Raw genomic sequence first — 288358 nt, 5'->3', positions numbered from 1 at the left:
TGAGGAAAAATGCTTTAGGTCCCCAAGATTATCAGGAGAAAATAAGTCAAATTCTAACCAGAGTGATTCTATTTAAAAGATAATTGTCATTCATTGGTGGGAGTAGGTAAATTTTCATGTTATATTCTTATAATAAACTATAAAGAGAGCTGAGAAGTGAGATACTCATGAATCTTGGAAATGCTTCATTTTCCTAATAGGGAAATTTAAAGTTAGTGTGAGAAATAATTTTCTAGAAATTATTGCTATTGAAATTTTCTAGAAATAAAGCAAATTTTAGATATTTGCATTAAAAATCATATTTGACATTACATATCTTTATAAAGCTTAGCAGAAACTAGCTAAGATATTTAAACTGTTATATTTGTGTGTGTGTGTGTATGTTTGCATGTGTATAGAAAGTCATATATAAAATTCCATTCTTTCTTAGACGTTCACAACTGGAATACCACCTATTTTTTTATTTTATGAAAACGTGCAAATGTTTGCATCTTCATTGGTCATGAAAGACTGTGGGCAGAAGTAAAAAGAGTTTGGGATTTAGTGTACCAGATGGCTTATGTTTGAATCTTGGATTTATACAGTGGTGGGCAAAAATCTTAGTCTCATGGCTCCTCAATACCCTTATCAGGAAAGAAGGTAGCATAATAAGTAATTTTTTATTTGTGATAAGAATTTTAAATACGTTTGCAAAAGTAGCTGGCAAATAATAGACAGTCAGTTAAATTATGAAGACTAGCTGAAATGCATAGTTTTCCTCCATAGAGCTCACCAATAAAATTTTGGAACTCTTAGCATCACAGCTGAAAAAACTGAATAACTCATTCATTCATTTTGAATGCACATTCAAAGCCAAGCCTATTTTAAACTCAGGGCTTAAATATTTGCTTTGTTTGAAATGTTCTTTCCCAAGGTGGCACTTAACTAATGGTATCTTCCTTAATCATTCTAAAAAAAATAGCTCCTTTGTCAGGCTCCCTCTTATTCTGCCAGTCATTACTTGATACTTTATAATGCATTTATTTGCTTATCTCTGTATTACATATATTCATCATGAGAATAGAAGCTTCATGAGGGAAGGAACTTACTTTTTTAAGGCTGTATAACCAGTGTCTTGAAATATATCTGGCATACTGTATGTGAGCATAAATATGTTTGAATAAATGAATTAATAAATCATGCCATATAACTACATGGTTTTCATTTGCACATATCATAAAATATCTTTTAATAACATTCTTTAATATTTATATATTGTATGTTTATGGCTATGTAATGTTTTTCTTTTATTTAGGTTTTGAATACTTTGCATTTCAAATAATGATTAACATTTTATGACTTCTTAAATATTTTGACACAAGCAGCAGCAAGCCCAGTAATCTGCTGTTAATAAAAATTCAAGACACATTTGTTTAATTGCATGTGCAGGAATAGGTAAGAATGTGGAAGAAGCTCAGAGAAAGAGGTAGATTAGGACACTTTGAAGTAAGCACAAGTAGACAAAGGGCAGAAATCATTAACTCAGTCAACTATCAGTTATTCAATGAAGGGAGCAACAGTAACAATTGTGGATGGGTGTGGTTAAAGCAGCAGGTAGAGAACAAAATTTTAAAGTAAGGTTAGAGATAGCCCTTGGCTATTCATATAGAAGCCAATTGGACAAATTACAATGTCCAATCAGCAAAAAAATCTAATTTTTTTAGATCACACCACAATCAAGATTAATATTAATCTAAAGAGATTTGTAGTGAATATGTTATTTAGTCTATTGTATACAAATTAAAGTACTATCTAATGGCATCTTATTCAGTGTTAAGGACTTATAAACTGAAATCATGTTATTATGAACGTGATTTCATTAAATGGAGGGATAGTTAATTCCCACACTTTCTAATATTGATAAGTATAAATTAAGCATTTTTGAATATTGCTTTCCAAAGCACTAGAGTGCCCTCAAATTCACTTAAGTGTCTAGTAGATTAAATCAACACATCTGCAGTATCTAATAAGCACATAAGGACAAAACACATTGCTAGATGTTATCTAAGCTAAAATAAATTAAGACATCGTTACTGTCCTTAGGAGATTTTAATCTCTTTGGGAAGGAGAGGTATAAGCCCAGGAAGTAACAAAGGAGGGTTAAATAAATGTGCAAGGGAAGAGTAAGCAGTGCAATAAAGAGATATTAACATTTCTTAACAACAGAGACAGAAATGTGACCTCAATTTAAAGATGAGGGGGATTGCTTAATTTGAAATCTCAGGGAAGGCTTTGGGGAAAAGGTGGGATAAGTTAGATCTGGTTACAGTACGATAAAGGACATGGTATTATGTCAGGAGAAGCACCATATCTTGAAAAATATAATAATAAATGAGAGGAAAGTAAGTGGGATGAAACAAAGTAATATTCACCTCACGGGGAACAAAACAGTTTGGTTAAAGTGGATTGTTAACATAGAAAACCAAAGGTAGATGATGTTGAGAGACAAGATAGAGATACTTAGAATGTCAAGCTAAGATATTTAATAGAAGACTAAAAAAAGTGTAACTTCTAAAATGGTTTTGCCTAATCATTATGCATATGACATTTTAACATTGATTCATATGCTTTCATAGAGAATTGTAAAGACACAGGTTAATCCATGAATGAAATTAATTGACACTAGTTGTTTTTTTCTACCTTAAACCAGAAGGTTCATAAAATGTTTTATGTATTTAGTTCATTGCTGCACTGGAAGAATAGTTAGGAGGAAACTATTTAAGTACTAGGACGAACCCAACATAATTTAATGAGCTAACAACATTTCATAAACTTAGGGGTTGCAATTCCTAATCTTGCTCTTATAGTTAACACAGCATGTGGCACTTCTACATTAATTTCTCTGGTTATAAAATAGCTGTTTCCCACAACTCTCAAGGGGATCTTACAAAATCAATTGAATAATGACAGATAAGTACTTTGAGGTTCTTAGAGAGAAAACGAAATCTTATAATTGCCTTCTTCAACAACATCATTTTATTTTACAGAGTGAACATTTTATTTTATAAGAGGTGGATTAATTTTATCTTCATTTTTTTTCCTTAGTAAATTGCACACAAAAAAGGAATTGTCACAGAAATGCAGCATATACAGTTTTTGCCCATGAATGATAACTAGCAATGAGCAAACTTCCATGGCACATTTAAGAAATTTAATTATAATTCACACACACAACATAGTTGTGGTAAGTTTTCATGCTATAATCCACTTTTGAAATGATCAGTACATGTTATTTAGCTTTTCCAGAAGAGATAATGGACTTTCATGGAATTATCTATTTTCTGATCCAGATTTAAATTTTATGCATTGCACAGAGCCTTAAGATGTCTGCCTACGTTTAAATATGCTGTCCTTGGGCATAGAATAGTTGCTTTTTAGCCCTAACAAGTTTATTGTATTTGTTAAGGTTATTTTGGGTATATGCAAGAAAAAGCAATGAACTTTGTCCTACTTAAGTACAAAGAAGGTTTATTTTAAGGTTGCAGTTTACTCAAAGTTAAGAAAGAATTAAGTAGCAATTCTTCTGCAAGGACAAGTCCCAGAGCAGCTCCAGGGACAACGGGAATTCCTAGGTGTTATAATCAAGGCATTGTCATCAAGTTGCTCTGGTCTCCCAGACATTTCTACTTGTATCTTTCTATTTGTGGCCCAAATTCCAAGGGGGTAGACTCTGATTGGCCCAACTTGAAGCTACCCCATACATAGTGCCAGGTCAGGCATCTTTGGCCAAGTGCTTTATAAAAAGAGCAGAAAAACATTTTGGGGAGCCCAGGATCCATATTTGGCCACCAATATATGTCACCATATTTGAGGACAACTGGAATTTACCTGATCAGAGATATTTTTGTCTCCTTGTAAATAAACTCTTCTCCAGGATGTGCTAAAGGGGACTTGCATAAAAGCAACTTTAATAATAGTAATTGTTGTTGAAAGCATGAAATAGGGCATCACACAAGAAAAATTAAACATTTCAGGAATTAAATCAAATCTATACAAAAAACTGTAAAAATCTGAAGTGTTGGCTCTGAAAAAAGGAGATGAAAAGTGAAATAGTGTGGGAAATAAAAGGCGAAAAATAGAACAATAAAGAGAATAATGATAGAGGATCTCAATTCTAGTCTGTCACATACGTAGCAGAGATTTTGTCGGGAGACATGATAAGGACCTTGGATGTGAATATGAAAATATTAAGAACAGATAATATATAATATAAATGAAAGGAGCATTTTAACAAGTCTGAAAATATCATTTAATCTGTAACATTGGAATAATTTTTAAGGATGAGATTCGGGTCTGGATTCTTTAAATTGTGTTCTTAAAAAACAGATGGAGCAGAAGTGGTGGAGGAGTGTTCCTGCATGCCACGGAGGTGTGCGACTGCATGGAAATCCATGGATCTGAGGGTGGATCACAGCAGAGAACATTTGGGTGAGGCTAAAAGGAATGAGAACCATAATTGATGTTGCTGTGGAAGTAAGTACATGACAGCTCACTCAGCCCAGCAGATGCTTCCTTAAAACAGATCATGAAACTGTCACAAAAGCAAGATATAGCGATACTGTGGGACTTCAAACGTCTGGACATCTGCTGGAAGTCGCATTTCGCTAAAAGCAACATGTCTGATAAATTCCATAGTAGTAGATATGTGTTCTCTTCGCTTTCGCCATTCCCATATGTCTCTTGCTTGGAGGCCCCGATGGCAAGGAGCCGAGGGGGCTCTTTTATTTAGCCCAGAGCTGGCAACAGTCTGGGGTCTGCAGTCCTACATCTGCAAGGAAATGAATTCTGCCAACGGCTTGAGTAAGGTTGAAAGAGGTTTCTTCCCCAGTACCGTCTCCAGATGAGAACATAGCCTGACCGATACCTTGAGTGCAGTCTTGTGAAACCTTAGGCAGAGGACACAGTTAGCCGTGCTCATACTCCTGATCTATGGAAACTCTGAAATCATTAATGTGTATTGTTTGAAGCCATCAAGATTGTGATAATTTGCTACTCATGAGTCATTTTTGATTCTATTTTCCCCTGACACTCCACAACCAATTCATCAACATTCCTATTTGGGTTGCTTTCAAATATAATCACTGTTCATGATCATCACCATAGCCACCTTTGTGCAAGCAAGGGAAATGAAATAGTCGTCCAATTCACCTCTGCTTCACTTTTTCCACCATATCTTGCCACCCTTATGGCATAATATCCACACAAGAGACAGAATAATCTTTTAAAAGTTTAATTATATTGGGCTAAAACACCCTGCCCTGCTCGTTACAAAATCGTGCAAAACCTTCCTATCCCTCTTAGAGTAAAATAAAAGTTCTTTTTTTTTTACCATGTTCTGCAAGACCCTTCAAGATCTTGCGCTTGGCTACCCTCTTAATCTTATCCATTTCCACATTCCCTGAACTTGTATCTACTGTAGTCAATCTGACTTTCTTACCAAGATTGGTGCCATAGTAGAGCCTTTGATTATTCCCTTTTCACGGCACATCCTATTATTCATTTATACAAAAGGTAATCATTAAATGTCCTCTCTGATCCATGCACTAGCCAAGAGATAAAGATTCAGCAGTAATCAAAATGGTTGTTTTAATGAAAGAGATACTTAATATTGCCTAAATGGACTATTCAAATTATCAGGTTGGTTGCAGCATTTGGAAAATCTCCTGTTATGACAGCACACTTGCATAATCTAAACAGTAATTCATTTTGCATTCCTTAAGCCACGAATCCAAGTCTAATCTATGCTCATGGATATCTATTATGGAGTATGTCAAAAGTCAATTACTGGGAAAAACAAAAGGAGGACATGATATGAATTGTTTTTAAAATTGCCCTTTATTATAGTTATACTACAGTGGTCTACTTCTTGTGGAATTTTTGAGAAAACCTCACACTGACTATTTCTTCCCTTCACTCCTCTTATAATTGACCAATTCCTGTCAGTTTTCACTCAAAATAACTTTCATGTTTTCTATTCTGTAGCTGCAATTTCTTGCCATAGTGCCGGCCTCCACCTCAAGATAATTTTTCCTCCCTTTTTTTTTCACAATTATCATTAAAAGGGCAAATGAAATGGTATCTTTTATTTGAATGCCACAAAGCAGACTTTTTGACTTAGTTGTTTATGTGTCTGTGTCCCTTTGGAACTTTATTGTTGTCTTTATAATGGCACCTAAGTAGTTGTACATTCTTGTCTTTCTTGTTGGATTGAGTGCTTTACAAGGCCAAATCTGCATCATGTTAATAATTTTTTTCTCCAGGATCTAGAAAATTGACTTGAATATAAAGCTGCACAAATAATTTATTTTAGGTTTTAATGAATTGATGAAATAAAACCAGGAGAAATGTTGAGCACCTTCCTTTTACTGATTTTCGTCATTAGCACTATCTACATATTGAAAATACATAATTATTGGTATTATTGGAAATATGATAACTGCATTTCTGTTTCTTACAATATACTGAGAAACAGTTAAAATGACTAATCTTTAATGGTGATAATTTTTTGTGGGGGCTACAGGTGGAAAAGCATGGGGGAAATTGGGATTGGACAGTTTGAGAAATTTGACATGTGAAAGAGTTAGAAGACAAAAAGGTTGAAAGAAACCGAGCACACATATCTACTGCAACTGTCTTTCTGTCTGTTCCCACCTCTGATTTCATTGCTTGCCTGTTCATGAAGGACACTGTAATGGTTAGGGTCTGGTGTCAACTTGGTCAAATGTTTATGCCCAGTTGTCTGGTCAGGCAAGCACTGGCCTGTCCATGGCTGCAAGGTTATTTTGTGTCTGGTTAATTAAATCGTCAGTCATTTGGTTGCATCTGAGCTGGTTGCATTTGCGATCAACTGAGGCATGCCTCTCACAATAAGATAATCTAATCAATTGAAGGCTTTTAAGGAAGATGAGAAACTCTTTCACTGTTTCTTCAGCCAGTGAGCCTCTCCCACTGAGTTCTTCCAGACCCTTCATCAGAGCTCCCTAGGTCACAGCCTGCCCTTTGGATTTTGGACTCTTCTGTTCCCACGGTTGTGTGAGACACCTTTATAAATCTCATATTTACAGATTTCTCTTCTTGGTTCTGTTTCTTTAGAGAACCCTGACTAAACAGCTTGGTACCAGGAGTGGGTCTTGATAAACAGTATCTTAAAATGGGTTTTTACAATTGGTTTTCTACTCTGACTAGACTCAGAGGCAGTAATGACTCTGTTTCTAATAATCAAGATGGCACTGATAGTCCATAGAGTGAGCTGGCAAAGAAGATACTCAAAATAGCACCATTAGATTTTGCTAATTGTTTGCTTATATAAGGTTAGGCTCTGGGTGATAATGTTTTTGACATCTTTGCAGAGTTTTGTGGGATTAAGAGTTATAATGATGTTGGCAGCATGTTGTTCGATACATGGGACGCATCAATGAGGGAAAGGTATGAGCTGAAGCCTTCAAATTTGAAACTTCCGTGCCATATGAACAATGTAAAAGTTTTCATGTTATTTCCTCTGGTGGCAGACTTGAGATCTCTGAAAACCAGACACAAAGCCTTATTGTGCGAGTAGCAGATTTACAATGTAAACTAAAAAAAATCAATTTTGCAGGGTGTCTGCTGTTAAATTAAAGGCTTTTTTTGGAAATAGATGGGATCCTGAAACATGAGATGGTGATATATGGCTTGATAATGATGGCAGTGGGGAGACAGGATCCCTGGAATTTGCTGAGCCTTTGCTAGATCGATCTATAATGGACTGCCCCAAGGAAAGAGCTTCTCATCCTCCAGTTTGCCTTGAGAAAACAGTTTCCCAGCCTCTAGTCTCCACTGAGGAATCTGCTATCCAACTTCCACCTAAGGAGATTAACCCCTCACTGCCTGCTAACTTTGTAACCACCTCCCCTGGGGAAACAGTCCTCACTCCTCTGTCTGACGTGACTAATCCTATTTCACCAGATGAATCTGCAATGGAATGCCATGAGGTAATCTGCTTGAAAGAAACTTCTGTTTCTTTTCATGATTTACCCCCACTACCCCTCTTTTCTTCAAGACCTATGACTAGACTAAAGTCCTAAAATGCCCTGAAGTGAGGTATAAAGCATGACCCATGAGAAGATATGCTACACTCCAAAAGGGCTGCATGAGTTTTCCAATCTATATAGATATAAAACAGGGGAATATTTGTGGGAATGGATATTAAGAGTGTGGGATAATGGTGGAATGAATATAAAAGTTGGATCAAGATGAATTTATTAGATATAGGCCCACTAAGCAGAAATTCTGCATTCAGCATTATAGCTCAAGGGGTTAGAAAGGGTTTTAAGAGTTTGTTTGGATGGTTGGCTGAAACATGCATCAAAAGGTGGCTGAAATTACCTGAGTTCAAAATGCCAGAACTGCCCTGGTATAATGTAGATGAGGGGATCCAGAGGCTTAGAGAGATAGGAATGTTAGAGTGGGTTTATCATGGAAGACCTGATCACATACCCCAGGAATGTCCTGAGGACGCATCTTTCACCAGAACCTTGAGAATACATGAGACTAGCTCCATCATCCCTGAAGAACTCTGTAGTCACCCTTCTCTGTAGGTTAGATATTACTGTGGAAACTACTGTCACTCAGCTAGAATCTTTAAACACAATGAGAATGATCAGATCCTGAGCTGGCAGAAGCCATATGGTGACAGTTAATCACCATAGACAAGGTGGGTGCGGCCACCATAATGGATAGCAGCCTCAAAGCAGTACTCAAAATAATCTTACTCACAGAGACTTGTGGCATTGGCTAGTAGATCATGGGATACCTAGAAGTAAAATAGATGGGTAGTCTACTTAATTCTTGTTTGAGTTGTATAAGCAGAAGAATTCTAGGTCAAATGAACAGAAGTATAACTTGAATTACAAAAACAGAGAATATTGTCCCCTTAATCAATTACCAGGTTTGAGAAAGTTTACAGACCCAGAGCCCCTCAAATGAGGGGAGGTTCAAGTATGCTTGTGGAAGAACCCTTTTACACTGGCCAAAATTTACACTGTTAATCTTCCTCCCAGCCTTCCCCAAGGAGACCTACGGCCTTTTACAGGGTGGCTGCACTGTGGAAAAGGAAATGATCACATATTTCAGGGATTGTTAGACACTGGCTCAGAAGTGATAGTAATTCAAGGAGACCCACAATGTCACTCTAGTCCACCAGTCAGAGTGGGGGCTTAGGGAGGTCAGGTTATCAATGGAGTTTCAGCTCAAGTCCATCTCACACTGTGTCCACTAGGGTCCCAGACCAATTCTGTGTTCATTTCTCCGTTCTAGAGTGTGTAATGGGAATCAAAATACTCAGCAACTGGCAGAATCCCCACACTGGTTCTCTGACTTGTGGAATGAGGGTAGTTATGGTAGAAAGGCCAAGTGGAAGCCACTAGAACCGCCCCTACCTAGCAAAATAGTGAAGCAGAAGGAATACCTTATTCCTGGAGGGATTGCAGAGATTACTGTCACTCTTATGGACTTGAAGGATGCAGGGGTGGTGATTCCTATCACATCCCCATTCAACTCTCCTATTTGGCCTGTGCAGAAAACAGATGGGACTTGGAGGATGACAGGGGATTATCACAAAATTAATCAGGTGGTGACTCTAATTGCAGTTGCTACTCCAAATGTGGTATCATTGCTTGAGCAAATCAACACATTACGTTGTACCTGGTATTCAGCTTTTGATCTGGCAAATGCTTTTTTCTCAATAGCTGACAGTAAGGATCACCAGAAACAGTTTGCACATTCAGCTGGCAAGTCCAGCAGTATACCTTCACTGTCCTGCCTCAGGGGTAAGTCAACTCTCCAGTCGTGTGTCACAAATGTCAGCAGGGATCTTGATCATTTTTCCTTCCCACAAAACATCCCACTGGTTCATTATGTTGATGAGATCATGCTGATTGGACGTAGTGAGCAACAAGTAGCAACTACCCTAGACTTATTGGTGAGGCATTTGCATGCCAGGAGATGGGATATAAGTCCAACAGAAATAGAGGGGCCTTCCACCTCAGTGAAATTTCTAGGTGTTCAGTGGTGTGGGGCATGTCAAGATATCCCTTCTAAGGTGAAGGATAAGCTGTTGCATCTGGCTCCAGCTACAACCAAAAGAGAAGTTCATCTCTTTGGATTTTGGAGATAACATATTCCTCATTTGGGTGTGCTACTCTGGCCCATTTACTGAGTAACAAGAAAAGCTGCTAGTTTTGAGTGGTGACTGGAACAAGAGGAGGCTCTGTGACAGGTCCAGACTGCTGTGTAAGCTGCTCTGCCAATAAGGCCATATGATCCAGCAGATCCAATGGTGCTGGAAGTGTCAGTGGCAAATAGGGATTCTGTCTGTAGCCTTTGGCAGGCCTCTATAGGAGAATCATAATGCAAACCCTTAGGATTTTGGAGCAAAGCCTTACCATCCACTGAAGATAACTACTCTCCTTCTGAGAAACAGTTTTTTAGCATACTTTTGGGTTGTAGTAGAGAATGAATGCTTAACCATGGGCCACCAAGTTAACAGGAGACCTGATTTGCTTATCATGAACTGAGCGTTGTCTGACCACCAAGCCATAAAGTTGGGTGTATGTAACAGCACTCCATCATAAAATGGAAATGGTATACAGAGATAGGGCCAGAAGAGGTCCTGAAGGCACAGGTAAGTTACATGAGAAAGTGGCCCAAATGCCTATGAACCCCACTCCTGCCATATTACCATCTCTTTCCCAAGTCAGAGTTATGGCCTCTGGGGAGTTCCTTGAATTTGTTGACTGTGGAAGAAAAAACTCAGGCCTGTTTTGCACAATATGCAGGGACCACCCAGAAGTGGACAGCTGCAGCACTACAACCCCATTCTGGAATGTCCTTAAAGGACAGTGTTGAGGGGAAATCCTCCCAATGGGCCTACCTTTGAGCAGTGCATCATTATTCATTTTGCTTGGAAGGAGAACTGGCCAGAGGTACATTTGTATACTTACTCATGGGCTGTTGCTAATAGTTTAGCTGTATAGTCAGGGACATGGAAAGATCATGATTGGAAAATTGGTGACCAAGGGGTCTGAGGAAGATGTGTGTGGATGGACCTTTCTGAGTGGGCCAAGAACTTAGATGTTTGCATCCCATGTGATTTGTCACCAGAGGGTGACTTCAGCAGAGGAAGGTTTTAATAATCAAGTGGATAAGATGACCTGTTCTGTGAATACAAGTCATCCTCTTTCCTTAGCCACTCCTGCTGTTGTTCAATGAGCTCATGAACAAAGTGGGCATGGTAGTAGGGATGGAGGTTATGTATGGCTCAGCAACATGGACTTCCACTCACCAAGCCCGACCTGGCTATAGCCACTGCTGATTGTCCAATCTCCCAGCAGCAGAGACCTATACTCAGTCCCCGATATGACACCATTCCCTGAGGTGATCAACCTGCTACCTGGTGACAGGTTGATTACAATGGACCACTTCCATCATGGAAGGGACAGCAATTTGTTCTAATTGAAATAGACACATACTCTGGATATGGGTTTGCTTTCCCTGCACACAGCACTTCTGCAAAAACTACTGTATGTAGACTTATAGAATGCTTTATTCTCATGAATAAAGATCACAAAGCGTTGCTTCTGATCAAGGAAACCACTCCACAGCAAATGAAGTGTGTGAATGGGCACATGCTCATGGAATTCTCTAGGCTTACCATGTTTGCCATCATCCAGAAGTAGCTGGGTTGATAGAAAAATGGGATGGCCTTTTGAAGAACCAATGACAGTGCCAACTAGGTGGCAATACCCTGCAAGGCTGGGGCAGTGCTCTCTATGACACTGTGTATGCTCTGAACCAGCGTCCACTCTATGGTGCTGTTTTTCCCACAGCCAGGATTTTTATGGGTCCAGGAATCAAAGGGTGGAAATGGGAGTGGCACCACTCACTATCACCCCTAGTGATCCACTAGGAAATTTTTGTTTCCTGTCCCTGAAACCTTAAGCTCTGCTGGTCTGCCAGTCTTGGTTCAAAAAGTAGTGTTCCTTCCAGGAGACACAACAATAATTCTATTGAACTGGAAATTAAAACTGCCACCTGGCCATTTTGGGCTTCTCATGACTTTGAATCAAAAGGCACAGAAGGAGATTACTGTTCTGTCTGAGGTGGTTGACTCTGACTATTAAGGGGAAATAGGACTGGAATTACACAATGGAGGTAAAGAAGAGTTTTCCTGGAATACAGGTGATCCCCTAGGGAATCTGTTAATGCCACACTGCCCTGTGATTAAAGTCAGTGGAAAACTGCAACAACAATCCAGGCAGGACTTCCAATGGCCCAGAAACTTCAGGAATGTAGGTTTGAGTCACTGCATCTGGCAAAGAACCACAGCCAGCTGAAGTGTTTGCGGAAGGTAAAGGGAACATGGAATGGGCAGCAGAAAGTAATGGTAAATATGAACTATGAACACATGACTAGTTATAGAAATGAGGACTGTAACTGTATGAATATTTCTTCCCTGTTTTAAGAGTATTTTTGCATTTGTACATAAGCAAATATCTTATTTTCCTCTTACCACATGATATATTGTTCACGCTATAGTATTTAATTCATAGGATATGAAATTTTAACGGTGAATGTTGCCTAAGGACTAGCACCCTTTTCTGGAGAGATATAGTGCGTTTCTGTTTATACACAGGAAAGTTGAATATTGTCAAGCAAAACACATGTCTGTTATTGTCTCCTATTTGGAAATCAAGCATGTTTCAAGGTGATGTGTATAGCTGCCGAGTTGACAAGAGGTGGACTGTGACGGTTAGGTTCTAGTGTCCACCTGGCCAAATGATTATGCCCAATTGTCTGACCAGGCAAGCATTGGCCTGACCATTGCTACAAGGATATTTCCTGACTGGTTGATTAATTCACCGGTCACTTGATTGCATCTGTGTCTAATTATATCTGTGATCAACTAAGGCATGCCTCCTATAATGAGATAATCTAATCAATTGAAGGCTTTAAAGGAAGAAGAGAGACTCTTTCACTGCTTCTTCAGCCAACAAGCCTCTCCTGTGGAGTTCTTCCAGACCCTTCATCAGAGCCACCGGCTTCACAGCCTGCCCTATGGATTTTGGATTCTTCCATTCCCACACCTGTGTGAGACACCATTATAAATCTCATATTTACAGATCTCTCCTGTTGGTTCTGTTTCTCTAGAGAACCATGACACTATATGGATTTTTGAATGAGGTGTACAATGTGTCATGTATGCGGAGCTCAGAAATCATAGTGGGAGGAGAAGTAGGACTGTCCTTCCCAGAAATGCCACTGCAGCCAGATCAGGGATCTGTTTGATCAAGTGTTTGACCAGAGTAAGGGAAGGCATTTACAAAAGGGTGCATAGACTAGTTTAAAAAGCAATATTGTGTCCCAAAACCAAAGGGGGGTATATTATCTGAACCGATTTCCCAGTTTTCTTCCCATGGAATAATTGAAATATGCATACTATAGTTTTTCCATAAGTAAGCTTATAGGATTACTGGAAAATTGATGTGCATGTCTCTGCGATATTTATAGTGGAGGAGTTTGAGTTCTCCCTTTGGAACACTCCCTACTAACCTATCATAAGGACACAGGCCAGATTTAATATGAAAAATAAGAAATCTGATTGTGTTTATATACCAACTGGCTGAACCTGCTATGATGAAGGATCTAACCTCTCCTTTCTCTCTTATCATGGATAGGTTACATGAATTTTAGAGCATATCCTCTCTACCTTCTCTTAGCCAGTGCCAATAAAAAATCATCAAATACAAATAGAATGACAGGGTGAGGACTGAAATCTATAACAATCATGCCTTTTGGGGCAATACATCATAATTCAAAGCCAAAATATTCAATTCATCCATAATAACACAGAGAACATTATTTTCTGTTACTATGTCTTAGAGCATCTCAGTTTTTTTAATATCTATTTCATCTTCCTAACTTAGATTTATTTTGCAGAGAAGTAAAGCCAAATTATGCTATAAAAATATAACACATACATGACATATTTTGCTGATGCTATACAAATCCCAGATTTTTCATGTATGTTGAGGCATTAATGTCCAGCAAATAAAAATGATTATGTCCTCTGTACATATTAAAGAAATATGATATTTAAATATGATCAGAAAGGTAAAATACTATTTAATGTGTTTTTTCCATCTCCCTTCTTGCTTGCACTTAGTCCCTATTTTCCCCACTGCCATGTTGTGGCATTGTTCTCACATCTCAGCTCAAAAGCATGTCTTCAGTAAAAATGACCTGGACACCTCAGTCTAGATCGGCCTTTCTCACCTGTGCTCTCATAACATATCCTCTTTGCCTTCAGAAACTTTAAAATAGTTTATATGAGGACCAATCTAATTTTTATTGGGAAAAGGGAAATCTCTATTAACATCTGCCAGCGTGAGACACAAAGAACCACATTTGATTCTGCATTGGGGGTGGAACAGCTTCCCACAAGGGTAGTGATAATACACCAAACAGGCAGGGTGAGTGGAAGTGAACTTAATGATGTGTTGCGGCAGGAAGAGTAGAGAAGGCCTGGTGATTTACGAAGATGGGGAATGAGGACAAATCCATGTGGAACATCCTTCCAGACTTAAAATAAGAAACTTGATCCACTCTTGGGCTTCTTATTCATTCTTGTAAAAGGCTAACTTACCTTTTGGTTAAAAATTGCTGAAGGTTCTGGTAGTGTTCTCCCTGTTTTCTTTCTCTGGTGTAGGCAGGTGTAATCATACTTGGGGTAGAAATTTGACTTTCTTAGACCCAGGGTGGATGTAACTGTTCTACACCTGGGGGCTTTCTTATGAAAAAAAAATCAGATTTTATTCTATATAAAATGCAGATATAGGTAAAGAGACATTTTGTGGGCATCAAATATCTCATGTTGTGTTCTATAATATATATTTATAGCAAGTGACCTCTGTAAGTTTTAAAATGTGTCCAAATTTTCTGGAGCCACATGGAAATTAAATTTATCTTTGAATGTTCAAGTAGAGGAATAGTTAGGTGATTTGAAGTGTTTAACTCTGTAAGACTGGCTGTCTGCTCACACATCTGGTTCATCTTGTGATCTGTTTTTGTGGTATTATACTATGGTACCTCCAAAGATAATTATTAGAGGTGCTGAGAAGTTTGAAAGAGTTGAAAGAAATAGTCCAAAAGACACCATCCTTTTTTCTTCCAGTTGTAAGTATAAATGTCCCAAATTTCTGGTTTTACTTAATACCACTTCCCTTTCTTAGTTACTCCCTTCTTTATCATCCTTTCCTTTTCCTATAATGCCATTAAAGGTATATCCAAGTATAACTGAAGTCAGGAAAAAAATGTCTATATTAATTTATTATAGAGTCTGTTTATATAGATATATATGGGTTAATTCTAGTAATTGCCTTGAATTCATTACCTCTATTGTGGAATACTGTGATTTTAAGGAAAATTTAAAGAATCGATAGATGATTCATTTCATTATGAACATTTTTACACTCTAAATTTAAGGCAGTTTGACATTTGTAGAGCCATTTACTTATTTCTATCAATATTTTTCTAAGCCCAATTTGGAAAGTAGAATCTAGGAATGTTGCAACCCAAACACAAAATGTTTTTTCCCCAAGACGAGTATTTCATTTTGAAAATAATACCCTATTAGTTCTCTTGGGTTTTATTCAAGCTATATACCCCCCCAGAAATAGCATATCTGTCATTCATATCCTTAAAAGTTTCTGAACAAATATTTATGAAAAGTCAATGTGTTAACGCTTTCAGCCGTGATCGGTCCACTGGAAAGGATTACTGTAAAATTCTATCATTCTGCCTGTTTAATCTTTGTTCTCACTTTGTGTTGCCCTTGTTGAGCTCCTTCATGGGCTCTGCATTGAAGGCCACATTTTCATGCCTGCATCCATGCTGGAGAAGGAATGATAGCCAAGTAGACCTGGCCTTCTTAAAGTTTACACCAACCAGCTATAACTTGGCCCTGACCACTGCCCAGCATGCCTGATATTTCTCCCTCATTGATTCCTTGGCTCATGGCTCTCAAAAATTGTTCCAAATCTCTTCAACCCATAAGCTTTCAATTTTTCTTTTCAATCTCAGTTAAAGCTGTTTTTTTTTAACCTTGCTGGATACACGAGGATAATCTAGAAGTAGTCCTTTCTTTATCTCAGTATTCATTTTGCTTTTATTTTCTACATCGTTTCATATACTCAGGAATAGAATCCACTCTTCTCTTGTTGAAAACCCAGACCCGTACTTTGATGCCATTTTCTGGCATCCTAAAGGCACCTGTTTAGGGGTTTAAAATATCATCTTCCTAATTTTTTTTTAACTCTTCCATTCGTTCAATTAGGGAATATTTACTGAGGACCTACTACATTCCTTAGGCCCTGCATCTATAAAGGAGAAAAAAATACATGATTTCTGATATTAAGAATCTTTAGGTGATCACAGTACAATGTGATGAGTATTGAAATAAGAATAACAATCAATATAATATTGAGCTCTGACTATATACCAGAGTTCAATATTATATTTAACTGTATTAAATCCATTATTTAATTTAATTTTAAAACAAAAGATAGTAAAGTAAAAATCTGTGCATAATGGCAGGAAGTTCTGCAGTTATATTATTTTGTCTAGCAACAAAATTTTGAGAGGTTAAGTTGCTTGCCCAAGGGTATTTAAACAGAGAGTGGAAAAATTGATTTTCAAACCTATGACCTATGATTCCAAGGCCTATGTACTTAAAGCATCACGTTATGTGTACAGTGATAGAGTGCTGCAGAACATACTCTGGGAAAACAGGAAGTTCTAATTCAGACTGGAATATTGTAAAAATCTCTATGGAGCAGGTAATATCCACATTGTTTTATTGAATGATAGTGGTTTTATGTTAAAAGGGGCTGGGTCTTCCTCTTGTGGGTATTACATAAAGAAGAGGGCTTATAAAGTCAGATGGCTATCAGAAACATGAATACTGCAAAAGTAGTCTAACATTATAAAGAATAAAGCAGAAAGACTGGAGTGGTGCAAGATTATGTTGGAGAAGTAAGCTGAGGCTTTGTCGTTGGGAACTTTGTATGGCATGAATGTGGGTTGTGCATGAGGCAATTGGGAACCAGTGCGGTTTAAAGAACACAACGTGGGAGGTCAGATTTGCATTACTTATTCATCGCACTACTACAATGGGAAAAGCAGAGACAGAAGCTAGACAATGGTTCCAATAATCCAGGTGAGAAGTGATTAATGAAGACTCTTCAGAGCAGTGACATTGGTATCAAGCAGACCTGAGCTAGTTTTCTGGCTCTGCCACCTACCAGCTGTGTGGCTTGGGGCTAGTTTAAAGCTTTCTAATTTCTTCATTCCTAAAATGGTAAATAAGTATAAAAACTCCTTCATAGATTTATTAAAAAGAGTAAATGTAATAATCCATGTAAACTGCCTAACATATGGCTTGACACATTTTAATATTCAACAAATTAGTGACATTATTATTACTAATGTTATATTATTGCCATTACTACTGTACTTAACAAAATCAATGCCAGTAGCCCTCTTGCAGAGCAGGATATGGAGCGTTAGCTCATGTTTAGAAGTCAGGGGTAAGTGTTGCAGTTGAAGGAGCAGCCTGCACTGGCCTGCAGACATTTCCAGACACCAACTGTGTATAGCAGATAGGAATACTAGCACACAAACCTAAGATCCATTTCATATTAAAATTGCACCAAAGAAAAAAATTGTATCAAAGTCTCTCCTGAAGCAAAAATTTCAATTTCCTCTCCCATAAAGTCACATGAGTTACAAACATCTAGGGGGAGGACTAGGCCCTTATGCATGGTGGCGCCATTATTTCTTTGGATTCTTCTGCTACTCAGTGCTATGGCTAAGAGTTGTCTTCAGATGTTGTTCAGGGTACTGCTCATAGTGGATTCAAAATTGTTTTATTTGTCAGATTGGACTAGTTATGCTATTGAAAAAATAACTTTTTTGTTGTTCATGCTATATAGATATTTAAAGTTGGATGGAGGGCTCTGCTCAATATCAGGGAAATTCTGGGGTCCAGACTGATGCAGTATTTCCAGGTACCGTGGTGGAAAGAAAGAGAACATTATGAGACCTTCACTGGTTCTTCAGTCCTCCACTGTAATGGAACATGCTACTTTCTTTCTCATTTAACCTTAGCCAAAGAAATTCACATGGCCACACCTGAACTTGAAAGGGCAGCAAAGTAAAATCCTACCATGTTCCCAGAAAGAAAACTAGAGATATTTGGTGAACTGCACTAATACTATTAGTGTGCAAATGCCAGTAACCCTCTCCACTACCCACAAACTTGTCCACCATGACCTTTCAATAAGTTCCTTAGTCTGAAAAGTGTAGTGTACAATCTCAGGGCACTGTTTGCTAATGGCTAGCTTTGTATCCACCTTGCTCGGAAAGTATCCCAAAGACCGTAACCCTCAGGGATCTCAACCTTCCTAGATTAGCCCACTTCATCTTCTACCAGCTCTGGCTTTCTTTGCTTCACCAAAGTCAGGATTAATACATTGCAGTTGGAAAATGCTTTCAAAGGATTTGAACTAGCAAACTCCTTGGATTAGCTAGGGTTCTCTAGAGGAACAGAGTCAGCAGGAGATATCTGTAAATATAAAATTTGTAAGTGTCTCATGAAACCATGGGGATGTAAGAGTACAAAATCTGTAGGGCAGACCATGAGCTGGTAGCTCCAATGAAGGTCCTCAATAAATTCTCAGGAGAGGCTGGCTGGCTGAAGCAGGAAGAGTGATTGTCTCTTCTGAATCTCCCTTAAAAGCCTTCTATTGATTAGATGGCACCAACGTGGTCATGATTTAAGTCCATAAAATGTCCTCACAGCAACAGACAGGCTAGCACTTGCCCAATCAGACAACTGGGCACCACCACCTAGGCAAGTTGATGCACAAATCTGACCATCACACCCCGATTGCCAACCAATCCACCTCACTCTGAAACTTTATGAAAAATGTAACAAATTCCATTAAATGGAAAGGCTCAAAGGAGAGAAAAATATATATAAGCTATATTATTATATAAAAGAAGTTTCAAAATATCATGTTTAGAGCAAAAACCCATGAAGAATCCATAACCCCAAGTGAAATATCTACTTTCTGGAAACAGTGGAGATTATCTGGCCAAATCTGGAGGCAGGACTTGGAAAGAATCTTTGAAATAAAGACAAAGGAAGAGGGAGAAGGAGGTGAAAATTCAGTGATAGCAGAGGAGCCTGAGTGGGAGAGTGTTAGGGCACAGAGTCTGTTCCAAGGTGAATATGATGGGTTTAAGGAATAAAAGAATGAAGGATGATTTCCAAGTTTTTTTCACTTGAGTATTTTATAGTATCCTTATTCAAGTATTTAACGCTGAAGGAGAAACAGTCTGCCTCTGAAACAGTCTGCCTCTTTTTTTAATTGAGGGAGGAGGGCTGGTTTGTATATGTAAAATTTAAATCATGGGCGGAGTAACCAAAAAAAAAAAAGGCATCTAGTATATATCAATATAAATATGTTGGCACTCAGGAATGTTATTTGAATTAGAAATAAATACTTGGGTCTCAACTGTATATAGGTGATTGTTAAAAATAAGAAGGGATAGTATCTATAAGAGAGGGGACGTGGAGAACAGTTCAAAATGCCTCTGGCCTTGGAAGGAAAAAAGCGCAGCACACCAAACCAACCATTAATTTGCCAATTTGACTATTGCAAATGCTGCCCTTTTCACTAGCACCATTAGCCATACTTTCTCTGCCAAATGAATGCTTTTTTCCCCCTACTCAATTTGTGTTTACTTATATGTTAGAAGATAGCTTAATTTTGGGGGAGAAGGTAGATCCAGAATTTAAAGCCAAGTGATTTTAACTTGCATAGCATCTTATATGCTAAGTTATCTGTCATGGTCAGGTTCATGTGTCAACTTGGCCAAGTGGTGGTACCTGTTTGTCTGGTTGGGCAAGTGCTGGCCTGTCTGTTGTGATGAGGACGTTTCATAGAATTAAATCATGATCATGTCAGCTGTATCCACAGCTGATTCCATTTGTAATCAGCCAAAGGGTATGTCTTCTGCAATGAGTGATACTTAATCTAATCACTGGAAGCCTTTTAAGGAGGATTCAGAAGAGACAGTCTCCTCTTCCTGTTTTGGCTGGCAAGCCTCTCCTGTGGAGTTCGTCCGACCCTCCATCAGAATCATCAGCTTCACAGCGTGCCCTGTGGATTTTGGACTCTGCATACCCATGGTTATGTGAGACACTTTTATAAATTTTATATTTACAAGTGTTTCCTGTTGATTTTGCTTCTCTAGAGAACCCCAACTGCTACATTATCCATCAAATGGCAGTATTCTCTTACTGATGATTTGTCGTTATTAAATACTCATTGAATAGTAGTTATATTTAGTTCAGATGGCAATGGCAATTGTTGTCAAAGATTTCAAGTTTTTCAATCTTGCCATCAAAAGATCATATGAGCAAAGGAAATACTTTTAATTATGCACGTGAAATTAGGTGTGAATTTTTCCCAATGTTCCTAGAGCTAATTAATACTCCCAGATTTACATGTATGCATTAAACAACATATATTGGACATTTAGGCTAGTATGATAAATATTAATCTCATCACAAAGACTAATTATGCTGGACATTTATGAGAATTCACGAATACTCTATTACATCTGTAATCTGGCAGCATGCAAGAGCCCTGTTATTTCGGTGATCCAGAAAACAATTACTAAATATACTTAATTTATTATTTCTGTGCATGGCTGGCCTGAAAGTGAAAAGTGGAACTTAGTAAATAATATTTGTTGAGAATATATCATTGCAATAAATAGCCTGTTCTTGTTGGTTTCTAAGAGCTTAGCTCACTTGTGTATGTTTTCCATATTAAGATAAGTGTAATTCACTTAAAAGGGAATTACTAATTTTTTTATAGTGACAACATTTTTTTTTTAATTAAGAAAATAAATTTCTTTCATTTGCACACTGCTTGTCTCCACAAGCCCTTTGTTTCCTCTGAGGTAATCTGGGTGAATCATGTGGAGAGAAATTTTGGTAAAAAACTACTAAAATTATAAAACTGTTATGTCTTGCACCAAACCTTCTCCCATATTAGGATGCATTAAACTTTCAGTGTAGCATAAGCACAGCACAAGCACAGCAGAGCCTATTCTTCCTAGATGATTGATTCATGGAAACCTACTTTCAGTTTATTTAGTCCTGGCCTCATTCTTAATTATGAACACACTCTGCTGACTTACATAAGGCATAAGACTGAAATAGAATTATCCTGCATTGTGAGATCTGATAGGTTATTCAGTGGAAACTATTTTCTTGACCTAAGTAAAATTGTAAGTGGCCAGCAAATAGCCACTTTATTCTTTGGACCATTTAAGTACACCATAGCCAGACAGCCCAAACTTTGCCATCATTGTTTCTTCCCATGCAGTACAGATAGAAACCAATCCTCTCCTCCCCAACATTATTGCCTTTTAGGATTATTTAACTATTTTTATAAGTAATTATAAATCTGTGATATGCTGTTATTTACTGGGATTGCATAACCTCTCTGAAAACCAGACGATCAGATTGTCAAGTATCTAACATTTATTACTTATACATGCATCCTTAAATGGCTTAAAAGGGCATTTAAGAAAGTTTCACTTCATCTGTGTATGGCAACGCTGACGAATTACTTTAGAACAGATGTTAATGTTTAGCACATTTACTTCTTGGATGTTCATTTGAAAAGAAATCTCTTAGGCTGTAAATTATAAGACTGACAGACTGGAGAGAAGGAAAATATCTATATTTTTCCTATCAATTAAACACCTTTGAGTTTAGAGTCAATGTCTTTAGTGAAGTATCTCAGAGCTGTTAAACACCATTCGTGTCTATTCAATTACTCTCACTAAGCATTTAAAAACTCCAAGGGGAGAAATTGTGTTCTCAGTGTCATTGGTTACACAGTTCACAATGTTAACCATCTTAATCTTTGAAAACATCGCTTATGATAAATATCTGTTCTAAAAGGAGGGGTGAGGGTGGAGATTGTTCATGCCATGTGTGGATCTCAAACTTCAGCATGCATCAGAATCACCAGTGGGCAAGTTAAAACACAGATTTCTACAGTCCATCCCCAAAGATTATGATTCTATAGGTTCAGGGTAGGGTTCAAGAAGTTGCATTTCTGACAAGTTTCCAGGAGATGCTGATGCTAATGTGGCTGGTCTGTGAGCCCCAGTTTAAGATTCATTGATATTGAATATATATTTAACCGAATGTCTTCCTAGGTTAAAAAGTGTTCAGTAATTGAAAAAGTCATGGCATCCTTCAGATTATAGGACCCTATTTCTTGGAGTTTTTAGTACATCCTAAAGTAAAGTAAAAATGTCTATTTAACTTTTTTTCACTCTGCATTTTTCCAAATTATTTGATTCCAAATGCTTGTGTCAAGGATAATGAACATCTACCTAGATATTGCTTGAAAGATAGTTAAGGATATTCCACTTTTCAGACTTTACTAGGCAAACTTTACAACATGCTGTCTTAAGTAACTGCATTGGCCACACTCTCCTCTTCCCTCCCTTTTCCAAGCAGATATTTTGCTGTATCACATACTAAAAGGTCAAGGGAACATTAATCTTCCTCATAAAGAGATATAATTTGAACTTAGTTTTAAATAGAATACTGTTAAAAGAGCTGATAATGAAGGCAGGTAGGTCATTTCAAACTAAAGAAGGCTCAAAACATAAGACCTGAGAAATGAAGTTTGGTTGGCATGTGGGGTTTTGCAGGGTAGAAGTGACAAAATTTCAGACCAAATCAGCCTCTTCAACATCTTGGTCATCAGCTTTTATCAAATGCTGCCCTAAGTACTTTCAGGGAGCTTCAAAGGGTGTTCAAAAGGTTGTTATAAATTCTAGCTCTGGCCTACTTTATTTCAGTTTTCCACCTAGGGCCAAATTTCCCTCAAGGGGAAAGTCATTTTTCTTATTCTAGGAATATATTTGTAAAAGGCTTTTCATAGACATTGTAAAAGAGACATTATCAAGTTGGTTGAAAGGAAAAAAAAGTGCTTTCATGGATTTTCTGATTGAAGAGAGTGGATATAATAGGGATTTGAGTAAGTATGAACAGGTGGAGTGAAGTAAGGCTTCATTTCACCCATATCATTTTCATTAAAGAGGACAAATCCTATTATACAACCAATTTCAGAAATTACTAGTGCAAGATCTACCCATATTAGTTTGTTTCTTAGCAATTGTCCACCAATTGTCCAGAGTCAGAGATATGACCCTTTAGGAAAAGGATGCCAAACTTGACTTTTCTTCTAGTATAGGAAAGGAAGGGAAGTGATATCAAAATTGCTCAATGAATATGAAAATATTAATGGGGTGGGTGAACTATAACAGACATGCTCATTATAGCATGGAGAAGTTTTGACTTTTATTTATAATCAATCAAAATATTTATTAATCTTGTACTCTTTGCTTAATTTTGTGTTTTTTTCATCTAAAGATCCAGATAGGATCAGTCATTTATAAAAAAAAAAAAGTTGGGAACATTACCTGACAACAAACAGGAGGCTGGTGACTGCATTAGTTTTCTATTGCTACATAACAAATTATCACACATTTAGCAGATTAAAGCAACACATTTATTATTTCAAGGTATCAGTGGTCTTTTGTTCAGTATTAAAAGAAGCTGCAATCTGTCACATGGGCTGCATTCTTGTCTGGAGTATCGTGTGGAGAAAGATCTACTTCCATGATTCTATTGGCAGAATGTATTTACTTGTGGTTTTTGGACTAAGGTTCCTAAGTAACCAGAGGCTACCCTCAGCTCCTATGGGTCACCTGCAGTTTCTTGCCACATTATCTTCTCCATATGCCATCTCACAACAGGATGCTTTATATTTTTGAAGCAGCAAGGAGAAAGTCTTTCTCATCAGGGAGGGTCTAGTACTTCTTTTAAAGATTTTCAATTAATTCATGCACCAGGATAAGTCTCCCTTTATCAAAATCATCTGTATTACATCTTAAAAAATTCTTTCACATTTACCATAATTTGTTGCTAGGAGCAAGTCACAGGTCCTGCCCGATCTCAAGGCGAGGTGATTTTACAGGGCGTGAACCCCAGGGGATGGAGCTCATAGGGGCCATTTTAGAATTCTGCCTATCACAATAAGTCTGGGTCCCTTGTTCTCTTTATGGCAAATAAGTCTTTAAAAAGGAAACAAGTGGTTGTTAGAATATATTTTAGAATATGTCCATGATTGGGTATTACTATAGAGATCATGATTTGGCTGTTTTGAAATAATGTTTTGGACTAATGCATCAGTAGCTTTTAAAAGCCCCTAGGTGACTCTTTGCTCAATCAGGGTCAGGCTAACTGCTTTCAACATTCAGAAAACAGAATGAAAGAGCTAAAGGGTTTGGCTCAAAGTTACACTTGTTTGTAATGGCATCAAAAGACCCTGAAGTAAATGAATGAGATCGCACAATTGGGGAATTGTGGTGAAGAAGTATTGTAATTTGGGAATCACTTTTACTCCCCTCTTTTTTTAGTTCCATAGCAAATTCTTTAGTTTAGATAAAACAACCCATCATTCAAAAGGCCAGGACTGATGGCTACTTCCAAGGTACAGCTGGAACCAGGGGCAGAACCACCAATTTCTTTAGTTAAATAATATGTTTAAATTAAAACATTAGTTTTCCTGCTTGTTTCCTTCAGGTGTGGGGCGAGAGCAAGTCCTCCATTGTTGGAGTAGGGTTGCTACTCTGTGGAGGTGAAGAGAGTGAAGGGGATGGAGGGTTGTAGGGACTAACTATGGAGTGTCAGAAGGTGCCTGCACTGGGGTGGTGTCAGCAACAAGAAAATGATGATAAATCTTGCATTTTTGGGTTGGAACTTTGGAACATATGTTTTATATAAATATATATAAAGAGAGAGGCAGAAAGAGATGTAAGTGTGTCTATGTGTGTACATGTCCACTCAGTCCACTGAAAGGGTCTTGGAACAGTGACACTCCAATAGCAATAAACTCAGTAAGTGATTAGATCTTAGCTTCTAAATGCCATTGTCACTAAAAAGAACTGGTGTTTAAATAGTTGCTGAAAATTTATATTTTGGGCAATGGATTTCCTAATTTAACTTGTATGCCAAGTACATGACATCTTGAATACAGTGTGAGACTTTGTTGGTTTGTCCAGGTTAGTATGAATGCCCTGATGTATCCCAGAGTAATTTGGACAGTGAATAAAGAAGTATTTGCAAGGTCACTTTGGGGCACTGGGGGGAAAGGAAATATTCAACTTCCCCATTTTGAGAATTTCTGATATTCTCACAGGCAGTGGATATAAACAAATCAATAGGCCGAGCCCTTGATCTGGGGGTTTACCCCTGTGAAACTTATTCCTGCAAAGAATGGGCTAAGCCTACTTAAAATTATGCCTAAGAGTTAACCCCAGAGAACTTCTTTTGTTGCTTTGATGTAGCCTCTCTCTCTAAACTGACACGGTGAGGGAGCTCATTGCCTTCCCGCCACCCCCACCCCCAACATGGGACATGACTTCCAAGGGTGTAAATCTCCCTGGCATGAAGGGATTGAGAAAGCCTTCTTGACCAAAAGGGGCAAAAGAGAAATGAGAGATTCCAAATACAGTCAAGAAGTTATCCTGGAGGTTATTCTTATGCATTATATAGATCTCCCTTTTTAATTTATGGTGTATTGGAGTGGCAAGAGGGAAGTACCTGAAACTGTCAAGTTGTGTTTTAGTAGCCTTGATTCTTGAAGACAATTGTATAGTGATATAGCTTTTACAATGTGACTGTGTGATTGTGAAAATCTTGTGTCTGATGCTCTGTGGATAAAAAATAAATGATATGGGGATTAAGGAGTAAAATAAATGGGATAGATGGAAATACTAGTGATCATTGGGAGGGAGGGGCAAGAGTATGGGATGCATTAGTTTTTCATTTTTTCTTTTTATTTATTTTTCTGGAGTGATGCAAATGTTCTAAAAAATAATCGTGGTGATGAATACACAACTACATAACGACATTGTGAGGCATTGATTGTATACCATGTATGGACTGTATGTGTGCAAAGATGTATCAATAAAAATATTTTTAAAATTAGTTGCTAAAATTTTGATGAGAAAAAAGGATATTTACATTTATCTCCCCATTAGCAATAACAACAGTAACAAACTTATAATTGCCAAAGGTAAAAGACTACCTTTACAGGGGAAAATCATGGCCAACATGAGCTTAATCATGTTAAAACATCCCTGGTATTGGACCATGTCCATAACAGGAGTCAGTGAAATAAAGCAAAAGATGCATTACCTTAATCTAATCATAAGGAAATATAATACAAACACAGACAGGAGGCCTTTTAATAAAACAGCTTTTCTGAAGTGTATTCTTTAAAACTGTCAAGGTCATGAAAGTCAGTGAAAGTAGGGAACTATTCTAGATTGAAAAAGAATAAAGAAACACAGCAACTAAATGCAAATGCTTTGGATGTATTACCTATGTATTTTACAATTGGGTAGTTAAAAAAACTTGAATAGGGTCTGTGGATTAGATGCTATTAACATATTAGCATTAATTTCTTCATGTTGATGGTTAAATTGTGGTTATATCAGAGAATGTTGCTGTTTAGAGGTTAGTACACTAGGGAATTTGGAAGTAGCCAGTCATCATGTCCTCAATTTATTCTCAAATGGCTATGGAAAAAAAGTATTTCTACTATTAAAACAACACAAAACAAAAGGAGACTAGGACCAATAAGAAGGAAGCATATGGGAGAGGCATCAGTCTCATCCTGAGGAAATGGGGGAGATGGTGACAACATTTAGTAAGTGGCTGCTACATGTTTTCCTAGGTTTTAGTTCATGTTTCAAACCATAGGAAAGCAAGTACAGAGGGAAACACTTTCTTCCTCTTATGGGTGAAAGAAATCCAGGCAGAAAAACAAAATAGAACCCTAAGGAAAAAGGGGAGAGAAAGCTCTGGCACAGTATAGTAAGGAAAGATGAGAGATTGTTGATGCCTGAGGCAGAAAACTTTACATCAACTTCTGACATCTTAAGTGGGGAGCCTGGCAGAAGGACATGCAGTTGCAGTTGACTGAATAAATTGGAAGCATCAGAGTAGAGAATAGGTTAAAATAATTTCTAGAGACGATGGGCGCTCAGTTCAATCTTAATTAATAATAACAGTTGACAGCGTATAAAGAGAGAACACCTTGTTTTCCTCTACATCTGTCTTTTCTCCTTTGAATATCATGATCATATTTAACGGCATTCAACACAATTAGTTGTCCAATATTCTGGGCTGTGTGCTGGACGTTCTGGAAAACATAAAATAAGTTCTGAAATAAAGGAACTTACCATATGGTGGTGAAGATTTTAAAAAAGGAAATAAATAAAATTCAAGTATTACAAAGGCAAATTAAGGGAGGTAGGGTCCAAAAGGTGAGAGACTATGACAATTACTGTTGTGCTGTGCTTTTGTTTCTTAAGGTCTTTCTGTATGTGGCAAATCTCCTTCCTCCCCTCTGTTGGTCTTCCATTCACTTGACTAACAGCTCTAAGTGCCTCGCATCCAAACCTCTACTTTTTAGACAAATGAGGAGACTATAAATTTTTAAGCAAAGAATTAGCATAATCAGACTTCCAATTTTTGCTTATTCATTAATTCAAACAACAATTAACCAAGTCCATGACACACTAGACCTCATTTCTTCCAGGCAGTCTTTTGTGACACTCCAGAAGCATTATTGAATGCCTTCCTTATGGGTTTCCTACCATTCTGTAAGTACAAAGGAACTGCTAAAGTACCTGTGCCACAGTGAGATGTTTGCTTGTTGGGATTTACAACTAGTTTATAAAAGTCTCATGGGCAGGTGGCATGTTTACTCACTGTTGGATCTTCAGCTTCTAGCTCAGTGGCTCATACATAAAAGCATTCAATAATTATTTGATGACTCAAAGGATGAATACCTGCTGAAAATGCTTTTAAGCAAAAGGTTTGTAATCTCAGAGAAATTTCTTCCACTTGGAGAAACATTCATGGATGAGGGGGAAATTAGAACTGATTTTGAAGGGTAGATTTGATTTGAAAGAACAGAGAATAAGGGAAAGGAATTCTAGGCTGAGTTAACATTGTGCAAAGACTTCTTTAAGAGTGAGATGTATTCTCAGGATGATCTAGTTTTTTGTTTTTTTTTTTAACATGTTTTATCGTGAAATATAACAGTTTATACAACAAGGCAATACCTTTCAAAGTACATTTTAACAAATAGTTATAGAACAGATTTCAAAGTTTGATATGGTTTACAGTTCCACAATTTTACGTTTTTCCTTACAGTTGCTCCAAGTCACTGGAGGCTAAAAAGAAATATCAATATAATGATTCAGCAGTCATCCTCATTCTTTAAATCCTAACCTCTGTTTTAACTTCTCCTCCTCCTTTGATCCTTCTCCATCTTTAGAGATATTTGGGCTATGCCCACTCTAACATTCTTAATGTTGAAAAGGGCATGTCGACAATATGGGATAGGGGAATGGAATTGGTTGATGTTCTTGGAGTGATTGGTACCTCTGGATTTCAGGATTTACCTGGCCTAGGAAACATGTGAAAGTTTTAGATTTCTGAAAAGTAAACTTAGTATGTGCAACTTTTGTATGCTTTCAGATATAGCCCTGGGTATCCTTTAGGGTTAACAGGTAAGATGTTGGTGGGGTTTGGCAAAACTTGACCATTAGCAGTATCTAGCTGAAGCTTGCAAAAAGAGTAGCCTCCAGAATAGCCTCCCATAGACTATTCTGTTTAACTTCTATTTAAACTCTCTTAGCCACTGATATTTCCTTTCCCCCTCTTGGTCAAGAAGTCCTTGTCAATCCATGGTACCAGGGCCAGTTTCATCCCTAGGAGTCATGTCATGTCTCACATTGCCAGGGAGATTCATACCCTGGACGTCATGTCCTAAGTGGGGAGAGTAATGTAATGACTTTACTTGCAGAGTTGGGCTTAAAGAGAAAAAGAGGCCACATCTGAGCAACAAAGAAGAGGTTCTTTGGACATACTCTTAGGTATAATTATGGTAAGCTTAACTTCTCCTCTGCAGAAATAAGTTTAATAAGAGGAAGCCTCAGGATCAAGGGCTTCACCTATTGACTTGAGAGTCCCTAATGTTTGAGAGGATATCATGGGTTTCCCAGGAGGAAAAGTTCAATAATTCCATATTCTTTTTCTAATCCCTCAAGGGACTCTGCCAATAATTTTTACTTATCTGCTCAACATACACTTGGGACATATGCAGAAATTACATTAAGCTATAAAAATTACAAACCCTCATTCCCATTCTGGACTCCATGTGTTTAGGTTGTTTAAATGAACTGGATTGATTTAGTTTTAATGCATTGAGAGTCTAGTCTAACTGGAATGTATACTTCTTCAGGTATTGAATAAGATATTTCTAAGAATAAAAATTTGACACTAGTTTGCAGCAGATATAAGTATTATACTCAGAAGTATACTTAAACTAGCTGGTAGGTCATGAGGAGACAGAAGTTTTGAGGAGGAGTTGTCAGATCTCTGATTTGGGGTTCACTCATTACTTCAATGCCTATTTTCTGAGTATCTTCTCTGTTACTATGTTGGTTCTTATAGATAAAGCAGATGAAGAACTATCATGGATGGTTAATCTGACACATCTGTAAACACTGGAGAGACAGCAAAGAAAAGCTAAAAGCAATAATATTGAAATAATCTAAAGAGAAATAATGAGAGCCTGGCAATAGAAATCCTTGAAGTTATTTTAATAAGCATACTATGATTTACAGAAAAGATAATTGGATAGTAATGACATATGTCTCAATCTATCTTGCATCAGTGTTCCATACCTAGAGATTATCAAAGTCTTGGGTCTAGGTCATCCTAATATAGAATGACTTTTGGTCTATCTTGGTTTATAGCAGTAAGTTTCAAATTTTCCTGACCCTCTTCATGTTCAACTGAATTAAGCACATATAAACAAGAGGGAATTAAATGGTAGAAGCCATTTAATTGGTTTTTCAACAGAAGGGAAATGTTATATGTGGCATGAATGATACAGCTCCTCCCCCTTTATCCTTTTGTTCTTGCTTCTACAGATAGAGAAGTTTGCTGTCCTGACTTGCTTTGTTTCTGGAGGGCTGCACCCGCTGGAGGCAGAGGTTTTAATGTTTCCTCCTGGGCAATGACATCTACGTAGACACCTACATCTCCAAAGCCAGGGAGAGCAATTGGTTTAGTGTTGGGTCTCAGGTCAGCCAATTATAAGAATGGTACAGTGCCAACCCCTGTAGTTCTGGTTTGTGACCAGGGACCTCAGACATTTAAAAATATATCCCCTAACAATCAGAGTAGGTTTAACTTTCACTATTCTTTTCCCCAAAGGTGGTGGTATTAAAGCAAAGCTTAAACCTCATTGGGCTATTACCTTTTAAGCATCTGCCAAAGAAATGGAGGGTGGGGGCTGGTTGATTATTATTGATGCAACTACTTAACAGTATCCAATTACTTACTTAGAGAACCACATTTAATGTATTAGGTCAGAATGTTTCTCTGGCCTCTTGGTTTTGCTGACCATTATGAAGAAAGCTTTGATGCATAATACATTTTGTACTAAAACATATTCACAGTCTGATCCTAAATTTCACTTCCCTTTTCAACCATACCAAAATTCTGACCATCAAAATGCCCTAGGGCTTTACTTAAAAAAAAATCCTGATTCTTGAGAGTGGCTAATAAAATATAGGCTTCAAGAAATACATTTTCCATATCTATAAACTGGGAAAACTGGCTCTAAGTTGGCTGCTATTGGAATTATAGGCATAATGACCAGGAGAAGATAAAGAGCTTCTGGGGCAGTCACCTTGTTCTTCTTCACTATTGAAATGAGGACGAATGTACCAGTGTCAAGGGAAGAGTAAGCCTTCTTTTTCATTCTTTCACAGATCCCGGGGTTAGGACGTACCTTTGGTATACCTGCATCACCCACATTCAGCTGTTCTACCTTAGCATGCTGCTGTGGTCACTGACGCCTACCTAAAATCAACTTCTGAGTATTTCTTGAGCATTAACATGATAGTTGCAGTGGAATATTATTAAGAACAATCATTGAAAGCAGGCTTATTTTTATGATGCAATAAACAAATATTACACCATAAAAAATAAAAAATCAAAGTCTAAGCAGTTTTGCAATTTTAAAGTTAATATATTGGGAGTGAAATTTTAATTATATGTGTGAGTGTATGTATTTTGCAACCAAAATAAAGCAATAATCATAAGAATCATTGAAACTATGGGGACTACTAGTTAAAATAGTGGTAGATTGAATAGTAAAATATACAATATGTATTTAAATGCTGGACAACTCTTTATTCCAAGTATATTAGAGGTTTTGTAGACGACTTTGTTTCTGAAATAAACAAGTGGTTTTCAAAAGCAAACTTAAGTTTTCTATAAAATAACTTACTGTTAATATGTTTTCTGCAGCATAATGATAACTCACAGTGTACACTTGCTGAATGTGAGCCAAGTGCCATGTGTTAATCTCAATACATTCATTTAATTCTCACAATAATAATATGTGTTGGGTAGTATTATTATCCTGTTTGTAAGAGAAGAAAGGAAACTGAGGCATGGGGATGATAAATATTTTGCCCAAGGTCAGGTACCTACTAAGTGTCAGAGTAGGGATTTGAATCCCAGCAGTCTGGCACTGAAACATGTGTTCTTAACCACTGTATCACATGCACTTTACTGCCCTGTTCTAGAAACAGTGGGGGCCCAGATTGTCAGTGCGTGCTGCCAGTAGTCAAGTGGCGCCAAATGTAGGAGCATCAGCTGTTGAGGGGCTCAGGCGCTGCTACCATTTTATAGTGCAGTGGAGTAGAAATGGGAGACAGGAAGCTGAATGTAAATCAAAGAACATTTGTTTCACTCAAATTGCATTACAGAAAAAAAAATTGTATAGAAATTAGTGAAGCTGGCAGAGTAAATATGTTCATTTCTCCTGTAATCGAACTCGGTTTTCTAATACCGAGTGATGAAATGAACCCTTCCACTAAAGTATCTCTGCTGTTTCCTGTTGGAGGACATCCTTAAGTCACAGTTCTCATTAAAGATGTTAGATTGCCAGTGTGGTGACTTGTTTTGTGAGCTACCAAATAATTTTAAAGGACTGGTAAGGCAGAGTATTTCTCTTTTCCAGAACCTTAATAAGCTTAAATTTGTAATTATTCTCAGAGTCATCTGAAATGAATGTTTATTTTTTCTTCCTTTAATCTCCACTGCCCTTTCTTGATCCTTTGTAATTTCCCTACACCCAGGGCTGGTATTCAGCAGGAATGCATCTATATACCTGACAGACATTTTGAATGTTAGCATTGTAGCAAAGAAGTCAGGATTTAAGAGATGATTTTGATATAAATATTCCTTTCTGCTTTCTGGTATATTGGAGTAGACAGGGAAAATACCTGAAATCTCTGAACTGTAGTCCAGCTGCCTTGATCTCTGATAATGATTGTATAGCTTTTATCTTTTGCCCCTGTGATTGTAAAAACCTTGTGACTAATCTTCATCTGTACCTAGTTATCCAGTTTTTCAACTTTAGTGTCTTTTACTCACTAAAGATAGCCCCTGATGTTTGTTAATGAAGGGTCTTGGGTCTGCCTGGAACTAACCCACCCCAAGTCCAAAATTATCTTGATGACCGAAACTGGATCTAACCAAAGTGGGTCAACTTGGCATATGCGATAGTTTAGACTTTAATTTACAAGTCATTTATTCTTCAATCTGCCGTTTTCTTTCATACATTCTGTGACTAAGCATGTAATCAATCTGCACATGCTCAATAATCACATCACCTCTAATTACATCATCTGGGACTACTGTGCTCATTATCCTAAACCCTGCCTACCTTTTCTCTAATAAAATCATCTGAATTACTTTAGTTTGGAGAGACAGATTTTGGGCTGCCAAGCTCTCCTACTATGTGCCTAGTAATAACCGCTTTCTCCCTTTGAACCCTGGTGTCTCAGGAATTGGTCATTGAGTGTGTTGGGTGAAAGAATCCATGGTCTTTGTCTGGTAACAGTGTCTCTGCTATCCATATTGTTACTTATATTGACCATGATCCCTACTTAGGGCATAGCGTTTGTCTTGTCCTACCCACAGATAATTCTCTAACTTCTTTCCAAGAATTCTGACCGTTCAGATATGTGGAACATAAAGAGCAATGCCAGGGAATGAGGAGGCACATCATTTACGTATCTATCTGCTAATCAATGCAGAACTACAAATCTCACCCCTTCCTTGATTTTAGTCATTAATTTCACTGTGAATAGAAATACCATCTCAGTGCTATCATGCTCAAAGGCCAAGAACTGATTTTAGTGTTAAAAAGTTTGCCTTACTCCTGAACATTCAGGAAAGCATGAACCATTATTCCTGGGTGGGATCTGGGAAGTCACCTAAATCAGTTTCTTCCTCTTAGTGGTGAAAAAAACCAAGGTCAGAGCTCTTATGTAATCAAGGTCTCAGAGATTTTTTCAGGGGAGAAGCAGGAATGGGAATCTCAGATAAATGGGTGTGAAAACTTTACAACAAACCTGAAGAGCAAATGATCTTGCTGCTCTTTCTTCATAGTATGTTACCCCTCTTTGAGCTAATCTTTACAGAATACCTATTATGTGTCAAGCTTGAGGTACTTTACATATATTAACATTTACTTTTCACAGCCATCTTATGAGGTAAGTAATGTTATTTTCATTTTACAGATAAAGACATTGTTGCCCAGAGAGGTTAAGTAACTCGTGTATTTTCACAGGTACTGAGTGGCAGAAATGAGCTGAACTTTAGCGAGTTTAACTTCTGAGTATATACTAACAGCAACTGAAATCTCTGTACCCTAGATTTTTACTAGCGATTTCTTCCAACTATTCATCTCTGTTTAGTTTCCTCTTAGAGAAATGCCTTGGCTCTTGTCTCTAGGTAGCTGAAATATATCTGCGTCTTACAGCAAATGGAACATTTTCAGAGAATGTGGTGTGTGGAAAGGGAACACACTAAACACTTAGCTTGTCTATCAATATATGCTTGCAGTAGAGCTCAGAATAAATGAGTATGAGAAATAGTTACTATTTAGGAGATTATGATTTACTTGGAGACCATACTTAAACACAAGATGTAAATAATAGATAATATTTAGAAGCATCATCACAAGAATAACAACTGAAACCTGAGACATGGGTAGTATCACTTGTTCATTTACTCAGCAAAGTATTTCCTGAGCAGCTATTATGCACTATGATAATTCTTGGCATTAGGCTACTGCAGTGAACAAAGATTCTATCACAGTGCCAGAAGATTTTCCTGTTGATAGAGTTTATGTGCCAATGGGAGAAGACAAAAGAACAAAAACAACAGTAACAAAAAGATTCTTACTGTTGATAGAGCTTATGTGCCAATGGGAGAAGACAAAAGAGCAAGAACAGCAGTAACAAAAGGCATTAAATAGGTACGTTTATATTTTGTTACAAGGTGATAGTGCTATCCTTGAAAGGAAATAAAGAGGAGTATTGGGATTTATGAGGACTAGAGAAAGAGTTGACACTTGCCAATTACAGAGAGTAGTTGATCTCCTTACAAAAGCTGATCTTTAAGCAGATACTTAAAGCTTGAGATGCAGATATTTGGGGTAAAAGAGGGACAAGTAACTGCAAATATCCATAATGAAAGAAGCATCGAAGGAATCACAAGGAGTCCAGTGTGGGTGGAATACAGTGAGGCGGACAGTATATAGAGATAAAATAAGAGCAGTAACAAATGGCCAGATCAAGTAAACTCTGTTGGATTTCTATTTTAAGAGAAACATGGAGCTGTGAGAAAGTTTTGAGCAGAGGAATGATATACATTGATTTACATTTTTAAAAGGGCCATTCTGATTTCTGTACTCAGAAAAGTCTAATGGGCTAGAGAGAGATCTGAGACAGTCAGGAGATTATTATAAAATCTAAGTGAAAAGTCATGCTGATTTATACTCAGATAGGAAGAGTAGAAGTAGTAAGAAGTGGTCAACTATATTTTGACAGTAGAAACAGGAAAATTTTGACAGCAGAAACAGGAAAATTCCCTGACAAATTGCAGATGGGACCAAAGACAAAAGAAACAATTGATGATGGACCCCTTCTCCTTACCCCCTGCCAATTTTTTTTTTTTATTTGCTTGGGCAACTGGAAGAATTGATTTGCCATCAACTGAGATGGAAGAAATTAAGATTCTACATGGCTTTTGGGGAACTATTTTTGTTTTTTGGAGGCAATATTGGAGATGGACCTTTGTTATCTATGTAGACAGATGGATACACGAGTTTGAGTGAGAGAGAGATGTCTAGGTTGGAGATAAGTCTCTGGGAGGGTTTTTTGTTTTTGTTTTTTAAAACATAGATGGTATTTAAAGCCCTGAGACAGCAAAAGATTGTCAGGGGAATGAGTATTGATAGAGATGAAAAGAGAACCAAGACTCAGGTGTAGGTCACACCGATATGAACGGTTGAGGAGAAGAATAGAAATAAGCAGAGAAAAAGAGAAATGGGTGACATCCGAATACAGTTGATCTTCATTATTTGCAAATCATGTATTTGTGGATTTGCCTACTCACTAAACTTTGTAACCCCCAAATCAGTACTTGCAGCACTTCCATGATTATTTATAGACACACGCAGAGCTACAAAAATTGAGTTACCCCATGTGCATATGCCCAGCTGAGTCATCCAAGGTGATAATCCGCCTTCATGTATCAGCTCCCATACTGTAAACAAGTGTCCTTTTTTGCAGTATATTAGTGCTTTGTCTTTCACATTTTTGTGCTTTTGTTCATTATTTTGCTGTTTAAAATGGCCCCTAAGTATAGTGATGAAGCGTTCTCTAGCATTCCTAAATGCAAGGAGGTGAGATTGTGCCTTGTCTAGAATATGCGTGTATTAGATAAACTTTGTTCAAGCTTGGGTCAAAGTGTTTCTGGCCATAAGCTCAATTTAATGAATCATAAATTAAATATGGTATCTTTAAAGAGAAACACACATAAAACAAGATTGTGTGTTGATTGGTTGATGAAAATGCTGTGACCAGAGGCTTGTAGGAACTTATCCCTGCATTTGCCCTAGCAGTTGTTCACTATTCCCTAATTCAGTATTGGCACCAACTTTGTGGAGCATAGCTAGCACAAATAACAAGAATTGACTATGGGGAGTTCTTAAAAACAAGGAACTGAAAAGTATCAGTGAAGTAGCAGTGATAAACTGTTTGCGATTCTACTGAGATGTCAAGTAAGCTGAAGGCAGAGATTGACAACTGAATTTAGCAGCATGAAGGATGCTGATGATGACATTTACAGAGCAGTTTCAGCATAAGGGGAGGGTAAAAGCTGGGCTGGAGTGTGTAAAGCAGAGAATGGGAGAAGAAAAATGAGAACAAAAAAACACGTATAGTAACTCTGAAGGAGTTTTACTGCAAAGGGGAGCAGGGAAAGGAGGCAAACTCCAGGATGGATGGATGACGAGGGTCATTATCCAGTAAAAGGTAAGCTGAAGAGTGAGAAGAAGAGATTGAATCTTAAGGAAATGGCTCTATTTTACAAGTGACAGTGGGAGTGAAGCTAGATGATAAACAACTAGAGAAGAGACTTCACAGAAGTCAAGAATGGAATAAAATAAAACACTCCTCTCATTTCTAATATTGTATTGTTTGTGTGGATTTTGGATGAAATATGTTTTGAATATAACTATTTTCTGGAGGATATTGGACAAAACCCATACCTTTGTAGGTGTGGTGTGTTGGCGGAAACTGCATGCTAGTGACTCTCGGAAAAATCAGTTGAGGAAATCTAACTGGCCAATCAAACATATGCCAATAGGGTGGAGCTATTCTGGTGAATTTATTATAGTCTAACTCTCAGAATTAGACCAATGTTAATGAAATTTACAGAGACTACAAATATATTTATTTAAATTAGACACATTCTTCTCTGGTTAGTGCTAGAAACATTACCACATTTTTCTCGTAGTCTCTTTTTTGATTCTACCTCCTTTCCTTTCACACATTCTTCAAGCACTTTGAACATAGTTAAATGTGATTATTTTAATATGTGTTTCCTTAGTCACATGTCAAACCCAGTCATGCCTGCCTAAGAATGTTCTTAAGTCACCTTGATCAGATTACAGGTGCACAAAGAATGTCTCTTCAATCAAATGATTTAGACAAATGTGCTGATGATTAACTTCTACATTTTGAAGCTTCCTAATTAATTCATCAGAGGGCAACTTAAACTTCAGTACCGGAAGACGTGTGTATATACATACTGCTCAAGGGTAGTGGTTGTGGTCTTCTTAAAAGGAATGACCATTTTGAAGGTCAGTCATCTAGGGGGTAGGTAGAACCTTCAGAAAAGCCAGTGACTGATAAGTTCCATTTTTCTTGAATCACCTTTGACATGTCTGGAAGAGATATTTGTGCATGTGCTCCTAGAGAAGTACTAAATGACACCCATTGAATGAAAGTCATCCAAAATTTAGCACCCCCTATTGGTTTTGTATTGTATTTGGTTACTAGGAAGTCATGAGAAAAATGAGTTTATTGAAATAAAGAAAAATTTCCAAAGGTAGACAATGAAGGGTGAATGTGGTTACTCCATAATGTTATAATACCCCAGAAAGTCTGTTCTCCTGCCCCATCATTTTTCATATGTGACTTCAATTCTCAAGGCCATCTCATTGTCTTTGGTAGTCACTGCAGCTCCAGCCGTCAAGGCTCCACAAAAGGCTGAAAGACCATAGAGTCCTGCCAGTTGGATTCAGTTCCTAATACAGAGCTTTGCAGAAGCTTTACTTAAAAACTTGCACTCGGGCGGGCCGCGGTGGCTCAGCGGGCAAGAGTGCTTGCCTGCCATGCCGGAGGACCCCGGTTCGATTCCCGGCCCCAGCCCATGTAAAACAAACAAACAAACAAACAAAGTATAGTGAGGCAAGAAAATGTTTAAAGATGTTTCCCTTTCTTCCTCCCTTCCTTCCTTCCATCCTTCCTTCCTTCTCTCTGTCTTTCCTTCCCTTCCTCCCTAAAAAAAAAAAAAAAAAAAAAAAAAAAAACTTGCACTCATGTTTCATTGGTCAGAACTTGGTTTAACAGTCATTCATGTGTGCTAAAAAAGCTGGAAAATGCTGCCCCCAACCAAACAGGGGTTTTATTATGAAGGAAGAAGGAAAGAATGGATTTTGGGTGAGTCTGGGGCTGTGAGATCTCCAGGGGGCTGTTTTTCATAGTTCTGATGCTCTACCTATGTATTAATACCTTTGTTTTCTTTCAGTGTTTTTATGCCTAAGATTTTATTTTACTTGGATGCTCCAGATTGGTTCCTGCTATTGCTATATTTAACTAGATTTTTGCATGTTGCTCCAAGTTTTGATGGGTGACCCATTGTTACATCTTTATAGAGTCAGTTTCCTTCTTTATTGCTTTGGCAGTTATTTTTCTGGACTTATTCCAATATTAGTTGTCCTTCTAAATGTATACTGTGTTTTTGGCAAAAATAAATCATTTATTTCATATGTAATCTTCCATACAGTGATTTTCATCTCATGTTGCTAAAGACTATTTCATAATAAATTAGTGAAGTTTTTGTATAACCTATTTCCCCAAAGCTCAAATGATTTATGTTTTTAGCAACTTTTGTTATTAATTTGGCCCTCTTAGGTTTGTTTCCTTTACTGTCTTGTTGTCTAAACTCAAGATAAAATTATTTCTCCTCATAAGAGTCTCAAAATATTAATGATATTTCCTTTTCTAATTTTCCTGTTTCATAAAATCTTATGCTCATGGTGATAGCAATCTATGAGTATATGATTTCTTTGTCTTTCTATTATGTTGACTCCAAATAATAAGCATTTTTAAAATGTCCATCTCTATAGGAACATAAAATCCATTTTTAAGCTGATTTTTTTTTTCCTAATTAATGACATGTATTTATTGAATATCTGTTTCAGCACAGCTACACAGTTTATTCTCTCTCAGAATCAGCCTCAGTGGCCAGTGCCAACTCCTAGAGATGTAGAGATGCCTCAGATGATTCAAAAAGAACAGAAATAGGGAAAAACATTGAATCAGAGCAAGAGTTACTCAAGCTGATTCTTGAAAATGGAGTATTCCAAAGGCAATGGGGCAAATATAAAAGCAGGATTGATCATGACTAGAGACTGTAAGTGTTTCAGTGTGGCATGAATCGTAGGGAAGAACAGGGCTGATACGAGAAGCTTTTAGAAGTAGGCAGGATTTGAGTCATTCTTTCTTTTTTTTTTTGGCATGGGCAGGCACCAGGAATTGAACCCAGGTCTCCGGCATGGCAGGCAAGAACACTGCCACTGAGCCATCGTGGCCACCCTGAGTCATTCTTATATTACCACATATGAGAGTTTGAAATTACTCTCTAGGCCAGCATTTCTCAAATTGTGCTCATAGGCACTAACCCCACTTCCCTTTATCTTCCCAGATTTTATGAACAAATGGGTTTGGAAAATGCTGTGTGTTAGTACACAGTTTTAGATATTCAAAGTACCCATATCCTCAAAGTACTCTGAGAAGCCTATGGTAGTGAAAATATTATCAGCCCAATTTCTTTAGCTTGTTTGTCCAAAGAACTCTTGTTTCATGCTTCCATCCCCATTCTGAATTTTAACTGATATTCTGTAGAACACACTGTGGAAGACAGTATTATGGGATATGTAGAAAGCTTTGGAAAGGTCATCAAATCAATGTGATTTATGTATTCTAAAAATCCATTTTTATGGTTATATTAAGTCAGAAAGTTGGCAAAACCGAAGGCCTTTGAAACCAGTTATCAGGCTTTGTACCAGTTCAAAAGAGAGAATTTTGAATTCCTGGGAAAAATAATGTAAGTGGAGGGAAGGGAAGAGAATGAATTTGAGAGAGATTTAAATGGCAGATGAGTGGATTTATTGATAATGAAATAGGAAAAAATTATTTCATTAGCAGTTAATAAAGTCCAGATTGCTACAGAAGGGAATAGATGTTATTTACATGGGGATGTTGATATCCAAAAAAGATCATTAGAACCTTGTGAAAGATACTTTATTTTGAAATGAAAAAAGTCAAAGGCGATTTAGTAGTGCTTAAAGTCTCTTGATGTGAAATAGCAGAAATGTAAAGCAAATATTTTACCTGGGAAATAAGAACATTTGATTATACTAGAATTCAGTAAGAAAAGTATGCTTTTTTGGCATGAATGTATTTTCTAAATGTCTCAAAACATATGTAAAATTTTAGTGGTACAGTATGCTAGGATGAGATTGAGAAAATTGTATAAACTGTCTGCCTGAACGAAGGAGAGGTAGCTGAAATGTGATTTCAGTAATAACATGCTGATGATGGAATGGGAACCAGAGGATGATGGTCTGATGTATTGCAGAGAATTGAGAGACTAGCTTTTATTGGTTGTTTCCATTTTCAGCACCATGATGGACAATATGTAGTCCAAAATTGCAGTAGTTGAAGGAAAAATGATTCATAAATCTTAAAATTTTATTTCTGGTTACTCTCGTATTTCTTTTATTTATTTATTTTCCCAACATCAAATTCCTTCAGCCTGAGTGCTATTACCAAAAGTTTTCCATCAGTCTTGTCAACAGTAAGGTTTTTCTACCACATTAATGAACTTAGAATTTTGGAGATTAATGATTACTGGTAAAAATATAATGTTTCATAATTTTTATGACAAGTATAATAAAGTAAATCTAAGTCATTTTGTATATGGTGAGCATACTCTTTAATGATTCTTATATATATTCATATAGACTTCAGGAGTATTTATATGTCACAGCTGAAACAACCTACAATAATTAAATCACGATTTCCTTTCTCTCCAAATACTCTAAGACTGTCATAAACCTTACACTATAAGAAAAATTTAGATTAATGTCTACTCTAAAAATTTAAGATTAAAATATTCAACTTCAATCAAATATAAGAAAATTAAACATTCAAACAGAATGGTATGAACATATTGAATAGACATGAATGTTCTAATATGAATATATTTGGCTATCTAATGAATACATGGCAATATGCAACAATGTGTGTGAAATCTTGAGTGTTCTATTCCATTTCTCCTTTCTTGATCTTCTGTTGATCATAAGGAGAAACAGACAGTTCTTCTCTAAAGAAGTATAGGCCCATCTGCTTCTCATTTTGACTTTCTTTATGCTAGAAAGTTTTAACTAATTTTCAGACCATCTGAAAAGTTGATCTAAAAGTACTTAAATTTATAAAATTGGCAATGAAGAAGACAGCTAAACATCCTGATCTCAACAACTTATTTTTGTTAAAATGCCTGACATTGCATCATTAATTTGTTTGTCTTCCAACTTAAATAAATATTGGCTTTGGAGCTTTCCATCATCATAAATTAATATAAAATAGCAGATGAGAAGGAAAATAATATATTCTAGGGCAATATACTGTTAAATTGCATCTGTCGACCTGGATTCCTTTGTTATGGCTGGAACTTTGTTCTACTCACCCCCAATAAAAATCACTCTCTCCCTTAAACAGGTTTTGTGTGGTTAGGAGACTGTGAGAGAGGCTTTGGAGAATTATCTATAATGCATCGAGATTTTAATGATTCTCTACTCAGCTCTACAAAAATAAAAAAATAAAATAACCAGAATCTTAACTACCCTAACCAAATGAATTTAAGATCAAATGGACTATGTGTGTATATATATATATATATGGGTAAAAACTTTCCATGGTTCACAGTTTCAGGGACAGTGTTGACTGTAATTCTTTTTAAGGTAGGCACCTGTTAGGACTGGTCACTGTAATCAAGAGTTCTTAGGAAAAGTTTTCTGCCTGGCCCCATGATTTGGTTCATATTGCATATTACAGGAAGGAGTGAGAAATATGCAGTGCAGATGTTTGTGTATGGATTGTGAAGAGAAAAGAAATCTGAGTTTAGTAGAGTTGTGTGAGAGTGGGGAAAATCAAAGTCTAAGTCACAAGAGAATACTCCCAGAGATTTTCCATAAATGTGAGGTGGAATGGTTTTGCATTCTAAAATCAGTCACAAATTTTCAGTGTCTCTGTGCTCTAGAATTCTGATGTTATTAAAAGAAGATGGGTTTCCTGTTCATTAAACTTCTCAATATAACTAGGCAGTGAGTGTATTTGTTAGTATATTTGTCTTGGTTTTCTCAGAAATATTGGGAAGGGAAAAATGAGTCAGCTGGCACATTTATAAATAAACTAAATCACTTCACAAATAAATGTGTCGATTATAGTATTACAAAATACACTTAATATTCTCAGGTAGGGCTCTGCCAGAGCATATAATTCATTAGCTGGATGTTTGGTCCTACAGAGGATAAGGCAAATGGGGCTCCTCACTTAAGTTGCTACCTGTGCTGGAAACTTGATCCTAATATTAAGGCACAGCTCCTCCCATAAAGCTACACACCAACTGGACACTTTGTAAAGGATAAATGAGATTGTAAATGCTGGCAGTGCTATTTTTCTTGATATATTATCGTTGAATTATATAAACTTGGAGGGAGAAGCATATACTATCAACTCAGTAGAGTTACATTCCCCTATTTGATGCTTTTAGCATATTTTAAATTTTCATTTTTATTAGAATTGAAACATAGCTTTCTTTTCCCTTGGTTGCAAAGGGCTGCGGCTAGAAAATGCTGTAAGTTAGCTTTGGTGAAGAAAGTAGACCAAGTCTCTCTGATTTTCACACAGAACTCAAATGATGAGGCTGTTTTATGAAGGAGGCAGTTTGAATACACTAGAGTTTTCAAGAACTTGAAAAGCCCCACTGGGCAATCATTCCCTACATCTGTAGAAGACAGAAAACATTTCTTCTGGGCTTAGTGTCTTCTGGTATCTGTGTACATAGATGGAATGGAGATTTTGTCACCCTAAAAAAAATCCTCTCTCCCTGTACTCTAGACTCTGATACACATTTTATTTTCTTGAGTTCATCTTTAAATTCTCATGGCCTTAGAAAGACGAGCTAGGATTGAGTTTCTTAGGGTCTAGGAAACAAAAATCATAGCAGAGGCATTGCTAATTACATTTCATTTTAACTATTCATATACTTTTATTTATTGCTGAGCATTAGTTTTTGAACTTAAGGATCATACTTCAGCTAGAAGCATACAAATGCATTGTAAACATTAAGGTGTTAGCTAGTGCTTTGCTCCTTTACACACTGTATCTTACTTGAAATTTATTTTATTATGGCAAAGGTTGAAATTGAAATGTCCCGAAATTATTCCACAAATGACAAGATATAACACAATGATTATTATAGAATGAATATTGTTAAAATATATTTTTAAGAAGGCAAATGTCAGTCTTTATAAAGCAATTGAAATTTCTAGGAACAGTAGAGTATGCTGAAAGACAACCCTCTAACAGAAGAGTATGTAATACTATGACTTTCGGGTAAGGAGTATAGTATGAAATGTAAATTAATATATTTAATTTTTGGGCAGACCATGATGGCTTAGCAGGCAAAGTTCTCACCTGCCATGGTGGAGACCTGGGTTCGATTCCCAGTGCCTGCCCATGCAAAAAAAAAATATATATATATATATATTTATTTATTTAATTTTAAAAGGCTTGATTTAAGAATTACAACAAATTTCTCTTTTTATATGGGAAAGAAATAGAAACGCCTAGATTATATAGCAATGCAATAGTAAAATTCTATAACAACCAAACACTGTTGCTAATTTCTTTCCACAGCTGAGGAGTTGAAGGTAAAGCCTTCAACTTTAATTTCTCAAAGTCACATGGCTTGGGCATAAAATGAAAGCCCAGATACACTCATGTGCCAGTAGTAATTAAAGCTTCCCCAAGTAAAACATATATTCTTAAAAGGCTTCCAAACACCACTAGTGAATTCTCTTTTGGACAATCTTACTAAATTAGCGTACTACTTTTCTAACTTTTGTCCTGAACATTTTTACCACACCCAAGTTTTAGGATATACATTATATAAGCATCTGTGTGATTTCCCCAACTTTGAAAATATCTTCATGTATTATTGATAATCTTATTTTTAGCAAAATAGTTATTTTATTGATTCTGAATTTTAACCTATTTTAGTTTTAATGGAATTTTTGTCAGTATGTTATCTGTCATAACATACTGTCACGTATTTTGTCAGTATGTGACATTATGATACTATTCAAAGCACTTTACCAAAATCTGTTTATCTCTATACCACTCTTATACAAAAATAAAACATTCTTATTGACAGAAAAAAAATCCAATGAAAACAAATGTTCTTAGGGGTTTTGTTTTAAGTCATCTCTTTAATCAATGTAATATTGTATTAGGTTGAATTATATATCCAGGAGAAAACATATTCTTAATCTTAATCCATTCCTGAGGGCCTAAATCTATTGCAAATAGGACTTTCAAGGCTACTATTTTTAGTTAAGGTGTGGCCAACTGAATCAGGTTGCTTTTTAATCTGGATTCCTGTAGTCCTTTATAAGCAGAGTGGAATTCAGACATGAGAGAGAAAGTCACGTGAAGAAGTCAGAAGTCATGAAACCAAGAAGAATGAGGACACTTCTGTGTGCATTGCTGTGTGACAGAAAAGACAGACAAGGATTGCCAGCAGTCAGTCTCAGCATGCCACTGTCTCCAGAGAGAAAGCATCACCTGCTGAAACCTCGCCTTTGGACTTCTCTTAGACTCAAAGCTGTGAGCTGCTATATTCCTGTTGTTTTAAGTCAACCCAATTTAAGAGTTGATATTAAGACAATTATCAAGATAAATTGGGTTCACAAATGGAATAGCTCTGGAATTCCTGTGGCTTGGTCTTGTCTTCATTCTGTATTCTGAGCTCTATGCTGTCTCTTTACATTTCTAGAATGGCAATTTGTAGTATATTTTTGAGTTGGGACTGTGATGGGCTTAAGAATTGGTTTTCTGTACTGTAGCCATTCCATGGAGTGTTCCTGGGTGCTGTCTGAACCCATAGACAACAGGAAATCTCCATACATGAAGGAAGTTTAGGGTATCTAATGAGTGCTTCTGGGTTGTTGTTGTTGTTTTTTCTTTTAGTATACTGTATAATGGGGTCACATTTCACTCTTTTTCCATGTGAGTATCCCATTATTGCAGCACCATTTGCTAAGTTTGTGTTTAGTTTTTCATTTGTTTGTTTGGGAAGTGCATGGGCTGGGAATGGAACCCCAGTCTTCTGCATGGCAGGCAAGAATTCTACCACTGAACTAGCTTTGCACCTCCTGCTTCTGTTTTGATAGCAATTTCTGGACAAGACCAACATGAATATTAGAATCTCTGTGGTAACTTTGGAGCCCACCTCATCACTTGTCTAGACTTCTGTTTCAGACAGTCTTGAGTAGCTGCAAACATTGAAAAGCATGTGCATATTAATAAATTGCCAAGTTAGGTCTCAAAGATCTGAAGCTTATTTGGAAGCCAATGGTGTCCTAAATTCACATAATTTATGGAAAAATACAAGCTTACAAAATTCTTCATAGAATTCATTTAGGGAATGGTAATTCTTGAGATACATATAGGTAATCCAAAAAGATATTCTAGCTTATTTTAGGCAGAAGATATGCAAATACTTTTTCCTTTTCTCATTTTCATTTCCTGCCACCCCCACTCTGATTCAAAGTCCTATTTTAAGAAATAAACATTTATGGATAATGAAGTGACAGACTAGGAGACAGAATCAGCCAACACTTTTCCAGGTGCATCTTTTAAACCAAAAGGATTTAGACATTTTTCCATCCGTGATCTTAATCTCATGTTTATAATTTTTTTTTTTAGATACTTGCTAGATATCTCCTCAATAGTCAGATTTGTTCATTCATGTCTTGAATCTTACTAATACTTAAAGACTATGATGGATTAAAAATTGGCAGGAAATGAGAAAATAAAATATAACCTGAATTATTAAAAATACTCATTATTACTTTATTCCTATATTGAATTCTCATTCCTAAGTAATATTTACAAATAAGATGAACAGTGTCATAGATGTGACATTTTGTTTGACAATTTAAACATTCTTTTGTTTATAATTTAATTAGAAGAAAAAGTTTTGTTTACAATACTCTCAGATTGAGAAAAAATTCATTAATTTTCAGATTTTAGTTTGTGCTTTGTAGTGATAAAATATGCCTTAAAATAATGGTTTATGCTAATAACTGTTAAAACTCTGTAATCCCTAATATATGATAATGAATTAATAACACATATTTGCACTAATGTCAAAATTACATAATTAAATATAATTATAATAGCAATATATAATTATTCATACCTGGCATATGACTATTTATTTATTTAAAAATTTACACATTTCAAGTATCACTGTTTTGAGTGCTATTTTTGATGAATAATGATAAAGAATATTTTATATGACTGTAAAATACCTTAATTTTACTTTCTTTTATTTGGTCAATAACATAATATTCCACTAATACATGATAAAGAGCTGGTATCCAAGGCAATTACTGCGTGAAGAAACAATTTTAGATATTAGGACTTCCTGCAAAATTAAGACTTCATATGTCAAAAAAGTCAAAACCTAATATATTCCTAGTGATATGTATTTTATTTTTATTTTACCTGTTCCTAATAAGGCAGTATGTTTTTGTTTGGTAGCGGAAAAATTGCATAATGCATTTAAAAATCCATACTCTAGGATTAACGGAGACTAAATAGGATTTTGTGTTGAGGGTAGTTTCTTGTAAACTGATCAACTGAAGACTGGTTAAGTAAATTGCAGTGCATTGAAACACTAGAAGATATTTCATTCTTGGCATTAAAATCATATTTTCAAAGGTTGTTATTACCTGGGGAATTTTCATTACATAAGTAAGGAAAAAGAATCTTTGATCTACCATTAGTCAGCTTGACAATATATTATGGACAGCTGTTCTACCCATATACATAGCTTCACCTTTTATTTAATGGGTGGATCACTTCCCATTGTTTCCAGCTACACCTGTTTTGATTTAGTTTATTAATTGTCTACTATAAAAAGTGCTGATTTAGAATTGTTTCATAACTGGCTTTACACACTTGCACAATTTTTTCAGATATATTTCTTGAAGTGGAGGTGTAGGTAAAAAGAACAGGTGCATTTTAATTTCCTGTGCTTATTTGTAATTCAGATCTTCAACTGTAATTTCCCAGTGAACCTCACCCGTAATATAAGAAACATACTTTACTTTAACCCATAATATAAGAAACATGCTTGGAAATTTCAATAAAATTATGAAATTTAAAATTTTAGAATTGCTATTTAAAATTTGTTAACATTGTACAATATATTTAGACATATCCAAACACTTTTGAGATGAGGATTTTTTCCTCAGCTCTAAAGTAATGACTGTTCTAAGAAATTTTTTTAATACAGAAAATATAAAGAAATAAACAGTCAATCTATCTACCCGAAGAAGACACTGTTTACATTTTGGTGTATTTCCTCTCTGAATGTGTTTTTCTATGCATGATTTACATAATTGTGATGTTTGTCATTTGACTTACAGATATTTATTATTTTTTCTTGTCATCATAAATTCTTCAATAACATTTTTAATAGGTGAATTCTACTACTATGGGGTGTATCAGTTTACTTATCCATTCCTGTAATGATTGATATTGAAACTTTTTTTTTTATTCTTATATATAATAAATACTATGATGAGGATCCTTATAGATGTCACATTATTTTCTGAAAGTCATTTCTTAGAGACCATAAGGGGGACTATACAATGTTTACATTTTGAAAATTCTTCATAATATTTCCAAGCAATTTTCTAACCAGGTTTGTACCAGGAAATTGCTAGCTGTAGACTTTAAGGATGGAAGTTTCCCCAAATCCTGCCCATATATTTTTAAATATATATAAGCCTTCACATATTCTTGACATCTCTTTCCTGGTTCTAATAATTTATTTGTCCTCATAGTACTCTATATTCCTCAGCAGTAACTCTCGATTCTCTTTGTTGGTCCCTCTCCCTCTGATTGACCACGAAATATTAGAAGACTACAAGATTCAGTATTTAGTTCTCTTTCTTTAACTGTCCGTACTTTCTCTTTAGGTGAAGTCCCACCTCTGGTACTAATATCTCCCTGAACTCCAGATTCACTGAGATAATCTTTCCTCAGGATTCCCTAATTGAGCATATTTAGACCAAGTCTCTTGAGCATCTGTCTTTCTCATTTTTGCTAAAGTAGCACTATCTACCAAGTTGCTGTTTGCAAAACCTGGAGGTCATTCTTGATTTCCCCCATACCAATTCATCTTCCACATACATTGGTTCTACTTTCAATATATGTATCAGCCATTCAATTGCATCAAATCATTCCCACTTCTAACATTCTAGTCCCAGTTAACTTTAATAGCCTCCTATGAGGCTTACTCCCTCACCCTGGCCCATTCCACAAAACAGCCAGGGGGAAATTTAGAGAAAAAAATCTAAAGCAATAATAAACATAAAGCAACTATAAGGATCACATAGGTACACATACACAAATACATCCACAATCTCTGCCTACTTAAACCATACAGTAGTTTTCAATTGCACCCATAATGAAATCTTAAAGTCCTTTTCCATGGCTTAAAAAAATCATCCATCAAAAAAACAACAATAACAACAACAAAACAAACCAAAAACCCTCCATCATCTGGTTTACCTGTATCTCTAAATCAATCTCAAGTCACTCTCACCCAAGTTCATTATATTCCATCTATATTTGCCTACTTTGTGAAACTCAGCATACCAACTTAGTTTATGTCTCAAGAATTTGTATTTACTATGCCCTCAGTCTGAAATGCTCTCCCCCTACACCTTTACTAGGCTGGATAACTATATATCTTTTAAGGATATAAATATTATAGCCTTTAGTTCAAATATCGACTTGTGGGAGGCATTTTTCTGATGAAACCGTCTAAGTAGCCTCATATAGACAGACCAATTCTTATCTCGATAGTGCTATTGTCTCTGTAGCACTCACAATGTATAAAATTATCCTAATGATGAATGTTTTATTCAACCAGGATATTTTTGAAATATCTTAGATTATATACCCTTCATTGATAACACACTTTTGTTGTCTTCTGTCTCATCCTCCCTGGCCTCGTCTCTGAAATGAAGGGAGAAAGTAATGGCTAATCTGAGTTACTTTTTGAAGTTAGTATGACTTCATCTCTTATTTCTTATATTAATATCTTAGTCCTGTTGTACAAATTATCACAAACTTGTGTCTTAAAACAACAAAATATGCTATCTTACCGTTCTGGAGGCTAGGAATCTGAAATCAAGGTGTTGATAGGTTCCTTCTGGAGGCTCTGAGGAAGAAATCATTCAGTGCCTCTCCTCTAGCTTCTGGTGTCTAGAGGTAATCCTTGGCATTCCTTGGTTAATAGACACATTGCTTCAATCTCTGCCTCTGTTTTCACATGGCTTTGAATCCCATGACCCTGGCTCTCAAATTCCCCTTTACTTTATCTCATAAGGACTCCAGTCATTGGATTTGGGACCCACTCTAAATCTAGGATGATCTCATTTTGAGGTCCTTAATTTAATTCTCTCTCCCAAGACCCTATTTCCAGTTAAGGTTAAGTGTGCAGGTACTGGGAATTAGGAAATGAATGCATCTTTTTTGGGGCCATTGTTCAACCGCTATGTCCTCCATGACTGTTCAAGTTTGTCTTAGCTTCAGTGTTACCAGTGGCTTTCCTTTCTGGCCCAGTAATATGGAGTTCTGTCACTTTTTTAGGAAAAGGTAATAGTAGTAGTAATAATAGTAATAATAAATGTATATACACATGCACACATTTGTGATTTTTAATTTATTATTATATTTTATCATAAATATGATATTTTCAATACAATAAATACAATTGTAGTATTTATTACTTGTGGTCTTAGATGTAATTACTAGCCTTAAAGTAAATTTCACTCCTTACCCTTTCTTCTATCTGTCGACAACCTTGTATTTGCCTTGTAAATCCTACTACTCATGGAACCACCACCCTAACTCTGGATGATTTAGCTCCCTAATTGCTTTAGAACTGATAATTAGATACTTAGGACTGATGATCAGAAATATCAGCACATAGATTCTTAGTAATCCCACAAGTCTCACTTTGAAGAGGGATAAGCCTGAATGCAAAATAACTGAGGTGTGAAACATAGTAGATTTAAATTTTTTTCCGTTACAGATCTTTTTTGAACTTTTAATTTTTCTTTCCCTACCATCAGGAAGAATGTGTAATTAGAAGGAAATTGGTTTTTCCAGTATGTTTTTGTTTGTTTTTGATGTTTTCATTTTATTTAAATCTTACTTTGCTTGAATGTCCAGTAATTTAAAAGTTTATTTCCCTGTTATGGATACTTTGCTTGCCCACTACTTCCTGCTGCTGCTACCCTGTCATCCTGGTCTAATCCTGATTCCTAAAATCCTCTATGCCTGCCTGATGATGTATGTAGAAGAAGCCTCCTCTACATTATTATTAGTCATTTTCTGAAATACTCTGTACCAGTTTGAAAGGATGTATGTACCCTAGAAAAGCCATGTTTTAATCCTAATCTCATTTTGTAGAGGCAGCCATTTCTTCTAATCCCTATTCAGTATTGTACATTTGAAACTATAATTAGATCATCCCTCTGGAGATGTGACTCAGTCAAGTGGTTGTTAACTTGGATTAGGTGACGTAATGTCTCTACCCATTCGGGTGGGTCTTGATTAGTTTACTGGAATCCTATAAAAGAGGGAACATTTTGGAGAATGCGGGAGATTCAGAGAGTGTGGAGAATGACAGAGCCATGAGAAAGCCACAACAGAGTACGCCACAGGACCGCGAAGCAGGGAGTCCACCAGCCACCAACTTTTGGAGGTGAAGAAGGAAAATGCCTCCCGGAGCTGGAGAGGGAGATAGCAAATGACGCCATGTTCGCCATGTGCCCTTTCAGCCGAGAGAGAAGCCCTGACTGTGTTCACCATGTGCCTTCTCACTTGAGAGAGAAACCCTGAACTTCATCGGCCTTCTTGAATCAAGGTATCTTTCTCTGAATGCCTTAGATTGGATATTACTATAGACTTGCTTTAATTGGGACGTTTCTACAGCCTAAAAACTGTTAACTTGCAGCTTATTAAATTCCCCTTTTTAGAAGCGGTTCCATTTCTTGTTTATTGCATTCCAGCATCTAGCAAACTAGAACATACCTGATTCCATATCATATGGATTCATATCGTATTCTTATCTCAAATCATGACACAGCCTATTTCCAAACCAAGTACGTGGCCCAGGGAAAGTTCTTTGCAGAATGTCTTAACCTATACAAGGGCACTCCTGGTACTTAGAGACCCTCAACCTATCCAAGCTACCTGGTTAGGAAATGAGGTGGTGATTCCCCAGAAGAACTTCAGGATGATGTTACCATGAGTGAATGAGTGCTGGATAGTTAAGAAGTGTCCATTTCAGTGACTAAGTATATACGTCAAAGATGACCACTTTTTGCCTTGCTCTAAAGGGGCATCATGGATAGATCATATTTATCTGGGAAAGGGAAATATGCATCACTTTTTAAAATTTGTATAATTGCAGAAAGAATACCTCTGAGTTCTTACTCCTGGCTCTGCTCAGTTCCTGTTGGGTTAGGTCTGCGTAAGTGTTCTTCCAGGGCCCATCTATTCCAAATAAAACATTCTAGAATAGCTGTGACTTTGTCAATAATTCTAATTTCAAAAAGAAGCTACAGTGCATAAGAGAGAAGCCCTCAGGGAGAGACAGGAAAAGAAGGGGAGAATTATGCCATTTTCTTTTAGAGATTTGCCCATAATCTGATATATAGCAAATAAAACTGTCATTTTATACTTTTGGCATAACTTAATGATCTTTTTTAAAAGAAAAATAAAATTCCAAAATTTCAGAGAATGTAAGAAATTCTCTTACATTAAGAAGCTAATCTAATTAGCTTCTTAGATTTTTTTCTTTTTACATGGGAATCTAGCTTCCTAGATTTTAACTTACTTTTTGAACAAAGGATGAAAATGTTATTAAATATTGCTGGTAGCTGCTTCTTCAATCTCATCATTTCAATTCCATCTCTACAAATATTCCTAAGAAATTTTGAAAAATAAGAGGCCTTTTTCCCCAGTAAAGCTGCACTTGTCAGCTCTAGATTTCTGTTGTTCTGAGAACTTTAACAATGTGCTGAGAGAACAAATGGACTGTAATAATTATAATGCAATTTTTATAATTGGTGTCATGCTTTTGCTTGGAAGACAGTTAGTTATTGACTGCTAAATAAATGATAGTTCCCAAGCAGATATTACATTTAAGAATTGTGAACACAACTTAAGTATTTTCACATATCAAATATACATTTATGTCCTATTTTTGTGGTCATAAGCTACAGCATGGGTTAGGCTTTATCCCTGAATGTGGCAGTCTGAAATTTTAGATATATGTGGGTTGCTGTTCATCTTGTTATATGTGGGAAAATAATCATAATATGGTTTGGAGACAATCACTATCTTTAACAATCTTCTTAAAAAAATAAAAGAGACATTTTGAATGACTGAGTTTTTTGAAAAAAATTAATGCAGATATTATGTACATATACACATGTACATAATATCATGAGTACAATTAACATTCATAAAAAAATGGGCGCAGACTTTACATAAATGTGCAAAAGGCATCAAGACTGTGACTCAGAACATTGTTTCAGAAGACCGTCCCCCGTACTATGACTTATCCCACTTGCTAACCCCACCTCCCCCAGGGTTATCTACTGTCCTGACTCTGAACAGAATAGATTAGTTCTGCTTGTTTTGAAGTTTACATAAATGCAAATATGAAATCATATAGTACATATGCTTTTGTGTCTGTCTTTTTCCATTCAATATTATATTAATGAGCCATCCATATTGTTGCAGGTATTTGCAAATTGTTTTTTTCTCATTGTGGTGTAGTAGTTTGTTGTTTTAATATATTTTCCACTAAACTATTGATAGACATTTGGGGGAGTTTGTAGATTTTGATCATAATAAATACTTCTACTATGAAAATATATGTATTTATATTTAGGTGATAGAGTCAAATTTCTGGGTTATAGGAATACTGTGTAACTTTAGTACTTACATTTAAACACTTTTCAAGAGATGGTCAGTTTTCTCACTTGTAAGCAATGTAGGTGACTGGATTCTCCATATCATTGCCAACATTTGCAATTACTTTATTGTTATTGTTGTTATTTTTATTACATAATCTTCAGCTATCCTTTAGAGTATGTAGTGCAGTGGGAATGCATTGTAGATCTAATTTGTATTTCCATGTGGATTAATAAAGTTAAAAACATATTTATATGTTTACTGTCCATTAGAACATCTTCTTTTGCGAACAGTCTGTTCAAGTTTGCTGCCCATTTTTTCATTAACTGGAATGCTATTTTATATTGATTTGTGAAGCCCTTTTCTGTTGGGTATTGCAGCTATCTTTTTCAATCTTGTGTATTTCCTTTTTATGGGGTCTCTTAATGGTATATTTTGATAAATAGAAGTCATAATAAAAAACCCAATTTATTAGCTTTTTATTTTTTACCATTTTTCTTAAATTAATTAAATTAAATTAAAAATTAATTTCCTTAAGCCACACACAAGCTATCTTTCTATAACAATTAGGATTTGGAATCTGAATTTTGTGCCCTGGATCTGAGGCAAGATAGTTAATTTCCTTCAGCCTCTATTTCCTAATTGTAAGATGGAGAAAAAATTGTAAGATGAAAAGATCAATTAAATACATAATGATAGTGAAATTCTTTTCAAAACTGTGAAACACTATACTAGTATAAGGTAAATACACAAGTTTGCATATACCATGATTTATACCATTCACTTAAATCATTGTCCAGCTTGCACCAATAATTAGGAGATTGGTAAATCAGAGTATTTCTTACTCACGCATTCTTTTTTTGTATATATGTTGTTTTTCACAAAAAAGAGAAAGAGCAAGCACTAATATTGCTAATTTGAATGAAATCTCTTTAATCCTCAGAGTAATTAGTTTGTCTCTGCATAATTACAATGGATTTAAATTTCATGGTAATCTTATGATACTTGTTTGGAAGTCTGCTGAGTGTCCCTCTCAAATTTTCAGCTAAAAACTGATGATCATTTGCATATATGATGGGAAGTTATCCAAGATATTTCTTGATATCATCAGTTAAGGTTGGCAAGTCTCATAACTCATAGGCCATTGGGTCTGGTACACATTTTGCCTTGGTAACGGGACAAAAATTTTTGATAACTTAAACTCTGCTCTGATCCTTCCTGTCAAAAAAGTTTTAAAAACAAGACCTGAAAGGATAAATATTATTTTATAAGTAACATATAGATGTCCAGAATAAATATCAAGAATACTTACAGATACACAAATTATCCAGTGTGTGACATATGAAACACACAATATCTGACATCAGGTAAAATAATGACCAATTATGGAAAGAAACAAAAAAATACCACTCATAATGAGAAAACAGATCCAAATTTGACATAGATGATAAAATTAGTAGACAAGGATATTAAAATAGCCAATATAACTATATTCCACATTTATGAGAGCTAGAGGAAAGATGGAAGAGGTTCAGAAGATATATGGAAGACATAAAATACATATAATTTATGGTGGCAGCACACTAATGGATGGCTAGGGACAAGAATTTGGATTAGGTTTGTGGGGAGCAGCAAGTACCACTAGAAAACATTTGGGTGATAAGTATGTTCATTATCAAATTTTATGCCCTTAAAGATGCACAATTTAATTCATATCCTTTTTAATTCAATAAAACTTTAATATATATTGAGGAGATAGGTATATTAGGACTTAGCAAACAATTACCAGAAGATAAATTTGGTCTTATTTCTAAGATTTCCTTGCAATTGGGTAAGTGATGTTAACATAATATAGGAAATAGTGAAGGAACATAGTTTTGGGAAAGAGAGAGTTCATTAAATATATTGAGCTGGGGGTTATATGGGGCATTCGAAAGGTGATGACTTGCAGGAGTTTTAATACCATACTCATAATGCAGAAAAAGTGTAGTTTGGAATGTATTTGGAAGTTAACCCTGTGGCCATTGGAGAAAACCCCAGTATTAGTGAGGCTATAGTATTTATGAGGCTTGTTTGAGACGGCATGAAGAAGATAAAGGATAGATCTCTGCATAAAATGCCTATTGAAAGGATAGAGGGTAGGAGAACTTTAAGGAGGCAAAAAAGATTTAGAAGGAGGATGATAAAAGACACAGCATATTCTTAAGAGATAATTCAAAGTTCAGAGTACAAATGAAAGGATGACAGAAATTAAAAGCATAAGCAACTACACTAGCAATAGTGAAAGACATTATTTCTCTGAGTTTTGAGAAAGTTATGGATACACACAGAGATAAGTTTTTGATATAGGATAAGTTGAAAAAATTCACATCTGATAGGTTATTTACTCAGTCAACTAGAAAGAAATATCAAAAGCCAAGAGGGAAGGGTGCTAGTCTACATACAGCTTGTATAAGAAATTCAACACTTAGCACACAATTACATAACACATTTGCAGTGTGTTTAATCAAGAAATATTCAGTGCCTCAGGAGGTTGCCTATCTTATAAACCCAAAGCAAAAAAAAAAATTCCCATCATTTCTGTAATTTATGAAGAGTTCCATTTGCCAGATAAATTCAAAAGTCTACAATATTGAAATTAAACTTGAAGTAGTCAATACACAAGTAGGTTTTTCTTGGTCTTTGGTCTAAGTTCCCTGGTTAAATTTTGATGGTAACTTGGGTGAGACAGCAGTTAAAGAAATGCAGAATGTCTGGAGAAATTAAAGGGATAAGGAAGAGATGTATAGTGATAATATTAAGACTGCTCACTACTAACAAAAGGAAATAAGGAAATACATATATATATATATATATATATATATATATATATATATATATAGCCAACTTATGACATCAATAAGCCTATTTGAGAATATCATGTAAGTGCGGGGAAATGTTAAAAATTTTATCAGTTCATTAAAATAATTCAAAGCTAAAAAAATAATTCAAGGCTTCCATTTTTATTGAAAACTACAGTTTGGCAATTTAGCTGATGAAAGAACATGTAGCTTTTGGGAAATTTAGAATAACTCATGATTAATTTTTGTTTTAGTTTTCTCTGTTTTACAATATTTTTTGGAATGGGAATGGTTGATTACCTGCATTTTCTAAATAATAGAGAGAGATGATAATTATTCTCTATCATTTTCTTCAATTCACTAAATGTCATGTTTAAGAAAACAAAGTAGAATGCCCAACTGGTCAAGGTATTAGTTTTCCTTCCCTACCACTGTCCTCTTGTGTGCACCAATAATGCCAGGAAATAGGATCTTTTTTTTTTTTCTGTTTGATATAAAGTGAATTTGATTTGATTTTTCATTTCATTATTTTTATGCTAGCCTCTAGCTATTGATTGGTGTCAGCCAACTCTTAGGAGGTAGAAGAAAACAGAAATAACACATCAGCAAGCTGATTGCAAGCATAAAGTTCTTCTGAGTTCTACTGATAAGAAAAATAAAACGCACAAGGAAAACAAAAGCTGATATTTGTTGATTACTTATAAGATATTTCATACTATACAGAGTATTTTCACTTAATCATTAAGGCATTCTATTATGATAGCTGTAATTTACAGATTAAGAAACTGAGGACCAGAGTATATAACTGATCCAAGATTCAGAGTGAAGGAGTAGCAAAAAACAGTATTTGAACACATCTAAGTATATGCTCTTAGAAACAATATTCAACCTCCTTCATTTGATGAGATCTAGGTTGGAAAAAAGAAACAAAACACATTATACCACATACAAGCTGCAATCTATGCACATGGACATTGATTATGGATATTTTCACTGTAAGAAGATTTTGGTCATAAAGAAGCATTCTCTGATAAAGACAATTTTCTGCTGCACAAGTGGTACAGCTACTGTTAAAAAGCCAGATTACTTTTCAGTAATTTTAAACTTCTGAAGTTAGACAGACATGAACCCTGCTCCCAGTGGGATTTTATCTATGTGATTTTAAGTTACTTTAACATCTCTGAATCTTATTTTTCAACTTTATAATTGTGAGAATAATAATATTGTATGTCTAAACCTTGTGAAGGGTCAATAAGTTAATTCATGTAAAATGAATCACGGTGACTAGCACATAGTAGACCCTCAATAAATAGTAACTATTACTTTCATGAATATTACAGTCATCATTTTCATCATTTAGCATAGTGTTAACCATCTTTTCAGGAGGACAGCTATTATGTATCTTTGCTACACTAATATAGGCTAATAAACAGATTTCTCATTCTCAAGCTAGTTTAAATGCACAGGACAGAATTTCCTTGCTTTAAATTATGAAATGGAGGTATATAGTAGAGTTATTTCATTCTTAATTATAATTTGATTGTAAGGCAGGTAAATGAAACTAACCAGCAGATGATAAAGTATTCTGAAGGGTTAAAGTCTTGCTTAAGTGAAGAAAAGGAATATTGTTATGCTGTGGGATTTACAGTCGTATTGACTGAGTTGGAGTAACTTTATAATTATTTGAATTGGTTGAGATCACGTTAAAAAAGACTGAAATAGCAAAATATAAGAATTTCTTAGAGGTTTGATAAGCCATTTGCATACGTGTGGTATATTGATTACGCAATATGTCTATAGGAATAGAAACTTTTCATAGTCCCCAGTGTAGGGTTCCTTACCTCTAACCAGCTGGGTTATTCCCAAATATGGATATTTTCAATTATTTTTAACTTTTAGCTGTACTTTACATGATGTGAACTACTGAAAATATGATGTTAAATGTAAATATAATTGAAATATAAGATATTTTGTCTCATATCTGTTTATATCTCTACCACACATATGCAGAGATAGAATTGGATTGTGACTCTTAATATTCTGTATTAGAATGTGACCTCATGGCATGCATTTGATTGGACAACTTCAAGTGCTGCATTTCATGAGGCAAGCACATGAGGGCACATGACACTAAGCAATGGCATTCTTTTGTAGCAAGTTTGACTATAGAGATTTCATAAACTCAAAGACAAAAGCAAATACAGTATTGGAAATAGATTATTCCTTCATAAGTAACTGCAGCTCAAATAAAAAATTGTTGATTAAAAATTATTGCTATTTAGTGTCATTTGTGTTGGATGGAGGAAAAACATTTTCAGAGCTTTCATATATAAATATATCTTCTCTTCGAATTGGTACAACTTGGTACAAGACAGAAATCCCATGACTTCCTGACAAGCTGCTTAATTAAGGACAGAAGGAAACAACAGCATTTAGTTAGGTTCGTATAAAAGGTGGAAGAATTAATTAGCATATTTTAATGATTTAACTTGAATTCTATCATTTCAAGTTGTCTAGTATCAGGAATGTTAGGTGCAGTAAATGTTTAACAAATATTTTTTTAACTGAGAGCAATTATATTATGTTAACTTGAATGAAATTATTCTTTGACACATTGACATATTTTGTTTTTAAATTTTAAGATATGACATTCACTCTGTAAGAATAAAAAGAGGAAAATATTCAAGTTTTAAGTTGTGAATTGTTATAAATATCTTAGACAATTGCTGGTACTTACCTTTAAAGTATGTTAGACCATGAAAGAAGTGAAAAGATGTACGTAAACAAAATTGATTCCTATAATAATGTTAGATAATAAATGGACATATGCAGAAGCTATAAATAGCTTAGTTATGAACTGGACATTGGTAATTTTGCCTTTTCCAAGGGAAAAAGTGTGGATTAATTACTTCTAGGTAGCTTCCGAATCTTTTTCGAAAGTGTGTGAGCCAATTGCTTCTTAATCACAGCTGAAAACAAATCAGATTGCTTTACATCAGTTGTATATTCTATATCCAATATATCCCACCCTCATCTATGAGAGACAATTAGAATAAGAGACGTGGAAAAGATAGTGGAGCATTATCCACTATCATTGGAAAGGACAATTTTTAGTTTAGTCCAACGATGGCCTATGTTTTATCTTTAATTTCCCAAACTTAGTGTTAGGGACTGAAATTCTTTTTCAGTGAACTCAAAAGAACTTCAAGGATTCATCTTGGCTCAGTGCAAACATATTTTGATGTGTGCTGTGGGCAGCTATGTGAGGAGACAGTGACAATATACATAGCTGGTTATCTTTCATCTGTTCCAGGTAGAGTGCTCAATGCCCCTAGGGAGAAGAAAATCTTCAGAGCAGAGAAGACTATTTTCATCTTTTTGGAGCAAATTTGCTCTAATTTTCTCAAATAAGACAGAGCCCTAAGTCAAAGCAAACGTTATCGAATCCACTATTTATACTAGTATCGATGCTTTCTGAATACTATGGACATGCTATGTAAATAGTGCTTAAAAGATACAGGAATGATATTTTAACTCAGCCCCTTACTAGCTTCTATCTTAGAGTGACTACTTATTTAAGCTATTTAATAATAATAGTAACTTCCTCGTTTGGTGAAGTGATTATGAGGATTTAATGACATAAACATGAAACATGTTTGGTGCAATATCTGCATATAAGTCCTCCGTAAATATTAGTTAACATTCATTATTTGGATTATAGCACCAACCATTTGTTTATATGAAATAAAATTACATTGAACATTCTCTTGAAATGTGAATATCACTGTTTTTACTGGCACTGATGCTTTAGACTAGCTTTCTCTCATTTTCTCAGCTTTCAGGGATATAGAACAATTAGATTGTGAAAGTGTAGAATACTAATTAGTATTAAACTTGATTCCTAGGGAATAATAAAGAAGGAAAAATATAAACCTGTGTTCAGATCTTTGCACCAGTAGTTACTAGCCCTGTGATATCAGGCACAACAATATGCTATGCCCCAACTGTCTCATATTTAATGGAATATAGGAATATTTCATCAATAGAGCTGCTGGGAGAACTAAATAAAATAGTTTTGTGTGGGGCCTGCCTCAGATTCTTCATGTTCTTCTTTGTATAAGTAGTTGTATAATTGAAATAAGAATTGTTTTTCTTATAAAGTGAGGGGGAGGAGTCTTTTGAGATGTCCACAAATCCGGTATTACATATCCTAAAAGTTATCTTCTAAAAAGGCAAATCAGATCTTGTAAATTTCCTGCCTGTATCCCTGCGAAGTCTCCTTGAAATGCAGATAAACCACTTTAGGATGGCTCAACGTTATCCAGCCTCTGTGTATTTCTTCAAAGAAATCAGATATTTTGCTTCCCCTTTGTGGCAGGCAGAATTTAAGGTGCCCCCCCCGCCACGGATACTCACCTATCCAACCTTGTATATCCACTGAGTGTGGGAGAATCTTTAACTTTCTTCTGACCAATATCATATGACAATGGTTATGGGATGTCAGTCATGTGGTTGAGTTATAAAAGACACTTTCTTACTATCAAATTTGCTCTGAAGACTTAATCTCCTTGCCAGCTTTAAAGAAGCAAAGACCTCCTGGAATGACAAATGAATTCTGCCAACAATTTGAGTGAGCTTGGAAGTAGACACTTGCCAAGTTTGCCATCCACATGAGAAACAACCCTGGCCAGCACTTTTATTGCATCTTTGTGCAATAAAAGACCCAGCTAGGCCATGCCTTTGCTTCTGACTCACAGAGCTATGAGATAATAAAGGTGTGGGATTTCTATTTATTTATTTTTTATTGATATATATTATATATCAATTTTTTCCTTAATTGACTTCTCAGTTAGCACTTGGCTTGTATATAGAAACATTTTTTGCACATTAATTTATATGCCACCGCCTTGCTGAATTTGCTTATTAGCTCAAGTAACTTCGTTGTAGATTCTCAGGATTTTCCAAATATAATATCATGCCACCTGCAAATAATGAAAATTTTACTTCTTCTTTTCTGATTTGGATGCCTTTTATTTATTTTTCTGCCTGATTGCTCTAGCTAGAACTTCTAGTACAGTGTTGAATAATAGTGGTGACAGAGGGCATCCTTGTCTCCTTGCCTCGTTCCCAATCTTAGGGGACAGTTTTCAGTCTTTCACCATTGAGTATGATGCAGGCTATGGGTTTTTCCTATATGCCCTTCATCATATTGAGGAAGTTGTATTTGATTCCTACATTTGAGGTATTTTTATCAGGAAAGGTTGTTGAATTTTTTTGAATAGTTTTCAGCATCAATCAAGATGATCATGTGATTTTTTTCCTTTTTGATTTGTTAATGTGCTGTATTACATTAGTTGATTTTCTTGTATCAAACCATCCTTGCATTCCTGGTATAAACCCCACTTGGTCATGGTCTATAATTCTTTCAATGTATTATTGGGTTGATTTGCTAGAATTTTGTCGAGAATTTTTGCATCTATGTTCATTAGGGAGATTGGTCTGTAGTTTTCCTTTCTTATAGCATTTTTACCCAAATTTGGTTTTAAAGTGATGTTAATTTCATAAGATGAGTTGGATAGTGTTCCTTTTTCCTCAACTTAGAAAAGTGTGAGCAGGATTGGTGTTAGTTCTTTTTTGGAATGTTTGATAAAATTCCCCTGTGAAGTCATCTGGCCCTGGGCTTTTATTTGTAGGAAGATTTTTGATAACTGTTTGAATCTCTTTACTTGTGATTGGTATAATGAGATATTCTATTTCTATTTAAGCCAGGGTAGCTTGTTCCTGTGTTCCTAGGAATTTGTTCATTTCATCTATGTTGTCTAATTTGTTGACATATAGTGTTCATAGTATCCTCTTATGTTTTTTTTATTTCTTCAGGGTCTGTGGTAACAACCCTCTCTCCTTTCTGATTTTGTTTATTTGCGTCCCCTCTCTTTTTCTTTGTCAGCCTTGCTAGTGGCCAGTCAATTTTATTGATTTTTTTCAAAGAACCAATTTTTGGTTTTGTTGACTTTTTTCTGTTGTTCTCCCATTCATTTAACTCTGCTTAAATCTTTGTTATTTATCTTCTTCTATTTGCTTTGGGGTTAGTTTGCTGTTCTTTCTCTAGTTCCTCCAGGTGAGCAGTTAAGTCCTCAATTTTTACTTTTTCTTCTTTTGTAATATAACAAGAAATTTCCATCTCAGCACAGCTTTTGCCACCTCCTGTAAGTTCTAATATGTTGTATTCTCATTTTCATTTGTCTCCAGATAACTACTGATTTCTCTATCAATTTCTTCTTTGACCCACTGGTTGTTTAAGAGTGTGTTATTTTATGTCCATTTATTTGTGAAAGTTCTTGTTCTTTGGTGGTTATTGATTTCCAGCTTCATTCCATTGTGATGATAGAAAGTGCTTTGAATAATTTCAGTGTTTTTAAATTTATGAAGACCTGTTTTGTGCCCCAACATATGATCTATCCTGGAAAATGTTCCATGAGCACTAGAAAAGAATGTCTATCCTGGTGTTTGGGGGTGTAACAACCTATATATGTCTATTAGGTCTAATTCATTTATAAAATTGCTTAAGCCCTCTGCTTGTTGATCCTCTTTCTGGTTGTTCTATCTACAGAGGAGATTGGTAACTTGAAGTCTCCTATTATTGTTGAAATGTCTGTCACTCCCTTCAGTTTTGCCAGTTTTTGTCTCATGTACTTTGGAGCACTTTGATTGGGAGCACAAACAATTATGATTGTTATTTCTTCATGGTCAGTTGTCCCTTTTATAAATATATAGTGTCCTTCTTTTTCTCTTATGATGTCTTTACATTTAAAGTCTATTTTGTCTGATATTAGTATAGCTACTCCTTCCTTCTTTTGGTTATAGTTTGTGTGGAACTTCTTTTTCCATCTTTCACTTTCAATCTATTTGTCTAAGATGAGTCTCTTGTAAGCAGCATATAGCTGCATTATATTTCTTAATCCATTTTCCCAATCTGTACCCTTAAATCGGTAAGTTTAGTTCATTAACTTTCAAAGTTATTACTGTAAAAACATTTCTTGAATCCACCATCTTATCTTTTGGATTTTATTTGTCAGATCTACATATTTTTTTCCTTTTTCTCTTTTTATCCTTTATGATACCCTTACTGATGCTCTTCAGTTCTGTGCTGTCCTCCAGACCGCTCTCTCCTATCTTTTTTTTCAGCCAGCAGAACTCCCTTTAGTATTTCTTGTAGGACCAGCCTGTTGTTGACAAAATTCTTTCAGTATTTGTTTCTAAAATTTTAATCTCTCTCTTTTCTTTTCTTTTGTTATGTTCTTTTTTCTTTTTTTCAGCATGGTCAGGAAGCAGGAATCAAACCCGAGTCTCTGGAATGGCAGGCGAGAACTCTGCCACTGTGCCACCATTGCCGCCCCCTCACTCACTTTTGAAGGACAATTTAGCTAGGTACAGAATTCTTGGCTGGAAGTCTTTCTCTTTCAGTGTCTTAAACAAATCATACCACTGTCTTCTTGCCTCGATAGTGCCAGTCAAGTAGTCTGAATTCTGTCTTATATGGTTTCCCTTGTTTTTCTCTTGCTACTTTCAGGATTTTCTGCTTCTCTTCAACATTTGGCTGACTGACTAGTATGTGTCTTGGGGTAAGCCTGTTAAGATTTCTTCCATTTGGATTTTGTTGGGCTTCTTTGATTTGCATATTTATGCCTTTTATAAGGGTTGGAAAGTTTTCCCCCATTATCTTCTTGACTGATCTTCCTAGCTCTTTACTCTTTTCTTCTGGGACACTGAAGATCTTACATTTGTGTGCTTTGTTTTGTCCATCATTTCCCTGAGATCCAATTCAAATTTTTCTATCTCTTTTGCATTTGCTCTTTTGTGTGTTTGAAATCAGTTGTCCTGTCCTTTAGTTGATTTATTCTTTCTTCAAATCTGTGCTGTGTATTTCTAGTATAATTTTGATTTGGTCTCCAGCATCTTTAATCTCTGTGATATCTGTTTTTTTTCTACTTATTCTTTCAAATTCTGTCTTATGCTCTTTTAGTGCCTTCTTGATCTTCTTTATATCATTAGGCACCCCACTGATTTTATTTAGGAGACTTGTATGAACATCTTTGATTAGTTTTTCCAAAGTCTATGTCTCCTCCAGTGTCTTAATTTGGTAATAAGTCTGGACTTTATATCTGCCTGCATCTTCATATAATTAGTGATCTTCTGTTGCCTTTGAGGCTTGTAAATATCTTGATAGGGTTACTTTGGGAATCGGTTTCCTTCAGTAGTCTAAAGTTCTGTATTTGTGGGACAGGTGAGGAGCAGAATGCTGCTTATGGAGCAGAGCACAACAATGCAGTGACATAGGTTGTGGTGTAGGTATAGGCTCAGGTTGAGGACACTATGCTGGTGCCTGTGAGCATGGGTTGCAGGTCATGGGTTTGTGGAGGTGTGGTGGGGGGAGCCGTGGAGGTGGGGTGCAGCTCCACCTTGAAGAGCAGGAGCAGTGTGCAGTGTGGGAGACACAGAGGTAGGGTGCAATGGAAGGCCGATGGGGTTGCTGTGCAGATGCATGGGGGCTGGTGCACAGGCAGGATGTGGGTGGACACATGGAGCATGGGGTGATGGGTATCAAGGTGTGGGGTACAGGGTGCAGAGGTCGGGGCACAGGGAGAGCAGGACATGGATGTGTCATTGCACAGCAGGAGTGGTCCAGGGGGGCCAGGATATGAATGTATGAGTGTGTAGGTGCAGAGCACAGGGTGCAGGGGTTGCAGGACATGAGTCCATTTTGGTTGATGGGTGGCAGGGCCCTGGTGCAGGTATGCAGGTGTGGGATGGGGTGGAAAAGGGGTGCATGCATGTGCAGGGTAGGGGTTATGTGGCACAATGTGCACAACAGCACCTGCCAGGTGTGGGAGCAGGATACTTGGCCAGGGGATGGGATGAGGGTGCATGTGTGCGGGATGGAGGGATGGAGTGCAGGGGTCAAGATATCTTCCCTGTGAGTGCCTGACAGGGAAGATGTGGCTGTGTGAACATGTGGGCCCTGATGTGTGTGAGCTCAGAGTTCAGGGGCAGCAGGGTAAGGTTGCATATGTTTGGGCTGGTCAGCATTTGCATGCACAGGTCAGCACTTTCCCAGAGCTGTCTGTAGTGGCAAGGATGTGTGGGTCTGGGGGTCCGGAAGCTGATATACCAGTGTGCAGAGCTCAGGGGGGCAGAATGGGGTTGCACAGCTAGATGGGTGGGGGGCGGGTGTGGTCCCAGTATGAAAGTGAGTGTCTGCAGGCTGGATTCTTGAGTGACCACCTGCAGGGGCAGGGACTGGGAAGTGGGGCTCAAGGGGCTGGGTGGGGGCTGTGAGGATATTGGGAGGGTTAGGGCAAGACTGTGTGCTTATGAAAGAGAGCTGGATCAGGCTGGGTCAGGTGTGTGCACATACATGGGGCAGGGATGCGTGGGGGTGGGGGCACAGAGCGGGGGGTGCTTGGAGCACAGTGGGGTTGGTGGGTGACGGAGTTTATGTGTGTGGGGTGTGGTAGAAGTCTCAGGTCATGCACCTGGGTGTAACATGTTCAAGGAACACAGCTTGGCTTACTTCCTAGGCCTTGTCTCCCATTTTGTGCACTCCTGAGGGTTTGGGGCCTCCATTAGAAAGAGGGCACCTTAGGCTGTTTGCACTGGCTGGATGGTGTTTGGTTCCCATGTGAGTTATTATTATTTTGGGGGGACGGGGTTGCATGGTCTGGGATTGGAACTGGGTCTCCCGCATGAAAGGTGAGCATTCTACCACTGAATCACTGGTGCACCCCCCGCGTGAGTTTTTAAAGTCACTAAATTTGTGATAATTTACTATGTGGCAAAGAAAATGTTAATATAACTTATTTATCAGTATCGTTGTCCAGTGTTTTAAACAATAGTAGTAGAAGCTTGTGATGCCCTTGCTGACTCCTCCTCCACCTCCTCCTAATGTGGAACTGGCCTGCACTCTCATTATGGTCCCCTGGGCCTGCTCTGGAGGGAGCAGAGAAACCCCTATGTGCACACTGCAGTTCCCATATGTTGGTGCCAATCTATTGAGTGGCAGCCTGAGAGACTAAAACAGGAAACTATTCTCTGGCTCACCGTCCCCGAACTTGTCCTAAAAGAAGAAGTGGCTTGTGGACTGCCAAAGCAGTGTAAATTAAGTCAGAAGGATTGGGAAAAAGATTGCATGCTCTGTTGTATAATAGAGCACCCAGGAGGATGGACGGAAGTCTAGGGAGTAGAAAGGGCATTTGAATATCTACAAAAGAGGGAAGCCCTAATGGCATGAGTTAGCACAAGCCAAGAACAAGATACAGATTAAGAAAAGTCAGAAAGGATGCTGCACTATACATTGACCTTGGATTGAACTTCTTGATATAGGGATGAGCTCTGAAGGAGAGCCACTGTAAATGAAGAGCCAACATGCAAACACTGTGGAAGGTGTTTTCAACATTGGCTTGTTTGCGTTTATTAACTGCTTTCATATCCCTAGCTGGATACAAACTTAAAGAAGAAACAGCTCAAGGACTAAATCCCAGAGCTAACTCTTTAAATATTAAAATATACAGTGAGCAATAAAAGATTGCAACTAAAACAAAGAAACAGGAAATTATGGCCCATCCAAAGTGAAAAAAAAAATTAATGAAGAATGCTAGGTTTGGGACATACAGGACAAAGATATTTTAAAAGTGATCCTTAATATGTTCAAGAAGATAAAGGAAAATATAGAAAAAGAACTGAAAGGATAGCAGGAAGACAATGAATGAGCAATATGAGACTCTCAATAAAGAAATGGATATTTTATTCTTTTTTTTTTTTTTTTTTTTTTTTAACATGGGCAGGCACCGGGAATCGAACCCGGGTCCTTGGGCATGGCAGGCAAGCACTCTTACCTGCTGAGCCACTGTGGCCCGCCCAGAAATGGATATTTTAATAAGAACGAAACAAATACTGGAGTTGAAAGCCGCAATAATTGAAATGAAAACTTTCCTAGAGGGTTTCAACTGCAGATTGGCCCTGGTAGAAGAAAGACTCAATTAAATAGAAGACAGGACAATTAAAATGATTCAGGATGAGGGATAGAAAGAAAAACATGAAAAAAAAAGTGAACAGAGCCTGATAGACCTGTGGGACAAAGCGTGCAATACGTGCATTATGGTAGCCTCAGAAGGAGAAGACAGAAAGAAAGGGGCAGAGGAAATATTCAAAGAGACAGTGGCAGAAAACTTCCTGAATCTAATGAAAGACATGAATATGCATAATCAAGAGTCTCAGCAAACCCGAAATAGGATAAACTTGAAGAGACCCATGCAAAAACTTAGAGTAGTCCTACTGTCAAATGTCAAGGACAAGGAGAGAGTTCGAGTTCAGAGTTATATATGTGGTATATAAATCCAGTGGAATACTATTCAGCTGTAAAAAGAAATGAAGTTCTAATACATGGAACAACATCATGGACCTCGAAGATATCATATTGAGTGATATATGCTAGACATAAAGGGAAAAGTATTGTATGATGTCACTGATTTGAGATAATTAGAATAAGCATATTCACAGAGTCAGAAACTAGAATACAATGTACCAGGGCCCAATATGGCAGAAGGGATTGGGCGCTAATGCTTAAATGGTACAGAGTTTCTGTTTGGGATGATGGAAAAGTTTTGGTAATGGGTGGTGGTGATAGTAGCACAACACTGTGACTATAATTAACACTACTGAATTATGTATTTGAGTGTTATTATAGGGGGACAGTTAAAGTTGTGTATATGTTACTAGAATGAAAATTTTAAACACATACAATTGTACAACACAGTGAATCCGAATGTAAACTATGAGCTGTAATATTATTATAATATCATATTAACAATTGTTACAAAGATACCATAGTGATGCAAAATATTAATAGTAAGGAAAACTGCATGTGAGAGGGAGCATATTTGAACCCTTACTTTTGGTATGATTTTTCTATGAACCTAAAACTTCTGTAATGAAAATAGAAATAAATTTTAAAAATGTAAAAAAAAATAAGCATCCCGTCAATTAAACACTGAAAAGCTACAATAAAAACCATCCAGTAGCAGCTATGATATATTAATTTGTTTAAACTTAAAAATCCTTATTGGCCAATATGGAAAATACTTAAAATATTTATAAGTTACAAACAAGTGTTTATAAAGACAAAATTAATATGCCTTCAATTTGCAGGACCTCTATTTATAAAATAAACAGTACTCTTCAAAGAAATGACATTTTAAACAAAGTAGTTTCCAGGCTTTACATTTACCTTGGACTTAACGTCACAAAGATTTCAGAATGTTTTTTTCATAATTATCCAATCTGTGAAACATTAATGTGCAAATTCGTTGTGTCAAAATGATATGGCCTATAGTATGAACTACATAATGATAGGTAAAGTAAGTAACCCTCTAAAATCCTATTTTATGCCCTTAAAACTAGTTTCATGAATTTTGGACAAATTTTTAAATTATTTTGACTGTGGAAGAAAATACACATAAAGCTCACACATTCACAAACCAGTTATGCTAGAGATCATAGCATAGTAGATTATATAAAAATTAACAAAAGATTCTTGGCTGAGATGAGAGGCAGAATGTATTCCTAGATCCAGTACAGAAAGAATTCATAATAGATGAAATCAAACAGTTCAGGGATAAAAAGTCCACCTTAAATGACATGTGAGGTGAACGAGGTTGAGGTAACTCCCAATGAACACTGGAGAGCCAGTTAGCAGTAGACTGTGCTTAAGACTGCATGATGAGAACGTACAGCAATGTTTAAGAAACTCAAAGAATTCAATATTCTGCTGTGAAGTAATAGAAATAAGAAATGCGTTACTAACCCATAGTCAGTCTCCAATAAAATTTATTAAATAAATGATCCTCTACTGAAATAATCCTATTGATTTTTCACATTTTAAACCTTCCAAATCATATATAAGTACTAAGTACTAATGAAATGTTTAATAAATGTTTAATGAGATTACTATAAATTTAATATCTTCATGTAGGCTTCCTTTCAGGAGATAGAAAGCACAAGCAAAGGAGATTCTTTAGTTAGATATGAATATCACTGTAAAGTACTAACATGCTTGATGGTGTGCTTATTTAAATCCTGTGCTTTTGGTGAGTCTGAGTCAGTCCTCAAGCCTAATCATCTCTGATTCATCATTTCTAATAAGCTTTCTTGATGTACAAAAATGGAAAACAGACCTTGGATTTCATTTTTGCAGGACACTTCTCATCCCAGCCCTTTGTCTGGACCTCCAGATGGCCTTGGGACTCTTTACAGGCTATTGCATACACATATACATACATTCATGCATGCACACATATATGTAATGCGTATTTATACTTACGAAGACAAGATTGAAATATGTTCGCTTCTGGACAAGAAATTGCAGACTTACTCATAGAATTTCAACACCTAGTTCCAATTATTTGAAGTAGCTTTTTAAAGCAGTTCAATAGTCAAGGAAGGTCAACTACTATTTAGAGGAGATAAATTGAGTTTTAAAATAAAGCTATTTTTATTGCTAAAAACTTACTTTTTACCTTCCCTCAATTTGAATGGAACAAGGCCAAAGCATTGACTGTACACACCCATACTTTTCATTCTGCTCTTTAAAATAGCTTCCATGCAGACGTTGCCAAAAAATGCAAAATGTTTCTTCTAATAGTTGGTCTGTATTTAAAAAAGTGTGATCATGGGAGGGAAAATGGAATTGAGGGATTAGCAAATGGACTCTGTGTCATTCAGTCTTGTATCCCTTTGATATGTGTTTCTTTCAATGTCTTCTCTATAAGTGCTAATTAGGTATTTGCTATAAAATGTATGTTCAGACTATAAATTTGAATTTTTCCTTATTCCCCACCGATTTTTGACCAGGAAGGAGTTAATAATCCTTAGAGCTTTCATCTTTAAAGTAGGGAAATTAATCTTATCCACCCCCAAAGGGTTATTATGAGGATTAAATGAGATAACAGATTAAATGCTAGATATTATCACAATAAATGCTAATATCTAGCATTACTATTATTAGTCTAGAGTCAGCATCTTAGCAGCATGTAGCTAAACAGTGCTTCTGTTTTAAAATCATGCACAATTAAATAAAATACGTTAAGTAACAGTAAAATAAAATAAATTATGCTGCCTAGTTGCTAAGGCCATGTGTTGCAGTGCTTACGTTTATAAAATAAGTTCCTAGGGCAAGAAATATATACTACAAATTAATTCTGCATCCATATTACACACTTGAAAATACATCAACAGTTTTCCTTTGAAGAGAAACTACATTTTCCTGGTAGCAGAAAAGACTCCCTCACCTGCCAAACATCACTTCTCTGCTCCATCATTTCTCTAAATTCTAAAGATAAGTTTTGAGAATATGTGAGTTATAATGTGCTTCTCTTTTCCGAGTTACAACATATGCTTGCCTGAGGGGGTTTGCAAACCTTCGTTAATATTAATGAAACAATTTGGGGCATAAGCAGCCCAGAGAATAAACCTTCTCTCTGCGGGCTGTGCTGCATCTTCTCATTCAACACTGGTGAATTTCATCCCGCATTGCTGTAGATGCCTAAATCATATCCTTTTTCTGATAATCTAAGTTTTTGTGCATTGAAGAGGGAAAATAAAAGATATCTTTTCATTACAAGTAGCATTCATTTCTCATGCTCAGGTGCAAAATGCTGTCAACCAGCTGTGAGTATAGTGACTCACTGGTTGGGGAGACACCATAATTCTCTTTTGAGAAAGGGTGAATAATTTAAAATTCATATCTGATATAAAGCCTGGATCCCTAAAAGTTGTTGGAGAACCTGTCTGTAACAGCTCACACCAAGCATGGTATTCTTGGCTATACACTTTTTAAGCAGAATTATTCCAGAGCCTAGACTCTCCTGAGTTTTATATTAGATTAACCCCTTGTGGAATCAGGTAGCTATTTGACATAGCAAATGTGTCATTAATAAGACAGTATCTAGGGTTGTGTTTAGTAAGCTACTTTCTTAAAAAACTCACCAGTTTTCCAAGCTCAAGTGAACACTTCCAAAATCTGGCCAATTACTTTGTTTCTGTTTTCCTTCCCTTCCACATTGCCCATGGAAACTGCCCAGAGCCCTCCCCATTTACCTTATACCTCCAAGCTTACCTTTACAAATAGATGAATGGTGATTCAAAACATATTGCGTTCCTAACTCATAATATATCACTTCTCTTTAGGCTGAGGGGAAGCAGGGAAGAAACTAACATTTTTGAAAGTCCTCTTTACATAGTATAAAAACAGCCATGGATAATTGTATCATCCTCTCATTTTATGAATAAGAATATTTGGCCCAGAGAAATCAAGTGACTTGCTAAAGATCACACAGTTTTGGCTAATGGCAGAGCATGGATTCTAACTCATGTCTTTCTCCTGTCAGTGTCCATGTTTCCTTCCAAGGAAGCAGACCTCATTTTTGCAAGGTTAAGCATCTTTCTGCATTTTTGCTAAATTCTGTCTTTCTGCCTTAACTATAGGCTAATTCCTACAGCTATTGCTTTGCCTGCCTACATTTTCAAAGTCCTTATCAACTGGCTATTTTAAATGTAAATTTGTTCTTGTCTCTGGTGGGAAAACACAACAAAAGCTGCTTGCCTTCAATCTTGCTGTATTTTTGCCACAATCCAATCCCTTTCTTCCTTTATAGCTAACTATTCGAAAAGGGTGGTTTATACTCATGGCCGTTGCTTGTCTCAGAAACGACTTTTTTTCAATCCCTTGCCATTTTGACTTCTGCTTTTTCTGCTTTTATGAAATGTTCCTCCCAAGGTCATCAATTACCCCACATTTATGCATTTACAGACTCCATTTCTTCTTTCTTGAAGCAATCTTGTTCTCTGGTTTCTACTACAACATAATTTGTTTCTTCCTATAAGAATAATACCTACATTATAGTATATGATAATGACTCTGTTAGATCTCTACATCTTTGTTACATCCAATCCTAAAGACAATCCTACAGTTTAAAAATTACAGATCTTTTACGCATCAAGAAGATGAGGCTCATAGAGCCTATGTAAGTTCTCCAAGGTTGAATGAATCTGATAGTGACCCAATAGCTGTTTTGTTCAAAAGAGCTTTTTTTTACTGTTTTCCTTTCCTTCTTGTCTTTCCTATAGATTGGTATTTTCATGGCTGTCTCTGTTTTCGCTTCATTAGGGTTTATTCCCCATAAACATCATCTTCTATTATATCAACTACCTTCATTCAATAAACAGACCCTTAAATTTTAGCTCTTATTTCATCTCCCCTACTCCCTTCCATCCTCCTGCCACACATCTCCTTCCCAAGAGCTTCACTTTCTTACATCCAGTTGTGTTCACCAATCCCAGTTAATTATTCTTGAAAGCTAATGCATACTAATTCTTACCTCAGTTGTCCTGTTGTCAATTTTAATTTATGACTGCTTCTCCTAACCATTGTCTCCTTTCCACTGGTAATCCTATAAAGTGGAACAGTTCTCTTTGTTTTTTGCCTATCCATAGTCCATTACAAGATCACTGTGCCCTATACAGAATGGCAGACTTTTCTAACATGTGGCTTCCTTCATGACGTTTGCTCAATCATGAACTTCTGCTTAACTCTTAAATCTGGCAAATTCCTTCCAATAGGGAATCCTAGTTACTCTAATTCCACTGCCAACTCTCCATAGGTAACCTGTGTTCAAGTCAGATGGGATGAAAGAAACTAACATTCATCACACACACACACACACACACACACACACACACACACACACACACATGCATTTTACAAACTAAATTCCCTTCTATGCTTCTTATTATACATATTATTTTATGATTAAGCAACTTGACAGCAAGAACTATGTCATACATGCATATATATATATATATATACATGTATGTATATGAGTATGTATTTCACTACAGTGCAGAGTACTTGTTTGACAAACAGAAGGTGTGATGTATTTTAAAATTTATTAATTTTTGCAATTCTCTATTTTTTAAAGAATCTGGAAGTTTGAAAAACTAGGGAGTAGTTTCAGACAGGAAAAAGTAGTTTATACAACCTTCCCCCATCTGCCTGTTTGTCTATACACACACATACCATATGTACATACATATGTAAATGTCTAATAAATGCATTTACATATAATATATAATATATGTATTCAATATGTAATGTAAATTAACTAATCTTATGTTTAGATTTGGCATATTTTTAAAGTAAATTCAATTTATTTCCATCTAATTTGTTTATTTATTTGGGTGCCTTTTCCCACATTTTATGCATCTCGATCATTTTCTCAAAAGGCATTTATATTCTCCATAAAAAAAAACCCCACACTTTTTTTCTCTATATAGAAGTTTTGATATATGCTATATAAAATTAGAATAGAACAGACAGTGTGAAAATGAGGGGGAAGGAAAAATAACCATCAAGCAAAGGTCTTCTGTTTTAAAATTTTACAGTTTGATTTTGTATATGCTTATATTCTGCATTCCATTTATTATGTTTCATTTTTCATTATCAGATCTATTCTGAGGTATGCATCTATAGATAGATATATGCAATTTTATTTACTAGAAGAAGAAATCAAATTATTAAGAGAACATTATATTTAGTGCCACTTGAAAAAAGTCAAACCTTTTAGTTTATAAAATTATTCTAATCTGTAACCAAAGAATACTGTTTCTTCCCTTGTTTTCTATAGCTTCTTTATCTCATGCAGATTCCTGAAAACTATATTAGCGGTTGAAAAGAACATTTATTTATATGTAGGACAAAAGAAAAATTGAAGTTAAAATCCAGGCTATTAAATGTTTCTTTCTTGCAGCATTTAGACATATATTTTAAATCCATTTGTTGAGGGAGAGAGAATTTCTGTAGAAAAAAAATACATAAATGTATGCCACAAGTGTTAAAAGTCAATGAAATAACCTCAAATGATAAAAGAAGTATAAAATTGTACCAGAGACAATAACACTAACTAAATAGTTCCATTTACTCCTCTGTAATTCTCTCCCCTTTTGTGGTGCCTTATTGCTGAACTAACCAGTGACATCAAAGGAAAATGATCATGTAATTTCCAGAGTGAGGTACTTAAAAGCCCTGCACAATTCTGCAATCTTCTTTTCCTCTTCTGGGGCCACATATTCCATATGATGGTGGCACGTCTGTCAATCTGAGCCCCGGAGAGACTGTAAGAAGCCCAGATCCCCTGCACCTCCACATAGTCGCCACATTGGACATGTAGTATGAGTGCCAAAGAGACCTGTTTTGATAAACAGCAGGGATTCCTGCAGTTGATTTGCTACTTCAATATTACACTGCACATACTGACTGATGATTATTTGGGACAACGCCTTATTATGCATCATATTTTAATACTCACACTTCCCTTCCCTTTATCAGAATACTGTAGTTCATTTCTCACCTAGAAAACAGGACTTCTGTAGAAAGAAAATTATTTTGAAAGACATTTGCTGTATATCAAGCTCCAAAGATTGCATTTTACTTATTTATATATTTTATTTTAGATGATGCCTGGAGATTTTCAGGTTTTAAATACTTTAATCATTTCATCCTGCCAACCCCCCCAAACCACAAATTATGGCACAGAATATACAATATGATATGTATTCTCATTTTAGTTGTCTTACAACTATTTAAAAATATACGCAAAGACAATAATGGGCCTATGGGGGCCACTATAATTTACCCAATTAATGAACTAGGAACAAATAAGTATTTGCATGACTTAGAGCCAAATGCTCTAAGTATACATAAAATACCAAAGACAAAGGCACACATATGTTTATATATACTTTATTATAAAATACGTATATATTGGAGAAATGTATTTTTAAAGACTGCCTTTTGGGAGATATTTTTGTAGAATGACATTCAGTTATGTATGTTCAATGTACACACCTTTGTAGTTCACGTTTCTTTATTTTTCAACTTTACTATGCATACTTCAATAGATACATTTCTCTGAGGGGACAGTACAGCATCTAAGATCCCTTCCTAAGCTGAGGAAATAAGCACTTCTAGTGGGTCTGCTGAAAGGCAGAGTTCCATCTTCCAGTACAGGCTGAAATTTTTCTAAATTGCTTTCCCTGAACCCTGGCACCTAGAATGCATGCTAGTTAGCCAACCTTAGCTACCACCCAGAACCTTGTCTCATGCCAGTGACAAAATGAATCAGCTGGTAGGTTCTGACAATGTTGGGTGGCCGTGGTAGCCACGTTCACACTATGATGGTCCTGGGGTGAATACAGGTTAGGGGTCCGGGCTTAGAAGTGATGTTGGTGTCAGTGGTCTAGTGGAATACTTCGTTGTGGCAGCAATGATTTAGAATGAGGCTCTACCCACGGATGGGCGGGCTTTGGTCCTCAATGCCTGTCCTCTTTTGTTTCCACTTTAGTCCAGCTTTCCAGGCTTCTGGATGATTCTGTGTTTCTTTCACTAGCTGTCCAACAATTTTCTTTACTAACCCCAGTAACCTGAATCAGTTAGTGTTACCTGAAACCAAGAATCCCAACTAATATACATGTAAATTCATCTTTTCTGAAGCTTGTAGTGTACATTTCACATGCTTCTCTATGGATACATAATGCCAAAAACTTCCACTAAAATAAAATATATTACAATTTTTCTGCTATAAGTCTTAGAAAAGATCTGAAAAGCTTCAAAATCACCCAACAGATGCTGTTGAGTTTTGAAGAAATACTTTGTAACATTATAACAGGATAAAGTGCAGTCTGTTGTTCAGTTCTCAAACCAAGTTAGTCCTTTGAATTTTAATGAATGTTTCATTCCAGCTATTTCTCATCTCAGGTACGTGCATCTAGTTAAATGATTAAAGCATATGTTTTAAAAGCTCCATTTGAAAAAATATTTAAATGTATGCCATGGAAAAAAATGATGTCCACAGATTCTATCAGGTCTGCCTATAAGTTGAATTGCCATAGGGATATGTTAAGGAAATCCTTCTTTAATTATTTTGATAAAAATAAAAATGATTTTTTTCTTCTATACCCTATAAATTAAATTAAATTGTAATTAATTATATTCCATATTGATTCAAACAAACAAGGTTGAAAATGCTATGTAATCGCTTTACCTTAGCATCCTAAAGGAAAATCTGTTTTAAAGTCTGTCAGAAATATTCTGCAATTCTTCTTCAATGTTTGAGTAACCTGATAAGCTTCTCTTGTAAACTGTTCACCATAGAAAATGAAGCAGTGGTTAATAAAGTTTCCTGTTTACTATGATTAATTTGTAACTGCTTCTTGATGTATCCTTTATGATTCCCCTATCTTGCCTAAGAGATAGTGTACTGAATTACATGAACACAAACAGAGATTTGTTTCCTCAGTATTATTGTTACCATAATTCTGAGTACTAGTTCCTGTCATATTAGGCCATAGAAAAGGATGTCTGATATTATGCCAAGTTCTGTGATACAGTTATTCAGAGGGTTCATGTGCATATTTAAGATTAATTTCCTGATGTGAATTTGTGTCAGACTGTACCTTCCCTTGCTGATGCCAAAGATATGCCATTTTTACGTAGGTCTCTGCCAAGTCCAAAAATCACTGGGACCCCAATGTAGAAAAAATTAGGATTCCTTTATCAATATGTAGGGCATGTGATATTTGAACTTAATGATGGGCCTTCACGCCGCTTGAATAACAGCCGTTTTGCCCATCTTTACCTTAATCAGGTGTTCTTAATGTGTCTAATGAGTCATAGGGTTCTTCATCCTTCACCGTCTGGTCACCCGCTGAGACTTCTAGAAAGCAGCTGAGGGTCCTCCCCCCTCTCTCCACACTCAGTCTGTACTAATATTCACAGACTGGGTTCTTTTAGCAATCTGGGCACCGTTGACATTCACGGTTTTCGCAGATACTGAAATTCCTTAGAGACTATTTTGTTTATGCCATTTCTGTACTCAGAGCCCTTTAGCGTTAACACTGTACATTTTCATACCTGGGCATCATATGCCAACTTTCTGGAGGGAATTTGCCTTACTTTCCTGGCAGGCCAAACTTATCATTATTACCACTTCCCCTACAATTGATTGTTTGTTTGTTTGTTTTTCCTTAGGTCTAATTTAAATTCTTTATAGCTGCTTTTAAACCTATTTTTCTTCTAAGTGTATTTTTTAAAGTGAATTCTTTAAGAATGAGAATTAGTGAGGTAGTTGGAGAAATAAGGTGTACAGCGATGCTGAGCTTTCTCTATCTCAGATTGGTTAAAATTCTCAGTTCTTCGAACTTATTCCTATTAGCATTATTTCCCAACAGTTATTCACTTTTGCAGTGCCCTGCTAAGCTTTTTCAAGTTTTTCATACTTAATTCCATTTCTGAATTCCGTATTTCTACTTCTGCTGTATTACCCTTATTTTTAAAGTTTTTATAAGCTACCTCAAAAAGAAAATGAATATTTAAAAATAAATAAACAAATATTCCCCATATTTTTTAGAGCTTTCACGAGGCCCCAATGAATTGGCAAAGGATGACTGAAAAGAGAAAATGAAGTAATTGTAATCTGTACATTCGCAGTAAGGTAAATTGTGTCATTTACCTCCTGACATGTGACTAGGCTGGCATAATGCTATAAAGCATGAGAGCTACCCGGAGGAACTGCACAGTGGTTACTTTCAAAATTATTTCTTTTATTTCAGATAGTGATTTTTTATGAATTTCATTACAAGAAGAAAATATGAGAAATGGCACAATATGTTAGCCTTCCTCTTACATTATTGCATTTTCTTTAGACTGCTGTACTTCTACCCATAAGTTGTGAGTCATTTCTGCTTTTTTCAAAGTTTCAAATTGAGAATTTTTATTTCATCTCTTGCATCATTATCAGCAGAGAACTTACATTTCAAAATCCACAAATGTGTAACCAATATAACAATATATATACATATATTACTTTTTTGCATGTGGGCACTGGGAAGCAAACCTGGGTCTCTTGCATGGCAGGCAAGAACTCTGCCACTGTGCCACCATTGACCGCCCACATTTATAGAATTTTATTTGAGATGTTCATAATTAAACTTTTCAGATCATACCTACAATGGATAGAAACATATCACTTAAGTACCTGTGAATTTGGAACTGACATCTATGGAACTTAATTTATTACTCTTTTACTGATTCTAGTTAGTTGCTACTGAGTAAAATCCTCCAACAATGTTCTATTATTTATATTGTTATAATATTCTATTCTCTGATTACTTGATATCATATTAAGTGCCTGGAAATTTCTCTCTCTCTCTCCCGATTTTTTGCTGCACCAGAGCTACTGTTAATGTCTAAGACCAGTAAAATTTTGAATGGTTTAAGGGAAACAAAGCAAATATATAAATTAATGGAGATGAAACCACTGGTAAGTACTCTCAAATTAATCCAGGTGATTTATGTGGTTTATCAACATTTATTGCAATTGGAAGATTAAGTTCCAGGCGGAAACCTGGCTGGCTACTTAGGTCTCCACAGGTGTCAGTATGTTGGTATTATCACCACATAGAATGATCTGCCTCTGTAATGCACATTTGTTAATCTTAGAAATTCTATTTCTTTAAGAGCAACCAGAGGAAACTAGCTCAATGGTAGTCACAAACCGTGCATAAAAATCAGAATCTTAATTTATTAAGTTAATAAAGATTTTATAATATGTAGCAAATGTATTGATGTTCACTGACAGCATTTTCTAGATAGAGCTACATGCTAATTCAAACTACATTCATAAGATTTCCCAATACATATGGAATTATTCAAGGGAAGTCATAAAATAATATTAATATGTATTACTTTTTGTCTATAACTGGCTGAAATGCCCTTCTCCACTGAGGTTTTACCAACCCGTGAACTAGTTACTTTGTAACATTACTATTTCAAGTATTTATAACTACTGCTACTACTGCTTCTACTAAAAGATCTAGCCTCCTACTTCTACCAGCTCTTCTGAATGTTTCCATACACAGAGATGCTCATTAGCACATCCTTGAGGCTCCTTGTTTTAGGCACTAAAGCTGCTGGAATGTAATATGCGAGAAATGGATTGGCCTTTACAAAGGGGATTTATTAGGTTACAAATTTATAGTTCTCCGGCCATGAAAATGTCCAAATTAAGGCATAACAAGAGAATACATTTATTCAAGAAAGGCCAGTTGCATCCAGGCTCCTGTCTCACAGAACGTACGTGGCAATGTCTGTTGGCCTCTCTCTGGGCTTCTGGTTTCAAATGGCTCCCTCAGCTCCTGTTTCCAGTGGCTTTCTCTCTAAGCATTTGTGGGTCCTCACTAAGCTTCTCTGGGGCAGCCTCTGAGTTTCATCTCTTAGCTTAGTATCTCCAAACGTCTGTGTCTTGGTTCACATTTCTCTGTTGTCTTTGTTGGCACTGAGCTTCTCTCTCTCCAGGAGTTCTTTTAAGGACTCCAGTAAATTAATCAATTATTCTAGTAACATATATATATATATATATTTATATATATAATAACATACATATGTATTATATATATTATATATAAATATATATATAAATAATAACATATATATGTATTATATATATATTATATATATATAAATATATATATATAAAACCAAAAGTTATTTTAACCACATTAGGATATATAATACAGTGTTGTTAACTGTTAACAATGTTGTATAACCGTCACCACCATCCATTACCAAAACGTTTGCATTGTCCTAAATAAGAATTCTACATTTTAAACCTTAACTCCCAATACCCTACCACCAATCCACACCCTGTTAACTTGTATTCTAGTTTCTCACTCTCTGAAGTTGCTTATGCTAATTATTTAAAATCAGTGACATCATACAATGTTTGTCCTTTTGTGTTTGCCTTATTTCACTCAGCATAATGTGCACAAGGTACGTCCATGTTGTATGTATCAGGAACCCATTCTTTTTAGGACTGAATAATATTTCATTGTTTGTCTATACTACATTTTGCTTATTCTTTCATTCATCAGTTGGATGATGTGTTACTAAAACCACCTTGGGTTGCTTGGTTGCTTCCATTTTGGCAATTGTGGATAATCCTGCTATGAATATTGATATGAAAATATCTGTTATAGTCCCTGCTTTAGGCTCTTTTGGATATATAACTGGCAATGGGATTGCCAGGTTATTTGGTAATTCTGTAATTAATTTTCTGAAGAACTACCAAACTGTCTTCTGCAAGGGCTACAGCATTTTACATTCCTACCAGCAGTGAATGAGTATTCCTATTTCTCCATATTCTCTCCAACACTAGAAAGTTTCTTTTTTTTTTTAATAGTAGCCATCATAGTAGGTATGAAATGGTATTATATACTGGTTTTGATTTACATTTCCCTGACGGCTAATTATGCTTAGAATCTTTTCATGTGCTTTTTGGCATTTGTATATCATCTATGGAGAAATGTCTATTTGCAACTTTTGATTGTTTTTTTTTTCCTGCATGGGCAGGCAACAGGAATCGAATGTGGGTCTCCAGCATGGCAGGCAAGAATTTTGCCACTGAGCCACTGTTGCAAATTGATTGTTTTTTTAAGTAGTGTTCTTTGTCATGTTGTTGTTAAGTTGAAGGAGTTTTGAAATATATTCTGGATATTAAACCCTATTGGATATATCTCTCCAAATATTTTCTCCGTTTGTGTAGGATGTCGTTTTTCTTTCATGATAAAAGTCCGTAAAGGCACAAACGTTTCTAATTTTGCTGAGGTCCCATTTATCTCATTTTTTTTTTGTTGCTTGTGCTTTGGGTATAATGTATAAGAAACCATTGCTTAACACAAGGTCCTGAAGATGTTTCTCTATGCTTTCTTCTAGGAATTTTATAATTCTGGCTCTTATATTTAGGTCTTTGATACATTTTGAGTTGATTTTTGTATATGTATATATTCTTTCCCAATTGAATGGTCTTTGCCACCTTGTCAAAAATCAATTGACCATAAATGTGAGAGCAGATTTTTGAGCTCTCAGTTAAATTCCATTTGTCCATATGCCTGTTCTTGTACCAATACCATGCTGTTTTGATTACTGTGACCTTGTAATAAGTTTTAAGATTGGTAATTTTGAGTTCTCCAATTTCTTTCTTCTTTTTCAAGATAACTTTGGCTATTTGAGTATCGTTATTCTTCCATGTAAATTTGATGATTGTTTTTCCATGTCTTCAAAGAAGGTTGTTGGAATTTTGATTGAGATTGTGTTGAATCTGTAAATCACTTCAGGTAAAACTAACATCTTAGTATTAATCTTCCAATCCATGATCTTAGAATACTTCTATCTATTTATGTCTTTTTAAAATTTATTTCAGACATGTTTTGTAGTTTTCTGTGTATGAATCCTTTACATTCTTTGTTAGATTTATCCCTAGATATTTGATATTTTAGTTGCTTTGTAAATGGAGTGTTTTTCTTGATTTCTTCTTCCAATTGTTCATTATTAGGATATAGAAACACCCCTGATTTGGAGATTTTGCTCTTTTACTCCACATTTTGCTAAATTAATTTTTTAGCTCTAGGAACTTTGTTGTGTGGATTTTTCAGGATTATCTGTATATAGAATTGGGTCATCCACAAATAGGGACAGTTTTATTTCTTCCTTTGCAATATAGAGGATATTTATTTCTTTTTCTTGTCTAATTGTTCTAGCTGTAACTTCCATGATGTTTGACTCTCAGTGGTGACAGTGGGCATACTTGTCTTTTCCTGATCTTAGAGGGAAAGCTTTCAGTCTTTTAGCCTTGGGTATGTTAGCTGTGGGTGTTTTCCTACGTGCCCTTTATCATGTTGAGAAAATTTCCTTCTATTCTGAGTGTTCTGAGTGTTTTTATCAAGAAGGGGTGCTAGATTGTCAAATGCCTTTTCTGTGTCAATGGGAATGATGTGCTTTTTCCCCCTTCAACCTGTTAATATGGTATATTACACTAATTATTTTCTTACATTTACCCACTCTTGCATAACTTGGATAAAACCCACTTGATCATGGTGTTTAAATCTTTTAATATGCTGTTGTATTTAGCTTGCTAGTATTTTGTTTAGGATTTTTGCATCAAAAATTCATAAAAATATTGGTGTACAGTTTTCTTTTCTAGTGATATCTTTATCTAGCTTTGGTGATGTTGGCCTTATGGAATGAATTAGGGAGTGCACTCTCCTCTTCAAACTTTTGAAGCATGTGAGCAGGATTCTCTTAATTCTTCTTGTACTTTTGGTAATATTCTCTTGTAAAAGCGTCTTGTCCTGAACTTTTCTTTGTTGGGAGATTTTTTATTTCTAACTTTATCAGTATATAATGACCATCTCTGTTCCTCATGGAAGTTTCTGACTTAAAGTCTATTTTATCTGATTTGGCATAGCTGCCCTAGGTCACTTTTGGTTAATAAGTGCATGGAATATATTTTTCTATCTTTTTGTTTTCATCCTACTTATGTATTTGAATGTTAGTTGAGTCCCATGTAAACAGCATATAGTTGATTCATGCTCTTTTAAAAATCCATTCTGCCAGTCCCTTCCTTTTAACTGGAGAATTAAATCCATTTCCATTTAGCATCACTACTGAAAATTTAAGACTTTTTAATACCTTTTTTGTCCCTCAATTCATCCATTAATACCTATTTCATAATTATGTAATCTTTGGTATTGTGCTATATTCAGTCCTTTCTCATTTCTGTCTGGATATATTTTTCATAGTGGTTACTCTGAGTATAAAATTTAACATCCTAAATATATAACATTCTTTTGATCTGATAGCAACTAGACATCAATGCCACACAAATATACTATTTCTGTACTCCTCTATCTCCCCCACCTTTTCTTCTTTCTCTCTTTCTTTTTTTTTGATTCAAACCTGAGTCTCAGGCATGGCAGGCAAGAATTCTGCCACTGAGCCACCATCTCACTGCCCTATCTACCCACATTTTTACTTTGTTACAAATTATTTCTTTGTACATTGGATGCCCAAAACCATACATTTATCATTATTTTTTATGCATTTGCATTTTATTACATGTAGGGGGTAAGAAGTGGAGTTACATACCAAAAAATGCATTACAATGTATGCTGGTTTGAAAGTGCTGCATATCTAAAGCCATGTCCTTTAATCCTCATTCAGTATTGTAGGGTGGAAACCTTTGATTAGATCGTTCCCATGGAGAGTGTCTCACTCAATTGTGGGTGTGACTTTTCAATGAGATTGAAATGTGACTCCACCTATGTGAGTCTTGATTAGTTTACTGGAGTCCTTTAAAAGGGGAAAGATTTTGGAGGAAGCTTGGATGCTTGGAGAACAGTTGCTTTAGAGCCAACAGAGATGCACACATTTGTAGATGCTTGGAGTGCCAACAGAGAGAGTGCCTTCCTATGTAACAGACATCGGCCTTCCTCGAGTCAAGGTATATTTCCCTTGATGCCTTAGTTTGGACTTTTTATGACTTTAGAACTGCAAATTTGTAACTTAGTAAATTCCCTTTATAAAAGCTGTTCCATTTCTGGTATATTGCATTCCAACAGCATTTTATAAACTAATACACAGTTGTACTGGCATTTATAATTAGCCAAATAGTTTCACTTACTAGAGGTCTTTATTTCTTTATGCCACCTTGAACCACTCTCAAGTGTCCTTTTAGTCTGAAGAACTCCCAATAGCATTGCTTACAGGACTGATTTAGTGGTGATGAACTCCCTCAACTTTTCTTTATCTGCAGTATCTCTGCCCCTACCTCAATTCCCTAATTTTTTGTTTTTGTTGGGTTTTATTTTTTCTCTTTTATTTTAATGAACAGTTTTTATTAGATAAGTTGCAGGTTTACAGAAATATCTTGCATAAAATATATTAAATACAGGGTTCCCATATATCACCCTATTATTAACAACTTCAAAATATTAACTCTAGAATTTGTTCCCTGAGATGCCTGTTTCTTGAGTTTGCAACCAGCTAGTGCTATGACAGAGATTTTGTTGAGTCTCAGCAGCTAACGCAACCAAGCAAATCTAAGCCAAAAACACCTTTAACCATCTTTGAAAAGTGGTTTTGCATTAGTGGTGTGCTCTGTCGGAGTTCAGCCTACCTATCAGGAAGGTCAGTCCAAAGTGGATGCAACCTGTAGTGACCCCCACGCCTTTTCTGGACCTCCATGCCTTTTCTGGGCCTGTCTCTTCTCCTGGGCTTGTGCTTGCTGGCATCCTTAGGCGTTCCCCTGTTTAGAAGAATGTGAATGCTCCTTCTACTTCCCAGGAAACAGATCTCTCTCTCCCAGGTCTTCCAATGCAGGACTTAAAACAGGTGAGCCCTTTGCCCCATACTATCTACCTCAATTGTTTCTTACACTGCTTTATTTTCTCACACTGCTTCAAGGGTGAATTTTGGGGGGAGTGGGGTAGGGGAGTATACCTGAGAGGAATTACCCAAGTTAGTCTTTCCCAACTTGAACAAGGCCAGGGACCACAAAGGGAGTGCCAGTCAGCTTCAAATTGCCCTGGGGAGAGGGTAAAGGAGGGGTGGGGTGGGTTCCAAGAACCTCTTTCATGGCTCCTCAGAGCTGCACTTTCTTGACTTAGCTCTTGTCCAGTCAATGCAGCCCTTCAGCTATCCTCTGCAGCTCTGAGGAGGCCTACCATCTTTAAGTCTCCTCTACCACCTTTGTCTAGGATGGGGGGGGGGTGCGATAGTGGCCACCCTCATTGCCAGGGCCCCATTGATACAAAGTAACTAATCAAAAGCAGTGATCAGTGACTCAGTGACTGGCCTATAACTCCCACCCACACCCCCTTGGGGAATCTTGGGGAGGTGCTTTTGTTATGTCCTCTCTTGCCAGCAAGTTAAATCCAGGGGCCAGACCCCACTGCCTGCCATGGGCCCGGATAAACTGGAGAGAGCAATTTATTAGTCATTTCAATAATTTACTAGCCTCTTCTTCCTGCCTTTCCCTGGATGGTGAACAGTATTCTGTTGGACTCCAGTGTTTTCAGATACTTGATTCAGACAATTCCTTCCTGTTTAATAGCTGTTCTGGTGGAAGTACTGATTCCTGGAGCCTCTTACTCCACCATCTTTCCACTATCCCCTCTGATCCTCCTTATTTTAACCTTCTATTTCTAGCAAACCAACATCTAATAGACAGTATCTTCTTTAGGCAATTCTTATTTAGTCTCTTGGTCAGGTTGTTCTCAATCTTTCTCGTGCTTCATTTTATCATGATTGTACTTATATTTTTTACAATTTATAATACTTATTATTTTAACATTTGACTTCCCAGATGAAGGTTTTATTCCAGGTTTATTCCAGTCTCCCCAAATCAATTATTTGGCATGCAAATTGTCTTTTAAGTTGTGTATATATCTAATGTTAATATTAATGAGGTAATGCTTGATTAAATATGGTATTCAACTTAATCTTTTACTAATACATGACAGATTTCTCTTTTCACACATATTTTAAAGCCAAATATATGCCTTAATTATTTGCTTCACTACAAATTATAATGGCATACTTGAGTATCTAAATGGGTATTCAAATTGAATTATACGTAACATTAGAGAGAAGAGGAAATGATTGTCTTATTACAGCAATGTTTCAAGTTCTCCAAATATTTTAATTTTCCATGACTAATTAAAAATTCAGAACATTTCTCTTGTTTATTTATTTTTTAATGTACAATATCAGCATCGTTAGGAAGATTCATAAAATAATCAGAGTTCACATCTGGAGGTAATCTGAATTTTGCCAGTGGACATAAATTAAATATTTTCCCACTGAATTACATTACAATACTTAAAATGCTTTCTCTACTTTCAAGTCATTTCCAGTAAATAGGGTTTTCATATATTTCAGGTTTAGGCTCTTCTGCCCCTCAGGCTCAGGCACTCATTCTAAGTAGATATTGATTTATACACAAACACTTAACTAGACTAGTGAATTATCTATTTAGAAAACTTTGCAGAAGTTCTACTATAACTTAAAATATTCTCACTTAATCTACATGTCTATAAGTGTTAATTTTTATCTGTCATGTTTTTAAAAACAGCATAAGCCTGTTGCAAGAACAACCTCCGAGACCCCCAAAATGCTGTTTCTTTAGTGAATGTTAGCAGACCGATCTTGATTGTTATTGCTTGTTGTAAAAGGAAACCCTCAACCTGACTACATTTCTGAAAAATCCCTTTAGATCTTGTGACGTTTCATAATCAATGCTCAGACTGTACATCTCCCTTTCACTTGCTCATCTATCCCTTGAGTTTTCCCATTTCTCCTAATTTTTTTTGTGACAGTTGCAGAAAAGCAGAACAGTTCAAATTAAGTAATACCATATTTGCCCTTTCATAAAAACTCAATATAAATTGTGGTTTCTTCCTCTTCCTACTTAGACATTTGTCAAATATAACTATACTTTCAGAAAGATTTTCTTATAACTCATTAATGATATTTTTTCTGTTAGCAGAGTAAAAACCTACAATGCTTTTATTTGAAAAACTAAAGAAGAAAATGTAGTCCCCTTATTAAAACAGCTTATAGAATGTGTCATGAGTGTACTCACTGGGCTGCTTTTTATCTTATTGCATAATAATAGTAACAGTTATGATTATTAAAATTAGTTAAGGTAGGTCACCATTAGTACTGAAAGTTGTTTATGAATTGAAATGCTCTTATTTGGTTGACCATTTAAAAATAAACTATGCTTTCTACATTGTTTATTTTACAATTATAACAGAAAATACATTTGAAGTAATCTAGTTATGAAGGTCAGTACCCCTGTAAAATATAGGCTAGATATAAAACTTCCATGCATGTTTTAGAAGCTCAGCCTAAAGAAAAATGTTTCCTAATTCTATCCAACAAAAGGTTCATTTTGGGTCATAAGAACATTGAGTTATTTTTACAGTAACCATTTATGATGTTTACTCCAATTGCTACATCACAACCTGCCATATGGTAATGAAAAGCTGTTCAGAATCACATAATGAAAATACATCTGACCCTGTATTTTACTGTCATTATATACCAACCTTATTCTATACCAAATCATATAGTTTTTTGTGGGCTGTTAAGACATTTTTTTCTATTAGTTTTTGACATTCTCCTTTATTTATTTGGACATTTGAGTTAGGCACGCTAGCTATTTATAAAATCCATATACAGTTATTGTTGGGTATAAATATGAGGCAACATATTTGGAAATGAAAAGAACACCCATATTTTGAAGAATGAGAATTTTTACCACAGTAACCTTCAGCTGAGTTTCAGTCAAGTGTGTGGAAGAGAATCTACTTTGAGGTTATATCTGCACAAAAATCACAGGGTTCTTTAGTATGGCTGTATATTAAAATGATGTTTTGTGTTGCTTTGAAAATTATCCAGGTCTGTCCCCAGATATTTTGATTCACTGTGTTTTGCTTGAGGTCAAAACATCTGCAATCCTAAATATGCTTCAGTAATTTTGATATGCCGCTAGCCTTGGAAACCATTTAAATACTTTGATGGAAGGAATTCATAATATGCAACATAGTTGATTTGTATATTGTAGGAATATAGATAAATTGGTTATTTCTTATTAGATATTTGTCCTCACAATTATCATTAGAGTATTTAATATTTGGTGAAATTTTCCTATGTATTCTGATTGTAATTAGATATACTGAGTGAGTCACATAATTTGAGGAATAAAATGTTCTTTAATCCAATAGGAAGAATTTCTAGGCTGAAGCTTGATAAATGATATTAATAAAGAGAATAGATCACAGAAGGTAGGTGTGTTGGGAAGAATAATGGGCCTCCCCAAAATATTCCTGCCCTAATCCATGGTGCCTGTTACTATGTTTATATCACATGGCAGGGGGAAATTGGACTTATGTGCTAATCAGTTGGTCTGAAAATAAGGGAGTTGTTCCTGATTATCTGGATGGGTCAAATATCATCACAATGATCCTTAAAAATGGAAGAGAGAGGCAGGAGAGGTGGTCAGAGTGATGCAGTGTGAGAAGGAGCCCACACACTTGCTGATTTTGAAGTTGGAGGAATTGAATCACTCACCAAGAAATGAGGTCAGTCACTGGAAATCGGAAAGGACAAGGAAATGGATTCTTCCCCAGAGCCTCCCAAAAGGAATTCAGCCCTGCTGACACTTTGGTTTTAGTCTCTTTTGGGCATATTTCAGACTTCCAACCTGCAGAACAAAGACAATATATTTGTATTGTCTCATGTCACAGAATTTGTGGTAATTTGTTACAGCAGCGATAGAAAACTAACACAATAGATAGATTATTAAAGCAGGAATCAGGAAAACAAAAGTTGTCAATGTGCAACGTGTATTCTGAGCAAGAAAATGAGATTAATCTCGGAGCATGTGAACCAGGCACTAAAACACAAAAAGCATGTTCTCTGTTTTGAGGTAGAGATAATCCACCTGCTTTGTCAAGATTGTACAGAAATATCACTTGAAAGTTTTTCTCTTCTCTTCTCCCTCTCTTCCTCTTCCTTTCTTTTTTCTTTCTCTTTTATTCTCTGTTCACTAAGCAACCTTTTTAATAACTGATTTTCCCTATAATTTAACTACATAATAGGATGCTTAGATTCTTGTCATTAGAAAGAATGTTCTCTAATGAAAAACTGTTAAGTTAATATTTTTGCTGTACACCAATCTGTGAGAATTTAATTAGTGAAAGTCCACTGGCTTTAATTCTTCTAAATTTCATCCAGGATTAAGAATTCTCGCCTCCTCTTAGCAGTGAAATTTTAGCAGGACGGTGATATGAAACCAAAACTCATTTCATTTGTTTCAGTGACACATGGAAATTTATCTGAAATATCAATGCACTTTTAGTCATGATATTTCACTACTGAAAGGATATTGACTCTCAATTTATAATATACTTTTATAATGCATTGAATAATCTCGACCTGATGCAACCAAATATTGCTCTTTAACCTTGTCTAGTACGTATGTGTTTATGTGTATGTGTACGTATGTACGCATGCATGCGTGTGTGTGTGTGTGTGTGTGTGTGTGTGTGTAATATAGCCTGCAATTTTCTTAAAACTTTTTTTCAAACAGCCTTATAGTTTTTCCTACTGCCATATAGGTAGTAATAGGCAATAGTAATATCAGCAAAGGCAGGGGAATACTTTTTGGTATCTCCCAACATGTAGTGATAATGATCTAGATTTTTCCTTTAAGTAAGTGCTGTTTTAATGAAACAGTTACCATTTATTTATGTGTTGTACCAGAACAGGTGCTCCCATTGGCCCCTGATGATAGCAGGTCAACAGGATTATATATATATTTTTGCATGGGCAGACACTGAAAATTGAACCCGGGTCTCTGGTATGGCAGGCGAGAACTCTGCCTGCTCAGCTACTGTGGCCTGCCCAGGATTATATTTTATATAAAAAAACATTTTCAAATATTAAATTAGAAAATGGTTTGATCATTGGTTACTAGTAATAAATTAGGGTGACATTTTTATTTTCTGTAAGAGCTTTGTTGGTTTGACTCTATTATTATATACATTATTTTCATGAACATAATTAACAAAAGCCTTACTATTCTATGATAATGAGAAACACGAATTGCATGCAATAGAAAAATTAGTATCAGTACATCATTGTACATTTTAACATTTAATTGGTACTATAGCTCCTTCTCATTACCTGTTCAAATAAGTAATTACCATTGACCACACTGCCTGATTTGAGATGCATGTGATTCCGTATTTGTTGTAACCACTGCATATTTGTTGGACTGCAAAAGAGTTAGAGAATGGAGAAATCCAAAGTAGAAAATAATCTCAAAGAAACATGAATATCGATTGTTTTGAATTCTTAGTGCATCTTAGTAAAAAGATTTGGGCAGCCTGACTTGCTTTCATTTCCTGATTTTATTAAAATATTCTGAAGAAATATTGTTTATTAAATGTCTTCTATATTCTAAATATTTTTCAAAATATATCAACGCATTGACTTTTTATAATCAATCATAAAAATAAAGTTGGTTTATTGGTGCTCTAGGTGAAACATAATGTATTTTTATCCACAGAAATGATGTGGTAAAGACTTTTTATACTCTGAAATAATAGAAATACTACCACTTATAGCACTCCTTCAACATGAAAAACACTCTGGCATGGCCTCTTTAGATAGATGAATATAACTGGCACAGAGAAGGTTTAGTAAAGGAAAACAAAGTAGGTCTGGATCAGTGGTGGGTTTCTTAAAGTATTACACTTAATAGGCTTACCACTTTCTCCTAGAGTAGGACAGCACACTCATGGAATGACAGAACATCGTTTTTTTTCTAACTCAATCCTAAATCAACCTAAGCTGATAAATGCTGATAGGAAGTGGATGAGAATGGATTTCATATTTACTAAGACTTTTTTGAGGTGGGTTTTTAGTTAAGTTCATGTTTTGTGTAGAATATTAAAGAGGCTATGATACATTTCCTTATATTAAAATGAATAATGCCTGTTCATCATAAGATACCATAATAAGAATTTTAAAAAGCCAAAATTGAAGAAGATATTTAAAATATGTTAAAAATTGTATTCTGAGTATATAAAGAAGTTCTCCAAGCTGACGATAAATAAACAAATCTCCCAACAGGCAACTGCAAAAAATCTTGACCTGACACTTCAAAACAGATGATCTTAGAAAAGGTGTTCAACCTCATTAGTAATGAGGGAAATGAAAATTTAAACCAAAATGTGATAATTTAAGAGACCCACTTGATTGAAAAAATGAAAACATCATGACAAACAGGAAATCTTGTACATCCCAGTTAAAATTGTAAATTGTTTTAATTGCTTTGGAGAACATTTTAATTCCTAGCAAAACAGAAGGAATTTTCTATAGAACAGGAATTACCCTACTATGAATATATATTAGCGAAAATCACATACATTCTGCCAGGAGATATATAACTGCTTATGGCAACATTAGAAGAATACAATGAAATCACAAAGTGTGGCATACATATACAATAGAATACTTTTCCATGAAGGAATTACAGCTACATGCAAAAAATTTATACAACATGTAAATATGTTGTGACTCTCACAAACATAAATCATAGAAGTGTGATCTATTTATAAAAAGTTAAAAAATAGAAAAGTACACTAATTTTCATAAAGTTTATTGTTTAGAAATAAAAGAAAGTAAGACAATGAAAGCCAAGATAGTGGTTACTGCTAGGAATTTTGGAGAAAAAGGTAAATAAAAAGAGAAGTACGATTTTCCAGGAATTAGCAATGATATTTTTTTGACCTGGGAAATGATTAAATACATGTTGAATTCATAATTATTCTTTGAACTGTACTTTTTATTTTATGTGCTATTCTGTATATATGATGAGTATAACAGTGAAATAGTTTTCAAGAAAAAGGTATAAATTTTGGTGAAAAATGCCTGTGTGACTATGGCATTCTTTGCATTAAATGTTATTAGGATAAAGGGAGAAAAGGAACAATCTGATTAAGTTGGCTGAAGCAGTATAATTATTTTTTGGAGTAACAAGTAATGAATTGAAAGAACAAGAAGTAATGTTTGTTGGGTGACCTTAAATGATTAGAGAAGAAGAGAAATGTACTTTAGATTGTCGACACAGTGAGAGTGATAATAAAATGAGATCTGAGGAAAGTTATGCAAAAAATTTTTTTAAATGTTTACTAGCTACAATGAAGCAGCTAGAAACTGGAAACAAGAAAACCAGAGAGACCACTATGGTTTTCCAGAGAGGAGGTGGTGAGACTGATGGTGGAGGAAGTAAGAAAGGTAAAAATCTAGGATGCATTATAGGAAAAAAAATATATGATTTACCAGACTCAGGAGAGAAAAATCAACCATAATCCATAGAGAGGACCATTATCTTTCTTCTAATTTCCCCCAAAACACATTTATCACGCACCTTTGTGGTTCAGGCTGCATTAGGTTCTGGGGATACAAAGAGGCACAAGAATAAGTAACACACCTGTGCTCTCTCCACTTTCTCCTGGTCACCCACCTTATATTCTGGCATCTCCACACTTTTTGAAAATTGTCTTATCAGAATGATATTTATTGAGATTTTTCAGCCCTCTTGAACAGAATTTGCTCATAAATTTTGTCAATGTAGTTCTCTCTCTCTCTAATCCTAAACTCACTGTCTGTTAATAGCAGTTTTCCCTTATTATTCATTCCAAAAGGCTATAGGCACTTCTCTAGTGTTCCTGTCATTTCAACTTTAAATGGCTCTTCCTATCAAAGATAATTAAATCCACATGGCATCAGTTACAGTTTGTGTGCTTTCTACAGTTTGAAAAGTAAAATATCAATCAGGTCAAGTCAATGTTTTGTCAGATTATTTGCTGTTAGAATGTTAAGCTTGTATTATGTCTAAAACAAATGACCTCCCATCATAAATTTTCATTTTCATTCATTTCCTGTTTTATACATTCACTCATTCACCCTATGTTTATTAAATGCCAGCTAATTTCCGGGCACTGAATTGAAATTTTTCACTTTATGTTTTGATATGAAGTGAGATTATTTCCTCTCCTTTTGACAGCTTAAATTTAGATGACTTATATTTAGTCAAATGTGTAGAAAAGCTAAAATTTGGTGCATACTTTTTATCTGGAAAAAATATTTATTTGTCTTTGTTTGCTATTTTGTAGATATGCCCAGAGGCATTGAGTACATTTTTATAAATGGAAATGTAAATCTGTGGGATGTTGATAAAGACAACACTATTGCCAATTATACCACACACATCTGGTAGGATGGGGTGATTTTTCTTTAACTGAGGTCTTCTCCTAATGTAGTTATAAGTGAAAATAAATCCATTCATATTTCTACCTGAGAACTTGGTGCTTGTATATTAGACCAAATGTTATAATACCAAATTTGCTTAACATAGCTTTTTTCAAAGTGTGTTATATTGATTTATGAAATAAAAGATGGGGACTTAATGAACAATGAGCAAAAAATTCTATTTGCTATTTTAAAATATGTCTGAAAGATTGATTTTATCCAACCCTTAAATTCTTGCAGAGAAAAATATTGGAGAAAATATGTGTTTCTTTTAATAATTTTATAATGATTTAAAGTACTTCTAGCAAATATCTTGAATTTCCAATTAAATACAAACCTATTTGGTTTACAGTGAGCAAAAATGAAATCATTTGACTTCTAAGTACACCAATAATTGGGAAAATATGACTGTAAAATTATCATAGGTGATGAGGCAGAATCCTCATATAATTCATTTATCTTTTTTAAAATCTGGAATGGTACTTAATTTTTTGGTTACTTATTAAGTCAGTAGAGTTTATCTACAAATCATTTAATATATTTCGAATTATCTGTTACTTAACGAAGCACTAAATTTAGCATGACAGACTGAAAACAAAGCACTTGTATCATGTCCTATCAGAGCCTTACAATGAAATCTCCAGAACTGTGTGCTGTTGGTGAAAAATGCCTGATATCTTATTCCCTGAAGTGTGACTTTGAGAACCACCCACACAGCATCCAATTGATTCTCATGATTAACCACAATTAAAGCTTCTGACGGGCCCACAGTGTCTGGGGCCAAGCAGGATGACTTACAGATTTGCTCTACCAAACTTAGATATAAAAATGAAGCTGTGATGCCTAGGACAGTGGAGAATTCTCAATATAATTATAATTGCTGAGTGAAAATTCTGAAATTTAATGTATAGAATCAAATGGAAGAACAACTTGCCATGAATTTTTGGGTGTTTTAAGGGACTGGGACTGTTTGCTGATAATGATGAGAGTACAGGGACAGATATTAGCTAGAAGGCTAATTTTGAAGTTAGTAAAATATTTTGAAGGCGGTTCTGTGGAACTTTATTTTTTTTAAATGGCTTTTAAGTTTCCTACAGTAAACATGGGTGATATACTGGGTTGAGAGTTAATATTTAGAAAGATTTCGCAGTAAGAATAGATCTAGGTGGCATTTAGCAACAGTGGCATAAGATGTCCTTCTTACTTAATATATATCCTTTAGCCTCAGACTAGCCACATGTGCCTTTCAATAGTGATGTTCACACATCCTTGTCTCTCATTTTGGTCGAGATCCCATTTTGTCTTTTTAACCTCTTTATTTTCTAGTTTTTTGCTGCTAGATTATCTAATGGATCAAGTAAGCATTGGAGACAAAATTAATATATACGTTATTGAAAAGATCAAGGTTTCTGAGCATGGTAGTTAATCAATTTCCTTTCTATTGTCTTCTATATAAAAACTATAAAATTGCACATGCTGTAAGGTTGTCATCAAATAAATTTCAAAGTGAAAAAAATCTATGCACATAAAAAGTTGATATTTTAGGCAAGCAATCATATGTCAATATCATATCAATGGGGAATTATTCATAAGGCCCAGAATTTTGGTATATTATCTAAAATGTTAGTTGAGAAAAATTTTAATAATCATTGTTATTTCCATGAAATAGAAGAAATAAAACAAAAAATATTCAATCTCATTTGCTTATCAGCCTAACAAATGGGAGAATAGGGAAATCAAAATTAAAAATGAGGTAATTCATGTTACACATTTTTTTTTTTAATTCCAGAAAAGCATTCCTGGTGGGCAGGATGCATAGTAAATTAGTCAATTTCAACCATTAACTTCACAGATCTGTTTAAATTGCCAATCAATTCTATTCTCTCATGAGCTCAAAAAATTCTGATTTTAAGCCAAGTTGAGCTGTGAAATCAATATTAGTCTTGGTCTGAAAAGATATTTCTTTTTCTGTTTACTTCAAAGTTGACGTTAGTAGTATTTGTGCCAGTCTCTTTCTCTAGCCCTGGAGTTGACTCAGATACATACAGGATGCAGACAGGTAACAAATGAGGGGAGTGCTAGCTTTGACAACACGACAAAAATTGGTTACGTTCCATGAAAAATAACAATTAATCCTCAGTTGATCTGTCTGTGTTGGGAATATAAATAAAAGTTGGGGAAACATGAAAGACTGAGGAAGTAGGTCCCTACTGAAGGGGACGGTACCAGTTGATTATACAATGTACTGGTGGTTCAGTATTGTTGCATCTTTTGATTTCTTCAAAGAAGTCAGAAATCTAAATCTTTATGAGAACTTTACGACAAATTTTCCGATTTTTAAATGTAACTAATTACATTTTAAAACACAGAAAAAGAATCCACAACAAATACCACCACCTGAGGGCCAATGATACCAAGCTTCTGGTCTAAATTAATTAATAAACTCTGATTCTTCTTGAAATGTATATTTTGGAGCTACTCATTGGACATACTACTAAAGTTAAAAATTTGACAGATCATCGCATGTACCTGTATGTGATTTTCAGATGGCACGTGGATTTGATCCTCACAGTCCTTATTCTTCTAGGTACAACTATACTACTAAACGATGAGGTGTAGTTATGGATTTATTTCCTGAGGATGCTGATTGGGGAGAGATAAGAGTTCAATCAGGGGAAAACTTACTCAGGCAGCTGTCAGAATGAATCAGGTTGAGGTTCAAGAATCCTAGCTTACTTGTTGGTGATTGGGAATATTTTTGATGACTGTACCCATGCTGCTGTTCTAACATGGCCTCTGCTATTTCCTTAATCTTTGGGGATGCTTTCCCTCTTCTTCAACACTGATCTTGGGCTGCCACAGTTCTTCACTCTTGTGCCAGTTTGAAACTGTTATGTATGCCAGAAAAGCCATGTTCTTCGATCCTCATTCATCATCACTGGGTGGGATCTCTTTTATTGTTTCCATGGAGATGTGACCCATCCAATTGTGGGTGGCACCTTTTAATTAGGTGGTTTCCATAGAGATGTGTCTCCACCCATTCAAGGTGGGGCTGGTCACTGGAGCCCTTTAAGAAGGAACAATTTTGGGAAAAGCTTAAGAGCCCACACAGCCAGAGACCATTGGAGATGCAGAAAGGAAATTCCCCTGGGGAAGCCATTTGAAGAAGTTGATAGAGAAAGCTAGCAGATGTTGACCTGTGCCTTCACAGCTGAGTGTCATTGCCCCTTTCTTTGGCATTAAGGTATCTATCTCTGGATGCCTTAGTTTGGGCATTTCTAGAGCTTTAGAACTGTAAACTTGCAACTTAATAAATTCCCTTTTAAAAAGTTATTCATTTCTGGTATATTGCATTCTGGCAGCTTTAACAAATTAAATCTGCTGTTGATACAATTAACCAAGAACACAAAGGAAGAAGCCAGGTACATGGCATTGGGGTAAGTAAAAATAGTATAATCTTAAAACCTTGCTTAACTTAATAGACAATATTGTCCTATTGAGTTGTTAACAAAACTGTTAAATCACTCAATAACTTTCTCTAACTTTATAATTTTTTAGTAGGAGATGTTCTTGTGGCTTTTGCTGAAAGAGTTTTATTTGCTTTGTTTGTCTAGAATTTCCCCTCTCTATAGACACAACTCATGTAGGCCATTTGAGTGACCTGAACACTCTGTGAGCTAGTTTATTTGAAGCATTTTTGAAGAGAATGGAAAGTACTGTACAAAATATCTCACTCTCTTCCACTGTTTGGCACCATGAAGATTTTATATTCTGCAGAGGTATCCTATTTTCAGATTTCAATTCTGACTTTGCCACAGTGACTCTAGTTCAATAGCATTTACCTACTTCATTTGCATTAAATATTCAGAACCTAACATGAATATCTTCTGGTGTCAATAGATATTGTAGATCTAAAAGTGACCTTGCTTTTCATGGTGCCAAACATTCTCAGGAATCATCATTGTAGAGGTTTGATAAAAAGTGTTTTTAAATCTGAAAATTGCTAATAGAAATTTTCAGGACCCTTCCAGTTTTTTAGTTTTCTAATTTGTTTGACATATTAAGGAGCAGTATATGTTAGGGTATACTAGCTCCATAGCCTAAGCAATATATCCAATAGAAAAGAATCCTAGACCCCCAGTCTGCATTTGGAATGCTCTCTATAAATACACCCACTATGCATATGACTCTATAACATGGTGTGATTTTGTGCCCTTAAATCATGTGACAAGTCTAGCTGCTCAGGCTAACCAAGGAATCAGCAGGCTAACCAGGCTCTTCAGCTATCTCCCTGAACATATGTCTCTCAGAGGCAACGTTTTTCTGAGGTCTAAAATGCTCTGTTAGTTTCTGAATAGCTGCATTAAAACCTCTATTATCTACTGTTCCTTTGAGCATGGAAAAAATATCCTGGAGGTCAGGGCCCCTGAAGGGTAACTTTTTGTAAGACAACTGAAGAGTCAAATGCAGTTTCCCAAGGAGTACCACTCATCCAGGGAATAATTCTACTCACATGACAAAAACTAGCACCAATTACAATTATATACCAAATCTCCCCACACATCAACACCACACTAGTCCTCACTATGGCTGTCCTTTCAATCATAGAGCAGTTTTTAACACTTCTATTTAGAGCACATTTGAACAACCCTTAATCCCAACTTGGACCAAAAGTAGTTAAATCCATAGAAAGGTTAAATGGTCATTTCAAATTACATGCGGTAATTGATGTAGGCATATCTACATGATTTTACTCAAATTAATATTGTGCCTGCTTCAGATAACTTTCTGTGATATCGTTCTTTATGATTCTATACTTAAATCATTTTTATTAGCATGTTTCTAAATGGAACATCGTAACAGGACTCTTCATCTCCAAAGTTTTATGAATAGTCTTATGTACATAAACTTTCCTGTGCCCCAATAAAATGCAATAAATATAACATTGCATTCCTTTTTCCATAGAGCAAATGAAGAAAATATTTTAAGGCCATAGTTGAATGCATATTTCTCAGCATTAATTTGTTAAGATATTACTTGTGCTTATTTGAAAATGGAATATATTTGAGAAAAGGTGATTCAAATCAAATCAGATCTAAGACTTATCTTTCAGGTATTGTACCAATCCTTTTGTTAAAAGAAATTAGAAATATAAATTCAGAGTCACAAGAAAGCTTGTATGTAATATGTGTTATATAATTATGCTTAAATTGAGGGAAGGAATCGTGTGGACTCTGTGTTGCTTGGGTTTCCCCTTCCAGTATTGGAGAATTCATTCCCTAGCTGCTAGAGAGGAGCTGGCTGCAAGCACTCACGCTCACTCTTTTCAGAAATTCCCCTTAAATGAAAGAGCAGCCTAGCCCAAGGTCACACCTCCTTCCCAGGTATTGCTCCATCCAGACTGGCCAATGCATAATCAGGTCAAGCCTCATTGCTAGTCAGAAGTCTAACTTCTTTCTCAAGGTCTGCTTTCTAGGGAATCTGATCTGCAATGCCATTTATACCAGAAAACCAGCAAAGTATAAGCTGCATGGTGAGTACTTAGTAAATATTTGCTGAATGAAGTATATTGAATGTAGACTATACATGGCAATGGCCCCTAGGCACTGGATAATTTTCATTTTGACTTTCTCTAAAATCTCATCAAAGATTTCAGCTAGCTTATAAAATCTATGTGACAGGATTAATTCTAATCAACACACGTCTGCTCTTTCTTTTAAAGGTTTAGCTAAAGTATAATCCCCTGAATATGTTAAAGGGGGAAGGATTGAGTACTTCAGTACGCTCAGGAATAAAACAAACATAGAAATATAGTTAACGCTCACTCTATCATTACAAATCAAGGTCAAGTTATGCTCAATTAAAAAAAAATGAAAGAGAGATGCTACAATTCTAGATGTGAAGTTGGTGTATCAGAATACTCATTCATTTTCTGGTAGTGAAATTTCAAATTTTGAAATGATAATCAACTTCATTTAATCATATTAACATTAAAGCGTGCTAATGGCTTTTCATGAAACAGTTTAAATTTGGGGTTGGATATTTATTTGGGGAAATTATTAATGTTTCAAAAAACTTCCTGTTCCTGTTAAAATGTTTCAAAAAAATTCAGGGTGAATTTTCCTGAAAGTAAAAAACAAACCTCCAGGTGCAACATCTGTTAGCATGATATAATAGTATTCTCATTCAGGGAGAACAGCTGCAGCAACTGTGTGGGCTTTTCTCTAGAGGAAACTACCCTGGGAAAAGAAAAGGCCCTGTAGAATTACCGTGGGCTAACGCTGAGCAGAAATGTTAATCTGTTCTGTAATTTTGGTATGTAGTGAAAGTCAGAGGTTCTTATTTTTCCTGGCATTTACAGATGTCTCAGAATAGTGTTGTTTCTGATTAGACTTTAAAATATCTATGGGAAATGTTATATTAGTGATATTTGTTTTTTTTTTTTGTTGTTGTTGTTGTTCTTGATATTTTGTCCTTACGTTGTTCAAGATTACTCCGAAAATTGCTTTAGTTGATGGCTTTCAGATCCAGAGAATACCATATTCATAATACAAAGGTATTGTTAATGTAAACTTTGCATTTTATGGAAAAAATTACTGGCTTTCTGTATATTGTGGATTTTGCATGAGCTTTAATTTGAAGTCTTGTAACAGAGATTTCTACTGATTTGCATATCCCATTGGACTTTCCTTCTAAGTAAACGAGAAGAATAAATTTATAGTGTTGTTTGTAGTTAGTTAGGGGACAAGTGACTATTTCTAGCAAATGCATTTTGAGCAGAAGTATCTATCAGTTCCAGGACAAAGTATTTAATTCTTGGTTTGAGATCATCCAAGGCTTTGTTTCTTGATGCTTGACCAAAGATACCAAATAGTGCAGCAGAAAAATGATGGCGCCTTCATCAGCCTAAAATGCTGAGAAGTCACATAGAGACGAATTACTGTGGGAAGACTTCCAGACCTTAGCAAACTTTGACGGAGTAAGAAATCAACCTTCATTATATGAGTCACTGGGTTTTTGGGATTGTGTGTTACTACAGCATAACCTATCTTATCCTGACTTTTGTATGTAGCTAAAATATATTAGAGCGATGCTTATGTAAATTTTGCAAGAATATATATTAACTGAATTTTTAAAAATATTCATGATTTAATAGATGATTCAAAGGCAAGTTTCCTAAGGAGGGGGTCTTTTGGTTTAAAAAACACGAAAATCACTGTCGTTGCCCCTACCAGATCAAGATATATTTTCATCAGTTACCTCTTTCAAACTATTTATTTCATTTGTTAAAAGTCAAGTATACATCATTAAAGCATTGAATAAGTATTTCCTTTTACCTTTTCTTTGCGTATAGTATGGATGAATAGCTGGATATACATGTAATCTTCACAAATTTTCTTTTCTAGTTTTTTTCTGCTACTATCTGTTAAATTCTATCACTGTCAATGAATATATTGTCATTATTCTGCAGAGTTTATGATCTTATAATTTTGTAAATTTTCTGGAAAAATAGCTAAACAGAAAACATTATCCAATTCCACATACAACCAAGTTAAGCAGATTTTATGACCTCTTTCGCCGTTTCCTATATTCCATTTTTAATATTTTCTCAGTCAAGTTCAGGTACATTTTCTAGTTAATCTTTTTCCCTGAAAATATGCTTTCTTACCCAAGGCTCATTATTTTTTTTTTCTAATTCTTAACTTTTAAAATTATGGAATTTATTCTCATTTTATTGTTGAATATTACAGCTGTATTTTTGAAGATGTTTGCTTACAAAAGGAAACAAGCAGGGCAGTGCGACAGAGGTTCAGTGGCAGAATTCTTTCCTGCCATGTTGGAGACCTGGGTTCGTTTCCTGGTGCCTGCCCATGCCAAAAAATCCCACAAAAAACTAAAAACAAATAAAACTTAGTAGAACTGATTTAAATAGGCTGCTCCCAGATAGGAATAAGTACTTTGCTTTATTTTTTCTCAATTGTGTGAGTGTGTTCAATGAGAAAGAAATGAAAACCATATATGAAAAAAATAAAAATTTAGAACAACTGGTATAGACACAATATCACATTGTATCACTGCAATTTAGGACTCATGGCCCAAAGACCTTTTCTATAGTTTGTGAAGTTATTTGTATAAAATATATTGAAATTGTATAAAAAATGCATTTAATATGAATTTAATGAGCCATCTTGAATATAACAATATAGAGGAACATGGAATGGGACTCTTAGAGAAAGATTATTATTTATTCTAACAGTACATATACACAAATCAGGCATATAATATAGTCAAACAATTATTAAATATGGGTAACCCATATGATATTTAATACACCCATCTGAAACTCAATTTCCCCATTTATAACTTACTTAAAATAGATACGTAATAAACTATTGTTGAGGTGAAAAGGAACAGTAGGAGTGAATGTGTTCTGGGGAGCTGAGGTAGTATTTGTTAATAGTTGAACTTATCACTATTGCTGAATTAGTAGAATTAGAGAAAGCGTTATGTGTCAGGGACTGAAGTTCTTAAACTGTTCCAAAAGACATCATTCTATTACAAGTTAAGGTATGGTTTTAGTAATAATAGATGGTATTTGACTTGAGATCTAAAGACTAAGTGAATCCCATCTGATAATTACCTCTTTCTGAAGTAGGTATACAAATATGGATCAATAGCACAATGGAATGGAAAGCAGGGGAGATAACCATTTTATTGTTCAATGGACAGTGCCCGATACCTATATGCAGGGCTCTGGGAAAGCTGGGTTTGAGAAAATTTCTTATTCTGAAAGATTATTTCACCCACAGCACAAGATCTAGATTTTAGGAAGTCTACCACTTTTAGTTGAGATGCTTGCTGTAAGAACGTGAAGCAAACATTGTTTAATTAGGAGTGTTTAAGAAGAGAGAATTAAACATCGGGAAGCTGTTCCTGGGGTTGGACATTCAGTACCGATAGGAGAACCTGAAAGATGACTGCGCGCGCGAGCCCAGTATCCTGCTTATTCACAAACGTGATGCATCTTACACTTTGCAGACTGAATACGTAGATAGCTACCCACCCTCCCTTAAGGAGAAAAGGAAGTGGGCAAAGAACTGGGAATTGACTAAGAGCTTTCCTTTTCTCTTCCCAGACTCTAGAGTAAATTCGGTATAAAATGGCAGTTTCGGCAGAGGCTGTTGCTGAGCCGTCCAGATCTTGGCATTCTTCATTCCAGGGCATGCCAGCAGTTTCCAACGGAGGAAACTTGTGAGAGTTGTGAGAACAGCTCTTAAGTAACATTCTTCACCTCTGTTGAGACAGCACTTTAGCATATTCTGCTTAATCTCACAGAATTTCCGAGTGGGATTGAGCCTCAATTGCCCACTGGGATAACCAAGTCATTAACGTAACCTATATTGGGTTCCTTTCTTTTGTGTTCCATGTCCCCAGTCTTCTTCGGGTGAATCCTCAGATCACCTTCCAAATAAACCACTGACTATTAAACCTTTGATTCATGCTCTGCTTGGGGATGAAGGGGTGAGTGGGGATGAAGGGGTGAATGGGGATGAAGGGGTGAATGGGGATGAGGGGTGAATGGGGAACAAAACTATAAAGTAAATACTTATGAAATTCTTCATATCACTTTATTAAAAAACAAACTTCGGGAAATGCTAAAGTTTATTAAGAAAAACTTTATTTCTGAAACCTAGCTTACTGTAAGCTTATTTACCACAGAATAATTTTTCTTAATATACTTACGACAAACTAGAGTTCTGTATGTTAAATTTTAAGAAATGCTGACCTAGAAAAAAATTGAGATTTTTTGTAATCCTTAACTACCGTAATTATTACTTTCCCACTTTTTTCCTTATGGGATCAAAAAGATAACTATTCAGCACTCTTCCTCAATTACTCATATAATTTTCAAAATTTTTCAGAGCTTCTTTACTGCTGGATTCATTTATATTTAAAGTTCCTCTAGTGAAAATGTTTGTAAGCGAGATACAACATGGCTCTGAATTTTATGTGTATGGGTGTATATATATATACACACACACAAACATGAAAAATTTATATGTCAGAAATAATTCAAACAAGAACAAGACAAACTGGAGACAAATATTTACAAAACGTATCTCAAAGACAAGGACATAATTTTCTTGACATAAAGCTCTATATCAAACCAGTGATAAAAAAGGCCAATACCAAAAATATAAGATGGGCAAAGTATATGACAGATTTTTTTTTTACGGAAGAAATACTTTAAAATATGAAAAAATGCTCAACTTTATCATAATTAAATACACATAAACTGTAATCACATTTGGTGCCATTTCTTCTATGAAATTTAACTTAATAATTTGGTGTATCTGAGTATGGCCATGCTTTCTTTAGGAGAATTTAAACTGAAACAGCCCCTTTGGAAGAAAATTTTGTAAAATCAGTCGAATTCCACCTCTAGGAATTTTTCTTGCAAATAGACTCACATTTGTGTGAAAAGATTTATTATAGGAATATTCATTGAACCTTAAATAGAGGACATGCTAAACTATAGTAATTATACACTACGCTGTCACTAGCTATGCCATGGTAGGGCTCTGTGATGGTGATTATCATACAAAGAGATTGGCACCAACCATTGTCTGTGGGTAGAAGATCTAGGAGACTGGACAGGGATGGGAGGGAAATATTTTTTATTCACAATCATCGGACCATTTGAGATATTTTTGTTTCCATGTGCGTGAATTATTTTAGGTGGTGGTGGTAGGGAGACTATACAGTGTCATTACCGCCATCATTAAGCGATCCGAGGAAAAAAACCTATTTAGAAAAAGAGAAAAATAAAGTACTTTTCCGAGGAATGCCTTTTATTATTATTTTTTTAATTAGCTGTCTTTCTTTGACCTTATTTATCTATAGCAAGGAGGAGGGAGGAAGAGAGGGTTAGAAATGTGAAAATCACATGACTGTATTTTTCCCAGTAGAGTTACTCATGGAAAATACAGGTGTTGATAGGCAACCTCAGGTAGGCATGTGGCACATGTTGGGTGGGAGGAGGCTCAGGGCTATTTGAGTCCCTGACCCCAAGATTGCATGATCAATGACAACGCCAGGTGCGTAGGGTATCCTAGAAATTAACCAATTTCCCATATTCTACACAATAGATTGAGCTCTTTCTACAATTAAAAGAATATATTGGATGCTGCAAGGACATAGTCTATGAAAGGTACAGACTTAAATGTATTTTTCTGACAGAAATCTTTGTAACAAATGACTTGAGGTGAGCTGATTTCTAAATACAACGGCATCTCTCTCAGCTGGGCAGACTGTCCCTAGCAAGCTGCAAATTTACAATCTATCTTGGAAAAAGCTCTAACAAGAGATTCCCAGAACTGAATCCTAAAATGGTTTGTATTCTTATCAGAAGAAGGTATTTATAATAAAAATACAGCATGTCTGTTTCTCTGCAGCATCCCCACAACTTCTGCCATGTTTCCTTTCTTAGTCTCCACAGCGCCCTTAGGTTTTTTTTTTTTTTTTTACTTATTTCCTTGCACTGTCACCAAGAACATAAAAAAGAGGAGAGTCACAACACAAAGTGTTTGCTGCCCTAAGTTTGATTTTTTTTTCCTCACCAGTCAGTCATTGAACATGATTGATAGTGAGTTTGAATCCAGTGCACCAGTTCTTGTTGCCTTGTTCCATTCCTGTCTTCTCCTTGCTACAATGATTTAAGGGTTATCAGCCCATTTCACACTAAGACGCTTATTACATACAACTCAGATTCTCTGCTTTTTCATTTTGTTTCTTCTCAGATGGCTTCAGGCAGACATCTGCAAATACCCTTCCCAGGTTTGTCTCCTGGATCTTTTCTCCTACCTCAATGGATTTCCTCCTAGTAGCTTTCCTCTCCCTGAAAACCAGAACAAAACACAGAGGGCATTTGCTGGTATTTTATAAGGAGAGTATAGATCTTTTTAATGCAGTTTAAATATTGATTTTCACTAGCCGTTGAGAATTTATGTAAAAATACTTACAAAATTTGAAAAATCCTCCCCATCAAATACTTTGTTTGCATGGAAGGAACACAATAATGATAATAACTTTGTGCAAAATACATATTCATTTGACCATCTATAAAGTTATAAAAACTTAATAATTTATATAAAACACACTGTGCTCTTTATTTTCCTGCGATGTATCATACTTTTATTTGTAAAATGGAAAATGCTAAGATATAATTTCCCTTGCCGCTTCTTATTGTAGTTTTCTAAACCAATTAAAATAGTTTAATGAGGTATGGAAATGTCTAAAATTGAGGTCCATGATAGCAAAGTTCCTAAATATTTTGCACTGGATATATTTCCCTTTTTTTTTTTTAACTACCAAATTTTGATGAACCAAAGGGGAAGTTGCTAATCACTAAGCTAAAATGTCTGTGTTGTTCTTGAAGTCAGTGCAAGCAGTGGAAATTTGAAAAGCACACTGGAGCGCTGAAACTATTATTCAAAATCATTATGGAAAATCATTATGGAAAGATGTGCAAAGCGTTCGAGTTAATGAAAGGATTCAATGAGCAACATAAGCACTAGACAGAAAGCTTCCCTAGACTGGAGAGAATTAAGAAACTGATTTGGAAGAGTAAGCACATGCAAGTTAAGATAGAAAATAATGGAGCAAATTCACTGTGTCAAACTGAATAGAATATTTCAGCTAACAACATTGTATTCCTTAAACCTATTCATACCAGACAGAAGACAAGAGAAAAAATTGGCTCTCTAAAGTGATAGGGGAGAATTGTATCTTGTGGAGAAGGATAAGGAGATTTGCTAGGCAGTTTATTTTTTGCTATCCTTAGAACAGAGACAGGGCCAGCTGCCTGAGACTTATATTTCTTTGTATATGTCACTCCTCAGAATCATTAGCACCACATCCAATCAGAGCTGGCTAAAATAACTCAGCTTGACCCTGAAGTGACAGCTCAGAAAGTACAGACAACTCATTAATACTTGGGGTGTATCTATGTTTTATGGATTAGATGTTGTAGTAGATGATGTATTCTAATTTAGGCATGTTCATAATCTTCAATTGCATTCCTAAGGGTGTGAACCCCTTATAAATAGAACCACTTGAAGATGTTATTTTTAGTTAAAATATGGCCCAACTGAATGGGGAGGGTCATAATTCAGATAACTGGAAGCTTTATAAAGAAAAAGTAATGGAAAAGAGCCAGAGGAGAAAGGAGAGGACATCACATATGTTGGAAGGCGAAGGAAACGCATGGATAGCTAGCAGCCAGAATCGGAATGCTACAGTCATCAGAGAGAAAGCAAATCTTGCTGATATCTAAATTTTGTATTTCTTTTAGCCTCAAGACCCTGAGATGATAAATCCCCAATGTTTAAGCCAATTCATTGTGTGGTATTTGTGATAACAGCTCTGGCAAACCAAGAGGACTGCAAAAGTAGAAACAATATGTTCCATGCTAGTTAGTACATCTGCTACCCTGATCCTCACATAGGCTGACCCACCTGAAAATAATCCTCCTAGAATGTTACAGTGTCAGGTAGAAAAGAGAGGGAGAAGGTGAAATTGCGTGCACATTTGACCATAAACTGGTCTGATAAATTGTTGATACCAATGCCAAAACACAGGTAGATGTATTGGCCAACCCACAGAGGGTCTCAGTCTGGTATGTCTGGGTGGGGAATATGAATTTACCTGTCCAACAGATCCCAAGGTGTGTTGATGCTAGCAGTCTGAGGATCACAGACTAGAGCTAGAGAGCTATCTTCAGTTTGTACACTACCTAACTGACAACGGTCCATTTTCTCCCAGTTTCATTTCCAAACTTTACCCTTCTCTGTCCTGTTTCATGGGGAAAAGTATAGCCCAGACTATATTGCCCTCTGGCTTCTGAGTAGGATTGTTCAAGTGGTGTGTTATGGGTGAGTAATCACTTCATCTCATTGTTTCTGTAGCCCTGGTGAGTGGCTTTCTACCACTGTTAATCTCTAAATTGTTCCATCATTCCTGTTTGACTTCTCAAGCATCAGGTGACCAGTGTAGCCAATTCTCTGTGTTAAAAATCTCTCTTTCTGCAAAACCTAAAATTGCTTCTTCTTCCTAGGTGGATCCTGACAAACTGCATTACCCTGCTCCATGAAGTTAGCATGTTCGGAGATGCTTCACAACTAGTTAATCAAAGTGGTGACAAAGCTAAACCTTGGTTTTTGGTAGAAATAAAATCATGGGAACTTTCTTATATACATCTTTACAAAAAGTAGATAGTAAAGTATTTTATATATTAAATCCTCCTTAATATCTAAGACATTTTTATGATTGTTCTATGTAATTCTAGTGATGAATAGAAGTTGGTTTATAGATTTTTAAAAAGCAGTTAATTCCACTGCAGAATGAGGAAAGATCTGGAAAAGTTTTTTTTTTTTTTTTTTTTTTATCTTGGGTGGGAAGAGATTGAAAACATGTCAGTTCAAAACTGGGAAGCAACATAATAACTTTGGTCTAGCCAAATGTGACTGGACCAAAGAGTCCCTTCAGTTTAAGACTAATAAACTCCTAGAGAAGAGAAACCCAGGTGAAGATCTAAAAAATCTTACATTCCCCCATTGTTCCTTTCTACGTGTTGTGGTTACTAGCATAGTGTTTATACCAAGGCCATGTATAAGGTATAGTTTTTTAAATATTTGTTGATAAGGATGATTGCTCTTTAAATTTTTTATTATCCTGGGGCTCAGATTCATGCAGTACAAGGATATTTGAGATTAAAAAATTCTAGACACCTGATTTGCAAGCTATTCATTTAAATCATCACACAGCAGTTTCTCATGAGGAAGTAGCTTTTGTGCCTGTAATGATTTTTATGATTGGTTGAGGAGTGGGAGGTGAAGGATGAATATATGAGAAACTCTTTGCTTATCAGTCTCTGAAACCATTCCAATTATATATTGAAATAAAGATTTGCTACAAGCCATGTTAAATTTATGTTTCAAAAGGAAAAGGAAATGAACCAAAACAAAGGAAAAAATGCAATTGGCTTTGAAGTGCTACAGTTTGCAATTTGCCACTTGTACAGAAAAATTCTTGATTTTTTTTTTGTTACCTGTAAGGTTTGATAACTAATAATAATAAGGTCATTTCGTTTAAATGCTTAATTTATGTCAGGTAATGTTCTAAGTGCTTTATACATTTTAGCTTATTTAACAATCAGACAAACTTACACATCAAGTATGATTATTATCTACATTTTTTCAGATGAGGAAACTGAGGCATGGAAAGATTTAGTAGTAACCCAAATTTGTATGACTCAAAGTGTTAGTCAGGATTTGGACCCAGGCAGCCTTTCTCCGAAGCCCATGCTCTAAGCCACTAGAGTGTGCTGTTTCCTATCATACTATGACAATCACTGTACATTCTATGCAGAGAAAATGGCTCAAAAAAGTTGAATAAGAATAAAAGTTCTGAAGGAGGTCTAGGAAGGATCAAGCAATCAACTTCCTGTGCGTAGAAAATAAGAGCTGGAAGAATCCTCAGTGTGATGGTTAGTTTCTGGTGTCAGCTTGGCCAGGGGATGTGCCCATTTGTCTGGTTAGGCAAGCACTGGCCTGACCATTGTTGCAAGGATATTTCATGGCTAGTTGATACACTGGAAGGCTGGTGTATGAAGTCATCAGCCAGCTGGTTGCATCTGTGACTGATTACATCTGAGATCAACTAAGACATGCCTCCCATAGCGAGATAATCTGGTCAGTTGAAGACTTTTTAAGGAAAAGGAGAGACTCTTCCACTGCGTTCCTCAGCCAGGGAGCCTCTCCTGTGGGGTTCATCCAGACCCTTTGTCGGAGATGCCAGCTTCACAGCCTGTCCTGTGGATTTTGGACCCTTCCATTCCCATGGTTGCATGAGACAGCTTTATAAATCTCATATTTACAGATATCTCCTGTTGGTTCTGCTTCTCTAGAGAACCCTGACTTAGAATCCCCTAAATAAATTCTCAGGTATTTTTTTTTCCTCTGATTGATCCAATTAATATGCGACTGGATTTATTTGGGTGATCAAAGACTTCATCTCAACATTTCTGAGCTTTTGATTACTGAGTGGGGACAAAGTGTTATATAATAATGGAATAGGGTGTGGAGGTAATCAAATTGATTTCAAATTGAAATCCACTTCTGTCGTTTTCTAGTCGTGGCCATTTGAGATGGAATGAGGAAGATACACAGATAGTTATGCCCTCACTGTGTGACTGAGGATGGTCTATCATTTTCATGTCAGGAAGTGGAGAAATTAGAGTTGGTTGGTGTGGTTTTGGATTACGGGGGGCAGGGTGGGAATCTTAGCAATGTTCTATTCCCGTCATCCAATGAGCTTTAGTATAAATTACCCTTTTTGCCAAACACAGTTTGAGTGTTTCTGCCACTTGCAACCCAAAATCCTGCTGAAAGTAGAAACATGCCTTTAAAATGATGCATAAAAGATCTTCAGTGACGATAGGGCAAAATATTTTCAGAGACTATGATGTTAAAAAACTTTGGACATCCTTTAAAAGCAGGGGATATGAGTGATTTCATGAGTATAGAGGAAAGAAAGCAGGAGAGAAGTTGTTCCCCAGCCACATCATTGCAAGCCTCGAACTCAAGAAGAAAACAGCTACTACTGGATTTCAGTAAAACAACACGTCAATAAATAATGGAGTAATGACATCCATTGTTAAAATATTCCTGTACTATTTTAGCAATGTTTCCTTAAATTAGCTGACTTGTTTTACAGTTCTTTGTAAATAAAAAGAGGGGCGATCATCCATTCTCTGGAAGAATTGATTAAAGAGAAGTGAGCAGTAAAGATGGAAGTAAAGAATTCCTCAAAGGTTTCCAAAGCAAAATACAACAACCCACAAATAGGATGCTTGCTTTTTTGAAACACTTATCAAGACTTGAGAAAGGAACTAGAATTCCCATTACATTAAAGTTGGGGAATTTGAATGATCTTATGGTGACATAGAAGGATTGAATTCTGCCCCAAATATGGAAAATTTGGGAGCACATGGATACACAAGGTTGATATTTGTATTATTGCCTATATCAACATGGGGTCCATCAGAATAATTGTAGGTCATATAGCAAAAACTGGCTGCACAGTTCAGAAATTAACAAGGTTAACTGAAGGATGGATATATTTGACGACCTATAATTTAAAAAATATGTGTGTATCCAAAAAGAAAAAAAAAACAAAATAAAAAATAAAAGTAAAATATATAAAGAATATTTGCAGCACTTATGACAAAAATTAATATTGTCATTATATTACAAATTGAAAAGCAACCCAAAGAAAGATGTACATCTCTATAGAAATATGATTTAAGAACATGTAAAGACACTTAAAGATACAGGGCCAAAAGTCATACTAAGAGATGTGATGTCAATAATTCAAAAATATTTGTACTTAGTGTTTTTGAGGATGTAGGGAAAGGGTACTTTCATTCAAAACTATCAGGGGTGTAAGATAATTTGCCAATATAAAACAGAAATTACAAATGTGCATATCTTCTCACAAAGAAATTCTGTTTCTTGTAATTTTCACAAAGAGACAATGATAATGTACACAAAGATATATGAACATCCCAAAGTTACTTATAATATGAAGCCTTGGAAGTAACTAACTAACTAGCTAAAAATATGAATTTGTTGAACCAAGAATTCTATAGCATGAAAATGATGCTATAAAACTGTACAATACTTTGTGAAGAAAAAATAATTGTATGCATATAACTAAGACAAAAATATGTAAATTGTTAATACTTTTAACTTGCTGAGGTGAGATTTGTGGTAAGGTTAAAATTTTATTCTTTCCTGCATTGGACATGCATTAGTATTTCAATTGTCTAAGTGCTATGGTGAAAATAATAAATAAAATATATAAAAATTAAATTAGAATGAGATGGGATATAATAAGAGCTTTTCCTCTCCTAGAGTGAGGCAGTCAGAAGATAAAATCTTATGAGGTGAAGAAATAGCCTTAGGGTTTTTAATTTCTCAAAACCAAATGGAAGCTCTTTTTATTGAAAAGTGAGAGAGGCAATTCTCTAAGAAGGTGGAACCTTAAATGGAAGTTAACAGAGAGACAGATGTTTTATAACGCCAATGAAAACAATGTCTAAAGTTAGTTTTGTTTTACTAAGATAAATATGTACAAATATTTTAAGATGGAATTGGCAAGTTTGACCAACAGTCATCTTCCATGCTTCTTTGGATTAACTAGATTCAGCTGGACAGTTCTCTAGTGGGTGCTCACGTATGAATACAGTCAGAAGTTGGCTAGCCTGCAGTCATCTGAAATGCCTACTGGACTGGTTGTCAAACATGGCTTGCTTACATGGCTGGCAGTTAATGTTGGTCATATGCTGGCAGCTCAGCTGGAGCCTTTGACCAGACAACCCATACGTGGTTCTCCATGTGACTTGGATTTCTTATGGTATGGCATTTAGGTTGTAAGCAGGAGTGTCTCAAGAGTGAGCGTTCTAGGAGACCCAAGCAGAAACTCAAGGCTTCTCATAATCAGACTACAACATAAAGCAGCATCACTTTGGACACATCCACTTGGTCAAAAAGTGAATCACAGTGCCAACAAAAAGTTCTAGACAAGGGGATTCTATGAGAATATAAATAGCTGGTGGAGTAAGGAAATCATTGGTAACTTGTTACCCCCAATCTTCAAACAAACTCAGTAACAGTAGTTACTATCAGTACACAATTTTGGAGTTTAATTTATTGTACTTGAAGTTAACCAATTAGTAGTAGACATGACAGGTAGAATCTATTCAGGATAACCCTAAGTGAAGACGCTCAGCCTCTATCATTTATTGACTCTCTAATATATTTAGACTGAAAGCTAGATTACTAGGATTCTAATTTCCTCTCAGCCACCATTCATCCTGACCTTAGGCAAGTCACTTATTTTTCTGTTTTTGCTTTCTTTTATGCACAATATGGGATATTGGACTTGATTAGGTCTAATATTCTTTCCATTGCTGGTATTTGATTTATGATATTCTGATTTGTATGTCTGTAAATTAGTCCTTAACATATGGTTATTTAAAAGTTAGCTATTAAGATGGAAACAAATTCAAAGCCAAAAGGAGTAGAAGCTGTGAAACCATCATTCAAACCAATTACAAGTTGTTATTAAATACTTTCTATGTGCTTACATACATGTTTGTGCTTACATACATATATATTTACATACATATTTCCATAACTGCCCTATTTATGGGCATTATTATGCATATTATTTGCCTGGAAATCTAGACCAGAATGTGAGGACCTCTTGGATCCAATGCACTCTGACCTTGTTTGGGTTTGCTAGAGCTGCCAGAATGCAATATACCAGAAATGGATTGGCATTTACAATGGAGATTTATTAGTTAACACATTTATAGTTCTAAGGCTATGAAAATGTCCAAATTAAGGCATAAGAGAAAGATACCCTCCCTGAAGAAAGGCCGCTGGCATCTGGGACAACTCCTTCATATGGGAAGACACATGGCCAGTGTCTGCTGGTCCTTCTCTCCTGAATTTAGCTTGTGGCTTCAGTGGCTTTCTCTCTCAGTTCTGTGGGTCCTCTCTTATCTTTTCCATAGTTTTTACTCTCAGCTCTCTCTCCAAACTTCTCTGGGTGTTTCTTTCTCAGAGCTCTCTGGGCTTTTTCCATCTTTTATCCTCATAAAGGAGTACAGTAAAAGATTGAGATCCACCTCGAATTGGTGAGTTGCATCTCAATTGAAACAACCTAATCAAAAGTCCCACCCACAATAGGTCTGCACCCGCAGGAATGGGTTAAAATAATAGCCTTTCCTGGGATACATAACAGCTTCAAACTAGCACAGACTCCTAGAACGTCTGCTTTTAAACACTAAACTATATTATACTTAAAGACTGATGGATTATTTAATATTAGGCCCCCCTCAACTATGGTCTGGGTTCTTGTAGCCACTTTCTAATAGGTCTCACTTCTTCCACTAGGGCCTGCCTTATATCCATTTTCCACCCAGAAGCCAGACTAATCCTTATAAAAAGTGATTCTGATTTTGTGGTTTCCTTATATAGAGCCTTTTATTAGCCTGAGAAAGTAGCATTGTTTTCTGCCCCTGCCTCCACTCTGGCTGCATTCTAGTCTTCCCCCACTAGCCGTCCCCACTATCCCCCATGGTTTGAGCTTCCACCATTCAGAACATTCAGTTTCCTGACGTCATGATACTCTCTTTCACCTATGCCTGCACATGCTTTTCCCTTTTTTCAATCTCTGTCTGGTGATCTACTTGGCCTTCTCAGGCACAATGTTAGCAGCATATCCTTAAAAACCTTTTTCCTGATATCCACTGGATTATGATAGATATTTCTTCCATGTGCCCATCATATTACCTTGCACTTAGTAGTCTGCTAATAAAACATTGTTGAAGAACTGTTCTCAAAATCCCTTGTACTTTCCTTTTCAAAGTATTTATACACTATTATTATGGCATAATTACCTGCACTTCCAGGCTGTATCTCAAAAGATCAGTCTTTTCGTCTAATTGGCATGCTATTGTAACCACAGTGCCTAGAATTCTCTTGGGACATAGGAGCTAGTTATTAAATATTTGTTGAATAATTGAATAAGCAAACGAATAAGTGAAAATGAATATCAAAGATAAAAATTTAATGCCCCTCAGTCACTAAGTGTGTGGTTTATTTCTTTCTTAAATCTTTGAAGCACTAATAGATTAATGTCCAGATAATGCCAAATAGAAATGCCCATCAACTTGCAATTTGGCTGTTTCATTTGAAATTAGCCCTGGCAATATTGCATACCAATTTAGTACCCCTTCCCTTTTCTTCTTGCTCTTACATACACCATACACACTTGCATGAAAACTATATTTAGAATCTGGATCATGTTAAAGTATTTGTGTGAAGCCCATACATACAAAAAGATAAAAACAGTAGAGGTCTAAAAAAGTTTTCTTTTTTCGAAGTAAATAATATCATTATGGTTTTTAGTAATAGTGGGCTGATTAAATTGTTTGCAGAAAATAACTGTGTATTTTCTTGTTATCTAGAAATAAAGAAATTCCAACTTGTACATTCCCGTGCTGCTCCTTCTCTCCCTGAGAACTCAGGTGAGGAGAGCACTGATTTTTCCTTTTTTTAATTTTATCAAATGTTAGATTCTTATAAGTATTTTATGGTAAGCAAATTAAAAAGCAATGATTGTGTTTGCAATTTAAATTTTTAGTGCAAGTTGTGTGTGTCCATGAAATTACAATTTATTCATGCCTATCTCTTATATAGTTTTCCTTCCTTTATTCTTTCTAACAGTCACCAAATGCATACTGAGTACCTTGTAAGTGTGAAACATTGTATGACAGGATGCGTTCTAGCCCCTGATCTCAAAGCGTTTAAAATGCACTGGGAGACTGGGGGACATCATGTGATGCAAAATAAACCAGAAATTATTTTCTTTCAGAAAATAATTATAAGAAAATCGGGGCCTAGATTGTAAGTGCTAGAGCAGTCACATTTAGTCTGGAGCTGTAATTGTTCTTTATTTCTAGATGCTGAGATTCTGTGTTCTATCTATCTGTCTGTCTGTCTATCTATCTATCTTTCTATCTATCTATCTATCTATCTATCTATCTATCTATCTAATCTATCTGTCTGTCTGTCTATCTATCTATTCATCCATCCATCTATCTGTCCGTCCGTCCGTCCATCCATCCATCCATCCATCCATCCATCCATCCATCCATCCATCCATCCATCTATATAACCTGGTGTTTCCTTGGAACTTTGGGTAACTGGGTGCCACCTAAGACTCAGAATAGGAGTTCTGCAGGCCTGAAAGTCAGCATTGCCACATACAACAGCTGTTAAAGAAATTGAAAAAAAGATTAGGCTTAATTAGAGATAAGAATGAAGGTGATCAGGTCAGGACTAAGGTAAATCAGAATACAGGGGTAAAGACATTGTTTGTTATCTTAGAACTTCACCTACTTAATGAGACCAAAGGAAAAGAGATTTACTTTGTCTAAAACCTACATTTTCTGTAGCACGTAATGTAACTGAACCTATCTGGATAGATCATTTGAACAACCCAAACACATGGAGCCCAGAATGGGAATTCTGTATAGCTTAATGCAATTGCCTGGATACATCCTAGAATTAGAATATATTGAGCAAATAATTAAAAACTATTTAAAAAGATCCTTGAGGGATGGGAGAAAAAATATGAAACTATTAAGCTTTACCAATGGGGAAGCTCCTGATATTGTCTCAAACATTAGGGACTCCCAAGTCAATAGACCAAATGCTAGATCTTGAGGTTTGCTCTGGTGAAGCTTATTTATGTTGCAGAGAAGCTAAGTCTACCTATCGTTAATGCCTAAGAGTTACTTTCGGAGGGCTTCTTTTGTTGCTCAGATGTGGTCTTTCTTTCTCTAAGCCCAACTCTGGAAATGAAATCATTACCCTCCCCCACATGTGGGGCATGACAACCAGGGAGATAAGTCTCCCTGGCAATGTGAGATATGAATCCCAGGGATGATCCTGGCCCTGGCACCATGGGATCAAAAATGACAGGCCAAATGGGGGAAAAGCATTGTAACAGAATAAGGTACAATAATATGCAGGAGACCCGGGTTCAATTCCTGAAGCCTACTCATGTAAAAAAGGGAGGGGCAATTAATTAGTTAAAAATAAAAATGGGGTAAAATTGAAGGCATATAAGCAGAGATAACAGAATGAATAAGCTTAGAAGTTAAAAAGAAGATCGCATCTTCAGTGAATTATAAGTAATTTTATGCTACGGAGCCATAAATAGTGTGGACAGAAAGGGTGACAGATGAGGCTGTAATGATTGGCATAAACTTGTATCCTTTCTGAAGAAAGTTGGATTTTATCTTGTACATGGACAGTGTGTGTGTGTGTGGGGGGCAAGTATGGAATGTTTTTAAGCAATATCATGACGTATAACCATATTTGCATTTTAGATAGATCACTGTGTGAAAGAGGATATGGAGCACTCAGGACAAGGATACATAGAGAAACTGCAGAAATTTATAGAGAAAAATCTTAAAATTTTAGATTTAGACTAAGTTCACATTTCATAGAGCATAACTAAAATAATTTCTAAAGGGTGTATGTCAGCAATAAGAAATGTGAACACGGATAAAAAAGTAAGTTGTTAAAAATATCGAAAGAAAACATACTTGGGGCTAATGAACAAATAATAAATATACTGTTGTATTAGTCAGGGTTCTCTAGAGAAACAGAATTAAGGAGAGATATTTGTAAATAAGAGATTTATAAAAGTGTCTCACAAACCATGGAAATGCAAGAGTCCAAAATCCATAGGGCAGGCCACGAGGCTGGCAACTCTGAGGAAGGTCGTGGACAGACTCCACAGGAGAGGCTGGCTGGCTGAAGAAGAAGTGAAAATTCTCTCCTTCCATCCAAGTCTTCAACTGATTGGGTTCTTTTGTTATGGAAGACACTAGTTGATCATAGATATAATCAACAGACTGATGATTTAATAAACTGTCTGGTTTACCAACCAGCCACGAAATAAGCTAGCAGTAATGGGTAGGCAGTGCTTGTCTGGCCAGATAACTGGACACCATCACCTGACCAAGCTGACACCTGAACCCAACTGTCACATCTGCTATGAGTAATTAAACACTGATCATTGGAAAAAATACACCTCTCATATAAAGTAGTGGTACCAAATTTCTAAACAAAAAGGAAAAAGTGGTGATGAGAGGTGTCCAGAGAGGAGTTAAAATATATTAAGGCTTTTGTCATGTTCCAGGTGAGGATGAATATACTGAATAACTAAAGTATTTATTTGAAAATTACATACCGTATTAGATTAGACAAGGACAATAGCATTTTCTCTAAACTTTTCTGTTATTTCCACTTACTAACAGAAGTTCCTCCATATTTCTCAGAATTAAGATAAAGTAGAATCTCTTTTATTGTTTGCTCTGCCATGAAGAGGTGAAATGATCAAAGAGGAAAAGCAAACACTTATGAAGTATCTTGAACAAATGAAAATATTTGTACTGGAATTTTATCAGTAGTACAGTGAAATTTCCTGCCTGTTTTAATAACATGACTTGTCTCCTTGTCTTCTCCAAGAGTTTGAAGATCCAAATCACACATTCATTGTGTGTAATTCAGCTCACCTGGCCCCATTTGTTGCTCTTTTGGGAGGTATGCAGAAAGACCAGTGGTCCTTCCCCCTGTACGTTTAGTAACCTCTTCAGATTTCTTTTCTGAAATTCTGCTCGTGTTTATTGAAAATACAATGTATTGGCGGAGTCAGCGGGCTTCAGTGAAGGTGGTCTTAACTGCACACCTCCATGCCCAAGAGCCTTTCTGCCTGTGTGCATTTGGGTGGGCAGGAGGGAACGAGGAAAGTTAGAGGAGGCAGAAGATGGGGAGTCTCCATTCATGGAAGAGGAAATTCTTCTCTCAGTTGGCTCTGAAGCCATTATGTTCGTGGGGAAAATAATCGTACATACTGGGAAATTACTGCTCCTTCTGAAAAGAAATTTTAGTTGTTTTTTTTTAATATTAAAGCTTTATGTTTTATTAAATTCAAAACTCAGAAATATAATTTGAAAGAGAAATGTATGACTATTCCTGAGAATTTACAGTCTTTAAGAAAAGATCACATTTAATAAGCCTGTGTTTTTAAGATGATAAATGTGTGAATTTGCACCATTGGAGACAAAACATGGTCTCTCTGAACCTGAGACTATGGCTATTCAAACAATTTCACGTAAAACAAGGAAGTATGCCTTTGTCATAATTCATTTAAAATTTGTTCCTCTTCAAAACTCCCCGTGGAAATAGCCTCTGCTCTTCCTTCATGGTTCTTATAAGTGGTTTTCTTGTAATCCAATCTCCTGGAGGTATTTTTGCAGTTAATCTAAATTATTAGAGCCTTTCCTTCTGTAATATAAACACTTAAAAGGTAGCTTTTTATTTAACTGCATCTGCCCACACAGACTTTCTTTGTAAATTATACTTTAGAGACAATGTTTCTTGCTCCACACAAAGTCTGAGCCATAAAAGAGACCAGTGTAACTGTACATTGTTACTTGCTCTGGCTCATAGAATGGCAGGGAATTTTAACTCCAGAGAGGAAAGGCTGAGTGTGACAGGCCTGAATATCAACATTGTAACAATAAAATATTTCCAGCAGATATTTTCTTAAAGTCCCTCGCTGGAATTTGTTTGTTTGTCATTAAATTTTCTTGAGGGTTTTGAAAGTCTTTATTCAATCCCTTCACTCTAAATCTTTAGATTAATATGCTCTGTCAGAAATAAGTGAGTCTTGGGTCTGTGTAAATTACATGAGCGCTCAGGTGGATCCTAAGGGAACCAGGCACAATTATAAATTAGTGTCCCCTTACCTATGTCTGCTTTCCCCCCATCTGGCAATTCTTCCTTCCTTCTCATATTACTTCTTCCTGATTATAGCCAAATACATCAGTGGTTTCGTATTTACATTAGTATTTGTCTTTATTTATGGAATAAAAGTAGGTGTCATTCCCTGTTAGCATGCCATTAGGATATTTAAAACAGATAGACATTATTATTTGGTATGTGGAGAGGACCCAGACTGTGCAAACAGATTGACACCAGAATTTTGCCTCTATACCACTTATTAAATGGGTGCTTTCCTCAAGTGAAGTAACATTTCCTCATCTGTAAAGTGGGGTTAGGGAAAACAGCTCAGATGGCTGTGATGGTTAGAGATAATAAAATACAGCTAAGAGGTAATAGACAGTTAATATGTAGCTGCTTTGCTTCCCCCTCCTTTTTTGCATCTCTTATCTCAATGGAATAAAAAGTAGCATGCCTATTTAAACAAAACATCTTTAAACAGATAAAAATAAAGACTAGCTGAGGGAGAATATTTTATGAGGCGTATTTTAGCTTTAGAGCTATCTAATTTTAGGCTCTTTAGTTTGGAGCCTCTTCTTTCTTTAATCCTATCCCTAGCAGCCTCTTGCTTACTCCTCTCTTCTTCTACCTCAACCAGTTCTCAGAAAATGATCTGGTCATTTCATTTACCCATAGTTGAAAATGACTGATGGGATTAAATGACTCCAGAGAAATTTTCATTTTAACAGGCTCAAAAACTGAAAGCAAATGTATGTTCCCTAGTAGTAGAGTTTGGGAAACTGGTAACAAATAGCAGATGAAACTTTTTTTTTTTTCTTTTTAATCTGGACTCTCCATGGGTATCATTCATGTTAAACCACATAAAACTCTTTTTCCTTTTATCTTTTCCATTCCAATTGAGACTGTGAATGTTTTATTCTGAAAAGAAAGAGAGAAAGATGGCAGTGGTTATGTGCATGCCCTCGTGAGGCAAGAAAGCCACATAATAAGGCGTTTGACTGATTTGGGAGTTAACTATTGCAGAGGCGTACTTGTCATAAGGGTGGTTGTAGTTACTGAGTCTTCAGGGAAGCTGAATGGTTTAAAATTCTCTTTAACTTTAGCCTCTAATTCAATGCATTTCAATAAAGTCTACCCTATATTTTAATATATCTCAAGATAACTTCATACATTTTCTCCCTACCTTTGCCATTTAAGCCTGCCATCTGCTTAGTTTGTTTTACTGTGCAGGATTTAGCTGGAAGCACAGTGAAAATACAGCACTTATGGTGAGTAGCTTTTATTTTTCAAGTAAAAAAAATAAAAAGTTTTATGCAGTACATAGTTGAACATGCTTAAATAGGAAGAAGATGAGGGTCAGAGGCAAGATTTGCATAAATATGCTGAGTGAAATATTTGTGTGTACGTTTGGAATAGGGAGTGGGAAGGAGAAAGAACAGGTGGAAAAGGGAATAGAGATAATCCCACGTTTTAGCATGAAGGTAGAACTTGTATATACATGGTCAGTGCTCACTCAGGCCTTATGGAAACAGGGTTCTTCTAGGTGAAAGCAAGGTGCCTCTTTGTGCAGCGTTATTTGAAGTGTGGCGTGAGACCCTTCCACAAAGAATTTCTCTTTTTGTTTGTCCATTCCCATTGTCTCCTGTCATTCTGACCTGGTCTTGTGTCAATTCACTCAACCATTCCACAGTGCTACTCACCTCTAAAATAAAGAAGTAGGATTTCTGAAGGGTTTGGAGGTAATTTTGAACAAATAACATAAGCACTTGTGCTTCATGCTTCATTGCTGTCATGAATAAAATAAGAGTTCCTATATCATGGGATTGTTAATCAAACAATGAAATAAATGTAAAGCACTTAAAGTAGTGCTTCCTTTGTTTGTATGAATATTCTATGTTCTGATAAATGAACTTTAAAAAAACAATAGGGGATTATCTGTTCTGGTTTTGTGAAAATGGAGATTTATTTTGTAGGAATAGAAGAGGAACAGAGGACTCCTCTTTCTATCTTTGTTTTTAAGAGAGAAATGTACTGGTTAGTTGTCTCATAAAAAGGCAAAGGAAGCTGACAGATAATATAATATGGGTGTGCTAGTCAGGACCAAAATTGACTGAAATGGAAAGATGGAGGGTCAATGAGAATAGTAAGGGGATGGGATATTTTGATTGTCCAGGCCTAGGTACTGGGCTCAGTCCTGGGATAAGGATGAGAATGGAAAGGTAAGGTTGGTTCCTCAAAAGCACCTTGATTTAGTAGGACTACTATGGAATGGAGAAGAATCTATTCCCATGGAAAGGCTTTTGTGCAGACAAAATACCATACCTGTTTGCCCCAGTGGTAACCCACAGACGTTTTTCTCTTCACACATGTACTTAAAGATAAACCTGCCTCTAACATACTGTGTCTGCGTCCATCCATTGTAGTAAGTGCATTTACCTTCTTTCCAAAGGCTAACCCAAAATCTTGTACAGTGTCTGCACCCAGTTCCAACATCAGGTTCCTTGGGTTATCAAGCATGCAGGCATGCTCCTGTTCAGTATGGGTGCTGCCATAAATAAATTGGTAATCAGAAGCTACTTATAAATCTAAACATCCCCAGAATGTGTAGTCTAAAATTAAGTAGGTAGAACTGGATCACTGCACAAAACACTTTCATATTTACGGAAGAGGAAAGAAGACTAGTGTGCAGTGATCTCTGAGCACACACCACTCCTGCTGGACAGGAACCAGATGCCATTGCTCCCTGGCAGTTGAGGCAGTTTCTTGTTGAACCTGGCTGCCTCCTGCTCCCTGGCAGAATGTCCGCCCTTTCCTGTTCTTCACGGACGCATCTGAGAAGATGATTGGAGGGGTTCCCTTTCTTGGACAACGCTGCTTTAGTAAACAACCTCCTTCTTGTGTAAATTCAGAGATGTGTGGATTGTTTTGAGCACTGAAAAGCTGCCAGATTTGGAGTTTCTCTGATAAAATAATGTCCTTAAAACCTCAGCAGACTTTTGTTTGACTGCTGTCTGCTTCCTTCCTGACATGGCAACCACTGTCCAAGCTTAATGAATCTCATCTTGAATCTGAATTTCATTCTGGTAGTTTCTGTTGCTTAGCGACTCATTTTAGTGTTTTCTGCTTGGGGCTACAAGTCTTCCCTTTGACTCCTGTCCACATTACAGTAAACGATTCTTAACAATAGGGTAACTATTTCCTTTCTCAAACAAGAAATTTACTATGGGTGCTTGGGTCTGTCCTTGCGTTTATTAAAATTTTTTTAATTTTGCTCAGCATGGATTTTTTTGCTTTAATTTGAGTTTTTAAAATAATTGCATTAGGATATGATTTGTCTTGATTACCAAGATTTTTTTTGGTGCCCCCTGATCTACCCCTGCTGGCCTGTGAGCTGAAGCATCCTCTTTGTGCTTGGCTACTATGAAAATTTGCTGAGCTCCCTATCTCCTGGCCTTAGTTTTCACTAATTAGTTTAGGGTCATATAATTTGTTTTTTGTTTTTATTTTTCAGCCTGAATGCATGCTTATAAGAATTTCGGCCACCTTCGCTTCCTGGCTGTTACCCTTAGTAAGGAAGCAATGGTTACTGCTCTCTGCTTTGAAAGTAGTTGGTCTGAGCCAAGCAGATCTTACTCTTTTGTAACCCTACTTAAGGCTACAAAAAGTAGCCAGCATGTACCATCATTCCAAAAAAGTTTTTTGTTTGTTTTTAATGTCTCCTAAAGTTCTAATTCCTATGGTCTAAGACAACAACAGGTAAGAATTTAAACCAGATGGTTTATTATTGTATAAAGAGACTTACAAGCTACCCAGTTTAAGATGTAGAATCCCTCTGTCGCACTGGTGATAATCTTGACCCAGCTAAATACCTATTTGAATTCTTCTATCATGTAATGTTCCATCTTCAGGTACTGACTTCTGAGTTAATTAGGGACTTTAGTACTTAAATTGTGAAAAAGGGAATAATAACTTAAGCAATGAGAGGGAATTGATTGATCCGTATGGCTAGGAAGACAGAGAGGCACTGGCTTCAGGCCAAGCTAGATCTGGATTTTTAAACAATGCCTTGAGGATTTCTTTCTCAGTATCTCTTAACTCTGCTTGATTCTGTTTTCCTCTGCTTGATCACATTCTCAGCAGGTTATTACTAGATGTTGGAAAATTGTCCAGCCTTGTACATTTTATCACCCTTACATACGCAGATCCCAGAGAACAGAAACCTTTTTTCCCAATGATGTGACCCATTTCTGAAAGGACTCCGGTTCGCATGAGTTGAATCACGTGCTCTTCTCTGAAATGATTGCTGTTTCAGGGAGGTACTGTACTCTGATTGGCTCTGTACTGTACTCTGTTTTCATCATATGCATACCTGTGGGCAGGGATGTGCAAAGGGTGACTCCTGCTACAAACACAAGGCTGAGCAGAATTACAACAGAATGATGGAGAGGTGGTTCCTCAAGAGATGGAGTGTAGAGACAATAAAGAAGGCTCTGAAAGGCAAACTCACCGGGAACAATACTGGATGAGGAGTTCAGGCAAAGGCTTTATTTCAGGGAGAAGCAAAGCCGCTGGGCAATGTTTCAAGAGAGAAACGGCTGCACCAAGGTGGTAGGAGATAGGGTTTTTATGGCTTAAGATTGGGATGTGGGGACAGGGTTAGATAAGACTCTCTTGTCTAGTTTTCAGAATTAGGGGGTTAAATTAGGAGTTGGCAGTGCTTCACTGGTAAAGTTAAAATTTAAGCGCTGCCTGAAGCATGCAAGGTTGTAATTGTCTTCTGCCTTGGGGTGGGGGTTGAGTAATGGAGGTTATTGTAAGAGGGCAGTTGCTGGAGCATGATAGTGCAGGCTCCTAGCCTGGGAGAACTGTTTGAAATGTTTGCCAGTTCACAGCACGGAGGGAAGAGGTCCTGTTCTCCAGGCCTAACAGGATCCATTGTAATGTGATGTGTTCTTTGATGAGGAGAGGCAGTAGGGACACATCTTAAAACTCTGGAGGGGGGTCAGAGGGGTAAGTGATGAAATGAGGAAACAGGTGTGCTCATTCACACTGGATGCTGGACTGCCCCAAGGGATATAAATATTAGTCTTTCTAGGAGGAGGAAAGACCCTACTCCTGAAACATCCTTTTCCCTACCTTGATTGGCTAAATTCAGAGACTTACCAGGGCTTCCGTTTGGGGGATGGCAATTTTCTCCCTGCAGTTAAGCAATCCCTGTAGAGTGTTTGAAATGTGGATTCTATTTGTCAAGAGCTGTGGAGGGAAAGTATGCATAGAGGAAGTTTTTCTCCCCTCCTGTGCAGTAATTAGGAGACATAGCACATGGTAGATTTTATTACACAGCTATATTTTAACAGACTAGATTATTCTTTAACATTTTTCATTCACCAAATGTAGTATCTCTAGCATGGGCTTTAGTATTACCTTACAATTCTTAAAATCTTACTGGTTAAAATACTCTGCCTACAGATAATATAACCAGTAATTTTGAATAGTAAGCTAGAAAAAATTCTGGAGAAGTACTGAAAAAACTGTTTTAAATAAAAATTCTTCAGCAGATTTCAGTTGAGTACTCTGAATTCCTCCAACATGTATGAGTACATTTAGTACGGAAGTGAAGCAAATGTTTAAGAAGTGGTTACATAAGCTGGCCTCTTCTCTTCCTGTATGTAGGGGGAACAAGCTGTCTCAAGGGCACATAAGGCATCTTACTCCCCCATACAACTCAAGTGAGGGCTGTTTCTTGAGCTCTGAAACATATCCCAGGAATTCTTGACCTTGAAGCGAGGGAAGAGGAATGTATTTGATGGATTCTCGTAAGGGCATTTTAACAGATAACATCTACACTGGATGATTGTATGTTTAATTCCTCGTTGGTGCCAGTACCTCTCTTATCCCTCTGTGTGGCTGTTCCTACTTCTCAAGTTCATTGGTACTTAAAAAAAATGTATGTGTTCCATGAACTCTTTGATTTGGAAGTAATAGTATTAATATGTTTGCATGTACATTTGTCTCATGAGAGGGCTTATGAAATTTCTATAGAGTATTATGTAATGGATCCAAGAAAGGTTAGAAGAACTTTGTTCTGAAAAATTACATATGTATCACATTAGGGAAAATGTTTAAGACCTTACTTATTCTTTGTGGCATCCCGTGGTAATGTGAGGATTCCATAACTAGTCTTCCTCACAAGATTATATGACTCATAGTCTGCTATACTATTTCTATGCCTGCCTTCTAGAGTGCTGTAATCTGTGCTCATCTCCTTATTTATCATTTCATGGTTCTAAGATTTGGGTCTGTTGATAAAGAAATATAGAATTAGGACAATTCTCCACTTTCCTAACTGTATTTTTCACAAAGCTCTGTGGGAGGATGTGGCTGTTAAAGAGAGTCCAGCTCTCCTGTACCACAGTAATTGCACTGTGCTGTCTCCCCTCCATTCAGAAGTGGAAGACCTGAGGTGGCTCACAGCCGCATTCTCCGGATTCACAAAGGAGGGTGGGCAGCAAAGGTTAGCCTCTTTTCAAAGGGTTGCTCAGAGCTGGCTATTTTGAAATTTTAGAGTGCTGTGCTATTTCTTTACTTGATATCTAACATATGGTACATGCTAGTAGGTGTGACACGATCGAAGTTTTAATGAATAGTTTATACTTGAGTTTCCAAGGACCTCAGGCATTTAGGGATGACTGGTCTGCGGAATACTCTTGAATGAAAATGACCCCAGGTAACTGAACATTATTCACTCTACAGATGTGTGTATTATACAGTCAAATAATGAAATGAAAGCTTCACAAAATGCTGATTGTATTTGACATGCTGTTTCTTGTAATTGTTGCTGAAATAAAGAAAATGACATGCAGAATGTGCCTACAGCTTCATTATAGATGTGGTTAGATATGGTATTTGCAAAGAAAATAATATATTTTTGAAAATGAAAGTGGTTCCTGTGGACGTATGCTGAATGCCTCTGTCTCAAGTTTTCTGAACAAAATAAAGCTTTAACCAATACTTGCAATAGCAACTGATTCATTTCATTTATAAGAAATCAGTAATCATGGAAACTTAATAAGTATGAAAATCTTAGAAAGTTCGCACTCTCAGAAATGCAATTATGTACGAGCTATGTCCTCCATTTTAACTCTATAAACAATTTCTGAATGCTACTTAAGTATACAACATCTAGAAATATTCCCATGAATATATTAAAAATGAATGAAGAGAAGTAGTTAGCCCAGGACCAGTAGGTTTACTATACACACTACATTTTTATAGCCACCTTTTAATCCTCCATAGTCATGCCACCCCTCAGCTAACTAATGTGCAATTAACCAAGCCATCCTGATTCCTGGCCATGTTGCACAGACAGGTGTTTATTGTATTTCTTATACAAAGGAATGATTCTGTGGGAGTTGATCTAGTATTTCCATATCTGTCAATCATTTATTACCACTTATAGTACGGAAGGAATCTCCAGGGCCTTGACAAAGGAGATAATAAAAATTCATTTACAAAAGTTAGCTCCAGCAACATAATTGAAAATTGGCAGAGTCATTGAATTTGATCAAGGCTGCAAATGAAGATTCAGAGAAGTTTAACATCCTTGGGACAGGGTAATCATTTTCTCATGAGAAGGCTCACAGGATGGCAGATGATACACATTCTCTAACTTCAAGAAATATTTGGCAATATCTTAGGCCATCTTGTGATCCAAAATGACTCTCTCACAGCCTGGTTTTAATGATCTTTGGGTTATAGGTTAACATAGCTAGTTTGGATGCTTCTGAAAGTATTCATGGACAATCTACAAATTATAAATGTCAGATGTGCATAATCAGTAGTTGCTTAGGTATTTTGTCCTTTCCCTTAGAAGGCCTTTCTTCTTCTATTTTTTCTTTTCTTTCCTAATTCTTGCTTTCTCCCTCCCTCTGTCTCTGCCACCATCCCTTTTTCTCTTTCTCTCCCCACCTGCTGCTGTTTCTCATTAATAATCTTTTTTTTTCTTATATACTTCAATGTAAATTTACAGATTTCCCAGGAAAAGTATGCCATCACTACCTCTATTTTAGTTTCCTGTAACTTATTAGCTTTCTTAATTTCTCTGTGTCTCAATGTTCTAATTTGTAACATGAAGATCATAGCTCATGATGCTTGGAATGGTTGAGAGTAATAGAAGGATGATGCAAGAGCCCCAGCATAGGTCCTAGTGGTGAGCACGCATTGCCTCCCTTTATTCCTGTCAAGGTGTTTTATGCTTCTCTTACATTTCGACACCCTCCACTGGACAACTTTACTGGTAACACTTCTCTGGGAAGTGTCCCATATGTCAGCATGGTTACTGAAATTGCCTTCACTAAACACACAACTTACTGGCATCCTCTGGAGCTGACGGTAGGTGTGACAGAGTAGTCCTAAGTCTTCAGTTGCTTTAATCTCTAAAAAGAAGAACCGAAAGTAACTTTTTTCCATCTCACCTAGAAGGCCCTATTTGGTCTATACCAACTCTCACTCAAAATCCAGCTGGGCTCATTCCATACTCAGACACCTTGCTCCAGAGACAGTGATCTTTCAGTCTCTAGAACTGCAATGCCCAATTTGGTAGCCACTAGCCCCATGTCACTATCACTTAAAATGTGGCTAATCTAAATTCATTTCCTGTAAGTGTAAAACATGCAAAACATTTCGATAGTTAGTATGAAAAAATAATGTAAAGTAACAACTATTTTGTTGATTAGATTTAGAAATGCTAATTTTTGGAAATATCAGATTGAACAAAATACTAAAAGTAATTTCATCATTTTCTTTTTACCTCATTATTATGGCTGTAAAAATATAAACTTGTATATGTTGCTTGCATAATATTTCTATTTTGCAGCAAATTTCTAAAACAGGTTAAACTTATTTCCATATCGGAAATGTAATTTTTCTTTTCACTCGTCTTTTTTTGAAGATTCTTCCATTAGATTTTCACTTGATTGTCTTTTCACCTCACAGTTTTGATCTCAAATTTCACCTCCTCAAAATGCTCTTGCTTTTTTCAGACCAAATATAGCAGTTCCACCTTATTTATACTTTGACATTTCTTATTTCATTTAATTATTAGCCCTATCATTCTTTGAAATTGTTATTATTATTATTATTTTGGTCATATTTAAGTTCCTTGAAGGCACAGACTTTTTCTATCTTGTTAATTTCTGTGCTTTCAACTCCTATAAGAGTGACTGGCCCATTGTAGAAACTAAATTTACATTTATTAACTAATTGAAGTATGAATAACTTGCCAGTTAATTTTCTACAATACCATTCCTTTAACTTCTATTTTCATCTACCCCAAACCTAGCAGCTTCCTAGAGAAAGCCATTTAAAATCCAACATTACTTCCAGTTGTAATTAAAATAGAATATGGTCCAAATTTCTTGCCACTGCCTGGAAGGCACTATTTGATCTTTACAAATAGGAATGCTGTTTCAATTGAAGTGGCAGTAAAGAGTGTGTGAACAGAGATATGGGAAAATTAGCTAAGGTATTCGTGTTTGTCAACTTCATAAACACATATCTGGCTTCATTTCTCATAGCCATGATGTGACACAGGCAAGGACTTTGGTTTTTAAATCTCTCATAGACATTTTTCATAATCTTGGGTACATGTTAATCACTCAATAAATTATTGTTGATTTCTTTTTATGAGCCACATGGAGCAGATGCAGCCACGAGAGCACATGGAGCAATTCAGCTTTTTAATTGAAACTGATTCTGTTAAAGTATATATAAATTCAGCTGTAGTCAGTTGCTCTACAAAGATTCCCATGGAAACCTACAAAAAAGAGGCAAAAAGGAGAAACAGAGATATTAACTCATTTTAGGATCACCAAATGATCTCCATTTGAATGCCTTAATTTCTTGTTATTTATGAGGAATAGACACATATCTTTCAATAAAGTCCAATACTGTGTTTCCTAAATAATGAGAAATGCACTTACTGTGAATGCTCCAATTAGAATAAGCAAGGTAGGGAAATAAAGAAATGTAGTATGGAGATGGATAGGCTCTCCAGGGGTCCTTCTTTCTATTGAAACAATTATTTTCCCTCCTTTTTCTGAACTGGCAATTTGGTAGGGAGAAGCTTATGTTTCTTAGGTTGCTTTCTAGAATGAAAGTTACTAGTTCTTAGCTTGTGTAGAAGACACAGTAAGGTGCCTCCCGATTCATCTTCAAGAAAGGATATGTTAGCTACAAGAAGTGTAGTTAGCCAACAACTTCCAGTTATTAGTTTCTTAGGGTCAGTCTCAGCTTTTAAGCTGAGGTAGTAATCTTCTTGGGGTGGTTCCAGTCAATGACTGACCAAGGTAGGTGGCCAAGAGCTCAGCCATTTGCACCTAAATTGACTATTGGGTTGGGCTTGTTAAATCTTTGTCAAATCCGCTCAATCCCGTTTCCTCCCTCTTCCTGTTCCTGGTGTTACCTCCTGATAAAATGTTTTCACATCTACTCCTGAATCATTGTCTGTTAACTGGAGAACCCAAACTGCAACCCTCTGTATTCTCTGTGGCAGGCACTCCTAGTACGCCATCTGTAACATCTACCCCACATTGTCTGCTAGTACATCAGCCAGTAAAAGAACAACAACAAGAATATCTAACACACTTCCTATCCCCACACTGATTTCCATTATTCCCTTCCTCCTACCTTTCTCCTTTCATTCAAAAATGTTTTCTTGGGAACTAAGGTCCGTGATATGCAGTGGTAAACAAGACAGGGAATACACAATCATAATGGGTGTCTACTCACTCGTGTACCTACTAAATATCCTGTGTTATAGACTTTTAGAGATAAAAAAAAATTATAGACAAGATATCCTTGAACCATATATATGCAAAGGCCACAGTTTTTCATTTCAGGTTGTATGAATACGCCAAAGAAAGTGGACCCCATAAGAAACTCAGGTTCTTATGGGTCTACTTTCATTGTTTAGGAGATAATCCTTATTAGATTTTTTTAAAAATTTTTCTTTTAATTTTTTAATATTATATAATATAACATATATACAAAGCAAAGAAATTAAAAAGCAATAGTTTTCAAAGCACTCTTCAACAAGTGATTGTAGGACAGGTCCCAGAGTTTGTCATGGGCTACCATATGATCCTCTCATATTTTTCCTTCTAGCTGCTCCAGAATGTAGGAGGCTAATGGGCTTAAATTTGTATTTATCATCACAATCAATTTTTTTCCTTCTTTTCTTGTGAAAAATAACATATATAAAAACTATAAATTTCTAAGTACAGCACCACAATTAGTTGTAGAACATATTTCAGAGTTTGACATAGGTTATGATTCCAGAATTTTAGGTGTTTACTTCTGGCCGCTCTAAAATACTGGAGAATAAAACAGATATCGATTTAATGATTCAGCATTCATAGTCATTTGGTAAATCCTATATTCTATGTATAATTTCATTGTCAACTTTGCTCTTTCCATACCTCTCATTGGGGTTGTTTGGGCTATGGCAATTCTAAATTTTTGATATTGGAAGGGTCTGTCACTAATATAGGATAGGGAGATGGAACTATTTGGTGTTCTGGAGAGGCTGGGCTAGGATTCAGGACTTATCTGGATCAGGGACTCATCTGTAGGTTTCTGAAAAGTTACTCTAGTGCATGGAATCCTTGTGGATTTTTACATATTGCCCTAGGTGTTCTTTAGAATTGGCTGGAAAGGTCCTGGTTGGGGATTGGCAGGTTATGATAGGTAGCAAGGTTTAACTGAAGCATGCATAAGAGCAACCCCCAGAGTAGCCTCTCAACTCTATTTGAACTCTCTCTGTTACTGCCTATTTTTTTTCTTTCAAAAAAACAAATTTACTTACATGAATTGGAAGATTTGGGGAGATTATATTTTTAACAATGCTAGACACAAATACAGTTTCAGGTGAGTTTAAATTTCATTTTCCTTATATTTTGTCTAAACTCTATACAATAAGAATTGTTGCCTAACTTCTTGACAGGGAGAGTAGTCTAATCCCAGCAGGGTTTCAATTTGGCCCCATTCACCTGGGATGCAAGGGTCACAGAGGTGACAAGGATCTGGTCCACAGGGCTCAGGGCAGCAGGGGCAGCTCTAGCCTGTGTCCCTGAATGCTGCCTTATATTTTATTTTTTAACTTTTTTTTATTGATTAGTATAACATATATACAAAGCAAAGACATTAAAAAGCAATGGTGTTCAAAGCACTCTTCAAAAAGTGGTTACAGGATGGATCCCAGAGTTTGTGATAGGCTACCATACGATCCGATCCACTCGTATTTTCCCTTCTAGCTGCCCCAGAACATAGGAGGCTAGTAGGCTTAAATACTTTTTTATCATCGCAATTGATTTTTTTTTCTTTTTTACTGAACAATAGCATATATACAAAAAAGCTATAAATTTCCAAGCACAGCACCACAATTAATTGTAGAACATATTTCAGAGTTTGACATAGGTTACAACTTCATAATTTTAGGTTTTTACTTCTAGCTGCTCTAAAATACTGGAACTAAAAGAGATATCAATTTAATGATTCAGCATTCATATTCATTTGGTAAATTCTATATTCCATGTATAATTTCATCGTCAACTTTGATTTTTCCATACCTTTCATTGGGGTTGTTTGGGCTATGGCAATTCTAAATTTTTGATATTGGAAGGGTCTGTCACTAATATGGGGTAGGGAGATGGAACTATCTGATGTTCCAGAGCGGCTGGGCTAGGATTCAGGATTTATCTGGACCAGGGACCCATCTGGAGGTTTTAGGTTTCTGGGAAGTTTCTCTAGTGCCTGGAACCCTTGTGGAATCTTATAAAATGTCCTGGGTGTTCTTTAGGGTTGACTAGAATGGTCCTGGTTGGGGGTTGGCAGCTTATGATAGGTAGGAAGGTCTACCTGAAGCTTGTGTAAGAGCAACCTCCAGAGTAGCCTCTTGACTCTATTTGAACTCTCTCTGCCACTGATACTTTATTAGTTACACTTCTTTTCCCCCCTTTGGTCAGGATGGAATTGTTGTTGCCAGACAGTGCCAGGTCTGGATTCATCCCTGGAAGTCCTCTCCCATGTCGCCAGGGAGACTTTCACCCCTAGATGTCATGTCCCATGTAGGGGGGAGGGCAATGATTTCACTTGCAGAGTTGGGCTTAGAGAGCCACATCTGAGAAAAAACAGGTCCTCCAGAAGTAATTCTTAGGAATGCCTATGAGTAGTCTAAGTTTCTATGCTATCTACATAAGCTTCACAAGAGTAAACCTCATGATCGAGGGCATGGCCTATTGATTTGGGGGCACCTAAAGTTTGACACAGTATCAGAGGATTCCAAGACGGTAAGGTTTAATAGTTTCATAGTCTTTCACCCCTCCCTCAGGGGACTTTGCCAATACTTTTTGATTATCTGCTTAATATATTCTAGGATATTTCCAGGTATTACAAAAATCTTTACTGGATTAAAGGACCTCTTTCTTATTCTGGGCTCCCTGTGTTTCAATTGTTCAAATGAGCCATACAGATAGGTTGAATTAGATTATGCACTACAGAAAATTTCAGTTTCAGATCAAATTAACCTTTGTTCCATTGGTCTCAAAGAGTTGGTATGTTTCTAAAATGCAGACACTGTCTTCCTTACTCCTATGTTCTGAATTATTTACACCCCAACCTGCTTGGCTTCTTTCTTATCTCTAAATGTCAGGTTATATATATATAAGACAGTCTCTCAAAATCCAAAAATAATAATCACCACCCCAGACTTAATGTGTCTGCTCCAAAAGCTTACAATCTAGGCCCCTGTTTTCTTATAAACATTTTCTAAAGGTGACCATACTGTTGTTTGTTTTTTTTTTTTGTTTCTGGCTTATTTTGTTCCACCAAATGTCCCACGTGTTCATTCACATCATTGCATGCCTCGTTACATTGTTCCTTTTTGTAGCAGCACAGCCTTTGTTGTTAAGCGTACACCATTGTTCGCCAATCTACTTCTCCATCAGTGCATCCTTCAGCCGCCTGCTTTCATTGGGCATCATATAGAGGGCCCAAAGTCCACAGCCCATCAACATTCTCAATTTTAGATAATTTCATTGTTCCCAAGAGACAGAAAACTGATAAACACACCCTCACTAAATAGGCTGTGTGGTTGTTCTATCTATAGAGGAGAGTGTTGTATTGAAGTCTCCTATTATTATTGTTGAAACATTTATCGCTCTCTTCAGTTCTGACAATGTCTGTGTCTCCTCAGGTGTTTTAATTCTTTAAAGATGATTGTTATATATTCTTGGTGAATTGGCCCTTTAATTGGTATATAATGTCCTTCTTTGTCTCTTATAATGTCTTTACATTTAAAGTCTATTTTGTCCGATATTAGTATAGCTACTCCTGCTTTCTTTTGGATATAACTTGTGTGGAAGATCTTTTTCCATCCGTTCACTTTAATCTATTTGTATCTAAGTGTCTAATATGAGTCTCTTGTAAGCAGTGTATAGCTGGATTATGTTTTTTAAATCCATTTTGCCAATCTGTATCTCTTTATTGGTAAATTTAGTCTGTTAACATTCAACGTTATTACTGAAAATATGTTTCTTGATTCCACCATCTTTTTTATTTGTTAGATCTATATGTTCTACTCTCTATCTCTTTGTATTCTTAGTCTTTAAATTACCTTTAGCTGTACTCTTCAATTCTGTGCCCTCCTCCAGACCTCCCTCTGTCTTTTTTTTTTTTTTTTACAGCTGGTAGAACTCATTTTAGTATTTCCTGTAGGGCTGGTCTCTTGTTGAGAAATTCGTTCAGAACTTCTTTGTCTGTGAAAGCTTTAATCTCTCCCTCAACTTTAAAGGACAATTTGACTGGGAAGACAATTCTTGGCTGGAAGTCTTTCTCTTTCAGCATCTTGAATATATCATACCACTGCCTTCTTGCCTTCAGGGCACTAGTTGAGTAGTCTGAGCTCAGTCTTATTTGATTTCCCTTGTATGTAGTAGATTGTTTTTCTCTTGCCGTTTTCAGGATTTTCTGCTTCTCTTCAACATTAGACAGACTGATTAGTATGTACTTTGGGGAAGGCCTATTTGGATTTATTGTTTGGAGTTCTTTGGGTTTTTTTGACTTGTGTATTTATGAGGGTTGGGAAGTTTTCCCCCATTATATCCTCAACTTCTCTTCCTAGCCCTTTACTCCTCTCTACTCCTTCTGGGACACCATGATTCTTGTATTTGTGTACTTTGTTTTGTCTATCACTTCCCTGAGATCCCATTCAATTTTTTCCATCTTTTTTTTTTTTTGCCATTTGCTGTTTTGAGTCTTCGAAGTCAATTACCCTGTCCTCTATATTACTTATTCTTTCTTCTGTCCCTTCAAACCTGTTTTGTGTGCCTCTAGTATGTTTTTTATTTGGTCAACAGTCTTTAATCTCTGTGATTTCTGGTATTTTTCTATTTATTCTTTAAAATTCCTGTTTGTGCTCTTCTACTGTCTGCTTGATCTCCTTTATGTCATTTGCTATCCAACTTTTTATTAAGTAGAGTTGTATGAACACCTTTGATTAGTTGTTCCAACATCTGTGTCTCCTCAGGTGTTTTAATCTGGTCATTAGGCAGGGCTATATGTGTCTGCATTGTGATATGCTTAGTGATTTTCTGCTGTCTTTGCTGCATGTAGATATCTTATTTGATTTACTTTGGGAATTGATTGCCTTCAGTAGTCTAAGGCCTTGTGTTTGTGGGATGTTTATGCAGCAGGGAGCAGGGCATGGGGTGGGCACTCAGTATGGTGATTTATTTCAGGGCAGGTATTGGCAAAGGTTGGGGATGTTATGCTGATGCTTGTGAACGTGGGTGCCCTGTGGCCAGGGAGGATGCAGCTGTGTGGGTGCACCAGTCTAGGGGGTGTAAGCCTGGTGTGTGCTGTTCTAAGGTATGGGGCCCTTTGTGTGCATGCATAGAGCTGTAGCAGCAGGTCGGCCTTAGGCCTTCATGGATTGGGAGCAGATGTGACCCAGTTGTGCAGGTCTCCACTTTCTCAGAGCTGGGAAGTGAAGCTGAGGGCTGTGCATATGGGTGGTTCTAGGACTGCTGTATCATGCAGTTCCCAGAGCTGGGGGGGCCCATGCGTATGCGTGGGCCTGGGAGTGCTGTAAATGGATGCGCTGAGCTCAGGGAGGGTGGGGTGAGGCTGTGAGACACTATGGGTGGGAGGTGGGGTAGCCTGGGTATGGAGGTTAGTACCTGCAAACTTTATATGCTGGTAAAAGCCTGCAGGGAACAGGGAGGGGGCAGTAGTGCTTGGGAGGTATGCAGGAGACGTGGGCTGGGCTGCACTTGGGGTGGGGGTGTGGTGCAGGTACATGCACTCGGGGCTGGTAGGGTGGGGAATGGGAGCCGGTGACAGGATTTAGGTGTGTGGGGTGAGTCACCGGTCATGGGGCTGTGCCGATGAGTGCACCCAAGGAACACGGCCTGGCTTACTTCTTAGTCCTGTGTACCTGTTCGTGCATTTCCGTGGGCTCCGCTGCTCCTCCACACTGCGCCTCCATGCCAGGCTCCAGCCTTCTGCCTCTCAGTTCCTCGGCCTCTGCAACCAGGGCTGCTTCATGTGGTACAGAAGGCTCTTAGGTCAGCTGCACTTAGTCAGCTGCCTTAGTCGCCCTCCTGTCCCTTCTCTGACTTTCCCGTGTATCAGGGCTAATCTCAAACTGCTCTAGTCAGTCATCTTCCTGGAAGTCTCCAATCCTCATTAAATTTTATGATAATTAAATTAAATATCAAATGTCAATAGGACTGGAAAAATAAACACACAGAAATTTAAGAAATATAAAAGTCACTGAAGTTCAGGTATTTTAAGGTGTCCTGAGAAATTGGTTTTTCCCCCTTTGTGGATCTATCATCAATTTACCTGTTACTACAATCTGGTCTCTTGATTAATTATTTCTAAACCTCTATTTGACAACTGGAATCACCCTCTAAGAAATATATCTATGAGAGCCTTGATGTTATAAGTCAAAGGAATCCACCAATTTGAATAAAAACAGAAGATTAGGCAATTTGTATGGATTTTAGAGTCATTAATTCAGTTGCTTATTTTCCCTTGTAAGTATATATCCATGCAACAAAATAACAGCATTTCAATATACTATTATTGGGAATAAAATCATGTCCCTCCAAAAAGACACATTTAAGTCCTAGTTGCACGTCCTGTGGGAGTGAATCTATTCATAAACCAGATCTTTGAAGACCCTATCTATTATTAGATATGGTGTGGTCAAACTGAATGAGGGTGAACCTTATTTCAATATGACTGAAGTCCTTATAAGCAGAGGAACTTGCACACTGAAGTAGACCCAGGTGTCAGCAGAAACCGAAGAAACCAAAGAATGAGGTCAATTATCATGTGATGGAGGCAGAGATACAAACCAAAAAACCCCAAAGATTATGGCAAACTAGCACCAGAATGCTACCAACTCTAGCAGAAACTGTAGCCTTTTGTCACTTGATCTTGTACTTCTGGCATCCAAAATTGTGAACCCATAAATTCCTGTTGTTTAAGATAAGCGGTGGAGAGTGTTTGTCACAGACGATTTGGCAAACCAAGACAATTGCATTCCACAAAAATTCCAGAAAAGGAATTAACTCTTTTCAGAAATGCATTTGCCTGTGAGTTTGACTGTGAACTGTAAGTAAAACAAATAAATAGAGCTTTGTAGAAGTGAAACACCTGCAGCTGCATTTTGTTTCTTAGAGAGGAAAATGAGAGAGAAAAAATTGGTTGGATGTTTTAACTGTTTGTTGAGATTTCCTAAGAATTAAAATAGGTCAAGGAAACATACCACACACACATAAATACACAGCACTCGCAAACACACAAGGGATCAGGCTGTCTCTTTCACAAGACATTTCAAGTATATGTACTGAGAAGGTAAATTGGGCTTGTTGCTAGCAGCAATATAAAAGAAACTGTATAAGCAAGCCCTTTTTCTACCTGCAGATAAAAAAATTTCTTTGTGGATGATTGGGCATGGTAGTTGGGAAAGAAAATAACATTACAATTAGATGTATTTTCCACAAAATATTAACAGAGCCCTAAGCTTCTTTATGTGTGTGCATGTGAGTGTGTGAGTGTGTGTGTATCCTGAGTTCAGCCTGATGCATAGAAACATCCATTTTGTGATGCTGTCTTTTTACATTAATGATTGAAGATTGGGAATGGAGATACTATCCAGCCCAGAAAGCTGTGGAGCTTTGGAAGACTTGGGAAAAGGAGAGAAGTGATTATTACCTTGCTTGTTTTTAGGAGATGGTTGCATTTGGGTGAAGGCTTCTGTGGTAGTTTGGAGCTGTATACACCCCTCACAAAGATGTTCTTAAACTTAATCCATTCCTGTGGCTGTGAACCCGTTTTCAGTAGGATGTTTGATGAGGTAACTTAAGATGTGACCCGCTTCAATCAGGTTGGGTCTTAATTCTACTACTGGAGTCATTTAAAGCAAAATGAAATTCAGACAGATGATAAAAAACCAGAAGAGGAGGCCAAAAGCTAAAGGTCAATAAAACTTGAAAGAGAAGGGAGAGGCCAGGATAGACTAGCAGGTACAGAGTCATGTAACAGAGTTGCTACGGAACAAGGCTCATCAGCAGCCAGCCTCAGAACATTAGCTTTGTAAAGAAAACATTGCCTTGATGAGGATTTGATTTTGACTTGATTTGAATTTCTCCTAACCTCAAAGCTGTGAGCCATTAAATTCTCATTGTTAAGCTAACACATTACATGGTATTTGCTTGAACAGCCAAGGAAACTAAAACAATTTTTCTATTATATAACAATTATTCAAAAATTGATAGCTACTATTTGTAGTATAGTTTTATTTGTCAGCTTTTATGTTCAAGGCTCAGATTGTCTACACCTAGAAAAGTCAAACAAGGGGAGGCATATTTTAGTGAAGTGAGGGAGGGATCAATGAGAAGGGGTAATTAGCAAATGGCTTAGTCAGATAGAGCCCAGCAATTCTTGAAAGAACTTGGAACTTGAGAGGTGAGGTGAATATATCTACTCAATGCATCCATCCATCAAATATTTTTTAAGCATGCACCATGTAGCAGACCCTATTCTAGGTCCTTGGAGTACATCAGTATAGTAAACAGACAATAACCCCTGCTCTTGTGTAGCTTGTATTCTTATATGTTAAGATAGACCATAAACTAAATCAATTGACAGTGAAGCTATGATATGTTAGAATGAGATAAGTGCTATTAAAAAAACAAACCTAGAGTAAAGAGTATTGGTAGTACGTGATGGGGGTGCACTTGCAAAATAATATGAACCAGTCATATAAAGTGACAGATGAGCAGTTATCTGAAAGTAATGAAGAGTGAGCCATACATATTTCTGGAGAAGAGGCTTCCAGGCAGAAGAGAGAGCCATTTCACAGGTTAGTAGCATCTCAAATGTGTTTAAAGAATGAGAAGGGTGTTGCTGAGGCTGAATCAGAGTTAAGGAGGGCATTGTAATGAAAATTAGGTAAGAGTGGTAACAGAGGTTCAGGTTACATACTGCACTGTAGACACTGGAAATTTAGATTTTTTTACAACAAATAAAATGGGAGGTTTTGGGTGAATGGGTAATCTGGAAGCAGGAAGATTAAATATTATTGCCGTAATCTGGTTGAAAGAAAATTAGGATTTAGGTTAGGTGATAGTAGCGGAGGGTGAGAAGTTGTTTTCTAGATACAGCTTAAATGTGGAGCAAATAGTGTTTTGTGGCAGATTGAATGTGAAGTAGGAGAGAAAGAAAGGTATAAAGAATTACCCTAGGGTTTATGCCCCAAGCTACTGAAGTTTGGAATTGCTATTAGCTGAAATGGGAAAGTCAATCTACAATAATATATTTTAGTAGAAAAATCAAAATTTCTGATTGAACATACTAAATCATAGATTTCTATGAAATATCAAAGTGCACATGAATACTGGGAAATGTTAATCTGGTATTCAGGAAAGAGATTTGGCAAGAGATATAAATTTGAAATTCTTCAACAGTTAGATATTAGTTAAAACATTGGACTGATGAGGACACCAAGGCGGGTATATACTGATAGGAGGAGAAGATCTACGGAAAAAGAAATAGAAAACCCATGGAGTATCCGATTGTGTTTGAGTATTAATAATTTATGGAGAGGAAGAGGAACCAGAAAGGGAGACTGAGAAGGACCCACAATGAGGACGGGAGAGAAACAAATAAATAGATGCACCAAAGTGGAGGGAAATCTTGAGGGTATCATGTTCTGCTGACAGATCAGGTAATGTGAGGGCTAAAAAATGGCCACTGAGTTTAGCTAAGTGGAAGTCATAATGAATTTCCAAAAACTATGCTTAAAACAAGAAATACGTTTTCTCACAATTCTGGAGGCCATACATCCAAAATAAGATTGTTGGCAGGGGTCTCACTCCCTCTGAAGGCCATCGGGAAGAATCTGCTCCTTGCCTTTTCCAGCTTCAAGTGGATCCAGCTATTCTTGGTTTGTAGCGGCCTTACGTCATTCTCTGAGTTCATGGTCACATTGCCACTTCCCTTTCTGTATGTCTCCTCTTCTGCGTGTGTGTCTCAAAACTCCCTCTGCCTCTCTTTTAAAAGGATACTTGCCATTAGATTCAGGGCCCACTTTGATAATCTAGAATGATCTCATCTTAAAACCTTTAATTATATTGGCAAAGACCCTTTTTTGAAACAAGGACAGGGGCATATATTTTTGGAGGCGCCCAGCTAGTACAGTATACTTGCCAATATTTTGGTAGAGTGTGAGCACAAATACCCGATTGGAGTGGAATTATCAGAGATAGAGGAGAGAAGAATTGGAAACAATGAATATAAATAACTCTTCTGAGGAGTTATTCTCCAAAGGTTGGAATATACTGGGGCTGTAGCCAGTGGAAGAATTGAGGTAAAAACAACTATTGTTCAAATGGTAAATATAAGGTTATGTTTGCATGCCAAAGGGAATGATTCAGTTGAGAGAAAATTAATGATGATTACGAAAGAGAAAGAACAATTGCAAGAGTTATGTTCTTGAGTAGATGAGAAGGGAGGGGCAATTTTGCATAAATATAGAAAATGGCTTAGACAGAAACAGTCATAAAGGCAAACATATCAATCAAGAAAGGCTGTGTGTGTGTGTGTGTACTTGCTGGCAGAAGGATAGATGGGGTACTGCGATTTTGTAGAAATTCTGTTCTGCTTGTTTTAATTTTCTTAGTACAGAAAGAGAAGGACTATCAGCTCAAGAGAGAGGATGAGAGAGAAGGTTTTGGGGATTAATGAGAGAGGTGAAAATGAAAAGTAGAAGAAGGAATGAAGTAAGGAAATATATTGATTGTTGGGCTATATTTTTGGACAACTTGAAGTTAGTGATCCTGGGTTTAAAGTGAGTATGTCCTTGTGAATGTTTTTTTTCTCACCACTTTCTGCTGTTCTGGTACAGATATGGAATAAATGGAGCAGGATTTAATCAGAGTTTTGCTTTTGCCAAGTGAGTAAAATGTAGCAAGGGCAGACAGGGGAGTTGAGGATATATGCTCTGGTGGCTGCATCATAAGTGACTGGACTGTGGATTTTAAGTAGGTAAAGGAGGGAAGAAAGAGGCATTTTGAAAAGGTGACAGCATCAATAGATTGGCAGTCCCAGTGGAACGAACGAATCTGAGGAGTCAGGATTTTAGTGGGAGTGAACTAGCAATGTCAGAAGTGGGGACCAATGCATAACTTGTTTGAAATAAAGTCTAACTGAAGAAGGGTAAATATAAATCAGAGGAGTCCATCTTCAATACTCTGGTTTTTCCTTCACGTAGACAGGGTGTAAATTAATAATCCAATGGTTATTCATTGCCTCAGCCTGTCATAGTTCTCAATTTGGGACAAAACTGTGTTGAAAGGTTTGTAATGTTTTTGTGTTCTATTTCCCACCTTCCCTCAGGGGTTTCTTACTCTCAGGCTACATAGCGACAATCCCTTGCTAACTGCAGTGGCTCTTCCCTTATATTCCTTAAAATAGATGAATAAACCCTAATACTGTTCTTGTGCTTGGCTCCACTCTACTGTACTCCAGTTCTCCTCCAACTCTGAGTGACCATGGGGCAGGAAGCAGGGGGAGCTGGTTCACTGTGTACCCCAGGAAGGAGTAGGGTGCCTCAGACTCAGCATGCATTATGGTGTATCTTTAAATATTCCCGCATGGCCTCTCTTCTTTTACCTGTCCACAGTCAGGTCATCAGGGTGCTCACCTTTTCCTATAGAATTGCAGGCTTCGTTCCTGTCATTTGTCAGATCCTTGGGACATAGTGTTTTTTTTTCCTACCACATTAACTGGTAGAAGTATTGTGCTTATTCTTCTTGGGCATGGAATGTGGCTCTTTTCTTAGGCATTTCTTCTCTCTAATCTCAAGTTCTAAGGACAGTATGTGCTATCCTTATAACTACTCCCTCTTTCACCCGCAGATGATGTCATGTTCTCCTTGGGGATGTATATCTCAGTGTTTGACCCTTCAGACCTGAATTGGGGATCAAGAGTGGTGTTTGGATGAGAGTACATCTTTCACTAATAATTTAGAGTGAGAAAGAGATAAACCATCTTATTTGCTTAAAGTGAATTTAAGGAACTTAGGAAACATCACAAAAATCATTTCAAATAAAATTGTTCTCTTTGTCTCATTAAAACACACAAATGTTTATGGATATTCTTAAATTATATCACTATATTTAAATCCAATATATTACTTTATTAAGTCAAAGAATGTAACTGAAAATTGGGCATTACTTTTTAGTCGCTAGCATTAATATTTGGGCAACATCACAGAGGGAGATTTCTCATCTTTCCCCTTAAATTCAATCATGGGCCATAGTATGAAGTTATGTGAAATGCATGTGTTTGATTAATCATTAATGGTATCTGGAAATAAGAGAGTAGCCTATTTCCAATTCTGTCTTGACTGTGACCCTTATGTGGAAGAAAAAAAATTCAAGACTATACAGTAGATACCAAAGTTATCTGCAATGAAATGCCCTGCCATAAAACAACACTGACCTTTCTTATCATATAGTCTCCCTCATCTTATCAAAGCTGAAGATTTACAGTAACATTACTCTGTGACTTAATTGTAGCCATATTTCTTGCTTATTATAATAGGAACTTATTTGGCGTTCCAATTCTGAGCATGAATTTGACTTGAAGACACAAGGAGCCCACTGCTAAGCTCTTGCATAGTGTAGTCTAAATAAATTTTATTTTTACAATAAGAAAGTGAATGATGAATAAATGATGTAAACCATGGGTTTGATTCATTTTATGTCAGAATAGCAGTAGTAAAGTACAGAATATTGGACTAGCCTCTGATGAAAGACAATTGTCATAATTACTGTACTGAAAAGTAGATTTTAACCTATAGTCAAAAATGCTCCATACACTTTTTCCATATATGGAGTTCAGTCAGATAAATGGCATAAATGACCACCTAATGGTACCTGCTATAAGAGAAATATACCTCTCTCATTTTAATGAAGCTGCTCAGGCTAGCTATTTGAAAACAAGTAGAAGAAAGAAGAGGTCAATGATTTAACCAGTGTTCTAGCTCCCCACCGTCTATGAAGTAGCTAATTTAAACAGAAACAGCAAATCCTAGTGTCTCTAGAAATGCACACTTTGATATATTTAAAATGTGTTCTTTGTGTAAGTATAATTATTTCAAAAATATATGAAACACCCATTCATTTTGATAATCCCAGTGGATTACAGGGGTGTGTCCCTATGCTCTATGACAGCATTCGTTTATTCCAGGGAGCATGGTTGTCACTGACTTACTCAAGACTCCTTTTAAAATTTGTCCAAAATGGAAAAAAAAATGTACTGTGGAGTTTTGTTTTTACTTGTTGATGTTCAGTGAAAAGAAACTACTGGTAATGAATGAAACTTCATGGAGAATATGACACAGAATTTAATACCTTAGGTACAATATTAAAGGTCAATCTTAGATTTCAACCTGCAGATTGCCTTATATTTTAAGGCTTACTAAGATTCTGTCTAGTGTCCAAGGTCCTCAGCCAAAGGGAAATAGGAGCGTGAACACATTTGCTCTCCAAGGCCCCCGAGGGACCATAATGTGATTGTTGATGTTCATTTTCACAAAGCCCGAAGCAAAGGATAGATTTGGCAGCTATAGGCAGGTCCCAAATAACAAACACATTCTGTTCCAACACCTACTTATTTATTTATTTAGAGTTACTTATTTGGACTCCAAAATACAACCTTTCATATAAACAATGTTCCAAGTAGTAGTTAGGCTTCCAGGAGAGCCCATTTGCAAGCCAATTATCATATAATTGAGTACAGGTTTACTGAAGTACTACAACAGGATTTGGGACTCTTGGCCTTTTTTCCTAGACACTTGCTGAAGGTTGGACAGTGGTGGTTCATTCATCCTTACCGAACAGGGATCTCTCAAAGCTGAACACGATTCATCCCACACCCTAAAATTGTGCAGGACAATTTTTTTTCTCTAATGGAACTTCACGTTCATATGTACAAGATATACATAATGGGACTACTCTTAATTTGGAAAATATCTTCAACTGATTAATTAGATCAATATAGCAAGCACATTTGCAAAATTATGGGCTCAAGTTTCTTTGGCTTAAAAAGATATAGTTTGGCTTTTTGCATGGCCAACTTCTTAACTTTTTTCTATGTTGATATTTGGTAGGTTTAGCAATTGGAATAAACAGGTCCACCTGCAGTGTAGTTTAGCAGTATATGTCTTTAAACCAACTGAAATAACAGAAATTGCCTAATAGTTTGAAGGAAGTAACTTTCATTCTTAATTATCAGGAAGTAGTAGGTACTGGAGAAACAAGCACATTTATTTTCGACTCTTTAATTTTCCCATAAAAAATAAATCAACTTAATTCTGACACCATGTGAATTTGCATTTTTTCAGTTTCAAGAGCCAGTCCAGAAATCTTTCATATTCCTTATTTATGGTATCCATTCTGCAAGCTGTTCTCATCCCTGTGTTCCTCACCAGCCATTAAATGCCCTGTTTCTGAGCATTCTTTCCAAAGCACCTTTCTCTCTCTCACTAAATTATCAAACAATTCCCATTGAAATTTCTTCCGTTAAGGTAAGAGAGCCAAAAATGGGCAGTATTAGGCATAGTAAAACACAGAATTCTTTGTCCCTCTTTGCCAAATGGTTTATTAATATGTTCTACTTAGATAATATTGAAAATCACCCCAAATTGTGATTTTTTTTAGAAAGATCACTACCTGCATGACAATTTTAAAACAGACCATTTTCTATTCTTTATATATTTACTAACTTATTGAAAAATTTGAAAATCCATGAAATAAACATTTATGTACATGTTTTTTAGCCAATTAAAAGTTACATAATGTAAAATATATATTAACTTGTATGTTAAAAATTTCTATGTTAAATAAGGTGAATTCATTTTGATATCAAATGACCATAAGCATACTTTCCAATTCTTACTCAAATAATTTATTACTCCTTCAATGACATCTAAATTTCACCTCCCTTGCTTTGAGTTTTTATTTTCTTTCTATAGATAACATAGTATAAATTAATTGCAAGGAATTTTTTTAAGATTTTGCCACATATTTTTAGAATACTTGGATACTACAGGTTCAGTCCCAGAATAACTTAAAAAAGGTTGTGGGATGCTATATTAACAGAGATTAATGAAGTAATATAATTTTTAAAAAATGAAGCCAGTGTAGGAACTTGCTGTAATTAAATACTTCTACCTTGATCTAATGTGAGAGAAACTAACTTCCAATGATTTTAACAAAGGTGTCGACCTTCATGATGCACTGGCAGGGAAATTCCATTCTGTCAAAGGGCTGTTTCTTATCAGGATAAACAAATATATATAATTTAGAAATAAAACAAATGAAAGCCTTGTCCTTAATTATTAGGAGTCATAAAACTTAAGAGCTGGAAAGAATTATATTAGCTATATATTGTTACCCAATAAATTACCCCTAAATTTGGTGCTTTAAAACAAAATTGTTTTTTTCTGTTGGAAGTGAGAAAATTTGACGTGATAGATGTTGGTGATGATAGTGCAATATTGTTTAGGTAATTAACACTACTGAATTATATGCTTGAAAGTGGTAAAAACAGAAAAAATTGAGTTGTATAGAGGTTGCTAAAACTAAAAAGTGTTTTTTAAAATCAGCAGGTATTATTTCACCATTTCTGTGGGTCAGTGGTCCAAGCATAGCTTAGCTCAGGTTCCCTCACAAGACTAAAGACCTGGTGTTGGTCAGGGCTAGTCATCTTCCATCTCAACTAGGAAAGATCAGCTTCCAGGTCACTTGTGGTTGTTGGTAGATTTCAGTTCCTCAAAGGCTGTGAGATTGAGGCCTCAGTTTCTCATGAGTTATTGGTCAGACATTTCCCTTGTTTTCTTTTCACATCGGCCTCTCCATAGAATGACACACAATATGGAAGGTGGCTTCATCAGAACAAGCACATGAGTGGTCCAGAAGGAGTGCGAGCAAGAGGCAAGTCACAATCTTGCAAGATGAAAGTCACAGTCTGCGTACCTGATTGTGGAATTGACATCCTTTTACTTTTGCTCTATTCTGTTATATATAAGCAAGCCACTAATTCCAGATCATGCTCAAGGGAAGAGATTACACACAAAGGCACGCATACTAGAAGGCAATGATTATTAGGAGCCATTTCAGAAGCTGCCTAACACAAGGGTTTTAGAAATGTATTAATGCAAAACTTTCTTTATACAGAGGAAATGAAGACACAGAAAAATGAATTTCCTTGACACCAACGTTTATCAGAGGCTATAAATAATAATGATACTTAACCTTTATTGAGGCATTACTATATTTGCACTTACTGTTAAGTGATTATACACACCAATTCTCTTAGAAACCTTTCTGAAATAATTATATTTTAATTTCATTTTACAGATTAGGAAACAGGCTCAGAGAGAGCAAACAATTTGTTCAAATAAAACAGGCTATTAGTGGCAGAACTGAATTTAATTCCTGGAATCCTGATGTCATGACCTAAACTTTTTGGAATGGTGTTATATTGAAACTGCAACATGAAATCATTCCTTAGTTGCTATGAAACTTGTTGTCAAGGACATTGTCCATATTTTTTGCCCTATGTTTGCTTAAGTAAACCCCCATATAAGAATATTTTAGAATTAAGGCCAAGGAAATATTTTTCTCCTCAATAAAATTAATGCAAAATTTTTTTTTACTGTATAATTGAGAGATAGCTCTCCCTTTTGTGGCATTATGCTGGTTTGAAGGTGTGTACCCCAGAAAAACCATGTTCTTCTAATCCAATCTGGTAGGGGCAGGTCTAATGTTGGGTGGGACCTTTTGATTAGATTGTTTCCATGAGAATGCGACCCCACCCATTCAAGGTTGTTCTTGATCCACTTACTGGAAAACTTTACGAGGGATACATTTTAGAAAAAGCACAGAGGCTTGGAGAGCCGACACAGAGAGCAGAGAGATGAAACCAAGTGACAGACATTTGGAGAAAAAAAATGTCCCAGCAGAAGCCAGAAAGACCCACAGGTGCTGAGAGAGCCAGTTTGGAAATCAACCCAGGAGAGGAGGGCCAGTAGATGTCATGTTATGGCTTCTTAGGAGAATAGAGAAACCCAGACATGATCAACTGGTCTTTCTTGAGTGAGAGTATCTTCTTGTTCATACCTTAATTTGGACATTTTCATGGCCTTAGAACTGTAAATTTGTAACCTAATAAATATCCTTTATAAAAGCCAATCAATTTCTGGCGTGTGACAGTTCGGCAGTTTTAGCAAAGCAAAAAAGGCATGGCTTACAGAAAAATAAATGGATTCATTGAAAATGAATTTATAAAATTTGTTTTTAAAAGCAATAAAAAGCAATATGGCTATAATAAAATGCTTTTCAATCTAACAAATCCATATCTAAATAATAAGTATAAATATGCACATGAACACCTATAGAAGACACTCACATAAGGTTTTCAATGGTGGTATAAGCTAGGATGAAATAAAAAATCCAAACTTTGAGGTGGTTAACTATATTGAGAAGTAATGTCAAATATTATTTAACAATTTTAAAAGATATGTTGAAAAAATATCATTGGAAAATTCTCATACCTTCACTGAAAAAATCATTAAACAACATTTTATTTAAAACCTAAGTTTAAATATGAAATGTAATATGATAGGAAAATACAACAAAAAGTATCGCAAGATATTCATAGGGATTGTTTGTGAATCATGAGAGCAAAAGCTATCTTCTTATACTTGTATATTTTATTTTTTAATATTTTGAAAGCCAAGCAATGAAATTAGTCAGTAAACAAACCTAAAACATTCATGTTCCCAGGAGAGTTGACAACTCTTTCCTTGTGTCACCTAAACCCCATCTTCTTTATATTCTCTTGGGATTTACTTTCCAGGATTTGTTATCTTGAAATTAACTTAGATGTCCATGACCCCAACTAGACAAAAATGCCTTAAGGATAAATGCTCCACTTTATGAATCCTTAGTGTGTAGTATAATGCCTGGCACAAAGGAGGTGCATAAAAAAATTCTGGAAAAATGAAGAATAAATGAATCAATAGGGTTGGCATTTTTTTCCCTTTCCATGATCCTGAGATTCTGTTTTATTGTTTATGTCTAACACTAGTCGACTCAAACCCTTTTGGGAAAAATGATGGATAAAACAATTTTAGTTTTTAATTTAAATTTTTGAAGGAGCAAAGAACCTAAAACTAGAATATAGGCTTCAAAACAAGAATATAGGCTTCCAAACTCTGTATAACTGTACTACATTTCTACATTTCTCTCCTAAAGTAGGCTTTGAAGTGAGTGTCTTGGGATAAGTGAGCATATCTTATTCATTATTTTCTTGCCCAAGTACTCAGAACAGTTTCTACATACACACACACACCACTTACAAAAGCAGCAAGATTGATTTCGTTAGGAAGAGCTGAATTTAATTCATGTCTTTTAAAAGTAACATTTATCACTTGTACTTTTATATTTGCAGGAAATTATAAAAATGAAGACAAAGAAATGGTTATCACTTCAAAGTATAGATAAATCCTGATGAAATAAAAAATATTAACATTGTCAGGAAATTCTAACATTAAAAAAGGAAATGAATTTTCCTTTCAAGATCTCTATCTCCAAGGTTAAAAAGTGTTAACAATTTCTCATGACACCTAACAGATAAAGATGCTAAAATACCAATAACTGGTTACATTCCTTTACACGGTTCTCAAATTTTAGCATGTATCAGAATCACCTGGAAGGCTGGTTAAAACTGCTGAACCCCATGCCCAGAGTTTTTGATTCAGTGCGTCTGAGTTGGGCCTTAGATTTTGCATTTCCCTGATGTTGCTGATGATGCTGGTCCAGGAATAACACCCTGAGAACCACTACTTAACACAATTTACCAAACAGGTAATAAAATGCACACTACTCAATGCTTTGCTTTCTTACTCAGGGTATATCTTTTGAATCTAATACAAAGGCTTTGGAGTTTGAAGGGAAAGCATATTAAAAGAAACAGAATGAAATTAAGACTGACAGCTTGCTGGGGTCTTAAGGTGGGGAGTAAAGCTGAATAAAATACAAGTCATATCTAAATAATGTACAATATTTGTCAACCTCCTCCCTTTCTTTCTGGACTGGTTCCTTCTAGGGACTGCCATTTTTATAAAATATATCATTTTCTCACCTCTCTTTTAGATATCTACCCTAAAATTTGAGCATGCTTGCTTTCACAGGGTAGATATTCCCTGTTAAATTATTTTCTTTTGTATAAACACAGAATTAAAGCATCACGATATAGATTCTGGAAGTTTCTGGTTCTGTACGCTACAATTAAGAAAACCCTGGAAGCTGCCAAACAAAATGGCAGAGTGAGAAAGTGTTCCTTTTCCCCACAGAAGCTTTGAACAACCAGCCAGTACTGGCAGAAACATATTTTTCAAAGCTTTAGAAAAACAGTTGAATGATTGCAGTAACAGGGTGAGTGCCAAATCAAGAAAAGGACCACTTAAAGACACTAGGCTCTCCTGGTATTTTGGCTAGACCTTTCCTTATCCTTTCACTGGCTTGATGTGGAGCCAGCTTGTACACCCAGTGGGTCCCTGGTCCTGGTTCCAGAGAGAGAAGGGAAACCTGTACATATTCTGGGAGCATATATATCTGGTCAGGTCATATATATCAGGCATATATATGATGGGAGCCAGAAGACTGAACTTGGACACTCATTGCAGGCTTGTCGTCTCAGAACTTGCCCTCATGAAGATGTCAGCAAAAGAGCTGTTTTAAAGGATGCCATGGGAAGGTAGTCAAATTGGATGATGGGAGCAAGAAATTGCTGAATATAGAGCACACACTGCAGTACCCAGGACCATAAGGAGACTGTTGATTGGGGAGGAGGTAACACATGTCCATGTGAATAAGGAAAATCCTAGAGCATGTCCAAGACAGGATGTACACTCAGAAAGGATAGGGAGGGCTCCAATGCTTTGGCTTGAACTATTCTCTAAATTCATTGTATGGATAAACTCTGAAGGAGAGCACTTGTACACGTCAATCTGCAGAGACTGGGAGAGGTGCATTCTTTATTTCTTTTTTATTAGCTCCTGGCATTCAGGGAAACCCTGTCATAATGCTAGTCCAAGAAAAGCTTAAGGAATAGGTGCCTCAGATTCTAAATTTCAGTGATAACATGTTAAAATATCAAAATGCTCAAATCTCAACAAAGGTTAGAAAAAATACAAAGAAATAGGAAATGATGGTCCATGCAAAGAAGATTAAAGCATTAGAAATCATCAATGAAGAGGATTGTACTTGGGACATACCAAAGACTTTAAAAGAATGGTTCTAAATATGCTCAAATAGCTCAAGGAAAACATAGACAAAGAACTAAAGGAAATCAGGAAAACAATATAAAAACACAAAGAGAATATCAGTAGAGATGGAAATTATGGAAAGGAACCACACAAAACTGAAGGTTGTAATATAAGAAATTAAAAATTTGTTAGAGGGATTCAACAGAAAATTGGGGTTGGTAGAAGAAAGAATCAGTGAACTTGAAGATAAAACAATTGAAATCATACAGTCTGAGAAGCAGAAAAGATAGCACATGTCATCCACATAGTTGTACCTCATTATTTTGGTTTTGAAGCTCCTTTAACACTATGTATTCTTATGGGTAAACCATATGTTAACATTTTTGTCATGTGATTGAAAGAAATACTTAGCAAAATTTGGTAAAAATGCTATCTAAAGCTAACTTACTTTTATCTTTAAGATTATACTTTATTCCTTTTTTTTTTTGGCATGGGCAGGCAACAGGAATTGAACCCGGGTCTCCAGCATGATAGGCGAGAACTCTGCCTGCTGAGCTACCATGGCCCTCCCTAAGATTACACTTTATACAATGCTAACATTGTGATTGAATAAATTTGAAGAAACTTACAAATTTCCAGAATTTGTAAACATTTGTAGGGACTATGTAAATATGATGAGCTCTGGAAACTTGATACTATTCCCTGAAGAGGAGTTTATGAATTTATATTAATTTCCAATTCTACTGAGAGAACTTAGAGAGAAGTGAGGAGAAAAAAGAGCCATAGCTCATAAATAAATCTACTCAAGGAGAAAAGGTAACCACCAAGAGGACATTTCCTCTGCAACCACATTAAGTATCAACACATTTTACATAATTAAAATGTTATTAATGCAACAATTGCTATAACGATTGTTTAAACAACTAATATGGTCATTAAATATTAAGATAACTTTATATTATTTTTGGCCTATTGGAGTTTACTAATTCCAACAATATCATATAATAAACTTAATTCAAACTCTTGGACATTCTAATAGATTATGACTGTTGCTTTAGTTCCAGATCATTGAGTTATGAGGTTTTGGTGCCAGGAAAATTCTTCAAGGTTACAAAACAAGCTACCGCTTGCTGAATGTTAGAATTTTAGGATAATAAAAATGATCATAAATGAAAAGATTAAAGTAGTGATTTATCACATAATTTTATTTTGTTAAGTACTCATTAGGCATATGCTAAGACATTTTACAGATGCTAAATAACTATTTCAGTAATAGTAGAAATGAATAAAATATAAAATATAGAAGTATATACAGTAGAATTTTCATCTCTTAAAATCAGAGACAAAGAATGAAGATATCAGGTTTTTACAACGTTGTCAAAGAAGATGCAAAACCCTTTCTATGAATATTTAAACTCTGTTGATATTTAAAATAAAATAGTCAGAGTCTCATGAGGAATAGTCTCAAAGAAGCCTTAAAATTTGGCAATTATCTTGTCTAGTCTAAGATCTGATAACTTTATAAGTGCCAAATCCTGTTTTTACTGGTAGAGGAAGAATAACTGGTCCTTTATGGGTAAACTCTTGTTAAGTAAAATCAGAACATGGACGAGAAGTTCAGTGGGTAATTTAAAATGACAATTATGACTGATACACAGGTCTTGATAATCTTGTTAGCACAACAGCAAATTCTCTCCTTGTAGACACTGGAAGTAAAATTACAATAAAACTTTGAGATGAACATGGATCAGGGGTGATGCAAATACTTAATGACATGAAGCACTGACAGCCAAATATATTAATTCTTTTAATAGCTATTAACAAACCTCTTGTGCCCTCTTTTTAACCTTAATTGAGCCTCATTTTACCCCAACCTTATCCATACTACTGACAGATCTCATAAGCTCATTCTTTCATATTATTTGAGTACACTGACCTCTGGTTTAAAACTTTCTTTCCACCATTGAGTCCCCTATCTTCCTAGAAAATTTTAAAGTGTGTGGGAAAATAAATATCTATACCTTAACCTTAGACCACTGTGACTTTCTGAAATCCAATGAAAATTTTACCTTCTCCACTCCACCGACACTAGATTGTTCCATTAAGCAGAGCCACCATATCTATTAAATTCTGTTCTAAATTTCCACAGCCCAATTTTTAGCCATAGCACTCTATACTTCTGGGGTTTTCTCTTTCTTACTCATAGTCCAACTACGCTCAAATTTCAACTATAATTTCCCCCTATCTATGTGATCCCTTTTTAGTTGCTTAATTCATTATGAACAGGATGGCCATTTATCTTGGTTTATCTGGTGACAAACCCAGTTAATTCCTATTATCCTGACATCTGGTTTCACCCTCAAATATGTCCTAGTTTGGGTGATAAACTGTATCATCACCCAACTATGAAACACAAAATCCCTTTCTCATAATTACCCTAAATACTACTACCTCATTTTTGTTCCATTATAATGGCTCTAAATTGACATGACCACATGACTTAATCACTCTTTTGTCTAGTTCATCGAGTGTGCTTGGAGAAAAACGGCATCGAATTGCCAGATAGCACCCTCATTACCTTCAGCACCCATCCCAGACTTTGAAATTTCTCTTCTAGCCCCTTACCCGACAGGCTACTCTCTCACACTCAGGCCATCTTTGTCTCCTACCTCCTTAAGCCAATGGAATCAATGAAGAAGTATAGTCTATATTTTCTTACCTGATCTTTACAAATGAGAGTCATTGATTCACCCACTTTTCAACTTCCCTCTCTTACTATACCAGGTAAATCCCTGCACCTGGGCTTTGGTCTCCATCCTTCTCGCATCTCAAACACCCTGCTCCTTCAGTCTCACGCTCTCCTTCTTGTGTCTTTGTCCTTTGTCTGCTTATTGGATTTTTATCCTAAACACATAAGCACATCAAAGTCTAGTCCATATTTAAAACAAAATAAAAGCAATTTTTCACTGACTTACATTCCCTTCTGTGGCTGACTTCTGTGTCTTCTGAAGACAAGCTTTTGAATAGATTAATTAGCCCTGTATCCACTTCATCACCTCCCATTAAAACCTTACCCCTCTAGGTTTTGGCTTCTACTCTCTTCATATTATGGAAACAGCCCTCTCCAGTGTGGTCTCTGCATTGTGTTTAAAATATCCCCTTTGATTTCTTTAAAACACTTCCGTTTTCTGTTCCATTCCTAACTTCCATTTGGGTGCTTTCTGGTTTCTACTTGTGTGCTTTTGCTGGGTTTTTTTCTACTCACTTCTTCCCTAACAATGTTCACCAGGGCTCAACTGTGACCCTGTCCTTTTCCCTTCTATTCATTGCTCTGCATCGAAATTCGTGCTGATTGCCCGAATGCTTATTTAATCACCTTCATACAGGTTATAAACATCAGAAGGTGTATCCTTTCTTCTACGTAACGAAGTGCATCAACCCATGTTTGACCTCAATCCTTTCCAGAACACTTCTTCACTACTCAGAGCTATTTAGCATTCATTTTGTCAAAGAAATTCAGCTATTAATAGTTTAACTAATGGAATGTAGTAATAGTCTTTTGCTTGTTCAAAATAAGAAAACTGTCTTCAAGTTCTCTTTAAATTTGTTTATTTAAAATAGCAGGTACAATTTACATAATTTGCATAGACCTGAGTGTAATCTAACAAAACAATAAGTCATCTTCATCAACTATCAGGAACTTCTTTGGGGTTATTTAAACTTAACGGAAGATTAATGTTATAGCTACAAAACTGATAATATTGGAAATGCCAATAGAATTTTATCATCTCTTAAGTTATATAGGCTTTAGGTAATGGATTTTATCTACTCTTTGTAAGAGTATGTGGCAAATGGAGAATGCTTTTTCCACCTATAACAGGAAGTAGATTTTCAAAGATGTTCATAATTAACCAAAACACAGAAATACACAAATGTAGAGTGTATTTATTTTTAACCCACTGATAAGAACCGTATTAAAATGTTTGACTGTATCAGTGGATCCATGGAAATCTGAACTTCCTGTGTGAGGAAGAAATATGAGAATATCCATGTGTACTGGTTACATCGTTATGTTGGATGGCATTTATCGTCACATAAAGAGTAGCAGCCAAACTTTCTCAGGATTCATAGGCCTCAGATTCAGAGTTGTAACCTTCAGGATTATTCAACTCTAAAATATCCAGCTTTCTTATAGTACATTACTTAGTATTTTTCTGAGACACTGATGTATTTTGGATAGAGCGCAAAAAAAAAATAGGATATTTATCAGAAAACTTCTCTTCATGTCTTGTTTTGTCCTTTGCAAAAATAGCATGGCTAAGAAAGCATACATTTTAATTCTGAGCATCTAATAAGCTTGGGTTTTTTAAGCTTCAGACTATTTTTCAAATTTTACTATAAAAATACCTCTATTTATCTTAGCCTCTAAGCACTTGAATATTGAAAATGCATAAATCATCTGAGAACTAATAAAACAACTGCAGCCCAGCAGAAACTCAAGAAAATAAAAATATTGTTTTAAAGACCAACCCACAAAATCTCTATTGGACTGAAAGTAGAAAGAAACAAAGAGTGCTTGCTTTTAGCAAAGCTGAATTATGTGATAAGGGACTACACTGCAATGACTACAGAAGGTTTTATTTGTCATGAAGGAGGATAGGGATCAATATAATCTATAAGGCTCTGGAGATCACATCCTGACTGGGACTTACAAAGTAATCAGGAAACAAGGAGTGTGTCCTGAGGAAACACTAGATCTTATTAGGAAGCCTATTTTGCTTTAACATCCTTATCAAGAATTTTATACTTCCATTACTCAGAATTAGGTCAAAGTCCTTATTTGTAAAGGCTGACCAGACTGTCTTTTCTGTCTTAAAGTATTTAATTGAAAACCAAGCATAAAGACAAAAAAATAGTGATATAAATATGTTTATTTAATTTTTATTATTTTTGAGTGTGAAGCCATAGTTGCTGATTTTGAAACAAATCCCTGCAGAAGAAATGAGAGAAATGTTGAAAAATTATGTTGCCTCTAACTTTACATAGTGTAATGGGAAGAGACATTGTTTCAGAGTCAGGCAGATGTAGCCTTGAGTTCTAGCTCTTCTGCTAGTATTCTTCATCTCAGGTTTTCTACTTGTAAAAACTGCAGATCATAATAGTTCCTATTTCCTTGGGTTTCTAGAAGGATTGGTGAGATGAGGCTCCTCAAGTCCTTAGAAGTAGATTTTCCATCTAGTTAGCCCTTAATACATTAGGCAATAAATATGAACTATTCTTTGATGGCTTTTGGATTGTTTACAATATCTAAAAATTTTCTCTTGAGAAAAATCTTCTATCCCAGAAGAGTAATACGAATCTTTCAGTTTGTGTGAAAATAGTAGTTGTTTTTGAGGCATCAATAAAGATTTATTAATAAATAAGTAAAGCCTCATAATTTGGGAATCTTATTATGAGGCTTAAGGGGTGATGACATTTTAAAAGAAGTTCTATTGATGTCTAATTGCCCTACTGTAAACTGCACATATTTAGAGCATATGAACAATCAGTTTTGACATATGTGGACATGCATGGAACTTTACAGAAACAACTTAATAAACTTATCAACCTCTCTCAAAACATTTCCTTATTTCTCTTTACCATCCTTCTCTATGACCCTCACCACTCCCCCTAGCGTCTCACCATTCTCAAGCTAACACAGATCTGCTCTCTGTCATCGCAGATTGTTTTGTATTTTCTAACCATATTCTAAATGCAATTATTGCTTAATTGCAGCATGGAATTAAGCAATAGTTACTCTTCTGTCTATATTTTTTCACATAGTATAACTATTGTGGGATTCTTCCATGTTGCTGCTGCATGTATCATGGTTGGCTGGTTTTTTTCTTTCTTTTTTTTGTTGAGTAATAATCCACTGCATGGATACACCAGGATTTGTTTATCCATTCTCCTGTTGATGAACATCTGGGTCATTTCCTGTTTTTTGCTATTGTTAATACTAAAGCTGCTGTGAAAATTTGTGTGTAAGTCTTTGTATGGACATATACTTATATTTTTCTTGGGTAAATACCTAGGATTGGGCTGGCTGGATCACATGGTAGGTGTATGCTAACTGTCACCAAGGTGATTGCACCATTTTATATTTCCACTAGCAGTGAGTTCCAGGTTCTCCACATCCTTTCTGACACTTGGTGTGGTCAATCTTTTTTATTTTAGCCATTCTAATTGGTGTGTAGTGATACCTTATGCTCATTTTAATTTTTCACTTTTTAATTACTAATAATGATTATCTTTACCATTACATTTATCTTTTTAGGTTAGGTGTTCAAATTTTAGCCCATTTTTAAAGATGTTTTTTTTCTTATTATTGATATTGATAATTCTTTATATATTCTAGATATGGCCTTTATCAGATAAATGATTTGCAAATATTTTTTCAAGTTTGTGGTTTATCATTTCATTGATTTTTTTTTTTTTTTTCATGGACAGGCACTGGGAATCGAACTTGGGTCTCCAGCATGGCAGGCGAGAACTCTGCCTGCTGAGCCGCTGTGGCCTGCCCTACATTGATTTTTAAAGGACAGCAATTTTTAATTTTTATGTGCCATTTGTCAGTATTTTCTTTAATGTTTCATAAAAGTTTTTGCTCAGATGATTCTATAAATGTCTGTAATATGCACCTATGTGATATGCTGTGAAATGCCCAGATGATCCAGGCCTCTATGGATTGAAGAATTAATATAGCCTTGGGACAAGATTATAAGTGTTCATTGAAGTCCATTCCAAATATTTCTAATAGGATATGAAATAATATTTTTGTCAGATCAAAGGCCACAAATGCTATTTGCCTTAAATAATGTTAATTTGCTCTGTTAAAATTACCACATCTAGCACAACAGTTGCAATTGGTTTACTGCAAGAAAACTCAGGAGACTCTGAGGATTCATGGTTTTCAAGTACGTGAACCCAGATCTCAGATCTCAGGACCCCAGTTCTTCCTTTATAGGGCCTAGACATTGGAATAACAGGTTCCTGACTTTAAAATTCCATGTCTTCCAGAGTTCTGTTTCTTTTATGACAAAGTCCTGGGCAGATGCTCAGTTTTGGATCTGTCTTTGTACCAATTATCTTAAGGTAGGATGTCTGAGAAACAAATACTGAAAAAGAGATTTGCATACAGGAGGTTTCTTGGAGAGTATTCTTGGAATCAAAACCTATGGAGGATTGAAGGAAGCAGGATTGGGCAGAAGGAAAAATTAAACTGTAATACTGAAAACAACAAAGGTCTCAGCTAATGCCATGGGGAGCTCTGAAGCTGGAATTACCCTTAAGAGTTGCTCCAAATTAAGGCAATGGCCAGTTATTTATTAATCCATTAAAATAAAAATAAGAAATCAATTATATGTTAAAATAAACAATATATTTTCGTGAAGATAAGTATATTTTAGGAACAAGAAAATGAGGAGTATAGTATTGTTTTATATTTTTGAAAAAGTATTCTCTTGAGTGCTGTGGATTCAAATTGTGATATGACACGACATGTAGTCTCTGGAAATCTCTACTATAAACATGTGAGAGAACAGGAGTGAAAAATGCAAATAAGATCTTATATTAGTATGAAAATCATTTTGGGTCTCCGAGACACTCAGGGGTCCACAGACCATGCTTTGACAACTGCTTCATGCTCTTATAGTGGGTGCGGTTGCTGTTAAAAGCATGATCTATTAGTCTCTCCCTTTTGAGCATTGCAACTGGTTGGGTTAATGGACTTGTGGAAGTCATTAGGAATATTCTCGGCTAGTCCAAATCTCCTCTCCATCTAGGCACATGGTAAAACAGTATTTTTCTGTTTGCTTTGAAGTTGTCTAGATGTATGATTTGCTTTAGCTAATAAAATCGTGTCTGAATAGTGTATATCATTTCCTGGAGAAGCTTAGCAGGCAATATGCAATTTACTGCAATCTGTTTTCTCCTTCCTTGAGTCACTGAGTGTTGACAATGAGCAGAACCCACATGGTGATTTGCATTGGAAATGTAGTGTGAACAAGAAGTAAGCTTTTTGATTGTAAATGTTTGGAAATGTATAGAGTGATGACAGCACACACACTAACAGTGCTAAATTATGGGTGTGATGATGGTTGAAGAGGAAGCCTAGGGCCTGCCTGTATGATACTAGAATGAAAGCTAGAAGATAAAACATAGTGAACCCTGTTGTGGACGATGACTGTGGTTAATTGTACAAATGTACGAATGTTCTTATGTGAACTAGAACAAATGAACAAGATGTTAATAATAGGGTGGTATACAGGGAAAATACAACTAAGGCATACTATGGACTTTAGTAACAATAGCATTGTAATATTCTTGCATCAATTGTAATAAAGGTACTTTAGCAATGCTCTGTGTCAATAATGGGAATGGGTATATGGGATTTTTTTTTTTTTTTTTTTTACTTTTTTAGCAATGAGAGGGTTTTCAACTCAATCATGGTGATGAATGCACAACTCTGTCATTATACTGAGAGCCACTGATTTTACATTCTGGAGTGAGTGTATGATGTGTGAATAAAACTTTTGAAAAATTAGACCTTTGCTTTTTAAGTCAGTGAGATTCTGTGGATGGTTATTACAGCCAAATAATCTGTTCTTTATTACCTAATTTAATTTCTTCCCTATCCCCATCTTCCCATATCCCTTTGTTTAGGTATGCCTAAGCATTATTCTCAAGATTGAGATTAGGTCCCAGTAGGATTTGAATCTAAGTCAATATGGCTATAAATATGATATTATGAATTCGAACGTATGCTCCCCTTAATGAAGTAGGGGATTGCCATTGAACTTTTTATTTCTTCCAGAGAGAAAGTTGTAGGAGGGTGGGAAGAGGTGATTGTCAGAGATGAAATGGTACATTCCTATGTATATTTATGTAACACCATTTAAAATGCTCAAACTCTAACCCTCACTTCTACAAATAGATTTTTAATAGGTGTACAGAGATGGCAACTGTGTGATTTGCTAATGTCTGAATAATTTATGTAATACTTTAGATAGGAATATTTTATGTGTGAGTGTGTTAGTATAAATGAAAAGGTGTTAGGATTTTCAGCAATTTATAGATGAAAACTAAATGTAGAAGGCAGCAAGCTTATGACAAATTTTAGAGATAAATAGCAAAATGTTTGAATATTTGGAAAGAAAATCAATTACAGTGGCTGGTGGTTCTCCTTGTATTTTTTTTTCTGTGTACAACTACAAATGCACTAGAACCTATGGGTGAATAAATAATCAGCTCTACTTTATATGTGTGTGTGAGAGACAGAGATAGAGAGAGAGGATAAGGGGCCAGGGAGGAGAGAAAGAAATAAAGAGGAGGGTGATGGCAAATTATGCAATATATTGTCTTTTCTTTTCTTATGGTTATGATCAGGGATTCAAAGATCAAGGATACAATAGGAACTGGGTACCCCACATCACAAAGTGACATGTTATAATATAGGGCCAGGTCTTGCTGAGACTGTGAAATTGGTTAAGCCACTATTAGTCCATCAGTGACCTCGAGGCTATATATAAGAAGGCAATAAGAGCAGTTGAAGATCCTAGAGTAGTGCTTTCTTTTGAAAAAGATACTGTGCTCTCCTTCCCATCATTTGCATGCTGGTGAGGATGGTTGGGTAATTTTCCTTCACTTCAGGAGTCCAACACCTGAAGAACTTCATATATATTCTGTGAGGTGTGAGAGACTGGTGTCTGGTACATGCCCAAAAGTCTGAAGTCTAGTGCTAGTGGTGAGCAAGACATCTTGAAATAGCAGAGTAAAGGTGATATATTCCCTGAGAAGGCAGTTGGATAAGGTCATCTTGAGTGGAATTCTGCCCAAGAGAACAGATGAAGGGGCAAATTGAGTCTACCAAAGAGGTACTTCAAAAACCAGGTAGCAGAGAAAGGCATCATGAAGGTCAGAGTGGGCACGGATTCCTGCACAGAACTGTAGATGAAAGCAACCCAGAAATAAGAGGAAATGTCATCTAAAAATATCCCTGCCTCCTACAGTATTTCACAGAATCAAGAACTGTGGTCTGACACATGAGAAGAAATCAAAGGTAGATTACATATCTACAATTCAAGGAAGAGCTTATTGTTTTTTGATTCTCTCCTACTCTCTCTCACTGCTCTAGCACTGGAGGGAACAAAATTGCAGTTCTTAAGTGGAAGAGGAAATTGATACAAAAAGAGAGAAGGGCTCATATTGTCCACTGCAGCTTCGGATGTGTGAGGCTATTCTAGTTTGCTAGCTGCTGGACTGCACCACACCAGAGATAGATTGGCTTTTAATAAAAGGGGATTTATTTCATTAGTTCTTCAGAGGAAAGACAGCTAACTTTCAACTGAGATTCTTTCTTACGTGGGAAGACACAGGGTGATCTCTGCCGGCCTTCTCTCCAGGCCTCTGGGTTCCAATAGCTTTCCCTGGGGTGAATTCTTTCTGCATTTCTGAAGGCCTAGGCTGAGCTGCGAGTGCTGAGATGAGGTATGCTGAGTTGCTTGGGCTGTGCTATGTTGAGCTCTCTCATTTAAGCACCAGCCAATTAAATCAAATATCATTCATTACAGCAGGCATGCCTCTTAGCTGACTGCAGATGTAGTCAACAGATGAGGTTCACGTACCATTGACTTATGGCCACAGCAACAAAACTAGGTACCTTCACCTGGCCAAGTTGACAACTGAATCTAACCACCACAGAGACTAAAGCAGACTACAGCTGAGAGAGAGAGAAGTCTTAGGTTGGAGAAAAGTCTGCAAGTTTGATGATAGACTGGAATGTAATATATATATCAACTAGGCACAGGGAAAAATAGAGTGAGTTTGCAAGAGTGTTGGAAAGAAGAAAAGTGCTATGGTTGCCCCTACCAAAACTAGCAGGGTAAAGAAATCAGTTGTATGTTTTAATAACCTGATGGAAATTCTTCATTTAGTTACAGTAGAATTATTAACAATCCCAAGGTAAGATTGTATAGCTGCAGTTTTAAAAACAGTAACAACAACAACAACAAAATCTTTTAACTAGTTCACTGACAAAAGTTTCAGGCCTCCTACTATGGAATTTCTACCAGAAGTATTATTTTTTAAAAATGTACTTGGCATTTATTGACCTCTAATTTCATAAATATTTGTGGCAGCTAGCCTTCAAAATTTGTGATTCAATAGCACTGTTACTTTTCTTAAATATTATATGTTACGCTCATTTTTTTGAGACGCTTTCACAGTTCAAGAGAATTTGGTTTTAGCCTGGTTACATAGTCTTCAAGAAAATTTCAATTTAAACTTTTCTGTTTTCCACTCTAGAATAACAGATTTTTATGCTAGACTCTGCATTTTGAAACTTTAGTCACCTAGTTTCCTTCCTTGATATTCATAATTGATATCATTCAGTTACTAGGAATAGGGAGAGAAACCTAATATAAAGTTGCAAGACAATGAAATGAATGGAAATCAGCCCTTAATATCAAGCAGCTTTTTCTTTCTCTATATCATGAGATGCAGTATTCCAAAATTCAGGCAATATTGTGGGATAAAAGCAATTTATAACCTGTAGTAGACCCAAAGAACATTTGTTTCCATTCAAATACTCTCCTTAGTAAAAATGCTATTTCTATGTTCTATCCCATTTGGGTTCTCTGTGGACACTTTGAATTAGCATAGGGAATTAGTGATGATAGGAGAGAAGGCCTACTGTTTTTTTTTTTTTTAACCTTCATTGGCACTAATAAATCCTGTTGTTTGCAAATGAGCTTAAAAATCTCTATACAATTAGCTTTCCATTTTACCTTGAATGTTTTAGTGCAGATTGTTAGCTAATCAAGCTGGGAAATTGAAATAGAGAGTACACAAAATTGTTTATGAGTATATTACAAATAAGCAGGGCAGATAACACTGTATCTGTCTTACAGCTATAATAAAATAAGCAGTGATATCAGCATTGCATCCATTTAGGTGTAATTGTACAAACTGCTAACTAATCAGATGAGAAGCACAGTACTTGAAAGAACAATGTTCTTTCTATATGCTATTACCTTTGTGTATTTAGCTATATATGTAAAGGAATTTAAAACAGCGACACAAAAAATTATGAATAAATATATTTTTTAAAAAACATTTTGAGGTAAGAAAGTGAATTTGCCTTTGTCTGCAATAGGCCTTGGGAACTTCATTAAAAATGAAAAGTTGAACAAATGCATGATATTCATACAACCAAAAAATAAAGCTCAGTTTATCAAGCCAGATGTAGTTATTAGCTCGAAGGATTTTGACATGCTTTATACAGGAGGACTTCAACTAGAAGTGTACAAGACTCCCAGAAACATATGTGAATTTTTCAAATGAAGTTGAAAATTTATGAGCTTAAAAGGAGGACATATTCACCTTTCTCAAAGTTTGATGTTATCTCAGGTTTTATGAACTCTACTGCATGTTCAAAATGCATAAACTCTCTTGACCAATGATTGTTACCATTAGAGAAAAGCTTTAAGAGATAGAATAAAGAACGCATATTAGAATCCCTTCTTCTTAAGATATTTCAGAATTTTGTGTCTGCCTACTGCTTTCAGATGTGGCATTAAAATATCAAGAGAATTAAAAATATCCTACGTGTGCTACATATGTATGTATGCCTGTTTGTATGCGTGTGTGTTTATGTATGTGCACATATATAGAAAACTGACAGTGCTGTCACAGTGACAAAAACAGTGCAAAATCCAGGTAAGGACTCAATTGTTCTGTTTTATCTTGTCTTTCCAACTGAAAAGTTGGTTAGCTAAGTCTGCAGTTTTCTGTTGGGACGTTCATGCTTTTCTTTCTTCACATATTTGTTTAGAGCCAACTACGTTCTGGGCTTGTTTCTGGTGCTTCCTTCATGGCGCTTATATCCTACTAGTTTATTTCTGCTTAGCATAACTTATCTAAAAGGCCTTTTCTGATTTCTCTACATTTGATCAGGTAGCTGTTGCTTCTAAAGATGCATAGTTGATAAAGGAATTAAAGTTATCTTGATATTGCCTGTTTTAATTTGCTAATGCTACCGGAATGCAATATACCAAAAATGGGTTGACTTTTACAAAGGGGATTTGCTAAATTACAAGTTTACTGTCCTAAGGCCATACAAATGTCTAAATAAGGCATCCAGAGAAAGTTACCTCGACTCAGAAAAGCCTGGTGGGCCCAGAGCACCTCCTGTCAGCTGGGAAGGCATGTGGCTGGCATTGGCTGGTCCTTTGACTTCTGGTTTCAAACAGCTTTCCTGAGGACATTTTCTTTCTGCATCTCCAGCCATCTCTCTGTGTCAGCTCTGAGCTTTTTCCAAAAATATTTCCCTTTTAAAGGACTCCAGTAAGTGGTTTTAAGACCCACCTTGAATGGGTGGAGATACATCTCCATGGAAACAATCAAAAGGTCCCACCTGCAATTGGGTGAGTCAGATCTCCATGGAAACAACCTATTCAAAAGGTCCCACCTAAGCAATAGGTCTGGCCCCCACAAGTTTGGATTAGGAAAAAGAACATGGATTTTCTGGGGTATATAACAGCTTCAAAACCAGTACACAGTCTCATGGCACTCACTCTATTTTATATACCCATGGATGAATTCATATAAAATTAGCCTTCCTATTTCTACATCTTGACAGAATAGTATGAAAACATGCATGGGAGATTTACTATAAAGTAAGAAGAAGGGATTATAATAATGAGAAAGTGTCTATGAGTTCCTCTAGTTATTTCAATGCTCAGGTGATTAAAATGACTTGTTCAACACATAATGCCAGATTCAGAACTACAATCTAGCTAACTCAATTTCAATTCGATGATTTTTACACTGAGTGGAAAGCACAGAAGAATAAAAAATATATATTTAAAGGTGAGATCTAAGTTTGAGTTTCAGCCCCATTAGATCTGACATTGGTCATGCCATTTGACTTTTCTGAGTCACCAAATAGTGATTCATGAATTGGGGATAATCATACAATCAATTTGTAACTTGTAAACTTTAATGAAATTTACAAATTTTTGTTCTAAAAAATTTTGCCTTAGCCATGAACATAGGAGGGCCTAAAATATGTTACTTATTAAATGATTTAAAGATTCAGGTATAAGTTTTCTAATTTGGCTTTGCTGATACTGTAATTTTCAGGATGATTAATCCAATTCCTAATATTGGACATTTGATCAGAATCACAGCTTGTTGAGTTGTTTTCTGTAGACCCAGAGATAGCACATAAAACTGACTTATACTTTGCTTCTAAAGTTTTTCAACATATCTTCAGTGATTAAAAAGATGGAATCAACCTGCAACATGTAAGCACTTGTTTTGGTTTGCTAGGCTACTGAAAGCAGATACCATAAAATGGATCGGCTGTTTAACAATGGGAATTTAGTAGCTTACAAGCTTACAGTTTTTAGGCTGTGAAAATGTCTAAATCAAGACACCATCAAAACTATGCTTTCTTCTTGGAGATTACAAAAGATTTATAGAAGACTTTGGTTTCAACTAAATTTACAACAGAAAACAAAACGAAACAAAACTGTTCTTATCTCAGCTTGCTAGTCCCCACTGTCGCCTTATAAAGCACATAGTGGCATCTGCTGATCTCTCCCTTCTCTTCCAGGTTTCATTGCTTTCAGCTTCTTGCTTCCATGGTTTTCTTTCTCTTTGTTTGAATTTCATTCTTTTATAAAGGACCCCAGTTAGAGGATTAACACCCATCCTGAATAAGCTGGTCACACCTTAGCTGAAGCAGCCTCTTTAAAAGATCCTGCTTGCAAGGGGTCCACACCCAACGGAATGGGTTGATTTTAAGAACATACTATCCTGGGGTACATGCAGCTTCAAATTACCACAGCAGTCCTGTTTCACATCAATGCTGACAAGAAGTATTTTGAACAAGAATGCTTTCAATAGTAGCCCTACTGCCTATGCTATCGAATGATAGTGTTTATGGTTCAAAAATGTCTTAGATGATTATTATCAAGTTAAATATCTGTGACCATTTTGCTGATAGAAGTTTGCAAAAGTGAAGGAAAAGAGTTAGATGACTGTGCAACATAAACAGTGAATGCTAATGTAAATTATGAATTTTCCTCAATAATACACTTATAATACTATTCTCTTGTTGATTGTTACCACACTAATGCAAAACTTAATAATGGGCGTGGTGTATGAGAACTCAGTATTTTCTGCAGGATTTTTCCGTAAGCGTACAACTTCTCTAATAAATATAAAGAAGTTTAAAATGATGAACAAGGGATGGAGATAAATTTCAGTGAAGATGTGAATCAATATTGTATAATTTGGTTTTGTCAATCAACCATAAGAAATAAAACGTCAAAGTCTTGATTTCATTGGAGTCAGAACTGATTCAAGGCATACTGTTTAATCATTAATAATTTCCATTTTGTTTTAAAAGATATTTCATTCCTCACAGAAGACTGCCATATTTTAGGTCTAAAGCTTTTGAAGTCTGAAGTTATTTCAATCTTTTGAGACATTTCTGTCAGTAAAAAAATTATTTTTAAAGCTCATATGTGTATTGAGGAATGCAATTTATTGATAATACTGTACTATTACTTGCTATATCTACTAACATTTTGAAGAACATAAGTTAATAGCTTTATATATTTTCCATTACATTCTCACTTCACTAACAGGAAACTTGAAGTCAGGAAACAGAAGCAAAATCCCTGGATAGAATCACATTGTTTTGAATTTTTTGGCACCTTATATCTAATCCACTCTTACAAATATTATTCTTCATCTTATTCTTCAATCACTTCTTTCTTATCCCTTGCACAACCAGAGTTTACCTATGGATATATTTATTCTGTTTTGTTTTTCACTCTGTTGCTTTTTTCCTCCAATGTTAATGATAGAACAAAAGAACCTGAGACAAGAGCAGTTTTTTTTTCCTGTGGTAAATTTAGTTGAAACCAAAGTCTTTTGTACTAGGAAGGAAACTCAGAGTTGCTTTTCAAAGTGTGCCTCTTGTCCTCATTTTTAACTTACATCCTGTTGTTAAAATTCTTTTCTTGTTATCTCACTATTCCAGGGTGATGTAAGAATAAGATGTTACTATTATCCTACCAATTAGGAAGAGAGATAGTACTTCTGGAAAGTCTTAGATGGACAGTAAAAAACTTCTTGTTGAAATTCAGCTTTTCCCATTTTCCACTTGCATTAGATCCTTGAGGAAATACCATTAGCAATATAGTTCATAGAGTTGAATTATGGTAAATTTTCTTAGGAGTCTTATTATGGCTAAGAGATATGCACTTTAACTTGTCCTGAACTGAATATCTGAAAGATTTGAACTATATTCCAGGTGAATAATGAGTTAAAAACAATATGTGGACCTATGTATTGGAAAACACAGCATCCAATTATATCTTGACTGATATGAATGCAAACAAATGATGTTTTTAGTCATTTTGGTGTCTGTTCTATTGATGAGGAACAAGAAGATGAGAACAATACCTAAGGGTCTCTGAGAGGGCTTATTTCTAAAAACAGCTTACTTAAGTCCAAAGAAGATAATGACAGAGAATTACTTAGCATCCTCCTGAACATTTGAAAAATAATAAGAAACTAAAAATCTCAAGAATGAGATGGGACAGAGATGAAAATAAATATGACAGAAGAAAGTCTTTAAGGAGACTAGTGAGGTATTAGCTGACCCTATAATGGAGGTATTGAAATAGACTTGACCCTGAACAATCAAATCAATAATTAAGAGCATCTTCAAGAGTGAAATTGTTAGGTAATGCAATAATGAAAGTGTAATAAATTATGGGCTTTGTGTGGTACAATATGGCAATATGTATTTTAGAATGATACATTACCTAAGGAAGAAAAACAGAATTTATGGAAGAGGCAATAATGCATTATACAATGGAAATTCCAAAGAAAGAAAGTTGATAGACTAAATGACACAACATTTATAATGTCTGAATTGAAAGCACTTTCCAATAAATAAAAGTAAAATGTTTGTGATATATAAATGTCAGAAAGGAAATATTTTAAAATGTAATGTGTTACCAGTGCCAAAGTGATTGAATTTGGAAAGCACTGTAAGAATAGAGACCGATGGCTCTAGGTATGTATGGAAAGAAAGAAAGAGAGAAAGAGAAAGAGAGCGAGAGAGAGAAAGAAAGAAATCATGACCATTGTGTGTGTGTGTGTGTGTGTGTGTGTGTGCATGTGTATGTAAGAAATGTATCAATCTTATAAAATTATTTATCTTAGGATGATGATTTATTGAAGTTTGTTTAATTTTTTCCAAATTTTATGCATAAAAACCGTATAATTTTATAGTTCAAAGAACCACAAACAAAAAATATTTAAACATGACCAATTTAAATTAGAAACGGTATAATGGTTGAAAAAATATTCTTTAATGGTCAAACTACTTACCTTTATTCCAATTAATCAGAGCTTACTGGTATTTAGGTTTGCTCACCTGTGTATAGATAGGGTTTTTTTGAGAAATATGTGTTCTAACAAGTCTTAGCAAAAAAGGTGTCACACCTACAGAGTCAAGTCTAGAAAATCCCTGACTTACATATATATAATACTTCATAACTGAGTTTGAGTTTTCCACTTCTTTCATTTTACAGTTCTCTTCTCTTATCATTTTACATTCTTGCTCCAAACCATTTTTTCAATTAACCAATTTGGGATTGAAAACAGGCTCAGAAAGTTTTCACCCATAGTATACATTTTATTGTAGTCCAAGCACCTGAAAATTGAAGGAAGCTCCAGGCTGATGCCAGTCAAGATGTCTTCCTTGTTTGATTGTTGTGAGCAGCTCACAGGGCAATAGACAGAGACTCCACTGAAAACAGAGGCTTTTCTGAAATACATGTGTAGCCTTGAAGTGCTATGGGCAGGCTCTGAATACACTCTCCACATTTTTCCATCTTTATTTCAAAAAATACTACAGCTGCATTGTTACTCTTGGGAGAGAAAGATCAAAGGTACTATACGGAATTACTGATTAACTGATGCCCACAGAGACCCAGGATAGGTGCTAGACATACTGCAGGCAGTGAAATAAAGAGTAGAGCTTTACCAGTAGCATTTCTGCAAAATTGTTTCCCGTCTTGAAATACTCTTCAACTTTATTATCAAAGTCACTCTCCCTCAAAAATCTTGTCAAGTCGTCTTGATTATACCTGAATTGTCTGAGTTTTCATGAACGCAACAGAAAACTGACACAAGTGAGACAAAAAAAGGCAACTGAATTTTGCACTTTTCACACTTCTGACATTTTTTTTTCTACCGTTGTTTCCTTAAACCAACCTAAAATATTGTCAGACTCATTTGTCTTAAGTTTCTGGATTGCTACCCTCTGCTTTCATTTTTTTAATGGGCATTTAGTCAGTGATAAAGCATCCATTCTTTATTTCCCTTATTTCTATCAAGCATTACATGGCAATGATATTGTTTTTTCCAGCTTTAAATAGCCTATTCCCTCAGCTCAAGAGGTAGAAACTAGATCTTACGTGATTTTTTATCACGAAAGGGCCCCACTAGAGTGTCTGGCACATCAAGAAGAAACATTTGCTGATTTTGTGATCGATTGATTAAGTAGAAGAGAAATATTGATATGTTGGATAGAAGTTTGTTATCACTGACAAATAAAAGCGTAAGGGGAAAATCATCTAAATTATTTAAGATGAACACATGCCCCTTCCTTTTTGGATGAGCCTTTGACATTATAATTTTCTCTGCTTATTTTAGTTTTTCTAGAAAAAAACATAACAACACATCCCCACATTTAAGTACCATGAATATTAATAAAATTATGGGTGAACTTGATACTACTTTTCTGGAAGTGTCCTTAAAATAGTTTTGTTCAGTATTTATAGTCCCATTCACATCTTTGTTCTTAAAAGTTTCTACTCTTCAAAGTTGTATTCGAACATTATCAGCAAGAATTAAAAGTCAGAATGAGGCACAAAGGCTGTAGGTGGTACTTACACCATAAAATAATAATGTTTAAATGCAAGTATTTTGTCACATCAAAAAGGAAGTGGGAAGCAGAACCATCAAATTTTGCAATCATAATGTAAAAGGAGATTGATGATACAATAACTTGATAGTACAGCTGTACCCAGTCTTTTTGTTTGCTTCTTCCTCCATGGAAGGCTAGATTGCCTTATTCATTGCCCACCATAAATATTTATTGGACACCCACAAAGTACCTTGTATATAAACATGGATTCAAACAGCAAGAATGTGTCTTATCCTTTCACTAATAAATTTTGGAAAATCTTAGTTAATGTGAGTTTTATAATTACTCCAATAGCAAGCCAATTTGTGCATTTTTAATTCCATACGTCAGTCAGTCATTTCATGTAGTTTAGTGATGTTTAGATTAAATGACAAGAAAAACATGTATCTACCTTCTTTAGATTGGAAGATGAATTACCCTGTTTAAGTACTCCTTTAAAAACCAACTAAAATCAGAACTATTTCTTTAAAATAAACCACATACAAGTTGTATAACTTGGTTCTTCCTAAAAGTGGTAAAACGCAAGAGCATCCAAACATTCTGAACTATCCCTGAAAAAGCACCTTCTCATTTGGATCACATTATTATTTGGTCTTTGTCCCAGCCATAGTGCAGGAGAATTGAATTGTTTAATTTGCAGCTGGATTGTTTTAGTTGTCCCTTCCATCGCTCATTACTGAATGGTGCTTAACTCCCATAAGAGCAATTTAGGCAAAAATTCTATCTTTGCTTTACATTGAGCTAAGCCCAGTTGGTTTATATTGAGTACATAAACAAATAGCACTTTAACCAGTATTGTTACACACCTGAAAACTGCCATATAAACACCTCTATGCTCTGCTCTATATGTCATTTTTGTTTTCTACATGGACTGTCTAATTAGATTGCCACCCAAGAAAGAAACTATAGACCATTTTCTTTGAGTTGGTATGAGCTAGACATTAACATTCCTTTCCCTGAATGCTGAAGACCTTGTATGATTAGGATGAACATAATATACTTTGGAAAAAATAAAATCACGAGAATAACAAGACCCTGACACAGTTTTGATTACAAAGGGAAAAGATTTTTAGTGATTGTGTCAAAGTAAAATACGAGAAGCAGATTTCATTTGCAAACTGGTCATTAGGTGGGAGAACTCTTCCCCCTTTTTAGGAAATCTTATTAGTAGGGTAGAGCAGCACAACTGAACCAAGACAGTTTTATTTTCACTATATTAAACCAAACAGATTGATGACATTTAAAAATTTTATTATTAATCAGGGAAGATTAGTGCAGTGATAAAACTATGACTAAAACCTCACTAATTACTATTCATTAGGAAGGAATAATGATAGAATGATAATATAATGATAAAGAAATTAGTGTGCATCAACAATGGCTACCAGTAACATGGTCAAAGGTTAGATTTTGTTATGTTTAAAATCTCACTTTTTAAAATGGTGATCACATTTTCTTTGTAAACTAGTACCTGGCAAATGAAATTTTAATACTTTTTTCTTATTTAAAAAATTTATTCATAGCATTTGAAATAGGCAAAGATAACAATATGCCCAGAAGCTTCCAAGTGCAGATGAAATGAAAATCACAGGTCTGCCATTCAATTAAATAAAACATAAAGCTCAGAAAATTAATAGATCATTCAACATTTTCATTTGCAAAATGCATTGGGATCTCATTCATTAAATTATGACTTTAAGAATTTATTCAAAGAGTACTTTCCTGAAAAATTATATGGTTCTTGGTTGCATATAGATATCTTTCTACTGATGTAATTTATATTGATTTAAAGTGGGTACATTTTATGGATTGAAAGTCCAATTTTCTTGTAAATCTAATTTTAGGTCAAATGGAACTTAAGCATGAGCTCGAATTACCACCTCCCTACACACAAAAAAATTCGACACATTCCATTCAGCAGACAAGATCACACAAGCAACAGTCATTTCAATGAGTTTATCCAACCATGTCTTAGTTTTTCTGAGACGCTATCACAAATATTACAGGATGTGTTAGTTTGAACAATGTGAATTTATTAGCTCAAGGTTTCAGAAGCCAAAAGTCAATTGAGACTCCTTTAGGGTCGGGGCATTTCTGGAGAGCTAGCAGTGAGTTCCTCGTGTTTCCTATCACATGGTGATTTATTCTCCTTTCTCTCTGGGACCCCCACTGACTTCCAGCTTCAGTACCTGCCCCTAGTTTATACAGGCATCCAGTTATCTGGATTAAGACCCACTCTCACTCAGATGGGCCACACTTACCTTAAAATATCATTTTCAAGAGAACCTATTTACAATGGTTTCAAACCCACAGGAACACAGATGAGGATTGAGAGCATGCTTAAGTTGGGGTCCATATTTTATTCCAATACAGTGGGGTATGGCCAATTTTCTGACATGGATGCTGCTCCCCCAAGAAGACATATAAAAAGGTGTAATCCACATGTCTACAGAGCTTTATGTTTATTTATGGATAGTCCTCATATCTACAATCACATAGAAATCATCACATAAAAGAAAATATTTGGGTAGAAGCCTGCTGATGCCAAAAAAAAGAGCAGATATTGGGTTGAATTGAAACCTTAATGATATTTAGTCTTCCGATCCATGAACACAGAATGCCCTTCCATTAACTTAGGTCTTCTGATTTATTTAGCAATATTTTGTACTTTTTTGCATAGAAGTCCTTCACATCCTTGGTTAAATTTATTCACAGATATTGGATTCTTATAGATAATGGAAATGGATTTTTTTCTTGATTTTCTTTTCATACTGTGCATTACTAATGTATAGAAACACTACTGATTTGTGCATGTTGAACTTCTATCCTACCACTTGGCTGAACATGCTTATAATTCTAGTAGCTTTGCTTTAGATTTTGGGGAACTTTCTATATACAGGGTCACATCATCAGCAAATAGTAAAAGTTTTATTTCTTCCTTTTGATGACTTTCATTTCTTTTTCTTGTTTATTCTAATAGTTATAAACTTCCAATATATTGATAATATTATTGTTATAAGCAGTTATCTTTTGGAACAATTAAGAATAAGAAAAATCAAAGATTATATATATATTATCTTTTCTGATTCCTTTTCTGATTCTTTCTGTATGTAAATCCAAGTTTCTGACCTATAGCGTTTTTCTTCTTTCTGAAGAAATTCCTTTCACATTTTTTTTTTGTGTCTTTTGGCAAATGAATTCCCGCATTTTTTGTTTTCTGGGAATGTTCAGCTGAATAGTGTTTAACCTGTCCCCAAAGATGTCCACATCCTAATGCCTGGAACCTGTGAATATGTCACCTCATATAGGAAAATAATTTAGCAATGGCGATTAAGTTTCTCGAGATAGGTAGATTATCTTGGATCATCTGGTTGGACCCAATGTAAACATACAGACCCTTATAAGAGGGAGTCAGGAGGTCAGAGAAGAGAGAAGATGCTGTGCTGCTGGTTTTGAAGAAAAGAGAAATGGATAATGAACCAAGGAGTATAGGCAGTCTCCAGGGCTGGAAATGCCAAGGAAATAGATTCTCCCCTGGAGTTTCCAAAAAAAAATTTCAGCCCTGCTGAAACCTAGATTTTAGATTTCTGATCTGCAGATCTGTAACAGAGTAAATTTATGTTATTTTAATCCACTACATGTGTGGGAATTTCATACAGCAGTACTAGATAACACATACAATGGGAATGTTTTTATTTAGTCTTCATTTTTCAATGATATTTTCAATGAATGTAGAATTCTGGGTTAGCAGCTTAATTTTTTTTTCTTTGAGTACTTTAGAGATTTCTTTCCACTTTCTTCTTCTTTCATGTTTTCTTAGAAGAGGCACACTGTAACTGTCATTATTTTTATAATGTTTTATTTTATCTTATTCCTCTAGTTGACTTTAAGAATTTTTGCTTATCTTTGGTTTCTGTAGTTTGATAACCTCAGGTGTTCTTGGTTCTTGTTTGTTTTGCTTTTATTGCTGTTGATAATTATCCTGCTTGGTTTTATCCTTGATCCACAGTTTAGTGCCTGTCATTAATTTTGGAATATTTGGCCATTATTTTTTCAAATATTTCTTCTGTCCCATTCTCAATTATCCATCTGTTCTCTAATTATATGTATGTTATGCCTTTTGATACTGTCTTTTCCACTTCTTGGATGTTCTATTCTGTTTTGTGGGGTTTAAAATTTTTGTTTTATTTTCAATTTATGTTTAAGTTTAGGTAATTTCTACTGACCTTTCTTAAAGTTCACTGAATTTTATCCCTGGCTGTGTCAAGTCTACTGGAGAGCCTTTTGAAGGCATTCTTCATTTCTCTTACTATGTTTTTGATTTCTAGCAGTTCATTTTTACTTTTACTTACAGCTTTCATCTCTCTGCTGATATATGCCCAACATTTGGTATTGCCTGTAGTAAATATGTTTCATTAGAATCTTTGTCATATGAATCAGAGTTATTTAAAAATTTTTGATGAGTCCAAGCTCATGTCATATCTGAATCTTGCTGGTGTTTTATTTCTTCAGACTGTAGTGAGCAGTCATGGAAAATTGGTATTGTAGTAGCTGGACTTTGATATGCATATTTATTTTTAAATGGCTAGGATTTGTGTTGGCTGGGTTTGATGTTTTGATGGGTATTTGATGGGTGACATGCGCAGTAAAAGGAGCTAAGGAATATGAACAAGAACAACGTGGTAGGCTTGGGAAGCATGTCAGAGGGTCAATAGAAAATCCCTGGGCACCATGAAGCTGAATGGTAGATCATTGGAGATCAGAAGGAGGAGGGAAATCTGTCAAAAAGTAAGAGAGGATGGGTGAAGAAAAAGAAAGGGATTCATCATGTTAAAATCCAAAAGGAAATTTCATTGTTTTTGTGAAAAGATGAAATTGTGATAGAGAATAAGGAATTAGAGTTGGATTAGAATATTAGAAAACCAATTCTACCAATAGGATAGACGAGTATTCTACCAGTATTAGAATATTCCATTGAAATTAGAATATGATATTACTAAAAGGAGCATTGAATTACAAAAAACCAAATATGACATTTATTAAAATTTCAGGGTTGACTTTATTAAAATCATACACTGAAATAGAAAGCCAGTAGAATACGGTTCAAAATAAGAGAGTGAATAAGTAGCTGGCTGTTTACTAGTCTCTCTCTTGCAAAGTACAAAATAAAATGGACTAGATAAATACTACCTTATAGAGTTTGGTGATTTTTACGTTATACATTAGTATATAGTTGAGTAAGAGAGGAAGACATTATTGATTCATTATTTCAGGGGAAATTTTGTTCACTTCCTAACAATTTAATTCAATGAATATGTGTTTTGAATCTATTTTAGGTAGTGAAAATGCTAGATTCTGGGGAATTAGAAATGAATTTTGTTTATTTCTTTCCATATCCTATCTAGCTTCTATCTAACTATTTCTCATCTATGTTTTTGTGAAATACTTCACGGCAGCCTAGTAGACCCTATACATAGAGAAATCTACACAGTTTAATAAATATGATGGGTGCCAAGGGAATAGAAAAGACTCAAGGGTTCATTAGGTTAGGAAGATTTCGGAGCAGTTAAGTTATGGATATGTGAAAGTAATAAAAATTGGAATGAGAATGGAGACAGCAAAACAAGGGTTTTATGAGGTTAAAAAGAGTGGAGGACATCTTTGTTCCAAAAATGATATGCTCCCAATTCAAGACAGGAGTGATAGAATAGGTTTGAGAGAAAAGTAGATGTAATCTTAGGACTTGGGACTAATTGAATGTGCTAACTAGGGAAAAGGGAGCATTTATGCTAGCTACCATGTTTTTGCAATACTGAATGAAAAAGACTGGTCTTGTACCATTACCTGACTCAGGGACTACAAGGAGAGGGCCATATTTTAGGGGATACAATTCAATTAATTGGGACTATTTCAGAGTACTTACTGAAAAATTATTTTGCTGAAGATTTTTTACTGGATCCCAAATCTATAGAGATGTAAAACATAGATATTGTCCTCAAGGATCCCCTAATTTAATAATAATGTAGCTATTATTGTAATAATATGTAATAACATATAATGTAGTTAATATTGTAATAACATATAGTAACATATAATGGTATTATATATTTACAGCTAACATTTATATAGTATGATATATATATGTATATATATTTATCATTTTCATTATTCCATATTACAGCTGTGGCAATTGAAGCACAGAGAGACTAAATAAGTTGTAAAGTGTCATAGTGAATGACAAAATCAGTATTCCACTAAGAAAGTCTGGCTTCCATCCTCTCAATAATTAAAAAAAAAATAGGATAAACAAGTAGGATAAAATGGAATGGATTTTTTGGCCATTGTACGTTCAGGGTGCTGTCGAGAGCAGTCAGTCTGGAAAGCCTTCCTGAAAGAGGTGATGTTTGACATTATTATAGAAGGTTAAATAGGATGTAACTTTATTCTTAATAAGGAGGAGAGAACAGTTTGGGCCAGGAAGTAGTCAATCCAAATCAACATAATTTTCAGTCAGTAATGATTAGTCAAATATAAGAAAACTGGTGACACATACTGTAAGTTGCAAGAGATGGGGTAGTTGAGATTATGGGGGCATGTATGTAATATATAGATTTCATTGGCAGAAAATGGAAGATTAATGAAGGATATTCTGAGTAGTTTTGAGAAGTGTACATATAACTCTGTTCCTGAAAATTAAAATTTTCATATTATTTATAGTATAATAAACAAAAGCTGATCACAATTTGATAAGAAATGTTAAATATAGCTTTGGTATTGGGGCAGACGTAATTCACTAACCATTTTAGTTCTTCTTTATGGAGGTAGATCAGAGAGTAGACAGTGGAGGAATTAGTGTGTCCTAGTGATACACATTTTTAAAATGTCATGTTATTTTCAGCCTCTGAAACTTATATATAAATAATGTTGGAAAACCATATTGTCAACTCTCTAACATAAGTGAGGGCATTGAAATTTATTCATCATTATGCAACCCTACTATGTGTTAGATCCTCTGGAAAAAAATATGAGTTAAAAATTGTCAAAGTCCCTAATGAGATTTCAGTCTACTCTCTAGGTGCATATCTAACTCTAAAACAATATATATTGTGGTTAGAGGTCATGGAGAAGTCTGAAGGACTGTGGGAATTCAAATGTTGGAGAGATCATATGTACACTATGTTCAGGAGAGAGAGAGAAGTTAAATTTGTAGGGAATGAATATAAAAATCCTAAAAGTTAGAAAAATTATAAAGCACAATTTCTCTGTATTACCAAAGTATTACATCTGAAATCTTCACATGAAAATGTTTGTATGGGTTTTCTACATTTACCTTTTCTACCTAATATACACAGAATTCAAAGAACTGGAATAAAACTCCCTTCACCTGTGGAGCTTGCAAACTAGGGAATTGATGTGTGCCATGACTAATAAAGAGATATATAAGAGTATACATATCTCGACAATTGAAAATGTGGGTGTGAACTGGCAGGCATAGCGCACACTTTTCCCTTGAGGCAGGCTTCCCTTGAGGAAGGAACTTGAGAAGATGAATGCATCTGTACTCTCACCTGTCATCCACATAAATCTGCAGAGTGGGAAAGAACCAGTGTCCATATTAATGGTGTGCTCTAACCACCAGCAATACCTTTCTGGCTTTTATGAGTGTATCTAGGTACCCAACGGAGTAATTCTGTTCTACTCTATAGCACTCTCCTACAGTGAATTGCTTATATTAGATTAGGGGACATTGATGTCTACACTTTTGTGTTCACACAATTAATTGTGGCTTATAAACAAATGTATTATCAGTAGATATTTCTTTGTTTCCCATGAAAATGCACAAATGGATATTTGTCTAATTCCCAGTGAGAATCTTTAAATAGGAAAGAAATCATATTACAGTAGCTCCTTCCTAATTTCAGATTGGGAATTGTTGGAGATTGAGTCGATTATAGAATAAATGAATCAGTGTGAGGCAACCTCTATACTTGAAAGATTTGGCAAGGCAGTGGAACCAGTGCTAAATGATCTGACTGGCAACTCATTTAAACTAAGTCTCAAGATGAGGAGAAGCATTTAGTACAAAATAGATTTTGAAAGGTCAGAGAATGAAAGGGCTTGACAAAATTTGTACTAAAGAAAAATTAGTAGAAACTTTACCAGTTTAAAATTACATCTGTATATAGTAAGCTGATTATCTAGAAGTTGATTATACCATTTTATAATACTTAGGCTATTTGTTTCTCTTCTTGCTTCTCCAGGATTGGTCAATTGACTGCTTATTAGCATTTTCATGTAAGCACATGAAAATATAGATAGGTAATAATTGGAAGGCCGACTTGGTCCCATTAGCAGACTGCCATGGTAAGTCTAGTTCTACCTAAAGGCAAGAGGGAGTGACTTTTGGAAAGAAAGTCATTGTTCCACTGACCATGGTAACAAACTGTGACTGTATATAAGTGTGTGCTGAGCTACTTTGGCTATTCACAATACCAGGTCCAATGATTAAAGATAGGTAATGGCTATGGACCTCTTCACCAATGATCTTATTACAAGGACTTATATTTTAATTAAAGTGACTGAATTCAGTTACTTTATTTACAAATAGGCAGAATATAGTCATGCCAACTCTTTATGAGCTCAGTTGAGCTCTTGCGAGCTCAGTGCATGCAGTGCACTTCATTCAGATGGGATAATAGTTTAGGGGCAGAATCAGTTAAATATGTAGTCATACAATGTGATGGAATTTCCAAGAGGTAGGGCACTGAGTTCCAGCTGAGGCAATCACTTGGGAGGGCACAGACACAGGGATCAATATGATGATTATGTAACATTTAGGCAAAGTTAAGGTGTCTGTACAATATTTCTAGATAATCTATATATCACCATATATTTTGCCAATGTTTTTCATCATAACTTTATGTAACTACAGTTAAATCCTTTGGATGGTGAATTTCTTATTAGTGCCATGAAAGTACTAATTAGCAATCCTGGAATATGAGATTTTAATTGTGATAACTCACATGTTAACTATTTACTTCTAGGATATAAATTACAGTTAATTTATATATATTTATGCATCCCACTATTTATGCTGAAATAATTTAAATGACAGAAAATAAAAGCTCTTAGGTTGGGTCTTACTGTTGGTAGCAACTGTTATAGAACCTTTCAGGGAGTTTTCCTTTGTTGCGGACCTGTGTGTTTGCAGTAGGTATAAAGGTATTCACCTGTGAAAGTATGAGAAAAAGACTTCCAGTGAGAAAGTGGATATAAAATTTAAAACACTTCCATCCCAGAATATTTCTTTATCTGTAGACATTCAGGTCACGATAATTCCTAACATATTCATGGTGATGCTTATCACTTCTTTAATTCCTCTTCAAAGAAGGGATGCCAGCCCTGTAAAGCTATCTTATCGTTTACTCGGCTTTATGTTGTTTTGGGAAGAAAAATATTAGCCATGTGATTATAGGTGGGATGACCATGTAATTTATTGTCCAGTCCCAGTGTGGGACAGTAAATGAAGAGCATTAGGAACCATGAAACCAAAGCAACAGTTGTAATCTGAGTTTGTCCTGAGAAAATTATGAAGTATGGTCAATTAATTATGGGGAAAGGGTGATCAGATTAAATGAGAATAAGTACAGGTTCCTACTTATGCTTTGTAATTTAATATAGGTCTATTAATTAATATTCATATTCATATCGTGAAAGCCTATTTTTCCCAATAGCTGAGAAATAAAAAGAAATAGTCAAGAGTGTGCCACAGTGGCTAAGCAGGCAGAGTTCTCGCCTGCCATGCTGGAGACCCAGGTTCTATTCCTGACGCCTGCCCAAGCAGAAAAAAAAAAGATAGTTGAAAAGAGTTAAAAATGATTTAAGAAACATACAGATATGCAGATATATTACAGCCAAATTATTTCTAATGTACAGCTTAACAGAAAAAAGCATACATGTAAAGCAATGGAAAGAATAATAAAGACCACGATCTTAGCATGAGAATAAATAAAAATTTATTTACTTATTCATTTTCTCATATTCTAAAGATTTTATCCCTTTCCACCTACTGCAAACACACAGGTCCACCATAAAGGAAAAGTCCCTGAGAGGGTCAGTAACAAGTTTAATCAAAAGTCAATTGCCTCCCCGCCTCCCCTCAAAAAGTAAATCCCAACCAAGAGCTGTCATTTCATTTTATTTTAACTATTTCAACAGAAACAGTGAGATGCATAGCTGTGTGTAAACGAACAGGAATCTATATCTTAGAAGCAGATAGCTAACAATGGGCCAGGTAAAGAAACAATAACAACAGAAATGGAAAACTATTTTTTGTCATCTAACATAGACATTTAGTTTTAATAGTAAATTGACGCTGAAACAAAAGTGAAGTGAAAATGAAGGTGGTATTTGCTAAGAATAATAAGAATAAGAATTATTTCAGCATTTATACAATTCATTTATTTATTTATATGCCAGACTTAATTTCTATTTATAGAGAAAGTTACAGCCAATAGCAAAGTTTCAATTGAAATAGTCACAAAGAAATTGAAGACATCCTTCCACTTAAAATGACCTCTCCTAAGCTTAAAGTCATTTAATAATTTATTTAAAATGTAAAAATGTGTTCATCAGGGTGTACGGGTAGTTCAGTGGTTAGAATGCCCTCCTTCCACGCGGGAGACCCGGGTTCCATTCCAGGACCATGCACCTCCCCCCAAAAAAAAAATAAATATAAAAAGTGTCCATCATAATATTTCTAGATTTAGTCAATGCGTAAAGAAAAAGCATAGAGACAAAGCGAAATAGAAATAGAATAAAATCCAAATACAATAAAACAAGATAGCATATAAATTAAATATACAACACAAGGGAAGTAAGTAAAGGAAGTTCAAAACAATTTAAACCCTCTGGCTTCATAATGTGTGATTTTGGTGCAGGATGAGTCAATGGTTCATAAACATTGTGCCACATAATTGCTTAAATGGACTTTGATCTTTAAAGAAGTTGTAGCATATAATGAAGATGGTTAACATTACAAACAGTCCTTTTATTGCCTGATTTACAGTGCTTTATATAGGTCACTTTTAATATATCTTTTGTAAAATCTCTCCAGCCTAGATAAACATGCTGTCAGAAGATACCTAACATAGAGCCACAATAATTTGATATATATTAGAATGTATATATTAAGGTTAAAGAGGGAATGCATTGTATAGAATAATGTGCTACAGTGAATTCTATTATAGCAAACCATTTCAACTAAAAAACTTATAATTAATTTAATATATGAGAACATTTGTCAATCTAGAATTCTTAGTCTTTAAGATAGTATATTGGTCATCATAGACTAAGTTTGAGGTAGCGAAACTCCCTAAATCTCATTGGTTTAATGCAACTAAAGTTTATTTATCCATACTACATATCCAATTCCCAGTCAGTTGGAATTCCACTTCATAGAGACATTCAGGGACCCAGGATGTTGAAGGTCCCAGGTATTACTTAGAGAAGAGACAGATGGAGGCTTTTTCATACATCTGCTGTGGCACACATCACTATAAACTCAGACTGCTGACCTGAGCAAATATCCTGCCTATCCCTGAGATCTGCGATATGAAGAGGAATCATAAAAGTGATTGTTTCCTGACCCTTGTTCGTTAATTTTCTACGTGTATGGTCCTGGAATAGTGATGTAACAACCTTAAGTGAGACCTAAGTAATGATGAAATGAACCTGCATAAAATATCTTTATGGTCTTGCCCAGATTTCAGATGCAGTGACTATGCATCCATAGACAATATATAAGCACATATTTTTTTGATGTGTGCTAATAAACCTTTATTTACAAAAGCAGGCAATGGGCCAGATTTGGTTCATAGGTTATAATTTTTCAGTCCTTGATGTAGAGCAGTCCCTGTTTGACAGGTAGCAACATTTTATTTCTCCATTTTTAGCAGATACTTAGAAAAGACTGAATATGTGAAAATTAAAATTTCTCAATATAAGAGGAATGAGATGAGGGAAAATGCTCATGTTTTGGAGAAATTATTCACCCATCTGTACCTTTGCATTTTTCTGTCTACAACTTCTAATTTTGCCATGTCTACCTTAAGAGTTTGTGGAAAATATTGTTGATAAGCCTGGATCTTTACAGTGTTAGTGAAAATGTATAGCACAAGTTCATAAATATAGATAGAGTAAGATTATGACAGAGAAGGTGATTTTATCTAAAATTAGTAAGTTGAACTGGGGACTGAATTAGGGTTAGACAGTACATGAAATGAAATCTGTAATTCTAGAAAAATAATCTATAAAAGCAAGGAGCCAGTTATCTGAATAGACAGGTGACTATAGTGTGATGGTCAATTCTATGTGCCACGTGACTCAGTTATGGTAGCCAGTTGTTTGGTCAAGCACGCACTGACTTGATTATTACTGTGAGAATATTTCATGGATTTTAATCATTATTCATATTGCATTTATTGCTTATTACATTCAACAAAGTATATTGCCTTCAGCAAATAGAGGAATCTCCTTATCCCATTAATGGGAGAACTGATGATTTCAGCGGTCAAAAAGAATAATTTCTATGTCCATTTTCAGCCAGATATTTCCTGAGGAATTCATCATCAACTTCATTATATTTCCCAAGCTGTGCCTTCCCCTGGGGAATTCAATGATACCATCAAGTTTCCAACTTGTGGCCTGCCCTATAGAATTCAGATTTGCCAATTCCCATGGTCATGTTGGCAAATTCCTATGATCTATTTATTTATGTATCTATTTATCTATGTATCTTTCTATCTCTATCTATTTGTCTATCTATCTATCTATATCTATCTATCTATCTATCTATCTATCTATCTATCTATCTATCTATCTATCTGTATCTATCTATCGATCTATCTATCTATCTATCTATCTATCTATCTATCTATCTGTATCTATCTATCTATCTATCTATCTATCTATCTATCTATCTATCTATCTATCTATCTATCTATCTATATATCTATATCCTGTCAGTTCTGTTTGTCTGGAGAACCCTGACTAATACAGATAGTGTGTCCATCCCAAGAGCAGGTCCTACAGATGGGCAGAGGTTCTCTGCTTCTTTGTATCACTGAAGAATGAGAATTGAAAAAGTATTGTTTCTTTTGTCTATCTAGTAATCTACGTTTTTATTCTGTATATTTAATATTGCATGGATCTTTTTAAAAGTACCTTTTAAAAAGGAGCAGATACTGGTGATCTGGTTTTGCAAAAGTTAGAGGGAGTGACTCAATTAATAACCAAATCATTACTATCCATTAAGGACATATAATTAGCATAGACATTTTTTGTATGTATATATGCAAGAGGTTTATATTAATTTGAAATTAAAATTTCTTGTGGAAAATATAAAGCTTGTAGTTCCTAAGTTTTACATTGGATTCAGTGCTCCATAATAATGTTCTTACTATAGAGAATGAACTTTATTTTTTGTATCTATTAGTTATTTTTTTAAAGTAATATTTGCCTTTTTGTATAGGATAAAAATGGGGTGCATGGAAAATAAGTTTTATAGCTAAGGTCTTTCTCACTTTAAATAACAGAAATAGTACCTGAAAATAAATTTATTCTTTGCCATTTTATTTGGCTCCCTCTATTATAATTAAGGTAAAAATGAAGAATGTAATGCTTTATGTCTTAATAGATAGATTAACAGTGAAGTACAAAAAATTATGAGTATGCTGGTCAATGTAAAATTTAAATTTTTATGTCTTAACAACTTTTATCCACCAGATGGGCAGTCATTCTTAACAGATTAACAGAAGATTCCAGAGGTTCTACAATATGCTTTCTGCATAGAAAAGGAAAAAAGCTGTTTATGGAAACAAACCTGAGATGATTGAGGTATTGAAAATATCAATGAATTAAAAATAGTCCCAAATATATGTTTTTAGACTTAGAAGTCTGTGTGATTAAAATAAATGAACAAATGGAAAATAGTATCCTAAAAACAAAAACTATATAAAATAACATAAATTATAAAACATAAATGTAAACTATCTGAAATGTGAAATTCATTGAGTGTCATAATAGCAGACCGCAGTTAGTGAAGGTTCAGTGAACCTGAACATAGCACAATAGAAATAATCAAAACTGAAGAATGTAGAACATTTTGAAAAAAAAAGAACAAAGCCTCCATTATGTGTGAGATGATATCAATTGATATATATGTAAATGAAATATCAGAAAGAAAGGGGCATCATTTATTGAAAAACAATGATCAAATTTTACTGATGGAAGATGGTACCCAACAGATCCAAGAAACTTGGCAAAACTAAAGCAGGATAAAAACAAAGTAAAACATAGCTAGTCATACCATGGTGAAACTGACGAAAACCAAAGAAAATTACAGAAAATCATGAAAACCGCCAGAGAAGAATGACATATTACATAAAAGGAAACTCTAATACAGGTGGTGGATAACTTCATATTAGACAATATGGAGGCAAAAAGAAAAGTGGAGAAGCATCTTTAAGGGGCTGAAAAATACCATTCCAGCATTGTTTATCCAGCAAAAGTGTCCTTCAAAAATGAAGATCCAATAAAACATTTTTAGATAAATAAAAATAAAATAATTCAACATGAGCAGACCTACTATAAAAGAAACAAAATGCATTAATTCATGTTAAAGTAAAATGAGAGCAAATGGAAATTTAGGCCTACAGTAGGCAATGAGGGGTGCTGGAAATAAAAAATATGAGAGTAAATATAAAAAAATTGGGTGGTATAGTTTTCATTACGTTTAATGTCATGTAAGCATTTAAAATAAAAGTTATGTTATTGTAGTCATATAGCTGACAACAAAAACACAAAGTAGAGATAGGAAAATTTTGAATATTTACACTTTATATAATATGGCACAATTCTGACTCAAGTAGATTATGATAAGTAAAGGATATATATTATAATCCCTAGATTAGCCACGTAAAAAACAATGGAAAGAAGAATACCTGAAAACATACAAGAATTGAAGTAGAATATTAAAATTTTTGATTAATGCTAAAAAAAAGCAGGAGAGGAGGAATAGGGGAATGAAAATCAGAAAATAGAAAACCAATATGAAAATCAAAAGGGTATTGTTAAATCCAGCCACAGCAATACTTACAGTAATAGTAAACTGACTGCACTCCAAACAAATGTGAGGTAATTGGATAAGATAAGCAGACAAGCAAGACACAATTAAATGCTATCTACAGGAGTCACACTTCAAATATATAGATTCAAATAGATGGAAGATAAAATGATAGAGATGGATATACCATAAATATTTCAGTATCTTGAATATTCCCGTGGAACAAAAGGAGCATTTCATAATGATGGATATCAATCATACATTTGAATGTACCTGATGATGGTGCTTCAAAGTATTTGAAGAACCAAGAGAACTGAAAAAAGAAATCATCATATCCAAATTTTAACATGCATAGATTTAACATGCATAATATTAAAAAGCACAGAAATATTTAAATTATTCTGTAATTTAATATGTTGTAATTATTCTGTAATTTTTTTGTGCATTCAGATAGTTGCTAGAGTTTTGCTGTAAAAGCAAGAGGTTATAATAAATAGTGTTTAGTAAAATTCTTATAAATTGGTGACTTTCATGAGATGTTCCCATAATAAGGAATGGTGGATGAAATGTTTACCTTTTTGCATGGACATGCATCTGGAATCGAACCCTGGTCTCTGGCATGGCAGGAGAGAACTCTGCCTGCTGAGCCACTGTGGCCCACCCTCAGTTGTGATTTTATATCATTAAATAATACTTCAAGGTTTTTATCATTCAAGTCCTTTACTTTTCTTATTTAATGTGTTTTTGTGTATTTGCTAGATAGTATCACATTGTATGTGAGATAATCTTGCCCAATTATATATTTAAGTATTATTGAAAAAATAATTGGCAGTTTGTTATATATTTCTCTTTTATTTAGTCACCTTAAAGTTCCTCCTTTCCTTTTAAGCATTTTTTTGTTACTAATAATATTTTGATGTTTTATATATAGCTATGACATCAACACTAATATATTTATTCTATTTTTCCCAATAGGTGTACATATTATTTCTTTTCTAGAATTCACCAGAGTATTAAATAATAATGGTATGCTAGACAGCACATTGTTACTCTTGATTTTTATTGGAAATGGCTAAAATACTTTGTCATTTAGAATAATATCTGTTCTTGTCCTTTCTTAGTAAAATACCTGTCTTCTATTTCTTTTTTTACTTTGAATTTTTGCTATATCATTTAAACTGCTTTTGAAATAATCATATAATTTTTTATCCTTAGTTTGCTGTTTGATGAAATAATGATGAAGAACTTACCTTAAATTTATGGAATATGCCCTATTTGGTCATTTTTTTTTTTTTTTTTTTTAAAGACAGAGAGAAGGAAGGAAGGATAGAAGGAAGGAAGGAAGGAAGAAAGGGAAACATCTTTTAAACATTTGCTTGTTTTATTGTATTCTGTTTCTCCGTTTTTGGTACATGGGCTGGGGCCGGGAATCGAACCGAGGTCCTCCGGCATAGCAGGCAAGCACTTTGCCCGCTGAGCCACCGCGGCCCGCCCCCTATTTGGTCATTTTTAATGCTCAGATTTGATTTTCTAAAAATCGTTTAAGAATGTTTGTTTCCATATTCATTAGTAAAGTTTCTGTAGCTTTCTTGTTTATATTTTCATCAATTTATAGAAATAAAGTACGCTGAATTCATATTCCAAATTGGGTAAGTCTTGTCATTTTCTTTCATATGGATTAATTTAAGTGGTACAATAATTAGCTTTTTCATTAAAGTGTAAATAAAATGGTGTCTTGCCAACAATTTTGTTTAAATGATATTATTTTTATCTTATTACTTTACAGTCTTTATGGAAATAGTCTATTTTATTTTCTCCGGATTTGGATTCAATTTTTATTATTTATTTTAGCCATATATTTAGTCAAACTGTATTTTAAGATTTGTTGTCAGATATAGGTGTACCATAACTTATGATAGTTTAACATTTTTATTTCTTATTGTTTTCATTTTTAGTCCAATTTTACATAGTTTCTATTCTCTATTTTAAAAATTTAATCCTGAAAAATTTACCTATTTTATTGCGTTTTACAAGAACTGTATTTCTGATTTATTAATCTTTTCTACATTAACAATCCCAATAGCAGATATCAGCTTTTAATATATTGCTTTTCCTCTTCATGTCCTCATGTTTTCATTTAAGACATTTGAAAATAGATTTAACTGTGTCCATTGGTTTTTATTTAAATGTTCTTTAAATTGTTTCCTAAATAGTTATTTTAATTTGGATTTTATCTCTAGTGAATAGGATACTTAGTCACGTATTTCATAATTTCTAAATAGCTGCAAATTTATTTTTATTAGTTCATTTTTATTGAATATATTTAATTTTATTGTTTATAGGCACATAGCCTGTAAATATTCCCATATTTTTTAACTGTTAGGAATTTGTCATGTTGTCGATGAAGTATTGGCTCAATTTATGTTAAATTTCCACAAAAACAAAGAAAAATGAAAGGATATTTTCCATGTGAGAAAGATAATTTTTATAGATTTTTATATGCAAATATATATTCACATATTCAAATTTCTTGAATGTACAATTCTACTAGTTTTAAAATTAATTTTACATAGGATGAGGGTTAATTTTACATCAACTTAGTTAGATTTTGGTGTCCAGTTGTTGGTCAGTCAAGCACTGGCCTGATTGTTTCTTTGAGAGTATTTCATGGATTTAAGGCATTAGTCAGTTGATTGCAACAATGATTGATTGTATCTAAAATTAACAACGGAGATTTCCTTCAGCAATTAGATAAGTCTCATCCAATCAGTTGAAGACTTTAAAATAAAATATATTTTACATTTCTGGAATATTCCTTATTTGATCACTTTTTATACTCCGATTTGATTTTCTAAAAATTGTTTAAGAATGTTTGTTTCCATATTCATTAGAATATATTAAAGCAGTCAGAAAGAAGAATTTCTATCTCCACATTAGCCATCCACTTTCCCCTGGGAAATCCATTGAAACCTTCATTGGAATTCTCTATGTCTTCTCCTGGACAATTTAACATGATCATTAAGTTCCCAACTTGCAGCCATCTTTACGGTACTTGAACCTGCTAATCCCAATGGTCATGTAGCTAATTCCTATCAGATCTATTAACACAAACACACACATACACACACACACACAAACTTAATATGTATATACACATTTAATATAATTACACATCTGAACTTGTTGATTATGTTTCTCTGGAGAACTCGAATTCATCCACATGGTTCTAGATTGCTTCATTTTAATAAAGTTGTATTGAAAGCTTCCAGAGACATTATTTTCAAGTTCATATAACCTCCTTCGTTGACAGTGGGAAGAGCTCCCTTACTTATCTCCCAGAGTCCATACATCTCCCTTCAAATATAAAACATATATGATAGGTAACTTCACCCCAAGTAATAGTGAAATGATATATCTTAATGATTCATGATAAACGGCCTCACAGTTTTAAAACAGTTTATATTTATAGTAGAATTGATTATTTACATGATCAACATGGTCAATTGATTATTTACAATAGTAGAATTGATTATTTACAAGATTATTTATATGATTTTTATATGGTTCGTGATTTGGAAATGAGTAATAACAGATGCACACAAACACACACATAATCTGCAACATAATTGTCAGTGACTCTTCCTGTAACTCCTTTTCTTGTACCTTTTATGTTGCAATATTTCTTTAGCAGTAAGTGTATCGGGAAAAAATAAAACAAAACAAAAACAGAACTATACTTTACATGGTGTAAATGAAAGAGAAAACTCCTAAATTCCTTCTCAGAGTCTATGGCTATATGAGTGAGAACGTTTAGCATTCTTGAGAGAAGCCAAAAACAATTAGGAAATTTTGTTTGACTGGTAGCACAATGCGCAGAATACAATATTTCCTTCCTTCTAGATGGCGTGAAACTGTGATATGGAGTTTTGTTTTATTTTTCATGTACAGGTGGGAATTGTGCTGATAAAGATACGGATGATAATTTTCTTCATTCCTCCAAAAGTATGACAGCTTGGTGTCTTAATTACAGTTTAGATAATCAGATTGAGCATATATTGAGTTATCAAAACCAAAAATTAAACGTTAGTTAATGATTGAGGATAACATTTTCTCTCAAAGATGAAAAACAACTAATTTAAAAAATGAAACTCTCATAGAGCCAGGAGATCAACACACCAGAAATCTGTTAGGCACTCTCAAAAGAAAGCTTTTCAAAATGTGAACCCCAATCTAGCAAGGCCCTGTTCCTATAGAATTGTTAGATATGAGCCCCAGACTAGAAAGGTCATGACCCTGTATAGTTGCTATGACTACCATGGGAAGAGAAGCTATGCCAACTTGAAACTGTCACTTTCATCACGTGAGACTTAAAGAAATAAGGACAGTTAATATTTTAGGAACTGAGGAAATGATAGTTTGTTCCAAAGCATTATTCAAATGCAAAGAATTTGCACACACAACTGACATATATGAACATACAGACACACATATAAAACATGCATATGCATACGTATAACGTATGCATGTTAATGTGTGTAATTGTGTATGTAGAGTAAATGAGTTGCAGCAATATAGCTCTATCCTAGCTATTATAGTTTCCAGGCTGCTAAAACAAATACCCTTTGTTTACAAGAATTTATTGGCTTACATTTGAGCCTAGAAGCCTTGCTTCCTGGTGGGGTGAGTATCTATTGGGGCCCAGGTCAGGTTTTTCATGAAGCAGGCCTCTGACTGCTGGCAAAGCCACAGCAGAATAACCTTGGAAGCCTGGCCCCTTGTTCTCCTGTGGAATGAGGTCCGGCCTGGGCTGCGCCTTATCTAAGCCGGCCTTACCATGGGAAAGTTATGCCTCTGCAGTTTCAAGCAGGCTAGTTAATATTCACTCTGTTCTCAAGAAAGTTCTGTATCCCTATTCATTATGTCAAGTACCTTCTCATGTACTGCACTGCCTTATCTAGCACTCTAGCATTAAACAGTACAAAATAAACTGGTGCTGGCTTCTAGGGGTCAGTCATCATCAGTCAGGCAGTGAACCAGCTTGCCCGGGCTTTCTCTTAAACTCTGTGTCATGTTTTTTCATACATCTCCCACTGTCCCATCTGACCCTGATGAAGCATTGCTTGAACTGGACTCGGCAGTATCTTTTGTCTGGCCAGCAATATTTGAGGTTCCTTGACTTTTTCATCACGTGGTAATTGTTATCATGGGTTGTTTCCTCTCTCTTCCGGATCCGTTGACTTCCAACTCTGGCTGCTCCAGGTGGCTTCTCTCTGTGGCCCTCTCTAAAATAACTACAGTAATAAGTTTAAAAATCATGTTAATTCAGTTGGGCCATACTTTAACTGAAGCAAAATGTCCTATTAAGATTAAGAACATGTTTTTCTGGGTTATAGAACCCCAAATCATCACATGAAATTTTTGAGTTTCTTAAATATTTTGCAGTGCATAATTTATTGCATTTCTTTGTCAGAATGTCTTATCACATAGCTATTAATATATACTTTGGAGCATGGTTCATCAAGCTCAACACTATTGATCTTTTGAACCAGGTCATTTTTATTCTATTAACAAGGCTGTCCTGACTGTTGCAGTACATTTAGCAGCATTCCTAGTCTCTACCCAGTGGATGCCATAGTCGTCAACTCCACAGCTGTGATGACCAAATATTTCTTTAAGCATTGCCGAGTGTCCTGGGTGAGACAAAATTGCCTACAATTGAGAACTACTGTTTAGAAGAAATGAGACAATTAAAGAAATGCAGAAACTTTGTCTCAGCAAATAGCCATCGTTTGTAAATATGGTAACACATTTTTAATTGTGCATATTGTTGTATCTCTAAATATCATATTGTTTATTCTTTGGCCAAAGTCAAATTTGATAAATGCAATGACTAACTTAAGAATATCTATATAAAATAGTATCAGAACTATTACAGTGTATTTATACTTTGAAAATTCTGCTTAATTCCATGGGTAGTTTGTAATGATTGTGTTATTATGAATTGTCTGTAAAGAAGGGTGTAGACTAGACAGCAATCAACTCCAGAGTCTGTATTATAATATTAAAGGTTAGAAATATCTGTATCTTTCATAAAATTACTTCTGTACACAAAGGATATTTTAATAAGGAGCATGAATATTAAAAAAAAATAAAAATCAATGCTTGTCTAATGTTGAGAACCTATCCTTTGATACCTAGGTATTAATTCCTTCTAAACATTGTACTGCTTTATTAGAAGTTTCAAGGACACAGTGAAGGAGAATTAAATTATCAAATAAAATTACAGCTTGTTCTTAGATTTGTATTTATCTTGAAAGAAGGCAATCTATTTTGGGAGGGAAAGAGAACTATGTATACTGATGTGCACTTAGTTTAAAATGTGCCCTTCTTGCTGTTTCTGAACACTGTCAAGCTTAGTTTGCAATGGTTTTATCTTCTGGAGAGGAAAGCTGAAATCTGCAGGTTCTATGGTTGACCCAACTTAGAACACATTTTCTGTTTTACATTTATGTGGGAGCAGCTTGACAAAAATCATCTGTTAAAAAAAATAACCTCCATAATAATCACTTCCAAATCTGCTGAACTGGTCCTCAGTCTGTCTACACAGATGGTGTCTACTCAGAGGGTAAAGTGGTGAAATGGAACCAAGAACACCTCGAGGGAGGTGATGCTGTTGTTAATCTCCAGAGGACTTCAGTGTGGAAGCATACCTGCTCCATCCAAGTCGGCACCAGCCTTGCAAGTCAAAATGAGATTTTTAATTCTTACTCTGAAAAGCAGAATAATAATTTGTCATGACTACATGCTTCAAGTCAAACAACCTATGGATTTTTATTGGCAATAGAAATACAGATGTGTGACATGGCTTTGACTGAGGACTAACTTATTGAAAATATTTACTGCAACCTTCTGAGTTTCTTCTAATTTTTACAAATCCTTAAAATTCTATCCAAATACATTTAGATATAAATCCTGGGCTGGAAAAGAGGTATGCCAGGAAGAGATTGGATTTCATAGGACAATCAAGAAGACAAACTCTCTTTCCATTTGTTAAGAGAGTTAAGAAGTGAGTTGCAATTAAAAGAAGCAAGAACCCAAGAACCTTTTTATGTTTAAAAACAAGGTGATGAGTGTCATTTTAATACAGATGATGACATTTAGAAGTTACTTCACGGATAACTTTCTGGCCAAGGCTATTATATAGCTTCAAGCACAACCAATTAAGATGTGGGAAGGGAACCAAAAGAATATCATCTATCTTGTGAAAATCATCACTCAGATACTGTATTTTAAAATGAGACCTTTTAAAATTAAAATGCAGTCTTCTTTAAGAAGGCTGCTTATATTTGCTATCACTAAACCACAAAGTGAAAATGTCATCTATCATTTCATAATTTGAAATATCCCTTTTTAAGGAAAGCATGCAAATAAATATTATACCATTATTTGGATCAACACCTGTTGGTTACTATTAATTTAAAACTATATATAAACTTTACTATATCATAGATATTAATTACCAGAAAAAAATAGACTCCAAAAGTCTTAAATCCCTAAGATAGTTGGATTTCTTAACAAACAAACAAACAAACTAGAAGAGAAATGCTGTTAAGAGCAAGAATACTAAAATCAATGAAATAAAGTATTTAACATTTTACTGCTATACTCATTAGTTAAGTGTAATGCATATGTGGCAGTGTAGTATATTTTAAAATTTCCATTGTCAAAGTGTAGCACCACATATATCAATTAATATACCATGAGCCACAGGGACCAGTCTCAGAGTAGTATCAAATGTAATTCAACACCCAAAATCTAATCACATTCACTATAACTTGATTTATTAACATACATTTCCTAAAGGATACTGCAGTGATGAATATATAAGCTGCCATAGCCCTTCTGAATATGTCTTAATTCTCCCTCCCAAATACGTTCTAACGCTGTATCTGTTCTGTATATATATTATTGTATATTTTGACCTAAAACCTCTCTCATTATCTTTTTCTAGTTACCTATTTCCTCCCTCCCAGAAGATCAAATCTAGTTTGGCAACACAGAACCACAATCAGTGGTTAGAGAAAAAGAAGAAAAGAATGGATCAACACAAGACAAAAGTATGTGTCTTATTGGAAATGGAAAAGACTGAGAACAATGTTAACATAATTTTATCCTGTTTCATACAATATCATATTCAATATTGATAATATATATGGTTCAGAATATAGAAGATTTAGCTTATAACAAAATATAAAGAATACTACATCAATGATAACATAAGAAAAGCATTTATTTATTAGTCAATATTTATTTTATGTGAATAAACAATTTAAAATACAGGAAGCACAAATTACTGAAAAATAATCTATGTTTATCAGCACTAGCAGTAAATATTTAATTTAAGGTTAAATAGCATTTAAAATCATAACATGGAGTTAACTGCCATTATTTGAATCCAGACTTGTCCACTTACTACATGTATGATGAAGAATATGTAACAAAGCCTCAGTTTCTTCCACTGTAAATTGGCATTAATACTTTTTTAGAGCACGATTGTCCAGTAGGGATGTCTGTGATGATGGAAATTTTCTATGTCCACCCTGTATAATTCCGTAGCACTAGGTACTTGTGTCCACTGAACATTTTAAATACAGGGCTAGTGTGACTGAAGACTAAATTCTTAATTTCAGTTCATTTTGGTAAATTATTAAATTAACCACTTAAAATCAATGCAGAGTCTAGAGAATGATGTCATCAAAGTGACAGTGTAAGACATCCCCTGAAAAAACTACCCCAGCGATTCAGTGAATAAAAGGACAAATCCCACTTGGTTAGAACTCTGGAGGATGGTAGAGAATGGAGAAGGACTCCACAAATTTTAATTGGAAGAAAAGGGAAAATATCAGATAGGGAATTTCCTGTTGTTGATCTGCTGGTCCATTCCCTTTCCCCTCACATGGTCCTACACAGCTTTGGAATTACTCAGAGGCAGTAGTTCGGATCCCTCCCACTGTGTTCACAGACTATAGATCCACTCACGGGAGCAAGTTTGAACCCCATGCATATCCAAGCATAAGAAAGCAAGTCTGTGGAGAACCAGGGTAGAAAACATGCCACTAAGGAGTGAGGCACACAAAAGAGACCCCTGAGGGAGGAGAAAAAAGAGGTATGGCAAACTGGCTGTCAGATAGTGTGCACACTCAATCCAATTTCTGTTAACTGGACCACTTAATACAAAACAGAGTTTTCTGGATTGTCTGTTTTTATAATCTTGATTGTCACCATTCTGGATTAACCTCACCTGGCTCACCAGGTTGGGATAGGATAACGTGAAAGAAATCAGAGGCAGAAAAGCCTCACAGAGAAAAAACAGTGGTATAAACTGAACTGCCAAATGTAAGACAGAAGGGTCCCAGGAGTTAAAAGTGTAAGGAAAATGGGAAACTGAGTGAGGGAGAGAATTTAAACAAGTCACAGGAGCTGGGTAGAAAATTCTGCACACACTGAAAAATGGAACAAATCAAGATTCCCAGAGAAAGAACAGAGGAAAGGCAGTTTTCTCCTGGAGGTAAAGCAATTGTACAAAAAAGGCAATACTTTAAAAAATTGTACTGTATATTCTGGGCAGGAATTGGATGAAGAAGAGCTGAGAAAATGTGAACAAACATGGACAATCATAAAGATCTAGAATAAGTTGCACCAAGCATCAAAGAAGAACTTTAACACAAAGCCAACCAACAATAAAATTGACAATAAAAACCTAGACAAGAGGGAGAAACCAACCTTCAGAGTTAACTAATAAAGAAATCAGGTGCCTAGGTATCAACAAAAAATTACAAGCCATACTAAGAAGCAGGAAGATATGGCTCAGTCATGGGAACAGATTAAAACTTCAGAGGATATACAGAATTTGGAACAAATAATCAAAAAAGTTCAAAAACTGTCCTAAATTAATTCAAAGAGATAAAGGAAAATATCTATTAAGAGCTAAATGATGTGAAAAATATAATGTGTGAACATAAAGAAGAATTTGAAAGTATAAAAAAACTTAGAAATTAAAGGGGTGAAAGACACAATAATAAGGATTAAAAATACACTGGAGGTATACAATTTGAACAGGAAGAAGAAAGAATCAGTGAATTAGAATAGATAGTGAAAATAATTTAAAAATTGAGCACCGTCCCAAGGATTTGTGTGACAGCATGATGTGTACAAGCACACATGTCCTAGGTATCCCAGAAGGAGAAGAGAAGGTAAAAGGGGCAGAAAGAGTATTTGAGGAAATAGTGGTTGAAATTTTCCCAACTCTTATGAAAGACATAAATATACACATCCAAGAATTGGCAATATACATCAAACAGAATAAATCCTGATAGACTTATTCTGAGACATGTACTAATCAGAATGTTAAATGCCAAGGATAAAGAGTAAATTCTGAAAGAAGCAAGCGACAAGTGATTCATCACATACAAGGATGTTCAATAAGACTAAGGTCCAATTTCTGTTCAGAAACCATGAAGGCAAGAAGGCAGTGGTATGATATATCTGGTGTGCTAAAAGAAACAAACTGCCAGCCGAAAATTCTTCATCTGGCAAAAATGTCCTTCAAAAATGAGGAAGAGTTTAAAATATTCACTGATAATCAGAAACTGAGAGAGGCTGTCCACAAGAGACCTGTCCTACATATATTAGCAAAGGGAATTCTGCAAGTTGGAAGAAAAAAGGAGAGAGGATCTTGGAGTTGTGTGAGGAAATGAAAATGATCAGTATGAGTAACCTGAAAGGGTAAATGCAACCCCCAAAGTGCTATATCCTCAATATAAAACTCTAATTTTAATTCCTATTAGAATGAGAATACAATTGAATAAGAAAAATGAATATTTCCTGATAATGGGTATGCAAACTTTAATGTGGTAAAGTGGAGCAAAAACAACATAAAGAGGGGAAAGGAGGGATATGGGAGTAAATAAGTGTAGGTTGTTGATGCTAAGTTTGTATTTTTTCACATTAGTAGGTTATAGATGTAAGTTGTGTAACTAAAGCTACCATAAAGAAAGTATTTTAAAAAATATACAGAAACTACAATGAGAAAGGGATCAGTTAGATACCTCAAGAAAAATCAGCTATACCAAAAAGGAGGTTGCAATAAAGGAAACCAGAGACAAATGGTTTGACATATAAGAACCAAAGGACAAAATGGCTGAAGTAAGTACTTCCTTTATACTAATAACACTGAATATTAATGATCAAACTCCCCAATCAAAAGACAGATTGGCATAATGGATAAAAAAAAAGTATGATAAACTACATGCTATTTACAAGGCACTCACCTTAGAATCAGATACATAAATAGGTTGAAAGTCAAAGGTTAAAAAAAAATATTCCTTGCAAATAGTAACCAAAAAAAGAGCTGGGGTAGTTATAATGACGTCAGAAAAAAACAGACTTTAAGCCAAAGCTGTTTTTAGAGACAAAGAGGGTAGAATATTCCGCACACACTGAAAAAGGGAACAAATCAAGATTCCCAGAGAAAGAACAGAAGAAAGGAAGTTTTCTCATGGAGGTAAAACAATTGTGTAAAAAAGGCAATACTTTAATTACTATATATTAATAAAAAGGGCAATGCCCACACACAAATACAAAAACAATCGTAAATATTTATTCACCTAACCATGACTCCCCTAATTACATGAGGCAAATAGTAGCATAACTAAAGGGAAATAGATGTCTCTACAATACCAGTTGGAGACATGTTTTCACCAATCTATTCAGATAGAACAGCTAGACAGAAGATCATCAGTAGGGAAACAAGAGATCTTAAATAATATGAGAAATGAACTAGACCTAGCTGACATATAGAGAACACGTGCACAAAACAGCAGGGTATACATTCTTCTCAAGTGCACATGGATCATTCCTGGGACAGACAGAACATTGGGTCACAAACAAGTCTCAGTAAATGTTAAAAGATTGAAATTATGCAAAGGACTTTATCTGACCACTATGGAGTGAAGCTGTAAATCAATAACAGATGGAAAATTTGAAAATTTACACATTTAAATAGCACATTCTTAAACAATTAGTGGGTCAAAGAAGAAATTATAAGGGGAATCAGTAAATACCTTGAGATGAATGAAAATGCAAGAGCCTAAAGTATCAAAATGTATGGGATAAAGCAAATGCAATACTAGGAGGGAAATTTATCGTCCCAAATGCTTTCACTAAAAAAAGAAGAAAGTGCTAAAATCTAAGACCTAAATACATACCTTCAGGGATTAGAAAAATATCAAACTAAATCTCAAGCAAGCAGAAGGAAAAAAGTAACCAAGACTGGAGCAGAAATAAATGAAATTAAGAATCCAAGACAACAACAGCAACAACCACGATGACAACAAAAAATTAACAAAACCAAAGTTAGTCTTTGAAAAGATTAATAAAATTGAGAAACCCTTAGTAAGGCCGAAAAAAAAAGAGAAGATTTTAGAGGGGGAACACTACTAATGATATTATAGAAATAAAAAGGATCATAAACAAATTAGACAAATGAACAAGATTAAATGAACAATTCTTAGAAACACATGTACAACCTACACCCACTAAAATAAATAAAATATCTCAACAGATAAATTACAACCAAAGTGATTGAATTAATCATCAAAAAAAAAACAACAACAGTGAACAGTTAGCTAATGAGGTTGAACTCAAATGTAAGGGAATACATAGAAGTGAAGGCAGTTCACTAGTGGGTCTATAAGTAATATTACCATATTGAAGGTGAACATGATTGAAAAAGCTTGTATAGAGCTATGTGTTCTACTGATTAACACTACAAATAGAAATAAATTCTTGCGTGAACTGCTGCAAAGGTAGGATTCTTGTACAAAGAGTGTTCAGGTACAGGGTATGGGGGAGCTCTGCTATTGCATGCTACAGGCTGTGTTTAACAGGAAGACATCAGCAGTACGACAGCAACACCAAGGGTAAATAATGGGGGGAGGGACAAGAGTTAAGGGGAGGATTAGATTTCTCTTTGGTGAGGATGTGCTTATTGGTTATCTTTCTCCTGTTAACAATGGAATTACTTAAAGTCGAGAGTGCTGATGGGCTGTGAACTTTGGGCATTATTCATGATGTTTAATGAATGCAGGTGGCTGAAAGATGCACTGACTGAGACATAGATTGGTGAACAACGGTGTATACATATGATCGAATATTGTGCTGCTACCAAAAGAAATGAAGTTGTGAGGCATGCCACGTTGTGAATGAATCTGTGGGACATTTTGTGAGGCAAAATAAGCCAGGAACAAAAGAGCAAATATTGTATGATCTCATTTAGAAAATGCTTATAAGAAAACAGAGGCCTACATTGTAAGCTCTTAGAGTAGTCACATTTAGTCCAGAGTGGTAATTATTATTTCTGGATTTTGAGAGGCTCTTTTATATATGTATCAACTGGTATTTAGAACAAAGCCAATGAGGTCAGGACTGAGGTTATTCAGAACACAGGGGTAAGGAAGACATTGTCTGTATCTTAGGACCTTACCTACTCTTTGAGACCAAGGGAAGAAAGGTTTATTTTGTCCAGTACCTAATTTTCTATAGCACATAATTCAACTGGTCCGGATAACTTTATCTAAACAATTGAAACACAGGGAGCCCAGAGTAAGAATGAGGGCCTTTAATTCTCTATAGTTTAATGTAATGGCTGGATACATCCTAGAATATGTTAAGCATATGTGGAGCAGCTAGAAGGAAAAATCTGAGATCATGATATGGTAGCCCATGACAAACTCTGGGATCTGTCCTGTAAGTACTGGTTGAAGAGAGCTTTGAAAACTATTGCTTTTCTCTTTCTTTGCTTTGCATGCATGTTATAATAAACAATAAAAAAAAAGTAAAAAGAAAAAAAAAAACAATCCTAGTCAAACACTTCAAAAAAATTGAATGGGCGGAAACACCACCTAACTCATTTGACATGGCCAACATTATCTTAATATCAAAACCAGACAAAGATACCACAAAAAAGAAAATTATAGAACAATTACTCTCATGAATATAGGTGCAAAAATACTCAACAAAACAATTACAAATTGAATTCTACAGCATATATAAATAATCATATACCATGATAAAGTAGGTTTTATACCAGGCATGCAAAGGTGGTTCAACAGAAGAAAACTCATGTAATGTACCACATTAACAAAATGGAGGGAAAAATATATGATCAACTCAATTGATGCAGAAAAGGCATTTGACCAAGTCCAGCATCATGTCTTGAGGAAAACAATTCAAAAGATAGGAATAGAAGTAAAGTTTTTCAACATGATAAAGCCCATATATGAAAAGGCCACAGCTAGCATCCTACATAATGGGAAGGGACTGAGCTCTCTCACTAAGTTCTGGAACAAGACAAGGATGCCCACCATCCCTACTGTTATTCAACAATTTTTTTTTTTTAACATGGGCAGGCACCGGGAATTGAACTCTGGTCCTCTGGCATGGCAGGCGAGCATTCTTGCCTGCTGAGCCACTGTGGTCTGCCCTTATTCAACATTTTGCTGGAAGTTCTAGCCAGATCAGTTAAGAAAGAAAATAAATAAAAGGAATTTTTAATTACTTTTATTTAATTCCAAATTGTAAAGGAAGAAGTAAAACTTTCACTATTTGCTCATGACACGATTTTATATATCAAGTCCTGAAAAATATACAACAAAGCTACAAGAGCTAGTAAAAAATTCATCAGTGGCTGGGTAGAAGACCAACATACAAAATAAGTAGTGATTTTATATACTAGTAATGAGCAATCTGAGGAAGAAATAAAGAAAAAAACTCCATTTTCAATAGCAACTAAAAGAATCAAATATCTAGGAATAAATTTAAACAAGAATGTAAAGGACCTGAAGAGAAAAGATTACAAAACATTGCTAAATAAATCAAAGAGACTAAGTAAATGGAAGGATATTTGTGTTCATTGATTAGAAAAGTAAATATCATTCAGGTGTCAATTCTACCCAAAACAATTTACAGATTCAAAACATCACAATCAAAATTCCAAGATCCTACTCTCTAGAAGTGGTACAACCAATTATTGAATTCATTTGGAAAGGTGAGAGGCCTCAACTAACCAAACCATCTTTCAAAAGAAGAATGAAGCTGGAAGACTCACACTTCCTGATTTTAAAGCAAATTACAAAGCTATAATTGTCAAAACTACATGGTACTGGCATAAGGATAGAAATATTGACAAATGGAATTGAATTGAGAATTTAGAATTAGACCTTCACATCTATGGCCAATTGATTCTTGACAAGGTGGCTGAATCCACTCATTTGGGAAAGAATAGTCTCTTCAAAATTGCTGCTGGTATTGAATTGCTGCTGGTAGAATTGGATATCTTTATGTAAAAGAATGAACGAGGACCCTTATCACACAACTTTTAAAAAAAATAACTCAAAATGGATTGAAGACCTAAATATGAAAAGAGATATAAAACTAGGAGAAAATGCAGGGAAGCATCTTTAGTATCTTTCACTAGCCAATAGTTTCTTAAACTTTACACAAAAGCATAAACAATGAAAGAAAAAATAAATGGGACCTCATCAAAAGTAAAAGCTTTTGCTCATCAAAGGTCTTTGTCATGAAAGTAAATAGAAAACCTATTCAATGGGAGAAAATATTTGAAACCATGTATCCAGTAATGGTTTAATATTCTGAATATATAAAGAAATCCTACAATCAACAATAAAAATCAAACAACCCAGGAAAAAGAACAAACAAATCTCCAAAGAGGATATAAAAATGACTAAAAAGTACCTGAAAAAGTGTTCAATATCACTAGCTACTAAGAAAATGCATATCAAAATCAAAATGAAATATTTCACTCCCACTAGAATGATTACTGCTAAAAAAACAGAAAACTGCAAGTATTGGAGAGGATATGAAGAAATATGAACCCTCATTTATTGCTGGTGGGAATGTAAAATTGTGTAGCTACTTTAGAAGATACTTTGATAGTTCCTCAGGAAGCTAAATATAGAATTATAATATGATCTGGTAATACAGCTATTACGTGCATACCCACAAGAATTGATAATACGGACTCAAGGAGATACCTGCACACCCAAGTTCATAGCAGTATTATTCACAAATGAAAAAAGATGGAAACAACCCAAGTGCCCATCAACCAATGAATGGATAAAGAAAATCTGGTATATACATACAATGGAATATTATTCCCCCATAAGAAGAATGAAGTTCTTACGCTTGCAACAGCATTGATGAAACTTGAGGACATTATGTTGAATGAAATAAGCCAGGCACAAAAGGACAAATATATGTTCTCACTTACATGCACTAATTATAATAAGCAAGCTCTTAGAGTTAGAATCTGGGACATGGATTACCAGGGAATAGATTGGGGATAAGGAATGGGGAGTTGATGTTTAATTTGTACAGAATTTCTATTTAAGTTATTTTAAAGGTTTGGAAATGGATAGTGGTGATGGTAGCACATTATTGTGAGGGTAATTAACAGCACTAAATCACATATGTGAATGTGGTTAAAAGAGGGAACTTAGGTTGTGTATATTTCTATAATAAAAATGAGAAGGTAAACATATGACTATAGCACGGTAAGCCCTAATGCAGATGATGGACTATAGTTAGTAGTACAGTTATAAAAGGGCCCTTTTATGAATTATTACAAATGTATGACACTAATACAAGTTGTTTATAACAAGGTAGTATATAGGAAAATATACCTAATGTAGATTATGGACAGTAGTTAATAGTATTTTAATACTCTTTCATAAATCGCAATGAAGCTACCACACTAAAACATAGCATCAAAAATAAGGATTGGGTATCTGGTAATGCTATACTTTTTTCAATGATTTTTCTTTAAACCTACAGCTTCTCTAATAAAATAAAATAATAATAATAATAAAATCATACACAAGAAGTCTGTGGACATTTCAGGTCTAGCACAAATTGGTTGACTGTCCTTGGGTAAATCATATGTCTGCTCTGGTATTGATTTCTCACTTACAAAATGAAAGCTAGATAATCTCTGAAAATCATCCCCATTCTATAATTCCGTTTCTCTTGGTGTTTAGACCCGAACACTGAGAAAGAAGTTAAAAAAATAAGTCTTGTTGCCTCCCATCGTTATAATTTAACAGAAGTGGACCTTTTGGGAAGAATTAGTGTCTACACTGACAGAAAAATGCATTTAAGTAGGTTTAGTTTGTCAAATATTCTTTGAGAGCACACTGTCCAGTATGATCATAGAAAGAGAGAAAGAGAAGGAGAGAGAGAAGAGAAGAGGAGAGGAGAGAAGAGGGGAGAGAGAGACAGAGAGAGAGCGAGTGTGAACACTTGGCCTGGTCATCCAGCAATAAATTCGGAGACTCCTTAGCACATAAAATGAGAGTTTGAAGGCACACATAACGGTCAGAGAATAAATGAGCTGGGCAACAGACTGGATGAACTATTAACCATCTTGAGAACTTGATTATTGCTGTAAGGCTTATTAATCAAGGTAAAGTCTAAAAGCAAGGGCGTGCATTTAGATTTTACCTGACTGAATTATGGGGATGGGCTGGAAAGGAAAGCCCCAGTATATCTATGTAGCAAGTTGATAAGTTGAACTTGCATATGAAAGTATTTATAAGCCAATGACTATATAAATTGTATGATATCACTGACCAGTTAAATTAGAATCTAATTGACAAGGAGCATGATGCTATTACCAGGACTATGAATTGAGAAGGAAGAGGGAGAATTTTTGGAGAAAATACTTTAAATTTAGAAAACCAACAGTGCCATGAGACATTTAGGAAAATAATAATCTGATACTTTAGCAGGAAGTTAGGTTGAGAAAGAGAAATTGTTTATACACACCATGGATATTCAACGAGATAAGAAGTCTGTCATAATCATTGCAGATACCAATTTTCTTACTCTTACAATCCAAGTTGTTAAGAATCTTGTTCTGTAACACATTAAATGAGCTTGATCTATTCAGGAACTAGGGCAGTTAAGTTCAACAAATGCAAACCAAAGATATTTTCACCCCATTTATGGCAGCTATGAATGTCCTCTACAGTTAAATTTTGTCTCACAGCCTTTGCATTCTAGTTCTAACCAGATCTTGAACCTTGGATTTGTTATTCATTTTTGGCTTCATTCCTACTCTTTGATTTTGCCCAACGAATTTTGGATTTTATTTTCTCTGTTCATCTATGTCATATCAGCTCCCTAAAGATTTTTTTTCTTTTTACTTGAACTAACTCTTGGTTCTGCCTTTATTGTCACCTAAGGTGGTACATTCTGTCTAAACTGTCCTTCTATGTCCAAAATCCTGCCAACAGCATTAGTATCCTAGTACATCCCTAGTTTAACCATTTAAAATGATCCCCCCTTTCTGGGGAAGGTCTCAATATACATGGTTTGTGCTGTGGAGCCATACCTATGCCCGTTTGCCTATGGTTTTCAATCTGGGTTATATAATCTGGTCCAATTTAGGCAAATAAGATTTTCTTTTCCAGAAATTTGAAAGTTGAACAGAGATACAGATATTTGGACCCATGGGACTTAAAACCCTAGAAATAAATTGGCACCTTAGAGGTAATTGCTATGTACGGTATTGACTAAAGTCTCAGGGCTACTCTGGACTGTGACTTGGCCAAGTCTTGCATGCTCCTTTTTTTTTCTTATCTCCACTTACACAGGGAAACTTCCAGTAAGTTTATGTTGTTTATGCCTGCCAGAACAGTTTCAACCAGAAGAACCTTAGAAACAGAGTCATATAATCTGTGCGGTAAGCAAACAAACAAATAAAAACCCACACAGCAATAGACAGGAGTCAGAACAAATAACTCTGCCTCTAACTAGCTGTGTATGTGTGTATACAGCATATGCACATACATATGTGTGTGTGTGTGTGTGTGTGTGTGTGTGTGTGTATATGTATATAATATGATTTTGGGAATCTAACAAATCACCTAATTTTCTCATCAGAGAATAGAGATGAATTTGTTTAATTCTTATGTTTATACCGTTCTCTATTGGTGCTTATTAAAAATGCAGATTATCAAGACCAATTCTGGGATGCTGAATCACTAAGTGACTGGGCAGGAAATATGAGTAGAAATCTGCATTTATCATTTATGCTTACTGTATTATATAATGTATATGTGTGTCTTTATACATTTATTGTTGGCTTGAAGCAACAACCACAAGGAGTGTGCCATGAGCTCCCATTTAGATATCCCCTGCTATCATTTTGTGGAAAAGAAATGAAAAAAAAATGTCATGTATAAGTTAGGAAATCTAAGTAATATATGACTAGGAAAATCCTTTTACCCTCAACTTATTCCATACCCTTTCGTACTGAATACCACTGGTTTTATGGATTTACCTTTTGTCTATCAATATAAAGGGAAGAGAAGAGCTCTGAATTTTATATTTAATCTCAGGTAATAATAGATGTCCCATTTATAAAGATATTTCAAACTGTACATAATGGACAAATATACTGACATAAATGGAGGAAGCCAAACATCTTGTTTCTCCACAGTTATCTAAGTTTTATTGTTTATGGGCAGTGCAATTCATTACCACCCATTGAACTTTATCTGCAGTCTATTTAATAAATACATTTTTAAATCTATTACCATCCATTGAAGTTATCTTCAATTTTATCAACTGAATTGTAACCAAAGGAGATTGTAGAATAATTTTCTTTTAAAAATAAACAATAATTTTAATCAGGGCAAATAAAATTCATTTATTAGTGTTAAAAATGAAAACACAGAATTATGGAGCCCTCTGAATTCCTTCAGATAGAACCAAGAGGAAGTCCATTCTACTGTCAAACTCCTCTACATCTTCAAAATTACCGATCAGTCTTCTGGCTACCATCTTGGGAATTTTACCTGTGCTGGTTTGAAATGGTTATCTGCCCTAGAAAAGCTATGTTCCTCTATTACTGATTCAATATTGTAGGGCAGAAGCTTGGATTACGTTGTTTCCATGGAGATGTGATGCCCCAATTGTGGGTGTGATCTTTTTGATTAGCTCCTTAGAGATGTGGCCCACCCAGTTGTGGGTGTGAGCTTTTGATTAGATGGGGATGTGACTCCACCCATTCAAGATGGGTCTTGACTAGTTTATTGGAGTCCTTTAAAATAGCCCATGGAGAGAGAGACAGGTTGGGGCAGACGTTTGGAAATGCAGAAGTCCCAGGAGATGCCAGGAGCTACAAAAACCGACAGAAACTAGACAGGAATCAGAGCCCAGCAGACTTCACCCTGTGCCTTTCTGGGAGAGGCTAAGCAAGCCACTACCTGAAGAGAGCCAAGGAAGCTCAGAGAAGAAATCTAGATTTTCCCCAGAGAAGTACAGAAAGGACCAGCAGATGCTGGTCATGTGCCTTCCCATGTGACAGAAGAAACCTGGATGCCATTTGGCCTTTCTTCAGAGTTGAGGTATCTTTCTCTAGACACTTTAGTTGGGCATTTTTCTTGCCTTAGACCTGTAAACTTGAAACTTAATAAATCCCCTTTATAAATGCTGATCCACCTCTGGTACATTGCAATCCAGCAGCTTTGACATACTAAAACACTGGTCAACAAAACTGTTAAACTTTGAGAAATCTCCTGCCTTCCTTTTTTATATGCTTCTATCCAATATTTAGATAGGAGCAGTTTTAGTGACTGCAGCCTTGTTCTGGATTTTAACTATTGACATAAAAGTGAAAGGTACAATCCTGAGTCATTCTGTCTCTCTGGATTATGTCCATTTTTAGTCTCTGTTACATATGGTAAAATACCAGGTGTTGAATCAGTAATTTCTTGGAGCTGTAGAAATTTCCTTGCTGTTTTCATTTTAATTAAGTTGGGAAGAACTTGAAGTTTGAACATGGTAATGAGTCAGAGAGTGGTAAGCCTGCAGTTCAAGAGGAAACTATATTTTCAAAGTTTAAACTTAGAAACATAAAAATGAATGGTTTAATTCAATTGCCTGTGTTCATATCCATAGAGTAGAGGGACAGTCATAGGTAGGATATTAGATCATTGTTAATAAACTAATACTGTTAGAGTTTCATATTCATAGTTTCACATGAAGAAAATGCTAAAAAAAAAGTTGTCTTTTCCCCTCATTTTGGTTTGCAATGGTTTCCTTATATTCTAGATTATTTGTAGTTGTTTCAATATTACTCATTCTTTCTTTCTCTCTCCCTCTGTTTCTCTCTCTTTCTCTTATAAATCTCATGGGAAAATCCTCACTCTATCTTTTCACGAGTTCATCTTTTAAATTTTCTCCTCTGCCTCATTTCAAGACGCTAGATTTAAATATTTGCTGCGCCCCAGTAAGTAGTGTTGGTAAGCAGCCCTCTAAGCTGTGCAGGGCTGGCACCCAGGCAGCTCTGGAGCTTGCATAGGGGACGGCGGGTGACTGACAGGTCAGAGTGTGCCGGCAGCAGGTGTTTGCCATCCCCATCATGGTGATTAATTTCAGTGTAAATGCTGATCCCAAAAGGAAGTAAAATGATTAGTTTTACTGATAGGTGTTTATTGTAAGTGGAACATAAATCTGTGGGTACGGGAGTTTGGCAAGATTCCTTATTATAAAATTCAATTCCTTATTTTATGACTTCTATGACACAATTTATGTTGCCTTTGTCTTTCATAAGTAAAGTCATAGAATTCACAATAGCAGCAGTATACTGGCTTATGAGCTCAAACAGTGGGAAAAAACCCTTCAAAATTGGAAAAAATAGATTAGGTAGTAAACCTTCTGTCTAATACCTACCTCTCATAGTGGATCATAAGTAGGAATTATGTCTGTCTGGTGCAATTCTCTATCTCCAAGGCCCTACCCCTGTGCCTGGCTCAGAGTAGGTTCTTGATAAATAATTACTGATGGGCTGACTGAATGGATGATATAATCAGCGTCTCTAGAATTCTGCCACTCTTCCTATTCCCCTTGATTTTATTTGTACTTGGGACCTTCTTCCATTCTTAAATTAGAGTTACATTTGACAAAGCATTATACAAGATGTAAGGGTAACACATGGGAATAACTACATGGAAAGGGAAAAATAATAAAATTAAACTGCATAATATTTATGATTTCTCTAAACGTACAGGGAATAAGGTCTGTCATAGTATTCCTTTCTGAGTGAATTTGGAGTCTTGTCCCCAAGGTCAATTCATACATCCCACCTTTATCATAGTGGGAATACCTTGAAATGTCTCTGGCTCCTGACTGGCATCTTCTGAGTCTCCTCTTACTTTCATATGTCTAAATTATTGTCTCAGAAGTGTAAGTTCTCCATTATTTTTATAAATAGGCAGAACTACCTGTTATTTTTCTTACCCTTTTTATTATGATAGATGACATGTAGAAGGGAAATACTTCCCTCAAATAAAAATTTAAATTTCCACTTCCATGAAAGGAAAAAAGAAATACTAAGTCCTGGAAATTTGACAAAGTTCCTCTAATTCCTTCTCCTCATCTGAGTTTCAAATGGAGCCAACCTCTACCTAATAATTTAAAGAGAATGAATACGATATATGTTAAATTCTCAAATTTCCATTAAACTCAGCAAATCTGACTGAGCACATACTGTATGTCAGATGGTGTTCTATAATGAACAATATGCTGCTAAGTAAAACACAATATAGAAAATAAGATAGGCCCAAATTTAGCTGAAATATTATATAATGCTTGCTATATTTGCATGATGCACAAGTGCTAGGTAAGCACAGAGAAAGGAGAAATTGATGCTGCTTTGAAATTTCTAGTGATCAAGCTTAAAAATGTGCCATTTGAGCTGGGTCTTGAAAGATAAGATTAAGAACATATGAAAGAGGGGGTGCAAGGGTAGTTCAATGGTAAAACTCTCACCTGCTATGCGGGAGACCCAGGTTCTTTTCCCCACCCATGCACTTCCCCAAAACAAGCAAACAAACAAAAACAAAAAAATAAAAAAACAGAAATTCAACAAATGGTGCTGCAATAATGAGATACTTCACGAAAAAGAACAAACTATGACCCTGCCATACAGCATAGAAAAAAAAAAAAAAAGAATATACGAAGGAATATGGTAAAGGAGACAAGTTGAATACCTGTATTTACCTTTTCTCTTCCACCTAAAAAACTAATAAAATCATAGAAAATGAATGAAAGAAACAAACATCCCTCAAAAAAAGCCAAAAAGAATAGAAGAAAGGACAGCTGCAGATAGCAGATAACTTGTTTTTGTACTAAAGAAGCAGCTGAAGGAAATAGAGCAGAGAAAGATAAATGCCAATGACCTACAGAGGAGCATCCCAATGAGAAGTAAACTGTTTTGCACCATAAAATGACCAAGAAGTTCCAATTTTATGAGAATAATCCGCAAAAAATTATAAAATTTCACTCAAAAAGTTTGCAAAATGACTTACCACTTAAACTTTTGAATTGCAAGAAGTTTAAGAAAAATTAAGAAATTTAATGAAGGCCAGTGTTATTTTCAAGGAGCCCACTTTCACAGTTTAATTATTAGATGACTGACGGTATATAAATTTCCTTAGTAACCTAGAAAAATATGGAAAGTCTGCCAATCAATTGTCAACATTTGTATTGATAGCAAAAAGAAAATAATAGATCCAGACCCAATATCTATAGAAAGGGGATGATCCTAAATAACATAGAGTATTAGTAAATTGTAGTTAACTGTGTTGAATTACAAGACTATTATATCCTGACAAATTATCATGTAACAGTAGAAAGTGAATATGGTTTGATTTAGGAAATGGTGTGTTGACCTTTGTTCAGATAAGATGCAAACTTATGCTCATCTTCATAGATTGTAGGAGGATAACATTAAAATTCAAGTCTATATGTTTTCAAGTCTTCTGCTAAGGTAGATTATCCACCAAATCTTAGGAGTTTACAACAACAAACCACTATATTCTGCTTCTGCTATGTGTCAGCAGGTCTGCTGCTGTGAGTCTGCTCTCTAAGGCTGCTTTTTCAGGGACATGGGTTCAAGAAGCAGACCTCTCGGACATCCATTCTCTTAGCAGAGGAAAAGAGCAAGAAAACTGGTGGAAATCTGACATGCTTCTCAAAATTTAGTCATATGCAGAATATAACATGTTTCCTCAGACACACTAAGGAAATGAACTGAGTACATTGCAAATCTGTGACTATCATTAATGGGACAGAAAACACTCCTCCCAAAGGCAGCCCTGAAAATCATGTGGCATTGCTTCAGGAAAAATATTCTTACCTGGAAACTATAATATAAATTGCCTCACTATTCTGAAAATGAAATCAAACCGATCAGAATATCACCAAATACTTTTTAAAAAGAAAAAAAAAACTAGCATATGTTCCTCAGTGTTATTAAAAGTGTTTCTCATACTAAAAACTTTCTATCACACTTAAAAAGTAAAATATTACATACACGATCAGTAATTCTTAATATCATCATATAGTTGCATATTCATCGTTTCTTAGTACATTTGCATCAATTTAGAAAAAGAAATAAAAAGACAACAGAAAAAGAAATAAAACGATAATAGAGAGAAAAAAAGTAAAATATTAGAACACGTGTTAATGAAATGAGAACAAAGCATGGGTTCCCATTATCAGTATTACTATTTAAATTTTGAGGATTCTATGCTAGAAAGAAGACTCTATTCAGTAAGATTTTTCTTAAGTCTGTCAATAATATCTAGTCACTAATTTTTTTTTATGAAGGTCCTACACATTTTTTATGTTCTAGGCTAGGTGATAAAGAATTTTTATCTATTTTGAGTTGAACCTTTTTATCTATTCCTGTTTCTAATTAGCTATAGGCAAGAATGCTGTGTTGAAGTCCTAATTCTCTTCTCCTTTTCAATTTATACATTGGAAGTTTATACCTACTTCAGTGACAGATTATGGATGATTTTACTTTGATTTTCAACATTTTCTTTAAAAAACATTATATATTGAAAAATGTAGTCCCATCAGAAAATTTCTGGGGTATTTTCTACTCCAAGCAATGTATAAGTTCTCAGATGGCAGCAACTTAGGGAGCTCATCTGTTTAGGTTATGAAAACATGGAGTAGAAACACTTGCGTTTAAGGCATTCCGGTCATTTCAGTCACAAAACCGAGCACAGTCCTTGCCATTTAACATCGATTTAATCCCTTCTATTTGGCATAGCTACTGGCAACAGATTCGCCTCTTGATTATACTTCAGAGCACAGTAGAGCAAAGACGTAACTCGTAAGTTATGCTTAGGAACAAGCAAATCAAACAAATTGTAGTATGGAGAATATTTTCAATTATAGTTTAAGTACTACTGTCAATTGGGAATCAATCAGCATTGACAAAATTATTCTCATTATATTGCACAAGGCATAGGAAGGTATTCCTGTTATGCAGCAGGGGTTTGGGGAAGCATTTAGGATGGGACAAATGGTATTTACGTGGAGAATTCAATATTATATACTAATACCTTGTACTTCAAATTCTGAAATTTATTAACTAGCCAGAAATAGTAAACTACATAAAGATAAAGCCACTAAATATTTCCGTATAGTGAGTTCCATCTATATTGAGAATATTCTTAAAGTGCACGTTTTGTGTCAAGGTAGAATTTTGATTGGAAATAGATAGCCATATGACAACTGTGTGAAAAACTGTCCACATACATAAATTGGGGTAGGAAGCCATCGAGGAATAAGCAAATAATTGTTCATTTCAAAGTATGTTGCATCCACAGTGTTTTGCAAAGGGATGCGAGAGGTAATGGGTAATAACATTTATGTCTTAAATTTGTTGACAGCCTAATAAATGCCAGGGTGCATCGTAAATTTCTTTACATGCCTCATTTAATCTAATCCTATCAACTTTTGTATGAAGTATTGCTCTTTCTATCTACATTAGAAGCTAAGAAAATTGGCTTATAAAAGTAAAATAAAGCATCATTTAAATAAATTTTGATGTGATTTTGTTAAAAAGAAAAATTGTTTCCCATTTATAATTGTGCAATTACTGTAGTCACATGAACTCTGATGGTTGTAAGTGAGATTACACAGCTTGTTACATCCTACAGTCTTTTTATCTTTAAGACTGTGGGCAGAGCACATAAATTTCTCTCCTTACAGTGGTGAATCATAAGGGATTAATAGATTTCAGGAATTTTTTACAAGTGAAAAAGTAGTAGAAATGTGGACAGACACATAGACTAGAGAAAACTCCTGCTTACCTCGTGAAAAAGAGGAGACCGCAGGATAATGTGGAGCTGATCTTCCCGATAGAAATCAGAGCGGGGGGCAGGAGAGAAGTTGGGTAAGGAGCTTGAGAGCAGGAGCGAAGTAATGGAAAGTTTATCTCCAGAAATATCTCTCATTGTCCATCTCTCCTGAATCAAGAGAACTAGGCAAGAATAAGACAAATTTGAAGTTCTGTGGAGTCCTTTCTATTGACCATCTTGCCTTATGGGGTGTGGTTCCCATCATTATAACTTTTTGTTGGTCTCTACAGAGATTGACAATTTGCTGCAGACTGAAGTTAAAACAAAACCTATAATGCAGGCAGCATGGCAAACATATCAATCCCACTCAGAACACCAGTCATCATTTCCTTTCTGGTAAAAACCTGGTAGCAAAACAGGATAATAGCAGAGGACTCAGTGACTATGCTAGTTTGAAAGGACGTATGCCCCCTAAGAAAAGCCACGTTTTAATATAAATCCCATTTCATAAAGGTAGAATAATCGCTATTCAATACTGTATGTTCGAAACTGTAATGAGATCATCTCCCTGGATGATGTGATTTAGTCAAGAATGGTTTTTAAACTGGATTAGGGGATGACATGTCTCCACCCATTTGGGTGGGTCTTGATTGGTTTATTGGAGTCCTATAAAAGAGGAAATATATTGGAGAATAAGAGATTCAGAGAGAGCAGAACAACATAGCCACGAGAAGAAGCAGAGTCCACCAGCCAGTGACCTTTGGAGATGAAGAAGGAAAACACCTCCCCGGGAGCTTCATGAAACAGGAAGCCAGGAGACAAAGCTAGCAGATGACGCCATGTTTGCCCTGTGCCCCTCCAGCTGAGAGAGAAGCCCTGGCTGTGTTTGCCATGTGCCTTCTCACTTGAGAGAGAGACCCCGAACTTCATCGGCCTTCTTGAACCAAGGTATCGTTCCCTGGATGCCTTTGATTAGACATTTCTATAGACTTGTAATTGGGACATTTCCTTGGCCTTAGAACTGTAAACTAGTAACTCATTAAATTGCCTCTTTTAAAAGCTGTTCCATTTTTCTGGTATATTGCATTCTGGCAGCTAGCAAACTAGAACAGTGACATATGAGGACTTTTAAGTGACATATGACTATAGGGGTTTCAGGTGAGAATAAATGAAGAGGGCAAAATCATCATTAGAAAAACAAAGATGGAGATGGATTTGGATATGAGAGAATGAGAGAATATTGCCCATGCTAAAGAAAGGCATGCATCTTTGGATTAAAGAGCCTGCTGAGTGCCATATAAGATATATTGTCAAAACCCACACCCAGACACAATTTTGTAAATTTTTTGAAGACAGATATTAATTAAGACTACAATAAAATTATTCAGATGTTGGAATGTGGTAGAAAAAACACAGGTGACTTTAAAAGGAATAGCTTCAGATTTATTATCAACAGTGGTCCCTAAAATAACTCAATAAGTGTACCTTCAATGCATAGATACTAAAAAAAATTCTTGAGGAAATATAGTAGTAAAATGAATGAATGCAATAAAATGAAGACTAGATGGAACTTCTAGAAAGATGGCCAAATAGAGTAGCTTGAGATCACCACTGTTCCATGGAAAAGTTAGAAAAGGGACAGGAGTGTGACTGAGACAGTGATTCAGGAGTGTAGCTGACCTGGGAGAGCCTACCCATCACATAAGGCAGTTCTAGTTGCAGAGGCCAAGGAACTGAGAGGCAGAGAGCTGTAGCTGGCATGGAGGCATGAAGTGGCAGAGCAGTGGACCCTGCGGGAGTACACGGCTGAAAGCCGGGACTAGGAAGTAAGCCAGGCTATGTTCCTTAGACATGCTACCCACATCAGTGCAGCCCCATGAACAGTGACTCACCCCACACCTCATATACCTGAACCCCATCATGTGCTCCCATTCCCTGCATTCCAGGAACCCTCACCCCACCAGCCCCCAGTACATGTACCTGTCCCCTACCCCAAGTGCAGCTAACCCATCTCTCCTGCACACTTCCTGTTCTAGTTTGCCAGCTACCAGAATGCAACACACCAGAGATGGATTGGCTTTTAATAAAAGGGGATTTATTTCATTAGCTCTTCAGAGGAAAGGCAGCTAACTTTCAACTGAGATTCTTTCTTATGTGGAAAGGCACAGGGTGATCTCTGCTGGCCTTCTCTCCAGGCCTCTGGGTTCCAACAACTTTCCCCGGGGTTATTTCTTTCTGCATCTCTAAAGGCCTGGGCTGAGATGCGAGTGCTGAGATGAAGTATGCTGAGCTGCTTGGTTTGTGCTACACTGAGCTCTCTCATTTAAGCACCAGTGAATTAAATCAAACATCATTTGTTGCAGCAGGCACGCCTCCTAGCTGATTGCAGATGTAATCAGCAACAGATGAGGTTCACATACCATTGGCTCATGTCCACAGCAACAGAACTAGGTACCTTCACCTGGCCAAGTTGACAGCTGAATCTAACTTCACCTGGCCAAGTTGACAACTGAATCTCTGGAGCACAATTATAGAGCGCTAACTCCCCCTCCCTGTTCCCTGCAGGCTGTTGCCAGTGAATAAAGGCTGTGAGCACTAACCTCCAGATGCAGGATACCTCTGACCCCCTGCCCATATTGTCCCACAGCCTCAACCCACTTCTGTTGAACTCTATGCATCAGTTTACAGTACTTCTAGATTACATAGGCCCCCAACAATGTCCTAGAACAGTGCTTGTGCATGGCCCTCAGCTACACTTCCAAGCTCTGAAAAAGTGCTGACCTGCACAGCCAGGTCATATCTGCTCGCAATCCACGAAGGCATAATACCAACCTGCTGCTGCAGCTGTATGCTTGTACACAAAGGGCCCTCTGCCTTAGGCCAGCACCCCCAGGGTTTCATCCCCTAGACAAGTGCACCCTCACAGCTACATCCTCCCTGGCCACTGGGCACACACATTAACAAGCATCAGGGTAACATCCTCAACCTCTGCATATACCTGCCCTGAAATAAATCACTGCACTGACCGCACCACCCCATACCCTGCTCCCTGCTGTGCAACCATCCAACGAGTGGAAGGCCTTAGACTACTGAAAGAAATCAACTCCCAAAGTAAATCAATCAACATATTTACATGCCACAAAGACAGCAGAAGATCACTAAAAATATCATAATTCAGAAAGAAAAGCCATGCCTAATGATCAAATTAAAACACCAGAGGACAGCAGATCATGATGACTCAGTGGCAGAGCTCTCGCCTGCCCATGCGAAAAAAAAACACTAGAGGAGACACAGAAGTTGGAAGAACTAATCAAAGATGTTCATACAACTCTACTTAATAAAACAAGTAGGATAGCAAATGACATGAAGGAGATCAAGAAGATAATAGGAGAGCGTAAAGACAAATTTGAAAGAATAAATTAAAAAATAGTGAATATCACAGAGATTAAAGACTCTGTGGACCAAACAAAAAACATACTAGAGGCACACAACATCAGATTTGAAGAGACAGAAGAAAGAATAAGTGATATAGAGGACAGGGTAACTGACTTCGAAGACTCAAAACAGCAAATGTCAAAAAAGACAGAAAAAAGTGAATTGGATCTCATGGAAATGATAGACAAAACAACGTGCAGAAATATAAGAATCATTGGTATCCCAGAATAGAAGAGAGGAGTAAAGGGTTAGAAAGAGTAGTTGAGAATATAATGGGGTAAAACTTCCCAACCCTCATAAATGACATAAATATACAAGTCAAAAAGCCCAACAAATTCCAAACAGAATAAATCCAAATAGACCTTCACCAAGACACATGCTAATCAGTCTGTCAAGTGCTGAAGAGAAGCAGAAAAGACTGAAAGTGGCAAGTGAAAAACAATCTACTACGTATAAGGGAAACCAAATTAAACTGAGTTCAGACTACTCAACTACCACCATGGAGACAAGAAGCAGTGATATTATCTATTCAAGATCCTGAAGGAGAAAGACTTCCAGCCAAGAATTCTGTACCTGGCCAAATTGTCCTTCAAAACTGAGGGAGGGATTAAAGTTTTCACAGAGAAGTCCTGAATCAATTTGTCAACAAGAGACTGGCCCAACAAAAAATACTAAAAGGGATTCTGCCAGCTGAAAAAAAAAAAAAAAAAAGACAAAAAATGGGCCACAGTGGTTCAACAGGCAGAGTTGTTGCCTGCCATACTGGAGACCCAGGTTTGATTCCCAGTGCCTGCCCATGCTAAAAAACAAAACAAAACAAACAAACAAAAAAACAGTATGGAGAGGTCTGGAGGAGGGCACAGAATTGAAGACTACCACTAAGGGTAATTTAAAGAATACAAGAAGAAAGAGGGAAAAGAATACATAGATCTGAGAAAGAAAGTTAAAAAGATAAGATGGTGGATTTAAGAAACACCTTTTTGGTAAGAACTTTGAATGTTAATGGACTAAGCTTAACAACTAGAAAATACAGATCTGCAGACTGGATTAAGAAACATAATCCAGCTATATGCTGCTTACAAGAGACTCATCTTTGACACAAGGATACAAATAGATTGAAAGTGAAAGGATACAAATAGAAAAGAAAGCAGGAGTAACTATACCAATATGGGACAAAATAGACTTTAAGTGTAAAGACATCATTAGAGACAAAGAAGGACACTATATACCAGTTAAAGCGTCAATTCACCACGAAGATATAATAATCATAAATGTTTACACTCCCAGTCAAGGAGCTCTAAAGTACATAAAGGAGACATGGGCAAAACTGACGGGAGCAATAGATGTTTCAACAGTAATAATTGGAGACTTCAATACATCACTCTCCTCTATAGATAGAAAAACCAGACAGAAGATCAACAAGGAAATATAGAAGTTAAATAACTTGATAAATGAATTAGACCTAACAGACAAATATAGGTCATTGCACCCCAAAGCACAAGGATATACATTCTTGTCTAGTGCTCATGGGACATTCTCCAGGATAGATCATATGCTGGGGCACAGAACAGGGTTTTATAAATTTAAAAACATTGAAATTATTCACAGCACTTGCTCTGATCACAGTAGGATGAAGCTGGATCTCAATACCCACCAAAGAATGAGAGCACTCACAAATATATAGAGATTAAATAACATACCCTTAAACAACCAGTGGTCAAAGAAGAAATTGCTAGAGTAATGAGTAGCTATCTTGAGATGAATGAAAATGAGAATACAGGTTATCAGAACTTATGGTATGTGGCAAAGGCTGTTCTGAGAGGGAAATTTATTGCCCTAAAATTGAGCAAAAATCAAAGACTTAACAGCACACCTGGAGGAACTTGAGGAAGAACAGCAAACTAACTCCAAAGCAAATAGAAGAAGGGAAGTAACAAAGATTAAAGCAGAGATAAATGAATGGGAGAACAAAAGAACAGAAAGAATCAATAAAACCAAAAGTTGGTTCTTTGAGAAAATCAATAGAATCGAAGGGCAACTATCAAGACTGACAAAGAAAAAAATAGGATGCAAATAAACAAAATCAGAAATGAGAAGTGGTGCATTACCACAGACCCTGAAGGAATAAAAGAAATCATGAGAGGATACTATGAATAACTATACACCAACAAACTAGACAACTTAGATGAAATGGAAACATTCTGGGAGACACTCAAACAAGCTACACTAAATCAGGAAGAAATAGAAGATCTCAACAAACCAATCACAAGTAAAGAGATTCAATCAGTCCTCAAAAATCTTCCTACAAAGAAAAGCCCAGGGCCAAATAGCTTCACAGGGGGATTTTGTCAAAATTCCAAAAAGAACTAACACCAATCCTCAAATATTTCCAAAAAAATGAGGAAAAAAGAACTCTGCCTAACTCATTTTATGAAGCTAATATCATTTTAATGCCAAAACTGCGCAAAGATGCTATAAGAAAGGAAAACTACAGGCCAATTGCTCTAATGAACATAGATGCCAAAGTTCTCAATAAAATATTAGCAAATTGAATCCAACAATACATTAAAAGAATTGTACACCATGACCAAGTAGAGTTTATACCAGGAATGCAAGGATGGTTCAACACAAGAAAATCAATTAATGTAATACAGCACATGAACAAATTGAAAGGGAAAAAATCACACGATCATCTCGTCTGATGCTGAAAAAGCATTTGACAAAATTCAGCACCCTTTTCTGATAAAAACACTCCAAAGATAGGACTCAAAGGTAACTTCTTCAATATGATAAAGGAAATATATGAAAAACTTATAGTCAATATCATACACAATGGAGAGAGACTGAAAGGTTTCCCTCTAAGATCAGGAACTAGACAAGGATGCATGCTGTCACCACTATTATTCAACATTATGCTAGAAGTTCTAGCAAGAGCAATCAGGCAGGACAGAAATAAAAGGCATCCAAATTGGAAAGGAAAAACAACACTCTCATTATTTGCAGATGATATGATACTATACTTGGAAGATCCTGAGAAATCTTCAGCAAAGTTACTTGAGTAATAAACAAATTCAGTAAGGTGATAGGATATAAAATTAGTATGCAAAAATCAGTAAAATTTCTATACACAAGAAATGATCTTACTGAGGAGTCATTTAAGGAAAAAAAATTCTATTCAAATAGCAACTAAAAGAATCAAGTACTTAGGAATGAACTTAACTAGGGACATAAAGGACTTTTACACAGAAAGCTATATAACATTGCTAAAAGAAATCAAAGGAGATCTACATAGGTGGAAAGACATTCTCTGCTCATGGATAGGAAGGCTAAATAGAGTAAAGATGTCAATTCCCCCAAATTGATCTGCAGATTCAACACAGTACCAATCAAAATTCCAACAACCTACTTTGGAGATCTGCAAAAGCTAATTACCAAATTCATCTAGAAGGGAAAGAGACCCTGAATAGTAAAAGCATCCTAAAAAAGAAGAGTGAAGTGGGAGGATTAACACTCCGTGACTTTAAAATGTATTATAAAGCCACAGTGGTCAAAACAGCATGGTACTGGCACCAAGACAGAAGCATTGACCAATGGAATTGAACCAAGAGTGCAGAAATAGACCACCAAATCTATTTTTGACAAGGCCCCCACATCGTCTGAACTGGGACAAAATAGCCTTTTCAACATCTGGGCATAGAATAGCGAAATCAGTAATGAGAATGAAAGAGGACCCCTATCTTACACCCTACACAAAAATTAACTCAAAGTGGATCAAACACTTAAATATAAGAATTAGCACCATAATGCTTCTACAAGAAAATGTAGGGAAACATCTTCAAGACCTAGTAATAAGAAGTAGCTTCCTAAAGTTTACATCCAAAGCACAATCAACAAAAGAAAAAAAAAAAAAACAGATAAATGAGAACTCCTCAAAATCAAATGCACCTCAAAAGACTTTGTTAAACAGTTGAAGAGGCAGCCAACTCAATGGGAGAAAATATTTGGAAATCACATATCGGACAAAGGTTTGATTTCCTGTATCCACAAAGAAATCATACAACTCAACAACAAAAGAACAAACAACCCAATTATAAAATGGGCTAAAGATATGATTAGGAATTTTTCTGAAGAGCAAATACATATGGCTCAAAAGCACACAAAGAAATGCTTATTTTCATTGGCTATAAAGGAAATACAGATCAAGACTACAATGAGTTATCACCTCACACCTATAAGAATGGCTGCTATTAGACAGGAAACTATAAATATTGGAGAGGGTGTGGAGAAACTGGGAAACTTATGCACTGCTGCTGGGAATGTATAATGGTGCAGCCACTATAGAAGATGGTTGGGTGGTTCCTTAGGAAACTACATATTGAGTTGCCCTATGACCCAGCAAGAACACTACTTGGTATATACCCAGAAGAGCTGAAAGCAATGACACAAACGGACATTTGCACACGCATGTTCATAACAGCATTATTCACAATCACCAAAAGATGGAACCAATCCAAATGCCCATCAACAGACGAATGGATCAACAAAATGTGGTATATACATACCATGGAATATTATGCAGCAGTAAGACAAAATGACATCCTGAAGCACAGGGCAAGATCGATGAGCCTTGAGGACATAATGCTGAGTGAAATTAGCCAGACACAGAAGGATAGATACTGTGTGATTCCAGTTTTATGACCAGCATAAATCAGGCTCTGATTATGACTAGCATAATCAGAGGCTTATATTACAGAACATAGGGGACTTAGAGATACATAGACACTAGAGATGGGTGAACCATTAACTAATGAGAATGAATTCCAATGTAAAGAAATAGATGAGTGAAGGTGGTTCTCTAGTGGGTATATAAGTAATATTACCATATTGAAGATGAACAAGATTGAAAGGGGTTGTATAGACCTACGTATCCCACTGATTAATACTAGAAATGGGAATTAGTTATCATAAGAATTAATTCAACGCTATGATTCTTGTACAAAAAAATGTTTAAGTCCAGGGTACAGGGGGAAAACTACTATAGCATGCTATGAGCTGTTAAAAAGGAAACCATCAGCACTACCACTACAACAGCAGAGGTAAATAATGGGGAGAGGGACAAGAGTTAAGAGGAGGCTTTTATTTCCTGTTTGGCGAAGGTGTGTTTATTGGTTTTCTTTCTCTTGGGAATAATTAAATTATCTAAAATTGAAAATTTTCATGGACTGTGGACTTTGGGCCTTCTACATGATGCCTGATGAATGCAGGTGCCTGAAGGATGCACTGACAGAAGTAAATTGGTGAACGATGGTGTATACTTATGAAGGAAGATTGAGCTGCTACAAAAAGGATCAAAGTCATGAGGCAATCAATGATTTGAAAGAGCATATGGGACATTTGGTGAGACAAAATAAGCCAGAAACAAAAGAATAAGAATGGTATGGTCACCTTTAGAAAATGCTTATAAGAAAATAGGAGTCTAGATTGTAAGCTTTTAAACATTAAGTCCAGAGTGGTGGTTATCATTCCTGGATTTTGAGAGGTTGTTTTACATATATAACCTGATATTTAGAGATGAGAACAAAGCCAATAAGGTTGGGGTTAAAGTAATTCAGAACATAGAGGTAATGGAGACAGTGTCTATATTTTAGAAACACACATACTTTTTGAGACCAATGGAAGAAAGGTTTATTTCATCTGGAACTGAAATTTTTGGTAGTGCCTAATCTAATTCAACCTATATGTATAGGTCATTGGAACAACTTTAACACATGGATCCCAGAATAAGAAAGGGGTCCTTTTATCCTGTATAGATTATTCTAATGCCTGGATACATCATAGAGTATATTAAGCAGATAATCAGCAAGTATTGGCAAAGTCCCCTGAGGGATGGGAGAAAGAATATGGAACTATTAAACCTTACCATCAGGAATCCCTTGATACTGTGTCAAACTTTAGGGATACCCAGACCAATAGGACATGCCCTCAATCATGAGGCTTACTCTTGTGGAGCTTATGCAGATAATGGAGAAGCTTAGACTATCTATAGGTGTGCCTAAGAGTTACTTCTGGAGGACCTCTTTTGTTACTCAGGTGTGACCTCGCTCTCTCTAAGCCCAACTCTGCAAGTGAAATCATTGCCCTCCTACCATGTAGGACATGATATCCAGGCAACATAGGAGAGGACTCCAGGGATGAATCCGGGCCTGGTACTGTGGGGTCAACAATTCCATCCTGACCAAAATGGGGAAAAGAAGTGTAACTTATAAAGTATCAGTGACAGAGAGTTCAAGTAGAGTGGAGTGGCTACTCTGGAGGTTGCTCTTGCGCAAGCTTCAGTTAGACATTACTACCTATCATAACCTGCCAACCCCAACCAGGACCTTTCCAGCCAATCCTGAAGAACTCCTAGGGCAATATATAAGATTCCACAAGGGATTCATGCACTAGAGTAACTTTCCAGAAACCTACAACCTCCAGATGGGTCCCTGGTCCAGATAAGTCCTGAAACCTAGCCCAGCCTCTCGAGAATACAAATGTTCCATTTCCCTACCCCATATTAGTGACAGACCCTTCCAATATGAAAAATTTAGAATTGTATAGCCCAAATAGCCCTAAAGAGAGGGATGGAAAGATCAAAGATGATGGTGGAATTACACAGCAGAGATAGGATTTAACAAATAAATATGAATGCTGAATCATGAAATCGATTTCTCTTTTAGTCTCCAGTATTTTAGAACAGCTAGAAGTAAAAACCTAAAACTGTGTAATTGTAACTCATGTTAAACTCTGAAATATGTTCTACAACTAATTGTGGTCCTGTGCTTGGAAATTTGTAGCTTTTTTGTATAAATGTTTTTTTTTCACAAAAAAGAAGGAGAAAAAGGTCGATTGTGATGATAAAAAAATATTTAAGCCCCCAGCTTTCTTTTACTGGAGCAGCTTGAAGGAAATAATCTGAGAGGACTGTATGGTAGCCCATGACAAACTCTGGGGTCTGTCCTGTAACTGCTTGTTGAAGAGTGTTTTGAAAATGATTGCTTTTTTTCTTTATTTCTTTGCTTTGTATATATGTTATACTATACAGTAAAAAAAAGTTTAAAAAAAGAAGAGTAGAACTGTTTTGGAATGACCTCGGTACATCTGGTCTAGAGCTTAAAGTGCCCATCTTAGGATAGGAATTTTTTAGAAGAATGCTTTTAAGAATAGAAGGAATTCTATTCCTTAGTAAAAAGTGAAGAATAAAAATCTGGAAAACTGGATGATTCAATGGATAAGTTATCCATTTCTGATATGAAGGAAGCCAAAGTCTATTATTTTAATCAACTGATGGTATAAGAAAAGAGTAAACGCATTTCTTTTTTTGCTAGAACCATTCTTCAGGAGAGTAATATTGTTCCTTTAGAATGAAGTGTCTTGGAAATTATTCTGCAGTACACATATATAATCATAAAAATGATAGATTATATTTGTATGAGATATAATTTATATAGTGTGTATGTATATATTTGTATTAGATATAATTTATAAAGAGTGTATGTATACAGCTTAAGGGTAAATTATATGAGTTTTGGAAAATGTATATATATATCTAGCATGATGTAGAACATTTTTACTGCCCTAGATGTTTCTTGGGTGCTGTTTCCCAATCAACTCTCCAGGCCTATCCCAATCCCAGGCAACTACTGTCCTGATTTCTATAATTTCCATCACTATTTATTATAAATCTGCATTATAAATCTGTATACAATCATGACCATATGTACTCTTTTGTATCTTTCATTCATAAAAACATTTTTGAGATTCATAGATATTATGGCATTGTAGTTTGTTTCTTTTTATTGTTGAAGGATATCCTGAGTGTGAAACACCATGATCTGTTTATCTAGTCACCTAATAATGGCCATTTGAGTTGTTTGTACTTTTTAGCTACAATACATAAAGCTTCTGTGAACATACATAGTATACACATTTTTTTTTCTTGGATGCATGCTTGTATTTATTTTGTATAAATATCTAGGATTGAAATTTCTTCCTTAGGGTATATGGATGCTTAATTTAAAAGAAACAACTACATTATTTTCCAAGTCTTTGTATAATTTTACTCTCCCACTAGAGAGATAATTTGGTTGCTTTACTCACTGCCAACTTTAAGTGTTTTAATATATAGGTTAATTTTTAGTTTTCAATTATTTTTATTGTTGTTTTTTCAAGTTGTGTCTTGTAAGGATTTTCTCTCGCTATATAGAATTTTATATATGTATATATTTATATATGTATATAAATATACACACACTTTTAAAATTGTATATAGATGTATTTGTATATTAAAAAGTGTATATACATATACTTTTAAATTAAGCCGTTCTGGCTTGTAAGACAAATGGTCACATATTGTGAATTTCATTTTCTTGATAACTATAGTTTTGATTATCTTCAATTTGCAGTTCTTCCTTTGCAATTGTCGGTACAAGTTTTGCCCTTTTCATAGGGTTGCTTGCTTTTTCTATTGAGATATAGAAAAAGATAGATTAGCTAGCTAGCAAGATTAGATAGCTCAATAACTAAATAGATAGAAATATTTAAATGTCTAAATACTTTCCATGTAAAAGATCTCTGTTAGCACTGTGCTGTAAATATATTCTAAATTGTGGCTTCTGCATGCATTTTCAGGATTATTTTTAGTATCTATTTTAAAGTTTAATGAAATTCAATGTGCTTGCTTATTGTTATTGGATCATGACCCCAAAAGACATGGTTAAGTCTAATTCCATGTTCTATGTGTGTGAACCCATAAATAGGACATTTGATGATGCTGTTAGCAATCAAAGTGTGGACACATTGATGAATTGGATCTCTGAAGATGGTATTTAGTTGTAGCCAAACTAATCAAGTGGGTCTTAATCCATATGACTGGAGGTCTCATAAAGAGAGGAAATTTGGATATAGTAGTCAGTAGAAGCCAGAGGTCAGAAGAAGCCACAGAGGAGAGAGAGATTGTCATGTGATGGAGGCCTGCTGTCACCAGAACACCACTGACCCCTGCAGAAATCATGGCATTGAGGTTATCTTAATTTTGGACTTTTAGCCTTTAAAACCATGAGACCATAAATAATTGTTGTTTAAGCCAACCTATTGTGTGGTGTTTGACAATGGCAGCTCTGGAAATCTAAGAAGTTGTTCATGAGATATTATCCTTTTTATAAATTGCTGGATGCAATGAGCTAATATTTCTTATATATCATATTAATTTAAGCTGCCAGAAGGCAATATACCAGAAATGGGATGGATCTTAAAAAGGGAATTTAATAAGTTACAAGTTTACAGTTCTAAGGCTATGAAAATGTCCAAATTAAGGTACCAATAAGAGGTTACCTTCACTGAAGAAAGGCAGATGCTGTTTGGAACAGCTCTGTCAGCTGAGAAGACACGTGGCTGGTGTGTCTGCTGGTCCTTGCTTCCAGTTCTGTTGCGTCCAGCTTCTGTTGCCGGTGATTTCCTCTCTAAGCATCTGTGGGCATACACTTAGCTCTTCTAGGACACAACTCTGGGTTCTGGCTTACTTAACATCTCATGGGAAGGCACATGGCAATTCTGCTGGGCTCTACCCATGTCTCTGTCAGGTCTGAAGTAACTATTCTCCGAGTGTCTGCATCTGTGTGAACTCTGAGCCCTCTTCAAAATGTTTCCCATTTTTAAGGACTCCAGTAAACTAATCAAGACCCACCTGCATCTGGGGTCATTTATTTTGTATCCTTTTGGCACTTTTAATATTCACAGCTCTCAAGTCCTGGAGCTACTGCTTTGCAATTGTCACACTTTTGCTGTATATTTGATCTCTTCAACTACCTTCTAAGTTTCTTGGCACTGGAAATCTCTTTTTGCTTGGTACCTATGGTAGCTTGAATTATTATACCCCAGAAAAGCATGTTCTTAGTTTAGTCTGTATTTGTTGTTGTGAACCTATTATAATTAGGACCTTTTGAAGATGCTATTTTTAGTTAAGATGTGGCCAATTGAATCCGGATGGGTCTTAATCCTATTACTGGAGAGTTTTAGAGAAGGCCACAGAGAGAAGTCACCAGGGAGAGGTAGGATCCGCAGGTCAAAACACCTGGAAGAGAAAGGAGAAGACATTACCATGTGACAGAAAAGTCAAGGAATCCCCAAGGATTGCTGGCAGTCAACCGCAGAATGCCACTGACTTTGAGGGGGAAGTATCACCTGGCTGATACCTTGATCTCGGACTTCTCCTCACCTTAAAACCATGAGGTAATAAATTTCCAAAGTTTAAGGCAAAAAAAAAAAAGTCTCACCTAAAATAGGTGGAGTCACATCTCCATCTAATCAAAAGATCACACCACAATTGGGTGTGTCACAGCTCTGTGGAGATAATTTAATCAAAATTTCCAACCTACATTATTGAATCAGGATTAAAAGGAGTGGCTGCCCCCACAAGACTGGATCAAGATTAAAATATGGCTTTTCTTGGGTACATAAAAGATTCAAACAAGCACAACTATTTTTGTGTTTATATTCATAGATGTATTGACAAATGTTTGTGCTTCTTTTGTGGAGCGGTTGATATTTTTGAGTTTGTTATTAATGTCATGCTGGCCTCACAAAATGAACTTGGAGTGTTCATTCTTCATTTTTTTGGAAAGAATTTGTGTAATATTGACATTATTATTTTTTTTTCATTAAATGATTGAAAGATTTTGCCAGTGAAGATATTTAGACCTGGAGTATGTGATTGTGTCTATGTGTGCATGTATGTGTGTGCAGATTTTTAATTATGTTTTCTATTTTTAATATATAGGTTTTTTTCAGTTTTTAATTCTTTTTATTGTTATTTTTGCAAGTTGTGTCTTGTAAGGAAGTATTCCACTTCATCCAGCTTGTCAAATTTATTGGCATAATATTGTTAATTATATACTGTTATTATCAATTTAATATCTGTAGATTATGTAGTGAAGTCTCTTTTGTTATTCCTTATTTAGTACTCTATATTTCTTTCTTTTTCTTAACTAGTCTTATGAATTTATCAATTTCATGAATATTTTTAAAAGCTAATTTAAATTTTAAACATTTACTATTTCAGAAGTTTTATTTTTCTATTTCTTGTCTTCTACTTACATTGGTTTTAATTTGTTCTTTGTGTTCTAGCCTTTTCATGTGGAAACATAAGCCTTTTGTTTTTGCTAATATAACTTACATTATAGATTTTCATTTTTAGACTATTTTAGCTGCAGCTCAAAAATTTTGATATATAGTTTTTATTCTCATTCAGTTTCAGATATTGTCTAATTTCCTTTGGTTTTTCATGGAACCAAGTTTTATTTATCAGTGTATTGTTTAATTTACACATATTTGGGAGACATTTTAGATATTTTAGTGCTTTGGTTTCTCATTTAATCCACAGTGGTCAGAGAACATAACTTTATAATTTTATCTTTCCAAATTTGTTAAGAATTATTTTAGGTCTAAGTATATATCTATCTTGATAAATATTCTATGCATATGTCTCAACTTTGGGGGTGTAATATTCTATAAAATTAATTTATTAAATTTGACTATATAGTGCTCAAGTCTTCTCTATTTTTTGCTACACTTCTTTCAATTTTTGCTCAATGCATTTTGAAGCTTTCTTTATTGCTGTTCTCCTTGATAAAGTGACTTCTCCATTATTATGAAATTTCCTTTTTGCTATACTACTCTTTTTTTGCAGCCTAATTTGTCTAATATAGATGCACTTGCTCCTTATATATATGTTTAATATGGTACTTCTTTTTCAATTTCTTTTTTAGCCTGTTGTATGTTTATGCCTGTGTTACTTTGAAAGCTGCCAAAGTGCAATATACCATAACTGCAATGGCTTCTTAGAAGGGGGAATTTAATAAATGACAAGTTTACAGTTCAAAGCCTATGAAAATGTCCAAACTAAGGCATCCAGGTAGAGATACTTTAATTCAAGAGAGGCTGACAGAACCTCATCTGGAACAAGTCTGTCAGATGAGAAGTCACGTGGCTGACATCTCCTGGTCCCTTGCTCTGGGGTCCATTGTTTTCAGTCTGTTCCTGTGGGTATTCCCCACTTTGCTTTTCTGGGGCTGGATTTCATCTTTTTGCTTCCCTTGGCTCTTTCCAGGTTCTGGCTTGCTTAACATCTCATGGCAAAGTCTGCTGGGCCCCAAGCATCATCTCCAAACATCTGTGTCTCTGTTCTCCAAGTGTCAATAGCTATGTCAGGTCTTCTCTGAAGTTTGTTCGCTCTATTGTTTGTTCTTTCTTCTAAAGGATACCAGTAAATGAATCAAGACCCACGTGAAATGGGTGAAGTCAATCCTCATATAATCAAAAGGTCACACCCACAATTGAGTATGCCACAGCTCTGTGGAGATAATCTAATCAAAATGTTCCAACTTTACAGTATTGAATCAGGATTAAAAGAAAGGGCTAATCCCACAAGATTGGGTAAGGATTAAAACATGACTTTTCTGAAGTACATTATACTTTCAAACCAGCACAATAACTAAAATGCCTTTCTTAAAAATAACACAGAATTAAGCCTTGCTTTTATATCCATTTTAGTACTCTTTGCATTTTATTTTTTAATATAATCATTGATATGTTTACTATTAAGTCTAGCATCTTGATGTTTAATTTCTATTTGTTTGAGTTCTTCTTTGTTTTTTTCCTTGTATGGCTTCTTATTGGTGAATCATGTGTTTTGCGTTTCATATTATGTCCTTCGCAGTGTTTTAGCCTCTGTATTATTTATTTGAGTATGTTGTCTTAGAGGTCACAATATCCACTTATATCTTTTCACTGTTTATGTTTAAAAGCTTATTCAACTACTACATGAATAATGTAAAGTCCATATAGCAACACACCTTCCTTACTCTCCCCCTGCTCTTTTTGTTCTCACATCACACAATTCACATATACATATGATAGAGTTTTCACAGTGCATATAATATTAGTTTTACTTCAAACAGTCAGTGGTCTCTTAAAAAGGTTAGTAGATCTTATTTTAAAATTATTTTATATTTACCTTTTCTGGTATTCTTCATCTCTTCCTGTAGATTGAGCTTATTAGGTCCTATCATTTTCAGCTTGAAAATATTTTTATGCATATCTTCGAGTTTGCTGGAAAAAATTCTCGCAATCTTTGTCCATCTGAAAAAGTCTTCAATTTGCCTTCATTTGGGGGAGGGGTATTTTTTTGCTGGGTATAGAATAATTATACACTCACAATATTCTTTCAGCTCTGTAAAACAATGTTTCCATTGTCTTCCTACTTCCATTGCTTCTGTTGAGAAGTGCTTTCTGTACTGGGTTTTTAAGATTTACTCTTCATCTTGGTTTTTAGCAGTTTGACTGTGAGGTGTCCAAGTGTATTTTATTTATTTATTTATTTATCTTACTTTGGATTTGCTGGTTCCTTTGTCTAGTGGTTAGCTGAAGTATTTCTTCCAATTTGGAAAATTCTTGAACATTATCTCTTCATATAATTTTTCTTTCTTCAATTAAGCATCTGTTAGATCATTTCATATTATGCCATAGATCATTGTGTTTCTATCTTATTAATGTGGATAGTTTCTCTTGTCTTTTTCTTCAAGTTTATGGATGATTATCTCTGCTATGGCCATGATAAGTCTTTATCTTTGATATTATATCTTTCAGTATAACAATTTCATCACACTCCTTTTTATGATTTTCCTTTGAAAATTTTCAAATGCACATGTACATATTTTGCCTTTTTCAATAAAATCTTTGACACACTTATATGTTTGATAATTTCAAAATCTTTGTTATCTGTTTCTGCTTTAATTGAATACTTCCTCTGTAGAACATGGGTCATGTTTTCTTCCTTCTTTATGTTTATTTAAAAAAAATATGCCATTGTGTTTTTAAAATGGCAAAACTGTAATATATTATATATGTACAATGAAAAACATGTCCAATCTTTGTTGGATTTCAAGTTTTGGATAGGGGTGATTGAGTCAATCTTACCTGTAGTTAACTACATATAGCATTTTTGTTGCTTTTGTTAGATTTAGTTATCACTGTTACAAGTTATTTGAGAGTTGGATTAAAACATTCCTGTCATCAAGATTTCAAATCTGAGCAATAGAAAGATTCTGGAGCTACCTTTGTGTTTCAAAGTGAAAATGCCAATTATACCAAAGTAGGAGATATTGTACTACTTTAGAACCTGTCTGTCAGGTTTCCTGGATATTTAGTTCTCCTTTCCTGGTCCTGCCTTTTTCCTCCTTCAAGATGTCTCCTCCCTCCCACACCTCTCACTCTAGTCTTTCTGTCTGTCTGTCTATCTGTCTCTCTCTCTCTATCTCCCTCCCTATGTCTCTCTCTCTCTCTCTCTCTCTCTGTTCTCCCCCATCTGTTCTCCTTTCCTGACCTTTACATTGAAGGGGGATGTCATGTATCCTATGAATGCTTAAATCTCCATGAGAGATCTCCTCTCATTCTCTTTTCCTTCTCCCATCTTTAGAAGGTCCTACTTACCTACATAAAAGGTATATTTGTCACAAACTGCAATTTGACATTTGAGTTAGGAGACACAGAGCAAAAGGTAGAGGTATAATAACTTTATCACATATAATGAAGAATTAGTAGGTACCATGTGAAATGAAAAAACAAATGATAGAGATTACTGTATATTTAAAATTTTAGTGCTAACTGAAAGAAGAAAAGAAGTAATACCATTAAAAATTGAGGGCGTACTGAAAAAGGAAGATGAGTATTATATAAATGAGTAAATTTGTTATCTTTTATAGAGAGGGTTCAATTGAAAATGTCTATAGTTTATTATTCCAGAAAATAATGGTAAATACATAACTCAAAGTTATGGAGAATAAATGGAGGGGGACAATGGCTAAAGTTGTCATCCTGAAGGAGAAGTACTGGTGATGCAGTGGATAGAGCAGGGAAAGGATGGTACTTTATATTACTTGAATTATAAACAGTTCATCTCATGGATATTGTACAGTCATTTTTTTTTTTTATGGACATGAAAAGCCAAAAAAGGATGGAGGCTGGGGGAGATGGGGCGAAGTGAAAAATATGTGTTCCTTTTATGTGGAAAAAGAGTCTTTGAACATGAATATAGATGATTGCATTTACAGATCTGCTTAGTGATATGGTTGGCATATCTCATTTAACTTAAAATGGAAGCCCTAGTTAAATGAGATCAAAGAAATAGATGATGGCTTTTCTAGCAATGAATGTACAGTATATCCTAAAGTTAAAAGAAAATAGTTTTAGTCTCAAAACTTTTTTTTTGAAAACCCCAGGCTATAACATCAGAAAAAGAAAATATCAGATTGTTTTTGAAGTATCAAGCTGCCTTGTATCAGTGGTTTCAAATCTTTAATTTATTTTGGGCTTTCACAGAAAGAGAACAAAAATTCTGTGCAATGAGAAATGTGTTTATATGCAAACATATGACTAGGATGTCCTTTAGATAAGTGATGCTTCTCTCCTGCAATGTCTAGCCAAGATTTAATGGCAATAGCCATAAGTTCTGCTTGAACTCACTATTTTGGAGATGCTATGAATATAATTAGAATGTAAACATCAATGGATTTAGGTAAATATGGATGAGCGTATTCAGAAAGAACAGCTAATATTTATGGCTACATGCACAAGAAATGAATATCGAGAAAAGGGATATACAGACATATTTCCCTGAGAGAAAGAATAAACCATTGGGAAAATAATTAATAGTCAAGGAGTAATCTATTTAAATTCATGAAAATGAAATCTTCAACTCTTGGCAGAGATAGGATGCACAAATTAAGATTAGTAATAGTTAAAAAGCTTATATCTGGAGCTTACTTTACCCAAGACAGATCTTCATCATCTTATTTTAGCATTGAATACTAGAAGCAGCCAAAACCAGGTCACTGCAAGTGAGTGACCCAGGGCAATTGAAATAGTGAAATTGAGCTCATTTCCTTTTTGTCTGCTTCTTGAAGAAAAGTGTTCTTTTAATTTTCCCTGTTTCTATGAGTATTAGGGAAGATAATTGGAATGGTGTTTAGAATAGTATTACCATGCTGATGCCTCTTATCAAAAAGTTTCATTTATAGGGCATAAAGGTTATTAACTGGTAATTGTACTAATATGCTATAAAAATAAAATTTGTGTTATTTTTATGGTAATGAGAATTTGTAGAAAATAGGTAAAATTTTGGGATTAAGGTGTTTACATATTTTCTAAGACTACAGTGAATATTTCCTCAAAAATGATTAAATGGTACCATTAACCAATCAAACAAATGTAAAACCAAAAACGTGATGTCAAAGAAAAGGCTAACAGGGGCTTTGGTTTTATACTTAGTCTACATGTTCAGTGACCTAATGACACAAAGTGAGCATTTTGGAAAATACCCACTTATTGTTCTGTTAACAGGTCTTATATTTTGGTGTTCCATCACGCATAAATGCAGGACATTATTTGTACAATATTAATCCTAATAATTTAAATGCCCTAAATTAAGAAGTGTGAAATTAATGTTCTCATGGTTAATTCTGTCTCCAAGGACCCAGTTGTAATACTATTTTGAATTTAAGCAAATTCTAATCATTTTGATTATGTTAAATAACCAGTTAAATTTTAAACTTTACCTTAGAAATCCTGTAATGAGTTTATATACTAATCATATAATATTGTCTTATAATGTTATAACATAGATTGTGAAGATGAGTCACAGAAGTTTTACGTTATTCCACAACAGCAGAATACAGGCTCTGTATCTTTTTTTCCTGTCCTCTTGTAGTTCCCTGAAAAATACCTATGGAGATTTAAATTTCCTAACACATAATCTTCCGTAGAACTCCACGTGGGAATGCATGATCATGGTAGGTGTGCTGGAAGAAGTGGAAAGAGGAGTAAAAGAATGGTGTATTATGTGCCATGCTGCTGGAGTGCATACCAGAAATGGGTCAGTCTTTAAAAAGGGGATTTATTCAGTTGCAAGTTTACAGTGCCACGGCTGAGAAAATGTTCAAACTAAGGCACCAACAAGAGGTTACCTGCACTCAAGAAAGGCTGATGCCATTCCAGAACACTTCTGTCAGATGGGAAGTCACGTGGCTGGCATCTGCTGGTCCTTGTTTCCAGTTCCATTGCTTCCAGCTTCTGATGCCAGTGGTTTCCTCTCTAAACATTTATGAGCATTCACTTAGCTGTTCTGAGACAAAGCTCTGGGTTTTATCTTTTAGTTTAGCATCTGCTGAGGCTGGAGATTTCCTTTCTCCACATTTTGGCTATTTCTATAGGCTCTTGCTTAACACCTGGGCTATTTCTGTCTCAATATCCAAATGTCTACACTGATTCTGAACTTTCTCCAAAAGACTTTTTCTCCTTTAAAAGTCTTTTAAAGGCCTCTAGCAGACTAATCAAGACTCATCTTGAATGGTTGGAGTCACATCTCCTTCAATCAAAAGGTCACACTCACAATTGGGCATACCACATCTCTGTGGGGATAATCTCATCAAAAGTGTCCACCCTACAGTATTGAATCATGATCAAAAGAAACAGCTGCCCCCACAAGATTGGACTGGGATTAAAATATGGCTTTTTGGGGGTACTTAATAATTTCAAACCAGCACAAATAGCAATGGGAATAAGGAAATGGAAATGAAAGAGAGCAATAGGAGAAAAGTGCACTGACTACATGGGAAATGGTGTAACATATTTGTTTCTATGGTATGCTTGATTTTTCTTGTCCAGAAATGCTATCCTATTTCTTCTTATTTCTTGAGATGGCTAACCAAATTTCATGGGCAATGTAATCAGCTTAGTTTATTTTACAAGAATTTTTAAAATACAAAATAGAAAAGAAAATTTCCGTTGTATATCATAAAGATAAACATTTTTCATTAAATTTTTATTTTCATGTTCTTGCTCTCTCTCTATCACTTCTCTCTCTTTCAATCCCGCAAAAGCAACATTAAGTTATCAATGCCACAAATATATTCCTTTAGTATTCTTAGGTAATATTGTCCCATAGCTTCTTTCTAAAAATATACTAGAGTTGAAAACTTTAGAAAACCAAAATGATTAGAGATACATAACGTAAGGACTAATGTTGAACATAAAATATATGGTAATAAAAACACCAAAAATACACATGAGATAACTTGTTAGAAGAGGTAGATTATATTATGAAAGGGATATAGGATTTGACAGTATTGCTATTATCATATATGCATACATACCATGCGTACAATTTTCTTTGAGGGGATGGAGTAGCATATGAAAAATAATTTAACTTTTCTCAGTAATTGGTAGAGAAGGTATTCATAGAGTATTATTATCCCAAGGATATTTTATTACCATGTGTGATTAAGCAAATGAATAATCAGGGATATTTTCTTTTTAATTTTCCCCATATCATTGAAAAGTCTCAGTGTGGAGGAAAGGAGATAGAGATTGTGCTGGTTTGAAAGGATACATGTCCCCTAGAAAAGCCATGTTTTAATCAAAATCTCATTTTGTAAAGGCAGAATAATCCCTATTCAATACTGTATGTTTGAATCTGTAATTAGATCATCTCCCTGGAGATGTGATTTAATCAAGAGTGGTTGTCAAGCTGGATTAGGTGATGACATGTCTCCACCCATTTGGGTGGGTCTTGATTAATTTCTGGAGTCCTGTAAAAGAGGAAGCATTTTGGAGAAAGAAAGAGATTCAAAGAAAGCAGAGAATGCTGCAGCACCACGAAGTAGAGAGTCCACCAGCCATTTTCTCGGCCTTAGAACTGTATAAAGTAGCACCTTATTAAAGTCCCCTTTTTCAAAACCATTCCATTTCTGGTATATTGCATTCCAGCAGCTAGCAAACTAGAACAGAGATGTATAATAGAAGTTAAGTATAATTACATATTCCTGAATTTGACTTGGAAATATCAGCCTGAATTCTTGAAGTGCATTTCATTTCATTTGTTTAAGTTAATTTAAATTTTTTTGTATGCTGTATGGGAGGGGTCATATTTCATTATTTTTCTATGTGAGTATCCCCTTTTTGCAGCACCATTTGTTGAATATTTTGTTGTGTTTGGTTTTGGTTCTTTGTTTGTTTGCTTGCTTGTTTGTTTGTTTGGGAAGTGCATGAGCCAGGAATTGAACCTGACTCTCCCACATGGTGAGTGAGAATTCTACCACTGAACTACTCTTGCACTCCTTCATTAATTCAATTTAATTTTATATACCTAATATATAACTTTTACACACTTAGATTTGTTTACCAAACAAGTAGCAATGGCAATGAGCAGTCATAGCACCCAAATAATTGTGGTTGTGCAATATTATTTCCTATCAAAATATATTATCAGGTATTTTTGGATAAATTGTTGACTCGGATCTGGGTCAGGAAATATATAAGACAAATATGAAACATCTTGACATAGTGGATAGAAAAGAAACTATTAAAATCAACTAGTTCCCAGAGCCTGCCGATGCCAGAAAAAAAAAAATCAACTAGGATCATGTGAAAAGGACATAGCAACCAATTTGAAGTGGATCCCACTGGCCAATGATGGGGCATTTCAGCTTAAATAGCAGTAAGGATTGCAATAGTATAGATTAAAACCCACCAAATATGTTTAAATTATGAATTCATAATTATTAATTGTTCAATTTCAGAGAAGAGAGAAAACAATTATATGAAGATTAGGAAAGTCAAGGAATAAATTTCATATATGAGCAAAACCTTATAGAAATATTAAAAAAGGGAAACAACATGAAATTATTCAGCTGATAAATGTAAGGAAAATGATAGTTAGAATATCACCATTTCATACCCCCCATTATGAATAAATTTAACCATTAAACATCACTCATTCTCTTTGAAAAATAGCAAAATCCACATGTTGTCTGGGTCTCTTGATGAATGTACACACCTCTACCTAGGGTCGTGCCAAAGGAATAGCGCCCAGGTTTGAGCAAGGCTCTGTATCAACTATTCAACTATTATTCAGAAAGATCCTACAGTGCTTATTAGTTGGATTCATGTTCATCTTTTTGGCCCCATGACTCTATTTCCTTTAGCTAATTGTATTTATTTTCTATCTCTCAAGCACAGGGCTTAGTATGTGGTAGGTTAAGTTCCTCCTCTAACTTTTCTTCAAAATTATCTTGGCTCTTCCTCATTCTTACTCTTTTTTGTTCCCTCTCTCCCTCCCTCCCTCCTTTCCTTCCCTCTAACATTTAATGTAGTGAATTTTGCAAGTAGAAACTGTATGTTTGTGTGTGTGGGAAAAAGAGAGTCTTATTAGTATTAGTAGTAGTACTAGGTAAGCCTATTGAAGAGTCAAGGGAGTTTCCTTTCAGAACCCAGCAACATATAGCTTAAAACTTAGTATTACACAGTTCTTCATCAGTTCTATTTCCCTTGATCAACTTTTCTACAAATCAGCAAACATCCAGAAAACTCTCTCTTCCTACTGTTTACGAACCTTAAGATTTTCTTCTTTATTTTTGTACTATATTTTCAATTGTTAACAATCCTTATAATTTTGGAATGCATCATATTTAGTCAGGTTTGTGTAAGCTGAAGAAGATTGCTAATTCAGTTTGCTTGCATTTTCCTTAGGCCGTTTATTGCAAGTGAGGATGTTCTATAATATTTTTTTCTATTGTCAATGTCTTGCTTTGGCAACAAAGTATAATAGTCTCAATAAGTGAATTGATTTATTCATCAAGTTTTGGTACAACTCCTTTTAAAATAATCAAGGCCTTTGTCTCTTTGTGGTTTGTTTTGTGGATAGATTTCTTTCCTCAGAAGTTCCACTCTTACCAGAGTCTTTTATATTTATACCCTCTTCCAGAAGACCAAGTCCATGGACCATCCTTCTAGTGCTCATACAAAATGCAGATGATGATGCTCATCTTTGCTTGTAAATATGGCCTGTTACCTCCTTTCCCCCAAACACCTGTTTCTTGGCTCCTCCTCAGGTGTGTGCACAGAACAGCACAGCTCATGTTTGGGAGAATGCATCCTGAGAAGAGACCCATGACGTCCATTGGTTCAGAATGGAATTCTTGGCGTAGGGATTTATGGGTCCTAGATAAGTGGCACTAGGTGTAGAGAGGACCCATGAACTCCAGATGGTCATGCCAATGTATACCCTTTATTTCTTGCCTTGTGAAAAAAGCTACAGCTGGAGGAGGGCAAGAACCAGGCTGTCTAAACTGTGGGATACACCTTAGGGCACCATTTGCTTGGCTCTATGGGAATATTAGGTAGAAAAAGTGGAGTCTGTAAGGCTGTGAGGGATAAGTGAGAAATGTAAATGGAGGCACTGGTGCATGAAAACCAAAAACATAGGCCTTGAAGTAGATAAAGTGATAACAGCATTAAATTATATAAGTAGATCTGATAAGATAAGGAAATAAGATTATGCATTGCCTTTAATAACATGAAGTGCAAGAACAATTTTGGTGATGTAGTAAGGGCTGAGTGTAGCCGATTATTATTGTTGTTATAATTACAGTATCTTCTAAATCACATGGGATGTATAATCTTCTTCTGGTTCAATTGTATCTCAACTCAAACACATAAATGAATGGGTCCTCTCCATGAGTCTGGGATAAAATAATTCTGTACTTGTTGAAGAGAATGTCAACATTTTTATTTGAATTGAGATAATATGTCATGTATTCTTCTATTGACATTATCTACCCAACACTGGACTAATTACTTTTTTTATTCAGTACGTATTTATTGAATTAGTGGCACTGAATAAACCTATTTTTCTGTTGTCAAAATGATTGTCTACCATTGTGAAGTAGTTGTCATTTTCCCTCTTAACCTTAAAAAAATGTCTGAGCTGATATATTACTCTTAACGCTTAGGCATTGGTGAGCCAATTCATCTCAACTAGCAGTCTCCAGAAAGTCAAATTCTCAACCTTCTGAAGAAACAGTCTTAAAAAACAACTTGTAAATTTGAAAAATTTCAAAAAAAAATTATCGAAGTAAATCCTACCTCTTCAGAGCCTGAAAACTGAGTAAAAGACTTAAGTTTGCTTGTGGCATAAAATAGAAAAATGGAATATGTGATTGTAGCAATTTTCTTTCCTGCCCCTCTTTTTCTAACAAGATAATAAAAGAGTGACAATTAACTGCTTGTTTGAGTCATTTTGGGGGCAATGATTGCTGTTATTTACTCCAAGCCAATTGCAAGGCAGTTAATTTCTGCAGTTCATATTTGATATATTTCATGAATCCAACATTACAAGCACTAAAAAAGGGAAGAGAGTTTACAGTCGCTATTCCATCACTGTTGCTACTCGGTTCAGGAATTTCAATGATCTTTTCTGCCTTGTTGAAAAAAACTCTATTGTAGGGGGAAATGGCTTTACGTTGCACTCTGTTCTGAACTCTTTCACAGCTGCTTAAGAACCACGTCATAAGCATGAGTTTACCAATTTGTTATATAATTGACTATACAGCTAAAGGAATATGAAACTCAGACTTCTTCATTTAGTACACTGAAATATTATCAGCTCTGTACATTTCAATTCTCACTCTCATGCTTCTTTTCCTTTAGAAATTCATCTTTACCTCTAATTTTGTTTCACAATGCTAACAGAGCAAAAATCAATATTATGGTTTGTTTAGTGCCCTTAATTGCTCATAAACAGCAAAGATGTTTTTATGTTTTAATAAAATTGGGATTTCTTCATTATAGGTAGAGAAACCATTTTACAAGGAGAATGTCTTTATTTCTCTTTTTTACTTCTTCTTTTTTGCATGGGCAAGCACCAGGAATCGAATCTAGATCTCTGGCACAGCAGGTGGGAACTCGGCCACTGAGCCACCATTGCCTGCCCAGGAGAGTATTTTTAAGCTAAAAATAATGTTTACTCTTCATACCTATAATTCTTTTAATTTATGGGGCCAAGGCTTCTCATAAACCATTTTTTCCTTTGACTAATGAAATAGACACATGGCCTAAAAATGTTATCACAGCTAGTGAAAATTGTACATTTTCTTAATATATTAAAATATGCCATTTATATGAATGTTTAGTGAGATTAGAATTTTACAAAGACTTGTTTACTACTATGTTTATTTTTCTGGAGGTGTGTTGTCTCTGGAATTAGGCAAATAAGTTGATGATCCTCCACTATTTGTAAGACTATCATGATATTACTAGTTGAGAGACTAAATACTCGCCTGAGTTATTTTTTAGAGACACTCAGATGCTTCATAAACAGAAAAGGAGGGGAGGCAATTTATAACAGATGTAAGTAAATATTCCAGTTACATGTAAAACTGGCTTTAGAATAGATAAACTCATTGACACCAATGGTTGTTTGTTAATTTACAGTGATTTTCAGCCATATTATATATTCACATAGATCTCTCCTAGCATGTGATGTGCAGGGTGAACTTCACAGGATGCTGCATATTTGTAAAGGGGTTAGGAAGATAACATGATGAGATGAAACAGAAACAACCATGGTGTGAGATCTGTGGGGGAAAATATTTGATCTCAATAGAACTAGATATCACTGTCTAGTGGGGATTATGTTTTTATTTCTTTGTTTCTTTTCTCATGAACTCCATCTTTAATGGACTAATGAGACAGTAGGTGCAGAATCAGATTTTATTTCAGTCCAGCACAGTGTTGAAGTACTAGCATCAGATGAGGACCTGCTAACCAAAAAGAACTGTGCTAGAATCAATGTTCACATGTTGTCTGTCCTTCTTGAAGAGAGGAATGGAATATGACTAGTTGTCAGAATTGCCGGATAGATCTCCTTTTGTTCAAGGAAAAGAAAAAACAAAGATGTGAAGTCAATGAAAACACTTAAGAAAAATGGAAAGTTATATATCCTCAAGACCGAGAGGAAACACAAACATTTAAAAATGATCTGTTAAAGAAACCAGAACAAAGTTTAAGAACTTATTTGACATTCTTAATTGGACCCCCTCCAAAAGAAAATGGACTAACATGGTAAAAACAGAATTAACGGAATTTTCTTTAGATGAGCTGGGTGGGATATTGAAAGACATTAAAGTAAGTAAAATTAAACTTCAAAATCACAATTAAAGAATTCTGAATTATGAAGTTAACATGGATGAAATTCAAATTTTGGAAATATTGCAATGTTAGATAAAAGAAGAAAAGCAAGAGAAAGTAAAAATAATATGAAGAGAGATTTATTTTTTCCTAGAAAATGAATCAGATAATTAAAACAAAAGCAATTAAGATAAATATAATTAGATATAAAAATCTCTTGAGCTTAGGAAAAAAAAAAGATTTTTTTTGCTCTTAATTTAGTCCCAACTGTATTGCAGAGAAAGAATTAATATTGTGAGTTCATGGCTATGTGCAATGATGTTAAATGATCAGTAGGCATGCACTTTTATCAATCCTAATGCTTCACGTAAACTAGTTTAATGGATAAAATATGCTATACCCTGACTTTGGAGCCGATAAGTCTATGTTCAAATCACTGTTTGAAATTTACTAGCTATGTGATGTTGGGAAACTCACTTCACTTCTCTGAGCTTCAGTTTACACATAGAATGTTTCCATTTATTTAAACTGCTGGAATGCAGCATACCAAAAATGGGTTGGCTTTTAACGAGGATTTATTAAGTTACAAGTTATAATTCTAAGGGCATGGAAATTCCAAATTAAGGCATCACCTAGAGAAAATCTTCACTGAAGAAAGGCTGATGGCATCCGTGATTCCTCTATCACATGGGGAGGCATCTGGTGGTCCTTTGCTCCCAGGTTCTATTGCTTTTTGGTTCTGTGTGTCCTTGCTTGTTTCTCTGGTGATACTCTCTGAGCTCTCTGTGTCCTGTGGGTCTTCCATCCCTCCTCATTCTTCACTTGGTTTCATCTCTGTTCTCTGAGTTCCATCTGGCTTTTATCCTTTCATAGATGACTCACAGGTGACTCCAGCAAGGTGATAAGACCTACCTTGAATGGGCTGAGTCACAACTCAGAACCCAAGCAAAGGTTCGCACCAACAATAAGTCTGCCCCCATAGGGATGGATTAAGAGAACATGGCCTTTTATGGGGTACATGACAGCTTCAAACCATCATAGGGACTAATAAAACTTGCTATAAAATGAGATGTGTAGGGATGGCTGTCTTAATTTCACTGGGCATTTCTTAGTTAGTCCTTCAACTTGCATTAAGGCATTCTAGGAAGTACACAGCTGTTTTTCTAAAGGACTATAACATAGTTCAGACCAGAAGTTGATGGGAACTCATTTCTTATTGCCTTTCCCACAAGCCCCACCCAAAGCCAATATCAGTACTGACCATGTCTAATTCACAAATCATGTCGGTGTCCAACACCATGAAGTCTGAGCCTGTATCATAGCCCATTTGGCTTTTTCAGAAGCAGTCTGCTGGAAAGCATCCCCTCCCCAAGGATGGCTTTTCCTAATGAAAAATACAAAAGTTTAAACATTTGGGCCAAGTGAGAAACAAAAGATTTCCAATACTCCAACAATCTAAGAAAAGGCCATTAACTGTTTTGGTATATGTGGCATAGGAAAACATTGTACCTTATCAATTACTGCAAAAGGAATACATTTTATCTTATCCAATTATACAGCACTCAATAATTTGACAGGGTAGCCAAAGCATTGCAGCTTATAGTGATTAGTTACCCATCTCAGATTCTCCAAGGTGAGAGAGCAATGAGCCTGAGGCTTCTTTTAGTTCTGAAAAAGAGTTATTGGTTAACATATCATGAAATAGACTTCTCCATTTAGCCAAATCCTTTGCCATGAGGCTGTGACAGATGGTAGGGCTATGTAAATAGCCTTGTGCGAGCAAAGAGCATGGTGAAAGTTCTTTGTTCTTTCCCCGGTGAAGGTAAGTTGACTGGCATTATTTAAGGGGATACTAAAGAAAACAAGGTGAAAATGACATAATTGAGTACTAATTCTTCCTAGTAAAGAGGCAATCTTTAGAACTGCTGCACACAAAGATGGCGGTATGTTATCCTCTTCTTCCCAGACCTCTTCTATTTTCTTTTCTTCATCATTAGATGAAGAATCTAAGGGATCCCCAACTTTTGGGTCCCAGTCAGGGGATGTCAGGATAGGCCTCACTTACTCCCTGGGCAGTCTACATCCTCTTACTCTAGCAATTCAGCATGCCAATATTTCTAAACTCTCATCTACATAGTGTAGCCTCTCATTCAAAACGTCCTTCAAATCTGCATATTTCTCTGCTTTATCAGACAGTCTGATGTAGTAGCCAAACCGCACACAACAATGGCCAACCGACTGCAGTACGGTCAAGCAAGTGGGTGACCTCTTCCCACATCAAGGAAGCAGGCCACCCTGGGATTACCCCTGTGAATACTAACTATCCTGCTGCCTGCTGCAGGAGAGCTATTAGTCCAGTCAGGGAATTATAAGCATCTCCATTCTCCCTCAGTAGACCCCTTTCATCTAGGAGGGTAACCACCTCTCACTGCACTGATGTTGCAGAACAATCCAGGATTCCCCCCAAAGGAGTCTCCCTTTCCAGCAGTCATGCCTTCTACAGAAGGAGCTCTCTGGTCCCCTATTTAGCTTGCCAAATGTTCCAACCCAGAAGCCCAAGATGAAAAAATATGCCAGGCAGAGTTACCCATGAGTTTTAATTGGAGACTTACAATGAGGTGAAGATTCTTCCCAATGGTAGTTGGTTGGGAAAAATGGAAGTCTGTACTCCGCTACAAGAAGAAGAGCAGCTTAAAAGGTTCAGTAGATTCTCACCAGATTTGGTTCACTGGAGTTTCAGCAGTCTTGTGAGAGCTGGTTACCAGTTATAACTAAGGGAAGGGAGTATTAATGTCTGTGCTTCAGTTATGCAAGGTGCTACATGCTGTAGGCTTCATTTTTTTCCTAAGTGAGGAGGTCCAAAACCTGAGCTGCCACATGTTGTATCAGTAATTCCTTTTAATTAAGCATTCCATTGGAGATATCTATTGTGTCTCTTTGTAGCAAGTATAGTCATGGCTCCTTCATCAGACTCTCAGACACTTATGATTTCCAAGTGAAGTTTAAGAATCATGATCTAGATAGAGTTCACAGATTCCCTCCCCTATTCCATCTATAAGGAAAGATCTGTCATGAGAAAGAAACAAACTTATAGCTTCATGAAATACAGGTAATTTACTGTCCTATGTACTGGAGTTTTAAGAGACAGAAAGGGTTTGAGAAAATAACCAAACAGGACATCTACTTGTCTTAGTTTCACTGAAGAAAGGCTGCAGGCATGTGGGGTGCTTCTGTCACATGGTGTACTGGATTAAAACTGTCATGTTCCCCAGAAAAGCCATGTTTTTTTTAAATCCTCATTCAATATTACTGGGTGGGATCTTTTTGATCATTTCCATGGAGAATTGACCTACCCAATTGTGGGTGGCAACTTTTGATTAGATGGCTTCCATGGAGACATACCTCTGCCATTCAAGGTGAGGTTACTTACTGGACCCTTTAAGAGGGAGGAATTTTGAAAAAAAATTTCAGTGCTGACAGAGTCCACATAGTCAGAGACCTTTGGAGCTGAAAGAAAATGTCCCTGGGGAAGTGGTTGAAGAATCTGGGAGAGAAAGCTAGTAGATGATGCCATGTGCCTTCCCAGCTGAGAGGTGTCCAGAAGCCAAGGACCCCAGCAGATGCCAGCCACATGTCTTCCCAGATGATAAGGTGTTCCAGCATCATTCTTTCTTCAGTGAAGGTAACCTCTTGTTGGTGTCTTAATTTGGACATTTCCACACCTTAGAATTATAAAATTGCAACTTAATAAATTCCCTTTCTAAACCCGTTCTGTTTTTGGTATATTGCATTCCAGCAGTTTTAACAAACTAAAACACATGGGAAGGTGCATGGCAATGTCTTCTGGCCCTTCTCAGTTGGGTTGGTTTCAAATTGGTTCTCTCAGCTCCTATGGGTTCTTCTGGATTCTCCTGGGACATTTTCTTTCTGAGCTTTTTCACTCCATGAGCTCTCTTAAAGGATTCGGGTAAAGGATGAAAAACCATCTTGAATGGGCAAGGTCATATCTCCATGGAAACAACCTAATCAAAAGGTCCCACCCAATAATAGGTGTGCCTGCACAAGATTGGATTAAAAGAACATGACTTTTCTGGGGTATATAAAAGTTTCAAACTACCACAGTTTCCTTTTATTCTCTTGTATGCTTTCTTGTTTAGGTGGCAGACTCTAATTTGGGAAGCAATTCTATTGGAAGGTCAGAGAGAATCAAGGCAAAATCAGAAGCAGGAGTTCATGAAGAGGAGTTCAATCTTTCCAAGCCCGTCTATTTTGAGCTCTTGGGATAACATGTAAGACTCCTTCCTGGAAACTCACATTGTTGTTCTGTTTCACACATTAGTAAAGGAGATACAATAGGAATTTAAGGTCCACACTTTAATTTTCAATTAATATATCAATTGCATACGGGTTGCTCACTGTACAATACACACAACCCTTGAGAAGCCAAAGTGGTGAGAATACTATTACATGTCAATTGTAAGACAAGTTAAAATTTAAGATACTTTAGCTATCATGAGTAAGGAAATATATCTGATACAGCTAACAATACAAAGAACAGAGGTATTCTTGGGTCAATCAATTTTTTTCTTCCCCCTAACACACAAGACTGACATAGTCTTACGCACATAATGGAAATGTAAAAATCAATTATCAGTCTAAATCAGCTATTTAGAAATTTCCAACATTATTCCATTTTTCCTCCTTTTTTGCCCCCTAGCTTAGAGACTTAGCTTAAAGAGCCTTAACTTAAAGGAACTTGCCTGGCATTCTAAAAGACAGCCTAGACATTTTTCATTTACATTTTATAAACAATGAATGATTCCATCAAAAATTGGTAAACTCCTCCACTGATGTAAAACGAGCAATTAAAATAGTCATTCACTGACTCACTCTTGCCTGTTTTGCATATCATTGAGAGAGATTCTTTTGGGAATGTTTATATTTCCACTGATATGCTTCCAGTATCCTTATTTACTTTTTCATCTTATATGTCATAAAGTTTTAAAGAACAAATACATTTAAACAAGAAATTTAAATCGGATCTTGGATTTTCTCAACAGATATGTTTATCTTTCCTCCTATGTCTCTGCATTATTATTATTGGACTGCATTTGATCTACATTAGCTCAATTATCTCCATATTTCTTTTTATTTAACTTATGAAATTGAATATTTGTTGAGTAAAATTTATATTTCTTACTCTAAATTGTGCAATCTAGATTTGAAGTGGAAGCAAGTTCTCATTATCCGGTGGCAGTAGATACCAAAAATATGCTTGCATGAAACATAAAACATGAAGTACTTAGATCTTTCCTGAACAGTTTTTGCAGGATGATGAAATGATGTTGTACAACTTCAAAAATATCAAGCTGCGAGTGTTACTGGATATCAAAGTCACAATGTTTTCTCTCCTTTGTCTGGTTGTTAAATACCAATGTTCTCTCTTTTAAGGAACGTATTACTTTTCAGCACACAAAGGATCTTCTAATTGATATCACTGTTTCTCAGAGTGTTTAAAATATTAATAATCTTAAACACCACCAAAATGCTAAATAATATCAATGTCATATATTAGAATAATATGTAAAGCCACTTCTTTTAATAAACACTATTTGGTGAGAAACCCCATCAATATGAACTATCCTTTGAAATTTAGAAATTTCTTTCTTGTTCTTTTTTCATTTTAGTTCTTAGAGTATTACCTCTCTACAAATAAATTTAAATAAAATATGCTCCTAAAGATTCAGTTGATCTGTCAATAATCAAATCAGGTTTTTATTAAATCAGAAGTACCTACACTTCATGCTTTTAGAGTAACTTATTTTTATCACCATCTTCATTTCCTGAGATAAATGATTAAAGAAGCAATCCTTATATATGTATTAGGATGGTAAATAAAACTGTGTCTTTTGTCTTATTGTCTGAGACTCTAAATCTTGTAACAGTGGATGAGGCTTCCCTTAAATTTCAAATAAAGGTCTTGTTGCTAAGGGGATAGACATTGAGCTAATTCTTACCCCATTGATATATAGTGGAAAGCAGGACAACAGTGAGAGGAAAGGATTGTTAGATGGAGGATTATTTGAAGGGAATTGTCTGCCTGATGTTTTTCATCCACCCTTCTTGTCTACAACCACTTTAAGGGAACTAACTTCAGTATCTATTCCTTACACGTATCTCCTGGTCTTTCAAAAGCACAGGGATTGGTATCTGACAACTTTCAGTAAAAATCTAATGATGAGAGAATGGATGCATCTAGCTGATGATAGACCTATGATGAGCTTGCCCTTCTAGATTTTGGCTTGTTTATATGTCTACATGATATAACTGCATTTGGGAATCATCTTAAAAGGACTCTGCTCTAGACCTCTGCAAAGGTGACTCAAACCTTCGAAGGGTGTTCTACTGGATACAAAATTTGAAGAGGGGGTTCTAAACCATAAGCCATTCAGGGAACAGTACAGTTAAAAATAGCCAATCTACAAAGTACTGACAAAAGTACTCTGTGTGTTTCACCACAGTATATGAAACTCTACCAGATAGAGTTTCTGGTAGCTAGAGTAAGACACCTCCAGATATACTCAGCTTTGCCAGTTCACTTTAATTCCCCCATTCCACCCCAGGACACTGTCACCTGACAAGTGTGGGTCAGGCTTGGTTAGGGTGGGGAGAAAAAAAATAATTAAATTAAATTGAATGGGATGAATGATTCTTAAATTATGTAAAAATGTGATTATTCACTAATACCTAAATGTAAACAATGAAAAAAGGCTCTGAGATATGCATGAAATAGTGCCAAGTATAGGGCAGGGATATCTGACAAAATTCCTTTGTGAGCCACAGGTGAAAGAATTGAGACTATTTCCTGCATTACAGCATGGTGGGTCCAATCTATTAAATAATCTGATAGTCTGATCATAAATAGAACAAGACTATTTAAAAAAATTATGATAGAGCCTATTTAAATAATAAGCAGACCATCCTCAAAGGTGTCCCATCCATTATTAACCATGCTATCATTCAAGTTTGTCAAAGTACGTGACTTAGAGAAGAATTTTAAACAAAGTAGTTGAAAAGTGCACCCATCCAGATGTAAGCAAAAGCACACACCTTATAGTTGATAGAAGTGATGAGGGAAGGTATAAGAATATAAACTGTTAATATTGTGGAGTCCATTTTGAAAATGGGCTAGGAGGGCTCTGAATTAGGCATAGTAGCATTTGTTCAGCTTTACTGCTTTTTTCTCTTCTGTCTGTGTACGCCAGGCTCCAAGCATGGCAGGTTTAAAAGGCATTCACGTTATTTTTAAGGGTTGGACTTGAGAGTAATAGGAAACAGAATACACAGACCCATCAGCTCATAACCACAAAGGGTTTTTGCTAATCTTAATTCTAAAAAAATGAGGTCAATAAATTGGACCAGGAGCACTGTCGTTGGTAGTTATACAGCTGGTTTTTGAACATCTGATTCTAAATCTGATTCATAAGACATCATTTAGATTTAGAATCAGCATTCACTCTAATTTTAGGAATTTCTACTGTGGAAAAATTACTTTAACAGCGATTTTTGTACATTTTTTAATACATTGCCTTTCTCCATATGGTCTTGTTTTATTGAAAAGTCAAAAGTTCCACAATGTACCGTCTTCCAGTTCACGCCATAATTCCTTCTTCTCATCATATCATAGGTGCTGTCTTCTAATTACCAGGCTCTGTTTCCTTAGTAATGAGATGTTCTTGGCTTTTTTAGCAGAATTATATACCTTAGAATTGTTGCTCGGATTTTTGGGGAAACACATGGCTTTTCCATGTTGCTTTCAAATTCCATGTATCATTGACAACCAAAGTGTAGATGTCATTTTTTTGACGTAATTGTCAGACTCTTTATGTGTCCATAATCCCTTGTCAGAGCTCCTCCTCTGGCCCCTTCTAAAGTCACAAGTTAGCACATGCACATGGTTTTCCTAATAGCCTGCTCATGCATCATTCATTCTTCATCTTGTCAGGAGAGATTAAAGGAAAAAGGAATCCACAATAATAAATTCATGAATCACATATAAAAATGCTTGTATATACATGAAATACACACACACATTTGCGTGGAATAAGCATATACGTTTAAATAAGCATGTGCGTTTAAATTTCCAAATATATCAATATAGATGATTTTTCTGAACATATTAATATATTACTGCTTTTAAATGTAGCTTGAGGTGGTATAAGAAAGGAAGATGATAATTAAATGAGCATGTATAAATTGTGAGTTTGCCTCTTCCCTTTGCTGTTGTGACCCATTTTTCTGCCTTTTTTGTGGACTCTCTGGCCACTCTTTTTCTATTTCTTTTTCAAGATCATGCTCTTCTACATGGTTATTAAAACGCGGAGTTTTCACAACTTAGTCCTAGACTCTGTCTCTTCATTTTATGTTCTCTCCCTATAAAATCTCATTTACAATCAGGGCTTCAATAACCGACCATGCTCAGATAATTAGCGTTTATATCTTTAGCTCAGATGTCTCCTCTGAACTCTGGGCCCATATGTCTAACCACTCATCTCAAAGGAATTTCAAACTAGATTTAATTTATTCTGCTACAACATGAGGTTCTTTAATGAGAATTAACTCACATAAAATTGTCATATAGTGGGGTGATGTAAGTTTAGTGCAAAAGTCACATTGTTCATATGTGATTTTTCGTAGTATGCTATGTACCGAAGTACTCAGTAACAAGCAATTTCACAATTAAAAAGGAAGCCTTGGTAACACATGAGGACCTTAAGTACAAGCTGAAAAGTCTGCAAAAGTGCACGTAATGGTTAGCTGACTAGTTTTAAGAATCACTAAACTTTCCACACCATTAAGCAGCCAGTAAAGCTGTGAGTGCATATTAGGAAGATTCAAGGGCATTTTCCCCCTGTGTTAAAACAAAACAAAAATATATGTGTAAGATTATACCCTCAATCAGATTTTTTTTTATTTTGAAAAGTCATTACTGCCACTACTATTTTCAATATATTATTTTGTAGAATGCAAGATATTTCAAAAAAACATTTATGGAATTGTAATAGAAACACCTCTATGTCAAAGCCAAAAATATTATTTAAGCCACCCTTCCCAAATCTGGTTCTCTTCTAAAGTACTCTATTTTAGTGAAAAGCACCTAAATAACAACTGCATGATCTTTAAAAATTTGAAATTGTATCTATTCAAGAAGCAATGATTATCTACCTTCCTCATCGTGTCAACTCCTAGATAAGATATAGGAATATTCACTATGTACATGTCTCTCTAAACTTTGACACAGCTAAATACTGTCTCTCCCTCTGTGTGTCTGTGATGTGTGCGTGTGTGTGTGTTTATCTGTGTTTATTTGAGCAGTATGTGTCTATTTGAAAAGATTGTCAATTCCATTAAGGCAGAATTTCCCCCAATAGCATTTTCCCCCATAGCTTATCACATTGCTCATTAAAGGTAGGAGCTCAATAAATATCTTTAACACTGTCTTCAATCAATAGATACCTTGGGAAAGAGGCAGTGGGGAGAATGGGAAAGGGGAGAGATGGCATGCTTTAATGACTAACTGAATTCTGGATCAAAAAATAATAAGACCACATAGATGATATTATAACTTTAACAGGCAAAACACTTCCAGGTAAATCAATCAATCAATCTAAACATTAGGTTTCTGTATAGTATCTGCTTGTCTCAAAGGACTAGCTCACTGGAGATGAGATTGGAAATAAAATAATTATAAAATATTTAGATATGAGACAATAAAAACACAAAATAGAAAATGATTACATATTAGAGAGTGTAGTGCTAAAAAAATCTGGATGGTGATGTAATGGAGAAAATTTATCAGAATTAAAAGTTCCAGATTTTAGAACCAGTTTTGCCCTAGCAGAGCAGTCACTAATCACTCTCAAGCTTAGTTTCATTGACTGTAATATGACTGGCTGCTTGGGAAGTCACAGACACATTCAGTGACAATCTTCCAGCCCTGGCTTACCTTCCTCATTTTCTCTGCGAACAGTTATTTCAATATATTCTGTTCCGCAGTCCCTGGGAGATGACAAGTCTAATGGAATGGCCTAATTGTACCTTGAGCCCAAAACCAGGAAAAAGTTGGTTGTCGAGGCAGTTTGTTGTAGAGGCAGAAAGTTTTTGCAAAGTTTGCTTTATATGTGCACTTTACTCAGTAATGGAGGCTTCTCTCCTTGGGTTGTATAAATACCTCACAGTTGGGCAGCACAAGCATCCCTCTTCCCTGATGTGAAGCAGGGCATCCACCATCCTTGACCTGAGCAGCAGGCCATCCCAGGGTATTAGCCTTGATGGGATCTTTTCCCTACTCTTTTGGAAGTAGGACTATTGTGTTAGTTGGAAAGTTGCTGGAATGCAATATACCAGAACTGGAATGGCTTTTAAAAAGAGAAATTTAGTAAGCTACAAGTTTATAGTTATAAGCCTATAAGAATATCCAAACTAAAGTATCCAAGGAAAGACACCCAATTTTAAGAAAGGCTGATGAGTCAGGAATACCTCTGTCATCTGGGTAGTCATGTGGCTTATCTGCTGATGCCTTGATCCTGGGCTCTGTTGCTTTCAGCCTCTGTCCCTTTAGGAGTTCCATACTTTGCTTTTGTAGGGCTGGCTTTCACCTATAGGCTTCCCTTGGGTGTCTCCAGGTTCTGGCTCGCTTAACATGTCATGGCGACATCTGATGGGCTCCAGGCATCTCTAAACATCAGTCTTTGTTCTCCTAGTGTCGGCATCCGTGTCAGCTCTCTCTTGGTCAGCTCTCTCATTTCTGTCATTTCTTCCTCTCTCCAAAAGTTCTCCTCTTTTAAAGGATTCCAGTAAACTAATCAGGACCCACCTGGAATGGGTGGCGTCACATCTACATTCCCATCTAATTAAAGGTCACACCCACAACTGGGGATATCTCCGTGGAGGTAGTTTAATCAAAAGTTTCCAACCTACAATATTGAATCAGTATTAAAAAAGATGTCTACCTCTGCAAGATTGACTCAGGATTATAAACTGGCTTTGCTGGGATACAAGATACTTTGACACAGCTATGTAAGAATAAAGTGGTCATTTGTTGAGAATCTTTGCTGATTCTGTGCCTGTGTTCCCACTACATATCATGTAACAACTCACTCCACAGCATCTTATTTACATTAGTTTTTACACTTTAAAAAATCATCTAAAGACAAATAGCTTGTGAGAAATGGCAAAGAAAATAGAACATATTTTGCCAGACTTCTTCCCGAAGTATTTTCAAACAAATCAGGAAACAATATTGAACAAAACAAGACAGTGAATAATTTTATTAAATCAAGGAGTACAAAATCAATTGTTGAAATACTTCAAAAGAGAAAGACATCAAAAGGTCTTAGGCAGTAGGTGAGCTGGAATATTAAAAAATAGGGAAAAGAGTAGGCTTGAAAGAAAAGGCAAAAGTGAGAAACTATGGAAAATACTATGCAGATATTTAATAAAAAATAAAATTGCATTGGTAAAAATATGACCAGATTTTGAAGGTCACATATATGCTTGTACTTGAAATTAGAGGAAATGTAAAGAAATTTCAGCACTGAAAACTGAGTTGTAATATTTATCCTGCAATGTCCTTATACCATAGACTTACCATAGGTTGTAGACAGATTAAAACTTATTTTGTTTTGCCCGATTTTTCACGGGCTTCAGAAAAATCAGTTTCACTATTGAATTAATAATAACAGTTAAAAATATGTACATTACAACCAGGTCCTTAATATTATACTAAGTGCTTTCTCAAATAAATTCGTGGGTCTTTTTCTCTGGTGTACTTATCTGCATCATACAAGAAAACTTACTGGTGTGATTGGCATTTGGGAGGCAAGCAGAAAATGTTGATAAATTAGTGAATGAATGCTGCAGAAAACTACAGAAATCTGATTTCTCATGTGGACAGCAAATTATTATTAATCCCAAAGTATCTGTTTTTTCCTTTCTTTCCAGTAAAATGCAGTGAAAGTAAACAGCCTTGTTTCCGTACAGATGTTTCACAATCCCAATATGTGACCACAAGAATCGTCATGCCAGCAAGACATGACTTTCCTGCAGACAGGTTTTAGAAGATTATTTTAGAGAGATACTAAAATATTTTAAAAAATGAGGTATTACAGAAAAATCATTACCACAGGTAGTGCAATTCATTAATGAAAAACAGTATGCAATCCTGCATTGGCTCTTAAATATTTTTGTTTCCACTGTGCTGCATATTTGCTGTTTCCTTTCCTTTATATCTCTCCACAGAGCAATCAGGATTTGCTAGATAAATCTAATCCCTTGCCACAGAAAACTGTTATATCCTTCAGATCATTAGCCTACAATGCTCCTCATTATAATGTCAAGGTATGATAATGTCACTGTGGGGGAGAAAGTTCCATGCTGGAGTATTAAAGTATTCAGGCTCCTCCCTGAATTTTAGAGCCAGTGGATTAAAGACAGTCTGTTCTGGCCCCAAAGATGCCACAAACACTCATATTTGTGAGAGAGCAATGCTTTAGAGTAAGGGAGTCTATGGCAGCATTGGGCAATACAATACGTTTCTTCTTATTTTAATAATCTCATTTTCTTAAAATATTCATGAAGCTTGCTCATTTTCACCATTCTTAAACATACAAGAAAGATAACTGCTTTTATCTGAAGCAGAAAAAGGAATAAATGTAAAGTAACATATTATACATAAAGTTTTATATCTAAGCATGCATTATATTTTTATTCTCATGGCTGCACAAAAATTGCCTAAGAATAAATTCGAAGAGAAATGTGAATAGACTTTATTTAGAAAACTCCAGGACATCACTGAAATCTAAAAGGAAAAGAAAAGCAGCTACAAATATATCATCTAACAAAGCAATACTGAATCTTTTCTGAACATTATAGAAATATTGTAGAAATTAACAAACCACTAATTCTTTATGGGCATGGAAAATAATGCTGAAGGTAATCAAAAATATTAAAAAGCAGGAAGCAAATGAAGAGATGGTTTTGAAAAAATTATAATGAGAGGAATTTGTACAAATTGCAAATTAGCATGAATAAAATATATGGCCAAAAATAGATAATTAAATAAATAAAGCTTTTGACTCTAGAATGCTTTGCTGATAGCACCAGTTTCATATCAGAATACCTGAGGTGCTCGCTGATACTATAGGATCCCAGGCCCCACTTTAGAGCAACTGAACAAAAGCCCTGGAAAAGCAAAGAGAACTCTGGAGAGTTCATTTTAAAGGACAGATTGTGACAGAGGCTTCCAAATTCCTCTATTTATGGGATAGGCTTATCTTTCACTAACATCTCAGTGGCCATGGTTTTTAACCAAGCAGTAAAAATAGAAATTAAATTATGAACTAATGTGTAAAAATAGAACAATGAAACAATAATAAAGAAAATGAATAAAAGATGTACTTACTGAAAATACAGAAAAAATAAAAATTTAAATGACTACAAGAAGATTCCAAGATAAGAGAATAAGACAAAGGACTTTAAATTAATAGTATAGGAACTGATATGATAAAAACTTTAAAACATGAAAGCAAAAATGACAAAGGGATAAACCCACACCAGGCACATCTTAGCTGCCTCCTTGGATCTTCTCAGAGTCAACAGTGGTCCCGACACTTGTCTCTTGTAGCTGCCGACACTTGTCTCTTGTAGCTGCCGCTGTGGTCCACTAACGCCCTACAGCTGGCACGGCTCCAACATCGGCTACCCAATTGCCGCACTCCTGGAATTTGTGTTTCCTCACCTTGTTTCAGAGACAGATAGATGCAAGAAGTGTAGATCTTGAAAAAAGGTCTGAACAAATCTGGAGACTTGGAGTTCCTGAAATTGGGATTCCCAATATTTTGAGATGGGGAATGATGGAAGCATAATATAAAAATAACAATGATAATGATAGTAATCATGATGAAAATCATAGCCGATGTCTACAGTACTTACTAAGTCACTGTTCTAAGTACTTCACTGGTGTTAATTCATTTAAAGCTTACAACAACCTTATAAAATAGCTTCTAACAGTATTCCCATTTTAAAGATGAAGAAAACGAGGCCCAGAGAGGTCAAGTCATTAGTCTTAGTTTGGTTATGATCAGATAAGAAAACAAAAGTAATCACCTGACCACAGACCTGTTCAACTTATTGGTGCTAATTAAATGCATTTAGGAAGATACAGTGGTTGAGCCAATGATTATCTAAACTCTAATTTTATAAGCAAATTGTATGAATAAGTAAAGGCATATAATAACCCTTCTGATTGTACAACCCTGGGGGTGATGGATAAGATTAAATGCGTAGGGAGATAAGAAGATGGGAGTTGGGAGAGCAGGTAAACCATGAGACTAGACATACGGTAAAGTGTGACACTTCTCATTAACCTCCTCTTATGGATGAATGACTGAAGATGGAGATAAAGTATATTAGATCATGGTCCCAGAGGAGTTGCTAACTTGATAGTCATTGACAACCAGACAAAGGGAGATAATGAGTTCCATGTAAGAGATCAAATCTGGAAATAGTATTAGAGTGTTTAATAGCACAGTATCAGCACTACTTCCTTCTCTATACCCAAATAAATAGATCTTTTCTCTCTCTCTGTGTCTGTATCTCTCTCTGCCTCTCTCCCTGTCTCTTTCACTCTCTTTCTTGGTGCTAAATGTACTCAGACAGACCAACATGGGTGGTTGGTTTAGTGCATATGGGCATAAAGTATTTAACTAACTCATGAACAATAGGCCACATTTATTTAGAAATATGAAATGAACACACTTAATACACCATTAAATTAATAAATACGATTTTAGCTTTTAATTTTTAGACCTCAAATTTAGGTCACCAGCATGTTTGTCAATGGATTCTGCGAGACTAGAAAATAGAGAATACTAATTTACTGTCCTCTAAGTGTCTTTTTGCTACATTTTTACCTCTATTACTTGGCACATACTTCTTCCATGGGAAATGTTAATATTTCTGCAGTCCTAGGTTCTTAGAGCAAATTTTCACTTAACCATCTCTCTTAGTAAACCCTCCAGAATTTCCATTGCTTTCTCCCAGAAAGCCCCAGGCATGAGCATCCTTCTATACACTTTTGTAAGCTTCATAGTAAGTCCTATAAGCAATCTGCCATGCTAAATCATTCATAAAACACCTGCATGCCACCCAGGTAGCTGTATGAATTTTGAAATTCCACTATTTCTTGTATCCACACTTTTGCCTATAAAATATTGTCTATCTAATGCTCAAATATATTCCTAATATAGCTTTGTTCCTTTTGTATTTACCAGACATTTTCCTAAACCATCAAATGTACCTGTAACTACAGTCTTTTATTCCATATTGCTTTCAACTTTACATTTGTTACCCTGAAACCCTTGAATGAAACATCAGATACTTCTTCCACTTTTTTGGTGCTTAGCTAACAAAATGTTGGTGGATAATGATAAATAAGTGGATAACATATCATATGACATGGAGCCTTATAATCCCAAGTTTATCAACTTTGACCACATTTTGAATTTCTCACGGAGAGGAACCAAGCCTTGTACAATTTTAGCTACCACAGTGGTGGCCATAATATTGCTTGAAACAGAGTAAGAGCTCAGTAAATTGGTCTGATTGTTGTAACTGTTTCTTTCTTCAATTTTGATTTGATTATTTTATGATTATCTTATGAGCTTATCAAGGTGCTTAAAAAATAGGTAAAAGACAAAACAATATGTTGAAGGCCAAGAGGAGAGAATTTAGTAAAAGAATAAAAAGGCACAAATTAGGAAAAAGAAAATGTTTAGTTTACCAAGATCGTTAGAGTACAGATGGCAAATCTGCCCATTGACCTAGTTTTTGTGCTTCTATTTTTTTTTAACTGAATCTATCATTGTCCTACTTCTCAAAGAACAATTTTAGTGTCTTAATTAGCTTATTCTTAGCTGTCTCTTCAAAATCTCAAGAGCTTTCCCTATCCTTTCTTTAACCCATATTCTTATTCCTCAGTGCTATTTAATTAGTGAGAAGTTGTTTCTATATATTGAAGTGTCAAAGATGGTAGCCCACATTTAATTGTAACTCCTGCATTGATAGTTAAGCATCTCATAAACAGAACGGTAAGTAGTTGCTTAACAAACTTAATTCAGATTCTTACCCTCCAGGAATGTATATTATTCTGGCTCAAACAAATATATCCTGTTACATTCTATATTGTTATATTTTTCCTCACCCTTCATGCCCAAGTACTGGAATGGTTCCAATTCCTGTTAATCATTTATTCATAGGTACCCAAGAAAATGGTATTATGCATTTTTGATATTTTTTGTAAGAGAGCATCATTTTAACTCGATAATATTTACAGCAATGTTGTAAATATAGTCTAGAATCTGCAGGACTATTCTATATAAAATTTATATTTTAAATATTGTTCATAATGTAAAAATTTCTAATTATGCATACACATATTTCATATTTTGTTTACTCATACTTTGGCTTCCTTTTTTTCTTAATAAGATCTTTCTAAATGACTTTTATATAATGGCTAGTAAAATGAAACAAAAATAAAATCTAATGAGAAAAAAATTGCTAAGGGGAAAGTTATATGGAAGTATGAAGGGGATAGTTATGTGGAAATATGATGTTCTGGAAATTTTATCACATCAATTGCTCAATATATACTTATACAACTTTACTGAATATTAAATCAAGAAAATAAAGCATTGCATATTAAAATGCTAAAAAATGTGGTTATGCCCATAATATAAGCAGTTTGATTCCTTTTACTAGTTTAGTAACAAAACTATACAAAATCTTGTCATATGTTATCTAATTTTGTGCAGTATATAACCTTAACATTTAAAACAATAATGTATTCAGCTTATCATTCTGAGGGATGGCAATTTGGCCACAGCTTTCCTAAGCAGGCCTAGTTTCAGCTGGGTTCAATCATGGATCAGCAGTCAATTGATATCAGCTATATTTTTCAACTTAAGTTCCTCCTCTGACCACAGAATTCAGAAGATAATTCAAGGAACTTTTAAATTCTACCAAAGATGGTAAACAACTAGGACCATTATAGATGTTTATGAAGAGTTAACTCATTACATGCACTGATGCCTCAAGGTATTTTTAGCGAATTGTTTCCAGGAGACATATTTAGAAGACTATAGGGAATTGTTAGCTGGGATAGGTCATCTCTGCTCCTTATAGCATCTCATCCTTTAGCAAGCTACTTGGTCTTATTAATGAAGGAATCCCGATTACAGAAGGAGTGGGCAAACCCTTGTGGACATGCACTTTTTCAAGCCTCTGCTGTGTCACATTGGCTGCTGTGCTGTGTGTCAAAGCAACTCACATAACCAAGTCCTTGGTAGTACAAGACAGCATAATCAAAGGGCACAAATACAGGATAGGGCATTATTTTAGCCACTTAAAGAATTCTATGACATTGCACATGTAAACATCTAATACGAAAATAATCGAGTACAATTATACTGTTGCTTGATTTTTTCAGATAATTTCTCCAGTTTTCTGTTTTACTTCAAAACAAGTTTTCCTGGGAATTGCACCTACTTAAAAAAATCCACTAACTTTCCCATGAAATGAGAGGATGTGAGTAATAAGAAACAGGGGTACTCCAACCTGGTTGAAAAAAGAGCTGAAAATCTTCACTGATACTTACATGCTTATATCATTGTATGTAATAGTAGTATATGAGCATTTTACTTGGTACTGCATATAATTAAAATTCCAAGCCTGCCAGACAGACTGGGTGAAAGAATGTGTTTCTCATGGAGATGTAGCCATGAGATTAAGGGATTAAGGTTATTGATACTTCTGAGTATAAATTATATTTATTCTTGGAACACATTGGAGATATAATCACTGAAGAAATGAATCTGCAGTCAGTTTCTAGGTTGGCTAACGTTTGATTCTTTCTCAAGCTGGGGCTCCCATAAGATGAAGTGTATACCAGAAGAGGCCCAAACTTCTTTGTAGGATTGGGCAGACACCCCAGAGTAAAGTCTGTCAAGGATTTGATACAGCTTTATGCTCGTGAAATACTCTTTCTATGCATAGTTTTGAACAACAGTATACAATGTATAAGATGGAAGGAAAGGAGAGAAAGAAGGAAAGAGGGAGGGAAAAAAGTAGGGCAGAAAGAAGATAGAGAAAAGAGTGGAGAGAGTAAGGAGAAGAAGAGAGAAAAGAGGAAAAGGAAGAGGATAAGAATTTAGAGGAAATTATTTTTTATGTAATTATTTTTTTAATGCTCATAAGGAGTTATCCCACAGCCTAATGCATCTGAGCCCTTGTCCCACATTAATAAAGCTTATTTTATTTCAGACATTTAGTGCATATATAGAATGAACTCTGAGTAAGAATACTCAGAAATTTCAGCTAAAATATTTAATGAAGCAAAGTGAGCTGACGTAAGGCTCACTGGAAAAACTGCTTTTCACTGAGAACTCCTCCACAGTCTTTACCTCTGTTTTCGTTAAGTGTAAGAAATGCCACTGTTTTCTCTAAGGTGTTTATCCGGTTCTCTTCTTTGACCACTTGGACATGCATGGAGTGCATTTTTTTTCCCTTTACTCTTTTCCATGTAGCAAGTTAATTTTTAACTTTCAGCTTAGGGAATTTGGCCAGTTAGATCCTAATAGATGTGGAAGCTTCAGAATATTTTTTAAAAATTAATATTCCATGTTTTATATTTCTGGTGCTTAGAATACTGCATTAACAACTGAATGTTGTTTTGCTGTTCTTCCCTCTCTTTTTAATAGATGATATTACAAAAGAAAACTCACAGTTGTGTTTATTTAGATTCTCAGCAGTGAACATTTTCAATCTCAATTTCTTTCTAACTCCATGACATATTCAGCCTCAGAAAGCATCATCTACATTCAGTTTAAATGCCTGAGGTTATTTCCAAATTGTTTTTTTTTTAACACATAAAGCATTTTTAAAGCACTTGCCTGATTCTCAAGCAACTTAAAGGGCTGATATGACACACATTTTCCAAAGCCTTAAAAGTTCTATTGCTTGTCTGTTTATGCCAATGTCTAAAGTTTCTTCCCTGTAAAACACAAAAGACAGTAACAAAATTTTAAACCTGGGAATGAAATTGAAAGTGAAATTGACTTCAGAATTTATATTCAGTTGTCAGTAGCATTAATTTCTCAATTAATTGAATTAAAAATATTGCTACTAAAATTATTAGCATAATTCAGACTATCAAAATCATCTACCCTATATCATCCCATTTTTCTAGGCTTTTCAGTTAAGTCTAACTATTTATTTACATTTTGTGGCTTCCAAAACAGTCTTTTTATATTTCTGTTGAGTTCTTTATGGCCAAGATACCAATGGGTTAGATTCAAATCTACTAGTTATCTAACAAACTCCTTAGATTGTGTGTCCTCAGGTTTATTTTTCTACTTTGGGCTTAATTATTTATTAGATAAACAGATACATATTATCCAGTTTTGCAAAGATGGGTCCTAGTTTCAGATGGCTGATAGGTCTGGCAGTTAACCCTTAGAGTGCAACCAAGAAGGAAAATTGAGACATTTTCTGACTATAGAAATTTCAAAGATTTCTATGGTAGATCAGATCTAATATTTTGTTGTTGTGTAGTTTGTTGTTTGTTTTCGTTTGTTCTTTTCTTTGAATTCCTGAAGTTCATCATTCAAAATCATCATCACCCCTGGTCATTATTCATTGACAATTTTAAGGTGGTACAGTCTTTCCTCCTGTAGCTAGAAAACAATGAAGGAGCTATGAAATGTGCTGTTGACTTGGAGTTTTGTATTGTCTATTGCCACTTGCAACATTGGTTTACTACCTAGGTAAGTTTAGAAGTAAAGGTTTATAATACCGAAGAACAAGAGGTGTTTGAAGAGGGCAATACATTTTCTATTCTTTACTGTTTGTCACGATGTTTCTTCAGAAAGGTTTTAGACCAAAGCCTGGAGACAGTAATTGATAATAAAGGTTAGGGCATGCCAGCTTAGGCATTCAAAATGGTGCTCAATTTAGGTATATATGTTTGTACTAAGGCATTGAAACCAAAGTATTTTGCTACTGTAATTTTGCTGTCTTTATTTGTTCTTTTCCCAGTAAGTTCTATGTGCCTGAGGTTCTCCTGCTGAGGACAGAAACTTTCTGTATCCTAAAACATTTATCTACCATGACTGAAAACTTAGACTGCTGGGTGTTAATATGTCTTAACTCTTCCTTTTAGGACATTTCTTCCTGGAGAAATAATACTGCAAACTCTTCACAGTTTGATTTAGGACATTCATGAGACATATTTTTTTTTATACAATATATTATTTGTGTAAGTAGGCCACTTTCTAAGAGAATAGGTTGCCCGCTAGAAAAAATCTCCCCCCTACAACAGCTGTTTACTTCAAGGCCATCACTTTGCTGCGTACACAAATCTTAACTAAGTTTCTCACTTGACCCAAACACAATTAGATTCTTGGGTTGTAAAGTCTGCCTTAAACTATGTGAACTTAGACCTCAAAATATTAGAAAGATCCATGTCTGAATTATCTATTTTAATTCTCTCCCTTACTGCTGTAGGTTAATGTTTCTGGCTTTGCTTAACTAATGAGCTATTTTTGTGATCTTTTTGACGACTCAGCATTCAACAAATCATGTATGCCTTTAAATTGTTGTTTTTTTTTCCCACCTCATTTCTTTTAGGTCTCTGGTAAGTGACGATTTCTCTTTCTAAAATTTTTGTCCCCTTTATTTACTATTTCAGTGGTCCACCTTTTCCCATAAAGCATATATCACCATTCATACTGCATTTATTTATTATTAATTGTTTTGATTGTTTAACTTAATTGCTCCCCAAGAGCAGAGAATTTTTACCTTTGTTGCTTTAGGGCTGGCATCTAAAACAGCAGCTGGTGTACAATAGATACTCTCTCTCTATATTGCTGACTAATTTTGAACTAATTAACACATTTTCCGTTATGCTTTTTTATTCAATTACCTTTTTACTTGCAAGAATTTTGTTTCATTTGGTAAGATATGTAATACTTGATAAACTTTGTTTAGAAAAATTCTGATTCTTATCATCTTTCTATGACTCAAATTGTCTTGTGAAAAACATATTTCCAAAAACCCAAATTTTACATTTACTATAATTTATTTTTGATTCAATTGAATTCTACGTTAAATATTTATTCATTCATTTTGCAAATTGTTTATTTAGCAACTAGAATATTGCTGGTGGAAAAATGACCTTAACTTTAAAATCTACCATAAAAATTATAGAGGGTGGTTATGAAAATGATTTGTTATTCAGAAAAATATAGATAGGAATTCTGGAAAATTAAAATCAATAAAAAAGTATTTTTCACAATAACAAAATATTTGACCTAAATTATATTGACTTACTTCAGAGCTTACCTTTCCTTTCTAAACATAATCCCTGCTAGTTTGATCATTTTGAAAATGTAATTGAAATTATTTGATGTTATTTCAGATAAGATTTTATATAGAATCTATTTATTTATATTAATAAGCACTGTTATATAATCTATACTCACATAAAATATTTATCTATGTCATGTATATAGTTCAAGTTATGACTGTCAGTATATAAACATTTACCTGAATAAATGAGCAAAGTTAAACATATATTTTAGAAAGATTTTCAAATAATTTATGGCAAATTTCTAGAAGAAACTCCATGTGTTATTTTTCTCACATGAATTTCCTGCCTGTGCTTATAAATATTACCAAACAATCTTGCTCTGCATCAGCGTTCTAAAGCTGTATATACTTTTGCAATTTGCTTATCTCTCTTTTTTTAAATGAAGAAACAAAGCTCAGTGGTGGTGTATACTTATAAAGATATACATTTTATAGGTGTAATTCAATGTATTCTTTCTTTCTTTTCCACATCCATTTAATTGTGTCTGAAGTTTTAAAGAAGGTTTAACAAACTAGATATACATTACATCAGAGAATGTAGGTTTATTTCTATTTTGAAAGTTTAAAATAAAGGGTTGGGTGCAAATTTCAAATGACCTGACAACAGACACACAAGGTACATTCAAGACAGCATAATACGAGTCTACGGTAAACTATCCTTATCCGCCCACAGGCCTTTTGGAAGATCTTGCCTCAAGCCGTGGTGCCTATAAGGAACTTAGTCCTCAAGTACCTAAAGGTAAAAAAACTAGCAGATTTAGTTTTGAAATGTGTAATAAACATATATGGAGAGTCAGGGGTTTTGTAAAAATAAAGCTGAGCTGAAAACCAAGTGCAGTATCATGGCTGTTCAGAAACTGAATAATCAGCTAAGTTAAGTCTTGAGAGAGAAAATGGAACATGGCCAATAAAATACTTGACCAAAAAGAGAAGGAGAGAGAAGTGAACAAAACATTCCTTGGCTGCTTCTTACATCCTGTCTTGATATTCCCATAAGCCCCGATGTCTTGGTGTCTGTATGTTTGCTGTCTCCCTAATGATATTCCGTCCGCTGAAGTAGCTTAAGTGGATTTTGTTCTTTGAAGCTGAAAAGGGCTGTAAAAATAAGGTGTTTATGAAAAGTCTCCTTGAACTGCTCTCTTCATATTCCTTTGAATGATAGAATTTACTTTGTAGCAACATCAGTGAAATTATTATGTGTACAAGAAGGTGTGTCAGTTCATGAAAGGATAAAAATGTTATGCAAACAGTTTAGGAACGCTGAGGTAAGTATTTGCTGTTACTGCTTTCACGGCTCTATTTTCACTTTTCAGTTTATGTTGCATGAGTTCAATCTTAGATATAATTTAAATTAAGTGCCATCAGTTTAATGCTTCTATTAGTTTTAAGAGGCTTGCAACAGAGTAATTTGTACTACGGGAGCCATTGTTACCTCTTTCCTTGTAGCTGAGCATATAGATATCTAACAAGAAAACAGATAAACCATTGCAGCTCAGGTATGGACTTAGGTCAAAGTTCTAACCAATGGGATGTGATCTGAAGGAACCTGTGTAAAATTCTGGCTCCTACGCTTTGATAAGGAAATTGCTTGTGCTTATTTTACAATGAGAATGCAGTCCTAGAATGTCAGCCTCAAGCATGGAGGTGAGGATAATCCACGAAGGGACTGTGGAGTGATGGAATGGAAGGAACCAAAGTCCTGGAATTGACTTGTTAGGTGACCAACCCTGGAATTTTCACCTCCAGACCAGTAGACGAAGGATTTTACAAGATCCCTGACTCTCCATATATGTTTATTACACATTTCAAAACTAAATCTGCTAGGTTTTTTACCTTTAGGTACTTGAGGGCTAAGTTCCTTATAGGCACCACGGCTTGAGGCAAGATCTTCCAAAAGGCCTGTGGGCGGATAAGGATAGTTCACCGTAGACTCGTATTATGCTGTCTTGAATGTACCTTGTGTGTCTGTTGTCAGGTCATTTGAAATTTGCACACAACCCTTTATTTTAAACTTTCAAAATCGAAATAAACCTACATTCTCTGATGTAATGTATACATTACAGGAGAAATAATAAATTTTGTATTACCTTAGCCACTGTCTTTTGGGCTCTTTCTGTTAAAAATTAGGAAACTTGGTTCTTTGCTCCTTTGATTTCTAGTTATTTTTATATATGCCAAATTTAAAGAAACTGAATTTTAACTGGACTAATGTATATAACCAAGTATACTCAGTTTTAGAACAGATATAATCTCCTATCTAGAAATATGTTATGAAAGTGACGAGTCACCTAGAGTTTGATGATACATTTGAAGTCCATAAATTCTTTCATAAAGATAAATGTAGAGGGTGTAAATAAGAGTTCAAAGCAGTGATGATAAAATAAAACATAATCATTTAGCCAAGATTTATGTTGTGACAATAAAATAAGTGAATACGTTGATATAGCACTTACATAATCCTTATAAGAAACTCTGCCGATTTATTTGTACTATTCACATTCTACAGATGAAAAGACTGAAACAAAGAGGTAAATGATAAAGTCAGAATTCAAATCAGGCTGCCTGGTTCCAGAGGCCACCTTCGTTACCACAATCCTTTGCTGGCTCTCACTTTGCTAGGCTGCTCGTCACTATTGCTGGATTGCTTCATCCCTACAGATTCCCTGTGAAGCTGGATCGGGAGATCAAGTCACATTTCCAACATCACTCTCACAAGCCATACTATTAGAGTCCCCAAGTTATTACTGCTTTTCCTACACTGCAGTCTTCCAGGAGATCAGAATTGCCAAATGAATGATACAGACAATAAGTTTAATTAGACTCAGAGAATTAGAAAAACACCTTAAATAAGAGGCCATACAAGGTTTGCAGCCCAAGAAAAATGATATAGAAATACCTGGAGCAACCGACTAAGACTTTGACTGTTTTTATTCTTTTTCAAGCAGTAAATCTCCCTGAATGATTAATTTTAGTGCTCAACTATGTAGAGATTCACTAGGTATTTAATGAATTATAGACAGGTTCAGTCAGCCTTGACTCCTGAATTGCCCCATGTCTGAATTTTTCTGCTTCATGCTTTCATGTTTTCATCTGTGCAGTGGGAATAATAATATTACCTCGACATTGGTGGCCAACGTGAATAATAATGAATCTCAGATTATGAAATATTCCAAATAAAATATATGAATTTACACAGATGCACAAAAAGGATCTTCTCATTCTTGCATATGTGTATGTGTGTTATGTATATATATATATATATAATCAATTTCTGTATTTAATATAAGAATATCATATTTAATAGTAAGGGGCCCTCCTTTATCCTCTTGAAGAGGGCATATTACAAAAAAAGCTAGGGAAAGTTATATATATATATATATATATATATATATATATATATACACACACACACATGCATAATTACAAGTAAATTTGCCTCTACATGCATGAGTTCAGAGAAAGAATACTATTGTGAAGGCTTATGGTTAGTATATTATGGTAGAGGTTTAGGATTTTCATAGATTTAAAATAATAAAATCATCATTATTTCAGTTTCATTTATGAAAATGAAAATAATAGGAAATTATCTTGATCTGTATATAATAATATTCCATGGGCATCTTGTCAGGGAAAACAAGGATAACAGGGCCTGCTTTCATTCTATCATTGTCATTTTACAATCTCAGATTAATTATAAACACAGAACTTTAAATTGAGGAAAGCTGTTTTTCTTATTATTTAAAAAAAAATCAATTTATTTTACTCCATCCATGCATGTTAAATCATAATTCAAATTCCCTACTTTTTTATTAGATCTATTATAGACTACTAAAATTAGAATGTTATATGACAAAGCAATATTGAACAAAAGAGGAAGAGTACTGATAATCTTACTTAGAAGGTATATTGGTTTCCTAACTGTGGAAACAAAATACCATATACTTGATGGCTTAACAACAGGAACTTATAGGCTCACAGTTTCAGCAGCAACAAAGCTTGCTTCCTCCCAGGGTCAGATTCTTCTGGCTGGCCAGCGATCTTTGGGGTGCCTAGTCTTTTCCTTTGTATGGCAATGCATCTTCTTTTTTCTCTTCTGGGTCCTACTGACTTCCAGTTTCTTGTTTCCCTCATGGATACTCTCTCTGTTTCCAATTCCCTTTGTTTGTAAGGATTTCAGCCACTTTGGACTAAGACCCATGCTCTTTCTGTTTGGGAGCCTCTTAACCAATAACAGTTTCAAAGGTCATACTGACAGATGGGTTTATATCCGCAAGAGCAGCAATTGGATTTGAATATGCCTTTTGTGGGGACACTGATTTAATCCCCAACAGAAGGACATGTACATATTTTTACATTTATAATTGACTTACGTAATTATTATTTCCCAAAGAAATTAAATATTAAATGAGTGTGTTAATGATGCTTCCAGAGTACCCTACAATATCCAAGGAATTTATCTTAACCTTAATTAAAAATGCATTCATAGGTGCAATAAATGATGACATAGCAAAGTAAAAAATCCTGTGATTAAAATATGGTCTTAGGAGTTATGTCTGCTGAGATTTATCTTTCAGGAGATGCAATGCAGTCAGTATAGCCAATTGTCATGCAACTGAGTTATCAAGCCTGCATTTGAGTTATGTGCATTCTGATGAGTTGATTTAAATGATATAATTTTCATTTATATAATGGCATGGTAATTTTTGATATTAAAGTTTTGCCTTACAATAATGTGCTTAAAAACTTTAGAAATTAAATTGCTAAGTACTCTAAATTTAGCAAAAACAAACATATCCTGAAACAGAAAAATAGTATGGATCAAAGCTAGCATGATCATTCATAAATCATCAGAGCAGAAAAGTTCAAAACTTCACATTTGTATGAGACCATTCTTGCCATACATATATTTCATCCTTAAATGGGATGCATGATTGTGCTGGTTTGAAAATATTATGAACCCCAGAAAAGCCATGCTTTAATCCTGATTCAATAGTGTAGGCTGGAAACCTTAATTGGATGATCTCTACAGAGGTGTGCGCCCAGTTGTGGATGTGACCTTTGATTAAATGGAGATGTGACTCCATCCATTCTAGGTGGGTCTTGATTAGTTAGTTTACTGGAATCCTTTAAAAGAGGAAATATTTTGGAGAGAGTCAAAAATGACAGAAGCCTCAGAGCTGACAGAAACTTCAGGGAAGAGCTGACACAGATGCAGACATGTGTCAGACACATGAATGTTTGCAGATGTGTGGAGCCAGCAGACATCACCATGAGATGTTAAGCAAGCAAGAGCCTGGAGAGAGCCAAGGGAAGTCAAGAGATGCAAGCCAGCCCCAGAGAAGCCACGTGAGGAACCCCTACAGGAACAGAGGCTGAAGGCAATGGAGCCCAGGAACAAGGGACTGGCAGATGTCAGCCACGTGACTATGCAGCTGACAAAGGTGTTCCTACCAATCAGCCTTCCTTGAATTAAGATATCTTTCCTTGGATGCCTTAGTTTGGACAATTTTATAGGTTTAAAACTGTAAGCTTGTAACTTATTGAATTCCCATTTTTAAAAGCCATTTCAGTTCTGGTACATCACATTCCAGCAGCTTGCAAACTAACATGACTATATTATCTGAATAAACTGAGGCATTCAAGGCCCTAATTAAAAATTGAAGATACTTAAAACACTTTATGGGAAAAACCAGGGCATAAACAGTTAACTCGAGTGTTTACTTTGTATTGTATTCAGAATTCAAAATGAGAAATTGATTTATACTATTCATATATGTTATTTAAAATTCAGGTGAGATATATTAGGAAAGCATACACTTACATGAAGAAAATCATTTACTATAGGTAGAAGAAAAAGTGTTCAAATAATGATTAAGGTTTTCCTAAGGGCTAGGAAAACATAATCACTTAATAAACATAAACTGGAATAAAGGACTATAGTCATCATCACAGCCAAAAGGTAAACTTTTAACTCTACTAAATCCACTGCGATGTCTTTGTTCTGCAATATTGTGTCTTAATTTAAGATAAAAAAATAAACTTTTTATGAGATGAATGTGTCTTTAGTTCACTCTTTGTGGTCTTTTGAAGGGAGCAAATGAAATGTTTGGAAGGCTCCCTCCAACTTACCTTCATCCCTAATATGGGCTAGGGATGCTTATATATAATATCATCTAATCTTAAAAAAATATTTAATCTAAATAAAATTATTAATAATCTTATACAAGTGAAAAAAGTTGACCTCCAGGAAGATACATAAGTTGCTTAAGTCACACAATTTATACATGCCAAAGTAAGAATTTGAACCCACGTTCAAACATATAATTATTGTTAACAAAGACTCTATGTTGAAGGATTTCACTATAAAAGCCTCATATTGGAAAACACATGAGTTGTGGAGACAGAGTGTCAGTGGTTTGGCTTCCTGACTATAGTAGTTCACAACTTTGACCTTTTGGGCCGGTGAGATAACATCATTAGGCCATACTTTTCTTAAATGCAAAACAGAGGTAAAAATACCCAACTTGCAAGATTACTATGCATACCAATTGTGTGCCAAGTGTTATTGTCTCAATAAACAGCTGATGTGATCATTTATATTAGTATCCAATGATCTAATTATTATCTAGTATCTAATTATTATCCATAACCAGTAAGAATACACTATCTAATAACTTTCTTACATGAATTAATACACACATTAACACCCACATATATACATCTCTTTTTCTTTAGATAATGAATTTAGTCATTTTATAGTATGTGCCTGGTTGATCTATTTGAATATTGACGTTTATACCAAGTCCATAAGTGCTTTCTAATTAATCATTTAGGCTTTTAGAAAGTACACAAAAATCTCTACATGAACTGAAATTATATTTTTATTTATGTGGAAAATAAAACCACTTAGATATTTTTAAACAGTTTTATCTTTAACGGAAAGCTGCATAATTTTTTTAACCTTGACCTTCATAATATATTTATAAAAAATTAATCATTTGAATAAACAATTAAAAGTAAATTGATAGCAAAATTTCTCCCTCTTTTTGAAAAATTGAATTTATTTTCTACACTATTTTGTAATACCGGAAAGCATTCGTGCATAGATAAAGGAGGCATCTTTAAGATTAGGTGACTCAGTATTGACGGGTAATGCTAAGGTTTCCGCGAACATATCTAAATTGAATCTAATAAAATAAATATGACCAGAACATTCATTCAGATGCTTGCATATATAAATATATGCTCTTCATATCTGAACATTCATTTGCATGTGAATATGTGCTATTCCTTAAAATGTTCATTTCAAATGTGAAACAGGCACGAAATGTCTGATCAAAGGATTTAAAATATTTCTCCTGTGCCATCTGATACGGTTTTGAAAATCTAGATGGCAAAGCTGAGTATAGAAAATTCATTATTTTAAGAACAGTTATGACTGTGCTATGCCCAGTATCATTGCGGATTGTGACCAGAAAGAAATGGAATTATGTAAATTGAACGCAAATGAGAAGATTAAAGACTGAGTACAAGGACCTGGGGGCCAAAATTCAGTTGCCAATCTTTATGCTTCTACAAAGCTTCAGAAAGTCTAAGTGGTTTTATTTTCTACATAAATAAAAATATAATTTCAGTTAATGTAGGGATTTTTTTTGCACTTTCTAAAATCAAGCACAGTATTCCTAATTTTTTTCAAAAAAAGATTATAATATCATTTAAAGGAGTAGTGTCTGAATGATTCAGGACTAGTGTAAGAATGATGGGCATTTTTACTCGTTTTAGAAGGATGGTTCACCAAAAGATTAGAGTTTGTGGGTTTACTCTACTGTGGAATTTACGTTTTCATAGACTGTGCACTTCAAATGGTTATGTCGGTTTTGCATTTAATAGGATAGGCCGCATAATAACTAGATATAAATACTTATGCTAAACACGAAAGGTTTAAACACTTTCAAATATCTAGTGTGTCTGTCTTTTTGAAAAATCACTTTTTGTTCTTTGACAGAGGAGTAGATGAAAACAACGACTCTCGTGTGGACGCTTTCTGGTTCTATGAGAGGTAGAATCTAATTAGCTGTAGTTTGCCTACTGGCAGATCTGGACCGTGTGCCATCATTATGACTGCTGCTGTCTGTAAACCACCACATCAGTAACGTGATTTGCCTCACTAATGCTTGTCCATTTCTGTTAATTTGCGATAAACGCAAGCATGATGGTGTCTTTCAGGTTGAATCCATTGTGACAATATCTGATAGATGAATACTCATTCAATGAATTTGCCATTTTTTAAACATCAGTTATAGTTACACTATGTTCTACACACATCTACACACACCAATCCGTTAACAATTCTTTTATTTTTTTGTTTTAATTTTCTCATTACTCTATTCCTTTGGTTTCCAAAAACATGCTTATTATTGTCTAAGTCCTAATTAACAAGCAGGAGGTCAAATGGAAAAGAATGGAGGCAGAAAAGTAATTACCTGAATTTTCTATTTACCAACAGCACCTACTTAAACTATCTGTAAAGAAGATGTAAAAAACAAAACAAAAAAACGAGAGAGAAAAAGAAATATGTTTATTTTTTCAAAAATCATCTATGTTTTTTATTAATTCATATCATTGCCATATATATTTTAAGTTGATTATCATAGAAATGAATTAATTCCTTCTGAAAGAGAAATAAATGGAATTATTTATGAATTTTAGGAGAAGTAACTTGCAAAACTAAAGAAAATTGTTTGGTAGCTGTTCATGTATAAAAAGAACAAATAAGAACTTAGCTAAACATAACTCATGAAGGTGGAGATTTTTATCTGCCCTTCTCTTATCACTGCTGCATCCTCAGTGCCATTGGTACCATGCCTGGCGTATACATGGGAAGTGATGAATGATTATATTGTTAGTGAATGAATTGGGAAGAGGAGTCTTAAAATGACTATGTTAAAGCAGCTTGTGCTCAGATTCTATGATGTGGTATTTCCACTCTACTCCCCACTAGTGAGATTACCTTTTACATTTGAGAGTATTTTAAAGGGCATGCTTAAAATGTAGGGCATAGAGAAGAGAGGTAATGAGAGGGATTGAAACTATTCAAATGTAGAATCTATAATCTCAAGAATATTGTATCTATGGAAGCAGATAATTTAAATTCAAAATGTAAAAAAGTAGTTGTTCTTGAAGTTGCATTGCTAGAATTGGACAAAGACCCTAAATATACAGAAAACCTATCATATACCATGAAAAAAATTGTAGCTCCTACAGCTGTAATAAAATCTCCAATATTTTGACAGCTCATTTTAGGACAGCAGTGTATCTTAATATGCAGTTACTTCACCGGTGGTGTAAATGCAGCAGCTTTGTAATACATTGGGTTTTGAACTTTATAAAATGGAAAATGCCTGTGGGTTTATGTGGCGTTCATTATAGGTTTGCATTCTTATTAGAAAAAGCTGAAATCTTGATATAAAATAATGCCCACAAACACCCTCCTTAAGAAACAAATATGAATATTTTACTCAATTACAATAATTAATAAAGGGTCAATTCTTTACTCCCAGAATGTCCTTAAGGGTTTCTTCACTGAATGGTACTGTGAAAAGTGAATCCTGAAGTTTTTTAAAAAAAGAACAGTGAAATAAAAATTTAATTGTCTTTTAAAAGTATTTCTAAGCTCTATTTAAAATGAGATGGATTATTCTTGGAAGATTTTATTTTTCTCAATAGAGATTGAAATCTCAATTGATTGTAAAAGGAGATCAATGTTCTAGTTGCAGGAGTATTGAAATAAATATGTTAGCTTATATTTTATTTTCAATTTACCAGTAAATTATTAGTATTTTTCAGAAAGACTTTTAAAAATCTGTAGTATTTAATGCACATTTAAAAATTTTTGAATGATGTATTTTCCCACAAATTTAAAATTCCTGCTCTTTGTAAAAATGTTTACTTAATAGATTTATAATAATTTTAGATTATCATTCCAGTTTCTTTTCTTTATTTCCCCCATTTGAATGTATTAGAATATTTTCATTTAAAATGTTCTTGAAATATTTCATGTATACATCAAAATGAATAAATTGTTTCCTTCAAAATTATCTTTCATACTGTTAGAACAGAGAGGATTTACATTTATTTGGAAACCAACAACTGAAAGGCAAGAAAATATTACATATTTAAAATGTAAATATAAACAGATAGTTGAGTCTACACTTCTTAATATTGTAAAATGAAAACAAAACTATTCTTGACGATACATGAGTAGATGTAGAGATAGAAATAGAAACAGAGACAGAGATGGAGATAGAGATTGAAATATCGTTTGCTAACATGTTTTAAAGAAAATTATGTCTTATGTATTATTATTATTACTGTTATTATCTAGTAATCTATTTAATGTATGGGTTTTGAGTTGAATCTTACCAATACCCTCCTTCTCACTGGTATTCTTGTCCAAGGGATCTGCATGCTTCAGCAATAACAGCTGAAAGGTAAAGTTGCCCAACACAAGTACCTGAACAAACATATGATAGTCTTTGATCCCCCATAAAGCCAACAATGCTGGGCACTCTAATTCAGGGTACTGGGCTTAGAGGTAAGGCTCAAGACCTCCTATTTCTCCTACATGAATCTGTAGTGGCCAAATTTACCTCCACACTTGTCCATTACCTGGTTGAGTAAGGTTACATTGCTTGTAAGACAATGCCAGTAGCAAAAGGGCAGGCTCATACTATATGCTTTCTAACTCTTTACCTTTCCGCAGTGATCTTGCTCATGAAGGGTAAGGTTGGCTAATTAGTAGGTGTGTTCTCCTGCCTGCAAGACGTGGGGTGGCTGAAAGCATTCTGTATTCCTGTCCTCGTGGACCAAGTTTTTCCTATCAGTCAACTTTTCAAAGCCCCTATGATTCAGTAGATTTTTGAGAATCTTACAGATTTGTCTTATAAGCCCCATTCCCACAGAATCTAGGTACAATCCTCAGGAAATATTTTTTTCACTTTATTTTTTTGTCAGTTATGGGCCCAAGGAAATAATTAATGACATTTTGGCAAAGAAAGGCATCAGAGAAAACAAAGGAGAGAAGGTCCTCTTGTTTTTAACATCACAAAATAGGGAGTTGGACTGTGCCAGAGGTCCAGATTCCATGAGCTGTACATGTAAAATCAGTTTGTAAAGATCACCCTAAAGGGAGTCTTTGTTCTGCTATATGTTTTTCCTAAATCTTTTAGACACTACTCTCACTTACTGAGTCTGGGTTTTTAGAGACCAAAGTGAAAGCAATAACATCTTCCATTGCTTTTCTTCAAAACTTTGCAGATATCCAGGGTTTTGTGTTTTAGTCTTGTTTTCTTTTTTTTTCCTAATCTTCCATGGAGTGGTTGATCTTCTCAAACCTGTACCTCAGAAACTTGGTAAGATGTAACGACTTATGCCACATGCTCTTTCCTAAAACCTTGATTTCTTCATTCCTTAACTTTACCCTGTATTAACTTTCTTTTGTTATCATTATTGCAGAAAAACAATGTTTCCTCTTATTTCCACTCTGTATGTTGATGCCCAGATTCCTAACAACTTGAGCCATAAAAGATCAGGTAGAATTTAAGCTAGTTCTTATCAACTAGAGGCAGCTAAATAGAACAGACTCTGCTCTGTCATTAGCCACCCTCCCCCTACCTGGGATTCAGACATTGAGATTGCAGCTGCTTTGGTAGATGTGAATGAAGTTTCTCTTTACCTAGACAAAAAAATTCTATTGCTCTTCAGTATCAAGTTCTTTTTTTGTTTTGTTTGAGATCACATGTAAGCCTTTTTTGAACCTAGAGCCTCAGCTGCAACTGAAAATTAAGTGCATTCCTACATCAAATTACTTTAGGCAGATGCAGAGTTTATGTCTCCCCAAATGGCCCTTTGGTCTCAAATGCCAGTCTCTTAAAATGTGCTCCTTAAGCCCCATTTTGGAGGTCAATATATGAGTTTGTATCCATCTTTAACTTCCTGAATCAAACTACTCTAACTCTTTTCCTTCTGTAGTTCTTGAATGAAAGCTGTATGCACAGAGGAAATCGCCAAAGAGAAAATTAATTCCTGGGTTTACATCTGACATCCAATTTCTATTTCTGACTCCTTCCTAGTATCCATTCTGCTCAATGAATTCAGAGATTTTCTAGTAGGTGGAGTACAAATTAAATTGTATTTTAGCCTTACAAGGCAAAGCAGAACTCCTATTTGCCCACACAAATAGGAGATATCTGTGTCCAATTATCCAATTAGTTTGCCCACCCAAATAGGAGATATCTGTGTCCAATTATCCAGTTAGTTATGTGGATGTGAATGGCTCTTCTGCCTCTAAGAGGGTCCTGGAAATGTAAGAGAAAGGAAGAGTACTTTCACATGAATACCAATCTTTAATACACAACCCATAAACAAAAATTGTGGTTGGTGAGGATCAGTATCTGAGCAAACTCTTACCACAAAGCAGAAAGTAGAGGGATACATCAGAAGGTTTTGCTTTCAATCTCCCTCCAAAGATTTTATATTGAAACACAGGTAAAAAATAAGCATAAAATTCATTAACAGTGAGATCTTACTTCAAAAATGCAATGTCCAGTTTGCATTCCAGACAGAATTTGAGGTGCAATTTTCTCAGTTACGGTAACACAGATTCTATCATCTGAAAATTTGTTGGAAAAGACATAACAGACTGAGCAAATGTGTAAAACAGAGAGAAAAAAAGGATATATCATATATATTTCAACAAGTAAAGGCTTTGGAATGTACCTATTTGAAGCCCTTATGTATTAGGTGTAACAATCTGGTTTCTGGAAATAAGTAACTGCTTTAAAGTTAAAGCACAAAGCTCCTTAGGAAAGGACCATGATAAAGAGTGAAAAAGGAAAAATAAAGGGATATGTAATGATCTAGGTTGTTGTTCTATGCTCTGAAATCAATGGAACTGCAGCCAGCACAGTGGTAAAATGGTCACTGGGAAATAAAGGGGAAAACAAAAACAAAACAACAACAACAAAAAACCTAGGTGAATGGAGTGATCTTTCCAGAGAAAAGAGTTTATTGATAATCCAGGTAATATAGACATCAACAATGATGAAAATTTCCTAATTTAATATACTTTGGCCATGAATTATCTTTCTTTTGGTCACAAATTCTCAGAGTTAATCACCTAAGTTGCTATTATTGCTGATAGACTGTTTATGCTTCAATAGCTCAAATGCAAGCAAAGAACAAGAACAAAGTAAGACCTTGTCTTAGTTTGCCAAGGCTTCTATGAAAAATACCACACAAAAGCTTGGCCTAAGCCATGGTTTTGGAAGCTAGAAATCTTAACATCATGGTCTTGAGAGTCCATGCTTTCTCCCAGAGTCTGTGCCATTCCCGTGCTGGCTTGTGACAATCCTTGGGGTTCATTTGCTTGTATCTCTTCCTCCATCACATGGAAATCTGCTTCATTTTCTGGCTCCTACTGACTTGTGGCTTTCACTGACTTCTACTTCTTTGTCCAGTTTCTTTTCTTATAAGGACTTTGGCCATATGGAATAAGGTCCATCCTGACTCATCTAAGTAGGATCTTTGAAAATCCTATTCACAAGAGACCCTAACACCTTCAAAGGTCTTATTTTCAAATGAGTTCACATCCACAGGACTGGGAGTTAGAACTTGAACATGTCTTTTGTGGGGGACATGATTCAATCCCCAACAGCTTGCATAGATTTGCTAAAAGATATTATGGACAATCGTTACTTTTTTTAAAGGACCTGTGCTGGTTTGAAACTATTATATACCCGAGAAAAGTCATGTCTGTTTTGCTGATCCAATCTTGTGGGAGAAGCCATGATTGTTTTAATCCTGATTCAATATTGTAGGGTGGGAAACTTTGGATTGTTTCCATGGAAATCTGACATACCCAGTTGTGGGTGTGACCTTTTGATAAGATTTCTTCCATGGAGATGTGACACACCCAATGGTGGGTTTGAACTTTTGATAAGATGGAGACGTGACTCCACCCATTCAAGGTGGGTATTGTTGTTTACTGGAGTCCTTTAAAAGGGGAAACATTTTTGAGAAACCTCAGATGCATACCCAGACACAGATGTTAGGAAATGCAGAAGCCCCAGGAGACACAGTTGCTTGAGAGCCCAACAGAAATCTCCATGTTCTTTCCCATGAGATGCTAAGCAAGCCAGAACCCAGAGTTGTGTCCCAGGGGAACTAAGAGAAGGCCCAGAAGCTTAGAGGGGAAACTGCTGACATCTGAAGCTTGAAACATCAGAACCAGGAGTAAGGGCCAGCAGATGCCAACCACATGCCTTCCCATGTGACAGACGTTGGCTTTTCTTCAGTCAAGGTGTCTTTCTCTGGATGCCTTAGTTGAGACATATTTATGGCCTTAGAACTGTAAACCTGTAACTTATTAAATCCCTTTTTAAAAGCCATTCCATTTCTAGTATATTGCATTTTGGCAGCATTAACAAACCAATACAGGATCCTCATTCTGAACATGCAGCTAGTGAATTTTTATTTGTTTAAGTTTCTATATATTTAAAATTGTTTAGCTATTTTGTTTTGTTTGTTCTTCTTAAAATAGTAACTTACCATATCTACTACTATGATATACATATGTCATGAATATCTTTATACAAACCTGGTCCATTCTTTGTAACAATTGTAATAATTTCCATAGATTAAGTTTCCTAGAATGTGCTACTATTATCTTAATATAGAATAGTTGTTTCCAGGTTTTTGAGATAGCATAATTCAGCAGTAAATATTATATACATATATCCTCAGGCACTGGTGCTTTTGGAGATTTTCATATGTGGAATTTCTGGTTCAAAGGATATTTATAAAGGTTATATCACATTTTATTAGATTTTGTTAGATTAGTGTGCTGGTTTGAAAATGTCATGTACCCTGAAAAGCCATGCTCTTTAATCCTCATTCAGTATTGCTGGGTGGAATCTTTTTTACTGCTTCCATGGAGAAGTGAACCACCCAATTTTGATTAGGTGGTTTCCATGGAGATGTATCTCCACCCATTCAAAGTGGGGTTGCTTGCTGGAGTCCTTTAAGAGGGAAACCATTTAGGAAAATGCTTCAGTGCCGACAGAGCCTACACAGTCAGAGCTCTTTGGAGATGCAGAAGGAAAATGCTCCAGGGGAAGCCTCAGGAAATGAGAGACAGGTAACAGATAAGGAGAGAAAGCTAGCAAATGTCACCAAGTGCATATCCAGCTGAGAGGGCTGTCCAGAAGCCAGAGACTCCAGCACACACTAACCATGTGCCTTCCCAGCTGACAGAGGTGTTCTGGATGGTATTAGCCTTTCTTAGTGTAGGTAAGCCTCTTGTTGGTGCCTTAATTTGGACATTTTCATTGTCTTAGAACTTTAAACTTGCAAGTACTTAATTCTCCTTTTAAAAAGTCATTCCATTTCTAGTACATTGCATTCCAGCAGCCTTAACAAACTTAATTACTTAAAACTAATTTCCAAAAGGTTTGTTCTGTTTATACTTTCAAATGAATTTGCTGTTTTCTTCTGCCACCACTACTGAATGTCATCATTATTTTAATTTTTATTGACCTGGTGGGGTGTATTAGCTAGGGCTCTCTAGAGAAACAGAATCTGCCAGAAATATCCATAGATATAAAATTTATAAGTGACTCACATAACCATGGGAATGTAGAGTTCATAATTCATAGGGCAGGAGATGCTGACAACTCCGATGAAGGGTCTGGATGAACTCCATAGGAGGGGCTCACTGGCTGAAGCAGGAAGAGAGACTGTCTCTTCTGAATCCTCCTCAAAAGGCTTCCAGTGATTAGATTAAATGTCACTCATTGCAGAAGACATTTCTCCTTGGCTGATTACAACTGCAATCAACTTTGGATGCAGGTGACATGATCATGATTTAATTCTATGAAATGTCCTCAGCAAAGACAGGTAAGCACTTGCCCAACCAGACAAGCCATCTTGCCAAGTTGACACATGAACCTGACCATGACAGTCCACCTCTTGTCAAACTTGGTAGCTATACTCATCACCTTAAAAAATATCTAATTTCTAAATAGAAAACAATAAAAGACACATTTTTTTTTCACCTAACACTACTCAACTGTCCCATGTACAACTGGAAACACATTAAATCTCCCCAGAGTAGGGTGCAAGTCCTTGGGTAATATTCATTCTTAAACTTGATATCTTACAACTTAAATATTATAAAATGAACAAAAAAGCATTACGGTCCTCATTTCTGTAACTGATTATGTGGTTGTAGTTCATATTTATAACTACCTTCTTCCACTACCCATTCCATTTCCCTTTACCCTCAACAAGCACTTCAGCTGGTCTTGGTTTTTTGCTTAGTGGGGTGACCCAAACCTTTGTCCCTGAAGTTTCAGAGCCATTCGTAGTCCTGCCTGGATTGGATTGTTGCAGTTTTCCATTGATTTTAATCACAGGGCAAGGTAATACTAAAAGATGCTATCTTAGATTCCAGTTCAATGGATCTCTAGGGGTAATAGTGAGTAGTGCCACTCCCATTTCCACTCCTTGGTTCCTGGACCCATGGACCTTGGCTATGGGAGAAAGAGCACCATTCAATGGAAACTGATTCAGAGTATTTACAGCTTCCTGGAGAACATTACCCCAGTCCTACAAGGTGTTGCCACCTAGTTGGTACTGTAATTCAGTTTTCAAAAGGCCATTCCACCATTCTATCAATCTGGCTGCCTCTGGATGATGGGGAACAGGGTAAGACCAGAGAATTCCATGAGCATGTGCCCATTTCCTCACTTCATTTGCTATGAAGTGTATTCCTTGATCAGAAGCAATGCTGTGTGGAATACCATGACAATGGATAAAGCATTCTGTAAGTCCATGGATGGTAGTTTTGGCAGAAGCATTGCAAGCAGGGAGGCCAAATCCATATCCAGAATATATGTTTATTACAATTAGAACAAATTGTTGCCCTTTCCATGAAAGGAGTAGTTCAAGGTAATCATCCTGCCACCATGTAGCTGGCTGGTCACTTCAGAGAATGGTGCCATATCGGGAGCTGTGTGTGGGTCTCTGCTTCTGGCAGATTGGGCACTCAGAAGTGGCTGTAGCCAGGTCAGCCTTGGTGACCTCAGGCAATGCCAGCCACCTTTTGATCCATGTTTCAGCCAACCATCCAAACAAACTGTCAATGCCTTTCTAACCCCTCAAACTCTAACATTGAATGCAGAATCTCTGCTTAGTGGGCCTATATCAATAAATTCAACCTGATCCAGCTTTATATTCCTCCTACCATTATCCAACACCCTTAAAATCCTTTGCCACACATATTCTTCTGATTTCTGTCTATACAAATTGGAAAATTTACACAGTTCTTTTGGAGTATAACGTACCTCCTCATGTGTGATACTTTGTAGCTCATCTTTAGGGGCCTGTTGGAATTTTAGTCTAGCTATAGGTCTGGAAAAAATGAAGAGGGTGGGGGTGGGTCATGAAAAGAATTAGAAGTATCTTCCAAGACATTTGCTTCAGGGCATTCATTTGCAGTTTCATCTGGTGAAACTGGATTAACAACTCTAGGGATAATCCTTTCAGGTGGAGGTTGGGTGGCCAACCCCTCGGAGCAGGCTAGAGGAGGGGCAGCTATGTCCTCAGGGCAGACTATTACAGGGTTATCTAGAGAAGACTCAGCATGACCTAGGGTTTCAACCTCTCCACCAACATCATTATCAATCCATATGTCACCCTTCCATTTTTCAGCATCCCACTCCTTTCCAATCAATGCCTTCACTTTAATAGCAGACACCATGCAAGATTGAGATTTCAATTTATGTTGTAAAGTTGCTACTTTAACAATAAGATTCTGAGTCTGATTTTCAGAGATCTCAATTCTATGGCTATGAGAAATAAGATTTTCCTTCTGGACATTCATAGAAATGTTTATGTCTGTCAGACAGCGTGTAAACTTCTCATTTGAAGCCTTAAGCCCATCCCTTTCATTCACTAATGTATACAATATATCTAACAACAACCAGCCAACATCTCTATACCTCCTATTTCCACAAAACTCTATAAGGTGTAAAAAACATTATTCCCCAGAGTCTAGCTTTGTATAAGTGAAGCATTAGAAGAATTGAATGGTGATATTTGACTATCTCTTTTGCCAACTCACCTCATGGATTGGCAGTATCATTTTGATTATGGGAATCAGAGTCCTTTGAGTTCAGTTAGAGTAGAAAACCAATCACAAAAACCCATTTTTAAGATTCTGTTTCTTAAGAACCACCCCACTCTCAGTACCATTCTGTATTAACTAGGTTCTCTAGAGAAACTGGTTCAGTTTCTATCCATAGATAAAAAATTTATAAAAGTAACTCCCATAGCCATGGGAATGTAGAGTCCAAAATTCATAGGGCAGGCTGTGAAGCTGACAACTCTGGAAGACCTCCACAGGAGAGGCTTACTGGCTGAAGGACTAAGAGAGACTGTCTCATCTGAATCCTCCTTAAAAGCCTTCCAGTGATTAGATTAAACATCACTCATTGTGGAAGACATTCTCTTGCTGATTACAAATGGAATCAGCTATGGATGCAGCTGATGTGATCACGATTTAATTCTATGAAATGTCCTCATAGCAACAGACAGGCCAGCGCTTGCCCAACCAGGCAAACCACTTAGCCAAGTTGACACATGAACCTGACCATGACATGGGAGATGGGGTTATTTCACATAGATGCCATTTGAACTTTTATTTGCTCATGATATATAGATTGAACATTTGAGGACACAGGTTTTCCTCATATTGCATGCAGAGGGAATATAAATTTGTTTTAGTTATAGCTCCGCTGCTCTCTTAGGAACCTGCACTCTGTAGTGGAGGGTGAGAAAGAAATGTTTTTGTTTATTTGTTGCTGTCTGCTCTAGTTTGCTAGCTGCCAGAATCCAATATACCAGAAATGAAATGGCTTTTAAAAGGGGAATTTAATAAGTTGCTAATTTACAGTTCTAAGGCTGAGAAAATGTCCCAATTAAAACAAGTCTATAAAAATGTCCAATCTAAGCAAGGGAAAGATACCTTGCTTCAAGAAGGCTGATGAATTTCAATGTCTCTCAAGTGAGAAGGCACTTGGCAAAGGGTCAGGTTTTCTCTCTCATCTGGAAAAGCACGTGGTGAACATGTCTGCTACCTTTCTCTCCTGGCTCCTTTCATGAATCTCCCCAGGAGGCGTTTTCCTTCTTCATCTCCAAAGGTCGCTGGCTGGTGGACTCTGCTTTGTGATGCTGCAGCATTTTCTGTTCTCTCTGAATCTCCCTTTCTCCAGAATGTTTCCTCTTTTATAGGATTCCCATAAACTAATCAAGACTCACCTGAATGGGTGAAGACATGTCTCTACCCAATCCATTTTAACAACCACTCTTGATCACTCAAAACCACATTAAGATCACATCAAGATCATATCAAGATGTGACTCCCTAAGTCACATCTCCAGGGAGATGATCTAATTACAGTTTCAAACATACAATGCTGAATAGGGATTAGAAGAAATCGCTGCTTCACAAAATGGGATTAGGATTAAAACATGGCTCTTCTAGTGTACATACATCACTTCAAACCAGCATACTGTCTTTGTTTTGTAATGAGTGTTTGTGTGTTTTCCAAATATAGTAAATTTAGATACATGAAAAAGTTGAAAAATTTCCTTTAGGTAAAGTTTTGATTTTTGTGTATTTAGGTAAAAATATGTGGTCTCTCTGATCTTAAAACCCAATCCAAAGATGAAATCTAGAAACATGAGAACTAATGCTTCCTCATAGCAATGGGGAAGGAAATGGGGACCTCAGATTCCAATGGGAAACCTTGGCTCACACATTCTATGTGGCAACTCCCCTTTGTGTGCCTGTCTCTCTCTCCCAGCCAGTACATGAAGCTGGAATCTCTGCAGGCGTTCCCATAACAGTATCTCTCTCTGTGCCTGGTCAGACCTAAAGGTGCTTCCCAACTGAAGTGATTTTACCTGGTCTCCGGCAGAGACTCCAAGTTAAGTGGTAATTAAAATGCATTTGTTTAATAGTTACAAAATATTATTTTTAATTGTATGGTTATTGGCCATCTTCTTTTTGTCTTCCATGAGTTTCCAAATAATATCTTTGCTTATTTTTTATTATCGTAGCTTCTCATCAATGCTTTCAACATTTTTTCTGTAATATGCTTGAACATAATTTTCCTAAGACTATCTTTCATCTGTAGTTACCTTTTAAATGCATATATGGGCCATTTTCTCAAACTTTACCATTGTGCCCTCTAGGTTTCCTATTTTGTTTAGGGGCTTTCATTCTGGAGATGGAAAAGTACCTCCCTAAAAGATTTTTTCACTAATATTTTCTGAAGCATGTTTAAATAGGTAATCGTTTGCATTATCCTTGTAAATTGAGTTAGGTATGGATTTGTCAGCAATGCAGAGAGGTCACATGAATATGACATGACTATGTACAGTTATATACATATACCAGCTAAATTTGTCAACTTATATAGTCAAAAGTACAGAACTTAGTATAAGTTCATTCCACAGAACAAAAACAGATGCAAGATATCTTAAAATAGCTTTGCTTTATTCCTTTATTCCCTAAGGGAAAGTGTATAAAACTGCTCTCAACATTCTCTATGCCATCCTGTCAAATAAAAAAGAATGAAATTCTTTCCAGGTTATCTTTTTATTTTCAATTTTAAATCCCCCATTGTAAAGGAACTTGTACTAACAATATATGCACTTCCATTTCAGAACATATTTGTAAACATTGGGCTCTTCTCTTTCTTAAGAGAAACTGAGCACACATTTTCATCTTTTGTGGAAAAAAGCAGAATTGATTTCCAAGTATTCTTGAATATGATATTTTTCCTCAGCTTTTCAGAGCCCAAGAAAGTCAAACTGCCCACAGTTTACCCCAGGAATGTTTAAATGATAAAATTAGACCAAGAAACAAGATTACAAATCTTTTTCCCTTCATTGTTGGTAGGTAGTTTATGCAAACCCACCCCATTTCATTTTGTAACCAGGTGCAAACAACTGGTTGATACGACTTTTCTTTAACATGCTTTATATCATTGCAAGCATCTAGGCATTGCATTATCTCATGGGCTTTTAAGAAATACTGGTTCCAGTGAATTGTACCCATTATTTTCCATCTGAAGCACATATTTTTTTCAAGGTGGCTAATGGAAGCTGTTATGGATTTTATCTTGATTCCCCACAATGACATGTCCAAATTCCAAACCTTAGTCCTGTGGAGACATGGCTATACACAGCTATATACATACACCAGCTATAAACTGACAACTTATATTGTCAAAAGTACAGAGAACTTAATGCAAGTTTACTCCATTACAGTGGAGACATTTGTAAATAGGATCTTTGAAGATGTTATTAGCTAATGTGAGGCCATACTGAATTAGAGTGGGCTTTCTATTATGCCTGAGATACTTATACATAGAGGAAATTTGGACATAGGAACAAGACACAGCAGATGTCCATGTGTTGGAAATGGTCATGTGTTGGAGATAGAGTTTGAGTTATGGGCAGCTGGCAAGCTACCAGCAAATTGTTACAGGGTTCAGAGAAAACATGATCTTGCCAACACTTTGATTTAGACTTCTAGTTTCCAAAACTCTGAGACAACAAACTCCTGTTGTTCAGGCCAGCAAGTCTGTGGTACTTTGTTACATTAACCAGGCAGTTTTTGATAATGGAAAGTGGGGTGCTGCTGTAAGAAACACCTAGAACTGTGGAAAGACTTTGGAATTTGGTGATGAACAGAGGCTAGAAAAGTTTCAAGGTAGTTTGATAGTAAAAGCCTAGATTGCCTTGAAGAAACTGTTGGTAAAAATACTGACACTAAATGTTGCTTTGGGTAAGGACTTAACAACAAAATAATGGATGTGTTATTGGAAATTGGTGAAAAGGATAATCCCTGTTATAAACAGCAGAGAAATTGGCAGAATTGTGTTCAGATGTCCAGTGTAAGACAGGATTTGCAAGCAATGAACTTGGATATTTAGCAGAGAACATTTCTAAACAAAGTGTAGAAGGTGTAGGCTGGTTTCCTGCTGCTTATAGTAAAATGAGAGAAGAAAGAACAAATTGAGGACTGCTGTTAAACAAAATTGACCCAGAAATTGATAATGTGGAAAATTCTGAGCTTATTCATATAGTATGTGGTGGGTCTAGGGCCAGAAGCAACCTAAAATGTCTCTCCATGAATTCCTGGGATATGAGTTCCCAGAGAACTGGATTCAGGTTGTGGTTAAAGAACAAGTTGCTAAAGAGATTAGGCTAAAGAATCACTTTAGCAAATTGTTCATTATCCGGAGAACTGGATTCAAATTGTGGCTAAAGAACAATTTGCCAAAGAGATTAGGCATATGACTCATGGATCCAATCAACCATCAAAGTAAGTCAGGAACGGAAATATAATTACTCAGGAAAGTCCTGTGAAAGATCCTTTCATCTGATGTCTTGGGCCCTCTTGAATTCCATGGAAGACCGACAAGATTTTTGAGGATTTGTATTAGCAGAAATACAGACAGCTTTGGAATTGGGACAAAATGAAGGAATAATAATCCCAAGGACAGAATCATTTACGCAAAAATCTGGGATGAGGGGACTTCATTGGGCCAGGAGAGAGAGGCCACCACCCCAGTGTTTGAAAAGTTCAGGGCCACCCTAATATTTGGAGATGATGGGGCCTCTACCCTGGCACTTGATGAGTGTATGGTTACCACCCTGGAGTTTGGAGAAGGTAGGGACGCTACTCCAGTGGACCTTGAGATCTAATTTGCTCTGCTGGGTTTCATATTTATTTGGGGCATGTAATCCCTTCAATCCTTCTAACTTTTCCAGTCCAGAATGAAAATATCTATCTTATGGCTATGCCACCATGGTATTTTGGGATCAGATGACTTGTCTAGATTTCACAGATTCAGACAGCAGAATTTTGCCCCAGATGGAGTACACACCCAAGACTGATTTAGATGAGATTTTGAACTCAGGGTTGTTACTGAAATGGCTTATGGGCATTGAGGTAGTGTGGTCGATTGAATTGTGTACCCTGGATGGGACATGTTCTTGGTCATGGTACATATTCTTTTAAGTAATGACCTATTGTAAATAAGATCTCTTCAAGATGTTACTTCAGTTAAGGTGTGACTCAGTTAAGGGCTTTAGTCTAGAATACTGAAATCCTTTATAGGCAGATTTAAGTCAGAGAGATGCCACTGGGAGCAGCTAGAAGCTGGAGTCAACAGAACCCAGAAGAGAAAGGAGGAGACACCACCATGTGCAATGTCATGTGACAGAAAAACCAAGGACCAAGGATTTCCAGCAGCCAGTCCAGAACACCACAGTATTTTGGGAGAAAACATCACCTTGCTGACACCATGACTTTGGACTTCTCCTAGTCTCAAAATTGTGAACCAATAAATTCCCATCATTTAAGCCAAGTCATTTCATGGAAACTGTTGAAGCAGCTAGGAAATAAAATAGGCGGGGTGAATGTATTTTGCATGCGGGAAGATAAGTTTTGGTGATCTGAAAGTCGGATTATTATGAATTGAATCTTGTTCCTCCTGAAGGCATGTTCAAGTTCTAAACCTTGGTCCTGTGGACATGAACCCAATTGTGAATAGGATCTTCAAAGATGTTATTAGTTAACGTGAGGCCAAATTGGATCAGAGTGGACCGTAATCCATTATGCCCGTAATCCTTATACATAGAGGAAATTTGGGCACAAGTACAGTAGACAGATGGGGACAGAGATGACCATGTGATAGAACTAGAGATTGAGTTATGGATTGCTGGCAAACCAACACCAGAATGCTAAGGCTTCAGAGAAATCATGGGTGACCCTACTAACACATTTATTTTGGACTTCTTGATTCCAAAAAACTGTAAGATAACAAGCTCCTGCTGTTTAGGCCAATAAATTTGTGGTACTTTGTTACTCCAGCCCTGGAAAACTAAAACAGGAGCTGACTCAAGCTGTCTCCTGTGCCACTAGTTTAGGCAGACATCTTTGGGACTTTGTTTTTTAAAGTAGGATAATCAGAACCATCTTGAGTCCTTTAAAAACATGAATCAGCTTGTCCCCATGAACCCCAGAAGCTCTTCATGAAGAAGTGAGTTAGATATAAAATCTGGGGATAAAGCACAGTGACAGTGGAATTGCTATAAAATTTGGCGGTAGCAACATTTACCACCTTTTTCTCTGCATTTGCTATTTTATTTTGTCTTGCTTTAATATTGCTCTTTTTGAAAGGTGGCAGAGTATCCTGATTAGTGGCCTGAGACTATGGAACCAGACTGTGGTTACCTCTTGGCTTCACAGCTAGTGAGCAACATCCTTGGACAAATTACCTAACATCTTATCTTCTATATTTGATCTCCTCTATCCATTGCGCCTTTATTTCCTTATATCTAGAATGGAAATAGTAATAGTTTCTTAGGAATTAAATACTTCAATATTTGGGAATCACTCTGAAAAATGCCTAGCACATAGAGGAATATTCAATTAGCGCTGGCTACTATTATCAAAAGGAAAACTCATTCATCTAATTTTCCTTCTTTTCCACCAAATTTTGGGTACCATCCTATTTATTATCATAAGAAAACATACCTCTAAATTACGGGAATGCTAAAAAAGTATAGAAGTCATTATTTTTCCCCTGGTGACCTTTGGTTCAGGCCCCAAATAGTTCAGTTCCGGTGGATCCTTCTTGCTGTCTTCACTGGAACAAAAAACATTGGAAATAAAAGACATCCCATTCTCATTCTCTAGAGTAACTAGGACACATAGTATCAGATATTGAACTTGCATCCTATTGTCCAATGGATGCAATGACAAAGGGACAATAACATTCTTGTGAAGTTTTGTCTATAACTGCTTGTAAAGCTTCAATTTTGTGGAAGGTGTCATTATTTAGCTTTTCTCATGGGCAGCTTTAGAGTTTAATTTAAGTTGCTTAAAGTCTTTAGATAAATAAAGATACTCATCCTTTGTGGCCTGGCCAACTCTGATTTCTCTATCTATTATATCTCTCATTTTCACTGAGAGAATGTGATTAGCTTGATGCGGACAAGCATACTAATAAATTTGGAGCTCTCTAATATTCTGTTAGCTCCATTCACAAAATAGAGTTTAAATGCAATTTTCCTTTGAGGATTTTTGTTATTATAAAAGTTTAAATATTTTATTGTGGATAAAGTTTACATCTAGAATATTAAAGCCTTTTAAGGGACAGTATTTTCTAAGAGCCATGATTTTTAAAGTATAAATTTTCTCAATTTAAAATCCTTAGCTCTATGCCATATGGTAATTAGAGGCTCAGAGATTACTCTTCCTTTTCACAGGAAATAATTATTCATTTATTTCTGAAGCATCACAGGAGGTATACTGGCTGCCAAGGACTCAGGTCTCAATTCTTAGGGATGATAGTGATAAGCCAAGCTCCAGGGATCCAACTCTCTGGATCTTTCTCTCCTGCATTTCTCTCTCCCTCTTGCACTTTCTCTTTCCATTCCTCCCTTCCTCATTGCTCTACTTCCTTTCTTTGGTTTCCTTTCTTTTCCTTTTCATTTCCTATTGGTTTCAACACTATGATGAATGACTCTTATGCATACTATAATGCTTTGCAGGTGAAAAAAGAAGATACACCTTATTGTCTATCTTTATAAATAGTGTCACTAGCTCTGATTATTTTCCCTGGCAAAGTTGGAAAACACATGCCTCAAATGTGTATACACTTCTCCAGGACAAATTGGGGCTTCTGCTGGAACAGATGGGTTATGGGTTGTTCCCTGTGTGTCCGCAGAATTTCTAACTTGACAAACAGCAGGACTATGATTACACAAAAGCTGGGAACAAAGCATGATATCTTATTAATAAAGTAGGCATCCTAGCAATCTTGAATAGAAAAAAAAAATATTTTGGTAAATTAATCACATATTTAAAATGCCAATACTTACCAAACACCTTTAAATGTGTCTTCGCATTTTATTGATATATTGGAGCTTAAGTCTGTTAATTTGTTTTATTTTCCAATAGCTCCTACTGTTTTTCTCCCCTTTAGTGTTGCTTTCATACCCTGTCGCTCTCTGAGTTGCAAAAATATTTTTTAGAATTTTGTTTTGATTTACCCATTGTGTTTTTAAGAGTATAGATGCTTTAATGGTTTTTAATGATTTCTCTAGAACTATGTTATGCATATCACAGTCTAGTGGTATCAACATTATATGAGGTTGAGTAAAGTGCAAAAATCTTAGTTCCCTTAAGAGTTTCTACATTTTATCACTTATAATTGTTTTAACTAGTTCCTTTACACACACTGAGAGCTAATAGACGACACTATTATATTTGCTGCAACCATCAGACATAATTTAGAAAACTCAAGAGAAGAATGGAAACCTATTGTATTTACCCATAGTTTTACTCTTTCTAATGTTCTTTCTTCCTAGCAGATGTTTTGATTCCTTCTTTTATCATTTCCTTTCTCTTTAAAGGACTTCCTTTAGCTAATCCCTTAGGGTAGGTAGGTTGTCTGGTGACAAAATTTACTTTTTTATAATTTATTAAATATAAATCTATGTGAACGTTAATACTTACCTAATGCCAGTTAACAAATTAATGCAAATTTAGTGGCTTAAAAACATACATTTATTAGATTGTACTTTCTGTACAATCAGGAATCTAGCTTATATGGGTCCTCTGTTTAGGGTCACACAAGGCCAAAATCAAGATGTTGACAGGGCTGTGTGCGTTTCGAAGCTTGGGGTTCTCTTCCAAGCTCACATCACATGATTGTCGGTGGAATTCAGTCCTTTGAGGTTGTAAGACTCAAATTTCCCCTCTCTTCCTGGCTGGCAGCTGGGTGCTGTTTTCAGTTCTCTGTAATATGAACCCATCATGACATGGTAGCTTATTTCCTCAGGGCCAGCAAAAGGATTTCTCTCTAACCTTAGGAAAGCCCCAAAGCATCTTTTAAGGGCTTTCACCCAATTAAGTCAGGCCCACTCAGGATTATCTCTGGTTATTTAACTCAAAGTCAGCTAATTGGTGCTTTTAATTATATCTGCACTATCCATGGAGCACCATCCAATTTTATATAGCCAATGCTTATCAAGAAAAAAAAAGAATATTCATTGAGTTAAAATAGCAAAAATACCTGGATTTAGTTTCCAGAGCCTGTCCATGCAAAAACAAACAAACAAAGCAAAAATATTGAATTTTGAATAACTTCAAATGAGAAAAATATTGACTAATAAACAAACAAGAAAACTGCATGTCTTAGACCCAGTCACTCCAAAAAGAAGAATGTTATAAAAACAAAAAGAAACAAAGGTTTGCGTGTTAGCAGTTAATTTTAAAAATTGGTTCTAAGTAGCAGTGGAGACTGTGAAATGTGAACTATGAGTTTTTTTAGTTTACTATGCCAACATTCATTAAGAACCATCATTCATTAAGAACCTGATGTGTGCCTCTTAATGTGCTACTTCATGTCATGTTACCCTGTTATTTATGAATAGTACTAGTCAATCTGTAAATTGACTTGTACATCTAGTCATTGTCTTGGTTTTTTGTTTGTTCAGTGGGTTTTTGGTTTTTATTCAGCTCATGTGTTTTCTTCTATCATTAGAATTAGATGAGAGCAGGTTACATCTTTCTGTATTCCCATTTCCCAGGGCAGTCCCTGGCACACAAAGTATGTGTTCAGCAAATATTGGTTGAATCAATACATTGTGTCACTACATTATATTTTAATATATGCACCTTTGCTGGTCAAGGTATACAAATATGGAAAATGAAGTCCTGAAATTTTAGTTAACTGGTTCAAAGTCTTCTTAATATGAATAGTGTTTTGCATAATATTTTGCATAATATTTAGAAAACATTGGAGAAAGACAAAAAGGAGTACTGTTAATGTATTGTGAGCCATATAACAATGGGTTGCTGGAATTAACCAACTTAATTTACTATAAATTGCAGCTTTGTCTTAGAACAGTTTTAGATACCCAGAAAAAATTGAGGAGCTATATAGACAGTTCCCACATGACCTATACTCAGTTTTCCATATTATTAACATCTTAAATTATTATGGCATATTTGCTTGAACCAATATATTATTATTAACTCAAGTTCATACTTTATTCAGATATCCGTAGCCTTTACCTAATGTCGTTTCTCTTTCCAGTATCCCATACAGGATACCACTTTACATTTAGTCTTCATGTCTCCTTTGGGTCCTTTTAGCTACTTTGTTTTTGCTTTATTGATTTTCATAACCTTGTCAGTTTAAAGGAGAACTGGTCAAATATTTTGCATAAAATCCTTCAAATGGGAATTTCCTGATTTTCTCTTCTTCTGATTAGACTGTGGTTATAGGTTTTATGAGGAAGACCGCTGATTTTTTACATCAACATGACTAATTACTATTGATGTTCATCTTGATTACTGGGATGAATTGGAGCTGTTTATACTCCAGAAAACAACATGTTCTTCAAGCTAATCCATTCCCTTGGGTATAAGCCTGTAGTAGGTAGGACTTTGGTTAGGTTATTTCCATTGAGGCATGCCCCAGGTGGGTCTTAATCCTCTTACTGGGGTCCTTTATAAGAAATGAAATTCAGAGAAGTTCTGAGAGAAAATCCAGAGAAGCTGAGAGGGGACACACAGAAAACAAACAGAAACCAAAGAAACAGAAAGGAAGCCACTGAAGTCAGAAGTTGGAAGCAAGAAACCTGGGAGATAGTGAGAGAGCATACATTTAAAGAAGTATCAGAATTGTTGATTCTCACCTTTATAGGAATCAACTGCATCAGTTATAGAGTACCAGTTAGGTACAGTTTTGGTGGTCATTAGTTTTGGAGATTTTTAAAGTTACATAGGTCAGCATCTTTAGCAATAACACACTCATGGAATTTTTGGAGGTTAAACCCACCAAAGTTCCAGGCTCCAGTAGTTTCTCACTTTCACCCAAGTTCACCCTTAGCCTCCAGCAATACATTAAAATGACAATTTAAGTGTTACTACCATTTATGGCTCCAGTGGACTCTAATCCAGGTAAGCAGATCTTAGCTATGACACTCTGGATTTGCCTGTCTCTTTAGATTTCAGGGTAGCAGTTTGCCACGCAACCTCAATTCTCTGATGGGTCCAAAAAAATTGTTAATTTTCAATTTATGCAACTTTTTGTTTGCTTCATTTTCAGGTCATGAGTGGCAATTTCTAAGCTCTTTATATTTCAGAGCTGAAACTTAAATTTAATTTTTTATAAATTTGATAGAAACAGAAATAATCACCATGCTCAATTTCATTGAGAATTATTCAATTAAAATTGCTAGTGAACTTCACTTTTAATCACTAATTTTACAAATGTCTTTGTAGTATACGAAATGTACAAAACGTTGTGCTAAATAGGTAACTCTGGGTGACTTTGGGCATGAAGAAGAATTTATGTCTAAACCCTTGTCTACCAGAGTGATTAAGACCATCATCTATTATAAGTATAATATCCATGATGAGAGGGAA

Source organism: Tamandua tetradactyla, chromosome 5 (genome assembly GCF_023851605.1).
Source record: "Tamandua tetradactyla isolate mTamTet1 chromosome 5, mTamTet1.pri, whole genome shotgun sequence".
NCBI classification, from domain to species: Eukaryota; Metazoa; Chordata; class Mammalia; order Pilosa; family Myrmecophagidae; genus Tamandua; species Tamandua tetradactyla.
The sequence above is the reverse complement of the archived record's forward strand: the minus strand, read 5'-3'. Positions refer to the sequence as shown.